This window comes from Lissotriton vulgaris, chromosome 11 (genome assembly GCF_964263255.1).
Source record: "Lissotriton vulgaris chromosome 11, aLisVul1.2, whole genome shotgun sequence".
NCBI classification, from domain to species: Eukaryota; Metazoa; Chordata; class Amphibia; order Caudata; family Salamandridae; genus Lissotriton; species Lissotriton vulgaris.
The window spans coordinates 140,533,334-140,821,691 of NC_141699.1; the positions used below are offsets into that span (position 1 = coordinate 140,533,334).

Here is a 288,358-nt window from a genome sequence, read left to right on the forward strand (position 1 = left end):
GCTGAGGGGGTTCTCGCTGGCAAAATGATCCCTCGAGTATCCTCTGAGCTTCCTGTATTGATGGAACTGTAGAGGAGAGGTAAGATAGCCCATTGAGCGGGCCCTAGCACTGCTGTCTTTAAACTACTCAGCGATACAAAAGGGGATGATGGACGGAGCGTTTGAGCAAATCAAACACTCACCCCCAGTCAACTGATCTGGGTTTAATCCATCACCATTCTTTAGCTCACTCAGCCACCCCAGTTCAGACATGGCCATATGCAAATCAGTCTGACCCTGTGCCTCATGGGAACAGTCCAGCCTGAACTGCCAAGCCATGTCTTCCCTGGACCAGAAACAAGCATCCATGGACCGTTTTCGGATTCATAATCCTCATCAGCCAGGCTATCTTGAATCCAGTGGCCAAGTGAGCAAGGGACTCACGTCTGAGCATACCCTGCCAACTTAGGGCGAACAAAGCGATACAAAAGGGGATGATGGACGGAGCGTTTGTGCAAATCAAACACTCGCCCCCAGTCAACTGATCTTGGTTTAATCCATCACCATTCTTTAGCTCACTCAGCCACCCCAGTTCAGACATTGCCATATGCAAATCAGTCTGACCCTGTGCCTCATGGGAACAGTCCAGCCCGAACTGCCAAGCCATATCTTCCCTGGACCGGAAACAAGCATCCTGGGACCGGTTTCAGATTCATAATCCTCATCAGCCAGGCTATCTTGAATCCAGTGGCCAAGTGAGCAAGGGACTCACGTCTGAGAATGCCCAATGCCCTTTTAATTACTCAGCATCGGTTTTCTTGCAAAAGGGCCTCGATCAATCAAATGGCAGGTCAATTCGAGAAGTCTGGATGTCTGCTGAGAATTCAGCAGAATGCATCCAGGTGTGTCGTCTAATGATAAAGTTGGTCCTCATAGCATATGTTAAAGAATCTGGTGTCCAGTCCAGAAAATAGAACATACTTAAAAGTAGCCTGACCATCAGTTACCACCTGAGCGAAGGCATTGTGCATGTCCTCTTTCAAAGCTGGAAACACCTCATGTGCAAGGTCCCAAGGGGCTTGTTTGTAATGGTCCAAAAGAAAAACTATTTTTAGACAGTCTTGCCCATAGTGTCAATTCTTTTTGAATCTCTGTCCAGTGGAGAAATAGAAAAATAATTTGGAGTTCCCTTACTCTTAGTGGCATGTACTGCAACGTTTTGCGATGATGGATTTTCCTTCAAAACGTTTGGATCCACAGGTGCTTACGTGTCATTCCTCACAATGGTGCGGCCTGAGGCAGAAGATGAAAATGTTTTGACCAGCAGCCATGACAACTTTGACAGGCAACAACGGCTTACAGATTGACAGCTCGAGTTGCACATTTTCTGTGAAGAGGTTAACTTAGTCTCTTCTATGGGAAGCAGAAATTCTAGTCCTCTTGCCACACGGAGAACCACTACCACAAAAGCGACACTTTTTTTCCATAGCAGACCCTAGAGGTGAATCCACGGTGTACTCTGGAGAGGTATCCAAGTCACTAGCGTTCTGAAATTTAAGGTTAAGGCCAGCATCTGTGTAATGAGGCAGGAGCAAATCATTGCCTCATCTACATCAGGTGGGACGTGTTGGAAGTCTTGAACGGTACTGATCCCTGACAAAGACAAAAACCCTTGGTTTAACAATGCCCTAAATGAAGAAAGACGTTCACTCAGACTCACAGAGCGAAAATGGCGACAACACCCTTCCTCGCCCCATTTAATCCAACTAAGACCGTCCAGGAAAGCCTACAATAAAAGCATTATAAACTCAATAAGCATTAAAAATGCAATAGGTCTCGCCTTTCATTAAGTTAAAGCCATTTGCTTTGCTATACAATACCATTAGCAAAGCAAATGGCTTTAACTTAATCAAAGGCGAGACCTATTGCATTTTCTATGCTTGAATTTTAGAAACCAACACTCATGTCCTTTGAAAGAATAGAAGAACAAAACAGAAATAACTGAAGTCTATTTAGATATTTATTAATCAAACAGAATTAAGACATTTGACTAAAGTGATGTGCAGGAAACCATTTTGTTAAAAAATATTAGTTCTTAAATAAGAACACCCATCTTAGAATTGCTAAGGCACAAGTAGAATAAAAGGTGTCTATCTTTTATAGGGCCAGTTATTCCCATTGTTTCACTCATGAATTCACGTTCAAAGTAGAGTTTACTTTTAGATGACGTAATGGGAGACTGGAACATCAGGACAGGCCCTGACGTCTGCAGTCTCGCCTGCCAGGCAGTGCGTAATGTGTAGAAAAGTGCAGGGCCACAAAGTTTTGCTGAATGCTGGGGTTATCAAATGCCAAGGCCGCCTAGCCTTGCTTCATCACCACCCAACTCTTCCTTTCTCAATAGCTTACTCTTGGAGCTTCTTTTTCATTCCTTCTTTCTACCTAGATCACTATGTTGCTATTTTTCTGTTCCTTTTATGCCTCTCTCTTTTGTTACCATTCAAAATCTGGTAATGAAAGGTAAGTTGCAGAGTCACAAAAGTGTGCTGGTACCGGAAATCACTGTGCCAAATAAAGCACTGTTTTTAGTTAAATAAGAAATCCATTAACGATTAAACACTTAGTGTTTCATGATGCGCGTGAGCCCGCATTATAGCAACCTATCGATTTTTAAAGCAGCGGAATGCCTACTCTACCATAGAAGCATGTCTTTCTTCACATAAAAAAAGGATGAAATGCTTGCAGAAACAAAACGATGTCTGGAAAATATGTCCTCGCTCGGCATTGACTGCTGTTTCCAAGAAAGCTTATTTTATTAGGTCTTCTCTTTTTTATGCCGGATACGGAATCTCAGCGTTGTGCTGTTTCGTGCCACGATGCACTGGGTAACTTCTCTTTGCACCCTGAAGACAGCGTGATAATTGCAGAGTGCCGCTCTTCACTATTTTCCCAAGCCTGTGTAAATACAGACAGACATTTTAACTCGCCCGGTTGCATTGGAAACATAGGTAACAAAAGCAATTTGAGCTCAGCCGTGAAGAGCCCTCTAGCTTTGTTTGTCCTCACTTTATTCAGCATCATTAGCTGCATAATGTCTCCACAAGAAAAGGCGGGAGAAGAAAACAAGCAAAGAACCATACAGCCGGCTGGCCGCCAGACGCCAGTGTTACTGATATTATTATGGCCCGGAAAGCATGCAATGGGTGCCCGGTTTATGGAGGCATGGCCTATAAGCGCCAAGGAGCGAGGCTTCTCATAACTAGGCCGCTGATGACAATGGGTAAAAGGTGTAACATCAACGTCCAGCCTTTGCGTCACTGCTTAATTTGTGCCGGTGGTTGCACGGGCACTTACAGTGAGCAGCAATAACAAATAAGCACTGACAGGCGATGGGGCAAAGTAAACATTTTAAAATAAAGAAATGATTTGGCGATCAGCAGCTTCTCTTTCTCCTGAGGGGCGGGTGGAAGGAAGCCGCGGTGAAAGTGGGCGGCCGCCATGAACAACAACTGAGGCGTGCAGCTGGATAACAAAGTTTAATTTCAATAAAGAAATAATTTTGCGAGCCGCGAATTAGGAATGGCGCGCAGCCCCATTGTTCCAGCTGAAATGCGGCATGCTAGTGAGCATCAATACTAAAACAAAACAAGATCCACTTTTAATGACAAAAAAAAGTGGTTACCGACTTAAACAAGCGCATCCTAGGCGCCCGCGCTCAAAATAACAAAGAAAGAGTGCTTCCAGCCTTTTAAAGGAGAGCGTGTAACTCCACGAGTACACGATCCAGTCCTGGTGGGCGGGGCCCAAAGTGGACAGAGCGGTAACAAGGAGGGACTAATAGGCCTCCTTTCCAATCATGAGCCAGCGTGTAGCATGGAGGATGACGCTAGTGAATAAAATAGATGGGCGGGACTTCAAGTCCACCTCTGAAAGCTTCGAAATCCGTATTGATTCCAAGAAGCCCTCGCATGGCGAGAGCAGCGCATGTGCGCTGCTAACGCCAGGTGATACCTAAAAAAAGACTTCTTCAGGAAAGAACTGGATAATGAAAAAAACAGACAGAGGAAACTATTTTATCTGCTAAAAGATCAATCCAATAAATCTGCCAAATCTGCACCAACTACTATAAAATTATCTTAACCCCTTCGCTGCTGTCGGCCAACGGCCGTCGCGAGCACTACCTCCGTAGTGCTGCGCACGTCCATTGGCCCGACTCAGCCCTGCCCACTCCTTTAAACCGCCGTACTGCAGCGGAATTTGTGCCGCGGTTAAGCAGTGAAGATTTCTCCTCCTTCTTCATAGCCAAAGCCAATTCGATGGAAATGGAGCTCAAAAAAAGCAGCTGAATGCCCTGAAATCACTAAGAGCACCTAGGATGAGCATCAAAATCAATCCAGATCTGGAAAAACATAAAAATAATGCTTGATGGTCAGAATTCAAGCCTGTCAGTGAACTAGACATTGCGAAGATCATTTCGACCATTAAACCTAACCATCATTACAACAAAGTGTTGGTCTTCAATAAACAATCTGCTTATCCCTTCATGGACAAAGATCATCAACGCTTCGTTGGCAAAGGCGCAATACCGGACTGCCTAAAAACAGGGCAAGTTACTCCAATTTTTCAAAAAACAACAGAGAACCCCTCTCACCCTAACAATTTCAGACCAATAACAAACATTCCCATGCTAGCCAAAGTCCTGGAAAAAATATGTACAACAACAATTGAGCCATCATATCTCTGAATTCAATCTGTTAAATGACTTCCAATCAGGATTTACACCAAACCATAGTACGGAAACAGCAATTCTGCACATCGTGGATGACGCTCTACTTGCCCTCGACCACAACGAAACATGTCGCCTAATCCTGCTTGACCGATCGTCTGCTTTTGACACGATAAACTATTCTAAAATACTAGATCGCATGAAAAATAGAATGGGATTAGAGGGTAAGTCCTAAAATGGTTTGGCTCTTTCCTAGAGAACAGATCTCAAAAATTCATAGTCAACCAAACATTAACAGCTTCATCCAGAAATAAAATCGGAGTTCCTCAGGGCTCAACACTATCCATGAAGTTCACAGAGATAGTTCGGCACACCACAGAATATTCAATGAACAGTATCAGAGAAGTCAAAAAATATCAATAAGCCATTATGTGTTCTTTTCTTTCTTTATTTTCAGTCTTCATAAAGTAGCCAAAGTAGCCAACGCGTTTCGTCCAAAGGACTTCTTCAGGGCGAATTAATGGGATGTGGTATGGTGTACAGGATTTTGTCAATTGGAACAGTTTTCTCCAGCAATAAAAATTAGACCTGTCTCCAGATGCTGTGTTGGCAGCTATCCTTTTGTTTTTGTGGTTGTAGGTTTTAGAGAGAAGAATATGTTCCAGCGCAGAGGAATATCAAATGCGCATACGTACTGGTGATGAAAGTGTTCACCTTCGCCAGGTTGGAACCACTTTACGAGACGACACCGAGGAGACAACACGCAAGACCAACCTGGCGAAGGTGAACACTTTCATCACCAGTACGTATGCGCATTTGATATTCCTCTGCTCGAACTATCTCTGTGAATTGTATATAGTGCCTTGGCACTAATTTTGGAGGCCTAGGGGTATATGGCCTCAGGTTCTTGGCACCCCTAGTTATAACGTGACCAAGACTCATTAGACTGAGTGCAGTTAAGTGTTCCACCCTATACCCTGTTCTAGTGCTATAAACTATCCATGAAGTTATTCAATCTGTACGTAGAGCCACTCACTGAAACATTACAACGAGCAAACATTTCTGTCCACATGTATGCAGATGACACACAGCTATACATCAAAGTCACATCGATAGGAGAGATAGGTATCATGAACCAGGCACTAAAGAGAACCATTCATTGGCTAACCAGCAACCACCTGAAGCTTAACCCACATAAAACCGAATTCCTGCTGATCTCCCCCCAGCAAATTGCTGCGAACATCCTAGAGTGGACCAGTCTGATCACGGCATTAAACTGTACTCCGGGGGAGGAGCGACGTCACCAACTAAGATGGCCGCATAGTCTCCCGGCTCCGCCGACCTCCGTCTTTCGGTCTGATATCCTGTTGGTTATCCTGGTTTCCCGCACCGGATCCGTGTGTGTGATCTGACCTGCTTTCCAGTGGTGCAGTCCCGGAGTTTCTCCGCAGTTGTGGAGCGGAGATACGTCGATGGTTGTGTGAGGCCTAATCCAGCGGGGACGCCGGGGTCTCAAGTGCAGGCCCTGCCGGGTCCGAGTCGAACAACAACGGACTGCTGTATGTGGTAGGGTCCGCTCTCCGGAACAATCGGACTTTTGATTGGCATGCTACCGCCAACTGCCTGGTGTTTCGCTAGTAGGTGAGGAAATGAGTGACGCATGGCGATGTATCGCGGGGGTCCCTGACCGGGGGTTCGGCGATCGCTTCGTCGATCCCCTCGAGTCGGTGCCTCGCTGCGTATTATTGACTGCTAAACCTCAGTCCCTCACGGCTTACTCCTGCTCCGTCTAATTTTGCCCCGGAGAAGGCGCCACTCCGTGGGGACCGCCATGCTGGAGGAAGAAATGCAGCTAGTGGAGCAGGAACGAACTGGCCCGTCATTGCGAACGGTGCTGGAGGCACTTATGGCACTCAGGGGAACCATTGCAGTCCGGACTTGTAGTTTGTTGTCTGCGGCTGATGGCCTCGCAGTTCTGAGAGCGGACCCTGGCTCGACACCCACGCCTCGGCAATCAGCCTGCATTTTAACATCTTTCTCGGAGACCTGCTTTGACCCGGCGCTGAAAGCGGAGTTTGCTCCCACTATACTGGATCTGCCTGATTGTACTGTTTCCGATCGCCCCACGGAGCCGTTGACAACACCGATTGTGTATTCCCTGGAACATTTACAAGATATCCCCAGTCTGCAATTGTCTACTTTCTGTCCTTTGCTGTGTTGGACCTTGCTGACTCCCCTCCCCTGTCTGTCTCTCAGGATGGCGGATGGGCTACAACTTGGCTTCGGAGACGGGGAGGGGCACCATTGTCACCGTTCATCCATATTGAGAACTGCCGCACTTTTTTCAGCTTCGTGGAAATGGCTTTCTTTAACCAACGACTCTAGTGCACTTGATAGACGGGCCAGGGTTGATATTGTTATTTGGGTCTCTCATTGTCGCATAGGTTTGACGGGATTGTGTCGTTTCTGATCTAACGGTGTCCGGGGCGGGGTTGCTCTTGGCGGGGGAAGGAGACCGGGAGTCCGTAGTAACATGCTCTCCTCCGATTTCCCTCACAAGTAGAGTCTTTTGCCTTTTCTTTCTTTCTCTCTTCTATATTTCGGGTTCTATTATTGGGCGACAGGCACGCTGCGAGGGGGGTGGCCGTAGTCATCAGCAGGGGTGCAGGGTGGGGGGGTGTGGGGATGGTTGTTCGTTTTTGTTTTTGTTCTATGGCCTCTTTTCTTCCTTCTCTTTCTTGCCCTTTTTCGGGTTAGTGTAGTGGGTTCGGCTCTCTTGCATCCTGATCCCTATACCTGTACTTTGACTGTTCGGGGTTTTGGTGCTCTGGGGCGGTCAGTGCTGATGGAGTCGACGGACAAAATGCGCTAGTTTATCCTGATGACTCATGTCTTACTCCGTTGACTCAGTGGATAGCGATTTCTTTCGGACACGTGGTTTCTTGGCTCGCCCTCTTCTATGATCCGAGACACTGTGCGATACCCGACACTTCTACTTAATACTTAAAAATGAAAACCTCCTATCCTGTGTTTAAATCGAATTACTTTTGCAACCGGTACGATTTTTGCATTGAGATCCTATGATTATCGCCCAGCCCGGGGGTTGTAGACCCTTGTCTGTACTTGATTGCAAATGTTCAATAAAGGTTTTCGAAAAAAAAAAAAAAAAAAAAACTGTACTCCGAAGATTGTTGATTCCACCAAAACCTTGGGAATTATTCTTGACAAAAACTTGAACATGCTATCACATATTAACACAATGTCAAAAACCGCCCGGTTCCATTTAAGCTACCTCTGAAAACTGACACCATTCTTAAATAGGTCAGACCTCAAAACAGCAGTCCAGTCACTTGTCATATCAAGATCTAGTACGGTTGCACATCTCTGGCCAGTCTTCCCAAGATATCAACAGCCCCCCTGAAAGCTTGTCTTAATGCGGCCACAAGACTTATAACTGGATCCAAAAAAATAGACCACATCACCACTCATTTGAAAGCACTCAACTGGTTGCCTTACGAAGCAAGAGTACAATTTAAGTTGGCATGTATCACTCACAAAGCGATACATTACAAAACACCAGTATACCTAGCCCAGAATTTCACACTATCAGGAGGATGCCGTGTCTTCAGGAGCCAAGGAGATCTACTACTGAAACCGGCCTGTCTTCGTAAGAAAAGAACTTATGACCGAGCATTCTCTGGTGCAGCTCCTAGAATTTGGAACGCTCTCCCTCCTAACATAAGAAGAATCCCGTCCATCTCTGCATTAAAAAAATAAAGCAAAATCTTTTTATAAGAGTAAATACCTCCCATAATCTCAATAGACTCACCATCATTATGGATCCTTCATGATCATATACATGCTACCTCTCTTCGAACATTAACCTTTTAGTGGACTTGCGTATATATATATATATATATATATATATATATATATATATATATATATATATATATAAATATATATATAAAGCTTAATGTTTTGCTCTAAATCATTGTACAATAACTGATGACTTGGTATCATAACTGTTTTTCGAAATGCAAATCTAAAGCGCTCTGATACCCTACTCAGGGTCATGTTTGCGCTAAATAAAACACCAAATAAATAAACATAAAAAAATACTGTGACCCTAAAATGCCCCATCCTAACAAAGTAATGTTACAGAGACAGAGGAATTTGAGAGAACCCCTCTACATCCCCAATATTTGCTAGGGTAATTGTGTACCTGTATATTTGACATGAACTAGCTGAAGATGCTAGGAGTGGAGCTCCAGAGTGACACCTTCAGGCACGGAGAAAGAGAAAGTGGCATCAGCGCACAGAGGTAGCACAATTATGCGGCCTCTGTGTCATGTCCGAGGCAGGACAGAGTCGCAAAGGAGGTTGATGCACCACTTGTCAGTACTCAACTTTTGTATCCAGTATTGTGCCTGGGTAGATTCACAAGGTGATGATTCTGCAGTTAGAAGTATCTACCAGAAAAACAATCTTTAGCCTTACATAGGTTAAATCCTGACCTCTGCCACTTATTGTTCAATATAAATACGTGCAATAAGTTAGATAGTTTAAGTCTGGCTCTGGATATTCTGTGACTGTTTGTGCCCTCTCGCTGGACAGAACCATATCCAGCAATTTGCAAATAAATTGTCTTCTCCCTGTTGAAGTGCCTAAAATATAGTGGGGCTTGTAGATCAGTTTCAGCTCTCTCCTTTAATGGGTCTCTTGATCTTCAATGTGGAAGATCACTTGCTATTGTTAACCAAATGTAGGACTATATTGCGCCTTCTGAAGACATGCCATCCACGATGTTCTTGCGGAGCATCGTATAAAACATTCAAATGTGGATGATAGAAAATAGTATAAATCGTTTAATCTCTGTATTTGTTGAGAGATCTGGCCTAGCCTCTCTTTCCATTGCTGAACTTTTTGCCATAATATTTAAGTGGTGCAAAAAGAAAGACATCTATTGTTTCGCTTTTATGCAAATCCAGTTCTAAAAGCCCAGGTTGGAGCAGATGTGAGTAGTTGCTTTCATAACCTGAAGAAATTATTGTTACACTGCTGTCTCCTTGATGTAGGGCTTTGGTTGTGGGAGGAGCTAATAGCTCTCAGATACGTCACTGCACTATGTTGTGCTTCCTTCGCTCCAACTCCATGCGTTACATCTGGTACAGCATGCAGCCATGTGGCTTGTGAATGGTTTAAACAAGAAGGACTTCGTCACAGCAGTGAGAAGATCCCTTCGCTGACTCTTGGTGTGGTTAAGAGTTGCATTATGTTTAAATATATACACGAGGGGGGCGTGGCCAGGATGGCGGAGTGAGTGGTCGCGCTAACTGCGATCTCCTCCGAGCCCGGGCCCCTAAAACGGCACTATAATCACTGATCTCCCCCCTCGCTGCTATCTGAAGGCGGCGGATGGGGTGGGGTACCTAGGCGTCTCACCAAGAGAAGATTTTGCGGACTCTGGGGGCTTTCTTAGCGAGCCTCGGACGCTACGCCGGGGACGGCGAGGGCCTTTGACTCTGGCCGGAAGAGGAGGCGGACCTGTCCTGCGAAGCTGATCGGGCTGGGAGAGCCGCGCAGCGGCCGCAACATCTGCCAGGTGTGGTGAGGAGCTTTGGCTGGATCCGGTTGCCACTATTACGGGACCGGGCCGGTGGACCCTCGGGCTCGGTGGCGATCGAGGTTGCGGGCACGGCCCGAGATTGGAGGCGGTGCGGGGCCGGGTCGCGGCCACAGAGACGACACGGGCGGTGCCGGGAGGGGCTCCGGCCCGCTTGGATGCGTGGGTGTGTGGAGGCGCCCCCCCCGAAGTCGAACGCCTCTACCTGGCGGGGAGAGATCGACCGAGGCTGGTGAAGCACCTAGCGGCCACGGACGCCGCCAGACCGCACTGGGCCCTACTTTGCTTCCTGGTGGGCCGGCAACGAGTCCGTTCGGAGCGGCCCAGGCAGAGATCTGGCGCTGGCCCTCTGTTATTGGGGATACTGCTTCGGAGACAGACGTAGGAGCCCGGCCTGGAGGCTCGGAGGCCCCGAGGCGGCCGCCATCTTGACAAAGGCCCTGGATCCGAAGGGGAGCAGCCACCTGGGAGGCACCTCAATAGCCTGTGGAGCTCTGTGATACGTGAACAGGCGGAAGCGGTGAGCGGACCCCGGGGGTGTGTGTGGCTGAACGGCGCAGGGCTGTGGGGCCTGCTGAAGGGGGGCTCTACACTAAGCAACAGCTGTGACCTGCGAGCCCTGTGGTGCCAACGCTGAGTAGGGCCTGGGGACGGGAGTGGAGGTGACTCTGTCTGTTCCCCTTCGACGCGCCTGGAAGGGACTGCAGGCCTGTAGGGTCGAGCCTCCAGGTGGCCGACCGGGTCCATTGGGGACGTTGTGGCATAGCGGTTCGGCGGTGGACCTAGATGGACCTAGCTTAACCTTGGGTCGAGGTTGCCCACGAGTCGCAAGGCGCTGCCCATGGACAGTTCGAGTGGTGGTGGTGCGGCCTTGGAAGTGGTCGGCGGGTGCGGAGGCGGCTCGGGGTGTTGGTGGGGTTGCGCCTCACCCCTGTTGCCCGAGGTGGAGCGGGGAGCAGCGCACGGACCTAGACTCTCGAGGTCCATCTAGATTGGGAGTGGGCCGCCAGCAGGCAACGGCATAGGCGCACAGAGGACCCGGGACACCAAGGCAAGTCGGCCGGCTGGTGACTCAGAGGAGCGGCGGACACGGATATCTCCGGTGGTTACCAGGGGATCTGTCTCATTGCTCGAAATGGCCGGCAATAAAGGGAATAAGAAGGGCGACCGCACCCTGCCAGAGATGCTGAACAGAAGCACAGCTCGGCAAGATCGAGGACAACACTCCCCAGGACAGTCGGGCAGCTCCCAGGGGGCGAGCGGCGGGGAGCCACCAGTCACCAGGTCCTTTCTTGAATCGCTCTTCAGCTCCCTCCGAGAGGACTTCCAAGCGCTGAAACAAGAAGTGGCGGGAGAGGTGCGAGAGGTGCGTCTGGAGGTCGATGGTCTGGGAGAGAGGGTGGCTTCTGTAGGAGAGGCCGGACATGCCCGAGATGAAGAACTCACACAGCTTCAGCAGGAGGTGATCCGGCTTCGAGACCAGCAAATCGATCTTCAATCACACGTGGAGGACCTTGAGAACCGTTTCCGGAGGAACAACATTCGGGTCCGGGGTGTTCCTCTCGGAGAAGAGGGGGAGGACGCGGCAGGCTACCTGCAGGACCTGTTTCGACACATTTTGGATGAACCGACCGACTTTCTCCTCAGAATTGACAGGGCACATAGGGTTGGCCCGCGGCGCAGGCCCCCGGCGCCGCCTCCCGACATCTTGGCCTACCTGCCGGATTACCCCTTGAAGGAAAGGATCCTCCGGGTGGCCCGGACCGAGCATGAGACTCAGTACTCATGGGGCCATCCATTCCGTCTCATCTTCCGCTGGAACGGTACGCTACATCAGCTACGCTCCCTTCAGGACACTTGTGCGGTACTGGGCATCACTGCAACTGATGAGGACGCACCCACACCGCGCCGCAGACGTGCCACCAGAGATGGCTGGCAGTCAATCCCCGGACGCCGGCATTCGGCTTCTTCAGCAAGGCCTGACTCGCCTACTATTCGGGCAGAAATGGATAGCGCTGTGAGAGGAGTGGCTCGAGAAACGGCGACTGGTGAGGTTGCTCTGACCGCCTAAGAAGAACTCCGGGGGGAGATCGACATCGCTTTCCTGGAACTGCAGGTTTGGGGGTCCGGGCGACTCGGGGGGGGGGGGGAGCGGGAGCTGCGTGGTGGCTGGACGTCCACATTTGTGACTATCCATAGACTTGCCCTTTTCGGGCCGGACTTGGACAATGGTTCCTTTGACTCAGTTTGTGGGGAGGGGGGAGTGGGGTCTTGGGTGTGGGGGGGGTTTTGTTGGGGTTTGGGGGTGTTGGGGAAGGGGGCGGGGGTGGGGGCAGGAGAAGGGGTCGTCCAGTGCACTGTACAGGAATTTGTTGCTTTAGCTGTCTTTCTTTCCCTTGTGTGGGCTAGGAGGGGACGGGGGGTGCTTGCGGAAATGGAGAGTGGGATTGGACAGCGCATGGTACAGCCCACAGACGCATTTGGGTCCGCAGAATGTAGCAGGTTACTTAACAAGTTGGGCTATGGGCCCTTAGGCCATCTCTTACCCATCGTTTTGATATTTGAGCTGGGGGGGGTACGCACACCTTCCACGACTTTCGCACGGGTGACTTAGCCTTCACGTACACTACCCATTATGCCTCCTTACACTTTTAAAGTCATGACCCTGAATGTTCGGGGCCTGAACAATCCTGTCATGCGACGGGCAGTACTCTCCCTGTTGGAGAATGCTGGCGCGGACATCTGCCTCCTTCAAGAGACGCACTTGCTCCCACAGGACACGCATAGGCTGCGCTCCCATAAATTTCCAATCCAGTTCTTCTCCTCTTGCATCACCAAGACGGCAGGGGTGCCGATTTTAGTGGCCAGACACTTTAAGGGGGAGCATATCCACAAGTTCACTGAGCAGAAGAGCAGGTTGCTGGCGCATAGGTTCAGGGTGGAGGGACTCACATTCACGATTGGTTCCCTCTACAGCCCCAACGATAGACAGGAACGCTTCCTGCAGTCTGCGGTGGAGGATATCACTGCCTCACCAGACAGACATATTATTCTTGGAGGGGACTTTTCGACTCTGCTGTAGATAGATCGGCGCAGCGCTCCCCGCAGGTGGGGGAATTCTCGGCCGGCTGCAAGGCACGGCTTGCGGAGGTGGGTCTCCTGGACCTATGGCGTCATATGCACCCCACAGACAGGAACTACTCATATTATTCCCACGCGCACAAGACTTATGCGAGGCTGGATCACCTTTTAGTTACTTCACCGGTGCAGGCGTTGGTCTCGTCGGCGGACATGGGGGTGTTGTCCTTGTCGGACCATGCTCCGGTTGAAGCCTCGTTATGTCTACCCCCTGCCACTCAACCCTCTCGAACTTGGCGCCTTCGGGATACGCTGCTACATAGGAAGGCAGTGGTAGACCGTATTGAAAAAGCGCTCCAAGATTATCTGGCCCACAATGATAATACCGTCACCACCCGGGCCGCACAGTGGGCGGCGTTGAAAGCTGTTCTCAGAGGGGAATTTTTGTCGATATCCGCAACTGACAACAAGGAGCGGAGGGCTAAGAGGGATGAGCTTACTGATAGAGTTCGGGAGCTTGAGCTGATCCACCGCAGGACGGGGCGCCAAGGATTTGGCGGCAGCTCAAGGAGGCGAGGAAGCTTCTAGCAGCTCTGGATATGGATCGGGCAGAATATGCAGCCCTTCGGCTGCGCCACGCCTATTATGCAGGGGGAGACCGTTGCGGTAAGCTGCTGGCCAATAGACTCCGGGTTGCACGCCAGACTCAAATGGTGGGAGAAATCTTCGACCCCGCCGGGGGTGTGGAGACGGAAGATGCCCGCATCTCGGCCGTGTTCCGAGGGTTCTACGAGAACCTTTATTCCGGAGACCCTCCGGACGTCGCAGCCACGACCTCCTATCTGGATTCGGTCACTTTGCCGTCCTTAGAACCTCTGCAGGCGGACCACCTGAATAGGAATATTGGAGTAGAGGAAGTGGTTTCAGCCATTGCCAGACTCAAACATGGCAAAGCGCCGGGGCCGGACGGTTACACCGCACTTTTTTACAAGACGTTTTGTACGTCGTTAGCCCCTGTCCTCGCCCGTCTTTTCAATTCTTTTGCGGAACCTGGAGCCATTCCGCCTGATCTCCTGCGAGCGTCCATCACGGTCATCCCTAAGCCGGGGAAGGATCCGAAATACTGCGGGTCTTATAGACCGATATCCCTCCTGAACGTAGACTTGAAACTCTATACTGGGATTCTGGCCAGTCGCCTAGCGCCCCATTTACCCGGTCTCATTGACCCGGATCAGGCGGGCTTTGTCCCGGGGAGGCAGACGGTCGACAACACGAAGAGGGTGGTCCACTTACTGGAGAAGGCTTCCCGGATTCCCGGAGAGAGGATGATGCTGGCGGTGGATGCAGAGAAGGCGTTCGACCGAGTACATTGGCCTTTCCTGGAACAGGTCCTGGTGAAGGCGGGCACAGGGGAGAAGTTCCGCTCCATGGTCCTCAACTGCTACAAAGAACCAACGGCGGTGGTCCGTGTGAATGGATACACCTCCACGGTCTTTAACATCGAGAAAGGTACTAGGCAGGGTTGCCCACTTTCACCCCTGCTCTTTGCCTTATACATGGAACCGTTTGCTCAACGGGTCCGGGTTAACCAGGCTGTGGAAGGGATACGGATGGGTGGCTTTACGCATGCGATCAGCCTCTACGCTGACGATGTCATCTTTACGTTGGCTGCACCCCGGTCGGCTTTGCCGGCCTGTGTGGAGGAGATGGCCGCATTCGGCGCAGTCTCCGGCTTCAAGATGAATATGGGAAAGTCGGTAGCTCTGGATATCTCCCTAGACCCGGCCACCAGGGCGTACCTACAGGATCGATTCCCCTTGCTTTGGTCCTCGGAGGCGATACCTTACCTGGGGATTAAGATAGCTCCCACATTACCAGCTATGGTTTCGGCCAACTACTCGGCCTTAGGGGCGAAGATCAGAGAGGAACTGGGCCGCTGGAACCGTGGCACCCTCTCCTGGCTGGGTAGGATTGCTGCCGTTAAGATGACAATTTTACCGCAGGTCCTATATTTGTTTAGGGCCTTGCCGCTTCAGCCTCCGACGGGGTGGATCCCACAACTGCAGTCAGAGGTGGCGCGTTTCATTTGGCAAGGGAAAAAACCCAGGATGCGCAGGGCCCTCTCCCTTTTGTCTCCTGAGGCGGGAAGTCTGGGCATCCCTGACTTCCGCAAATACTTTCAGGCGACACAACTACGGTATTTGGTGGAATGGTGCAGATGGGAGTCGGATAAGCATTGGCTTTTCCAGGACCAGGCGGTGGCAGGTCGGCCTTTGCAGGAAATACCGTTCCTACACCGGTCCCATCGACCCAGGAATCTTTATGCATCATTACTAGGGTGCCTCTGCGAGTCTGGGATGCTACTTGCCTTAAGTACGACCTTACCTCATTTCCGTCGCCGCTCTCGCCGCTAGTAGACAACCCAGACTTTACCCCCGGAATGGAGAAGGGGGCTTTTGCGCACTGGCGGCAGGCAGGGTGTAGAGCTCTCTGTCATCTGTATGGCCCTGAGGGGGTCATCCCCTTCGCGCAGTTCCGCCAGGAATTCTCTCTTCCTGAGACCGAGAGGCACCGCTATATGCAGGCCCGACATTGCTGTTTCTCTCACTTGAGGTTGGAGAGCCCAGACAGACTCCTTTCACCGTGCGAGAGGTGGTTGCTGTCGCGAAAGTCGGACTCAAAACTAATCACGGATCTGTATAGGTTATTGCAGCTACCATCCACGCACTTCCATAACACAGGGAGGGAGAGATGGGAACGGGAACTCGGGAGAACACTGAGCCCCATGAAGTGGGACCATATTTCCTATAGGGCGCGTCATTCAGCATATCACATGGGCCTCACAGACACCTTCACCAAAGTTTCCACCTATTGGTACTACACGCCTGAACGGATCCACGAATTCGACCGAAGTAAAGCGGACACGTGCTGGCGAGGGTGTGGACATCGGGGTACGCTTACACATATTCTGTGGGATTGCCCTCTTTTAGCCGCTTATTGGAAGGAAGTGCTGGACGAAATAGACTCTCATTTCGGTATTGAGCTCCCGCGCTTCCCTGCATATACCCTGCTAGGACTCCCAAATGCCTTAATGTATCCTCCTTAGGTCCTGTAGAGGTAGGCAGATCGCCATCGCCCTGGGCTCTGCGGTCCAGAATATTCTGATACACTGGCGCACTGTCACACCGCCTACAATCACAGGGTGGCTCCACAGATTGTGGCATGTGTTGGGTGTGGAGAAAATGTCTCTCGTGGTGGCTGGGGACACAGCGCAATTCAACGAACTCTGGCAACCATTCCATTCTTTATTGCTTACAGAGTTCAGGGAGCTTACTTGTCCCAGGTATCTCCGCCTCCTGCGGCTTACGGGCCCGCCGACACCGGGCCAGTGACTTGGTACGAGACTCCCTTTTTCCTGTGAATTATGGCCTTGAAGTACATATTGGATGACGATAGTGCACTGGACGACGGGTGGGGAGGGCGGGGGGGAGTTGGGCTGGGAAGTTGGGAGTTGGGGCGGGGGGGGTGTTTGCACTGAAATGTTGTGTCACACTGGATTAATGCGCTCCTTCTATTGCCATGCTGGACTACCATATGTGACCTATGCCTGATAAGCTTTTTACAAAAGTTGGTCCTCTCCAGCCGCTGCAGGTTACTCCATGATGATGCGTATTTGTCCTGGTGTGTCATGATGAATAAAATACTTTAAACATAAATATATACACGATGTGTCACCTCATGGCCACTTAAAGAGAATTCAAGCATTTAACTAACCAAGAATCTTTAATATTAGATATCTACCTTCTGCCCACTTGCTGCTTGTTTTTTAGCCTGCAAGGGGATAGGGTGTCTCCTTATGGGGACCACAGTCCTTGATCTCATTTCCATTTGAACCCCACCTCTCCTGATTTGATTTTTCTGGCAGTCTAAAAAAGGCTCAGAAAACTCACTTATTTTAAGGTAACCATAACACCCACACCAAGAGAAATCTTCGAAGTGATGGTCATAATACAACTGATTTCAGTCACCAATGCTGAGAATGTGGAAACATTTGCATAATAATGTTTTTGTTGTGAATTAGTTCCTTGCCCTTGCTGTTTCGTGTATGCTTGTTAATGTGTACAACTCTCCTAGACCACTCGCTCAGGCATGGCCCAGGCCATGAACTACTTGTAACCTGCATCTAACTGACTTAGGTGTGACATTTCTCTTGATTGTGGTCTTTCAAGGACTTCGGTCACCATTATTGGGAGCTATCCAAGAATCATTGAGCTTTCACAATGCACAGTTATTCAGACATGTATTTGAATCTGTTTGATTAGTTCTTCTTCATGATCTGTTAAGCACCTTCGGGTGTAATAGCACTGTAGAAGTAAAGAGAAGCTTGAATGACCAGATATTTAGCTTGTTTTTGAGTTAATCAAGAATTTCTCTGTGCCATCTTTTTTCATTATTGGATGTGTTTTCACACATGTGTGCTCTTTGAAGAGCTCTGTTAACTCACAGCTTCAGAGAAATTATCCTCTAAGATTGGCGCCTGCATGTGACCATGGGCATCAGTTATGCTGCTCCCTTTTGCCATTCTGGCTCCTTAGCAGTGTGCTGGTGATCCTTATTTTCGAGTGTAGTTAAGTCAGCAGTAGTAACAGAATCCGTGTTCATTTATCTGGGCTCTTCTCCATTCACTTCGCCCCTCAGCAGGGAATGGGAGCATATTTAGAGGCTAAGGGTAGGAGATCTTATTGGCGAGGAGGGGGGTGTCAATTATGCATAATGCCAATTCCGTTAGTAGTGGCATTTTGGTGACACAAGCTCAGTGTATTAGACACAAACCGAGACCAAGTATCAGGAGTCTAACAATGTCCTCAAACTCTTAAAATACAAACGAAGACATGTCTGAGCAGCACCACCTTGAAATAACTCTGCTGGTTTACAGTGGCAGAGAGAATCCAATGATGTCCCAAATTGTGTAAATGAGAAGGCCTTCAATAGACTGGTCCAAAAATGTTAAAAATACCACTCTAGACGTAATATTTTGTCTTACCTCAAGAGAAGCATCCTGCTCAAACATATGTCTGGAGAACTGTTATTTATCCAGAAGAGGGTTTGTACTGAAGAACTTTTACATTTTGAGTTTGTCAGTCATCTTCTTAAGAGTAGTAAACATCTTCTATTTATGAGAGTGTTTGTACATTCCTTAATTATAACTTAGTATTCCTAGCGTAATCATCAGTGCTGGCATAGGAACTCCTTGTTTCTGTATCTTGATATCTCCGTAAATGTATGTTGTGCCTTGATGAAGCCAGTTAAAGCAGACTGTCAGAGTCTGCCTTCCTTCTCAGTTTGAGTCATGTCAAGTGAAGGGAGTGGGAATAATGTAGCCTCTTTACCTTTTTTTCAGGTTACTGCCAATCTGGCTGCAGCTTACAAAAAAGAGAGAAAAGGTATCAAACACAGAACGAGGAGTCTCCCCTCTTTGACGTTAAAATCAGAAGATGATGTGTTTGGAAATAACAGTAAACCCCCAGCGAAAGAACAGAAGAACCAGCTTGTGCCATTTCAAAATGAGCTACCCTGTCCTCCCTGTCAGTCTGTGTCAGGAGTGGAAAGAACAAGCTCAAGAACAGAGCTGGAGATGGCTTCTCTTCCAACATGACCCCCATCATCATCTCTCGCACTGACGCCTCCTCTCAGAAGTAGAGTTTGTTGACCATGTGGGTGGAAGATCTAACACCCTGCATGTAGCCAGTGAAAAATGGTTTGGATCACCAAAGTCATAGTAGCGTTCAAGGACCCAGATGAACTAGGAATTTCTAATTCGAGCTCCTTACAACCTCCCCTACGCTGTCTGCGTGGAGCCTACCTGGATGTGTGGGTATCTTTAGTGGATAGAATGCTACACATCCTATTGTCGGTTCCCAAACTTATGTGGCATTAAATGACACTATTCTCTTAGCTGTCTGGGCATGTCAATGCCATCTACACACATTTTATCTGACCATTCATTACCCACAGTTTCTAAAACTATGGACTTAATAATTGGAGCGGGTTAAAGGGCAAAGTAAATTTTCGCAGGACCCTGTGTTTTGGTTGGAGCAGAGTTTAGCAAAACCCACCATTGATTTGCTATATACCTCCAGTGTTTTAAAAGTACAGTTTTTAAACTTGCTGTCCTCCACCATGCTGGGAAACTACCAGTATTTAAGAAAGGACTTGCGAATGGTGCAAGATACCGTGCGGTGTTGATGGCATCTGACGATCTCTCCCTTTTTAGCGATGGCCATGGAGCAAGTCTATCTGGCTTTCTTTAACTGAAATGTGTTATATAAGTAAAATGAACGGATATACCTCTGATTAGTAGTCACTGTTGACAGAATATTAATGTAAAAGTTTAGACTTCCAAAGCTCTGGGTTGTGAATAATACCTCAGTCTACAGGTTTAAAATCAAGAGCTTTTTCCACTGGTTTAATATTTAACCCACTGGGAACTGACATGGTTGTGTTCTAATCTGTTGTATTCTAGTGGTACACTCTAAAACATTTGAGAAATTGGCTATCAAAAAGTGTAATACTTAATGAATTGGTTCCACATAAAATTTTCTAGAGCACCTGTTTTCCAAAAAGTTTTTAATTTTCATATTTTTTAACAGTGTTAAAACTAGACTTATGTTGTTGTTTGATACACTTTTTTCCCAAAAGTTCTTTATTTAAATTTACGTTTTCTGTTATGATTGCATTTCATAGCCATCTTTGGAACAAAGGATAAAGGAGAAACATTACATCAACATTTATACATCAGCTCATTGAAGGATGCAAAGTATTTCCACCAGGGGAAACTATGCGTGCTGGGAGCTGAGACACCCTACAATATCAACCGGGAGGAACATTAGTAGCTGCTTGGTTTCTGAAAACAACATGAAATTCATATGCGGGGTTAACCCTCAATGATGTATCATTTTCACCCGCAGGCTCTAATCCTGATTTCCATCCATTTGGTACCATCTGCAACAATTGCCTGAAAATCCAAGTCTTGCCCCTTCCCCGGTGAAGCCGGGGTGTTACATTTGTTCCATGCCGCGCTGATGTCTGACCAGTGTCACTCCCATATCCTTGTTATTTTGTACACTTAGAATACAGCTTTGTAGTGGACACACATGTCCACATTAACCTATCCAAATAATCATTGCTGTACAAGGAAACACAAATCAATGGGAAAGCTAGCGAAAAATTGTGCTACATTAGATGTACATCAGATATTTTACTCCCTGGATTGATGAAAGGATACAGAGGACTTGATTGACACTTCACACTGTGATGGCGTAGCGTCTGTTGGCTTGGGTAGAGTAAACCACATACCTGTTCCTCACCGGCCTCATACATTCTTATTGGGTTTTCAAACATAAGACAAACATGACAGGCAGAACAAAACGACCAATCTCGACCTTGTGGCCTCATATCATCATCAGGATCCTCAGGTCAATCCCTGGAGCCCAAAGTAATCCCACCAAATTCCCCATATCTTGCAATGTTTGTGTGGGCTGCCTCATGCTGCATATACTGGTTATTTTAGCACAGCAGTCTACAGCCCACTGCCAAGCTTGCAAATCCAGGGCAGCAGCCAAGGTCCAGTTTCGGGCTGTATCTCGCTTAGCGATCAGTATCCGCAGACCCAGAGGATACCCATCAGATCGCCTCTCCTCCAGGTCCTCCAGTAATCCCAGGAGAGCAATACGGGGCGAACAGCCCACTGGTCTTCCCAACCCCCGACAGAACTGCCATAATTCAGGACCAGTACCCGTGTATAACAGGGCACGACAAGAATGCTTGATAAAAATCTGCATTGTGAGCTCCACAGTAATGGTAGGTGGACATTGAAAGCTGACTTTGGAGGACGACCTCCAAAGCTGTCTCAGTGTCAAGTATGCAGCATGTATAACATTCACTTGGATCAAGTGGAGCCAACAGGATATAGCCAGTTCTCTCTGAGCCATGTGTGCCTGCCTCCATTCCCCGTTAGCCAGAAGGCCCACCTGCGACTCCCAAAGGGTACAAAGAGTAATGAGCAAATCGAGAATTAATGACCAATGACTGATACGTTTGAGAGATCCCCTCCTTGCCCCAGGGGACTCATAGGAACCTTGGCTACCATGGGACTGAATTTAGGAACTTCCCCAAGGGAGGACTGGTGGGACCGTAGGTCATGGCAGAGCTGCAAGAATTTGAAAAATTGAGAGTGGTGCAGCTGGAAGTTGGTTTGTAAGTCTGAGAAGGACCGAATTTGTGATCCCTGCCACACATCACCTAAACATGAAATACCAATCAAGTCCTACTTCCGAAACCCCATCAAGCTGGCCACCTGGCGGAGCTCTGTACCCCTCCGAAGGGGAGTCTGGGGGTAAACTCTGCCCTCCATCCAGCCCATCTCGCGGCCAACTGCCACACCCCGAATGCTACTATAGTCAGGGAAGGGAGAGAGTGGGGAATCGGCGACCCGTACATGCAGTCTACAAGAATAATTAATCAACAACTGGATGCTTGGCCATAAAAGTCTAGCATATGTTGGGCTCTGGGGCCTACTAACGCAGAGTCGCTCAGAAAGATCAGTATATCGTCTGCATATAAAGCAATATGATCCCCCTCGTTTCATTCCCCATACTAGAATCCCTGCAATCGAACATCATAGCAAAACCAAGCCGCCAGAGGCCCAATCGCAAGAATGAAAAGAAGAGAAGTTAAGGGACACCCTGCCTGATTCTCTGCCAAATTGTGAACACCTGCAAAAGGATCCAGTTCACCTGAATCCTGGTTGTGCGGCCAGCATAAAGTGTTTGCACATAGGTGATAAATCAGGGGCCATAGCCCAAAGCAGCAAGGGTATCCCAGAGGAAGTCCCAACCGAGGGAGTCAAACATCTTTTTTTCAAAGTCTATAAGGAGAAAGGCATTCGACCCTGGCAGCAGTTGATAGTATGCCACTTCTGCCTGTACCCTGTGGATATAATGGTGTGTGCCGTGACATAGCATGAACCTGCACTGATCGGGTTGGACCAGCGTGTGAATGACTCTGAGGAGACTGTCGGCTAGCACCTTGGCGTATATATATTAGGATCTGAATTAATAAGCGGGATCGGGCTATAAAATGCTCTGCTCCCTTGAGACCACCCTGTCTTGTGTAGGACAACTATAATCGCCTAATTTAACTCTGCCCGAAAGTGGCCTTTAGCTATGGCCTTATTGTAGAGCGCAAGCAAATGGGGCAACAGTGATTTCTGGAATTTCCTGTAATACTCCACGGGAAGCTATTTGGTCCCGTGTCTTGCCGGGGTTCATGTCCAAAAGGCCTGTGTCGATCTCCGCAAGGGTAAATGGTTTGTCGAGATATGCTGCGTCTGCCACCGCGAGAGTGCGCAACGGCAAGTCCGCGATCAGAGGGGATTAATATTTGCGTGGTGGTCTCAAGCGATGAGCACATAAAATGCGATAATAGTCTGTGTACGCCGAAGCTATGTCCAGGGCCTCAATAACCAGTCCCCATTCAGGTACTCTGACACTAGGAACTACTCTATCCGCCAGGCTGCTAGTTACCAGCCAGCACAGAAGTTTACCTGACTTACCAACCCAGCCGTAGGACCGACTCTAGTAGGCCACCCAGCACAGCCTTGCTTCGTCAAGGCAGAGCTGTCGCAGCAAGAGCCTGTCCAGTACCAATTGATGTGGTTTAACAGCGTCTGCAGTGGAGCGCTCCTCCCACAACACTATATGGGCTTCTAGCCCCTTGACCTACAACAGTCTCTGCTGATACCAAGTACGAAGTGTGTATGAGCAACCCCTTGCATAAAGCTATTCCACAGGTGCCCCTAGTGTAGCTGGCATGATATACTCTTTCGTATCCGAATGCAGCCTGCATCGAGAACAAGGAAATGTGCATGACTGTTTGGGCCACCCAAACAGTCATTGCGCACTTTAGGAGTGGGCTACCACTCTTCCCCTCCCCAAGCCTGCTCAGAGAGCAGAGCAGCCCGCCCACCAGCCGCAAAGCAGCAGGACACTAAACATCAAATGACAATAACTAAATTATTGTCATTTTATGTTTCTCACTGCTTAAAGGCAGTGGGGCGACCCGCCATAGCGGAGGAGCCGCCCCTGCTGAAACATGGACAAACACATTGCAAAACGAGCTAAACCACCCGCCCCAGAAGCATCTGTTGGCCCCAAAATATTCATCATTAACAGCAGAAAAACAACTTTTGGAGCAAATCGAACCACGTCCCCCACCGGAAGTACTCCTTGAAAAGGATGTGGTGCTACTGGCACATTGATATGGTTGAGACCAATAGCGGCCGTGGAAGCAGCCTCAGGCCTTTGCCGCACAACCATCTCCTGTTGAAAATGAGGTCAAGGTCATCACGTCTGGCAGGGGGGAAGCGCCACCAGCAACAGTGGCCCCACCTCCATTGTCCTGTGAAGGACTAGGAACATCTGTGGTGGAAGAGGGGGGAGACCCGCCGGCCCTCATTCGCCACTTGCGGGAGCCCCGTTGCCTGCCTTGGCGGCACCCGGCTCTTTAATGGCCCTCTCAAGAGTTTGCCCCCCCACCAGAAGGGGCGAGTTGCTGCGCAGGAGACAGTTCTTCATTGCCCAGTACCTACCGGCTTCAGGAGTGTCGAAAAAGAAGGATGTGGAAGTGTGGATCACACAGACGGGCTGGAAAAAGGAGCATATAGCGCAAGTTTGTTGCCCAGGCCCAGTTCTAGCGGGTGGGCCGCGCCCACCCAAACATGAACCGTGGCCCTAACGTCAGGGGGCAACAGCAAATGGCCATGGCAATTAAAACGTTCATCTGAGCGTTATTTTTCTAGGAGTTGCGTGATTGGGCCTGGGCTTTTTCTCACAGGCACCCCCAATGACGCATCTCCTTTTAGGAAGGTGGGTTGTGTCCCCACCCACTTGTGCAGGTACAGGGGCATGGCGAAGGGGAGAAATCCTCTTTGGCACCGGGTAATGTGTGCGCCCTGTCCTACTGCGTGGATTTTCAGCGCTGGAGAAAAGTGTGGTGTTGCGCTCTAGTATTCGAGTGCTAACACCAGAGCATGCTGGGTAATCGCAGGCGGCCATTTTGAGAGGCCGAATGCGAGTGCCCGAGGAAGGTTGTGTCCCGGCGCTCGGGAACAATAAAGTTAAATAATCTGCAGACAACGTGTGTGTATTTATTCCCTACACCTCAACCACTACAAATGGCCACGAGGCTCGGAGGGCGCTGCCACGAGTAACAGCAGGCGGCGTCCACCTCAGAACCCACCAGGCATCGGCACCAATCAACCGAGCGTGGCAAAGGCGGCAACCGGACCCCTGGGGGGAAGGACGCACTGGAGAAATTATCATCAGCGCCTGCCAGCGCTGAGCCTCCCCAACCGTGCAGGCACCCATATTACAAGAGGGACAAGCAGACAAGGTCCAAGGCCTTTGCAACACAAGAGTGGCCCACGAGGACCGGCACCAGGCAGAGGCTATTGGCGCTAGCGTCATCCAGCCATCAGGAGTGACCCACCTACTGTGGGCAGACACACTGAAGGACCATGTGAACAGAGGAATAGTGGAGTGACCAATACGCCCAGCAGAACTGTGAGTGCCCAAAGAGGAGAGTGGAAGCAGCGCGCTGCCCATGAACAAAGCTCAGCCCTATAAAGACGTGCAGTGACCCTGTCTAAACTAGTGCCTCACCCCACGTGGGCGCACAACACTGGAGCCCCAAGGCGCAAACCGCGAAGGGGACACCACGCGGCCACTGGAGGCGGGGGAGAGGCAGGCCCCGGGGAGCCCGCCAGGCGCAGCAGCACAGCCAGGCCTACAGCCACGCAACGCTGCCAACATGAGTGCACAGTCATCCTCCTCACCAGTCTAGTTCCCTTCTTGCCAAAAAGGGGTGAGCCTGTGATGCCATGGGAAGACTGGGGGCGCTATTTCCTGAACTACTTATTCGCGCTGGAAGAGGAAGGGGAAGGAGCCTTCTCCACCTCAAGGAGAAAGAAAATCCTCCTACACAACCTAGGCCCAGAAGGCATTAGAGTATACGAGAACCGAGTGAGGACGACCAGGCCTCATGAAGACACGGACGTGTTCCAACATGCACTAGAAAACCTCGATGCACACTACCGCCCAGTAGTATGCACTGCGATTGACCGGTGCAATTTCTACCAAAGGAAACAGAAAAGCGGAGAATCGATAGATGAGTATGCAGCAGCATTACAGAAGCTGGCAGTGACATGCAAGTTCGGCGCCCTGCAGGATGAACTCATCAGAGACCAGATCATAATGCACATGGTAAACACAGCAATCCAAGAAAAGTTGTGGGTCAACGGAGATGCCCCCCTCAAGGAAGTTGTGGCACTCCTCAAGAAGGCTGAACTATCTAATAGGTGCGCCGAAGCAGCAAGAAGAGAGAGCGTCGACAAGATCCCTGTGTACAAGATCTCGGATAAGAACAAACAAGAAGTGACATAACAACAATCACTGCAAGGGGCGAGGTACCAGAAGAGATACCCCTCTAGGTTCTCTAAACCCCAAAGACCGCAAGGAGACAGCAGAACACCTGTTACAGGTGTGGCAGCCAGACACACACAGGTAATGACAAAGGTTGCCCAGCGTTCAGAGCCAAGTGCTCATACTGCGGAATAATGGGACACTACGAAACAAAAGTGTGTCGACGAAAGGCCAGAAAAGCGGAAGTTAAATAAGTCACTCAGGGATCGGACAGGGAAGATGAAGTCCCAGACGAAGAAAGAGAAGATGAAGTCTTGTGCGTAGACGATCTAGTATTTGGAATAGACTGCGCCATATCCAGGAAGCCGGCGTTACAAATGTCGATTGGAGGAGTACAAGTGACCATGGTAGCGGATTCAGGGTCCCCGTTCACCATTATCCAATGCAAGGTGTGGGAGCGAGACTTTGAACCCAGTATGGGTGCCCACCTGGCTCCCACAGACATACATCCGGTCACGTTCACAGGGGAACCTATACCCATGGTAGGCTATCGCCCACTGAGGTTCGAATTCAAAGGGAGGACAGTAGAAGGGAAATTGTAGGTCACAGAGAAAGGGCCTTCAGTTCTGGGGTGGATGGACCAAGGGGCCCTTGGCTTTCAACTGAACCCGGGAGTAGCGACCCAAGTGCCAATGATGGACACAGCCCAATCATACGAGGAAAACGAGTGGAAGGCGGAATACCCCAAAGTTTTCAAGGGTACCATAGGCCGATTGACAAAATTCACCCACAAAATCTGCCTCAAGGAAGGAACTAAACCTGTGAACCACAAGGTCCGCAATATCCCCTTCAGGAGCAGAGAGGCCGTGCAGGAAGAGCTACATCGCTTGGAGAAGAACGGAGTTATTAAGGCCATTGAAAGTGTAGAGTGGCTGGCACCACTGATAGTAGCACAGAAACCCAATGGCAAGGTGCGCCTCTGTGTTGACTTGAGGGAACTCAACAAGAACATAGTGGTGGACAAGCTCCCTCTACCTAGAATAAATGAGATGCTGGCAAGGACAAAGGGAGTCAAGTGGTTCTCCGCGGTAGACCTAACCTCGGCATACCACCAAATAGCTCTGCACCCCTCATGCAATCATTTGACATCTTTCATCACGCCATTCCGGTGTTACAAATGCCTAAGGATGCCATTCGGATTAGCGTCAGCCGCCGCGGTATTTCAGAAGCTTATGCACCAGCTGTTCCAAAAGATTGAAGGCGTGCAGTACTTCCAGGACGACATCCTGGTCATGGGAAAATCTAAACAAGATCACAACGCAAAACTGAAGGCAGTCCTGACCGTACTAGCACAAAATGGACTCACTGCCGAGTGGGAGAAATGCAAATTCAGTGAGATAGGTGACGCACCTGGGCCACGAGATTAGCGAAAAAGGGATAGAGCCTAAAACAGCAAATGTAGCCGCCATCAAAGAGGCGCCCATTCTTAAACATAAGGAAGACGTCCGGTCCTTCCTAGGAATGGCGGAGTTTTACAGCAAATTTTTTCCCCACTTCGCGTCCAAAACACACCACCTGCAACATTTCTTGAAGGAAATGAACACATTCAAATGGTCGGAAGAGGAGCAAACTGAATTTGACCTTTTAAAGCGTGACATTTGCTCTGCAGTGCCTCTCAACGGGGTCGATCAGGCAGCCCTGTCCATCCTGACCCCTGTCGCCAGCGACAAGGGGCTAGGAGCTGTGCGAACGCAAAAGACTCAAGAGGGAGAAGTCACCACAATCAGTTTTGCATCACGAGCTTTAGCACCCAACTATGAGAAATTCAGCGTGATAGAGAAAGAAATGTCGGCTACAGTCTGGGCCATGGAGCGGTTCAGACAGTTCTTGTGGGGCTCGAAATTCCTACTCCACACGGATCACAAACCATTGGTGAGGGTCCTGACCTCCTGCGGGCATGCACATGAGACTCCCCGCATCACGAAGATGACTTTGAGACTGCTGGACTACGTATATGAAGGGGAGTACCTCCCTGGCACCAGAAACAAAGTAGCGGACTTTCTGAGCAGGGCAGCGGCAATGGAGCCAGCAGCGGACCAAGAACCCACAGAGTGGGAGGAATACATGGTTGCTCTTACGAAAGACCATGAGGCAGTGATAAGGCCGCACGAGTGGGAGGAAGCCTAAGCGAATGACGACACGCTGACGATGGTGAAGAAATACGTGATACAAGGGTGGCCGGAGAAGAAGCACTTAGACAGCAATCTGAGGACGTTTTTGGGAAGTCCGTGAAGAATTGTCCATAGGAGACAACCCGGTGTTCCTACTCAGGGGAGACAAAGTGATCCCTCCGCAGCCTTTAATAAAGCACCTCCTCAGCATTCTGCATGAGGGACACCTGGGGATAGTAAAAACGAAAGCCAGGACAAAGCAGGCGTATTGGTGGCCTGCCATAGACTGTCAAGTGGAAAAACATGTCAGGATGTGCGAACAATGCAACAAAGTTGACAAGGCGCAAGTCCTGCTGCGTCCACCCCTAGGGAGATTCGATTGCCCCTCCAGTCCATGGGAAATGCTATCCATTGACATTCTGGGGCCCATACTAGACACGAATGGAGTGCCAAAATATGCGATTGTACTTGTGGACAGATACTCCAAATGGCCAGAAGTGGCCGACACTGAAGCGGTGTTATCCATCCTCACCTCCACGTTCTTAAGGGAAGGTATCCCAAAGATTGTGACATGCGACTATGGGCCGCAATTCACATCAGCGAAATGGAAGGCATTCATGGACCGGAATGGGATAGAAGTAAAGCACACCCCTGTGTACCACTCAGCAGGAAATGGACTAGCAGAGAGGTTCAATTGCGTCATAATGGGGTCAGTACAGGCAGCAATAAGTGCGGGTAAGGACTGGGAGAAGGAACTCAAACGTTTGGTTTGGCCATATCTCATCACCCCGGTGAATACCGGCTACAGTCCATTCAAGATATTACGGGGACGAGACCCCTTTACAAGTGACAACCTAGCGTGGAAACAACTCATCATTCAAAGCAAGTGGTCCCCGGCAGTGGTGCGTAGCAACATGGAAAAAGCACAGCCAGTATACAAAGAATACTACAACAAACGACACAATGTCAAGGATGTTACCCTGGAGAGGGGCGAGTGGGTATGAGTCAAACAAGCTACTCTGCAGAAGAAAGGAGACAGTAAGTTCAGTCCACCATTACAAGTGGTAGAGCCATATGCCAGGTCAGCCCTTCTGAGTGATGCAAAAATATGTTCACAGGACAGGATGGCCAGATGCAACCGAATCATGAAGTGGGAAAACCAAGCTGGGAGGAATCCAACAGACCAGGAAGAAGGAAATCGGCCAGAGAGAAACCGGACACCCGAAGGAGCAGCCCAAGGCCCCACTACGCCCAAAAAGGGAGAGGAAGAAATAGACACCCTGGGTGGGAATGAAACCATGGAGGAACTTGGTTGGCCAACGCCACAGAGCCCAGGTACCAGTGAAAATGAAAGGTCACAGCAGATGGACGCAACAGGGAGCAGGACTATCCCTGTGAGTGGTCTGCGTGCGGACGGTGTCCCGACACACTGACGCACAAGAATTGGGAGACTGATTAAGTTGTCGAAGAGATTTGAGGACTATGACATGAAGGTCAAGTAAGACTATGGTTATTGTGTTACCCCGTTTTGTTCCCGCTTGATATTCACGCTTCCCTTTGTTAAGGGGGGGAGATATGTGGTGTTGCGCTCTAGTGTTCGAGCGCTAACACCAGAACATGCTGGGTAATCGCGGGCGGCCAATTTGAGAGGCCGAACGCGAGTGCCCGAAGAAGGTTGTGTCCCGACGCTCTCGAACAATAAATTTAAATAATCTGCCGACAATGTGTGTGTATTTATTCCCTACACCTCAACCACTACAAAAAGAAGTTTGTTGATCCAGATTCACCTTTCCTAACCCCTTCAGCTGTTTATGAGATCAGGCTGTGCCACAGAGTTTGAACGGAGCAGTTAAGAGAATGTGTGGCTATTGTTCCGTATTTTTTAAAATCTGCAAAGGCCCAGCTAGATGTATGCTTCGAGGATGTGTGTATATTAGTTATTTTTTTTAAATCTATGAGGGCCCAGCATGACACATACTTTGTGTATGCTGTGTACATTTTATATCATTGTATCGTTATCATGACGGATGCAAGACACAACTACTAAAATGTCCAGATAACTCTGGTGATTAATGATCCTGCTGGAGAGCAATATTTTGTCTGTTACTAATTTTTAAATGCAGATAAACTGTATTTATGTGTATAGCTCAGTGGGTTACTTGCAGTACAGAGGTTACAATCCTAAAATAGGACAGTGACCTATGAACTGACATCAAAGAGCTGCATACAAACCTGAATGGTATAATTAGAACTTATCCAGTATTGGGGTATCTTTCATAGATTCACATGCCTGAATCATTCCCCGTCGTCGAGGCGGGAGTCCTACGGTAAATAAAAAAGCAGTGCCAAAAGCACTTTGCAGTAGCAGGCCCTAGAGAAAGGCCTGAGGCCTATATTATAGTAGCCTATCTACCTCATTATGTTAAAAGACCCAAAGTCTTTGCTCCAACCAATCAGCTCACAGCACCCTCTAGAACCTTCCCTGCAGAGCCAGCTCTCCTCAGATTTTCACCGCACGTCGTGTGGAAGGGAGTCTCCCTGAGTCTTGACTCAGTTTTTCTATCAAGAGCTTCAAGATGTCTGACAAGAAGGCCTTGTTCAGACCCTGCAGAACATGCGAGAAGAAGAGGGTCCATGTGGATGACTTACACAAGGACTGCATTTATTGCCTGTATCCCAAGCATGAGGCAAAAACCTGTAAGATCTGCACTACCTTCCCTGCCAAGACCTTAAGGGATAGGGAGGCCAGAGTCCTTTTGTGGCTTAAATCCTCTTCCAAGGATGATGATGACAGAGCCTCTACCTCTAGCAAGAGGGCAAGGTCTCAAGAGGATAAGATAAGTGAGGGGAGAAAGCATGTTAAGACCTCCCACTCTACTTCAGGCTCTTCTCAGAGATCCAAACATTCTGTCTCTGGAGCCTCAGCCACCAACGATCCGGCAAAGAAAACTGTGAGTAAGACTTCTACTGTCTCCTCTCCAGTGACCACTGTCTCTACTGCAACCTCTTCTTCTATGGATATGATATCCACTACATCTATTACTACTCCGATTGTGTCTACTAAAATTAGTATTGTGACAAAAAGAACTCTCGTGGACGACTCGTCGACGAAGACGCCGTCATCATCAAAAAATTCGTCGTCTAAGAAGAGCCCGTTGACGAAGTCGTCGACGCCGCCGTCGACGACTGCCTCGTCGACGAAGAATGCATCGACGTCTATCCCGTCGACGACGAGCCCGTCCTTGGTTACCCCGTCGACGACCGTCCCGTCGACGGTGGCTCCATCGACGACTGTCCCGTCGACGTCGAGCCCGTCGACGACAGTCCCGTCGACGGCAAGTCTATCGTCGACGATGCCCTCGTCGTCGATCTCGTCGACGATAAATCCGTCGACGACGGCATCTTTTCAGCAAGTAGATGCACCTTGGTCTCCGGGGTCATCAAGGTCGATGGGATCAGCTTTACTAAGACCTACCACTGGGAATCAGGCCTTTTGTACGCCAATAGCGACAAAGAATTTTCAACTAGTGTCTTATAAGAGACAACAGGGTGCATATATATCTCCACTTATGCCTTCTCATCTTCTAGAAACTTTTGCCGATGATGAAGAAGATGACTTTGAAGATGATGATGATGAGGGTGCTTTTGGTGTGGCACGTCACCCATCCGAACTTGTCATCAAGTGCCAAGATGATGATGAAGAGGATTCATACGCTGAGCACTACTACCAAGAGGATATCATAGTGCCTCATTCATTGGAACATCAGAGAAGGCCTAGAGTCCCGGAAGTCACTCAGTTGCCGCCTAATTTGATACAGGATTTACAGGCTATGCTGGCGGACTACAAGCAGCGTTTTCCTCCGCAAGTACCTCAATCTGATACGGTAGCTCCTCCTCGGCAACAGCCACCGGTCTCTCCAATTGTGGAAACTCCGCAACCGGTCTTGCCTCCACAAACTCCGGATACATCATCAGAAGAGGAGGTAGAGGATGGAGAGTTGCCTAACATACCTTCATCGGACCCATGGGATGAGTATGTTATACCCATGCCGTCCCCTCCAACTCCACAACCTTCAGATTCACCGCCTGAAGATGTAGGTGGTTTTCACAACTTGATGCAGAGGGCATCAACCAGGTTTAAGCTCCCGGTTACAGTGGAGCAAACTGAGTGTTTTCTCCATGACTTTAAAGAGGAAACAAGGAAGATATCTAGAGCCATTCCCATGATTGAGTTTATTTGGAAGGAAGGCATAAAGATAATGAAAAACCCTGCATCTGTGCCTGCTGTGTTACCCAGAATAGAAAAGAAATATCGTGCTCCGCTCTCTAGTCCGGCGTGCCTTATTGGTCATCCACGCCCGGATTCGGTAATCTCTCAGGCGGCGCAGCAAAGGTCAAAGAACCCAGCTACCCCTATTTCTACTCCACCAGATAAAGAGGGGCGACGATTAGACCTTATTGGGAAGAAGTTTTCCACTATGGCTGCAGCATCCATCAGGATAGCAAATTCAATGGCGATTATTGGACGCTACGATCGCCATATGTGGTCGGAGATGGCTAGATTCATAGAGCTATTGCCAGAGGACTCAAGACAAGAAGCCAGGAAAGTTTTAATGGAAGGAGAGCGGGCAGCGGAAGAATCCATCGACTGCGCTCTAGATATGGCGAATACGAATTTCAGGCAGTTGGCTGGGGCAGCTGTCCTGAGACGTCAGGGGTGGTTAAAAGCCACTACGTTTCGTCCGGAGGTTCAGTTGAAAATACTGGACATGGCTTATGACGGAGAGTCCCTCTTTGGAAAACATGTCGATGAGGCTCTCCAGACGATTAAAACTGACACAGATACTGCAAAGTCTCTAGGATCCTTACAATATAAAAGAGGTTCATTCAGAGGAGCTAGAGGACGAGGTTATTCTTCCAGAGGAAGTTATTACCAGCAAGGCAGACAGTATCAACCACAATACCGTCAAAACTACCAGTCCTCTTACAGACAATCTGGATCGGCTGGTTTCTCTCGTCAAGGAGGAAGAAGGCGCGCAAACAACCAAGGACGAGACAGTCACAAGAAACAGTGAGAGCAATTGGGCGCCACCTCCAACCCCTTACCTTCCCGTGGGCGCGAAAATATCTGCTTTCCAACAGCAATGGCAGAATATAACATCGGATCGGTGGGTGTTAGACTTGATCCATCATGGTCACACCCTAGAGTTCATCACCAAACCTCCACCAACTCCGCCCAGGGGTCCCCCTCCCCCTCGTCTTCACTTATTGTTCAAGGAGGTGCAAGCTATGCTACTCAAGAACGCAGTAGAGAAGGTTCCATTCCATCAGAGAGGGACAGGTTTCTATTCCCGTTTTTTCCTCATAAAAAAGAAAACAGGGGAATGGCGACCGATCCTAGACCTGCGCAATCTGAACAAATATCTCAAGAAGCAGGGATTTCGAATGGTCACCCTCTCGGACATTCTCAGTTGCCTCAACAAGGGAGATTACATGGCTTCCTTGGACATGGAAGACGCATACTTCCACATCCCAATCCACCCAAACCATCGGAAGTACCTCCGTTTCACTGTGGCCGGCGCCCATTATCAATTCAAAGTTCTCCCATTTGGCCTCAAGTCGGCCCCAAGGATTTTCACGAAGTGCCTGGCCCCTGTGGCAGCAGCTCTTCGGGCAGCAAAAGTGCAGGTCTTCCCGTATTTGGACGACTGGCTAGTCAAAGGTCCATCAGAAGACAAAGTGAGAGCCGACATTACGGCATGCCGCAATCTCTTCGCATCGCTAGGCCTCACAATCAACAAAACCAAATCTCAGATGCATCCAAAACAAAGCCTGTTGTTCCTAGGAGCTTGCTTGGACACGGTGGAATGCAAGGCATCCTTATCTCGAGAGAGACAACGAGGACACCATCACAATCACCAACAGGATGGTGCACGCACTCCAATGGTGGTCTCAGATCAGCAATCTGGAACAGGGGCTTTCATTCTTGCAGAATCCTCCGGATTTTATTCTGACAACGGATGCGTCCATGGAGGGTTGGGGTGGTCACCTCCAGGAACTGCAAGTGCAGGGAAGATGGTCTCAGCAACACAAGAAATGCCACATCAACAGCCTAGAGTTGAAAGCCATTTGTCTGTCTCTTCAAGCGTTCCTCCCTAGGATAGTGGGATCCTCGGTTCTAGTCAGAATGGACAACACCACAAGCATGTTTTATATCAACAAGCAGGGGGGAACGAGATCGGCAACGCTATCCAAACATGCCCAAGAGTTGTGGAAATGGTTAACAGTTCACAACATAACCCTCAAAGTGGAGCATGCCAGAGGCCTCTACAACACTTTGGCAGACAAACTGAGCAGAACATTGTCAGATTGCCACGAGTGGGAACTGGACAACGGCCAGTTGAACTATGTGTTTCAGAGATGGGGCAAACCCAGGTTGTACCTATTTGCGACCCAACAGAACAAGAAATGCCGGTACTACGCCAGCAGATATCCTCAACAGGGGTCAAGGGGGAATGCCCTTTCGATGCGATGGTCAGGGACTTATGCATACGCTTTTCCTCCGATCCCTCTGATTCCACGAGTGGTGCTCAAAATGAAAGTGGAGAGTTGTCGCCTTCTCCTCATTGCTCCCAAGTGGCCTCGCCAGTATTGGTTTCAGGAACTCATGCTACTTTCTCAGGAGCCACTGATCAAGCTGCGGGTAATTCCGAAGCTACTGTCACGCAACGAGGGTCAGGTACTTCACCCAGATCCTCAATCACTGAAATTGCACGCATGGCTCCTAACTTCTTAGAATTCGAGCATCTTCAAATTCCTCAGGAATGCCGGGACATTTTGGAGAAGGCAAGAGCCCAGAGTACATTAAAGACTTATCGTCTCAAGTGGAAGCGTTTTTGCGCATGGTGCATCTCTAATGCTTTACACCCTATAGAGGCACCGGCAGAAAAGATATTGCCCTATTTGTTACATTTAGCGCAATCTGGCCTTTCTTTTTCATCAATAAAGGTCCACTTAGCGGCCTTATCCAGGTACAGAAAGATGACCAACTCTCAGTCACTCTGCTCTTCATCGCTAATCAAGCAATTTATGAGGGGTCTGTTCCGGGCTTATCCCCCAGTCAAGCCCTCACCACCGGAATGGGAGCTCAACACGGTTCTATCACAACTGATGAAGCATCCGTTCGAGCCTATCCATAGAGCCGACCTAAAGTTCTTGACATGGAAGATTGCTTTGTTATTGGCGCTAACTTCCGCAAGAAGAGTAGGAGAAATTCAAGCTTTCACTATAAAGGAGCCCTTTTTACATTTCTCCCAGGACTATGTCACTTTACGAACGAATCCAACGTTCATACCGAAAGTGCCTTCCCAGTTTCATTTAAATGAACCTGTCAAGCTGAAAGTTTTCTTTCCAAACCCATCAACCCCGGCTGAAAATACATTGCATTCTTTAGAAATCAAACAATGCTTAAAATTCTATCTTCAGAGAACCAAGACTTTGAGAAACTCAGATCAACTGTTTGTAGCTTATGGCCAGAATACATTGGGGAAAGCGGTCACTAAAGCCACAATTTCAAGATGGATCGCATCCGCGATTCAATTCTGCCACGTCAAGGCTAATCGACCATTGACAAGGTCTGTTCGATCTCACTCCACAAGAGCTTTAGCAGCGTCTGCAGCTTTGTTTGCAGGAGTGACGCTTGAGAACATTTGCCGTGCTGCGACATGGAAGAATGTCCACACGTTTACAAGACACTACTGCCTACAATCAGCAAATCAGGATGATGCGGCAGTGGGCCAAGCTGTTTTACGTCACCTGTTTCCATAAGGAGTATGTTCAGGTACTGATGTTCACTTATTTCATATAAAGTACATGCAATTTAATAGATTGTGTTTAAATATGCAGACACATGCTAACATGTTGTGTATTTTTGTATGATGCTTAAGATTTCTTTCCAGAAAGAAAATGCATAATTTCAATGTTGAACTTGAACATGATTTATTAATAGTTCAATCTCTAAGCGTCTGTTGGTTGTTGACGATACATTCATGGGGGTGCACTGCAATAAGTCTCCCACCATCCGCAACCGACTTTGCCTGGCTTACTGCTTGCTATTCTGATTCAGGCATGTGAATCTATGAAAGATACCCCAATACTGGATAAGAAAACAAGTTACTTACCTGTAACTTCAGTTATCCAGTATTGGTATCTTTCATAGATTCACATGCACCCACCCTCCTCCCCGGAGAGTCAGTTCTCTAAGTTTGGGATACTTGTTCCCACTTGTGCTACGAAAATCTGAGGAGAGCTGGCTCTGCAGGGAAGGTTCTAGAGGGTGCTGTGAGCTGATTGGTTGGAGCAAAGACTTTGGGTCTTTTAACATAATGAGGTAGATAGGCTACTATTATATAGGCCTCAGGCCTTTTTCTAGGGCCTACTACTGCAAAGTGCTTTTGGCACTGCTTTTTTATTTACCGTGGGACTCCCGCCTCGACGACGGGGAATGATTCAGGCATGTGAATCTATGAAAGATACCAATACTGGATAACTGAAGTTACAGGTAAGTAACTTGTTTTCTTATTTTTTTTGGTGTTGCAATATAGTTAGAATTTACCCTGTCTTTCATTACTCTAATGTTGCTATAAAGAGTTTGTTTTGGCAGAAATACATTTTAATCAGTAAAGCCAACTCCGCAACCACTGGGGTATGCTTTAAGTCCTGTGTTTGTGCTTCTCCAGACCAAACCCTCTTAAAACATACTGCCCACCTGTATGGATGACGTGATACGTACACCTTGCAATCCTCATTGGCTCATGTGACATTCCCTATAGACTGATTTACATGCTTGTATGATTCATTGTCTCTGCATGATGTAAGTACTGTGACACCCTACACTATGAGTGGCGCATTACAACAAATGATATCTAATATGAGGGGCTACAGAGAGATAAAGGACACTGTTGGAGGGTGACAATTAGGGAATCCGAGGAGGTGGTCATGGGGAGGCTACAGAAAGATGAAGTGCACTGTTGGAGGGTGGTAGTGAGGAAGTCTGAGGAGGAGGTGATGAGGGGGAGAGACTATGGAGCTATGAGGGGTACTGGTGGAGGGTGGCAGTGAGGGAATCCAAGGAGTATGTCATGGGGGTGCTACGGAGAGATGAAGTGCACTGTTGGAGGGTGGTAGTGAGGAAGTCTGAGGAGGAGGTGATGAGCGGGAGAGGCAATGGAGCGATTAGGGGCACTGGTGGAGGGTGGCAATTAGGGAATCCGAGGAGGTCAATAGGGGGAGAGGCTATGGAGCTATGAGGGGCACTGGTGGAGGATGGCAGTGAGGGAATCCAAGGAATATGTAATGGGGGGCTACGGAGAGAGATGAAGTGAAGTGTTGGAGGGTGGTAGTGAGGGAGTCTGAGGAGGAGGTGATGAGGAGGGAGAGGCTATGGAGCGATGAGGGGCACTGGTGGAGGGTGGCAATTAGGGAATCCGAGGAGGAGGTCAAAAAGGGGAGAGGCTATGGAGCGATGAGGGGCACTGGTGGAGGGTGGCAATTAGGGAATCTGAGGAGGCGGTCACGGGGGCAGAGGCTATGGAGCGGTGAGGGGCACTGGTGGAGGGTGGCAATTAGTGAATCCAAGGAGGAGGTCATGGGGGAGGGTGGGAGGTACGGAGAGATGAGGGGCACTGGTGGAGGGTAGTAGTGAGGGAGACTGAGGAGGAGGCCATGAGGGGGAGGGGGGAAACATCCTTAACCACGATGTTTGTATAACGACTTACCTTAACCACAAAGAGTTAACCACGAAGAGGGCTGATCCACGAAGGTCGGAACAACAAAGGACGGAACAACGAAGGGCTGATCCACGAAGGTCGGAACAAAGACTGCTGCTGATGCAATTGGTTTAGAATATACTTACCTGTTTTAGCCAGTAGATGGCAGTGTTGGCTTGTTGTTCAACGTGGTCAAGCCTTTCTCATTTAGATGCGAAAATGTTTAGTCATACAAACGTTTAGATGTGTATTCTAACATTCTAATACACCTGTAGGCTGACTATGCGTAGAATGATTTAATGCCATTGTCAATCAAGTTTTATTGATAGTGAGAGCCCTATGTGACTCCATCTCTATTAGGTGCCGGTATCTCATTGCTATTTCTACTTCAGATAATGAGATTAGTGGCACCTATCATAGAATTGATGTACACCTCATCGGATATTTTGTAATCTAAGCGCAAGGGTCCTGTGTCATACTAGATTTGTCCGGTACTTAACTTATTTAAAATAACAATTGAAAAGAACATTTGCCCTTCAATAATAGTAATTACCAAGCATTCCTTGTAGGACTGTATATATCGATCAAATATTATCAATATGCAGCTAATTAATATGCTGGAACTGCAAGTTCCTATTTGCAATTTTACTAAGAAAGACACAGAATTAACTTGTTTATTTTAAAGAAAGTAGTCTCAGAAATTAGTAATTGGCCATTTAAAGGATTTTCGTTGTTCATGAAGTCGTTAAAAAATAAGTAGTGGTTCAGAATAGGTCGTTGTTAAACTTCCGTTGTTCAGGAAGTCGTGGTTCAGGCAGTAGTTGTTTAGTCATACAATAGGGGGAGGGGCTATGGAGAGATTGTGAGGGGCACTGTTGGGCCCCATGGAGCCCTTCCCGGGTACTTTGCCATGCCGTTGGCCTCCTGGAGATGGGTGCCCCGGACACCCGGGGGAGGACTGCCCGGGACCCATGGAGCCCGTCCCGGGCACTTCGCCATGCCGCTGGCCTCCTGGAGGTGGGAGCCCCGGACGCCTGGGGGAGGACTGCCCGGGACCCATGGAGCCCGTCCTGGGTACTTTGCCATGCTGTTGGCCTCCTGGAGGTGGGAGCCCTGGACGCCCGGGGGAGGACTGCCCAGTACCCATGGACCCCTTCCGGGGTACTTTGCCATGCAGTTGGCCTCCTGGAGATGGGTGCCCCGGACGCCCGGGGGAGGACTGCCCGGAACCCATGGAGCCCGTCCCGGGCCGCTGGCCTCCTGGAGGTGGGAGCCCCGGACGCCCGGGGGAGGACTGCCTGGGACCAATGGAGCCCGTCCTGGGTACTTTGTCATGCCGTTGGCCTCCTGGAGATGGGTGCCCCGGACGCCCGGGGGAGGACTGCCCAGGTTCCCGGGTACTTTGCCATGCCGCTGGAGGGTGGCAGTGAGGGCATGCGAGGAGGAGGTCATGAGGGGGAGGGGCTTTGGGGCGATGAGGGTCACTGTTGGAGGGTGGAAGTATGAGGGTCACTGTTGGAGGGTGGAAGTGAGGGAATCCGAGGAGGTCATTGGGGGAGGGGCTACGGAGGAATGAGGGGCACTTTTGGAGGGTGGCAATGAGGGAATCCGCAGAGGAGGTCAATAGGGGTAGAGGCTATGGGGCGATGAGGGGCACTGGTGGAGGGTGGCAATGAGGGAATCCAATGAGGAGGAGGGCCTTTGGAGAGAGGAGGGTGCAGTTGGAGGGTGGTACTGGTGGTTTTGAGGGCAAAGTCATGAGGGGGAGGGGCTTTAGAGAGATGAAGGGCACTGTTGGAGAGTAGCAGTGAGGAAATCTGGGGAGGAGGTTATTGGGGGAGGGTGGGAGATACGGAGAGATGAGGGGCACTGGTGGAGGGTGGTAGTGAGGGAGTCTGAGGAGGAGGTTGTGAGGGGGAGGGGCTACAGCGAGATGGAGTGCACTGTTGGAGGATGGTAGTAAAGGTATCTACAGAGAAAGAGGTTAGTGGTGGGGCGCCAATAAATAACTCTCCACATGCTCTGTATACACACAGAAGCAATCCTTGTATCTTGGTGACTGGTTGCAAGTACATATGTAATCTATGGCTTGTAGGCTACCTCCAGAAGCGACAAATTGGGCCAGTAGTGGCCCACTCGAATGCAGCCTTGGCCCACCCAAATAAAAATTCCAGGAGCCGGGCCTGTTGTTGTCCCGCAGCTTTTGCTTGACAGCTTCAAAGTATTTGCATTGGCTTTGGACTAGGCGAGTAAAGTCGGGAAAGCCTAGGATTCTGATGGATTTAAAGTTTGTGGGGCCAATTCGTGGACGAAACGACGGAGAGTTTTTGCAATTGTGGAGGGGCCCCCCCTTGTAGAGGGGTTGCCGCCAGCGATCTATGGGCCTGTTCCACAACAAAACACAAGGACAGGTACCACTCAGGGACCCACAATTTGACCCACTACTCCAAGAAGCTCTCAGGAGCCGGCTCCTTTAGGGGAGCCCACTCAGCGTAGATTGTTCTGCCGGCCCAGGTCTCTGCATCCTCGACCTGAATCTCCAGGCTACGAGATGCTGTAGTCATGTGAGCCACCTCTGCCTTTTCTGTAGACATGGAATTCTCTAGATCTGAAATGTGCCCTTCCATTCCAGCTATGTGCACGCCATGTTGCAAAAGTTCTGCCGCAGGAGCGCAACATCCACTCCAACGTCCCCAATCCTGGTCTCCAGTGCTGACTGTGAGATTTGGATAGCAAGAAGGATATATGAAGCATTAGGTTGGCCTGCCGGCAATACGGGTGGAGAGTCAGCAGTGTCCTGTTGAGGCGGGGCCTGAGAGGCTGTATATTTGTACATTTTTGTTTTTGCCTGAGCTCGGTGTAGGTCCCCCACACCCTTTGGTAGAGATCAGTGTGTAGTATAGCTGAATCAGAAAGGGTGGGGAGAAGAGGGGCGGGAGTAACCCTCACGAAGACGATATCCAAGCACAAAGAGAAGTATCCTTTGTGTTAAGTTCTTGGCACTAGGCCCACATGCTGTTGGAAGGACGACACAGAGACTGGACTATGGTACTGGAAACTAGCCACGAGCACGTATACTCGGGCTCCTTTATACGCAGGGTCTCCTGACTGGTGTCGCCTGTGTTTATTTCTTTATTTAATGTGATTTTATATAGCGCAAAAGCGCAAACTTTACCCTAAGGTGTCAGAGCGCTTTACATAAGAACCAGTTGCAAAACATAAGGACTTGGGATTACATGCGTTACATAAAAGATACAAACAGAAAAAATTGCAAATGTACAGTTGGATGGGGTGTTGGCCAGCCCTCGAGGGAGTGGCTGGCAGAAACACTAGACTGTGTCCAGCAGGATACTACACCGTGGGCCAGCAGAACGTACACAGCCAGGTAGGGTAGTAGAAGGAGGGGGGAATATGGTAAGGTGAGGTGAGGCAGGGGAAAGGGATCACCGATGCTCTTGCAAGAAGGCCTGTCCACCGCGCTGCCACCCCGAGAAGTCGGGCCCCACCACACTGCCCAGTGTCAGGCGTGGGCCGGCACGCCTGGAGATGACCCCCTCAGGCCCAAACCTGGAGATGACCCTCTCAGGCCAAACACGGGAGGAGGAAATTTAATTTACGCGAAGCCCCCACTTATCAGGGAGGCAGTAGGCCGGCTCATTTGGAAGGCCCGGCCGCCTTCTCCCAGGGAGAGAAGATCCTAGGAGGGCCGAATCGAAAATGTGTGGCCCCGCCAGCTCCCATCTGTCAAATTCGCCCTCTGTGGAGCTGGTGCCGCTCCGAGAAGGCCCCGAGGCCTGAGCAGCGACACGCAAGGCGCGCTGCGCGATGCCCACTCTGACGTCGTCGTCGACACACAAGCCCGCCCAGCCGCCGGAAACCACCAGGGGGGTACCGCGTCCCTAGAGCCCCACACTCTTGTCTTTCGGCGGTGAATGCTGCGCAGGCAACGCCCTCGGCAGGCTTAGGCCCAAACTTCTCACCGTAGAACCCACGGAGAAGACGAAATCACCCCCTCAGAGCGATGATAACGGGCGCCAGTAGCAGGATGGATGCGGAGGCTCGACCGAGGCGCCGAGCGCTGACAGAGATACGTCCACCATCTTGGAAGGCCGGTCCCCCGACCTCATTAATTGAGAGATAAATTGTTATTCACAAGGTCATTGAATCATTTTTCTGATTCCATACATAGGTGATAGATACAAGGATGTTTTAACATTTTTTGTCCCACTTTTTTTGTGTGTAACCGCGATAAAAGGTGGTTTTTAGTTCTCTGCTACAGACACGTTTAGGTGTCTGTAGGCAGACCTGTTGTTTCTAATATACATAGACCAGGCTTTGGGTCAGCCCCTTGATCACGCATGTGTGCACTCCTGATTCAATGACTTTCCTCCCTCCCTACCCATGTATTTCTCCCACCCAGGACCGGATGAGTTGTATACTTCCACTGCTTACTTGAGAGTATATTTTTTCCATTTTCCTTTCAGTGCTCAATTTGAGTGCATGTGTTTCCTTGCTCTCATTCTCTGTATGTCTTTTCTTCCCCAGTGGTCCCCATCCCTCTCCTCTTCCAGAACACCATATTGAGCGCACACTTTTTTTGTTTTGTTAGGGGGGCTTCACAGTTGCAACTTGATGCAGCCTGCTACATCCATTTTTCAAGGCCATTGGTGTCCACCATATTGGAACAGCACATTGAAAATGTCTGCCTGTATCACAAAGTGACGTAGGTCCTGTATTTTCCATGCCACTAAAGTCAAGCTAGCCTGGCTAATGAGGGATGAAACCCCGAACCTGGTCCCAGGAGGCTTGTTTCCGGTCCAGGGAGGACCTGGCCTGGCAGTTTGGGCTGGACTGTTCCCATGGGGAGCAGGATAAAGACTGATTTGCATATGGCTGAGTTCAAATTGGAATGGCATGGGGAGCAAAAAACTATGAACTTTGGACGAGATCTCTGTACTGGAATGAGTGCTCAACATTGTTGAACATTCTGTCCATCAATGTTCTTTTACCATGTATCACAAAGTAAGCACGTGTCAATACACACTTTCACACATGTGCATGTCACACAGCTCACGTGTGATCTGGTGGCCAACAAAACCCATTTCATGATGACCAGACATGTGTGCCCATGTGTCTTGACGCCTCTACACACGTGTAGTTGGCAAAAAGCATTAGCAAAGCCAATAGCTTGACCGAGATGGGACCTATTGACTCTGCCAATGTGTGTTCATTTTCATTTGGACAGAGGTGATTTCCTGTAAGCTTCAGCACTGCCATGCTCCGCTTCGCTTACATTTAAAAAAAATTACATTTCACCATTTTACTTTCTTCTTTAATGTATCCATACATACATAACATTTCATGCATCCTCCATACATCTCTGAAGTTCCAGTTACCCATCCATTGACCCATAGCATTAGCAATGGTGGCACGCTTGGTGTTTCCAATTGGAGGAAAGGATCGGTCATTAGTGATGTTTGCAAAGCAATTAAAATCACCACCCCAAATTTTACAATGGCTCGCTAGCTGAATGTTTGAGTGAAATGTACTGCAACCAATCCACTGGTGTCAAATTCGGGCATATGAATTCAACATTCATTTAGGAGCCGTATCATTAGCCCCTCAACCTGTGCATACTGTCCTGCTAGGTCTGTTACTACTTTTGTTTCTTGGAAAGGGATGTTCGCTTTCACCCATATCAGTGCCCCTCGTCCATAAGCAGTATTTTCTGTAGCATACACCTTTCCCTCCAATTTGTTCTTTAAGTTTTTAGTTTCTACCTGTGATGTGTTTCTCCAGCAGTAAAATTACTTGGGCCACCCTTCTCTTTAAGGTACTTATTTGATAGGGGATGCCGTACCAGCCAAGGGCATAGCTTTAGAGGGGTGAGGGGTGTTACAACCCCCTAATAAATGTATTTTCTAGTAAATAGTTGGGTACGGGTGATTTTAGTCGGGTATGGTGAGGTGTCTGTTGGACTTCAACAGGATATTTTACATAGCCACAGACAAACGCACACTGTCTCTCCCTCTCTGTTTTTGAAAGTTATTTTTTTTTTGTTATTTCACAAGATATTGTGTTTTCGCTCACTTAGTAGCCCTACCAATCTGCACTCCTCTCCCCTTCCCCTGCCCCTTAAGCCCACCCCATGCTATTCTTGTCGTATAATGTATTAACTGGATATGCCAGCGTGATTGTTGGAAATTTGAAGCTCAACCTCCTCCTGCACCCACGTCTTACTGACCACGGTACGCCCCTGCATTGTGCAAACATTCCAGGTAATGTTCTGCCAGTTCTCTCGAAATGAGCAGAACAATGTATGAAATAGGGTTACACAGGGTTTTAAATGGGATGAAGAAACTGGAGGGCTCTCAAAGGGGCATGGCGATGTAATTAAGAGAGTGGCTTAAAAACAAGCAAGCGAAAATTCGGTGCTTAGCATAGTGTGCCACCTGACTGGCATTTTGCTGCTTCTGTAATTGCATCCAGATATATAGTACAACATGTAACATTACACCTTCAACAATACAGGACTATTGGCTTTTGGCTTTGTCAGTGGTTGTTAGTTGCATAAAATAAATACGCAACAACCATGGCTTCGTTGTATATAATATTGAAAACGATTCCGGTTTGAAATCTTGAGACTTAAAGAACTATACGAGTGTCTTTCAAGTTGCATCACAAATGTTGAGACTGAAAGAAATATAACGAGTGTCTGAGGTTGCATCAGAGGGAGTGAAAGGGGTGGTACGGCTGCAGAGTTAAGATTTTTTTTTCACCCTGAGGGTGAGCGAAAACATGGAGAGCACGATAAGGACCTATCTCAGCACCTGCGCTTTAGAACTGCCGTTGCTGAGCACTGGCAGGACCCGGCCCACTTATAGCCCTGGGTTCCATTAAAAGAAACATAGGTCTCTAAACGTCAAAAGAGGAAACCGACTGTACAGAGCCTTCGAAGGTTAATCGGAAGTAAGTGTGCAGATGCGCAGCATCGTTGTGCGGAACTGCGAACGTTAAGCATGTAAACTCATGCTTTTGCTTAGCACCATCGTTTATTTTGATAAAAATTATATAATCGAATCCAAGTTACCATTGTCTCATATTTATCTAAAAATGACAGAAAATGCATTTGGCAATCAATACTATAAACCATTGTCCCTACATACATGGCTATATAAAATAAGTTTATAGTGTGTGACAACTTCTGACAGGATTTTATATTGAAAAAAAATGTGATATGCATAAACATCGACGTGGAGCGTGCTCGATCGGTGCTGCTTGTAAAACTCATACAGTTTTACAATCCATGCGTATAGGTATTCTTGGAGACGGGTACACTTCATATGGCGTAAGGTCATAGTTCTGAGGTCGGCGTTCACCGTCAGAAACGTGTCTCCACCGGCACATAGCAGGTGCCGCCGGTGTGACGTCAACCTTTAGAGAACTCCCAAGCGCAGGTGCCTTTGTGGGTTTAAAACAAAGCACTCGCGCCCTCACGCCACCGGAAGCCCAGCCCCACGCCTTCAAAACATACACACTGTACTTTGCACGCAGCTGCCTGGCGCCTGACTTTGTCCCAAAGCTTCCAAAGACACACCTTTCGTGATAGGGCTTTCTGCCAGTGCAGGTGTTATATATCCGGTGATAGTCTGCGTCATGACAAGTGGGGGGTCATTTTGGTTGCCGCAGCCTTGTAAATTCGACATATTTTGCTTTTCTGGATGCCCAATGCTTGCCTGCTGGAGCTGTGCACGAGGAGAATGCATGGGATGACGGGAGTATCTCCCGTATTGTCCCCGGGGGGCGGACCTAGGCTCTCTGACTCATCCCGACTCCCTGCACTGCCCTGGAAGATGAGATGTCCTTGGATCTGGAAGATCTGATCTGAACTGGAGAACTCTTCAAAGGTAGGACCGGCTCCTTCTTTTATACATCTACTAAACTCTGCACAGCCAGAACCCTTACACTGTCCCCCCATGGTGAGCAAAGTAGATCGATATGTGGGTTAAATGACCTAGTCCTATGCTACGAATGTGTAGGACACCTGCAAGTGGGGCAGGCTCAGCCTTTCATCCCACAGAGACTGATCAAATGAGAATCATTGAGCAGTAGTAGCTCTTTTTAAAACCATAGAACTATGACGGCGGATGCTCTCAATTTTAAAAATATATTTATATTAGGATCCCTGCATGTTTTCTTATCAAAATTATCTCAGGTTGTACATAAAATGAATATTATTTCTTTTTGTTTTATGAAACGGCGTTTCAAAAAAGCTGAGAGAAAGATAAAATTGCTTCTCTATGCATACATCCCTGATGTATAGTGTATTTGCCACTGCGCCGCTTGTATGCAATTTATACATGGATAACTTGCCCCAATAGACTAACCCACTTTCTACTAATATATATACATTCGTATACACTATCAAATTTGTATTGCAGATTGTTTCTTAATTTTCCCTTAAATATTTTGTTCTGATTAATGTATTCACGGATGCATCGCATAAAATGTGTTTTCTGCAAGTCCTGTGGGTTGCTTGTAAAGGCTACAACCACATGCAGTTTTCCAGAGTAACTTTATATTCAGATATATTATTTATCAGGTGTCACAAAATACTGCTGGGATACTAACACTGTGGTAGAGAACTGAGGGAACCGACTACTCAGAGAAAGGCAGCGTTCATGCAGGGATTCAGTGGATGCAAAGGTATGTACAGATGCATGGGCTACAAGGGTATGCACTGTCTTCATATGTACACAGAGTGAATGTTAAGTCTGTGTATGGGGACGCAGCAGGCAGGGCCCAGCTCTCAGGGACACGGGTATAATACAACAAGGACACCGGGTAACCATGTGTGCGGGATGGGATGGATTGTGCCTCGCAGTGCGTGTGATGTGGGAATGCCCCTCTAGTACAGGTCAGGTGGCTCCCCACATTTCCACACTTTGTATTGTATGCAGTTCTCTCTGGGTCATTGTCTCTAACACTTCCTGGGGGTTTGGTAGCACAGATAGTCCATTTAGTGTTAGACCGGCAATCAGTCATGTTTGCAGGTGCTACCTCTGGCTTGGGCAGGACACCTTCTCTGGCCTCGTGGCACTTACATGTTGGCCCACTAGGCTGGCTCAAGAAATCTTCTTGTTCGTCCCCTCCTGGTGAGGTCAGTGTCACTAGTGGTGCCAGAAGTGTGCGCGTTGGTCTTTCTCACTCACATCCTTCCTTGTGTCTTCGCCTCGCTGGACAGGGCTTTTTGGTGGACTTAGCTTTTGCTTTATGTTTTCTCGCTCTGTTGGTTTCCCGTTACTCCACTCTGTGATATTTTTGAACCATGAGATGTCTGGGGTACCACCTCTGTGCCCCTTTTGGTTGGTACCATGTCGTGTTTTCCTGCTACCAAACCTCAGAACCCATTTTCACAGGGGCTGCAGAATTTCCATACAACATCATCTGTCCTTAACCACGATCAGTCACGTTCCCACATCATCACATGGATGGGTCTTTGTCGCTTGCAAGCTTTGTTGTTTTTCTTTCTGCATTGCTGACTGGCCTTGATGACTAAGCTTGTTGAGTGCCATAGAAAGGTTGATGGAAGGGTGTCCATCAGAGATGCCGAACAAAAGGGTGACCAGGTCACACTGATTGACGCAATAAGGGATGTTTGGATACACTGGCAGGACGCAGTGAAGGGCACACTCCGGGTCCTCCCCTTGCTTGACGCTTATCCACAAGGCCTTGTTAAGCATACACATAAAACGCTCAACAGCCTTGTTAGCCTAAAGGCCACCTGAGCATGTTCTTGAGATGATGAACGTTTAGTTGGTGTATATCGTTTGGTCTCACATACTCAAAGGCTGTGGTAGTTACTAGCTCAACCACAGGGAACTGGGTGGGAGCATCCAGAGAGAGCAATGACAGCCTTCGATCCAGAAAACTGCCAATGTCAGCACTTATCTTGGTCCAGGTTGGTATGCTGAAGTTCTCAGTGATGACCGGTTGTGCAGTGTTGCTAATTAGTTGAGAAGCTTGGCATTCCCTAATGGTTTTCTCAATGACACAGTCCATTCTGGGAACTCACAGGTTCTCCTGCAGTTCGACCTGATGATGTTAATCTCCATGGCCGTTAATTGTGCCGCCTGGATGACTAGCTTTTTTATGCTCCTCTGCATTATCCACTGGCTTGGGGTGGTGTCCTTGTTGCCTTTCACTGGTGTCTTGCTAAATAATTACCTCCATTTTCAGCTCCTAGTTTGTAGCTAACTGAAAAGTGGTATTGTAGCTGTACCACCAATTTCTAAGTCTTCGATGGCGAGTATTGTGAGGTTCCTTGAAACAGATTGATCAGTGGCTTGTCATGCATGACCATCTTGCAGCACCTACCATAAAGATATAGGTAAAAAATGGGTACACCTCTTAAAAGCCAAGGCCTCCTTCTCAATTTGGGCGTAGCAGGTTTCAACGTCTCTTAAGAACCAGCTTGCAAAAGCTACCCAGGTTCATTTGTTCCATTTTTGCTCTTGTACTACCCTTTGGGCTTACATCAGTTGTGAGTTCTCTTTTGTTGTAGGGGTTGAAGTACACCATTGTGATTTATTGTAGTAGAGCTTCCTTCACTTTCCTGAAATCTTCCTCATAGACACTCCTCCCCCCCCCTCACATTTTCACAGAGCTTGGGATTTTGTGAGACCTCTGAGGTCACTAGATTTGGGATACATTGGTTGCAATAGTTTGCCATTCCTAGGAAGCTCCCTACTTCAAACACAATGGTCTGAACAAAACAAAGTTGGTTTGTTCTAAATGTTCTCATACTTTTTGTGGTCAGTTCTTGCACCTTCTTTTGGGAAGACATAGCTGAAGAACTAGATCCTGTGTTAGAAGAATTTACATTTTTCTAAATGTAGCATGAAGCCATGGTCAGAGAGTCTTTTTACGATTCCCCTTAGATGACATTCGTGTTCCTTGATTGTTTCTGAGCAGATTATGTCTTCCCTTATATTAAGCATGTCTCTAGCCCTTGTAGCATTTCTCTTGCCTCATTCTGAAAAACTTCAGCATGAAAACAAATTCTGTAATTAATTCTTCTGACCTCCTAAGCTCCAGGTGAGTTGAAAAAGCAGTGATTTGTCAGCTCACCTGGTCCAGGAGTAGCTAGAGATAACCAGCGTTGAGGTCTGCTTTGGAGAACCACTGACCTCCACTGAGGACTGCAGTTATCTCATCCATGGGGGGCATAATGTGCCTTTCTCTTTGAATAGCTAGGTGGGGGAGACACATGTCGATATACTCTACCAGGCTGCTTGGGTTGTGATGTGAGCGATACAGGAGACGCCCATGAGGTTGGTCCTGTCACTTTCTCAATGATGTGTGTAGAAACAAGGACCCCCTTATATGGATAAAGTTCCTGGGTCAGGGTAAACAATGTATGTAAAGTAACACACCCAGGCAAGCAATATGACTACTGGCATAGGTTAGATGGCAAACAAAACAAGATTAGTGATGAAACACTGAATTAGCATAGAAAGTACATTTTAATAAATTTCATAAAAAGTGTCACGAATTAAATCATTGACATATTGGTAAAACATGAAAAAAATAGATCCATTAGCAGATATGCATTATTTGTGTAAAAAGTAATATAGTGGAGGGATGGTTTCCTGTCTACGCGTTTCGACACAGTGAAGGTGTCTTCCTCAGGATATTACCATCATGATACTGTAAATAAATAAACAATATTTAAAATTTTGTCTTTATGCTAAACAGTTAATAGCGCTAAATACAGTTTGCCAAATTCTAGAAGCCAGTAATTTGTTCAAATTACATGATATACCGCATAACATTGGGTCATTTTGTTTAACATACAAATGAATATCAGAGGGACATGCTTACATTTGCATTAATGGAAAAACAGAACAGTTGACATTTCATATTACATTTGTATTTTTCAATGATGTCCATCACATCTATCTGCTCCATGTCTTTTTCGATGTGTGGCCGTAACTGGAATGGCCATAGGGTGACAAGCAGTAATCGCCAGAGGGTGACAGGTAGTAATGTTTTGTTGATATACAGCTTGACTGTATAGGCCTAGAGACAGCAGAGACCTCTAAATAAATGTTAACATTTTTTGAGGATGTTCCCAACCTTGCAGTCAAATATTTGCCATTCAAAGACTAACCCTCAGTATTCAGCTAGGTAGCCGCTAAGCAGTTTTGGTTCTTTTTTGATGAAGATGCGAAAACTTTTCTCAATTGTTTTTATTCTCATTCGTACACCAGCCTTTTAAACATTTCTCCAAAGGGCAATGGGTCTTGAGCCAATAGGCGTAGGTTCTTGTCTCGGAGAGCTCAGCTTGGGGTGACTTATCAAGGCTTGGAACTGACTTTCGTCCATGACATTCACTGATGCCTTTGTATCTATTGGTGCAGTCATCTGTGTTTCAATCACCTCAACTTAGCACACAGGTTTAAGACTTCTCTGCTTTGCCTCTTCTCCATCATGGGATATTAGGAACACCTCCTCCTCATCGTCGTTGGGCTCAGTCCCGAACCTGGTGTCCGGGCTTGCTCTCACCTTCTGGTCAGCATTGGTCATTATATTGTGGCTCCTAGTAGAGTGCTTGTATGCCTGGAAGGTCTTTGTTCTCTTCCTTCCTCGACGCACACATGCAAAGTGATTAATTCTGCCACATCTGGAGCAAGTTTTTCCTTGTGCTGGGCGTCATGAGGCTGGGTATGACCCCAACTCACATTTTCCACGTGTTTGTGGGTGCCCGTATAGTGGTGTAGATGTATGTATTACAGTCCGGCAATGGATTTAGGAGTCATGATTACGTGCAGAGACCATGTGCAAATATACCAGGCTGCAAGTGAATCTGCAGTTCAAGAACAGAAACAGGACCTACAATTGTATGCAGGGCACAGAAAATCTAGTCAGAGAACCAAGGATGAAAGTATATGTAAAGTCCTAATAGATCTGTAGAATCTGAATTTGTTTATAAACTGGGCACGGTCACAGAGTGTGGGAGTGTACACAGTCCATGCGTTCAAGTTCAAGTTCGGGCATTTATATAGCGCGCTACTCACCCAGAGGGTCTCAAGGCGCTAGGGGAAGGGGTTCATTATTTGTCGAAAAGCCAGGTTTTAAGTTCTTTTCTGAAGGCGATATGGTTTTGAGTAAGGCGGAGGTGGGTGGGGAGTGAGTTCCAGGTCTTGGCAGCCAGGAAGGAGAAGGATCTGCCCCCCATGGTGGATTTTCGAATGCGCGGGACTGTGGCGAGGGCTTGATTAGACGATCTTAGTTGGCGGGTGGGTTTGTGGAAGGACAGTCGAGTGTTGAGGCATTCGGGTCCTAGATTGTAGAGGGCCTTGTGTGCGTGGGTGAGAAGGCGGAAAGTGATTCTTTTGTTGACGGGAAGCCAGTGGAGGTCTTTTAGGTGTTCGGTGATGTGATCTTGGCGAGGGATGTCCAATATGAGTCTCACTGATGCGTTTTGGATGCGTTGGAGTTTTTTCTGTAATTTTCATGCGTCACTGTTCCACCCAAGAAAGATTAACTGCAAGCGTATGCATATTGCAGTAAAATGTACAGAGGGTAGGAGGTTATGACAGGTTGTAGCACAAACACAGATGATGCCAGTTTTTGCATAGTCCAGGCACAGTTTCAGTGGATACAGATTTATGTCTAGTCAGTGCAGAGAGAGAGAGGTGATGGAAGAAAGAGGCACGAGGTGGAATCAAGACTAAGCATCTGTGATATTTGGCAGCACCAGTGGTGGAGGTCAAGAAAAGCTCTGGGCCCCTGCACTTATTCATATATATTATTTTACAACTTAAGCATTAGTGTTGTCATGAAGGCCCATGATATATATTGCACAGCAACTAAGTGGTCCCTCACTACTCCTAATTCTCCAAATGTAGCTTTGACGAGCTGTCATGGATTACGCCAGGAGATGTTGTGGGTCTGGAGCTTGGGAAACAATTAGATCATAGCTTAATTGGAAAGGGAAGGGTAGTACAAAGAAAAACAGAGGACCCCAGAACCTTTGGGCCTGAGATGTGACCCCTAATAATATTCAAGCACTTGTGGAGTAAGGTGTGATATTACGTTTATTATAAGAGCCTAAAGGACATGTTCGACTCTAGAGGAATTACAAAGGCATTGACAGACTTTGGATGCAATAAGTTTACTCTATTGCCCTGCTCGAGTCAGTGGCGCCTGGGTACCAGACTTGGTGGTAAAATGTAATTGTAATTATATTGTAATTATATGCTGCTTACTACCCCTTACGAGGTGTTGGAGCACTTTCCTGCAAGTAGCACGCTACTCCGAAACCCAAAAAGGATTAGTAGTGAATCATGAAATTAACTTGAGCTGTAAACTGACAAAGATAAAGATATATATTAGATGTATGTATGTTTGGATAGATACATATATGGATAGATGAACGAATAGGAAGGAGGGGGACACAGATGGAGAGGCAGACTATTAAAAGACAGAAAGAGAAGTAAAACGACAGGCATACAAACCGACGGAAGAAAGCTACATACATAGTTAGATCGATGGATGGAGAGGTGACGGATCGATTGTAAAACGGGAAGGTTATTAGACAGTGGAAGAGATTACTAGATGTTCCTCTACACCAAGATTACGCAGACATTACTTTCACATCCCTCCTATACCTGGCAGCAACTGCACTCTTGCATCTGTTAAACAATGCCAACCCTCAATTGATAAAGCAGCCACTGTCTGGTGAACCCTTCCAGAAAGGTTTTATGGGACTGTAACCACCTGTGCTTCCAGAGCAAAACAAACAAGTTATAATCCTTGCAAAGGTGGCGCCTTCTAAATATATTGGCAGGACCGCTTGGACGGTGCCCCACAGTAGTAACCAGGGTATCTACCAAGGTATAGTTGCTTCGTGCACAATATGTCTTTCCTGTGTTCAAGTTTAATGAAGTCAAGAGGGTGTCTGATTTACCAAGCACCTCTGGACTCCAGTGTTTGTAACAGGGTGTTCTCAGATAACGTTATGGGGGCTAGCCGACACTAATACTACTTCCAACGCAATTCGAGATTTCAGAAGGTTTTGAGAAAAAGAATGGCGCCTCACAGAAAGCACCCAATGGTAGATTTTAGGATTGTGTATCTCCGAATGACTATTCTCAGTGGGTATTCTTGCTGATGTGATGTACACACAGAACATGGGACACCGGCTGGGTATGGTTGCATACACTGGAGCTGAGGTTTATAACCACGATAAAGCCAGGTACCCAAGTCATAGAATGAAATTCCATTGGTTTAGAATTCGGTCTGGGCATTTTTGGTGAAAGAGGGAAACAATAGCATTCCTGATGGCCTGAAAACCTGGAGAAAGCAAGCACTTCACATATTGAAAGGGATTCTAATGATCATTTTAAGGCTGCACTCCCTGTTTATGACTGGGGCATGGGTTCAGGCACTCAAAGTTAGCTTGTAAGGTGTTCAGAGAGGACAGGTCAAGGGGGCAGGCCAGGTCCAATGGAAGGTGCAGTTTCTAGTTGTTTCTGGGACAACTTCAATTCTAATGTGTTGAGTATGTGCCTGGCTCTCACAAAGTGCTTTATTTGTCCTTCTGGTTGCTGGTGGTGGCACCAACACTCATTTCGGGACCACAAATTATCGTCCATCGATAGACTTTGACCCAGTGCAACAGAGAGTGAGAGGTAGATAAAGGAGGAAGAAAGAGCAAGACAAAGACAGGAAATTGGTGACAAACAGATAAAGTAGGAATGAAAAAGAGCATGAAAAAGTGAGACAAAGCAACAGGAAATTTAGGGGGTGGAAGAAAGAACCTTGAGTTGGATTAATAACCAGGTAACCTTGGTGTTTGTCATCCCTGTCATTCGGCAGCCCATCCAAATGACAGAGTTGACAAACACATGAGAAAGGTTTTGGGCCTTTCAATTGACTGCTTTATAAATTAAGCCCTGGCTTTGAGATCTGTTTCAGGTCTTCTAGGTTGTAGATACTTTTGACTCCTGGGCTGCTTTGCTGTCTTGAATTGGTCTTCCACGCAGGTGTCAGCCAGCTGGACCCTGCGGGCAGTCTATTTGTTCATCCTCCAAGCAGAGGCGTGAGCTTCCACCTGCAACTTCAGAGGAGAGTCTTTTCTTAGGCTCCGCCCAAACTTCGGTGGAAGTCATAACCGGGCTTTCTGCCTTTGGTACACCATTTTCCAAGTGAGTGTTCCACAGCTTTCTTATGAAGTCCACAATTAGTGTAAATGAGTGGTTCCAGTGGTACAATAACTAGGGGAAAATGATGTTACTGGTGAGAAGTTAGGGCACAATCACAAAGTGCCATCTTAGAGTATTCACTTTCTGACCAACGAGTGTAGGACACTTTGTAGAGCGTGGTGGAACAGCAAATTCTTATGAGAATGTACATTAGAGGCTACAGGCCAGACATCCTAATTAGGTTCAGGGCATTGCAGTTAGTCAGAAATTGGTCTTGTTCCAAACAGGCAACCACATTGATTTCACCCTGGTACTGTTTCAGTACAACTAGTCCTGGTGGAATGTATGTGTGTTCCCTATAACCTCCAACTGGTATGACGTTTCCAGATCGAGGCCCCAGGAGCTGCTACATGAAGGGTGTCACGTCCACAGGGACGAAGGCAATTTGAAGGGCAACCACTATTTTGTGCTGGACTTATCATATTCTCATCAAGTCCACCATTCATTCAGCATATGGATTCCAACACATGTTCAACTCAAGCAAAACCTTACAGCACAGTCAGAGGCAGTGGGAAGAACCCCGTTGCTCGGGTAAACAGACACTTCTCCCATGGTTATGTAAAAGTTCTTTGCCCCCACAGCTGCCACTATCCTCCAGTCTCCCCATACCCTATCCGCATGCGCGCTAGCGGGTTTTCCCGCTGCGCGCTGAAATTTGAAAAAAAACAGCGTTACGTGACAAAGCCAGCTCGTCATGCGCGCAGCGCAGGTAACGCCCATGACGAGCTGGCTTTGTCACCAGCATCGAAGGGGCTATAGAGGGTGCAATAGCACATAAGGATACACAGACAGGCAGCTAACTACATTGTACTATGATGCCATGATTTTCTTGATATGCACGTACATTCTGAGGCTTTCTAACATGCTTACTCTTTTTTTCTCTCTTTTCAGAATAAAGTTCCAAAAGTTTATCCAGAAGATCAATGCAAACATGAAAGACGCATTTGCTAATATTTTCAAGTTGCTCAAGGCCATGAGACCGTGGGCAGCCACATATGTTACACTCATGTTTACAGCTGCAGACCTCACTATAACAGCTTTTCTACACTCAAACAGATGCAAAAGTAAGACCATTTTCCTGGACCAAGCTCATCTTAACTTTCTGAGCTCCACGCTAGATGTGTGGGGGTCATCCCTCCTGAGAGGTCTCTTACTATATGGTGCCCTAATTGGAGTAACAAATTATGGACTCTACAGAAAGAAATGGTGGACGACATTTCTAGCCGCCATCTATGTTATTGGCTTGGTCACTAGCATATATGTCTTGATTAGACTACTTCTGCAGTCAGGAGACCAAGAGGCAGAGGGTGAGCCTTGGCTTTGGAGTCTACTCGCGTGGATTTGTGTGTCTTCGGTCACCATTCTCTCTCTTTGGTGGCTCTTTTTGCTATCAAATTCACAAGAGAAATCAAAAGAAGAGTGCAGCAGAGAAGACATGAAAGCAGAAGAAAAACCTGGAAGGCGTGCTAGCAGAATCCTACAAGAGGGTCAACCATCGGTTGCAACAATTGCACGGCTGTTATCTCATTGCAAGCCAGACGCTGCCTTAATTGGAGTGGCTTTCATCTTTCTGTTGGGCTCCACTCTAGGTGAGTGCTACAAACATCAGTTGTTGGTCTCTTCTTTTCCACATTATGAGTCTGATTTAGAGTTTGACTGGCATGATTTCCATCCTCGAATATATTATAGCCTGCCGTAGTGGGCAATACCAACTATTAAGGGCCCGCTCCAGCATTAAAAGCCCGAGCCAAAGGCTCACTTCTAACTCTTACAACCCTTTTCTAAATTCAGAATTTCTACACTTGAACTTATGGATTAACACTCTTGCCCTTGAAAAAGGCGAACAGTTCTGATCTGTGGTAGTCCTATTTGTGCTACACAATTCCTCCTTTAAATTAGGACAGCCCACTTCCTAGCAAGCTCGTAACCAGTGTCCGTAGCACTTGCTAACTGATGGGGGATCCTGTAGACTGTACTTAAAATGTAAAGGAAGAAGTGCTCACAAGCCAGGTCTCTTAACCGTTGTTGTGCCAAATACCCAGGCTATGTAGTCTTCATTCCACCTCATGTCTCTTTAAAGCATCGCCCGATACTTCCTGCTTCTTTATCTCTTGCAGCTTCTGACGGTCTTCTTTTGTCAAGGTTTATACATCTTTCTTTTCCTCCTTGTGTATTTTTCACTCTCTAGTTCTGGGTCACAATCTGATCAGGAAGAATAAATGCAGGTCCCCGAGATGAGTGCTAGTTGGCCCCACCTGCAACCACTGGCTCAAATTAAACAGTGCCTGAAAATGTGAGGGTGATGCCAGAATGTTCGTGGTCGTAGTCCTATGTTGAGGAAAAGATATACTGGAACATTAACGGAAAATTCAATCTTCTCCTTTTGTTAATGTTGTATTCCAAATTCTCCGTGCTCTCAAAAGCCCTATGACATTTTTAGGCAAATAACGTGTCAAAGCTCTAAGTCTGTTTCAAATCAGGTCAGGTAATGTTAGTTCAGTGTGTGAAATTAAAACTTCGAAAATTCAGTATTTTCTATTATGAAATGGTAAAGGTTTTAAAAATCAATTACTCTTTTGATGATTTTCCCCTCCTGTGTTTGCTGCATAGTACTTCAGCAAAACACGAATTTGCAGGAGGAAGGGGGCGTTTGAACACATTTTTTTTGCTGACAAAAAAAATGGGAAATTAGTCAACGTGCTGATTTTTTACAGCAAAATGTTTTGCTGATAAAATCTGCAGAATTAACTTGTTTTTTTAATGTTTTTTTATCTTGCAAAGCCTATGTAGACTATTTCTCATAATTTAAAAAAACATTACAAATGTATTGCATTTTATGACGTTTTTAAAGACTCTAAAAATGTTAATGAAAGTGAAGTCTGGACAATCTGCACACATCAAATAGTCGGGTAATTTGCTAGGTGACATTAGCACTTGGTGATGGATCCAATGCTGAACTCGACTCTGGTCCAGGGAGGTCGGGTCCCACTTCTATGCAGTTCAATTCAATTTGACAAATGTTACTTGTGTTCTTGTTGGCATTAGAGAAATTGCATTGTTTTTATTTATGTATGTTTTATTTATTCATTCTTTTTATCCAAAGGCAGATACCTAGATTGAAGCAGTTTTGTTTGGTTTAATTTCTTAACATAAGTTATCTTCTTCACAGCAGGCTCATTCTGTTTGGGAAAATATTGATTAGGCCAGTAACTCCATCACCATCAAAGTCTTTATTTGGATTAAATAATAATCTATAAAAAAGCATACAAACCAACCAAGCATTACATCCACAAGGTGCAATAAATAAAAAAATAAAGTACAATTTATCAATAACTGGCAAAAAGCCCCATCTTTACAATAAAATCATTACCTCCTCGTCCCTCCCTCGCTTTCAATACTTACGAATTGAGGCATCCCTGCCTCACCAGACACCCATACCACATGATTTATCACACAGGGTCTATATGTAGCCCCCACCCCCCTCAAACCTCCTGTTTTTATCTTTTCTCACCTATTGAGACGCACGTACCACGCGCTGGCCGTTTGCAGTGCTGTGGTCTTCTTCTGGAGTTCTTCGTTTGGATTCTTTGTGGGAGGTCCTTTCCCTCGTTGTTCTCTGCCTGCGGGGCCTGGCCTGGGCAGTGTGATGCCTTCCCTCGCCGTATCTGGGGTAGCGGTGCACTCTTGGTGGCGGAGCGGGCGGGGTCCGGCTGACGGAGTCACTGGTCCTGTGTGGCTGGGGCTGTCTTACCGGGTTGGAGGCCGGAAGGCGAAGCGGCAGCGGTGGGGACAGCAGGGTTCCTCGGCTTATTTATTTATTAATGCGATTTTCTATAGCGCGAACTTTACCCAAAGGTGTCAGAGCGCTTTACATAAGCACCAGTTGAGAAACATAAGGACTTAGGATTACATGCGTTACAAAAAGGATACAGGGAAAAAAATTGCAAATGTACAAGATGTAAAGTCACACAAGGAGGCGATACACGTTGATATACTCTAAGATGGTATAAAGGTCTACTGCATATACTAGTGATTACTCTATATACATAGGGAAGGGATAGACATGGATATACTCTAGGAGTCACATAGAAATGGAAGAGAGCACAGCGGTCTACTGCATATACTAGTGATTAGAGTTATCTCTATATACATAGGGAGGGGATACACATGGATATACTCTAAGAGTCACATAGAAATGGAAGAGAGCACAACGGTCTACTGCATATACTAGTGATTAGAGTTATCTCTATATACATAGGGAAGGGATATGACTGGATATACTCAAGGGTCACATAGGAACGGTAGATGGTACAAAGATCTACTGCAAATACTAGTGATAAGAGTTATCCCTATAAACAAAAATAAGCACACATAGTAGAGATCCTCAGGCAGAGTTCCCTTAAGTGGGGTTGTAGGGGGGACGAAGTCACAACACCAAGGTGGGGTGGGAGGGAATCAAGGGTAGGGAGAGAAGGCAATGCATAAAAGGGAGGAAACATTTGAGGAACATCAAGGGGGAAACGAGGGAAAAGGGTAAAAGACGAAGGAATGGGCAAGAAGACAAGCCGGGGACAAGAGAAAAACGGCCGAGAGCAGCAGCAAAATGGCGGGCAGGAAAAGTGAGGAGGTCCATGAGAGTCTGTGGTCCACCAATACAGTGCCTCAAGTGTTTCCCGTACCAGGGTGAGTAGTTAAGGTCATCCAACACTCCGATGCATCTTATAAGAGTGCCCCTGGCCAAAATGAAAGAGCCCTGTTCGGCCTGATGCCTGCTTGTAGACAGAGACGGTTGGTATGAAACATTGTCCTGCAAGGCTTCGATATTCCCTACCACAGCCATGGTGCAGGCATGTGGTATTCCTCAGCACGCTGTGTGGTAGGCTGGCGCGCGCACACCACCATGAGCAGGTCCGTGGAAATCCAGATCAGTCTTGCGTGACCCCGGGGCAGTCTGGTGATGTCCAGCCTCAGCGCTCCAAGTGGAGGAATCCAGCAATTCAAGATCAGGGGCAGCTTTTGGTGTGTGAGGGCAGTGAGAGTTGGGTTCAGAAGCTCAATAGGGGGAGCCGATCGCCAGTTGCAGGTCGCCGCCAGCCGCCATTTTATGGTCAGGCATGCGCGGGAAGGAATATCGTTATTAGGACAGCCTCCTCGGCTGGCTGTTTCTGTCCTTGATTACAGTAAGGGCCTCTTGTGAGGCCGTTTTTTATCCTTTATTGTGGGTTTGCTGCTTGGGTTGTGTTTTTTGAACCACTTTGCCTCATTTCTGTACCTCCCGGTTGTTCAGCTCTCTGTTTGTTGGGGACTCGATCTACGTTAGCTCAGCACCTGGGATTCGCAACTGGACTCTGCTCAGTCAACCTCCCCCTCTGCCCCCCACGCCTCCCGACTCATGGACTCTAGACACGGGGAGGGGGGGGGGCAACTTCCGAAATGACATCACCCGGTGCCTGCTCACATTTCCACCATGTGGTTACGACGCGCGGCCGCTGTCGGACAGCTGTATAAATGAGGTTTTCTCTGCTGTGCTTCTAGTGTTTGTTTCGTTATGGCGATGCGTCCTGCCGGTCGCAGTCTTCTGAGGTGCTACATGGACATGTTTGAGGCTGCTGTGGCTCGCGCTCTGGGTGCCAGGGTTCCTGGTAAGCGCTGGTCTTCTCATTCTGTGGTGGGTCGGGTGGACTCGGCCTCTGAGGGCTTTTCTTCGGGAACTGCCAGGCCTTCTACCGCTTCTGGACAGTTTGTTCTTCGGGAAGTGGTTCCTGCAATCCTCCGACCCTTTAGGGAATGCTTGGGGTTTACATCTTACTCTGCTCCTGAGGGATCGATGACTTGTTTCCGCTGTGTGTTAGGCCCCGCGTGCTCGCTGTGCCCTTTCATGGACGCATGCTCAGGGGGGGTTCCGGCAATGACTGTACTCCCTAGTGGAGGGGTGTCTCTCTTCTTAACTCTGTCATGGCTGGCTTTATTTGTCTTCTGCGGCGCAGTCATTGGTGTCTGTCTTTGGGTGGCTCGCCTTGGCTATTCATGGGGTGACGGACTGCTCAGGCTTGCTTGTCCACATGGTTCAGCAGGCCATTCTCCTGGCTGCCGTCTCTTCGGTTGTGCCTGGTTCCCTGTGGATGCGTGACTGGAGCGCGGATTCTTCGGAGGAGTCTTCTCTCCTTGAGTTCCCCTTTGTTGGCTTGATGTTTTTTGATGTGCATTTCTGGATTCTGTCTCTTTTCTCAGCTTCTTCTTCCGGTCTTCCCGGTGATCCTCTGATCCTTTTCAGGACTGTTGGCGTACATTCCTGACCATAACGTCGTCTGCCAGGGTCTGTCGGTTGCCTTCATGCTGATGTCCTGGCGGCTGCGACGAGGCGGCCCCTTGGCCTATGGGCGTGAGGCTGTTGTCTTTCCTAGATGGTTGGTGGCTGGATGTGTGGGTTCGCTGAGCATTGGTTATTGTCGGGATTGGTTGTCCTTTCGACTTTTTCGCTGTTTAACCCTGTTGGGTCTCCATCCGTGCACCTGTCCCTTGGTCCCCGGCGCCTTGGTCGGCTCTTCTGGAGGGGCTTCAGGTTCCTCTGGCGCAGGAGGCGTTCGTACCGGTCCCCCTGGCTCAACGGGGTCAGGGTTGTTATTCCATTTTGTTTCTGGTCCAGAAGGTGTCAGGGGAGTTCCGGCCGGTTCTGGACCTCAAGAGCGTGAATTGTTGGGTTCGGACCGTTTACTTCAAGATGGTGACCTTGCAGTCCATCGCTCAAGGGATATTTCTCCATCCTTACCTGGACGATTGGTTGGTCCATGCTCCCTCGTTCCGGTTGCCTCTCAGTCACACAGAGGTGGCCCTGGCGTTTTGAGGGGGCACAGCTTTGTTATCAATGTGGGGAAATCCTTCCTTGTTCCGTCCCAGGATCGTCTCTTCAATGGGGCTCGGTTTCAGACGGATTTGGGGGTGGTCACTCTACACGAGGCTCTTGTGGACAAGATTCATTCACACATCCGGTCTCTTCTGTACAGTCCGGTTCAGGTGGCGGGTCGTTGGCTCCAGGTGCAGCCACGGTCTTTCTGATTCCTTGGGCCTGGTTTCATTTGCCCGCTCTGATGGCTCATGTTCTGATGCATTGGTATCCCCATTGCCTTCCCCTCTCTTCTCCGATTCCGATGTCACCTCTGATCAGGTCCGCTCTGGGTTGGTGGTTGGTTCGGGATCATCTGCTGAAGGGGATCTCTCTCTCCTCCTGCTCCCGTAGTAGTCACCACGGATGCCAGCCTCTCAGAGTGCGGGGCCTGGCTGGGGGTTCATCGGACCAGGGGCTTCTGGTCCCCCTCTCAGGGCAGAAGGTCTTCGAATTGTCTGGCTCTGTTGGCCTTCTCTCGGTTTCTGCGGTGTTCAGTTGTTCTAGTTTGGACGGACAACGTTACTGCCATGGCTTACGTGTGCAGACGGGGGGGGGGGGGGGGGGGTACCAGGTCCTCGTCTCTGGCTTTGGTGGCGTTGCAGTTGTTCGGTTGGGTGGAGTCTCATCTTGTGGCTCTCTCGGCTATTCTCATTCGGGGGGTGTCCAATTCCCTAGCAGATGCTCTCAGCAGAGCCATCCCGTCCTCTGTGGTTTTCTGCCTCTGTCAGGAGTTGTTTGTGGATCTGACGGGGCGTTGGGGTGTTCCGGTGGTGGACCTCTTTGCTTGTCTGGGCGATGCCAAGGTGGCCCGGTTTGTATCCAGCAGTGGGGAGAGTTCGGCCTGGGCGGTGGATGCTCTCCCTTGCCCCTGACCTCGGGGGCTTCTGTATGCCTTTCCTCCCTTCCCCCTTCTTCTCCGCTTCCTTATTCGGGTCCGTTCCTTGGGGGCTCAGATGATTCTGGTGGCTCCGACTTGGCCTCGTGCCTCCTGGTTTCCTCTCCTGGTGGAGATGAGGTCAGAGGTGGAATGGTCTGATGCGTGAAGGTGTTCCGGCTGGCTTGTCCTCTACTCTGCAGGCAGCTAGGCGCCCGTTCGCCAGCAGGTCTTGCCTGAGACACTGGCGTTCTTTCAGTCTGTGGTGTCGTGGCAGGGGTTTGGACCCTGCTTCCTCTTCTTTGTTTGATGTGATGCTGTTTCTCCAGGAGGGTGCTGCTTTGGGCTTGGAGGTTTCTTCCCTTCGTTTACAGTGGGCAGTGATTACGGAGTTTCGGTGCTCTTGGGACAATCTCTCCGATCCTGATGGGTTGGTTGGTCGCCTTGTTAAGGGTTTGGGTAATGTTCTTCCTACCCCTCTGCGGCATTTTCCCATCTGGGATCTGTCTCTTGTCTTGGACGCTTTGTAGTCCCCTCCCTTTGAGCCCTTGCTTTCTGTGGATCTGCGCCATTTGTCCTTCAAGTCCTGCTTTTTGGTGGCCATTTCCTCTTCTTGCCGCCTGGGTGAGCTGGGCGCTCTCTCTTCCAAACATCCTTTTTTGTCAGATTTCTGTGGACAGGATTGTTTTGAGACCTATCCTTTCCTTTTGTCCTAAGGTGGATTCTCAATGCCACAGGGATCAGGAGTTGGTTCTTCCTTCCTTTTTTGATTCTCTGGTGTTGGTGTCTGAGGTGCGGCTGCACTCTTTGGATGTTCGGCGGGCTCTCCTGCTCGATTTGGAACGGGTCGCTCCTTTCCGTTTGTCTGATTAGCTTTTTGTTAATTTTGGGCTTGTGTGTCGGGGTTTGCGTCCTTCTACTCCTTCCTTGAGTCGTTGGGTTTGGTCTCTGATTTCTTTGGCGTACATGGCGGCGGGGCACCTTTCTCCTTTGGGGGTTCAGGGTTGTTCCACTCAGTCCTTGTGAGGAAAATTTAATTTTTATGGCCAAGTATGTCCCCTATCGTGTACCCCAACGTTCTATGTACATGCATGACATCCATGCATTTTCCCTCCATGGCCGAAAATGAAGACGCATTTGCATTTGCGTCCAACGTTAACATGTCATCTACCAAGTCCTCCATGAAAGCAACATTAATTTGGTTCTTAGACCCATGTTGCCAACGTCTTTACATGATACACGTTTTAAGATGCAAACGTTTTTCTGGCTCAGCCGAGCCAGGCCCTGAATTGAGGCTCTGAGTCTCTTCTGTCTCTGAAAGCTGCAGTTTAGGTATGCATCCCTGACCTCTACCTTACTTCCTGCCCAGCGAAGCGGTGCCCGGCTCGGCTTGGCCTGCCTGCCAAGATGGTATTTTGCCTACAGTTATCTGCTCAGCCTCTGCAAAAACACATTCCAGTCTAGTGAAATAGGTAAACATATTCCAGCCTGCAGAGCAAAGGGCCCGGCCTTCCTGTCTCCTTACAAGCAATTTACTGCACCCGTTGCCATAGTAGGCCCATGGCCCCGCGCATTGCACGAAGACACGTATGCACCCCCTAGCATTCAGTGATGTATGGCCCCTGCCTGAGAGACCTTTTACTTCAGACAACACATCCTCCAAACACAAGATATCAGATATGCTATAGGTGCAGGTCGTTCTGACATCCCAGACACCAGTCTCCTCTACTAGTGCTAAAGTCAAGCCCCCCAGCTCTCCCCAGTTACACGTCAATATCACGTCATGCTCAGTTGCGCACGCATACAGGGTAAAGGTTTCTGCCGACCCAGCAGATTTTCTCTATGCATCCACCCACCTATGACACTTCTGTGACGTTTCTAGCACACACCTCCGTGTACGCCTATTACACGCCTCCTTTTACGCCCATATGTTCTTATCTTCTTCTTTTCACTTGTTACGCCTACTGTATTCAATGCAACTGTACAGTTTTACTATATATAATGTGTGATGTTAATAAAATGTTGAATATCCCTTCCTGAACCTGAGTGGTGATGGAACCCGATGTCCAGTGTCTCGAGATACTTAATTAAAGCCCGTATGACTCAGATACCACGGACTCTGCCTCTCATTTTTATTGAGCTATCCTTATTGTCATTTAATGTATAGAAAAATAGTCCCGGTAATTTTATTTACCACACTTGGCAGCCTCCTGTGCGGATGTCCAAGGGGCTTCCATTTCGGAGATTTGTCGGGCTGCCGCATGGGCTTCGCCGTTGTCCTTTGCCTCTCGTTCCTGGATTGGCCGGGAGCTTGACCATGCTGAGGGTTTTGGGTACAAGGTTCTTTCCGCTATGGTTTCTGTGTAGTGGTTTTCCTTGTTGTCTGTGTTTTTTGATTAGCCTGTTTTTGCATACCATCTTTGGTTGTCCTGTTGGGTTTTGTGCATCTCAATGCGTAAGGAATGGAAGCGAGGGAGGAACGAGGAGGTAATGTCTCAATTACTTACCAGTAATTGCATTACTCTGAGTCCTACTCCCTCGCTTCCATTAATTACATCCCTCCCTCCCTCCCTGGTAGTCCAGGCCAACCTTTTGGTATGGTTTCGGTCTCTGTGGTATTACAGTAGGTTTGAGAGGGGTGGGGGCTACTTATAGTCCCCGCGTGATAAATCACGTGGTATTGGTGTCTGGTGAGGCAGGGATGCCTCAATGCGTAAGTAATGGAAGCGAGGGAGTAGGACTCAGAGTAATGCAATTACCGGTAAGTAATTGAGACATTATTAACCATTAATTAGCTTTACTTAAAAATACATAACCATATAAAACTTCCATCTTAACACCTTTCTAAAAACAAATAAAATTATCCAAGATACAATACCAATTGTTGGATCCCAACCAGCCCGAGCACTGCAGGAACGTAGCAAACACCAATCCCCTTCTCCTGACCACTGACCACTCACAGAATGACCACTATGAGTAAGGCAATGACCCTGAAAAGAGGGTGGTTGAATGAGACACCAAGTCTACCACCCTTGTGAATAACAAGGACACTGCTCCCTTCTTCCTTCACGCTTCTGCACCTGTAAGAAAGACAACCCTTCATATAAACATTGTCCACAGGGCAGGTTCCTGTCCTTTTAGACCATGCCCCTGTATACACATAAACAACCCCTCTCACCGGTTTGATGCGCAGGCTTGCTTCGTGAAGACACTCTTGAACACTTCTCAAGCATGAGCGCCAAGACGCCAAGAATCGGCAGTGATCACAAAAAGAATGGGAGAACTTTAGCTGTGTCCTTCGTAACAGGGGAAAAAGGATTTTTAACTAATTCTGTAAAAAACCCCTGAGTAATTACAAAAGCAAAAGGGAACCCGGGACGTTTCCTATCCAGGAGCGGGGTCCCAAAACAATCCCAGCGCCGATAGAACAATCTTCGCGGAGTGACCCAAAACGTCACTTCCGCGAATAACGACGTGAACAGGCGTCTAAGTGAGCGCGCTGTACACAACACCGTTACAGACTCTACGGCGGTAAAAGCCTTCACACGCCGCGTACACCGTAAACTAGGAAAACGGGGACAGGTTTCCCTACAACAACAGGGACCGCAAACAAAGGGACACTGGGGAAAAACACACCCTGGGACCTACGCTACTGAGCACAATAAGGGGGCCAAGGGACGGGGAAAGGAATAAACAAACAGGGGCCAGGCAACAGGAATTCTTCTCACGAGCCCGTGAGAAGACAAAAGGAAAAGGTTTCGATCAGCAGATCAGCTTTCTCGTCAGCAGCCAGCAACCGGAATCCAAAATAGGCGATTTCAAGCAACGAGTGAAAGGTAGGACTATCCTTATATCCTACAGGTCATTGATCATGTGATACCGGGGCATGGTCACTAACAAGGGACTAGCTGCTCGAAACCCTAACAGTACCCCCCCCCCAATGATCCTCCCCACCGGGCGGGGTTTCGAAGGGTGTTGTCTATGAAATAACCGCACCAACCGAGGTGCGTGCACTCCCCCAGCTGGTTCCCAGGTCCTGTCCTCCTGTGTATAACCTTTCCAATCCACCAAATAAAAGAGGCGACCCCTAACCCGCTTAGAGTCCATGATAGCCTGAACCTCGAATTCTTCCTGACCATCCACCTCCACAGGCGGAGGAGGAGGCAAAACTTGAGCCGATGGTATATAGGGCTTCAGTAACGACGTATGGAATACAGGATGGACTCCATACTCGGGAGGCAATTCAAGCTTCATCGCCACGGGGTTGATGACCTGGATGATAGGGAACGGACCCACGAACCGTGGTTGCAACTTGCGTGACCCACCCAACCTCAGGTTGCGAGATGCCAACCACACCAAATCCCCAACCTTATAGGCGGGAGCAGGGACACGATGCTTATCTGCCTGTGCCTTCATTGTTACCTTGGCCTCCCTCAACCTGTCCTTTGCCATTCCCCAAATCTCATTCAGTCGCTCACACACAACATCTATAGCTGGCATGCGGCCCGTGGGTTGAATAGCGACGGCTCTGGGATGATATCCTAGGGAACAAAAGAAGGGAGTCATACCCAATGCGGAGTGCAGACTGTTATTATACGCAAATTCCGCAATGGGTAAAGCCGTCACCCAGTCACAAGAAAGAGCAGTAACCAGACATCGCAAGTACTGTTCCATCGTCTGGTTAGTCCGCTCCGTCTGGCCGTCCGATTGAGGATGGTAAGCCGAGGACAAACGGATCTCTGTCTTGAGTACAGAACATAACTCCGTCCAGAAATGGGAGACGAACTGTGCTCCCCTGTCAGAAATGATAACCTCGGGCAGCCCATGCAACCGTACCACCGAAGACATAAAAACCACCGCCATCTCTTTGGCCGTAGGGAGTTTAGACAGGGGAATAAAATGCGCCATTTTTGTGAACAAGTCCACTACCACCAGAATGGTGGTAAAACCAGAAACAGGGGGTAGTTCCGTCACGAAATCCATGCTTAAGGTATGCCAGGGGGAAGGAGGAACTTCCAAGGGCTGCAAGAGGCCAGAGGGCATATTGTGTGATGGTTTACTGGTGGCACAAACAGGACAAGCACTCACATAGTCCCGCACGTCACCCATCATGGCCTCCCACCAAAACCACCTCTTACACATATCACTGGTCTTTCTCATACCTGGATGTGCCACCAAGGCCGAGGAATGACACCATTCCAGTACCTCGTTCCTCAAGCTGGGGGGCACAAACAACCTCTCCTCGTTATACAAAACCCCATCCTTCTCCTGTACCAACGGGATAGAAGAGTAAGGGGCCAGGTCTATATGTCGCATGTGTTCCTTGACTATGGATGCGAAATCCTCCGCACACAGAGCCCCTATGACCCTTTCTTCAGCAATCATAGCTCTACCTGAACCCAACGATCCCTCCTCCTTGGGATCCACATTGATCCTGGAAAGCGCATCAGATTTAACCTGTTGGGCTGCGGGTCTATATGTTATTACGAAATCGTATTCATTAAAGAATAGAACCCACCTCATCTGGCGAGGAGTCAACGCCCTGGCTGATCGGAAGAACTCCAGATTTTTGTGGTCGGTGTAAATGGTGATTACATGCCTCGCGCCCCATAAATAATGGCGCCACTCCTCAAAGGCCAGCTTCACAGCAAGCAATTCACGCTCCGCCACCGTATAATTGCGTTCCGCTGGCAACAGTGTCTTAGAAAAGAACGCTATAGGGTGCAAATGGCCTGAGGCTTCATCACGTTGAGACAGCACCCCGCCCACGGCACACAGAGATGCGTCGGTCTCTACGAAGAACGGCAGGGCAGGATCAGGGTGCACCAATACAGGCGCAGAAGTGAAACATGTCAACAGTGTTTGAAAGGCATCCTGAGTCACACTGGTCCACTCGAAAGGAACTCCCTTCCGTAACAGACGGGTCATGGGTGCCACTATGTCCGAGAAATGCGTGATAAAACGCCGATAAAAGTTAGCGAACCCCAGCAACACCTGTATCTGCTTTGTCGTAGTCGGAACCGGCCAGGTAGCAATGGCCTGGATCTTCTTCGGGTCCATCCGAATACCTCTAGCCGAGATCACGAACCCCAAAAATTCGACCTCTGTGGTACTGAATTGGCACTTCTCCAGCTTGGCATATAGATGATGCTCCTGCAATGTTTGAAGCACCTGTTTTACGTGTTCAACATGCTCGGCCCCTTTTTCCGAATAGACCAGTATATCATCCAGATATACAATGACAGTTTGGTCCAAAAATCTACTGAGGACCTCATTGATAAAAAACTGGAACGCTGCCGGCGCATTGCACAATCCAAACGGCATCACCATATATTCGAAGAGGCCGTACTTTGTCCTAAAGGCCGTCTTCCACTCATCTCCGGGTCTGACCCTAATAAGATGGTATGCGCCCCGCAAGTCCAATTTGGTGAATACCGTTGCCTTGCGGAGCTGGTCCAACAACACGGAGATGAGCGGAAGAGGGTACCTGTTCTTTACAGTGGCGGTGTTTAACATTCTATAGTCCACACAGGCCCTCAAGGTCCCTTCTTTCTTAGGTATGAAAAAGATGGCCGATGACACCGGAGAGGAAGAGGGACGGATGAAGCCAAGCTGTAACATCTCGTCTATGTACTCTTTCAGGTGTCTCTCTTCGGGTTCCGAAAGAGCGTATACCCGACTACAGGGTAGGGGAACACCCGGCACCAGATCTATTTTACAATCGTATGTACGATGTGGGGGAAGCGCTTGAGCGCAGTCTTTATCGAAGACGTCCTGAAAGGCTGCATATGGGGGCGGGACAGTGCTCACCTCCGCTACCGCGCAAGTTAAAGGATTAACCTGCTCCCCTGCCATCGCATAACAATTACCCAAACAATACACGGAGTCCAGTGTCACCAGCCTCTGAACCCAATCGATCCGTGGGTTGTGCTTTTGTAGCCACGGAACCCCCAACACCAACCCAAAGGAAGGTGCATCGATCAAATCGAAAACCACCGCTTCCGAATGCCCGTTTTCACACAACAACTGTAAGGGTATGGTCTGTCGAGCAATGTTTCCAGAAGACAGTTGCGACCCATCAATTGCCCTCACTGGCTCAGGTTGTTCTTTCAGATGACAAGGAACCATCAATTTCTCGGCCATTGAAATGTCCATGAAATTCCCGGTAGCCCCGGAGTCCAGCAATATTGACACCGGAACATGGTTCTGGGCTGTAAGCAGCAATAGGGCATTGACTACAAAGTGTCTGGGAACTAGATCCAGGGCCCCCACTACCTCATACTGTTCCTGTCGTTCTTCACCCGTACCCCGATCCACCATTATACAGGCTACTTTTTTCCCAAACCCTGTCCCTGACGGCTTCACCGGGCAGTCCTTTGCAAAATGACCCCCTTGTCCACAATACAAGCACAGGTTCTTTTCTCTCCTTCTCTTCTTTTCCTCCGGAGTCAGAGGACCCCGGACCCCTCCTATTTCCATAGGTTCGGGGGCTGTCTTGTTCTCTCCTACAGTCTTTACTTCAGCCCTCACATAACCTCCCCAAGATGACTGAAACCGGTTCCTCTCTCCCCGCCTTTCCGTTACTCTGTGGTTCAACTTAACCACTAGGTCAATGAACGCAGCACAATCCTCCGGCGGATCCACTACCTGTGACACTATGTCTTTTAGTTCCTCGCAAAGGCCTTGATAAAACAGTGACTTCCGTTTCTCAATGGGCCAGTGTGTCTCAGATATCAGCCGATTAAAGGTAGCTATATACACCAATAGATCCTGTTTGCCCTGCCGCAGTTTCAGGAGCTCTGCATCGCTTGCCTGCATAAATGCGTGTTTCGCGAACAGACCCCGCATCAATTCCTTAAACGCAGTGTAATTATATAACACACGGTCGTCGCTTTCAACCAAGGGTATAGCCCATTGGGCCGCATTGCCAGCCAGATATGAAAGTGCGAATGCAACCTTAGCAGAGTCATCGGGAAACGCACTTGGTCTACACATAAAGTGTAGTTGGCACTGATTTACAAACATCCCGAATTTATCGCTATCCCCGTTAAACCTTTCCGGGGGAGCCAAAGGCACTGCCACAGGAGTTGTCACAGTAACAGCTATAGGAGTACTCCCGCCCGCCGTACTTTGTCCTGCTCCGCCCCCATACTGGAAGGTAGCAGGTTGAATAACAGGGTTCGTCACTCTGGGGGGGAGTGTCTGTTCTCTAGCCCTCACCGCTACTAACTCTTGTTTCAGACCTACATTTTCCTGTTGTAACTCCTGAACTTGTGCCTGTAGTGTTTGAACTGCCCCCATTATATCCTGCAACGTAAGGGCCCCTGCACCCCCAGTCTCATCCATACTAGTCCAGGCAGTGCTATTATCGTGGGCTTGAAATTCTGTAGGATCCCAACCAGCCCGAGCACTGCAGGAACGTAGCAAACACCAATCCCCTTCTCCTGACCACTGACCACTCACAGAATGACCACTATGAGTAAGGCAATGACCCTGAAAAGAGGGTGGTTGAATGAGACACCAAGTCTACCACCCTTGTGAATAACAAGGACACTGCTCCCTTCTTCCTTCACGCTTCTGCACCTGTAAGAAAGACAACCCTTCATATAAACATTGTCCACAGGGCAGGTTCCTGTCCTTTTAGACCATGCCCCTGTATACACATAAACAACCCCTCTCACCGGTTTGATGCGCAGGCTTGCTTCGTGAAGACACTCTTGAACACTTCTCAAGCATGAGCGCCAAGACGCCAAGAATCGGCAGTGATCACAAAAAGAATGGGAGAACTTTAGCTGTGTCCTTCGTAACAGGGGAAAAAGGATTTTTAACTAATTCCGTAAAAAACCCCTGAGTAATTACAAAAGCAAAAGGGAACCCGGGACGTTTCCTATCCAGGAGCGGGGTCCCAAAACAATCCCAGCGCCGATAGAACAATCTTCGCGGAGTGACCCAAAACGTCACTTCCGCGAATAACGACGTGAACAGGCGTCTAAGTGAGCGCGCTGTACACAACACCGTTACAGACTCTACGGCGGTAAAAGCCTTCACACGCCGCGTACACCGTAAACTAGGAAAACGGGGACAGGTTTCCCTACAACAACAGGGACCGCAAACAAAGGGACACTGGGGAAAAACACACCCCGGGACCTACGCTACTGAGCACAATAAGGGGGCCAAGGGACGGGGAAAGGAATAAACAAACAGGGGCCAGGCAACAGGAATTCTTCTCACGAGCCCGTGAGAAGACAAAAGGAAAAGGTTTCGATCAGCAGATCAGCTTTCTCATCAGCAGCCAGCAACCGGAATCCAAAATAGGCGATTTCAAGCAACGAGTGAAAGGTAGGACTATCCTTATATCCTACAGGTCATTGATCATGTGATACCGGGGCATGGTCACTAACAAGGGACTAGCTGCTCGAAACCCTAACACCAATAACCCCAGGCACTCCACCAAGTCAACATTATAATAACTAATGTTCAGCCTAACTTTGTCTCCAATTACTAATTAAAACAGCCAGAGCATCGCAGCCCTCAAAGAGGCGAGCTTTTTTTTCTCAGTCTCAATGCTCCTGACAAAAAAACATGCCACTCTAAAAATAAACTACAGGAGACTGCAACATCTGCAAGTAAATCAGGGTGGCTTTGACTTCAAAAAACCCTTTCCCTCGGAGTAATGGTAAAATATAATGCTGCCTCCGAGTGCTATAATGATCACAAAAAAAGATTAAATGGGTTGTGTTTTGCATTGAAAAATTGTTACACAAACATGGCCCTTGACTTTTCACATGTTGGTGGCCCTGGGTTCTGCTCCGAGTTAGTGCAAAAGATTTAATCTAAAACGTGGCAATAAAAAACGATGATGTGAGGACACGATACTTAGATAGGTTTCCATACTTGGGGTTGTTTTCAAAAGGATATATGCCTTCTCAGTACATTTTTGCAGTACCCTTTCTTCTGCACGTTTTATTCTTGCCATGAAATGATTTTTAATCCTGGGCAAATCTTTTTTTCTGTGTTTGTTCAGGTGCCCGAAAAGGGCTGCTCAACCCAACTTTTCCAAGGAGACTTTGATGTAATGCAACCACAGGATGGTAAGGCCTTGGTCCAAGGCAAGACAATCTTTTATAATTCTCTGGTTCAGCTTCAAGTCAGGAACTGCCCAGATTTAAAACCACCTCACTATAGGGGAAAGCGCTAGCTTATCCGATAAAAAATCCAGACCCACTTGTTCATGCATAATAATAGGAGATACTGATTGCGGGAGAGACAGCAAACTCCTAATAAAATTATTTTCCACTAACTGTATCTGACCACAGTCCTTATAGCCCCATAGACCACTTCCATTTCTTGTAATTGACTGGCATTTCGATTGGTACATTTCCCCCAAGGTCTCATTCGGTCTCACCCCCAACTTTCTTGCAAAATCAAATAAGGAGGGCACAGATCTAGTCATCAAATTTCGCTTGATTTTTATTTGGGGAGACCATGTTCCTCTCTTGTAAAAAATGACCACTAAATATGTTAAAATTACCACTCTGGTTAGCTCTCGTTCGCCCACAAAGATTTTCTTGTGAGGCTTGTTCAATTGTCCAATCACCATAGTATAGGATTTGGAATAATTGATATCCATGTCAAGTGATGTGATTAACTATGTAAAAGAGTTTGAGTCTCTGGATGCCCATCGTAGTTCTAGCTAATAAAAGAGTATCGTCTGCATATATGAGTGCTGGAATTTGCAATGGCCCCCACCCGAGCTATGTCCTTGATAGCGCCATAGAGAGCCGTTCTCAAGTTGTTAATATTATACAGGGTGAACAGTAGTGGGGCCAAAATGCAGCCCTGCCTACCCCTTTATTTATGTTTTATAGATGCTGTTAATGACCCATCAAGATCATATCTAACTGTAGCACTTGGATCCAGATGGAGCTCATGTAAAAAAACACCAAGCTCCTCTCCAGGCCTATATCGATTAGCATCTTCCATAATTTTGCCCTATTAACTCAATCAAAGACCGATGATTGGTCAATGAAGGCTAAGTACATCCGACCTCTTTTGGCCACTGTATACTTTCCAATCATCAAATGCCAATTTAACCACTTGGCTGCTAAGGTACAATTACTCTGGTGCTGTAATTTCCATTGAAATCAATGGAAAGTCCATGACGAGTTACCCTTGTCATTAGCGGCGAAGAGGTTAAGCACTGATCAATTGTCCCTTTCCCCTGTCTACATCCATACTGAAAGGAGAGATTACATTTTTTGTTCTAACCAATCAGCTTGTCTTGCCAGAATCACAGCCCCAAGATCTTTACGAACGAAAATTCCCCGAGATATAGGGGCCCACTCTCCAGGATGTTTTGAAATCCTTTGTGTCAAAGTTTCAACCCGGGCTGCCTTGTCATCATTAAATAAATCGTCCAGGACCCCTTCAAGGCCAGGACCCTTGTTCTTAAACATAGAGGAGATGATGACAAAGATCACCATTTCCTGGTACTTGACGACAGTCCGCCTTCATAGGGGGAATCTGCAGCGGAATGAAAAGTGCTGGAGATGTAACAACACCTATGGAACAGTTCTACATATCCTGTGGGAGTGTCCTAAACTGATTCAATTTTGGGAGAAGATCCTGACAGATTGACCACTACTTTGACACTCAACTCCCCCATTTCCCTGCCTACGTGCTGTTGGGCCTCCCTAACCCGTTGACATATCCCCCTAAAGCTAGGAGAGGTAGATACATCGCTCTGGCGCTGGGGGCAGCTCATCAAATGATCCTGGCTCTCTGGGGGACTGATACAATCTCAGCTAGACTGGGGTGGCTCCACCGTATTTGGCATCTCTTGGGATGGAGAGACTTACAGTTATACTGAAATTACAAGAGGACACATTCATGGAAGTTTGGCAGCCGTTCATCTCCCTCCTTTCACAGGAATTCACAGAACCCACTTGCCCTAAGTATCTAAAACTGCTGCGCTTGACTGACCCACAACCCTGATTCAACAGAGGAGACCCTCGAGAATACAATAGTTAAAGGTGTACAGAGACATAGGAGCTTATGGGCAACTAGGGTGGGAGCGATAGGGTGGGAAACAATCAATCAATCAAGACATTTGTAAAGCGCCCTACTCACCCATGAGGGTCTCAAGGTGCTGGGGAGTGTGGGGGGAGGGGGGAAGGATGCTGCTACTGCTCGAACAGCCAGGAATTAAGTATTACCTCCTGACGGTTAGTAGGTCTTCGGTCTGCCGTAGGAGGATGGGGAGGGTGTTCCAGGACTTGGCGGCGAGGTAGGAGAATGATCTGCTGCCAGTGGTTGTTTTCCTGATGCTGGACCGGTGTTGTGGAGGGCTTTGTGTGCGTGGGTGAGGAGCTTGAAGGTGATCCTCTTGTTGACAGGAAGCCAGTGCAGGTCTCTCAGGTGGGTGTGATGTGGCTGTGGCGAGGGATGTCGAGGATCAGGCGGGCAGAGGCGTTTTGTGTGCGTTGCAGTAGTTTCAGCAGTTTGGCCGGGGCTCCCGCGTAGAGGGCATTTCCGTAGTCCAGTCTGCTGCTGACGAGGGCCTGGGTGACCTTTCCTCTAGTGTCGTTGGAGATCTGCTTGTAGATCTTTAGGAGCATGCGGAGGGTGTTGAAACAGGAGGATGAGATGGCGTTGACTTGCTTGGTCATGGAGAGTGTAGAGTCGAGGATGAATCCCAGGTTGCGTGCGTGGTCGGTGGGTGTTGGAGCTGCTCCCAGGGCGGTCAGCCAGCCGCAGTCGTCTCAGGCCGAAGGCGTGGAGCCGAGGGTGAGGACCTCCGTCTTATCCGAGTTCAGCTTCAGGCGGCTGCTCTTCATCCATTCGGCGACGGCTTTCATACCTTTGTGGAGGTTGGTTTTGGCGGTGATAGGGTCCTTGGTGAGTGAGAGGATCAGTTGTGTGTCATTGGCGTAGGAGATGATGTTGAGGTTGTGCAGTCTGGCGACGTGGGCGAGTGGGGCCATGTATATGTTGAACAGAGTCGGGCTGAGGGAGGATCCTTGGGGTACGCCGCAGATGATCTTGTTGGCTTCGGATCGGAAGGGAGGGAGGCAGACGCTCAGTGCTTTGCCTCGGATTCCAGCATTGTGGAGGCGGGTGCGGTGGCAGACAATGTTGAAGGCAGCTGACCGGTTCAGGAGGATGAGGGCCGCGGTCTCGCCGTTGTCCTGCAGGGCCCTGATGTCTTCCGTGGCAGCGATGAGGGCCGTTTCGGTGCTGTAGTTGCTGCGGAACCCGGACTGGGCCGGGTCCAGGATGTTGTTCTCCTCGAGGTCGTGGGTCAGCTGTTTGTTGACATTTTTCTTGATCACCTTCGCCGGGAATGGGAGCAGGGATTTGGGCCGGAAGATCTTGAGGTCCTTGGGGTCTGTTTTGGGCTTCTTGAGCAGGGCGTTGATCTCGGCATGCTTCGAGCTCAACAGGAAGGTTGCGGTCTCGAAGGAGATGTTGATGGCCTTGCGGAGGTGGGTGCGATGGTGGCGCTGGCTTTGTTGATGATGTGGTGCGGGCACGGGTCTGACGGGGAGCCCGAGTGGATGGTCCTCATGATTTTGATGGTGTTGTCGTTGATGTTGGTCCAGGTGAGAAGGGGGTCAGCCTCGGCGGTGGCCTTGGGGTCTGAGGTGTCGCGGGCTGTAGTGGAGGCCTGGTTGTCGAAGCTGTCGTGGATGTCTGCGATTTTGAGGTGGAAGAAGGAGGCCTGGGAGTCGCACAGGTCTTGCGAAGGTGGGATGTCGTTGGTGCTGGCGCTGGGGTTGGAGAGTTCCTCCACAATGTTGAAGAGCTCTTTGCTGTTGTGTACATTGTTGTCGAAGCGGTCCTTGAAGGAGGTCTTTTTGGCAAATCTGATGAGGTGATGATGTTGGCGTATGGCGTTCTTATGGGCTGCTTGGTTCTCTGGTGTTTGTTTCTGGCGCCATTTCTTCTCCAGCTTTCGGTAGTTTTGCTTGGAGGTCTGGAGGTCCGTGGTGAACCAGCCGGCAGTCTTGTTGGTGCGGCTGTTGGAGGGATTCTTGATCGGGGCAAGGGTGTTGGCGCAGTCTTCGATCCAGCGTCTGAGGTTGCTGGTGGTGGCGTCGGGGTCGGTGGGGTCTGTTGGTGGGCTACGGGCGAGATTGGTGTGTAGCTGGTCTTCAGTGATTCTGCTCCAGCAGCGGCGGGGGATCTGTTGGGTGCGGTGGTGCGTGGTGGGCTTCTCGAAGGTGAAGTGGATCCAGTGATGATCGGTCCAGTGGAGTTCGGTGGTGTGGCTGAAAGAGACGTGGGGGCTTGCGGAGAAGATGGGATCAAGCATGTGTCCTGCGGAGTGGGTGGGAGTCGTGACGAGCTGTTTGAGTCCGAGGTTGTCGAGCAGGGTGGTGGAGTTGGTATTGCTGTTTTTCTCGAGGTGGAAGTTCAAGCCCCCGAGGAAGATGTAGTCTGTGGACGCAAGAGCGTGCCTGCTGACGAAGTCAGCGATGGAGTCACTGAACTGTGGCCGGGGTCCGGGGGGCCTGCAGATCAGAGTTCCTCTGAGGGTGGTGTTGGGATCAGTGTGGATCTGGAAGTGCAGGTGTTCGGTGGTGTTGAGGGTGTCGTTGGAGTTGCTTGAGACCTTGAGGGTGGACTTGTGGATGATGGCGATTCCACCTCCTACTCCGTTGGTGGGGTCTCTGCAGGTGTTCTTGTAGCCATCTGGGATGGCTATGGCGATGTCGGTTGCCGAGGAGTTGTTCATCCAGGTCTCAGTCAGGAAAGCGATATCCGGGGAGGATGTGTTGAGCAGGTCCCAGAGTTCAATGGCATGTTTGCGTGCGGAGCGGGTAGATTGGCGGGTCTGTTGCTGGTGAAGCTGCAGTTCTGGCTGGAGAAGGGTCCTTGGGTGCGCTTCGGGGTGGCCTGGAAGCAGGAGTGTGTTCGGCCGGTGTTGAGTGCATGGAGGGTGCTGGTATCGTAGCGGAGTAGGGCGTCGTGGTGTTCGTGGGGGCCAGGGGTTCTGGCGCTAGGCGCGGTCAAGGCTTCGGTGCACCAGCGGCTCGGCCGCCATAAGAAGGGGAGGGAGGAGCAGCTGGGAGGAGGGGCAGCGGGTCAATGGGAGCGGTGGGGCGGGGACGCAACAGCGGGAACGCGGGACCGGCGAGGAACAGAAGGCAAAAACGGGCACAACAATCAGGGGGAATGAAAGGAGGAGGAAAATAGGCACAAAAATAAACAGTACAGAGCAGGCAGCAACAGTAAAAACAGTCAAAAAGCAAACCTAAGGCCTGCCACTGACCACCAGGGATGAGGCACAGGTGGTAGCCTGCGGGTGGAGGTGGGCCTTGAACTTGCAGCAGCAGCTGGGCTCAAGACACAGGCGCAGTCAGGTGGAGCTGCGTGGCATGGAGAGCGACCTGCCTGGAAGCAGGATCAAGTGTGTTGGGGATAAGTTTCCTTTGTATTTCAAAAGAGTATATAAGTTGCTCACAGAACTGACGTTGGCTTAATGTTGAGGCTACTTCAGAGATTACATTGCCTTATTAACTGCTTTGTTCTTTAATAAATAAAAACAAATATAAACAAAACAAATAAACACTAAATGGGGATCTTTACATTTTCCCGCAACAAACTGCAAAAAGGATCGTAAATACCCAAGGTGTTCCATGAGGGTTATCCAATCAAACAAATTATAAACATTTAGCAGTAAAATGCTGTGAGACCCCACAAAATGTAATTTGACAAGTACATTTTCCATTCCAGTTGAAATCTGCTTAGGTGTGCACCCATCCCCCAGAAAAATCAATGTGAGCAGACCCCCTTTTGCTCTCCCTGCCAGCGAAGGCGTGGCTGGCAGAAAGGAGTGCCCATCTAAATAAAAATGTTGTTCAGTTTCCCAGGATTCTTGAAAACCCTCTCTATCAAATTCTCTATTTTTTTTCTAACCAAGTGACGTTATCTCTTTTGCAACTTACCTCCACAATATTCCAGCAACAAATGTTAAGATAAGGAGGAGGCTTAACCCGAACCATACCAGGGGGTGAGGCTAAACTATGTTTGGGTTGGCTCATTTCTACTCCGAGTCAGTTGTTACCCTCCATGTCTCCCAGCATCCATTCCTCATCTCCAAAGGTGGCACTTGACCTATATGTTGTGAAATTGGTCTGCCTAAGTTTTTAGGGGTTGTATTCCTACACCCAGTTAACTTGTGATACGAAAGTCGAGGATAGAAAATACCCAATGGAACCACTTGGATCTTCAAGCCAGACTCTCCCTTCATAGAATTACCAAAAGGCAATATCCGGCTGTCTAAAATTTAACACAATGCAATCGCCTTCAAAAAGTGTCTGGCCAAAATGTAAATGTAAATGTACAGGAATTTATATAGCGCAAATCACCACCGGTTTCTAAGCGCTTGCTTAGGGAACCCATCCTGGTATTCCCCTGTGAGATAACCCCGGCAGGGTATCCGCAAGGTGAAAGCCAGGCATCCCGCCACGAGGGGCCGTTGTGGAGATTAAGCAAGCTATTGCCCAGAGTTGCAGAGTGTGAACCCATGAATCGAGTAGGCACCGGAGCGAGAATTATCAGGTCCGGGGAGATTGAGTCCAAGAGCCGCCGAGGCAGGAATTGAACCCTGGTCCCGGGCCAGACCTCTGCATCAGGGTCTGCCGCTCTAACCATTGAGCCACGCTTCTCCACCGCATCCTCGGCTCCACCCCAGAGTTATTACCTCCTCTGTGAACAGGATGCAACAAATTCAAAGGAGCCGGTAATGGAGGCTGAGTACATGTCAGGGGGATACTCTGGTTCTGAATGTGTCTCTCCCCTGACACAACCAAAATTACATTGGAAGAAGGAACTTCCTCCCCCTTAGGTTGCATTGTGTTTTCTTTCGAGACTCCAAACATAACTATATCGCGACCAAGCGAGTTCTGATGGGGGTCAGCTGGGCGTCAATTACCCCTTCCATCCGCTTCAAAGTTTCCTCCAACTCGCGGTCTCCCATAGCAAGGGGAACTGACTCCTTACAGTCGCCAGATGGAGCCTGCTGCGCTGCCGCAGCATAACAACACCTACTCCATTTTTTTACATTTAGGGGCTGGTTTGACAAGTGATATTATCCTCTCCAGTCTCTGAGATATCCAAGAAAACCTTCCATTAACTTCAGGCGAGGGGATATCATGTGAGTGTTGTATCGCACTTGGAACTAGTAATGCCCAGAAGTAGAGGATTCTTCTGCCTGATCACCATCACCCACACAGTCTAGCTTTGCGCTGTTAGCCACATCCCCCAGGTTGCCAGCATGGTCCAAAGACAACTTATGTTCAATCAAGTTAATTTCATTTGCAACTACCCCAATGACTCGGTCTAACATAGCATCAATACTGGTTTGCTTGCACAGGGCGATAGAGCCTCCATTTGGTCCCGTTGCCTTGCGCTTCCCCATGTAGCAGATGAAAGTTTTAACCAGTAAAGCGGTGGGTGGTTCCCAAACTTTGTCGACCCGTGGCTCCCATGACCCATTGGCCACTGCAGGTGGCTCCCCACTGTTATTTTTTGGGAGAGTGTGGTGGATGTGGGAGAGTGTGGTGGATGTAAGCCTGGCCTCTGGTGTACCTGTATTTTCCTCCCTTAAAATAATCGTGAGGAAGCCCTTGAAGGTATTATAATCATATATGCAGGGTGTTTCGTATTACTAGGCGGTGCCCCTAAAAAAATATTCCTAGTTACACTTCTTTGCCCATGCCTTTATGAGAGTACTCTCTCAAAACTTTTTTTATCCCACTTAGTGTTAGATAGCACTCCTATACACGTAGTCTCCATTCTCAAAGTGTTTCTGTACTTGAAGAATATTTGCATGCACTTCCATCTCTACCCATGTCATACTTGCCAACACACCTGTCTCAGCAGGGAGACTCAAAATCTTTTAAACCACAGACAACTTTCTTTTTGCTGCCTCCTCCATACAATTGCCTCCAAATCAATGCAAGTAAAATAAAGTCCTCTGTTTAATGTCCGTCTTTCTTGCTTTCAAATTGTTGGCATTATGCCGTATATGGTGTTTTTTTTAATATTTCTTTTTATTTATATACAAAAACAAAATGACAGACGTATCAGGGACATCACATTCGGTTACAGTAGTAAGCAAACAATGTCAGATATCAGGATTTCTGTAGGAACATGTGGGAGGTTGCTGAGACACCGATGCCATGATTGCTTGACAATTGTTAACTACATACAATTTGGAATGCATTTGATGCGTAATGGCTCTCCGGCCCGCCACCCAATAAAACAAGATAAGATAACTGTATTGCCCCTGGATACGAAAACATAATCAGGATAAACGATAAGAGATTATACACACCCTAAAAGTAAAATAAACTACACTAACGTAAACCCCATCCCCCCACCCTGCACCCCTGCATGTAGCTTTCGCTCGTCCCCAACTTGCAGTGTGCCTGTCGCCCCAAAACTAAACTAAGATATCTAAAACATAGAAAATGGAGGAGGACATTGGAACAGCCCCCCTCCCCCCCCCCCCATCCCCTCCACACAGTTCAGCTTCCCCTATGCTAACGGATCTAATTGTCAATATCAAAATATAAAAATTAAGGGGGATCGTTATTCGCCTGCCTCACCTCCCGCATACTAATCATATAAGGATAAAGTCCTGCACCACCACCACCGAGTCATTAATGTCATACGATGATCGTATATTGCTCAACCTTGGCCTGTCCGATCAGGAGCACAAAGACTCCCCAGCCCAACCAATGCAACTTCAGGATAGTCAGAATACAGTACTTGTTTGTTAAGTTCCGCCCGGAGGCTAGTTGGAAACAGCAAAGGATATTGGACCCCTTTTACTCTGCAGTCCCATTTCCCCGACAAGAATTCCTGACGTTGCTGTTGAATGAATGGCGCAGAGCTCGGGAGAGAAGAAAGAGCCACATTTGTACACCTCAAGCCAGATAACTCGCTGTCCATATTCTCCCGCACCTCTTGTTTAACGGAATTCCCGACATCAGTTAACAAAGCTAAATTGAATTCCAGGACTTTTGTTCCATCTTTCGATTCAACAGGGTCCGCACATTTCAGCCCAATCCCAGGCGCAATACCCTCCAATTTAGAATCCAGAGCTAGCATTCTCAGGCTCATGGAGAAGTGAAATCCAACAACAGCCGCCATTACATCTCCCAGCGTCGGTCCCGTCTCGTCTCTCACAACAGTGACAGTTCTCGTCTCTACCGGAGACCCTTCGGGCAGGATATTTAGTTCCGGAGTGTTCATTTGGGCCTCTAAAGTCCCTTTGGTGGAACGGGTCTGGATGTCACTCGAGTGGCTTACGGGCGCCATGTCGTGCGCTGCGTCTGTTTATAGTAATCCGCATCCAGAGGCAAGATCTTCGGATCAACGTTATTTAACGGTCAACGATCGAACTCGCTGAGGTCCAGGATACCTCAGGCTGTCTCTGAGATACACTTGCTCCGGTCAGGCGAAGGTACAGTCAGTCGCCATACCATCCACTCCCGGGATCGTTAGGATTGCACTTCAGGACAGTCGGAGTGATATTGCCTTACTCCGCTGTTGCTGCTGTTCGGATTAGAGGTCCACCATTGAAATTGGCAAATCTCGGCTTACTCCCGGGCCGACCGTTTCTTCTCGATCTCTCATGGCCGATGTTGTTCAACTCGCCTCCGGCCTCTCCATCACTTAAGGCCCCTGTTCCGAATCTGATACTGGCCGCAATCTTCACGTCAACATATCTCCGTCCACAAAGCTAGTAGATCACTTGGGATCACACGGTCGGGCATCGTTTCATCTCATCTATGCGGGGGCATGGCATAGGCGCAGGATAAGTAGCAAGATCTTGTGGGAGGAGAAGGAGGTCGACGGAGCCGGGAGCCTAGGCGACCATCTTGGTCGCCAGCTTGGCTCCTCCCCCGTATATGGTGTTTTACTTTCCTGTGCTCAAGGAGAGAGCGACCTGTCTGGAAATATGTGTGTACTGAAAGAAATGTGTACTGGAAGTACCTATTATTCAAGTACAAATGGCTATTCTTAATAATACTTAGTGTGTTTAATAGACAGGACAACTGTACTTTCCTGATAACTTGCTTTGTTGTAAAATGCATTTGAAAAAAAAAACTATTAACGAGTCTAACAAAATAAATCAGGCATCTTCCGCTACTTTGGGAGTGTTGGAATGTGGGCATCCAGTGAAATATGGAGGTCATCTCCCTCAGCATGCCATTAATTAAGCACTACGTTTACAGCTTTAGGCATTTCACTTACAAATCATTGACATCATGCATTTAAGTCTAATAAGTTTAACTGAAGCCAACAGACTCTTCAATATTAAATGCATTAAAACTGCTTGGTGCACGGCTCCCCTGGCTAGGTTTGACGGGCTCCCCAGGGAGCCATGGCGCACAGTTTGGGTATCAGTGCAGTAAAGGGAAAGATCTCACCATGTGGGGTAGGTCCAATAGCTCCATGTTAGCAAAGTAAAGACTGGTGCTGGCTGCAACTGACCCTGCCCCAGAGTCAAGGGGCTGCTGGTCACTGAAGTCCTGGCAGGCAACACTCTCCCCGCACTGAAGGACCCCCAAATGCGCTCTATAGCGTCAGTAAAGTAAAGACAAGCACGGGCTACAGCAGACCCCACCTCCGAGTCAAGGGGCTGCTGGTCACGGAAGTCCTGGCAGACATTGCTCTCCCCGCGCTGGGGGACGTCCATATGCGTTTTATAGCACCAGCAAAGTAAAGACTGGTGCAGACGGCAGCGGACCCCGCCTCAGAGTCAAGGTGCTGCTGGTCACTGAAGTCCTGGCAGGCAACACTCTCCCCATTAACTCATTTCGCAATAGATTCAAAATTGAAACTTCGAATACCTAAATCAATAGTTTGCAAAGTGATGGGTTTTCACTTCTGCAAATTTAGTGATTGGGGACTTTCATTAAATTTCCAAATTTTAATTTAAAATATGGGAGAAAAGGCTAGAAAATAGGATAAACCTGCTAATTTACTCTTCTCCAATTTGGTTTCAAGCATACAGATTAGTGCCCTTACACAGCGATTTCTGTATTGTCTGTTGCTTACCGTAAATGTATCTATAAATAAATAAATGTGCTTTTTGCAGGAGAAATTTTGTGCAGACACAAGAAAATATTGCCGAAGGCATAATTGAAAGAACAAGTCCAATATTTGTAATTGCAAAATGATGACATTTTCAGAGTTCCTTTTTGTTCACCCCTTACCAGCATGCACCGAAAACTGCACAACTGAATAGTACTTAAAAAAACTACTACAAATTGCATATAGAAGTGCACTGTTTAAAACCATTATGTTACTACTGATTGGTTGACACCTAGTATGTATCATTACTTTAACATTATTTAAAATGTGGACAATCATATAATCAAAGGCTGCACTTACAAATGAGGCAGAGTCCTCCAGTGATTTCATATCAGTGGTGAATAACTGATTTTTGCTTTGCATACTAGTATTTGTAAATTCCGGATAGGAAAAAGGATAAGAACGTGAAAGAATAAATGAACTGGATCAGTGATGCATACCTTACAAGATATAAGGTACAAATGATGGACGGAGGGGGGCGGAGCTAGCTGGCAAGCGAAATGGCTGCCTAGTGCCACTGCTCCGCCGTGCATCGCCCTAAAATCCTTCAATATCCTTCTACTGCAGCATTAACGGGCAGAATCCCGACCTCAGCCAACCCCCTCACCAGCGGGGACTCAGCGGGAGCTCCGGCGGCGCCAGGGTTCGTGTGGTGCGGCCGGGCGGGACGAAGCCCGCGTCACTGAAGATCTGGGCCGCAAGCAGCGGGGCCCAGTGATCACACCAGCCGGCTGGCGTCACCCGACGTGCGGCCGCGGACTGCGCTGGTTGCCGGTCCGGTGCCCCGCCCCCACCTCGCATTGCCGGAGGGAGGAAACCGGAAGGCCGCTGCCCTCCGCGGAGCCCCGTCGGCTGGATCCGACACGGCGGGACCCTGGGGGCAGCCTTCGGTCCGCGAGTGACGGCGGGAAGACGGTGAGGTGCGCGACCCCCCCCCCCCATTTCCCCCCTGGACATAACGGAGGACTCGGGGAGTGCCGCTGGGGCCCCTCAGTGACTTGATCTAGAGGCGCCCCCCCCCCCCCCCCCCCACCCGGAGGAGTGCGTCGGACAACCCGACGAGGGGCATAGTCGAGGTGGACATTTGCGGGGAGGAAGTCGCCCCCCCCCCCCCTGGACTGCGCAGAATCAATTCCTGGCGCCTTAGGTGCTGTCTTGTGTGGCGCCGGACCCCGCCTGCAGGCGGTTGGAGCGACGAGCCCGAGTTGTGGAGAGACCCCCCTGCAGTGACGTGGGCGCGGGACTCCTGGCCCCCGGTCCTCTGTTACACTGAATTGAGGTTTGGACTTCGAGGAGAGTGTGGGGGCCACGGCGAACGACGAAAGCTGAAGTGGACTCTTGTGGCCTCCTTGGCGCGCCGGCTCACCCCGCCCGGCTGGGTGGCGGCTTGGGCCTCTGGGGACGCAGACCAGCGCCGGGACCCTGCCTTTTCTTGTGCTCCTCACTACCTACCGGTCTCCGCACTCTGTGGTGCACAGAAGCTGAGCGCTGAGAGACAATGGGCAAAGGAGACAGGACACAGAGCAAGCTGCCCTTCTCCCAAAAACGACTGCTCCAACAAAGCCCGGCCACGGAGGATGGCCCTACGACCCATACGGAGGCGGCTCGAAGCGACGACTTGGACCTAAAGACTATGTTAATGTCCATGGAGCAAGGAATACAGTCCAGCATATCGGCCCTAGGGTCCAAGATTGACGCCATGTCGTACAGGATGGACCGGATGGCGGAACGCTTAGACAAGCATGCGGAAAGACACGACATGGCGGAACGACGTATGACTGAGGTCGAGGAGGCTCAAACGGACCTGAACACGGCGCAGAAGAAAATGGAGAGAATGATGCAGGTCCTGAGTGATAAGACAGAAGATTTGGAGGCGCACTCGCGACGCTGCAATCTACGCATCACGGGCCTTCCGGAGAGCACCTCCACTGGTCCCATGGAACGCTTTGTAGAAGATCTCCTCACGAAACTGCTGGGAGACGGAGTGTTCTCGGCCATGTTCACGGTGGAGAGGGCCCATCGGTCGTTGGCCCCCAAGCCGCAGCCTGGCGCGCCACCACGCCCAATCATAGCGGAACTCCTCAACTACAGGGACAGAGACACTGCGCTCCGCCTGGCGAGGGCCAAACAACACCTACAATATGAGGGGTCTGCCATCTCGCTATATCCGGACTTTACAGCAAAAGTCCAAGAGGAACGGAAACAGTTTACCCCCCATAAGAAGCGGCTTCGAGAGTTGGGCTTAGACTATGCCTTACTGTATCCAGCCAAACTCCGCGTCAACAAGGGCGGGCACTCACACATCTTCACTGACCCCAAGGCACTGCAACAGGCGATGAAGAGGTGGGCGAAGGAACAGAAATCGAACTCCGGAAAACCGCAGGAGGACGAAGACGCCGACAGCCGACTGGATGAGCAAGACTGAACACTGTCCCTGTTAGCTTCTACTATATGCCTCTAAGGTTGGGGACTCTGGGACAGAGGCGTACTGTTTCTCTCTTCGGGAGGAGTGCTGGGGAGATCGAGGACCTATGAGACCGGTGCTGATTGCGCAGATAAGTGGTATTGCTGGGGGGGGGGGAGGCAGGAGGGGGGGGAGAGCCTTGATGGGGATGTATGCTTTTATTGTCCTGGGAACGCGCTGCAGCCCAGTGCGAGTGCCCTGTCATTGGCCTCTTAAAGACAAGTAACCTGGTCCTGGGGCACATGGACAGGGTCTATTGGGACGAGGCTAGTGCTGGACAATCCTCGGGGTTCTGACTGCTGCGCGACTTTGAGGTGCTATGCACGGCGGAAGCGGGTGGAAGGGCACATGAGCGATCTGAGAGGGGAATAGAGACTATGTCACTCGGCTCCCTGCTGCCCTGCGCGCTTTGCACTCTGTTTTGGTTGATGACCCTGGTTGGGGTGGGTCTGTTGGGGGGCGGGGAGGGAGAGATGCTGTCGGACCAGGTTGGGGTGGGTCTGCTGTGGGTGGTGGGTCGAGGCGTTTTGGGGTGGGGGTTTTTTGGAGGTTCGCTGCTTTGGCGGTTACAGTGTTTGGGAGGGCTGGGGAGGAGAGAGATGGGGGGCACGAAAGGGGGGAATCTGTCCTTGAAATGTTCACTGCACCACTCAGGTGATTTGGGGAATGATGGTGATAATGTTGTGCTGTGCTGTTGTATTGTCCTATGTCAGCCCCAATGGCAGATAGACGGATGACGGCTTCGGCCTCCTCTGCCGATACCCTCAAGGTGTTAACGTGGAATGTTGGGGGTCTTAACGACCACAGGAAATTACGGAAGGTACTCCACTACCTGCAAAGACACCAAGTAGATATTGCCCTGATCCAGGAGACACATTTGCCTCTCACAAGCAAGTTGCTACAGCATAGGGGCCTATTGGGCAACTCTACTGTAGCGGGCTACACCACACATTCCAGAGGGGTGCTAACGTGGGTGAATCCTCGCTCCAAACTGGCTCTGCACCCGATTATGGCAGACCCCGAGGGTCGTTATCTCATATCGAGGTGCGAGGGGAAGGGACACACATTAATTATAGTGAATGTTTATGGCCCGAATTACGACTCCCCGGACTTTCATACCCGGCTAGCTCAAGGTTGTAGGCAATACACCTCTACCTCCATGCTCTGGGGAGGAGACTTTAACTTGGTGCTAAACCCCGGACGGGATAGATCTTCGGGCCCTATGCGAAAGCCTGCTGCGGCGGCTATGGCTCTTACAGCCGATCTGTTGACCCTAGATATGGTAGATGTGTGGAGGTCTCGCAATGCGGGTAGGTGTGGGTATACACACTACTCTTCCTTTCACGATATCCACACTAGAATCGATTACTGGCTGGCCTCTCATTCCATCACTAGTCAAATTGTAGAGTGCTCTGTGCTCGCGCGTACCCTGTCCGACCACTCACCTATACTATTGACATTAGAGGCGCCGCGGCGTGGGATCCCCCCGTTTCTTTGGCGCTTTCCGCCTTACGCCCTACTCGACGACGCGTTCCAGGGAGAGGTGGCGGAAGAGATAGACCTCTTCTTCGAGAAAAACTTGGGCTCAGTGGAAGACTTCCAGACTGTCTGGGAGGCATTCAAGGTTTTCATTCGCGGGGTGGTCATGGCTAAGCACTCCAGTGTTCTGAAGGCTATTCGGCAGCGGCTTCATGCCCTGGAGTCCCAACTGGCCGTCTTGGAGGCGCGACTTCTTGCAGACCCTGATCCAGCGGTGACCGCTGAAATACGGACTCTGGTCTCAGAATTCAATGAGGAAGCAGATAGGGAGGTCTGTTTCATGGGGAAATATGCCTCGGCGAGGACCTACGGGGAAGCCGAACGCCCCAGCTCCCTACTGGCCAGAATATTGCGCGAGGAAAAGAGTGCCCCCGGACTGACAGAATTGGATACCCCGGGAGGGTCCACGGCCACGACGGACGCAGACATCATCTCTGTCTTCCGTGACTACCACTCTGACTTATACGCTACCAAGTCCGCTGACCTGGAACCAGACATAGACGATTACCTAGAACATATACAATTACCGTTTCTGGCGCAGTCGGACAGAGAGTTCCTCATGGCGCCCATTCAGGCAGACGAGGTCTCTGAAGCCTTGGCTTCCATGCGGTCCCATAGTGCTCCCGGAGTCGATGGCCTGACAGTGGGTTTTTACAAAGCTTTCCAGGAAAAACTCATCCCACATTTGCTGTCTTTATTTGACGAAATAGGCGAAGACGGCAGCATGCCGGGAACGATGAGGGAAGCCCAGTTGGTTACCATCTTGAAGCCGGGTAGACCCCCTCACCTTTGCAGTTCGTACAGACCGATATCCCTCCTAAATGTTGACGCGAAACTTTATGCTAAAGTCCTGGCCACCCGACTATCCCTCATCGCTCCGGAGATAGTAGCCCCGGAACAGGCCGGCTTCGTCCCGGGGCGGAACCTGTCCTATAACATCCGAACGGTACTGGGCACGATGCAGCACGTCCGTCAGGATGCAAAGGCGGTGGCCATCTTCCTGGACATGGAGAAGGCGTTCGACTCCGTCGAGTGGCCATTCATGATCCGGGTCCTCCGCCGCATGGGTCTGGGAGAGCAGTTTTTACAGATGATTGGTGCTCTGTACTGGAAGCCGACAGCCAGGGTGCGACTTGGGGATCGAGTCTCGGAACCCTTTCCCATAAGCAGGGGAACAAGACCGGGATGCCCTCTGTCCCCCCTGTTATATGCTCTGGTGGCGGAACCGCTGGCGTGCGCTTTGCGAGAGTACCATTGGCATCGGGGGGTTAGCTTCCCGTCCTACAAAATTGTCATCTCTACTTACGCAGACGACACGCTACTGTACGTTCGTAACCCGGAGTCGAACCTCGCCCCGGTCCTGAGAGAGGTGGTCCGTTTTGGTGCCATCTCAGGCTTGCGAGTGAACTGGGAGAAATCTGCGGTGTTTCCCCTGACCCCAGTAACTGACCGCTTCGAAATTGACTACCCGCTCACCTGGACTACGGACCCGGTGAGATACCTGGGCGTGATGATCCACACCGACCCGGAAGTGCTCTTCAAGGAAAACTATGGAGTAGCCTTCAGCAAATGTGGGCTCCCGCTCTCTTTAATGGGTTGGGTGGCCATCATGAAAATGGTGCTCCTACCGAGATTCTTGTTCTTGTTTTCCACCCTGCCCATAGTGCTTTCGCGAACCTTCTTTCGGAATATGACGAAACTGATGACTAGACTGGCCTGGGGAGGTAAGCAGCCACGCGTGCGCTGGAATACGCTCACGCTGCCGTACGAGCTGGGGGGACTCGGCGCGCCCGACTTGGAACGGTACTATAGAGTGGCCCAGGCCACGCATTTACACACATGGATCCACGGGGACGAGAACATCCCGCACGTTCGGATGGAGCGGCTGTTTGCGGATCCTCTTCCGCTCCCAGCCACGATCTGCACCCCAACGGACCGCCGAGTGGGCGTCCTGGATTCCATAACTGCCACAAACCATGCCTGGAATGAGTTATTAAAGGCCAGGGACGAAGTTCTGTTATATTCCCCCGCGATGGCGGTGGAGTGGCTACAATGGCTGACTCCCATCGGAGACAGAAATGTTATTCGTGCACTTCATGACCTCGGGATTAAGACGGCAGGCGCGTTGTTTGCGGACGGCCGGGCCAAAACATGGGACCAGGTGGCCCTGGAGGTGGAGCATCCGACCCTGCTACAGCGGTTCCAATTTCATAGACTTCGAGGAGCCTTGAGGGAAGTCCTGGGGCCAGATATGCCAGAGCCGCCGGACATTCCGGAACTCGCTTACGTCATTGCTCACCCCTCCCCACGCCATTTGACGACACACCTGTACAAGTGCATTGCTTCACACAGGGCGCAGGAACCCTCCAGAGCCCGGTCAGCCTGGCAGAGGGACCTGGAAATAGTAATCGACGATGCAATGTGGACGTACTGCTGTAGTAATACCAAAAAGGTGTCTCTGAATGGAAGACACAGGTTAATCCACTTCAAATTTCTGCAGAGAGTGTACTACACTCCCGACCGACTACACCGATATGGCCTCCGTCAATCTCCAGAATGTGAGCGCTGTCACGCTCCGGTGGCGGACTTCCTGCATATGGCATGGACCTGCCGCAAGATTCAAGAGTTCTGGATTGCCGTTTTCACGGAACTTAGTGAAATACTAGAGCACGACCTGCGGGCTGATCCGGCTTTGGCGCTACTGGGTTACTCGAAGCCTCTGCCAGTGGCGTGTAGGCGATTGGCGGATATGGGATTGTTACTGGCGAAACGCACGGTAGCACAGTGTTGGATGAGAGGCCCGACCCCGACAACAAAGCGATGGGCTAGGGACATGGTGTACTGCTGCACGCAAGCGGAGCACTACAGTGAACTCCTCCCCCCCACCAGCAGGCCGAAAAACTTTTGGGGTTTGTATAACACCTTCAGATATGCTAGGGAGGAGGCAGCGGACACACCGGGTCCCGAGGAGGGGGATGCACAATGACAGCCTTCGCTACTTCCCTAGAGGGCAGAGGTCGACTAGAGGGCTGGTGAGATGGCCGGGTGGAGTATTGATACCCGGCCGTCACAAGGCAGGTGATAAGTGGGAGATTCCAAGTTCTGGAGTAGGGATGGGAGTGAGTCCTCTCCCGGCACATGCAGGGGAAACGCATTTGGGGGGTGGGGGGGGGGGGACACATTGCCAAGGCCTAGAAGTAGAACAGCTGCCATTGAGCGGGTGGGTGGATAGATAGGACAGAGGGGGTGGGGGTGGGGGGGGGGGATTGGTGGTTCTTTCGGAGAGTTCGGAGGGTTTTTTTAAAATACAAAATACACCTACATTTCAGTCGGTGCAGCTCCCGCCCTACGGGCCCTACCCCCCCCCCTTTTTTAATCACTGGGGGGGACGTCTGCAGGTGGGTGAGGATGGCCCGGATGATGGTTCATGTTCAGCTTACTGGTTGCACTGTGTTTCCACGCTGCCGTACCCCTGGGTTGACGGCGTCAAGCTGTGTACGTTGTCTTACCAACTGCTCGACTGTTTTCAACTTTGTCGCTTCGCCGGCCCAGACGGGTTGTAGGCGGGAAGCTGTGTATGATTTGCACAATTCTAATAAAGGGGTTTAAAAAAAAAAAAAAAAAAAATGATGGACGGAATACTGAGCAATGCAACCATTCAACCCCAGTCACAAAGATCTGGGTTTAATCCATCGTTCTTTTGCTCACCACGCCACCCCGCAAATCGGTCTTGACCCTGTGCCTCATGGGACCAGTCCAGCCCGAACTGCCGAGCCAGGTCATCCCTGGACCGGAAACAAGCATCCTGGGACCGGTTTTGGGGCTTATGAGGTATGACATGTTAATTGTGGTGCGGGCCTCCATAAGGTTTTTCTCGCTCTGTTCCTGCGGCCATCACCAGTAGCTCTATCTTTATTGTCTCGCATGCGCTTGGATACCTACAAGTAAACTAGGCATGGGAGGAGCATTCTGAGATACTTGATGTTTGGAGACAAATGAATAGTGATGGGTTGACTTTAGTTGGTGCCAGAAAGCAACATTTAAAAAAAGAATCCATAAACCATACAGGAGGAGGGAGTTATTAAGATGTGCCCTAGTGGCTAAATCTGCTGACTTTGGAAGATGGAACCGAATTTCGCATCCTGACCTAGGCACACGACTCAACATTGGGTGATCCTGAGCAAACAGCTTCATATCACTGTGCCTAAAAATTGTGAAATTGTATGTGTGAACTGAATTTGTCTAATCCGTACTTGATGTATGCAGTCTTGTAGATTGCCGCCCATGTCCCCAAATAATGTATAGCGCTCCATTGCTTCCTATGTAATGTAAATGTGAATGTAAAAGGCACTTATATAGCGCAAAAAACTGTCACCTACGGGTATCCTGGCGCTTTTTAGAAATGGTGATGGTCAGCACGTTACCAGCCTGTAATAGGCAGTGGGAGAACTAGTTTTCCATCCTGGGAAATAACCAGGTTTTCAGATTCTTTCTGAAACAGGTCCATGATTTGGCCTGTCTGATGGTCTGGGCAGATCATTCCATAGTCGTGCAGCAGCCACCCCAAAGGCTCTGCCCCCCATTCTGGTTTTCCTGAGACCTTGAGACCTTGATCAGGTTTGTGTTCGAGGAGCGAAGCTGTCTTTTTGGGTTATGCCATATAAACCTCTCCTGCAGTGGAATCGGGCCCTCCTCATGAGCCGCTTTATACACAATGCAGAGAGCTTTAAAGCAGATTTTCTCCTTGATAGGCAACCAGTGTAAGTCCCTTAAGGCTAGACTTGTAGAGGACCTTTATGGCCGATTTAGCGCCAACTTGGCTGCCATAGACTGGGCTCTCTGCAAGCTCTGTAAGATGTATTGTGGGGCACCCAAGTACAGGGCGTTGCAGTAGTCCAGTGAACTGAGTATTACGCTCCTCACTACCAGTGAGCGGGTTTCTATAGGCAGAAAAGGAAGAATCTGTCGCAGCATCCGCATCAGAGAGAAGCAGACGCTGACCGTTTTATTAGCCTGAGATTCCATTTGGAGACCCCTGTCCACTAATACCCCCAAGTTATGCACCGTTTTCGCGGGGACAAGAGGATCCTCTTCAGGGGTAAGCCTAAACTTTGGTATCGATCTTAGCTGTAAGCTAGAGGGATTAGGGCAGAATATCACCTCTGTCTTCCCCCCATTGAATTATAGGGAGTTTCGTTTGAGCCAGCTTACTGTCTGGCACATGCACTCCTGGAACTTATCCATGGACACCGCCTGTTTCCCTTCTAGGGAAAACACCAATTGGGTGTCGTCCGCATAGTTGATCAATTCAATTCCAAAGGACTTGACCAGGGTAAGCAGGGGGCGCAGGTAGATGGTGAACAAAATGGGACTTATCGCAGACCCCTGCAGCACCCCGTAACGTACTAGGGACTTACTAGACTTAAACGGCGGCATTGACACCTCCTGTTGTCTCCCTGATAGGTAGGATTGCAGCCATTGCAGGGCTCATCCTTTGACCCCTAGGCCATTCAGTCTTTCTACCAGAATGGTGTGCTTCACCATATCAAATGCGGCTGACATATCTAATAACACCAGCACTGACCGGTCTCCATTGTCAGCCCACATCCTTAAGTTGTCCATAACGGGGACCAGGGCAGTTTCCGTACTATGGCCCGGACGGAAGCCAAATTGATCCCTGTCTAATAGATGGTTGTCCTCTAAGTAGCCTGACAGAATCCTACTAACTATTTTCTCCAAGATCTTAACTGGGTACGGTAGCAGAGAAATAGGTCTAAAATTAGCTGGGACACCAGGGTCCAGGGATGGTTTTTTGAGTAGAGGAGTGACTACTGCCTGTTTTCAGGCCTCCGGTATCACACCTGCTGCCAGGGACTGGGTACAGATTGTCCGCAGCAAAGAGAGAGATTCCCGTCCAAACAACGTCCAGACTCTAGGTGGGAGGGGATCCCGGGGGGAGCCCGAAGTGATGCTTTGGGCTACATTGATTAAATGCTCTTCAGATGGAGCCGGGAAAAATTTCAGAGTGGAAGCGACTCCAGGCCCTTCCTCTGCTGCCTCCAATGGGTCACTCCTATTATTAGTATTACCAGACTCGAGATTGCCCACAATTTTTGCGATTTTTTTTTTTTTGTTCCTCAAAATGTGCGGCAATCATATCACAGAGTTCCTGTGTGTTAACCACCTTGTTACTGGTACAGGCTGGCTGGGACAGGTCCCTAACAATTTTAAAGAGGGCTTTTGTGCTGTTTGGCGCAAGCAGAATAGAGTTGGCGTAGAAGTCTGCCTTAACTTTACTATTGACGCCTTATATTTGGTCTGAGCTATTTTCAGCTCTATTCTGTCCTTCTCCAGATATGCCCTTCTCCATCTTCTCTCTGCCTTCTCACAGGTCAGTCGTAAAGCTCTCAGTTCCTCACTGTACCAGGGGGTAGAGACTTTTTTCCTGTTTTTAATCTTCTTGATAGGGATTATCTCGTCCAGAGAGTTAACTATATAGTCACAATATGCCTGATAATTTTCATCAATAGATCTGTCCGGAGCGAAGAGATCGTGATTCTGAGAAGTCAGGCAAATCTTATTTTTGACTAGTTTAGTCCACTCCCTACCCTTTCTACAGGATGTTCCAAGAGTGTTGTTGTCCTCCCCCCGGGTTAATAATATATGAAAGTTGATTAAGGAGTGGTCCGACCAACTTTGAGGTAGTATCCCCACTAATTTAGTCTCATCCTGGTTGGCGAATAAGAGATTAAGGATATGTCCCCCTAGATGCGTGGGTTTATGAACCAGTTGGAATAGATTGAGGTTTTCACACATTTGCTTTAGGTCTCTCAGATGGTTGTCGAGGGTCCCATTTTCCCACAAATTGAAATCCCCCAAAAGTATCATCCTAGAGTGGGTTAGGGTCAGCTCGGTAATGATATCTAGTAGTGTTTGATATTGCGTATTCGACCCTGGGGGCCTATAGCAGACCATTCCTGTTATGAGCCTCCCTTTATTATCTTGGAGTGAGAAACCCAGCAGTTCTATCCCGGTGACTGCCTCAATCTCAAGGGGTGCAAAGTCCCCTTTACACTGAATACATGCCAATAGATACATACATATTTCTAATTGAAAAAAAGTGTTTGCACAAAAAGTGTCACCTTTTAGTGCAATTGACAGACCTGAGGCTGTAGAACCAGGACTTACAGGCATTTATGCTCATAGAGGCAATATACTACAGCAGAAAATCCGTTAATCAAATAGTTTCGCAAGTTGTAGGGCTAGGGTGGGAACATGGATACTTCAGGGATTGGTGTAGGGGACATAAGTGGACGTAACCATTGGGAATGAGAAAAGCAAAACAAAAATAAGAAACTTGTTATTGTTCACTTCTACTTTGCACATTTATCTTTAGTACCTAAACAGGCTAAAGTAAGTGTGCAAATTGGTCATGCAAAAATCCTCGAACACTCCCATGTTTTTTAGAGTGGAAGGCAAGTGATTTCTTCACATGGAAATATGTAGAGGAAAACATGTAATACTGTACTTGTGCAAATCCACATTTCAGAATACTTATCCAAACTAATGTTAACTCTGTGGACAATACGAATGAGTGTTCTTAAGGGCACCTAAGTACAGCTAGAAATCTATGACTTGTGTAGACTTCCAGGTGTGCACCTGGGTTTTTTTGTAAATCCCCTTGAAGGTAGAAATATTTTATTTTGTTTTAAATTGTTTTTGAATCAGGCTCACAGTTTCTAATATGCTAAAAGCTCTACTGTATACTATTGTAAATATGTTGTGTATATTCACCTTTATTTATATTTACTTCCCAGCGGACATATTTTCCCCATATTATGCAGGATTGGTAATGGACGGGATAGTTGTGCAGAAGAGCTTGGATCAGGTCTCCGGTTCAGTGGGGTTTTTGTCATTATTTTCAGTAGTAAGGTAAGCAGACTGTGTTCTCTCTCTCTCCTTTGTCTACTTATATGTGACTTGCTTAGTACTAGAGGAAGCAATTTGTTGATGTCTGATGTTCTCTGCATGTCATGCAAAATTCATCAGAGGTATTGTGTATTGCCAAGTAATGTGTTGTCTTCCTCCTACCGTCAGTGCTTTTTCGGCTGGTGTTCGTGTCTACTTCTTCAGCTCAGCTTACACTAGACTGAACCTGAGAATTCGCCATCTCCTTTTTCATGCACTACTTTCCCAAGAGATTGGGTTCTTCGATGAATATCAAACAGGTCTGTTGGCACCATAGTTTGCCCAAATTTTGTCTGGGAGCCTGTAACCCGGGACTTCATTGGTTTCCTGGCAGTGTCTGTGGTGTGTGTCCTGTTATTTATTACTTATTTACAGGGCCTTAGATACTATTGCACTCTAATGACTAGAAAGAATATCTGTCTGTCGATGCTGTTCTCCAATTTTAGGGTTAGGGGTGAAACGAAGGTTGTGTTAGTGATCGGGGTGGAGGACCTCATGAGAGGTAGCCATTGGGAATGTGGTAAGCAACCAAAAAGTTCAGAAATTTGTTAGTATTCATAAACATTACCATTGATTGTTCACATACACCTCAAACACTTACATTTAGTATTTAAATAGGATGGAGTAAGCGTGCAAAAACCTTCAAATACTCCCATATTTTTATGGTGCAAAGCAATAGCTTTCTTCACATGAAAAATTTAAAGGAAAAAAAAGATGTTACTTGTACAAATTCACATTTCAGAATATTTACCCCTACTTAATTTTCACTCTGTGGACAATGTGAGTGAGTGTGCATAAGGGAAAATATGTTACTTGTACAAATCTACTTTTCGGAATACTTACCCCTACCTAATGTTCACTCTGCGGACAATAAGAATGAGTGTTTTTAAGGGAAGGGAAGAGAAGTACAGCTAGAACTCTATGACTTTGGTAGACTTCTAGGTTTAATCCTAGGGTTTTTGTAAATCCCCTTGAAGGCATAAATCTTCATTTATTTTCCGATTCTTTGTTCATCAGGCTGAACCAGAAGGAGGCAAGTAGCGCTGTATAAAACATAAAGTCAATTAAATAGATCTCTGAGGATGGCCATGAACACTCTGTCATTTCCCCTGGCTTCTCAGTGGTACGGAATGCAATAAGGGACATGCCAGGGAGATTGAGCCTAGTTAGCTGAAAATCTGCAACAGTATTTCAAAATATCAAGTCCCTCAAAACACAAAATAACTATCCAAATTAGTATGAACTTTTCAGGGTGCCAAAGGGCAATTTTCCAAAGTCAAGAGTCCCAATTAACAAGCTGTGAGGGATCCTGTAGACATCAACTGGGTTACTAAATCAAGGAAACTAATAGACAAAGTGGAAACTGTGCATAGGTAGAGTTGAACTAAGCCTTCAAAGTATTCCAATGACCACTCTTCTGAAGAGGAAGTGGAAGTGCTCTTCAAGCAATTATGACAAGGCCCTGAACAAGCCATTCAAAGAATGAAGAACCTACCCCGAGAGTATGATCCAGTTCTTACACACTTGTGACAGTTAAAACCTCACTCACAGTCTTTTGATCCAAAAACCCAAACACAGTCTCATGACAAAAAAACACAAATGCAGTCTCAGGACCCTAAACACAGTTTGATGCCCACAGACCAAAATCAAGTAGGATTAGCACTAACCAGCAGAAGCAGCAAGTAGACATCAGCAGATGTCTACAGGCCGCTTCATTAGATGAGGCAACAGACAACAGAAAAAGACACTTTTATACCGTAATGATTGAACCTTACACTTACTTCTGTGCTGAGGCTGATCCAGTTATAGTATGTGTGTCCTTTCTCGTTGTACCCTTCCACAATCTGTGTTATTCCTGGCACATTTTATACAATCTATTAGAATTGGTGGTGCTATAACTGGTGGCCAGCCTCCTCTGCTTTTTTAGCACTCACCCAGCAATGAGAATAGACATGACCAAGAGGCATTAGTTTTAGTTACTAGTACATAGTATTGGTATTGGTACTGTACATGTGTAGCTAAATCACATGTGATGCATGGCATGGCATTCCATACATTGATCTCTAAAATAAATTAAAAAAAAGTTTTTCATCAAAACTTCACAAATGTGTTATTTTTGCGCAAGATGCAAAAGGGTCATGGGCAACAGTGCTACAAGCATGTTAATCATAAATAGGAGAGAAGAGCAGTGAAAAGGAGTGGGAGACCTTGTTGAATAACGTAGGAGTCCACAAGGTAGGGGTTGAACCCCAGTAAAAAAAAAAACAAGTGAGGTTTTCTTCTAGACTCCACCCAGCTCAGAGAAACAATTAACATTATGGTTTAAGATATTGTGATAAAAATCTTTTGGATTTTATGTGGTGTTTTGTGAATTAAAGACTATAGGACCTCGTTTAGAGGAGGGTAAGAATAGGGTTTCCAAAAAACAATGACCGTCTTCCCGACCTACTTGGTGTTCCATCGCTTAGTTGAGATGGAGGTGGATGGTGAATGAGCCCGATGGCAGAACATCCACAAGCTCTAGCATTTGGGTATTTATGCTGCTGAAAATGATGGTGCGCTGGTCACCAAGTAGTGGTTACCCAGCCATGTATAATCTACAGTGGTGTCATCCCTGAGAAAAGCAGCCATTAAGTTAATGGCACTCTCTCCCAGAACAAGCTTTCAAGTATCCATGAAGTGCTGAGAGGAAACTCCTGGAGAGCAGGGCCACTTGACATATGGATACCCACACATGGCGGCAACGATGGTGTTGTGCTGCATGGGAACATCTGCAACAGAGTTTTCTAACTTCCCCAGGGTGATGGTCATCTCCACTGGGGCAGCAAGTTTGTAGAGCAGTGGATCTTTATCTGCCAGTGGCATGGAGATGTGATCTCACCATACAGGCAGATCGACATTTTTTCAAGTTACACTTAAAATAAGGACCGCAGACCTGACCAGTATTTGAATATTCAGCTGGTGATCTGTTTACAGAAGTCTCTTTGCGTGAGTAGCTTCCGGAAAGGCTGATCTTCATAAATCAACCAAGTTCTGGAGGTTCTGTATGAGTCCGGGATGTGTGAAGTGCAGTCCCTTTATGTGGGTAGCATCCGGTCACTGTCGATCTCCGCAGAAGCAAATAGGCTATGGAGCTTTTTGTGTGGGGCTGGGATGTGCGAAGAGAAGTCATTGTGTTTGGCCTGCTTTCAGTCAACGTTGGTCTCCACAGAATCTAATGCAGTATGGAGCTTCTATGTGAGGGTGGGAAGTGTGAAGTGGAGTCACTTTTGTGTCAATAGCTTCCGTTCACTGCTGATCCCATAGAATCGACAACCGTATCGAGATTCTGTGTGTGGCAGTCCCTTGTGTGGTTCGCTTCCGTGGTCACTGCTGATCTCCATAGAATTGAGTAGGCTATAAATAAGGCTCCCTTTTATTCGTTTTTACTGATTTTTACAGCTAAACAGAGAAAACAATGTGCTTCCTTTCTCTTTTTATTTTTAAATGTAGAAATGTACAGAAAATGTGGCTTCCCGTGTGTGACTCGCCATACTGTCTTTCATGAATTTCAGGCCAACAGCTGAGCAGATAGGCACCATAAGGAGTTCAATAACAGAACGAGATTTCCTTAAATACAGAGATGTGCTAACATATGTTTGTAGTATAAAACCAATATTTACCTGTGGGTGTAATGTTTTGTTATATTTGGCAGCTTAATTTGCTAAAATATGTCGGGCAGCAAAGTATGAGTGCATGTTTAAATAAATATGGGAATATACTATTTTACAACTTCATTTATTTTCGAAATACATATGGATGAATACCAATAAAATGGCAAAACAATAAATATGAATAAATACAGATGGAAATGTTAAAAAACATAAATACTCTAAAACCACCAGGAGCCCTAGGTATAAAGCTTCTGTGAGCGGTTGGAATGTGTGCAAAGTGCAGTCCCTGGTGAGGTTAGCTTCCGGGCATTGTTGGTCTCCATAGATCAAACATGGGATGCAGCTTCCATGCGAGGCAAGGATGTGTGAAGTGCAGTCCCTTTGTGTCGATAGCTTCTGATCAGTGCTGATCTTCATAGAATTGACCAGGGAGTGGAGATTCTGGGTGAGTTTGGGCTGAGTAGAAGGCAGTACCTTTCTGTAGGTAATTTCCCATCAGGTCAGATCTTCGTAGAAGCAACCAGGGTATGAAGTTGTGAGGCCAGGATTGCAATGGACAGTCTCTTTCTTGAGGTAGCCTCCACCTAGTGTTATCCGCTAATCTCCATCTTTGATGATCTAGGAGACATCATCTCACGCTTGACCGCGGATACGGGAAAGTTGAGCGACGTGCTTGCAACAAATGTGAATCTCTTCTTGCGGAGTGCGGTGAAGGTCCTGGGGATTATCGTCATCATGTTCAGCATCTCCTGGCAGCTGTCTCTCGTCACTATCCTGGGCTTCCCCATCATGCTGCTGGTCTCCAAAGCATACGGAAGTTATTACAAGGTATGGAGAACACTCAATCTTACCTTCATGATCATGCATCGTTACATTGTGCTTATTAATACATGCAAGAGGATGTACTAGAGCTAGATGAACCTACTACAGGGGTTTGCATGTCTTTAGGGCAGGAGGTGACATATACCACAAGAGAAGGCAAATTTGCTTTACACTTATGTCTAGAGCCAAGTTGTTCCACAGCATCAATATCCAAACTAGGTCCAGATCCATGCCATATTTTCAGGATATCGACATAAGATACATTTACAACTTTTACAATAATGGAACACAATTGCCTCCAAAGTTATCCTGAAAATCTGGCTGGGATTAGCATCACCTGCACCGAGTTGGGACACCTAAGGATGACTATGGTGTATGAGCGTTTCTTAAACTCTTCATGGATGTGACACCATGTAATCAAATTAAACAGTATAGCTACATCACTACCTCATCTTTCAATATTACTATGTTGGTTATGATTTATAGTTGGTTGAGGCATGTTGCGGCATGGCAAGAGTCCCATTGCCTGTGCATGCATGCACGCGATTGGGCAACACTCACTTAAAGGGAAGCGAGGTTAGGAAGAATTCAAATAAGGCATTGAATGCAGAGAAGGAGAACTGCCAGTCACGACAAAGACAGAACTAGAAACGGGGACAGGAAACGTAGCAAAACCAAAATATTCAGAGGAGAAAAAAAGCTACTCCCAGAGAGAAAAAAATTAAGATTTAAGAGAGTCTTTTGATGGAAAAGAAACATAAAGGATTGGAAAGGGGACTAAAGGAACAAGAATAAGAGGACAGAGAGCTTGAAACATGGGGATGTAAACATGAAAGCGAAAACTGCTTAAAACAGACTACAAAAACGGGAAAGAAAAATGAAAACGTTGAGCAAAAGATAGTGTTGTAACGTGGTATTTTCCCTTTCCTATGTTCCCCCTCCCTTCCCCACCTATTGGTACAACCTCAGATAGAATGTTGGAGTGAAGCTCACCTTAGAATGTTGGTGAGCCCACTCTGTTAGTTGGCACTGAAGGATCTTGATGCTAATAAACTTCTTCTTGCCACAACTCTTGTGTGAGCAGCATCTTTACAAATTGGCGACGATCACCGTGCTGGGGACGGTTGGATCCTTTCCCCAGTTTTTTTTGCCAACTACAAACGGCGGACAGCGGTTGCGGGCATCAATGCCTAAGTGATCTTCTAAGCAAGTTCGTGCCGCCCCTCATTCCTGGAACCTACTCTGGCGAGCCTCATCCTCTTGAAGTGTACATCAGTGTGGATGCCGCCTCCTGCAATTTATTTACTTTCCCGTGGCTTGTGAAGTTATCGGAGCAGTGGCTGACAGGAAATTAGTCTGTTTGCCCCGAGGCTCTATGTGTTACGCCTCCTGCGCGGCTCTTGGCTGACTCTTCGGCTGTTGTGGAAGTTATCGGAGCAGCGGCTGTCAGTAAATTAGTCTGTTTGCCCTGAGGCTCCGTGTGTTCCGCCTCCTGCGCGGCTCTTTGCTGACTTTTCGGCTGTTGTGGCGCTTCCGGAGCAGTGGGTTGCGAGAAGGAGCGCTGCTGGTCTGACCTCTTCGTGGAAGCGGCGTCATCGAGGTAGGAGTGCCTTATTCATCCTCCGCCCCCTCGCAACGGCAGTCCTTTGCCGAGGAACACCCATTTCCTTGTGCCGGCCATTAACTCTTGACTGACAGAAAATTTTGTGCTCCAAGGCGTTCCTGTAATTCTTGTGTCAGTTTCCTGACGGGCGTTATTACTGCAGTTTCCTGACTGTCAGTTTTCACTTCAGCCGGTAACGCTCATTTTCGATCCTGCCCTTTACCGCATCTTGTGAGTTTTTTCTGCATTATCCTTATTTCTGTGAGAAACAGTTTTTCTTCACTGATTGGCACAGTTGGGACTATTGATTTTGAATTCGCTGCCAACAGTTTTTCTTCACTGATTGGCACAGTTGTGACTATTGATTTTGTTCTCCATTCATTTAACGCTATACCATTGACATTTCTTCAGATTACTGAGTAGTTTTATTTTCCCCTTTATTGATAGTGTTGGCTAATTCCTTTTGCTAACTGGCACTGCTATCACTCCTTTTACATTTACTTACCATTTCTAAAGCTATTCTAATCTATTGCTTCGCCCTGCTTGCTGAAATTTTTCCTGCATGGTTATATTTCTATGGTTTCTAACGAACTCTTTCTTACTCAAACCTACCTAAATCTTCCCCTTTACTGTTTTTTTTTACTTCATCTGTTATTCTTTCTATTTTATCTGTTTCTAATTGTCTTTCTTCTCTTGCCTTTGTCTTCATATTCTGCTTCCTTTCTTTTTTACGCTATATTCTATACCCTCTGAGTATTTCTTCCTTTCACCATGTCTGCATTTTCTATGTCTCAGCCACCACCATTTCTTGATGATGCAGGTGACCCCCTTATTCCCTGGAAGAAATGGTTGCAATTATTCGAATCCTGTTTGATTGCAATTGGCGGTGACAGGTTTTCAGCTGTGCGCAAACAGCACATTCTACTTCACAATCTTGGCAAACAAGGGAGAAGTGTGTTTGAAGATTTTCCGGAGGTGGTTGGAGGGGATGTAGATCCTAATGCGGTGGTGAGGGACCTGTTCAACTTGATGCATATGAGATTACTGTAAAGAAGTTGGAAGAACAATTTGGAGAAAGAATTAATATAGTTCTTGAGCGCCATAAGTTTTTTTTACGCACTCAAGGAAAGAATGAAAAAGTAAAGAATTATATTGCTGTATTAAGAGGGTTAGCATCTACCTGTGAATTTGGTTTGCTTACTGAATCTCTTATCAGGGATCAATTAGTCAGGTGTACATGTGAAAAGAAAATTCAAGAGAGACTATTAGCTGAAGCTCCTGACTTGCTGAAGGCTATTGATATTGCTATTAGTATGGAGCACACAAACTACTGTATGAATGAAATTAAGGAAGCAACAGATGTCAAGCAGATTTCTGATAATGGGGTGCACAAAGTAATTAACAAAGACACCAGATCTAAACCACTTCCACTAGACTCAGACAGGCAGGGTGCTCAAATTAACAAACTAAGATGTTTTAGATGTGGCAACCCAAACCACTTAGCCAACAATGTCAAGTGTCCTGCAAGGAGTGTAATTTGCAGCAATTGTAAAAAAAGGGGTCATTTTTCAAAAGTTTGCCATGAAAAGAAAAACACTACTCACATGGTAGTCCAAGATCCGATACCTCAATTGAGAGAAGACATCATTTTCCAAGTTCTGAATGTAGGAGAAAATGACAGTAATTATTATCCTAGTTGTAAACATTTTCTGGACAATGTTTCTTATGAGGTATTTGCGGATTCATGTTCCCCCTACACTCTTATAAATGAGGCCTCTTTTCATGCCAATTCTGGTCACAAAGATTACAATCTTCTACCTCCTGATGTTAAACCAGGCGGATACAATCTGGATTTAATACCCCTAGTAGGCATGTTATTAATGCACATCAACTTCAAGAACAGGTCTACTCTGGGAAAAGTGTATATCACCAAATCAGGGTCTAATCTGTTAGGGTGGAAACATCAAAAGGATCTTGGTATCAAATTAGACCCCAATGCACCTGAACCTGTGTTACTCATTGATAGACCTTGTGTGGGAAAAGAAGTTTGTGAAAAATTTCCAGAAGTATTCACAGGTAAGTTGGGGCAGCTTAAAGGGTTCCTCCATAAAATTAAACTAAAATCCAATTTTAAAGCGGTCGTACACAAGGCTAGATCGGTCCCCTTACTGTTAAGAGAACCTCTACAAAAAGAATTGAACAGACTGGAAGAGAATAAGATCATAGAACGCATTGAAAGCTCAGAGTGGTTGGCCCCCATTGTGGTAGCTGCTAAAGGGGGGAGGGGGGAGAGGCATTCGTCTCTGTGTTGACCTCAGGGATTTGATGGCGAACATTTGGGTGGATACACATCCCCTCCCAAACATCAATGAAATGCTGACAGTCATTCATGGAGCCAAATATTTCACGGTGTTAGACCTATCCTCGGCTTACCACCAGGTGGTCCTCCATCCAGATTCAAAGCACCTTACTTCCTTTATAACTCCTTTTCTTGCGTACCAATTCTCAAGACTACCGTTCGGGCTTGCCTCTGCAGCCGCTGTGTTTCAGCGTGTAATGCAACACATCCTCCAGGGTCTTGAGAAGTAATTTGTTTCCAAGACGATATACTTTTGTATGGAGCTTCGGAGGAAGAACATAACACTATTCTGGAAAAGGTGTTGACTAAACTCAGCAAGGCTGGTTTCACGACCCAAAAAGAAAAGTGCAAAGTAGGTGTGGAGTCCGTGGTGTATCTAGGACACATGATATCAAGTGAAGGCATCGGACCCAAAGAAAGCTTAGTGGATGCTGTCAAATTGGCGCCAGCTCCCGCTAATAAAGATGAACTGAAATCCTTTTTGGGATTGGTGGAATACATGTCGAAATTTGTCAAGAACTTCGCTGATCAAGTCCAACCCCTCAGGGAACTACTCAAGTTAGGAACTAGATTTGAATGGAACTCAGAACATCAACAGGCATTCCAGCAGGTCAAAGATGCCATCTGTGATGCCCCGATTCTGCACACTTTTGATCCCAATGCTAAGACGACTCTTTCTATCGATGCCAGTAACAAGGGTCTAGGCGCTTCTTTAACCCAAATAACGAATGGTGAGGAAAAGGTAATAGCTTTTGCTTCCAGGACCCTGAAAGCTGCGGAGATCAATTATTCCACGATCGAGAAAGAAGCCCTAGCCTGTTATTGGGCTATACGTCACTTCAAGTATTTCCTGTGGGGGATTCCTTTCCATTTGATAACGGATCACAAACCTCTACTTCCCTTGTTTTCCTCCAAACTTCTAGAAAACACCACCCCACGCATTGCTAAATGGATTCTAGGGCTCCAGGGATTCAATTACTCCATGGTGCATATCCCTGGTTGAAAAACTTCTGTGGCAGATTGCTTGTCGAGATTGCCAGTGGTGGATGTTGATCACAGCATGGATTCTGTGGAGGAAACCATTCTCTCGATTGAGATTCCTGCTATCAATAAAGAAGAGTGGGAGGAATCGCTGTTGGAAGATAACACACTCATCAAGCTAAAAGAGGTTATATCCAGAGGCTGGCCTAAAACCAAAGGTGAGGTTCCTGAGGACATCCAGAATTTTAGGATCGTGAAGGATGAATTATCAGTGGTGGAGGACCTGGTTCTCAGAGGCAACAAGATAGTTCCCCCTGTGGGAATGAGAGATCTCATCATCCAAATTGGCCATGGAGGTCACCCTGGATGGAACCTGACTAAGAGCAAGATCCGACAAAGTTATTGGTTCCCTAATATGGATTCCATGATTGAAAGCCAAGTAAAGAACTGTTTGGCATGTGGAGCTAGTGATAAATCCAAAGTTGTCCGCAAGGCACCCCTCATTCCTATCTCAGTACCCTCCAAACCTTGGGACAAACTTGGGATGGATTTAATAGGGCCATTAAATCACTTACAGTATTCCCAAAGATTTATGTTTGTTCTCATCGATTACCACTCGCATTGGATAACAACGAAAATGGTTTCCACCATCACCACTACCTCTTTAATAGAATTCCTTAAAGAGATTTTTTCCAAAGAAGGCATTCCCAGCGAATTGATTACAGACAATGGGGTACAATTCATTTCTGATGAGATGAAAGAGTTCCTGACTGAATTGTCCATTGTTCACATCAAATCTCCACTGTACTCTCCGAAATCTATTGGGTTAGTTGAAAGAGCAAACAGAATGCTTAAGGAGTCTACTCAACTTGCAAGATCGACTCAAGAACCAGTTGAAGAGTGCATAAGGAAAATGTTGTGGTCATATCACATTACCCCTAATTCAGTGTCTGGAGTTTCCCCATTCATTTCACTCAAGGGGAGTAACCCTGGTTCTAAACTTACGCCCAATTGGTTGAATGGAGGATCCCCAGTTTGGATAGACAGGGACCATGTGTCAGAAGGTAGAAGAACATCAAGCGAAATACAAAGATAGTTATGATGTGAAATGGGGCACTTCTGACAGAGATTGGAGGGTAGGGGAATGGGTGGTAGTCAAAAAACCCACACTGCTCAAGTCCAAAGCTTCATCCTTCTCGAGACCTCTTAGGATTAGGAAGGTTCATAATAACTCTGTTGTGTTGGAAGATGGCAACTTATGGAGCATGGATAACTTGGCTCGCTGCACTAAGGTTCAGGTCTCAAGGCCACCGGACAATGGTGACTCTGGGGACATGCACAGAACCCAAAGTGAAGCGAGATGCACACGCCAACGCAGATGTCCTATGTGGCAAGCCGATTACAGTATGTAATATATGTATTGTAACCTCTACTCTGCTGTTTCCCACAGGTTCTGGTACCTTTGCATTCATTGTATGCTCTTCTCTTGTGCTCCCCAATATAGGGAGGTGTGTTGTAACGTGGTATTTTCTCTTTCCTATGTTCCCCCTCCCTTCCCCACCTATTGGTACAACCTCAGATAGAATGTTGGAGTGAAGCTCACCTTTGAATGTTGGTGAACCCACGCTGGTAGTTGGCACTGAAGGATCTTGATGCTAATAAACTTCTTCTTGCCACAACTCTTGTGTGAGCAGCATCTTTAGAGATAGCAACGGAACATTGCAAATAAAGAAATGCGCAAAAAAATGTGGTAGCTGAGGAGAGAGTCACAGATGGACACAAGCATAGTAATGGGAATATGACATTAAGAGAATGAAGAGGGAAAATGAAAAAGAAAGGTATGTGTATGTTAAAGAACAAATGAATACCAGACATATACAGAGATGTACTAGGATAGTGGAAAAATAGACACAATAGTATGGGCCCTTTTTATGTATCGCTTGGGCGGATGAAAGGCTGAGTCCGCTCTGCCTGGTAGGACAGCTGTGATGACCTCTGGTCTTTGTTGGTGAAGTTTAGGTGAAGTTCTGCCTATTTCAGGAAAATTTGATTCGAACAGTACATAAAAATACTGTGACGATACTACAGTTAATCAGTGCTCTGTCATTATGCTATAAAAAGACTGCTACGAGCAATATTGTTTAAGAATGTTATTTCCGTATTATATGCCACATGAAAAGAATTGTTAAAACCATCAGTATCTGGGTCTTTTCAAACCAAGAGGCAAGGCCTATTTCATTGTTAATCTTTTTTTAGGTCGAAGATACCAGACAGCAAAGATGTTTGGTTTGCTTATGATTTTTTTGTGGCAAAGCGGGATGCTTCCCTCGGAATGCATTTCGCTCATTGCTTATTATTGTTGTGTTATGTAAAAACAACTTATAAAGCATGTAAATTGCCCATAGGTGTCTCAGAGCTAATTGCTACAGAAGGTATGCCCTGGATGAAAAACCCTCTTAATTGAACAGCCATGTTTTTATTTGTTTCCTGAATGACAATAAAATTGGACTGACTTTAATCTGCGAGGGAAGAGCGTTCCACAGCTTAGTCGTGGCAACTACAAAACTTCTGTTGCCCAATTAGATCTGTAGGTTATTGGGATGACAAGAAGGTTAGCACCTGCTGAACGCAGGGATCTGATGGGAGTGTATAACTGGAAAGAATTCTTCAGAAATTCCGGGCCTATGTTGTGAATAGCTATATAGGCAATGCAGATTGCTTTGAATTTTGTTCTGCTTCTTATTGGCAGCCAGTGAAGCTGTCTAACCACCTTAGAGATAGATTTAAATTTCGGAGTGCCCAACAGTATCCTAGCAACCGCATTCTGCACTAACTGCAGCTTACTCAGAACCATTTCCTGTGCATTAATCAAAAGGCTGTTACAGTAATCAACTTTGGACATAACCAATGAAGATATTAGCTTTCTCCTGGCATCGATCGGGATAAACTGAAGCAGTTTCTTCACCATTTTTAGGACATAAAAAGATGAGGCGACCACTGCATTAGCATGATATTTAAAAGACAGCTTATCGTCAAGAATGACACCCAGGTTCTTGGCTTTAGTGACTGAAATTAGGGCGATCCCAATTTCTCTGGCCCCTAGCCGAAGACCACAACAGAGATACATGTCCAAAAACCATTACCTCTGTCTTGGATGAATTTAATTTAAGGCAGTGTCTTGCCTTCCAGGCACTGATGGCCAACATGCCATCATGGAAGCTAGCCGATACGGTGTCCCCGTTCTTATGAACGGCAAGCACTAATTGGGTGACATCTGCTTATGACGTGAGAGATAATCCAAAGGATTATTGGCTTTGTGGTTTGTAACTCCCAGTTGTTTGCTTTCTATTTGCTGGCTTATTTTGCTTTAGGCTTGCCAGCTTGAGTTTGTCCCTCCCAAGCTCATGCCTGAGTAGCCTTTTGAGTACTCGTTTTCTGTAAACAGGCCTTTCAATCTTGTTCATATCTTGTCACATTTGCTGTGCATTCAAAGACAGAGGTCAATTTCTGGATCTGTTTTCCGAGGGAGCTTTGTGTTTACTTGTCTTTCTCTGACTTCAAAGTGAGAGAATTTATGTGACAATCCTGCTGAGTTGCCAAGCGAGGGGAGAGGGTATAGAATATTTTTTTCTAGCACACAACCAGAATAAACTGTGCTGTTATTTCAGAATAGATCAGAACTACAAAGGTACAAATTAAGCAAATTATTATGTCGTTCTGGAGTGTGGTGGAAACAAATATTTGACTACGATTAAAACACATCAGTACTGATGATATTTCCACACATTATCATTTGTGTGCATTAAAACTGTATGTCTCTGCAAATGTAATGGTCATTTCAATTGATTTTGGCAGTGCACTACTGCACCATTCATAGTCCACTTTATGCCACTCCACTTTACAGCACTCCAGTCTACAGCACTCACTCCACTCTCTGCTCCTCCACTCTATGCCGCACCCCTCCATTCTAAGACACTCACTCCATGACACAACATGCCACTCTACTAAACACCACCGTACTCTCCGCCGCTTCACTCCACACCACTTACCCCACCCCATTCCAATCTGCCCCACTCAATTCTTCTCCACTCAAGACTCCGCCACTCCACGCAGTCTAACTCACTCAACTCAATCTAACCCACTCCACTTTACTCTACTTAACTCCAGTCCAAACCGATCTACCCCAATCAACCCTACTCCAGTCTACCCCACCCACAATCTACCCCACTCCACCCTTCTCCAGTCTAACCCACCAAAACCTACCCCGCCCAACTCCAATCTACACCCATCTATCACACTCCGCTCCAGTCTAACCTCAAACTTCCCCACTCCACTTTAACTCCAGTTTAGCCCACTCCAATACACTTCACTACAATCCAGTCTACCCCATCTCACTACAATCTACCCCAATCAACCCCACTTCACCCTAATGTACCTCACTCCAATCGACCACACTTCACTTCTCTCCAATCTATCCAACTCAGTCTAACCCAATCAACCCCACCCCAATTCCATCCACCCCACTCCACTATACCCCGAGCTACCACACTCCACTCTAATCTACCCAACTCTGCTCCAATGTACCCCACTCCACTCTACCCCACTACAATCTACCCCTTCTCAATTTACCCCACAACAATCCGCTCTACCCTCCTCCAACCTACCCCATCCCACTCCACCCCATCCCACTCTACCCTATCCCACTCTACCCCACTCCACTCTACCCCACTCCAAACTGTCCCACTCAAATCTATCCAGCTCAAATCTACCCCTCTCTAGTCCAGTCTACCTCGTTCTAGTCCAATTTACCCTGTTCCACTCCAATATACTCAACGCTAATCCACCCAATCTACCCCATTCCATCCTACCCCACTCCACTCTATACCACTGCACTCCACTCCAAGCTACTCCACCGCACCCCACACCACTCTTCCCCAATCTGCCCCACTACACTCTATCCCAATCTACCACAGTCCCCTCAACCTCAATCTACCCCACTCCATTCCAGTGTACCTTACTCCAATCCACTCAACCCTAATCTATCCCATTACACTTCACTTCAAGCTACCCCACTCCACTCCACCCCACTGTTCCCCAATATGCCCCTCTCCACTTTATGCCAGTCTACCACAGTCCACTGCACCCAGTGTACCCCACTATACTCCAATCTACTTCGCTCCACTCCAATCTACCCCACTCCACTCTACCCCACCCACTTCACTTCAATCTACCATGCTCTAATCTACCCCAATCGACCCCACTCTAATCTACCCCAATTCAATCCACACCACTCCACTCTTCCCCAATCTGCCCCACTTCACTCCAGTCTACCCCAATATATCTCACTCCACTCTACCCTAGACCACCCCACTCTACCTTAGACCACCCCACTCCAATCTTGCCCACTCCACTCTTCCCCACTCCACGCAGTACACCCCACTCCACTCCAGTCTACCGTAACCCACCCCATCTACCTCGTCAATTTACTCCACTCCAATCCAGCACGCCAATCTACCCCACTCTACTACACTACAATCTACCCCACTCCAGTCTACCTCACTCTACCCCCAATCTTCTCTACCTCAATCTACCCCATTGTACCTCACTCATTACCCCAGTCTACTCCACTGTATCCCAATCTACCCACTCCATTCTACTAAAATCCAGCCCCTTCCACTCTACCCCAATGTACATCACTCCAATCTACCGTACCGCACCCCGCCAACACATCCCCACCCCCGCCACACACATCCCCACCCCCGCCACACACATCCCCACCCCCGCCACTAACTTATAGCCATGCTGAACAGCAGTCACACTGTTGTACAACATGGCTAAAACACATTGCCCCAGTCAATAGCTGTCACATAAGTAAGGCCTATTGGCTTTGCCTATGCTTGTTCAGGTATTGTTCCTGTTACCCTATTCATGGAGTGTTAGGACGGCTGCTTATTTATTTTTTCGCCGCCAAATGCTTTTGTGGAGCAAACACGGCCCGAACTTTAGAGCTGTGGGATATCAAATATATTCCCTCTCCTCTTTTTTTCGAAAACCACTTTTTACCTTATTTCCACAGAAGACACATTTTACTTTGATGCCATCTAGAGGCACAAGCGGTAATCGCAGCGCAGTGCAATTGAAATATTCAGTATTTACAATTCGACATCTGGAACCCTCAACAACCGGCTGTTTTCCTGACGAGAATCCCTGTCATATTATATCTTCTGCCTTTCCTCATACGCGCCCACGTGTGATTTAGTTTTCATGGATCATTTGTGCAGGGGTAAGAAGAGCCGCATCCAACATTGCTCTCCTCTCTGTCTACAAGTTTCCCATTCAGTGTTGAAAAAAACACCACCCATTGCCCTGCTCCATATCTCGTCACTCAATAATACATTTCAGGGAATAAAATGCCCGCATCCTGTTCGCACAGGTCCCTAGGTAACTCACAGCGACATTTTCCATAAAGCAGTGCATGGTGCCAACCCCCTCCTTCCTCATTAAAACTTCCGCAGTCCAACTTTGATAAAAGTAGTAGCTGCAATTCTACCACCTTTGACCTCCATCTAGGCCTTTTGAACACCGCTTAGCACATGAACTGTGTTCTCAGCTTTCATTCATGTGTACTTGTTTTCAGCTGTGCACTGTTGTAATTAGCGCCTGTGGCAATGCATCTAGCTCAGGTGGCAACTGTACAATTGGTTGTAATCTGGTAGAGTGGAGTTTAACACAGAGTGCTGAATACCCCTTTGTATGGTCTGGCTTGACTCTGCAGCTCTCATCAGACTACTATGCGCTCCGCCAACTTGTTGGGAGCCAGGAGTGTACGCAGTGGCGGCACCACCACTGAGGCGGAGGAGCATCGCATCACTACCCAAAAGGAAAAATCAAATGATAGTAACTTAACGTTATAATCATTTGATGTATCCTAATGCAGTCAGTGACGTGGCGTGGCTTGCCAGAGCAGGGGGAGGAGTGGTGTGCACTCCCTCTAAGTGCTCATGAGGGCCGGCCAAACAATCATGTGCACTGTGCATGTTCTCCACCATGCTGCATTACACAGCCTGGTGAGGAACATGCACAGGCTCCCAGTTCCCGTCTGAGCGCCGAAAGACGGCGCTCAGACCAATCACAACGCTACATTGAACTCTGCCAATGGCCTACAAATCTTGGAACCATTCTCCCCCCCCCAAGCACACAAGAAACCTCAGAATCATTATCGCCAACAGTTGGACATGTCTTCACAAGTCAACACATTCACCACGTCCTTCGTTCGCACCTTGAGTATGCTGAAAAAGATATTCAAGTTGCTACCCAACAACACTAGGAAAACTGCCACCCTAGCCCTCATCACCAGTAGACTGGCCTAAAGAAACACCCCTTGTGCATGAATAACCAACCAACTCATAAAAAGACTTCAGACCATTCAAAAGCAGCAGCCAGACTGGTCCTCAACCTTCCACGTTGGTCTCACGTCACATGACACCTGAAGGAACTCTACTGGCTCCCAAAACATAAGCACACAATTCAAGCTCATCACAAACACATACAAGGTATTACACAATATAGGCCCAGCCTAACTGAACACCCGTGTGCAGTTCTGCCAACCCACCAAGTACCTCCGCTCAGCTGGACTCTCACTAGCACACATCCCACACTTACGTAAAAGCAGATCAGGAGATTGTTCATTCTTGTTCCCCACTCCTAAAGTGTGGAACAACCTCCGCCTCCAAATTAGAGCCTCTTGCTCTATTCTTGAATTCCTCAAGAAGTTGAAGACCTGGATATTCGAGTGAGGCTCCCTGAGGCCAGCAGCCACATCCACCTGCCAAAGCGCCAGGATACCCTCACAGGTGATAATGTGCTATACAAATACACACAATACAACATTATAACACAACACTACCTAAAACTACATTAGAAAAGAGTTGCTTGAAAACTGGGAATTTGAGCACCGTAACTGTGTGGGAGGGATTTTATCTGCACCATTTTTATTCAAGATGGGAGTAAATATTGCTTTCATAAGCTTTTTGAAGGATGCGTTTTTACTGAGAGAAGCTTTGGTTATCTTGGTGATGAGTGGACTAGGACAAGAGACAAAGACGACCATCACAAACTGCCCCGTAAATAATGTGATATTTATCGCTCCTTACTCTGTTTGGTTTAAATGTATCGAATACCACCCAAGCACTAGTTTTGCAGGAATAACACCCATTTTGTTGCTTACTGCACCAAAATCTGCATGTTCTGATCAATAACCTGTATTTTTCCTCTAATAAATGTTGGCAGGTTTGCTCTGCCAATATTGATCTCAAAGCTCATTATTGCGATATGTGCAGTAACTGCAGTTACCGAAAATATCGCAATTAACCAGGCCGCTTGTAATGAGGGCCCCAGGGTCTGGTAAAAGTTGGGTGATAGTGGAGATCTGCACATTTCTGCAGGAAGTGCACAGTCTAGAGGAAAATCCAGAGCTAGAATTTAAACTTTCAGGAAAAAGAAGTACAGAGAAAATCCCACCAGTGGACTGTCCTTTTAATTTAGCATCAACACTACACTCTCAAACAAGCCTACGTTCTTTTTTACCACAGTGGGGTTGCAGATGTCTTTATGGATAGAGGAACTTTGAAGAACAATAATATCTTTGTCAGAATGTATAACCTTTAACAATTATAATAAACCTGGTAACGTTGTTGTTGTTATTATATTTATTATTTTTATTATAATTATTTTTATTGTTGTACTTATTTGGAGTAGTGTTGCTTTATTTTGAGGAATAATAACATTAACATTATTAATAATGTTATTACCCCTCATCAGGGAGAGTAAGCGCTATTATTATTATATTTAAGTTTATAAAGCGCTCAGCTACCCGTAGGTTTCCCGGCGCTAAAACCAACAAAAGGAGAGGAGAAGTCAGAAGGGAGGAAGCTACATGTTGAATAGCCAATGTTTTACCTGTTTGCGAAATCTGAGATAGTTGGGTTCTTTTCGTAACTGAAGGGGAAGAGAATTCCAAAGTGAAGGGGCTAGCCAGGCAAAAGAACGGCCTCCCATTCTGGCTTTTCTGATTCTAGGCACTGAGAAAAGGTGTTGGTTAGATGAACGCAGAGTGCGGGGGGGAGGGGGGCAATGGTGGTGAACCAAGGATGTGAGATATGGTGGGGCCAGACCAGTATTTATTTTGTGCATGATGCAGAGAGCCTTGAATTTCGTGCGGTTTTCAATACGGAGCCAGTGTAGTGTGCAGAGGGAGTTAGAGGTAGGGGAAGTCTTAGGTAATTTGCAGAGCAGTCGTGCTGCCATATTCTGGACTGTTTGCAGTTTACGGATCACCTCTTTGCTGGCGCCCAGGAGAAGAATGTTACTGTAGTCTAGTCTAGAAGTGATTAGAGCCTGGACTACAGTTTTCTGGGTATCCACAGGCAGCATCCAGATGATTTTGCGCAACCATTTGATGATTGTGATGCAGGTGGAAGAAGTTTTGACCACATGGCTTTTCATGGATAACTGGTCGTCGAAAATCACGCCTAAGTTGCGTGCTGATTTAGAAGGAGTGGGTGGAGTGCCCGTTTGAGCGGGCCAGTGTTGGGGTCCCCATAGAGTGGTATTGTGGCCAAACAGAAGAAGTTCTGTTTTTCCCCCATTCAGTTGGAGTTTGTTGTCCAGCATCCAGGCTGCGATACTGCTCAGTCCTGAACAGAGGGCGGATGAGGAGGCATGAGAGTCTGAGGATAGAGAATAGATGATCTGGGTATCATCTGCGTAGGAGTAAATGGTGAGCCCAGCTTGCTCCGCAATAGACGCCAGAGGTCTGACGTATAAGTTGAAGAGCAAGGGGCTCAGGATGGAACCCTGTGGGACTCCATACGCAGATGTAAAAGTTTGGGAAGCGGATGAGGAAGAGAAGACTTGGAAGGTGCGGTTGGATAGGAAGCTAACAAGCCAGTTGAGAACTGAGCCGGTGATGCCAGATGATCGGAGGGCATTGACAAGAATGCAATTATGAACTAACCCGTATATTCACATTCTTATTAGTAAATAGTATTTCTTTTTATTCATGTTATTATTATTTCTGCTATTGCCGGTGTTATCTTGAATGTTTTATTAAACAACAACAAAATAATAGTTTGATAATACTAATACACACAATATTAATATTTGTTATTAATTGCAATCACACTACTAATAGTAATTATAATAACAATATTAAAGAATTGAGGCTGAAGATATTGGTCCTGATAATACAAAACTGGGGCTCATTTTGGTGTGAGAAATAGTAGGTTTAAAATATAGAGCCAGCGATCAGACATACAACAAAAGAAGCAAGGGAGATATTTTCATATTATAGTAAAGGGAATAGATTCCCACTTGCCCCTTGACCCGAGTGCCGTAAAACGACTACCAAAAGGAACTTGCTCAATGGAGTCAACGGGCCTGATTTAGAGTTTGGCAGACTGTCCCCTCTATTTGGAGTCAGGCAGTCCATCGTGTTTCCGACAACCGTGTCCCTGCTAGCTCTGCCAGCGGCAACCCTACACCCACAGCCCAATGGAGTTGAGGTTATTGGTGTATCAGACCATCCGCACTTGTTTTGAGTTTGGGACGCCAAGGGAAACCCAGGCGTTCACAAACATATATATATATTTTTTTAAATGACCCCCACTCTCTGGGAGAATTCTCCCAGGATGTCAGAATCATTAGTTAGTTTGTTATTCGGGCAGAAACTCCCACTTTTGTAGTTTGTTTTTGAAAAACAAAGCAGTTTGCTGAGCCACCACATGAAACATGGAGGCCACTTGGCAAACTTTCAGTGCGTTCTGGAGAGCCGCTGTGGCGGCAGCTCTTCGAAAGGCACAGCGATCTTGGCAGGGCCGGTGAAGATATCTTATTATGGTTGGAAGTAGGCCAGCCATTGTGATGGAGGTAAGTACCTCTGCCACCCTGACAGACAACAAACAGGCTGGGCGTCATACTCTAAATGAAACCTAAAGCCCAATAGGATCATCTCTTTCATCTCATTTCTCAGCAGAGTGTATATTCTCTTTATAGAAACGTGTTTTTCTTATTATATTATCATTATTAGTTTTATAATGAATATTATTACGTCTCTTTTAGAAACTTGCCGAAGGCGTTCAGGACGCTCATGCAAAAGCCAACAATATTGCAGTGGAGGTACTTTCAGCAATGAAGACAGTGCGGAGCTTTGCCAACGAGGAGACAGAGGTGAAACTCTACCAGGAAAAACTGCAGCAGGTGCACCTTTTGTGCAAAAAGGAAGCCAGAGCAGCAACTTTCTTCACATGGTCTGCCAGTGTAAGTAACTCGTGTTCTTACTTTTACAAATTATGGGAAACATAAACTGTAGTAAAACACCAATGCTATTTGTGATTCCAAAATCTTTGTTCAGGCCAAGGTGGTATGGTCAGTTACCACAGTATCCCAAAATAACTGCGCTATTTTTGTTCTGCGTTTAATATAAATGTTATTTAATTGACTGCTTGTTTTGGGCTTTGGGCTAGAGCTGCATTTTATTGGAGGCATACTTTTTATTTTTAAATGGATATAAGTTTTCATAACAATTGTGAAAATAACTTTTTTTCTTTTGAGGTCTGCTGGGTGTTGCCATTTATGATTTACATTTATTTGGTCTACGTAGGTTTCATTGGTATTTTGAGGAGCAGGAAATGATGCCAAGGGATATAATCTAGGGCATGTCAGGTCCCTTAAAAATCACTTTATGTTGCAAAATGCATATGGTAGAAAGTCTTAAAATGCACTGCAAATGAATTTGACAATTAAACACAGACACACATGCTGCTCATATGGAGGCTTTCATGTGTCAAAACTCAAGACTCACAAGACTGCTGAACAGAGAAATACAACATCGAAAGAGACACATGACATTTGTTGTAGACAAGAGCATTATCCTCCCAATCCGGCTTCAGAAAAAACCACAGTACGGAAACCGCCCTCCTCGCCGCAACAGACGACATCCGCACCTTACTGGACAAAGGAGAAACAGTAGCCCTCATCCTCCTCGACCTATCAGCGGCGTTCGACACAGTCTCCCACCGCACCCTAATACGCAGACTCTACGATGCAGGAATCCAGGAAAAGGCCCTCGACTGGATCTGCTCCTTCCTCTCCGGCAGTACGCAGCGGGTCAGACTCCCCCCTTTCCTCTCAGACCCCACACCTACCACCTGCGGAGTCCCCCAGGGCTCCTCCCTCAGCCCGACGCTCTTCAACGTCTACATGGCTCCACTTGCCCCCATCATCAGAACCTACGGACTCAACATTGTGTCATACGCAGACGACACCCAGCTCATCCTCTCCCTATCCAACGAGCCCAACACTGCCAGACGCAACTTTCGAGAAGGCATGGAAGCCGTCGCCAAATGGATGAAAAACAGCTGCCTACAACTAAACACCAACAAAACAGAAGTACTCATCATGGGCCCAAACCCCGACGCCTGGAGCGACACCTGGTGGCCCAACCCCCTCGGAAACCCGCCAACCCCCACAGACCACGCATGCAACCTGGGAATCATCCTGGACTCAGAGCTCAAAATGGACCGCCAGATCAACTCTGTCTCATCTTCCTGCTTCCACACCCTCCGCCTTCTTCGTAAGACCTTCAAATGGATCCCCTTCGAACACCGAAAGACAGTCACTCACGCCCTGGTCACCAGCCGACTCGACTACGGCAACGCACTCTACGCCGGAATAAACAAAAACCTAATCCGCAAGCTACAGGACATCCAGAACGCCGCCGCAAGACTGGTCCTCAACCTGCCAAAACACTGCCACATCTCCCAGCACCTGCGCACACTCCACTGGCTCCCCGTCGAGGCGAGAATCACCTTTAAGATGCTCACCCACGCACACAAGGCCCTCCACGGCACCGGACCAGCATACCTGAACAGCCGACTCAAATTCCACGCACCCCAAAGGACCCTACTATCAGCCCAGCTTTCCTACGCCATGGTCCCTCGCACCAGAAAGACCAGATCGGGAGGCCGTTCCTTCTCCTTCCTCGCGGCCAAAGCATGGAACGCCCTTCCGCTCCATCTCAGACAGACAACATCGCTCCCCATCTTCGCAAGAAACCTCAAAACCTGGCTCTTCGACAGACCCCCTCCTTGATGGAATGGAACCTGCACCCCACCCCCCCTCACCCCCCTCACCCCCACCCCTAGCGGCTTGAGACCCTCACGGGTGAGTAGTCGCGCTTTAACAAACTCCTGATTGATTGATTGAAGAGCATTGAGGTAAGCACAAATAGATACCCGGTCAATATCGACCATAGATGCTCCCCTAGATTGAGTCTAAGAAGCAAACACTGCTGATGGTACAAACCTAAATCACAGTCAGAAGAGTGACTTGGGCTTTGTCTTTGCCATAAGCCCAGGTAATAGTAAGATGCACTCACCTGCTAGAGGTTTCAGTTAGGGGCTTCTTACCCTGATGACAAGGAACAAAGGATGCATATGGAGTGTCACAGAAAATGTAGCTGTGCGGCCATCCCCAATTCTAGGGAATGTAGCCCTACTTATTATCTGCTGAAGAAACCAGGCGGAGGAAGGGAATGGCAACACCTTAATTCATGTCAACGCTTGGAAGAAACTGTAGATACAGAACCATGCTCAAGATCCCACTGGTCTTCTGACCTGTGTGCAGATATGAGAGTAACAGAAGTTCACCCTAGTAGATAAAACATTCAAGGATGATTCCTTTACAAATGTGGCTATCTGCAAGATCTGGAGCATTAGAGGACGACTCCAGAAGTGACCCGTGACATGGATGTAGACTTTAGCTGCCGATCTACTGAAAAACTCCTCAGGTTTTTGGAATGCAGTGATAGAATATGCCATCCGGTCTTACAGAAAGCAATCTATGAGCCTAACATGAAGCCCTCCTCGAGAGGTTTAGAACCGTATGGGCATTGAAAAAAGAGGCAGGAGATCTCTCACATAACAGTAGTAGTAGAAAGAACCCCCGTAATGCGCATAAGGGCTTAGAGTGGATGACCACCTTGAGTGTTGGGCAGCTAGGGCAACCTTTGAAGACAGCCTCTATCTTGGCAGACCAAGCTGTTCTGCTTTCTGCCATTTTCTCAACCTCACATAAGAGTAGGAGTGAATTACCCCAGCAGGGGCCACTGACGTCTGCTGGAGACTAGGAAACCAGCAATTCCTCAAACAGCAGGAGCCGGCCTTTCCTCTTGATCAATGTCAGGACCCTTCCAATGCACACAGTAGCGCTCTAGGCATACACATTGACATTGCATCCAATACGAACACCCTACTATTGCTCCCTCAGGTGCAATATGATGGACTCATCACGTTGTTCCGGGATGCCCAGGCAGTGAGCCGCCTCATAATTCATGAGGGATAATGTATATTCTGACAACTCAGCTGTCTCTCCTAATGACAGGAGGTTGCTGAAGAAGGTAATGACTTCTTACTAGCTGTAGTACCTGGCTGCCTCCAAAGAATCCAAGAAAACCTGTGCATTTTAGGTACTTAATATCACCCTCATCTTTTCATGCCAGCTAGCTAAAGGCTCCTGGGATCCAGATCTAAAGCTATAGGGAGGTCCTCTCCTCCTACCACCACGTCAGGTCCCTGGGATGGACCGAGTCACTGGAATTATGTAGCCATTATCCGGGGAGGCAACAGAGTACGTACCTTTTCTAAAAAGATGAGGCCATGTCCCCGTTGAACCAAAGCTACTGACACTACTGAAGCTACTGCTGAACCAACACTGACCACCCCCGAAAGTAGGAAGCATAGTTGGTTCTGAACAGTCAGTGCTTGATGAAGAGGATGAAAAACCATTCCTGAGGCTGTGTTGAGCAAACCATAGTGACTTGAGAAGAATGAAGAGCACGGAACATCTCCATGCCCAGAGCAGTCCAATGTGAAGGGACCACAGTGGTTAAATATAGACAGGGGTGGAGAAATACTCTTTCTGTGTTAACAATTTAAACCAAGGGTACTTATCCATGCTGATAAGAGAGAAGGGGAATAACCTGAACTGAGAGTTTCCTGACAGAAGTGTGAAGCTCAGAAAGCTTTGGCGGAGTGTGGATGTTACTATCCTGCCTGTCTCTAGGCACCAAAAAGTCAGGGATACTGCAAGGACCATTCTCTAAATGCTCTCATTCCTGAAGAGAATGAATTTGAAAAACCTATTCATGTCCTTCAGGTCAATAGTAGAGCAGAATTGTATGAAAGGTTTGTGACTAAAAGCAAGCTGAATTACACTCCCACCCCAGATCCTTCCAGGGACAGTAGAATAGCACAATTTTCCTCTAAATCCTGAATGCCCTGTCTGAGAGATTACTGTTTTGACATGTTGCAGGCCCATTGAACTTACTTTAATGAACGGCTGGAGCCTACCCTCCACTAGTAAAATAGGGGTTTGACCTGCCTATATTCCTATAGCCAGTAGGACTATGTGATGAATAGTTATGTACCCCTTTGAAAGTATAATAGGTCTACAACTACATCATCTGCCCGTGGGAGGAAAGGCAGACCTGGCTAGAAAAAATATGCCACAGGGATAGTCAGTGGGATGAAGGTTGATGCCAAGATTGTGCAGCGGGTCTGAAGAGCCTATAACAGATAGACAAATTATTTACTTCAAGTGTTTGTTTCACAATATCCTCTATCATCAACAGTAAAGCTTTTGTCTGAGGAAGGCCACCTTCAAAAGCGTAATCAACTGAGAAAAATCTGCTGCTCAGGAAAAAACATTGAATTGACGCCCTGCTGCCACTCCAGAGACGAGCAAAAGAGGCGGTGCTAGGTCTGGCCACGGCTATGCTGGAAACAAAAGAGCGTTGCAGTCATAGTAGCCCTGCAAAGCCTGGAAATCTTTCATAAGGTATGGAACGATATAGGAACAATAGGTTTCTGACTCAGTGGCAAAGTACCATGCATCTTTGTCAGAGAAGTCTTGATCTGATCAACAGAACCTGTCACAACTTCATTCTTTGAAACCACTGACATGTGATGCTGGGAAGTCCACTCCCATCATGCTCTACATCAGATCCCTCAGTAGTCTACACGGAGGACCAGAGACCTTCAAATAAATGAGTTCTTTTAACCTCACCTTACAGATTCCACAATGAGAGAAAGTCCAACTGCTGAGGTACCAATCAAGCATCCACCAGACCCAGATTGTCTGCAGAGACAGAGATTAGGGCTTCACCCTAGAACCACAAGTTATCTCTTAAATGAGCAGCTACCTACTGTAGGGTTCTCCTTTAATTTTGCTGCGTTTGGACTAAGTATTAGATCATCTTTGAAACCCCCCATCCGTCCTCCCCATTAGTCTTTTGGATCCAAATGTTAGTTTGCCTAAGCCTGGGGTGTTTTGGATCAGCAGAAAAAAACACATGTCAATAAGTATGGAAAAGAATGTATCTCAGACCTAGCTACATAAGATGGTGCACTGTGCACACGAGGGGGTGAGGAGGGGTAGGCAGACCGAGGGATCAGGGAGGCAGTAGGGCACCAGGACCTAGCAGCTACACTCCTCATTCAGAGGGCTACTTATGGATGAGGAGTTGCTTATTGAGGAGTGTTTTCAAGTAGGTTGGGGACAGGAGTAGTTGCATGATCAGCAGGCACTGTGATAGAGGCACATGGCCGTTAGCAGTGGCAAAGCAGGCGAAGGAGCAGCATGAGACGGGTGTATGTGCAGAGGCAGGCCGCCTATGTTTAGGAATGTAATGGAAATCTAACCTACTGTGATGTGGTGCACTCTTATCTCTGAGTCTAATTCCACACCTGTATTGACTAAAGAGAGGCTACCAAGAGCAGGTAAGTTATCCCTCAGAGACTGGACAACGTCCCAAAAACATTGAGCTAGAAGTGGTTAGTACACTCGTCACCACCTTTACCCTCCCGGGTGGTTAGAATGTTTTACACTTCTAATCTCCCCCAGGCCAAATGCTCTTTACTGATCTGCTTCATTCATGAGATAAAAATGGCCTGTTCCTGACTTCTGTTTAAATTTATTTATTGTCTCCTCCTCCTCATTCCAGGTGAGGATCTACAATTTATTCCTGACGTGATCATGCGGCACAACTACATGTAGAAGGTTTCAGTCTGTGCAATAAAGCAAGACCACTTATTTGCCCTAATGGGCTCAGTCCAAAATATCTGGCTTGGTCACCTCCCCTCCAGGTAAAGGCGATCACAGACCCCACATGTAAACTCATCTACAAAACTCACCTGAATGCATGGGAGTATTATCATATTCTTGTCCCAAACTACACAAGGATGGTTTATTCAGCAACACAAAGCGCATGCCTTTCAACGGGAGACATGAAAAGCAGCAGTGGATTCCAGAGTCTTTATTTTTATCCTCTCCTGAGTTTATTGCCTCATTTAAACTGTCTGTGGTAGACATTCCATCCAACGGTCCAGCGGAGGGCACGCTTCTGTCAAACCCACCGAGGAAGGTCCACCTTCTTTAAACATTCCTGCTTTGGGTATTTTTTTACCAGGCGGTTTCCGCAGATGAAGCCCCCATGTGGCACTGGACTCTGTGATGTCAATTCCCTAATTCCCATGCTTCAAGAAATGTGGGTTCTGGGAATTTCCCTCCACAGTGGAGGTATTTCTCCAGTATCCACATTACAACTTGCCCTGGAGTGCTGGGAGTTTCCTCAAGAGTATTTGCATTGCTTTCGTTGGATGATCATCAAGACTGCGCAGTCTTTCACTGGAGACATACAAAGGTGTGTTACAGAGGCCCTGCAGCCCCTGCGGTGTGTAGGGGGCTCCAGGGTTTCTTGTTATGATGGTCTAGGCAGTATAAACTGGGCAGCTGGTTTGACACTGTGTTTGGCAGTGTCTCCACTGGTGAATGGTGAACCTGGTGGCAAAACCATTTAAGGCCCTGTCCTCAGGTCCATCAGAATACCCTGCTATCATGATGGGAGAGAGGAACCCATGGAAGGGCTGGTGGGACTTTCATTTTATGGCTCAAGTTCTGTGAGCTCCTGCTTCTGATTCACATTTAGGTATCTTGGTTTCTCTTTCTGCTATTCTTTCATTGTCTGTGATCCATCTCTTCAATAGTTTCTAGGTTCTGTAGGTTTTTGTTTCTGAATATTTCTCTTTTTTCCCATTGTCTTCCTGTCCTTTTTGACCCGTTTGACCCTCCTACTTATTGTTTGGCAAAAAATGGTGTTAAAAAAATGACATTAAACTGAAAAAAATCGATCAATGTTCATAAGTATATTAGTATGATCCTGCTTGGGGTGACTGCAGATAGTGTATCCATATAAACAAGACTCTTCTATTATTTCAGCTCACCCAGCTGGTTCTGCAGTTCAGCATCTTGTACTATGGATCACATCTTGTGATAACTGGTCAAATCAGCAGTGGGAATCTGGTTTCTTTCATCATTTACATCTTTCTGTTGGGGGACTGCATGCAGGTAGGTCCATGTTCCCCATAGCAATATTGTCTAGTGGTGGCCAGTCTCAATTTCATTTTGTTGGGGAAAGCTGGGGGTGGATAATATACGGGTTTGTGAAACTGTGGAACTTCACAGAGGTTGCAAAGTGTTTTACAAAGCGAGTGAAAAAACTAAAAGTAGGTTTCAATGGAGAAAAACAGCAGAAGAGGAGAATTCTCTTTTAGAAAAAATGAAGATTCTGCAGCAAAAAAGTTATTTTGTTGGGACTTTTCAACCCCAAAGGAAGTTGTGAACTCTGCACATCTTCACTGGCAGCGTTTTAATTCTACAAACAACTAGCAATAAACAGAGCACAACTTTAACCAATGTTATCAGAGCAACATAAGATCCACAATGTTGGAACTTTATTCATTTTTTTTAATTTTTTTTCCAGTTTTTAACAAGTGTAGTCAGTCAGTCAGTGAAAATATGTTTATTCGGTCTATCAAGATCATGAAAGTACACAAGTGCATATATCAAACAATAAAAAAAACACATTTCATCTAAACCCATAGTTTAAACTAAATTGTCATAGCAATAATCATTTTTGCATCATTAGGAGCCTGAGAAAGACCTAAAGTACATGGGGTGGGGGAAGGGGTAAATCAACGTTAAAAACGGTGATACCTAAAGCAATGCCTTACAGTCCTTATATAAAATACCATCGTATTTATGTCCAGCTAATGACACATCAGGTATTCACATAGTACATAATTTGGCAGATAAATATGCATTTTAGGCGGCTTAAAAATATAAAATAACAGTGAAACATGCTAAAGTGCATTATGTCTAAAATCGACTTCCCCAAAGAGAGTGTAAAACAGATAAAATGTTCACACCCCTCTTCAAACGTCTTTCTCAGCCTCAATGATGAGGCGAGAAAGCGAGCAACATCATAATGTGCGTGTACATCTGGATATAGTTGTAAATGCATGAGGGTGGGCTTGACTTGAAAAAAATACAAGAGTTTCAACAAGGACAATAAAATCATTCTTCAACGGGTGTTATAAAATCCACAACAAAATGCAAAAGATCCTGGGGAGAGAAGTTGTCACAAGTGCACATTCTCATCTTCCTGGTAAGGAGGAATCTGTGATTACATTAAAAGTACTAAGCAGATATGTTCAATGGTGGGACCTGTTACAATCAATGCATGTCCTCGGAACAGGGGTTTCTCCAACTCAATACCCACCCAAACTTCGTTTTTCTCCATAGCAGAAAATTATCCAGAGTACAGGCAATGCCAGCTTTCAGAATAGTAGGAGGCAGCTCAAACAGGTCAGGCCTACCTAGTTTGAGAAAAGTGTCCCAGATATATGCCAGCCATTTGACTGACCTCCACCCATCAAGCTCCAGGCAGTCCTTAACTATCCCTCTACTTAGGTGATTTTCTGATCGCACCCAGATAGTGAGCAACCTAATCAAGGGATGAAGGGAAATGAAAAACGACTAATAGGGAAACCCTAACTCTTCATGATCCATAAAAGCAGAGGTAGAAGCAGGAACTGCTAACAAACATCTACAGAGCCCATTTTCCTCCACTTAAAGCTCCCTTGAATTTACTTATCCCCATGCCTCACTACCACAGGGGTCTGCGGAAATTGATTTGGCCTGATATATGTTAATCAAAGCGCCCTGTGGTTTACTACTGATTCTAGTGGAAAAAGAGATTGCACCTATAGAGTTTGACAGAGCTAATCTCTTGGATTTAATCAGAGGTGTCCACAAAGACGGAGCTTCAAAAACAATCCCTTAATAGGGATAAGTCTGGACCCTAAACAACATATTGCCCCGAATAAAACTGTGTTGTCTGCATATAACAATGAAGGAAACTGGCAGCAACCTATTTGAGGGCAGTCCACCTGCTTATCGAGGAGCCTAGCCTCCGGATCATTCACATACAGAGTAAACAAAAAAGGGGCCATTATATACCCGTCTTACACCACTCCTCAAGCGAAAGGAGCTGGAACAAGATCCACCTATTTTGTAACAGACAACCGCTCTCATATACATGTGTAGTTCACCAAGGAAGTAGATAATGGCTGGATCCAAGCCCAAATTTAGCAAGATCTGCCACTGTTTGGATCTGTTCACCTTATCAAAAGCAGACGATAGATCCATGTATCCAATAAACAGCGACCATGGTTTTGCCACTTGTTGATCAGCGTATGGAAATGTATACACTGGTCACACGTGCCCAGGCCCGGTCGAAGCCATACTGCAGATCTGAAAGGACAGACTCTTCCTCTTCCCACGACATGACCCTGTCTAGGATAACCCTGCCCAGTACATAGACGACCGAGTCTATCAAAGAAATGGGCCTGTGGCAACACGGAAGATATCTGGAACCCTTTCTATATACAGGGATGATAATGGACAGGGACCACAAACGCGGTAGACAAGTACGTTCAACCAGATTAAATAGTCAAGTTGATATCGGGACCCACAGACTGGATGGCATCGTAAACAAATCACCAGAGATCCCATCTTGGGCAGGAGGCTTATGGCCTGGCATGCGTTCAATTGCTAGCGCAACCTCCTCCGCCTCAAATGCAGGGTTACACTGTTGTATTATTGGTGCTAGGGGCTCATGTGAGATAACACAATCCTCAGAACCATAAATGCCCTCAAAGTGCTCAATCCCCTTCTCGGGGGGATGTGGGAGGAAGTGGCATGGGCCCCATTCCCACTGAATAGGGGCGGTTAACTATGTCTCAAAATTGGCTGCTGTCAGGCTTAATTTAAGCCTCCATCAGGTCAGACCAAGCGTCCTCTCTGAGTTCCCCCTTCCTCCTCTCAAGCGCCTTTTTATAAACAATAAGTCTAGAGGATATTAGGGACAGATTTTTGGGTTGAGCATTGAGTGCCACCAGTACGAGTTTGTGGGCATCAGGGCAATCTTTGTTGAACCACCTGGGTTTATGAAACACCATTTTAGGAGGAAGGGACAATCTGGCTTAGACATCCACCTCAATCTCGTGGGAAGCACTCAGAAAAGCATCATCATCAAACAAGTCTCCCTAGTACAAATCAAATTCCTTGCCCTTAGCGACCATAAGGCTCTTCAGGAAGTCCTCGGGTATGATTTTAACAAGTTTAAACACACAGAAAGAGCAATCTCACATATCAGCAGCTCTACGGATTACCATGTACATCCTTGAAGTTACACATGGCAACATTTAAAATTTTGCAATCACCAAAGTTTCATTTTGACACACCTGCCTGCCAAACATGTTCATGAAGGTAAATCGGTTTGTAAATGCCTTGTGTTAAAAAGTTACTAAAGTGTCCTACCATACTAAAAAGATAAGAAAAAGGAACACAGTTCAGCACGGACACTGGGGGTCAGAGTGGTACATACTGGATCCGTACAGGTCACCCTGAAAACACTCCTGATGCAAAACCTGTGGAACTTGACTGATCAACAGATTCGTTGACTAAGGTTCTAGAAATTAAAGAAACGTAGTCCTCTCAGGAGCACACTTCATTTGTTTTCAGTTTTGTTAATATTTTGCCAAAAAAAGCAGCAGTGTAGGAGCCAGAGGTGATTTCATAATTGCAGTTAGGTATAAGTTACCAACTTTTAATATGAATATGGTTTCCTTGTGTCAGGGCTACTGGAAATTTGCGGAAGGAGAGGACAATTATGAGGCAGGGTTTATTAGATTTATGCATCAAGAAAGGGCTAATTATGACACATTTCCTGATAATATTACTTCATAGTTTTGTCATTTTGGGGCTCGCGCCCTGCGTTGCACTGCGTAGCAGAGCTTCGCAGCGGGAGCGCATTTTGTAATCGAAAAACAGGGTTTTCAAGCTGCCCCAGGAATCACACACGCTCGTGCGTGTGCTTTTCCTTCTGTGGGCAGCTATTGGCCTTTGTGTGCGTCTTTTAATGAAAGACTGCATGCAATAGGCCACAGGCGGGCGCATTGCCTCGCCCAAGGCCTATTAGTGTCTATTACGTGCTTGGTGCGCGTAATAGACACCAATAGGCTGTCACGTGTGTCGCAGTGGCGCGCGCGCACCACTCGCACTGAAACATCTGCCATACGAGTCCTATAGGAGCTGCTGCTGTATAAAGACGTGCCCGCTTCCCAGCAGACTCAAGGCAGACTTTCAAAATGTAGGGCTATGGGATGAGCATGGGAAATGAAGTGTCTGCCTGACAAGGGGCCCTTGCGCCCAGCAGCTGCAGCATGCCAAGCATAGCCCGAGGCCACAGCTGCACTCTTCTTATGATGCGCATGGTTGGAAGAGACGCATTTATACCACGCTAGCAAATGTGTAAAATTGTGCAAATGATTCAACTTTGTTCAAGTGCTTAGAGAGAGCGAGCGCTGCTAACAGCAAACCCTCGCCTCCCTCCTGGACCTCGGCAGCAGCCTCGGAAACTGCTAGAGGTGCTGCTAGATCACAAGCTCTGTCCTCGCACCACCGCCCTCCCCCCCCTGCCATGGGATCCGCAGGCAGCGCTCCGGTGGGTGTCATGTACAAACTCTGTCCTCGCAGCGCCCGCACCCCTCTCCCCTTCTGCAATGGGATCCGTAGGCAGCGTGCCGCTGGGTGTCTCGTTTGGTATTCTGTGAACTCCCTATACCCCCTGCGCTGCTCTTCGCTTGGAAAATGAATGGCGCCCCTGCCTGGACAGGCAGAAGCAAGGGATCTCACAGCTGCGATTCTCGCCGATCCTAGTCGCAGTGTTAAAGGAGCACTGACGACCGATAATGACGTCAGAAAGTAATCATTAAAAACATTATTACAAATGCTACAGGTCTCGTTTTTCTTGTCTTTTACCAGAGGTAGCAACCCCACTTTGCTTCCTAGGCGACCACCTTGCTCTCCCATATGGATGGTCCACCCGTGCTCCTGCGTAGCTTCACCCTCCAAATAAAAAATAAAACATCCCTGACCTGGGCGTGACTTTTACGTGGATAGTATATTTTGTTATATTGGGTCTGTACTGTGCTGCCTTTGCCTAAAGCAATTTTCTCATTAATTTATCTTTAACCACCTCTTTTAACATGCTCTTATTTGCTGGTATGTTGCTAAATTCTCCTCTTTAGTTCAAAGGGATTAAGATTAAATAAAGCCCTCCCTCCCTGCCCCCGTATAGAGGGAGAAATGTAGATATTGCCATTTTAAATATATTTTCCTCATTGTTAAATCCTAATCTGCACTCCGAACATATTAGACTTGCAAAGCCTTTAACAGCATTTGCCATTACTGCTCGTGAAACGGTTCCTACGTTTTCAATGTCAGCATATTGAACCAGTGCAAAAGGTGTGAAGCCTAATCTATCCTCAGTGGTGTTGGAGCAGGATTCCAGTGGGTTGGGAGGAGGTCGATAAACTGCCTAGCTGCCTTACTCCTTGTGCAATAATGCTTCTACCATAGCTCACAGGTTACACGCACCATGCATTGGACACAGAATCATTGAATACAGACAATCAGTACAGGGGCCTAATTTGACTTTTTTTAAAGTTACAATCCTGATATTAAAATAAAAAGATAAAAAAGGGGGAACCTGTCAGTGGTTAGGGTCAGCAGTCAGCACGGTGTAGCAGCTCCAATACCCGGCTTACCTTTTGCGACCCCAGGCACTGCTCTTGCCCCTCTGTCTCTTGGGATATGAAGACAGCAACAGAAGGGAAGATCTATTTTAACAGTTTACTTCTGGTAGTTTCCACTCCTGGAAGTCTATACTCCTGGCGCTCTTTCTCATAGCCAATTACTATTAAGGAACTAAAGATGTAAAATGTATCAACTCTGTGATGTCATACTGCAACCCCAGTCGTTCTGTACATCAATGAAAGAGGGCACAGGTAGGATGAAACAGAGCAGGGGAAACGCCCCTTTAGTGCCCCGCATCATACCTGCCTCAGGTCTGGGTGAGGCGCAAGAGGTTAGTTTGAGGCATTGAGGAGGTGGTTGGTCCCTGATAACCAGGTTAGCTCTTCCTGCAGTGACTCTCACCCTCCTTCGCTCCCACCAGCGCCTTTTGGGCAACACTGATTCGTAATACCAATTTTCATTGCTCGGTGCCCCCTGGCACCCTTGTACCTTCCACCCTACCCCACCCCAGGATTGTGTTTATATGGACTCAGCCAGTTAGCACAGACTTGCTCCGCCTCAAAGGTGTGGACGGTTCTGAGAGACCATCCTGTTGCATGGAAGGCCTCTACCGCAGACACCACTGAGCTCTTTTTGATAGCGGCTTACTTGTGGCATAACGACTAGGGCTGCCGACTTTGGAGCTGGGTAACCAGGTTCGAGTTCCGGCGTTGTGCCCAGAATCACAGGATGTTGAGACATCACTTAATCTCCCCGTGCCTACCACAAATGAATGTCCCCTATCATTATGTAATTTAACTGCGCTCCAATACCTTTAGGTAGAGTTCATGCTATATGAACAAGCATTTGCAATGCAATAGGTCTCGCATTATTAAAGTTTGAGCTATCGGTGTTGCATTATTTAGCAATGCCAATAGCTCAAACTTTATTAATGCGAGACCTATTGCATTGCAAATGCTTGTTGGTAAGGGTTTCACCTCCTTAGTACCAGTTCAACATCCAAATACATTAATATGTAACTGAAAGTTGCCCAATCAACCTTTCTATTGGCCCTTCCACTGGGAGTCAACACGTGTTGCTGTGATTTTAGTAACTTTTGATTTGTTTGAGCTAGGAACCTATTTTTTTTTACTCTACAGATTATGCAGCATATCATAGATTATGTGCAAACCCATAATTATACGGGAAACGCTGCAGAACCACAGAATTCCAGTGGCCCTTCCTTGTGTCAATGCACCATAGCACTAACCTGGCACCCAGCCTGAATCCTTATTCTAAAGAACTACAAAAGCCTCAGCTGCTGAACGGGATACTTTAAAGCTAAGCATGAGCCAATATCCCCCTAGGGGTGACAGTGTTGTGCTCTACAAATGCTGATTGATTGAAACATGCAGCAACCAATAATGAGGGGTGATGGTACACTTCCAGTAACATCAGATTGAATATTCTGCACCAAGTACACTCAGAGGCCTGTCTATCTAAGCTCTGCCTGAAGATCTATTTTAGATATCTAAATGAAAGGTTTCCTACTGCTAGGACAATTAATTTGACAAGGATTTCTTATTGACTTATTGGGGACCCGCTCCTGGAAATTGGTACTCACCCGACTTTGCCCTGAGGGGAATGGCTTGCTGTTCTTTTGGGTGCGCCGTCAGGGGAACGGCTTCGACCCTTCACCCACTTGCCAGGTGACATCGCCGTGAGGGGAAAGGCCGGCTGGAGGAACTTTACTCCCCACATTCCTTTGCCTGGCGCGGCCCGGTGACGCCAGGAAAGCGACGCCTCTCCCATGATTTAATCGCTCCAGCCCCACGCAGCACGGGATGCACTCCTGGAAATTGGTACTTACCCAACTTTGCCATGAGGGGAACAGCTTGCTGTTCTTTTGGGTGCGCCGTGAGGGGAACGGCTTCCACCCTTCACCCACTTGCTAGGTGACATCGCCGTGAGGGGAACGGCCGGCTGGAGGAACTTCACTTCCCACAATCCTTTGCCTGGCGTGGCCCGGTGATGCCAGCACAGCAACGCCTCTACCATGATTTAAGCGCTCCCACCCCACGCAACGCGGGACGCGCACGGGCAAAGCCTGGGACAAGGGCGGGACCGTCTTAGGACGTCAGTGGCCGGAGGAGGCTGGGCTGGGCCACCTCTCTAACCTTCGAAATTAACTTGGACTGGGCATTTAAAAGCACTGAAGTTGTATTGCTCGGGAAAGGTTGTCAAATTGTATTATTGTTGATTTGGGTTTGTCTCACCTTGGGCGATAAGTTAAATTATAATACTGCAGATTGAGCATCGTCCATCTCTCATAAATAATTACAACATGGCCAGAGGACGAGCCACAAAAACATTGATGGAAAAACCTTGTACTACGATAGATTCATATCTAGTAAAAGCAGTCAGTGTCTTATCTGAGGAAATTGATCGCACTGACAGGCGTCTATCTAGGGGTCTAATTTTGCTTGTGGAGACCAGGTTAGCCAAGAGTGTATTTTGGCCAGTGAAGATAGAGTATTTCTATGTTAGATGTCACTCTAGAAGATGAAATTGGTACAGCTGTTAGTGTGACTAACAATAATGACAACCACTCTTGCATTTCTAATACACCCACTCTATCTATGCTGGACAACTCTCCCCCCCCCCCCCCCCCCCTCCCCAATAAAAACAAAGGGATATAAAAAGAAAATAATAGGTCAGGGAAATGCAAAGGCTAAGAAAGATAAAATAATTATTACACGGGGGGTTCAACAGACACAAGCAGTAGACAAGGTTTAGATCTCGCCCATGTTACATTAACTTTAGAAGCCATTTCTGACAAGCTAATCGAGCTGCTTAGACCATTTCATGATAGGTTAGATAACTTAGCTAAGGAAGTCCACAAGTGGAACCCTTGATAACATTAATGCAAGGACACAACAAGGTAGATCAAGGGTAGATGCAAATAGTGAGGTAAAAAGTGGGGTTATTACATTGGACACTATTAGTAATAGTACTTCAATTGCACCCAAAACAAATAATCCCCATCCGGAGTGACCACCTACGGGTAATTCAGGCCCCAGGGGAAAACTAAAGGAACCCTCTATGCTAACTAGAGGAATGTCAACTACTGATCCCAACCCTGGCATGAACCAAAGGGAGAAATTAACCCCAGGGGCCAGTAAACAAACAGCAAAATATGCCACTAAACTAGGTTACCTAGACCCAATGTTCTCCACTACAAACAAGACACCCACATCTATCAATTTACCACCTGAATGTGGTGCTTAGGTAGCAGTCCTTGTTAACATGCCTAAATTACGGAAAGATCAGACGGAAAACCATTAAATGCTCAAGAATAAAACTATACATTGGCTAACTAACAATTGTGGCTTTCCAATGGCCGGGGCAAACCAGGTATTGCTAACTCAAATGGTGGGATGGATCGGTCCTCTCAAGAAAAGTTTTGAGGGAGATTGCATAATTATTAATTTCAGGACCCCAGGATGGGCACGGAATACCCTTGCGAGCGCCCCTTCTCCATCACACTGGGAATATAATACGACCCTCCTGCCTTTAGGATATTTTTATAGACACCTGTTGACGACCAATAATTATGACAGCCCTAACTACAACCCTAACTTCAATAAAATGCTACCACCACCCTGTATTACTGTCCCAATATATAATAGATTTCAAGAATCAAGTTTCTTAGAGGATAATGATTGATTTATGATAGTTTATGGTGTAGTGTAGCTTCTATATTCCCAATAGGCTCCGCGCATTGGAATAACATAAACAGCAGTTTAGATGTAGGACTGAGGTCGACTAGGTCTCTACTGAATATGTTAGACTTAATTAGGTATGCCAGCTAGCTCAGAGGTCACTAGAAACGTTCTCGAATGAACAGGGAGGAGTTAACTTCCCTGATTAGACAAGAAGGAATTAGCTTCTGACAACCGCATAAACATGAAAACTTTGCTCCCTCCAGAATAAGGAGTATATCGCCAGAGTCGTGTGAAAACAATAGATAACTATTTCACTCAGTCAATCGTGCATACAGAGAAATAGAGAGACGGGCGTTTTCAATAAAAGGTGTTCTTTATTGAGCAGTCTTCTTTCTCATGCAAGAGAAGTGAATTGCCACAATTGCAATACTTGTCATAAAGTAAAGTGCGTACAGTAAAAGGAGTATTATGCAATAATACTGTAAAAGCATTGATATGGTTTCTGAGCCATATGATACTTAAAACGGATAAAATATATACAATTACATACAATGATAAAAGTTGACTAAACCTACTCAACTGGTGCTTCTAAATACGCCTACCCCAGTGTACCTAACCTAAGCCTAGTACGTGGGAAGGAGTAAGGGAGTCAAGTTTTGCCAAGAATCTGAATCAAGAATTCTCTAAGGGTCTAATCAGCTCCGTACCTTGGTTTTAGAATGAAGGAGGTCTTGTATCTCGTTCTCCCAGTAACCCGCAAGGGTGACTGGAAACACTGGAGCTGGATTTTCTCAGCAGGAGAAAAGGCAGCGTCTTTCTCAGTGCGTCAAATGGGAGGGTCGGCTTCCTTCGGCACTCGCATCAGCTGGGCTTTGGGTAAGTAGATATCCGCTCTGCTACAAACCACTGTGTGTTGTTTAAGGCAAATGCTGGTATATTTATACCTGGAAGGTGCCGTGTTTGACGTAAGGTTAGATATAAGACGTCAATAAGAACCGTCACTAGGAACTGGCAGTTCTTTCAGACTCGCAGGAGTTCTAGGACAAATCAAAACAAAAGTATGGGGAATTCCCAGGTTGCTGGAGGTTTGGTTTGTTTAAAGAACTTGTTGTACTTTCTAGGAGTCTAAGGAAGTAGCCTTGCCGTATTTGGAATGCATTGGCTATTACTAAATATGGATATGATTCTTATACCTTTATAAGGATATGATTTGTTATAACAACATAAGGGCATAAATCGGGGATATTTAATTAGGGTCCTAGATACGTTCACAACAATGGAACATCTCAGAAACATAATCTAAATGGGACCTTGTATAAGGATGTTGATGAATTAGCTTCAGACTACCCTTTTTATCAATTACCGGTTAAGTCACCTTTTCCTTTAACACCTTCGCTGCTAAGGCAATTCCCCTCCTGTGCTGGAAATTGCTATTTTTCATTGTTTTATGACGAGCTGGGCTCGTCATCAGCACACGACCACTGTGCACCATGACGAGCCCAGCTCGTCATCAGCATCGAAAGGGTTAATGCTGCAAGAATGTAGGAAACCCCTTTCAGAATTGGCCATAACTACTATAAGAGAAATAAAAGATACACCCCCAGGGGAGTTAACAGAAACCCCCATAATTGTAACTGGGGAAACAACTGATATATCCCCTATGGAGACCCCAGGTACCCCTATATGTAAGCTTATAAACGGTTACACAAATGAAGGCTACGCTCTTATAACATGGAATATTGCAGGCCTTAGAAAGAAACAAGATATGCCGTTCTGGAGGGATTTTATTACCTCAAATTATGATATAATTTATTTGCAGGAAACTTGGTGCAGTGAACCGATCTTTGTAGAGGGCTATACCTCGCATTAGCTACCCGCTGCCGATTCTGTGGCAGGTAGAGCAAAGGGGGGCCTTTTGATTCTTGTCTCTAATAAATTAAATGCATGTAAAATTAAAAGTTGTATAGCAGTTGATATGTATAGCCAAGTGATGAGGCTTCACTTTTATAAGGGTAAAGATTTGGTTTTAGTCAACTACTACAACAACATGTCTGTTGTTTATCCATTGGAAAAAGAAATTGAAAGGGTGATGGCATCGACCAGTAAGGTAGCTATGATCCTTTGGGTTGGTGACTTTAACATTCAAGCATGTCCGTTGGCTCAAACTAAGATATATGGGTTCAGGAAGGGCCATAACGTTGATGATAATGATGACCATATGCACTTCCCCCATTACGAATACGGTACAGCCTTAAACACACTAATAGCAAAACTTGATCTTGAATTATTAAGCTGTACTATGACTAGGGGAAATATTAAATGCCCAACCTTTACTGGTAGGAATGTCGCCACCAATATTGATCATATATTGGTCTCATGTACCAGTGATTACTCAAACTTATGGATTACAGAGCAGGCCGTAAGTGACCACAATAGTATTTCCTTATCACTGTTATGCTGGGGGAATAAATCTCCTAACAATAATGATTGTATTTCCAACATTGCCCCCATAAGACCAAACGGTATGAGGATAAAATGGGCTGGTGTTGACCCGCCAAAGATACAAAGGGATGTTGTAACAAAATGTAGAAGGGAAATAGATTATAGTCTTGACAACGAGGCTAATTCAAATGTTTTGCTTTCCAGTTTTTTAAAGATAAATAATACAATAGAAGGTCTATTAACCAAGAGCCATAGAGCAAAAAAACAGGAGCATGTTGGATGGTTTGACCATATCTGTACTCAAGCTCTATATAGATTGAAACAGGCCCTTGGTATCAAGCCTCGAAATACAGTCCATATTCAAGAATTACGTTTTAACTATAAGTTAGCTATCAAGGCTAGAAAAAGAAAACTTCAAGCTGACGCATGGGATCAACTTAGCCTAGCAGCAGTTACTAATAATAGTAAATTGTTTTGGGAGACAATAAACTGTCCTTTTTTAAAGGATGATTGTGTACCAGAATTAACTTCGCATGTACATTGTAATGCCTGGATCGAACATTTTACAAATATTTTTAATCCAGATAGGGATGTTTTAGGTTCGCTGCCAATCAATGATTCTATGTGGCCTATATTACCTTTGTTAATAAATGTCGAAGAGGTGCACGAAGGGTTAGTCAACAGTAAGGGGGGCAGGGATGTGGAATTCCTGTAGCCCGACGCCCAGGACATATTGTTTGGGGTCAAGGGCAACAAGTTTTCATGTGCATTTTGTCCTTGGGACAAGTAGGCCCAACCCTCTACAGCACAAACCCTTTGGCTGCCAGTTTACAGTACCACATTATGAATCAGGGAAGGACAGTTTCTGCAGTTTAGGTAATATTTGTATACATGTGTTAATGCTGTTTGAACTTGTATTTATGGTTCATTAATGCAAAGACTTTAGGGTGAGCGCTCTAAATAAATGTCGTAAGCTCCGACTGCACTACTGACAGTGGTTCTAGTATACAAATTTATTCACATGTTTTCAAAGTTTAGCAAAATGAGGCTATGTTTAATGCTCCCAGAATGATTTCTCATTAGATGCAAATATTTGCATAGGCTTGAAAGCAATATTAATGATTATTTGCTTTCAAAATATAATGTTCACAAAAAATGTAAATAGGAAAAATACATTTAGCTAAACTACTGTAAAATTTTAGGTACCATTTCTTTGCAGCATCATTTATTAAAAAGTGTTGATGTATGCTGGCATTTATTCATAATGTAAAATCAGGGTAACCCGTTTCAATGAGATTATGAGAATCAAAAATAAACAAGCACTGGCAAAGCCAATAAGTCTGAAGTTGGTGGTCAGCCTTTTCGTTTTGTCAATGTGCGTCTTGTTTAGGCATGCTTTTTGTAAAACCTTATTGGTGTGGGAGCTGCTGGGTCTTCACCATTATAACAAACATTGGCAAAAGCAAAACTTGTTTTTGGTCTCAAAAAGCACACATTGCCAATGTAGTAGCACTGAACAAAACTACTTTGTGAGCCAATATGCTCCTTGTGAAAGAGTAGAATACTGTCACTCACAGTGAAGCCAGCCAAAAGACAGAGAGAGAGAGACAGAATTTTACTAAACACTAAAGGTCATGGTTAACGCCAGACCTAATAAGGGGCCCAATTATTAGTGAACGTCTCAAAAGTGCACCCATGGTATATGTCCTTGTATTAAGTGCAGATGTACATCTTTCGTGAATTCACAAGAATTTACAGAAGTAGGCCAAGAAATAGTACTCCTAGAAAATATTTGTGAACTGCATTTTAGCATGAGCAAATATGCATGTGTAGATTTGCTCATGCAAAAATCTGTTGAATGTTTGCAAGTTCACTTTCCCTCCAACCACTTTTTTCACAGACCTAGAACATGATGTCTGTCATTGTCAGGAGTAAATTTTCAACATTTATCAGTATGAGAAAAGATTAGAGAAGAGTTGGGAAAACCCTTAAAACATAAAAGGTAATAGGTTTGCATAGACTCAAAAGGGCATTCTAACTCTGAAAAGATTGCTTAGCACTACCTTCAGACCCAGTAAGGAGATCTGCAGAAATGTGACAAAATAAGGGAATTGTCAGTATTCTAACCCTACTATAGTATGAGCCCTGGCATAATCAAAAAGGCTATATCAGAGCTCTTATAGAATGAGATTGCTGCCATAATTTGTCGTTGCATTATATGGCAAAAAAAGGGACAAGTAGATTTATGAAGCAACTTGCCCCATGGACAAGTAGATATTTTATTAAATTCCACACCCTTGGGGGGGGGGGCAAATCCCCAGGCCCGACAGGGTGCCGCTCGACTTGTACAAAAGTGAAATGAATTTATGGGCCCCGATTTTAGCTAGGATTTTTAATGGTGCTGTAGTGGGCCAATTCCCCATTGTCTTGGGGCCAGTCACTAATTATACCATTATTCAAAAAAGGCTCAAAATGAGAAGCATGTAATTATCGTCCAATATCATTGTTGGATTCGTCTGTCAAGGTTATGAGCAGGATTCTGATAAAAAGGCTTGAAACTTGAGCTTCAGACAATAATATCCTTTCACAAGCACAATATGGGTTCAGAAAGGGATTAGGTACCTTGTAACAGTTTGTCAATCTTGATTTTCTCAGTAGTAAATACACATTAGCTAAAGGGGGTAACATGTTTTTATGTTTTGCCGACTTGAGTAGCGCGTTTGATCTTGTGGACCACTCAATTTTGTGGTCTACATTACTTGACTCTGGTGCCCCAAAGGAGATTGTATATTTTTTAGCAAGAGTTTATGAGAGGTTATCAAGTAGAGTACGCTATGGGCCCACGGGGGAATGCACCCCCTTTTTCAACGTAAAAAGAGGCATCCGACAGGGTTGCGTCCTAGCTCCATTATTGTTTTCACTATTTATTAATCAAGTTGACGCAACATTAAGACAGATACCTGCGGACGCTCCATCGATAGATGTCAATGCTGTACCTATTTTATTATATGCAGATGAAGCCGTTTTATCATCACGTACTCCGATTGGTCTCCAGCGGCTTATTAATAATTTTACATTGTTTATTAACGAGAGAAATTTTTTAATTAATAAGTCCAAAACATTTGATATGACATGTGGGAAAAATGTTAAATCAACTAGGACTTTTTATATAGAGAATACTAAAATGTAATCGGTCAAATCATTCTGTTACCTGGGTATAACATTTGCTGGTAATTGGAAATGGACATGTGAACATGAAAATGTGCGTTATAAGATGGGTAGGAATACTAACAGTATTTTTAGATTTTCTGCAAAATTGGGGGATCGCCGAGTAAAAGATATGGTGGCCATCTATAATGCCAGGTGTGAGTCTTCCGCACTTTATGGGGCAGGAGTCTGGGGACACTGCCATGATAAGTCACTTCAGCAAGATGAAAACACCTTCCTCAAACGTTTGCTAAGCGTGCCAACATCGACTTCCACGGAATTTGTACACCAAGAAGTGGGAATCAAATATATTTCGGACCTAGCTGCCCTACGCCCCCTGTTATTCTGGCGATCTATTTGATCTAAAGAAGAAACGCTATTTACCCAATCAATCATTAAAGATTGTTTTAAAGTTGAACCACTGTTTTCGTATTCCCTGGTTAAGCTTTATCCATCATTGGTATAGTCTTTTGTTTAATTGTACCGTTCAGGTAGAGCCCGAGTACACAGCCTCAATTGCTAAGAACGAGTTAAAAACATCCTTTCTAGCATATAAAAGGGAGGTCCGTGGAAGAACAATTGGGGAACAGCCCACTCTTGTATTTTATCAGCAACTAAACCTTAGAAATGGTTTTCAGGCGTATCTGACCGAAGTGACTAGAATCTCCCACCGTTTTGTACTGACACGCCTATGGTTAGGAATTGTTTACCATCTTGTGGCTTTTCCGACTATGAAAAGAAGTTCTACTTCTGTATGCCCATGTGATAATATATCCGACCAAAGTTGTTGTCACTTTTTAATGTTTTGCAAATTTTATTCTTTTTTAAGGAAGTTTTTTTGAAACCTATCTTTTTAAAATATAATGTAAGATCAACTAAAAATGCTATGAAGTTATTGTTTTCTTTGGAAGGTCCAGACATATGCTTTTATGTTGCATCTTATATTTTAAAATGTATAGCTGCTAGGAAATCTATTAACTTTTGAGTATGCACATTTATATGTTATGATTTAAACAACTAGAAAGCACGTAAGCGCTTTATGGAATTTTTGGAGACAGGTTTTGAACATGTGATTCATATACAGCATTTTATGCAATTAACTTGGGTTGTCATGTACTGGTTGTAATATTTAATTCAGTATTAGTGGCACATTGCACCTTTTGCAAAATTTGCACAAAATGTAAATTGATAGTATATGGTATTTACTGTGAAATTTGCACAAAATATAAAATTGATTGCACTTGGCACTTTTTGCGATTTTGCACGAAATATAAAATTGCATATGTTGTTTTTAAGTTACCCATGCTGCTAAACAAACATTTGAGAATTTAAAGTAGGCTGTTGATATTAGTTTTTGTATTTTAACCCCTTGTATGCTGGTGACGAACCCCAGCTGTCACGCTCCGCGGTGCTCGTGTGCTGATGACGGCTGGGGTTCGTCACGGCTCCGCCCTGTTCGTTTGTTTACCGCACAGCGGCGGAAACGGGCCAGCAGCGAAGGGGTTAACAAGATGCTTATATGGTTGTTATTGACAAACCGAATAAAGCTTTTGAAACCGAAACTGAACTGACTTATTGATTGAACTTTTATTTCTGGTTAGATAATTCATTAAAGTAGTCATTTTGAAATAGCCACCCAAGAAGAAAGTGATCACAATCTACAGAAATTCCATCCATTGAGCAAACCTAAAGAGTCACGGCAAGAAAATGCTAACATTGTTTTATATAAGGACAGGACTACTTTGGCCACTGCATTTGGGTTTTCAAATGACAGAGTTGGCCCCAAATGGAAAGACACTGTGCATGATATATTATCCTGCAGGGAGTGTCCTGCCAAGTTACTGGAAGAAATGTACATTTTTCTAAAGCTGCTGGTCAACTCCTATAACTTTCAAAATAGAAGCCAAAACAAAAAAATCCAAAATCTAGTTGCTGGCTTGATAATGATATCAAACGAAATGAAGAACCTATATGACTGTTGTAAGAAAGGCTTGGAGGTGAGGGTCATACGCGCCACCCAAGATCGTTGCAAAAATCGGGTTAAAAACATCTAAAATGTGATTAAATACAAAAAATGCATAAAAAAACCTCAAGAATTGGGAAGAGGGGCAAAAGTCAATTACTACCAGTAATTACAACACAGTTTGGAGGCTACATGAATCCAGCTGGTTAGGAGAGTATAATAGCAACCAGAACTAGGACAATGTGATAGGTGATGAGGGCTGGCTCAAATGTTTTTCATGATCATTATAAAAACGGTGACAGCAAAGGGAGAGATAAAACACTCTATCGTCATAATCTGGATATTATCGTTGAAAAATTGGGTAGGAGTTGAGGAAGTCATTCACCACAGGCCCTGGAAGGTGCAACAGCAATCACTTAAAATCTGAGCCTCGGTGGTGGGCAACTCTTCTGAATCCCCTTTTCAAATTCATCCTCAAAGACAGGCCTCATCCAAGACTGCTGGAAGAGGGCGAGGAGTGTGTCAGTACGTAAGAAGTGGCCTAGGTGCAACCCTGCGAACCACCACTTTCTATCGGTGCTTCAGCGCCACGGAACAATTTGTACATGAATCATCTTAGGAGATCTCATGATGTGTCATCCAGCAATTGCATAATCTTGACTTATCAAACCGGTTTTAGGGAGAGGCACACTGTCATGCGCAATAACATTAAACAAGCCCTGATGGCACGATAGGTGCCTGAGCAGCTCTACCTTTGCATTGGGCTTTTCTGGACTGCTCTAAAGCGTTCAGTGGTGTGCCAGGAGCATGTTTGTTTTTCAAAATGCTAGCGGGTGGGGCCCCACATAAATTGGCATATAACTTGTCTCAACAGCACTTGTCTCAACAGCACATTAATGCCTGGGCAACAGTCAATATGCTTGAGACTAGATCAGAAAATGATAGCATCTACTGCCAGTCTAGAGCGAAGTTGTAGTTTTACAAGTAATTTCCGTTCATATTTTAAGCTTCCTCCTGCAAATCCCCCTTGGCTAGGGCTCACCAAAAGTCAAGCATTGTTTACCCGTAATAAGGTTCTTCATGATATCTAAGCTTTTCGAGATCTTTATCTAATAGAGTTTGTGAATGAAAGAGAAACATAGGGATTACAGTCATTTTAAATAGGTTATAAAGCCTGGTCTGGTGGCTCAGTAGACTAATGCGTCCACTGCAGGGGCCCGCCTGTGTTCGACCTCATGGTCATAAGTTCAAATCCTGGCGGGTCCAATCAGCCTTTTATCCATCTGAGGTCGATAAAATGAATACCATTGAGTGGGGTAACAAACAAAATCTGTTCTTCAGTGCCAAGATACCTTTAGGTGAACGTGTGCTTTACAAATACATGTTATGTTATGTAGGTTGATGTTTCCTAGCAAAGAAAAGTAACCTTTGTCCCATTATTTAATATACTTTTTATCCTGAGACTAAAAAGTTTTCAAACATTGTTACTTTTCGTCTAGTAACTTGGGAGTCCAAGCTTGCATCGCGCGGCGCCTCCGTGCTCCCCTCTCCTGCTATTGGTAGGGCTTCCCAAAGGCCGCACACATTATACGGAGAGAATGCTGCACATATGGACCGAACACGCCCTGACGGACGCTGGGGCGCTATATTTTAGCAGACATTTGAGGCACTCATGAATGATTTTGATCTCCCTAGGGGACAGTTCCTGCTGCATAGGCAGCTCCTAGATGACTGCCTCAAACAATGGCACACAATTGATGTAGAACTCCCTACACACCCGGTCCTCCACGCAATCCTACAGATGGGCCCAGGGCAACACCTAGTCACCTGGATATACAAAGCCATATGATCCCTTAAGCAGCCCACTCTTGCGCACCTCAGGGAAAAATGGGAAACCGACTTTCGCAGGACTTTACATGACAGGGAATGGATCAAAGCACTAGCATACACCAAGAAGGTATCCCGCAACTACCGCTTCAAAAACATACAATTGCAAATCCTGCATCGGGCATACCTCACTCCCGAAAAACTCCAGAAGTATTTCCCTGATAGTTCAGTCGCCTGCCCCAGATGCCGGGAGACCCCACTGCCTCATTTTTACACATGCTATGGGACTGTCGGTCCCTCCACAGCTACTGGCGTACCATCCATACTACCCTTAGAACGGTCACGGTACTTTGAGACCTCTACACATGGGAAGCTAGCGCCCTTGGTATCTGTAAGCATCACAAGCACATGAAAGTAGATATGGTCTTTGCCTCCTTAGTGCTCCTCCTGGCCAAACGATGCATTAATATGCACTGGACGGCACCAGAAGGCCCTCCTGTGGCGGCCTGGGTAGGTGCAGTCAAGAAATGGGGCGGAGCGGAACAGGGAATTCGCAAGCATCCAATCTCCATGCCCTAGGCCAAGATACTCCACTCTTTTACACAAGAAACGCTAACAGTGGTGGAAACACGGAGGGACGGTTCCCCCAGGGCCCTTATAGCCCCTGTGGATGCTCGAAGGGTATGCAACGGGCCCAGACACCCAAAGGGCCAGACATAATGGCCGCCAACGACCCATCACCACACCCTCATACAGACAGCTCTTAGTGATGTCCCTCCCCCTCCCCTACCCGCACCGTCGCAACTCCAACATGTCTTGCAATAGTGTAGCTTTCAGGCGCTCATATACACGCGATCGCAACATAAGACACAGTGCATCCCAGTTCTATACCCCAAGTTTGTTCACGGTTAGAATATGGCTGACATTCCACAACCCCTACGAGAACATGAGTGGGGGGACAATGCACCTCATATCCCCAGTGCGGCGCTGCGGTCGTCCTGCGTGAACGTTAACTGTATATGGACACAGACCCCTGAGGGTCATCGCCAATCAATAGACTGAGTGAGAGGGCTCTACAACCTTCAAATGATATGCTCTTATGTCAAATTATGAGATACCCGTGCGAGATCACTTGGAAGCCAATACCATCGGCAGTGAAAGATGTGATGTATGTAATAATCTCAAAAGCCAATAAAAATGTTTTACAAAAAAAAAAAACTTGGGAGTCCAAGCTACATTAACTATTTCCCATATTCCATGTTCTTCGTTTTGCAGTTGAGGAGCAATATTTTGTTTTCTTTTTCCTAACTTTATAGCAATCACGTGCTCAAATTCACGTAATTTGTTATCGGAATATTCAAAGTTTGTCTCGATTTTTTTATATTATAGGAATACGTTGGCCTATAATGGTATTTTCAATAGTGTGCTTTGATTTATTAACCTCACTGCATTTTTATTGCACCTAATTTTTTTTAAGCCAATAATTCTGTATACAAGGCTATGGGTGATAAATAGTAGACAGCCCTGATTAATTCCTTTTATTAACTGAAAACCTTCAGACTGTTGGAATTAGCAACAACTCTTGCCCAAAGGCACTAGTAATTAGACTGGTCAATCCTGTTCGAAATATACATTTCAGTAGTGTTGCCCATAGGAAGCCCCAGGAGAGCAAATGTCTTTTTGTGTGACTGCCCTCACCTACGCTAAAGATATTCTGTCTCGTTTCTCAATATGTGAGTAAATGTGTTTTCTGAGCGATGCAATGCCCTTGAAAAAATTACTTTTCCTTCTTACCAAAGTTTGGTCAGCCTGACTAGTCAGTAAGATAGACTTTTTGATTTGATTTTAAAATCAAAGGAGATAAGTCTATAAGAACATTGAATTCTTGCTTTTTTCCAAGAATCAGGGCTTTGAATCTTTTTAGAGCAATGTCTAGGTAATTTCTTCAGCACATCATTGACCCATACTAGAAATATTTTGTAAAATTCAGATAGCAGCCCATCTATGCCAACAGATGTATTATTTTTAAGATCCTAAATTACATCTTTTTTCTTTTTATAACCTATTTTATTGCGTCAACAGCCATACATAGTATAATACAGTATTACATCTATGTTGTCAACATCTATTTTATCCAACCAAAACATGAGATGAATGAAATGAAATAGAATCTTAGCATTCAAAAGTTCAACATATTGTGCCATGTCCATATTGCCGCCTTTCGTCTAGGCAACCCCCAGCCATCATGTCCAAGTTACAATCATGTCACACGATAATATAATTACCCACCGCCCTACTGTCCCAGTATTCCTGTATCTGTTATTATGAACGGGAAGGGCTCTAGATAAAGACCTTGATAATCTCTTTCAAATTTTGGGATGCTTCTGTGGGCATCCTCTCACTTTAAAAATGGTAGCTTTAAACCCATGCAGATCTCCAAACCTCCACCAAAGGGGGAGGGGGTCTTCCACGCCTTAGCTATATGCCATTTCACCAAAGTGAGACCCAGAAGTAGTAAATGGCGCTTATAGCTATTGCCCCTGATCCCTTCCGTAATGTGTAGTAGGGCCAGTCTCGGCGACATGGGAATGCCCCACCCCAGCACCTCAGAAAGGCATGTCATAAACCCCTTCCAGAATCTAAGGAGTGCAGTACACTGCCAAATTTTGTGTATAAGGGTGCAATCTGTATTGCCACAGCACAATTATAAAGGGTTTGCCACTAATCCCTCCCATCAAAGCCTGTCTCTGGTAAAATACACCTGATAAAGATATTTGAATTGTATAAGCCGCAGGCGGGATGCGATGGCGTCTACACTTGGGGACGCCAGCGCCTCAGCCCAGTCATAATTGTTGAGCGGGTCCAGGTCTACCCGCCAGGCCTCTCGAAGTGTACCTAATGTAGTCTGTCTATTGGTTACGAGAGATTGGTATATCTTGGTAATTTTGTGGTCCCCAAGGTCTCCCATAAAGACTTTTGCCTCTATAGGGTTAAATTCCGGCAGAGTCTCCAATTGTACAATGTAAGGGGATAGTGCGTGGCGAAATTGAAGATATTTATAGAACTGCTTGCGGGGCATGCTAAACTCCTGATGGAGCTCTTGGAATTATTTTAATGACCAAACAAGAGACCCCTAGCAGAAATATGCCGATGTTGACCCAGCCCCTAAAAATGGCCAGTATGGACAGCTGGGGCAAAAGACTGAGAATTTGTTGGACTTCTCGGACCCAGTAATTATGGCTGGTGATTTTAACATCAGACTAGATCCCAAATTGAACAAGTTTTCTAATAGCAGAGCCATTGTACCATCTAAGTCTCGGGCATATCTTTATTCTATGATGACTCAAGCAGGACTTTGGGATGTTTGGAGGGAAGATCTGGCCATCAGTTAGGAGTCTTCTATTATAACAGAAAGTATGGCCATAATTCTAGAATCAATTACATCCTGACTAGCCATAGTTTAAGGGGGAAAATTAAAGAAATTGGTTATTTGACGCCACACTTATCTGACCATTCTGGGGTATGGCTGGACTTGGATTTGGAAAGTAGGCAGAACGTGAGAGCGTAGATCTTTCACCGCTCTTTGCTTCTAGATATTGAGGAGATGAAGTATCTGTCCCATGGGACGGAGTGCTTTTTGGGCTATAATATAGGGTTAGCTTCGACCTCCATAGTCTGGGATTCATTGAAGGCTTTTTTAAAGGGTACTATCACCAGTAGGGTGTGTTTCAGAAATAAGCAGTACAGAGAGGAGGTTGCTCAAAAGGAAGCAGAAATTATCCACACCCAATGGGCACCAATCAAGAAGTGGAGCATGGGCAGTACACACGCAGCAACCCCTGACTTGTACCCAGGATATCAAGCACTGAAACTGGGACATAAGTAAGGGAGATGTTGGCGACTCTAGGGGCGGGGAGACTTATGACATGCACAGTAGTAGCAACGCCATCTGCACTCCATATAACAATTTTGTGAGATGCGATTCCCCCACCCCATGCCCCCATCCAGTTGTTCTTCCCCCTATGAATGATTACCCATTTCTATAGCGCATGGTTACCCTGAGGCATCCCAGCGCTTACGTGGTCCAATCGGCACCAATGAATTTTAGCAGAATAGGAAGGTTTTCAGCATCTTTCTGAACCTGAGTTGGTTCTCCTCCATGCGGATAGCATCTGGAAGATTATTCCACAGCTTTGCGGCCTGTAGAGAGAAACGTCTGCCCCCGGTGCGCGCTCTCCTAGTCTTGGGGATTGCCAGTAGATTCTTATTACTAGATCTCAGGGTTCTACATGTTTGATAAGGAGTAAACAAGGGTGCTAGAATGTCTGCTCCGGAGTTATGCAGGGCTTTATGGGCAATAGTCATTGCTTTAAATTCAATTCTTTGTTGCACAGGCAACCAGTGTAGTTGCCTCAATGCTGGTTTGGCAGAGGTTCTGCGTGGGATATTCAGTAACAATCGGGCAGCACAGTTTTGGATGGTCTGAAGGATCTTAATTGTCCCTTTGAGCTCACTTGTTATCACAAGCAATGTTGTGTACATTCTAGTCAAATATTTGTAGAAGAAATATTATGTTGTTATAGCAAGTGCTATACCCTGGTTTTTTTTTCGGTATCATTTTTCGGTATCAAATATGGAATTTGCAGTAAAGAGGTTTGGCTTTGGTGACAAGTAGCGACCGTAAGAGATGCAAATATGTAATTTCAGTTGTCTGTAACTGCTGTAATACATGAAATTAATAAAACTAATAAAGAAATAAAAATAAAATAAAAAAAGAAGCAGAGATGATGATTGCAGAGGTGGGTTTGAACATTGCTGTACAACCTGAGGAACAGCAGAAGAACATTGGTAAAGAACTAAAAGAGCAGCTAGATACCATCCTCCGGACCAGGGTTTTCAAAAGATGGGAGGCGAGTAAGCTTGCCCACTTCGAGTACGGTGAGGGGGCGGGCAGGCTACTGGCTTGGAAGGTAAAATCAGATAGGACGCGCAACCTGATCAAAGCAATTGAGGATATGGAAGGTGACACTGTCTTGTCCACAGATGAGGAGAAAGGGGGTGCCTTTTATGATTTTTTCAGAATTTATACCTTGAAGATAAGGTAGTTGATACATCTGAGGTTATGGAATGGCTGTGCGTGAACACGCTTAAGTCCTTGGATTCAAACCAACAGGAATTCCTAGATCAAGATATCTCACAGGATGAGGTTAAGAGGGCCATTCTAGCCTGTAAAAAGGGAAAAGCAGCAGGCCTGGACGGTCTGCTGATAGAACTCTACAAATCTCTGGAGGAGGTCTTGGTTACAAGTCTGACCCAGCTTTTTAATGAGATTCTATGTGATGGAGTGAAACTGCCAGGTTCGTAAGGAGAGGCAACTATCGCCCTGATATTGAAACCGGGGAAGAATCCAGCAAGGCGTGAATCATATAAACCGATCTCATTTCTAAATGTAGATTATAAAATCTTTGCCACGGTCCTGGCGGATAGGCTGCGATCAGTAGCAGGAAATTTGCTGCACTTTGACTAAAAAGGTTTTGTCACAGGTAGACATCTACATGATCTTACATATGACTTTATAAGTGCTATATATTTGGCGACAACATACTTGCTCCCCCCTTGCAGCCATGACCTTAGTCGCTTCCAAGGCCTTCGAAAGGGTCAACTGGGTGTATCTGTTGGCAGTTTTGGATTCTGCATTATTCGAAGTAGCCTCAGTCCTCTCCTGTTTGTGTCCATGAGGAAGAACAGGACATCGTCTGTGTATAATGCAATGCGGTCTGAGATCTCCCTAGACCACTCGGAACCTCCGACTTGAGCGTCAATCCTGACCAAAGCCGCCAGATGCTCCATTTCTGTCGCGAACAATTAAGGAGCAAGGGGGCATCCTTGACGGGTACTACATCCAATGGAGAAGGCATGGGAGACTGAACCCGCTACCCGTATTGTGGCTGTGAGATCTGTGTATAAAAGTTGTATAAAGGAAAAGAATCGGGGGCAAATATTCAGATGTCGTAGGAGAGCAAAAAGATATGATCACCTAAGCGAGTCAAGTGCTAGCAAAAGCGCTGCAGGGCCGTCCAAGCGGTCCACTGCCGCTATGGCGTTATGGACGTGACGTATACGTGGCATGACCGGGCATGAAGCCTGCCTGGTCGGAGTGAATCAGATCGGTTATATAAGGCAAGATGCAGTTTGCGAGGGCTTTAGCAAACAATTTGACCTCCATGTTCAAATGGGAGATTGGGTGGTATGACATGTGATGCTCAGGGGGGGCCTTCCTAGCTAGAGAAATACTACTACTTCGGCGTGCCTCCAGTGTTATGGGAGACGCACCGTTTCAATGGCAGCATTGATCACTGCAAGGGTAATGGTCTCCGAGCTGGGATTGATATATTTTAAAAAACTCACAAGATAAGCCGTTAGGACCTGGTGCTTTACCTGAGCCAAGTCTGTCAAGGCAGCCCTTAGTTCATCAAGTGTGAGTGAAGCATCCAATTCTGTTCTAGCTGTGTCTGATAATGCTCTTGGGGGGTGGGGGGAATCATCTACTAATCGCTGTATAGTAGCTTCATACAAGATCTCACCTCAATTACATCTTTGATTTATTTCTTAGAGATACTTTGCCCCTGTAGCTGCCTTGTGGGTCAGTTAGGTAATGTTTTTCTACAGACTGTAGATATTCTGTACTTAGTTCTATTTCTACAACCCATGCAAGTATTCTTTTTTGTAGTATTTAGTAAAACATTGATATTTTCAGAACCCCAGTCAATATTTTATGTTTCATCCATTGTAGTTTTTTAAATTACATTAATCCACTTTCTGTCCTTTGACAGCCGTGCTAAAGAGTGTCCTAGCATAGACCTGCATTGAGTCTTTATCTAGAGATAAACCTAGACTCCTCTTTATGCATGATATGTTAAATGATTTTTCATATAAAGTCTGGTAATCAAGTAAACCAATGCCTACTCCGCCAAGGGCATGATCTTAATGTTGCAGCAGCTAAGAATACCATGTTTGACATTTTATTATTATTTTAGTAACAAAATACCATGATATCTGCACAGTTAAATACTGCTTTGAACATATGCCATCTTCCATAGAAATAGTTCTTTCGTCCATTGATGGCCCTGGATACTGAAATACAAGTGCTGCATCATAATGTTGTTTAGATATATTAATGATTGGCTGAGACAAAAAAGAATGGCAAATTTGTTGAAAACTTCCGAAGAAGACACAAACGGCCCTATTTATACTTTGATGGGAAGACAACTATATTGTGGCGGCAACGGAGTTCCATCCCGCTAACATAGTGGTCCGCCTGCCCAATCTATATGCCGGACGACCTTCACGGTTGAGACTACCCCGTCTCCGCTGCGGCCAACTGCCTCCAGGGGCCCTTGGGAGTAAGGGGCGTTGGGGAAATGGCTACATGTCTGCCCACTCAATTTAGATGGGGAGGACATGCAGCCCTGTTTTACTGTCTTTCATCGCCAGGAATAACCTGGTGATGAGGGACAGGAAATTGTACTAGTGCTCCCTGCCGTGGGAGAAGACTTCTATGGCGAGGGGAGCATTACGTTTTTCTTTACAAAAAGAAAAACCTGCTTCAGGATTTTCTTTTTGTAAAGAAAAATAGAATACTCTGTGCTACAGGACTGCATCCTGCTGACAGCCCTGTAGAACAGGGTAAAATGCATTGACAGGAACTCGTTCCTAGCAATGCTTTTTTAAATGGCCGCCTGCCTGGTAGTCATTTATAAATTAGGTGGACTGCCCCTCCTTTATGGGGACGGAGTAATTTACTTCATCCCTATGAGGATTGCACTCCGGGAAAACACCTGGCTCGCCCGGATTTCCTCTCAAATGCTACCATTCATTTTGGAACATTCTTTGCCCTCATCTGCCTATGCTATATTCCGGACCACTCAACAAGGGAACTTTACCCCCAGAACCTGGCACTGTAACCATTGAGAGGCAAAAGTCTTTATGGGAGACATTGGGGACCACAAAATTACCAAGATATTCCAATCTCTCTTAGCCCTACTACATTAGGAACACCTCAATCTTGACAAAATCAGGGGCATACTGTATGGGAACCCTAATTCCGGAACCCTCCCCAAGGTCACCAGAATGGTCCTTGTAAACTGGTCTCCTGCACAATCAGCTTGTACTGGAAACTGCCTTTACAGCCCACCGGCCCTCCCCCTGTCCCCACGGGCAGGGACTACACTTACAACACACAACACAAGTCAAGGGTTTATATAAGTGGAACGGAATTGGGATCACCACACTGAGAGACACATGTCAAGTAGGCATCCTTCACATATTTCAGGATCACTTGTCACAGACTCAATTTCAGAAATATCTCCAATTGAGACACCTTTTCGGTACACAAAGCGAACATTATTGGCCATCCTGACTTTAAGCTGCAGAGGCCAAGCTCCTGTTGGTACGCCTCTGGATGGGTGGTATCTCCCAGATCTACCTTACGTTAGTCAATAATGCCCGGACAGATTTGCAGCCCTCCACCAGAGGTAAGAGACTTGAGTGGGCCAGCGGGAGGTCTGTCTGGCCCCTGAGAACTAAATATATCCTCCTGCCTCCAACTAATACAACAGAACTATCTCCCCGCTATGTATTGTGCCCCTTGCTGCCTGTGGCATGCGGTCAAAGCCCTCGCTTGACCTGCTTTCGCTGCATTTTTCCAGATCTAGACTTCTACCACATTGTTTGCGCTTGCCAGGGCATTGCTGAATACTGGCAACATATTTGATGGGCCATGAAGAGAGTTCTCGGTTTTTAAAATAGATTTGTTGGTTAAAGCGGCTTTCCTGAGTATTTTATGTATTTTATTTATTTTGTGTTTTATAGAGCGTGAACGTGACCCGTTAGGGTATCACAGCGCTTTGCAGAGAAAACACGCTGAATTCAAAGATTAAGAGCAAACGATCATGAGTACACTTACGGGAGAAAATACAAGCAGGAGCAAGGGAGGAACTCACAGTATCAACACCTGCCTAATAAAGTTACAGGGAGGTACGAATTATGCTGTAAGCAAAACATTGTCTATGATAACAGGATCTCATAGGTTACATCTGCAAAGTCTAGTAAGGCTTAAAACTGCTAGGGTTATATAAATAGCAGTAAAGTGTTGCTAAGCCACTAATTCTGTAAATACTCTGTGAGAGCTTATGGCAGGAATGTGCCCTTTAGAAATGTCTTGGCTTCCTTCTTGAATCTTTGCAGGGGTGTTATTCTTCTGATGATTGGCGGCAACGAGTTCCAGATCCTAGGTGCCGCCCCAGAGAAAGGTCTGTTGTAAGTTTTCTTCTTCCGGAAGAAGGGAGGTTTCAGCATAAGATCCCTGGCGCTCCGGGATTGCCTGCCGCCTCCGGATACCTCGAGTTTAGATACGAAGGTGACTTAGAGTGAAGTACTTTGTGTGTGATACAGGCCAGTTTTAGTTGGATTCTGGCTTCGTAAGGAAGCCAATTTAGGGCCTTCAGGTGCGGTGAGATGTGGTCGAATTTTTTTGAGCTTGTTAAGAGCTTGAGGCAGGCTTTTAGGGGAGACGTTGAGATCTTGGGCAGACCTGAGAGGGTTACACATCGGTATTCGATCCTAGAGATAACTAATGCCTGTCCTGCCATTTTGAGGTCAAACGTGTTGAGGAAAGGTTTTAGTTTTCTATAGTAGCTCAGGTGAAACCTGGCGTTTTTGGCCAGTGTGTTGATTTTTTTTTTTTTAAACAATTTTTATTGTAGTCATACCTGTACAGGCTCTTACACATAAGCAGCTTCAGAAAAATGAGCAGGTATACAGTGTGATTCGTTGACCAGTACACAGCCGTCATGCCCACAACCCGGGGGTCGGGCAGCAATGATGTCTCTGCTCTTCCATGTCTGACGTTCAATATCGAGGAGTGGTTAGTGTCCGGATTATGTGCATGACTACTTTTTCAGTCCTACCCAACTACGCGCAAGCCCCAACTCCCACCCCCTGCGCAAAACCTAGAACTCCCCCCCTTGTCCCACCCCACCCACCACCACCCGTCTACGGCTCCTGTAGCGGTCATTCCTGGTGATCTGGTGTCAGTCTCCCTGCATATCTGCTGGTCCTAGAGCCTCAGCTCGCTTCTTCTGCCCTACCTGCCTCGGGGGCCTCCCCCTCCTCATCAGCCTCGCTGTCCCTGAGTGCCTGTACCAGTACTTCCCATGAGGTCGCAGTGTCAGCCGCTGTCTGGCTAGGGGTCCTGCACGCAAGCTGGTACCTGTGTGTGCTGTCAGCCGTCGCCCATTTTAGAAATTCCTGCCGCCACCTCCGTGGAGTTGGCCCCACCCTCGCCTTCCAGTTCCTAGTGATCTCCCTCTTAGCTACCATTAATCCCATGTCAATAAACTTGCTCGTGAGTTTGTTTTTGGGGGTGTGGGGAAACCAGTGTAAGAGACATTCCGCTGGTCCGTATTCTAAGGTCCTTTCAGTCACCTCGTTCAAAACCTCCCCAATGTCCTGCCAGTAACCCCGTAAAGCCGGACACGCCCATAGCATGTGCACTAATTCGGCCCCCTCTTCCGGGCACCGGGGACAGGTCGCTGTTACCTCGCCAAAATACCGCCTGATCCTTCCCGGGGTCATGTACGCCCTGTGCAATACATAATAGTGGATTAGTTGAAATCTAGCGTTTCTCGTGCTATTGCGAGCCCTACGGATAAGCTGTGCCCACGTTGTGTCAGGTATATCCTTACCCAGGTCCACCTCCCACTTGGCTTTCAGGGATAGAAGAGGAGGGATATTCTCTCTAATCATCCGGTTGTAAAGGCACGTTACCGCCTTGACCGTGCCCGCCGCCATCATAGCGTATTGGCGCGCCGCCGCCGTCTCAGGTTCCTCAAGTCCCGTAGCCCAGTGGGCCTGCACTGCTCTGGATACTGCCGCATGAAGCAAAAATCCCCCTCTCGGGATATCGAAGCGCTCCATTAACTCCTGGAACGGGAGCAGCACTCCATTTTCATAGAGGTCCCCTACCACCTGTACTCCCGCTTCTTCCCACTCTTGTAGATGCGACCAGTCGCCGCCATGCGGCAAGGCTGTTAGCATGCCCAGGGGAATCTCTGGCGCATACGGGCGCCGGATTCCCACCCTCCTCTGTGCCCGGTTCCAGCATTGGCGGTACGTGCGTTGTTCCAGCGACAAATCCCGACCGTCCAGCCGCTGTTGAAGGGTAATATACGCCAGGACGTGTCTGGGCGTCCCCCGCAAGCGTTCGTCCTCCGGGCCTCGAAACACTCTCGCTACCTCTTGCGTGAAAACCTGCAGTTGGGCCACTAGATAATAAAGTTCAAAGTCCGGCACCGCCAGACCCCCCTCATCTTTCGGGTGAGAAAGCGTGGCCAGCGCCACTCTGCACTGTCCCGCTCCCCATATGAACGACGTAATCAGCGATTTAAGCAGCCTGAAGAAGGAGCCAGGCAGCCAGATTGGGAGCGTCCGGAAGTAATACAGTAATCTCGGCAGGGCAACCATCTTCAGCAGGGAGATCCGGCCTGCCACCGAGAGCGGCAACGTGGCCCAGAAGGCCATGCAGCCCTTCAGTCCTCGTACACATCGCCCCAGGTTGCCCTCAAGCAAGTCATCCGTCTTATGGTAGATATGGACCCCCAGGTACTTAATACAGGTAGGTTCCCAGGTCGCTTCCGACTGGTGTTGTGGCTGGGCGGCGCCCTCCAGGAGTGGGAACAAACTCGTCTTGGGCCAGTTAACCCTCAAGCCCGATATCTCTCCGAAGCTCTCTAGCAGTGCTTCCGCTCCTTGCAAGTCCTCAACACCATCGTGGAGGAAGAGCAGTAAATCATCGGCATATAGCGAGATGAAATGCTGCCCGTCCCGGGCCCGCACTCCATGGAAGTGCCGCCCTGTCCGGGCCTCAGCCGCCAATGGTTCTATAGCCAATGCAAATAGAAGCGGCGACAGGGAGCAGCCCTGTCGAGTGCCTCGTTCTACTGGGTAGCGGAGGGACACCGTCGATCCCACCCTCACTCTTGCTATCGCCTCCGCATAGAGGACCTTCGTCCAATGAATATAGCCAGCACCCAGCCCAAATCGCTCCATTACCGCATAGAGGTAGTCCCATTCTAGACTGTCGAAAGCCTTTTCAATGTCGACCGAGAGGACCAGTTCCGTCCCAGCCCCGCCGTCCAGCCCGTCCATGAGGCGGACAAGCCTTCTGATGTTCATTGTGGTGTTGCGCGTCGGTATAAAACCGTTCTGGTCTTCGTGCACAAGCCCCTTCATGTGAGGAAGGAGCCTCGCCGCTAGAATGGAGCTCAGGATCTTATAATCTGCGGTGAGCATAGAGAGTGGTCGATAGGACACGGGATCACTACTCTCCCTACCGGGCTTCAGTAGCGGAACCACTAATGCCTCCCGCATTGATTGCGGTAGTCGGCCCGCCGCCTTGGCCTCTTTATAAACGGTTAGGAGTCGCGGCGCCAGAACATCCAAATATTTACCATAGAACTCTATGGGGAGCCCGTCTATTCCCGGCGATTTGTTCCGTGCCATGCGCCGTACTGCCGACCTGATCTCCCCCAGTTCAATGTCCGATCCCAGGTCCTTCGCCTGCTCTGCCTCCAGCCGTTGGAGGGGTAGACCAGTCAAGAAGGGTTCCGCCAGCCCCGTCCGGTCTCCCGGGGTACTCCTGTTCAGACCCTCGTAGTATTTCTGGAAGCCGTCGACTATGCCCAGCTGAGTGTGTTGCACCACGCCCGATGCATCCCTCAGTTGGAGTATGGGAGCGCACCGTCTAGTGGGGTTCGAAAGCCACGCCAGGAGGGTGCCCGCCTTGTCACCGTCCACATGGGAACGCAGCACATATCGCTTGTAGTCAAAGGCTCGGAGCCTCTCTACTTCAATGGCTACCGCCTCCCTAGCCGAGCCTAGTGTCTCCTGGAGTTCCGGGTGTCCGGGCCTCTCCCTCTCCGCTTCCCTCAGCTTGGCATCCGCCTTAGCCAAATCGCCCAGCAACACCTTCTGTACGCCTACATAATCCTTGATACAGATACCCCTCACCACTACCTTAAAGGCGTCCCATTCCGTCGCCCTAGAGGTCGCCGTCCCTTCATTCTCCGCGAAGTATAAGGCCACCCCCTCCGCCAGGGCCGCCTCGAATAGGGGGTCTTCTAGGGTCTCAGGCCTTAATTTCCAGATTGGGACCCTGGGTTTTTCCGCTACCCACGCTAGCCGGATTAGGAGTGGATTGTGGTCTGAGATCGTTCTCGACAGGTACTCCGATCCAGTGACGTACGGCAGCACCCCCCGGGAGCAGAGTATCGCGTCTAATCGGACATGCAAGTCATGCAGTCCGGAGAAAAACGAGTAATCCCGGTCTGTCGGGTGTTGTCCTCTCCATACATCCGTAAGTTCCCAGCTCTCCTGCCATTATTCCTGCCCCTAGACAGCCTATGTACTGGGGAATCTTGTAAGGGGGGGTGGGACCTATCCAATGAGGGGTCTGCAATGGAATTAAAGTCGCCCCCCAGCAGGACCGGGCCCGCCAGGGAGTGAGCCAGCGTCCCTGATAGTGTCGCGAGGAAAGCCAACTGGTCCGTGTTCGGGGCATATATACTAGCTAACACAACATCTTTACCTTCTAGCTTCCCCTCCACCACCACATACCTCCCTTCCTGGTCCACCCATTGGCGCGTGAGCTGGAAAGGTGTGCCTGCTCTAATCCATATGAGTACTCCCCTCGCATAGGCCGAGTAGCTGGTGTGAAAAACCTGTCCCCGCCATCTCCTCTGTAGTGCGGCCCCCTCCTGTCGTGTAAATGCGTCTCCTGTAACATTGCAATGTGTACCCCCCTCCGCACTAAATAGGCATGTACTTTGTGTCTGCGCTGCATAGAGTGTAGGCCCCGCACATTCCAGGTAATACAGTTCAGTCTATTCACATCAGCCATTGTCCCAGTGATCCGGTCGAAACACTCCCTCCAGTTCCTGCCCTTCGACGGTGGTGGTGCCCCCCCTGAACAAAACATAGCTACTTAACAGTCCTACCCATGGTAAACCCAGGGTCAATAACTTCAAAAAGAGTAAACAATCCCCAACTGTGGAGCCCCCCCCCCCTCCCCCAGAACAGGCCCCAATATCGAGATATCAGTCCCCATCCAAACTCCCATACCTGATTGACCCAGGTCTCTACTACACAGCCGTAGCTGTGGGTGCCTTAAGGGCCTACGGAGTGCGGCCTCGGCCAGAGGGGGGTTGCGCTGCCCAGCTCCTCGCTCCCTCCCCAAGTACCCATGGTCTCCCTGTACTGAGCACCCCGGTGCGCCCCGACCCCCACTACGTGCTGAGGCACGGGTCCCCCTCCTAGCCATCTAAACATTACCCATTGTCCTCCGCCAGCAGTTCAAATATTCAGGATCTCATCCGACGTTTGCGGTGTCACCAGCGGCCCTTCTGTCTGATGAATCCCGGAGAGGTCCGACTTCGAGCCTGAGGCAGAGACATGAGTGTCCGAGTCCGTGGCCCCCCTAGATCCAGGGGCCTCCGCTCGCCCCAGCTTCCCCGCTTCCAACAGCGCTGCCTGCCGCTCTGCCTCAGTTTGGGAGGCCGTCGGTCCCAGCTTCCCCCGTCCTCGTTTCCACAGCCTCTTCGATTTCCGCAGCCGCGCCGGCGAGCGCTCCCGCTCCTTCTCCCGCTCCTCTCGTATTTTGGCGCCGTCAGTCCCAGCCTTGTATGTCTCCCACCAGTCCCAGGCTTCCGCTGACGTGTTAAAGAAGATCGCCTTGTCGTCAACCACCACTCGTAGTCTGGCCGGGAAAAGCAAGGAGTAGGCAATTCCTTCAGTCCGCATCTCCCTTTTAATTGTAAGGAAGGAGGCTCGCTGCTTCTGCGTTTCGAAGGTGAAATCTGGGAAAAGTGTGACCCTACTATTCGCAATCTGGAAAGGGCCATCCTCTCGAGCTTTCCGTAGGAGCAGATCTCTGTCCTTGTGGTGGAGCACCTTGGCTATGATCGGCCTGGGCGGGAGTCCGGGCTTGGGAGGTCCTGAGGGGACCCTATGTGCAAGCTCTAGAGTGAAGAATGGCGAAAGCCCCTCCGGCGCCACCACTGTTTTTAGCCATTCCTCCATGTAGGCAACCATGTCCCTCGTCTCCTCCGTCTCCGGTACGCCGACGACCCGCACATTGCTGCGCCGGCTTCTGTTTTCTGCGTCCTCCGCTCGCCTTTCCAGGGTGCGTATGCGGTCTAGGGCCTCCGTCAGCTTGATCTCCATCACCTTGTGAGCTGGCGCCAGGTCTTTGATCGCCGTTTCAGCCTCCGTGACCCTGTCCTTTAGTTTGTCATGGTCCGCCCGGAGCAAGCCCAGCCCCGACGCCACCTGCGCTATGTCGTTGTGGAGCGCGTCTCGAGTGGCCGTTATGGCTTCCAATATCCTATCCTGCAGTCGCTGCAGGTCCGTCTGCTCAGCGGGGCCCCCCTCCGCCACATTAGACGTCGCCGCCTCCTCCGCCTTGGCTCTCGGCTTCCCCATTGTAGCCGGCCTCGCCTCCCACGTCCTTCTCGAGTGCTTGCTTCCCTCGGCCTCAGCCACGTGGCCGGCTCCTGTGCGCTACGGGATCTCACTGCGCAGTTACCGCACTCCAGAAGCAGCGCCCGCCGTGCAGCTCGCCTCCTGGGGACTGTGGTAGACTGTCCTCCCTCTCCTGGGCTAGCGGTTCAGGTTTGTCGCGCTACCGGGAGTTTGGCGCTGTCGGAGGTCCTCCGCTGGTCTGCGGGCGTCTCCGCTATGTCCCCATACACAACTCAAGCCTTCGCGACGGGGGGCGAAAAATAGGAGGGGGGGGGGGGCCGGGATGTGTTGCACTGCGTCCCGTCCCCCGTGGTCCACCTCTCAGGGCTGCCCCCGCTCACCCGCCGTCAAGTCCGGTGCCCAGGGCTGGGTCGCAGTCCGTCTCTCCGCTCTCCCGGCAATGGAGGCTGCCTGGTAGCTCCGCCTGCAGTGGCGCACCCGGTGGCCCTCCCTTCTAGCGGTCGCGGCCGCCGCGCACCGCAGCCGAGGGTCAAGGAGCTTCTCCCGCTGTGGGGGGTATCGCCGTCGGAGACGTCCGAGATGGCGACCGCGCCCCTTCCGTGTGCTCCGGGTGTGTGGACCGCTGTGCAGCCCTCGGTCAATCAAGGCTCCGTCGCGGCCGCCATCTTGCGCGCCGCCGTCTCTCCCTCCGCTCCGGCGGCCGCTGCGATCGGCGGCCGATCTCGACGCTGCAGTACCGCCAGCAGCTCAGACCCTGCCCAGCCAGTCACCATCAGGTCCGCTATCGGCGCCGGGGCACACACGGGTTCACCGGCCCCGTTTTCAGGAGTATCGTGGGGAAGAGGCACGGAGCTCCGGGCTCACGCCGCCATCTCCCTCGGCGCTCAAGCCACGCCCCCTTGGCCAGTGTGTTGATGTGGGCTTGTATGTTCAGGTTCTTGTCCAGTGTGATTCCTAGTGACTTGGCTGAGTCCACTATGATCGGGGTGCAGTTCAGCGCGGAGATCGATTTGGTCCATTCAATATGTCAGTGGAGCCTTTGGGAGGAGAACTTAGTAAGAATTCATTTTTTTGCGCATTTAGTTTGAGTTGGTTGCAAGCTAGCCAATGCACAGAGCCTCATTCATTATTTTGATCTCTTCTGGGGATGAAACTTTGATGTAGATCTGTGTGTCATCTGCATACATATGGATTGGAAAGAGATATTGGTGCTACGCAGAATTTCTTTAAAGGTTCCAGGTACAGGTTAAAAAGAGTTAGGGAGAGTGTTGAGCCTTGCGGGACTCTGATCAAAATCGGGGAAGGAGAGGATAGATTTCGATTAACTAAGAATCTTTGAGAACAGTTGCATAAGATGGATTGAAACCAATCAAGAACGGTTCCCCATAAACCCATCCTGCTTTCGAACCGATCAAGTAACTTCTCATGGGTAACTGTGTCTAATGCAGATGAAAGATCCAGAAGAATTAAGAGACACGTTTTGTCATGGTCTAAGGCTTGAAGGGCGTCATCCACTATATGGAGAATAGTCGTTTTGGTACTGTGATCTGGCCTGAAACCAGATTGGCAATTGTGTAGCAGATTGCATTTGGTGATGTTTGCTAAGTTGATGTTGCACACATTCCTCAAGCACTTTCACTAGTATAGGAATATTAGATATGGGTCTGAAATTGTCCGGATCAGCCGGGTTCAATATGGGCTTTTTTGAAATAGGGATGACTTGACCATTTTTTTGAGAATCAGGCATGGAACCTTCCATTAGGGAAGCGTTGATTATTGTGAAGCATGATGCAGGACCCGGATTGGACATGGAGCTATCGCATTCTGGTGGGCATGGCCACAGTTGTTACGAAAAGAAACATCGCCCGCAGATTAAATCTTCTGGCAAATACCGCCACCCCCTTTCGGGGGTGAATTGGTGTAAAGGTATGAACTGGTGTGAACAGCAGGAGAAGCCAATCTACCCAGCCAGGAGGTGCCCCAATAAAACACACCTGTGGTAAATTACTGAACCTTTTTCGATTAGGTTCATAGGGTATCACAATGTGTACCAAGTTAACATCATACAATCCGGTTCTATATCACCTTGATCCGATGATCTCATTTTAACATGTACCAGTATGGCTGTTCATTTTAATAAACTCAAACAAGAGTATATAAATTGGTGTTCAGCATCACGAAAACTGCCTCGCCAGCACAGGTGTGTTTGGAATTTGGGCTGCTGAATCAAAAATACCAACGTAAGGAGCCTTTATAAAACTATGCTGGAGATTACGCGCATCAGAAAGAGTGTCAATTAACCATATGCACTGGTAGGAAATAGAGGAGCAATTACAACAAAATAAAAAAGATTCTTGGGGGCTATATATAAAACAGGATATTGAGGATCTTGGATTAGAAGAGGCCTGGTTTGCAAGTATTGGGAAACAGGCTTTTTATAAAGTGATAAAAGCTACTAACAAGCATCTTTCATATTTAATAGACAAGACATGCCTTGCAGTCAGACGTCATGCCTGGACAGTGATCAATTCCTATAAAAAACTATGGCACCAAGATTACCTTAAAGCACATTTTTTTTACTGAAAATGAAACTCCAGTTTATGCAGTACCGGTTTGGAAAATGGGAAACAAAAGATCTAATGCCATAATTGAAGAATCGGACATGGAACAAAGAATGTAGTTTATGCAAATATAAGGAGGAAACTCTTGCACACATATTCTGCGTTTGCCCGAGTCACCTGACAAAAAGAAAGATAAAGCTGAAAAGAATCGTCAGAGAACTAGAAATTCGAACTTGCAGGCTAGCAGTAACCCATTGGCTGGGTGGCTGTTCTATACCGCTTATATGCCAGGGAGTAAAAATTTTAAAAGTAACGAAGAAAGCATTAGAGCAATTAATTTAGGGCACTAGCACATTGATAAAGAATGTTAACTGGGAAGTATATTGAATCTGCACCTTAACAAAGGGAAGAACAATAATTTCGCTGAGCTGAAGAACTGAAGGTCAAATTTAGAGAAATCAGAGTAAAAAGAGCGATTAATACAAATGAACAAGGACAATGTATTTTAAAATCCGGAATAATGAGAAATATGACACTTGAATTAAAAAGTACCTCAGCACAATAGCACTTTAAACAGTAGCTCCTGCACCCTGACCAAGACCATGTCATAAGGAAACGACTTATTACATTCATAAATCTGAAATTAATCCATTATGATTCGCATTTCCTGAGCATAGAAAGAGAAAAAGAAATAAACAAACAGAATACATTCATGTATGTCTTTGAATCCACAGCAAGAACGGTGCCCAGATCTGCATGCCCCTTAATCTTTTTTTAGCTCCTTTGTTGCTATAGATTGCCATTTCCAGACTGCAGGTCGCTAATAGTCTAGCCCTCCATTGTTGGAAATACCGGTGGGTTAGGATCTAGCCAGGCGGAGGCGATACTAAGTCGGAATATTGCCATAGCCGCAAATATCAATCCCTGTGTGTTTATCTGCTGTTCACCATTCGCTACCCCCAGCATGATTTCCTCTGTTGAAACTTCTACTCTTGTTTGGCATACTTCAGAAAGAAATTCTGACTTATCTTTAATCAGGCCGGAGAGCATGTTACAAGTGGCAAACATATGAACAATATCAGCCCCATAGAGTGCACAGCGAGGACACGTAGTTCCCTTCCCTGTTCCCCATTTGGCAATTTTCTTAGGTGTGTAATACAGGAAAAAAAATGTTTTATAAAATTGTGCTTGTAGCTCTATCGACATTAACGAGTTTAGGGCTAAATCATAGGCTATGCGGGGGGTTGTAATAGGGACTCCCAGCAAGGCCTGCCAAGCAGTGCATTGTTTATCCATATCATCTGGGGAGGCTAGATTCAATATTTCATAAATTTTCCCAATCCTGGGGTTAAATTTTTTACATAAATTATCAATCAGTTGATTATTCTGAAAATTCTCCCGCCCGCCAGTTTTCTTTATTAAGAAATCTCTGACCTGCAGAAACTTAAAGAAGGCCCTATGGCTAATATTATATTCCTCATGTAGGTCTTCAAACATCTTGAGACAGCCAGCCACCCCTACCGATTGATTGGCAAATTTCAGATAGAACTATGATGGAATCCCGTCCAGTCCTGCCGCTTTCCCACTATATAGCGCATTTAAAGAGAGCAGGATTTCATCCCAGGTAGGTAACTCATCCAGCATTTCTTGATCTTTCTTCTCTAGAATAGGCCCTGGATTTACATCCAAATATAGATCTGGGTCCTCAAGCCCCACTATGGGTTCTGTATAGAGTTCTTGATAGAATCTCTGAAATGCAGCCCTTACTTCGTTTGGTTCAGCTTTTAAGCCTAATCTGGGATCCTGAATTTCTTTAATAGTGCTTGCTGATGCCACTTCTCTAGTACGCACCGCCAGCTGATGCCCAACCAGTTCGCTCAGCTCGTACACTTTCTCCTTATTAATTGATGCTTTGATGATGCCCTTTTCTACTATTATCTCTGTGATAAGATTTCTCGCGATGGCTACCTGAGCCAATGCATTATCCAGGACTTGGCCCTGTTGGGCTGCAGTGATCAGATCCTCCTCGGCTTTACCCAGGTTATGTTATAGTACAGCTAGGCGGAGTTTCCCTTCCTTATTAGACCTAAGCGAGAATTGCAGTGTCTCGCCTCTTATGCCTGCTTTTAGAGCATCCCAAACGATTGCTATGGGAGCACTTCCAAGATTATCTGCTATAAAACCCGGGATCCACCCTCTCATGTGTTGACAATAATTTACATTCTTTAACAGAGCCCGTTCAAACGTCCAGGTAGTAATTGGACGTTTATTCAAAGTATAAGATAGGTTCAAAATTATAGGATTATGGTCCGACAATAAGCGCAGAAGTTTATATACCGTACATGCAGCTTTCAATGAATTTGACATAAACATGTAATCTAATCTTGCATGTCGCGAGTGTGGGTATGAATAGAACGTGAAGCCAGGATCTCCACTATGATTATGTTGCCACCCATCTATTAGGCCATGTACCATACACAAGTCTTTAAGTGCTCGAAAAACTCTAGGTTTCCTACCATGATATTTAAATTCCGGCCCCATTGTCCAGTCACCGGGGAGATGTAAATTAAGATCCCCGCAAACTATGAGAGGTAGGGGCCAATGAGTTAACTCATTAGAAACATATGTAAGCGTCTCGGGCTCATCACAGACACTCCCATAAATGGTACAGATTGTCATTTTATTCAGTCCGTTATTATACTTGCATTCGGCGATTCCCCATCTACCAAATTTATCAGAAAGTACTCTATCAAATTGGAGCCCCACACCTTTTGCTAAAATTGCCACCCCCTTAGTTCGGACTCCCTGTGTCGAGGCGGTGATAAGGTTATACCCCAATGATTTCAATAAGAAATGCTGAGAACCTTCAATATGAGTCTCTTGTAGACAGACAATATTAGCTTCCATTAATTGCAGCCCCGCTGCTACTTTCTGCCTTTTTCTAGTATCATTGAGGCCACATATATTTAGTGAGGCAATTTTCAACTTAGCCATAATATCATGAATATTATTATTCTTTGCCTTGCATCATATCCATGTCCTATTTTCCTGGTCATTACAGAATTATCTGGCACCACAGTAACAAAGTCTTTTCTATTCTTCATATGCTTGGAATTTCTTGGTCTTATACTTCCCCCCACTGCTCCCTCATCCCACCCCCCCCCCCTTACCATCCTATAAGGCATCCTAGGTCCCGGGTCCTAGTTGTGGGTGTCCGTATGTTCAGATCGCCAAAGCGGACCCCGTGGCCTGGGCAGGTTTATGGAATATAGTGTTTCCCAGAGTCTTTATACTTGTTCAGATAACATTACAAAATGTGCTTTATAAGCTTATATTCTTCTCCACCCCACTTTACCCTTCTAGTGATTCCCCATACTTCCAAACCGTAACTCTTTCTAAGGCTGTTTAGGACAGCTATGTTCAGTGACCGTCTCTTTCTATAGTTCCTTTAAGTGTTTTTTTTTGTTTTTTTTAATTATTTCCCTGAGTTTCGTGTCCCAGTTTCTGAAATTTCTCTTAAGTAGTCCTCGGCCTGTACTTCGCTAGTAAAGCTTCTTGTTGAGTCCTTGAATATAATTTTCAGCCGTGCCGGGTTTTGTAAAAAAACTGTTGCTCCAATTTTTTCAAAAGGCGCGAAAAGTTGGCGCATTTTCCACCTTCGCTCTACGGTGGTGTGGGCAAAATCTGGCCTTACAAAAAACTTAAACCCTTTGTATTCCCTTTGGCTTGTAGGTCTGGCAAGATTATAGATTGCTTCACGAAGAAAGAAGTTCCCAAAATGAACCAGCATGGCCCTGGGATATTGGCGTGGCTTATGAGCGTGTTTTGGTAGCGTCAAAGGAAAGCGATGGGCGCGCTGTGTCTCTCTATCTATATCCCAAGCCTCCAATTCCGGGAACGCTGTTTTGAGTATATTAATCATTGTCCCTCTAGCGTCATTTCCTTCAAAATTTTCTGGGATAACAAGAAACCTTAGATTATTCCGTCTGGATCTGTTCTCGTGATCTTCGACTTTTGCAATGAGGTCTTTTATTATTCCATCCTGCTCCTTTTCTGTATTTTGAAGTTTGGCGACGTCAGTTTCCAAATTTTCCGTGCGAGTTTCTACTGCGGCCATTCTCTCTGAGATCTCAGTACATATGTTGCCGACTTTTTTAACCACACCTTGCAATTTTTCAATGGCAGCCCGGTTCCTTTGGCTGTCTTTTTTGACATCCATATGGAAATTCTTTATTGAGCTCAACACCTCACTCAATGAGGGCTCTGTTGTTATTCCAGGGCCGCCTCTGTTTCCCGTTGTTTTTTGACTTCCCTCTTCTGTCTCATCCAAGCTGTGGTTTTGATGTGGTGTATCTCCCAATGATTTTGAAATCTGGCTTCTTTGTGCGGGGTTCGTTCTGGCTTTGACGTGATCCGTATTAGTGCCTGGATCTGTGGTCTCTTCGTTAGGAGGATTACATTCTCTTTTGCGTCTCGTCCTCTTTTTTCCACGTTTTTTCTGGAATTTGTTTCACTGGGTTTTCTCGATTCGAGAGAGCCGGAGACCTCCGAGGATAAGGTCCCCATTTGTAGACCGGGGCTTGCTCTGCTTGTGTCACTTAATTTGCTTGACTCACTTGAGATGGACATCCCTGTTTCATAGATGTCCGAATAAGAATCTTCCTCGGAGAATGATTTATTTCCTAGATGTAGATCTCTCCCCCGTGGAAGCATTTGGGTGCTAAGAGAAGAAGAGGGATGTTCGATGCTTAGAACGCCCATAGGGTACATCTTGCTTCGGTCCGATTGCTCCCTTTGATTAGGTTTCACTGGTTTGACCCCTATGGGAGCCCTAGTCTCTTCCATGTCCACACCAGGATCTGCGAATTGGTCTCCTAGATCTGGATCTAGAGTGTTATTTTCCTCCACATCTAGGTTCTCTAGGGGCACACCTTGGACATCCACGCTCAGATCGCTTGGCAGGTCGCTTGGATGTTTGATCTGTGATTTTTCATTTTTTAAAGCATTGATTGGACCGTCATTGGGTAGGGGGCTAAAGATATTAGAGATTCTGGGCTGAGAAGTAGCCTGGGAACCTGTGATTTTTGCGGCGGCCTTTAGATTTTTTATTGTTTGAAGCCTCTGTGCTTTCTTGGCCAGTAACTCCAATTTTGCGTTATCCTCTATGTCTCTCCCCTTCTCATTCTTATTCTCACGCTCTTTCTCTTTCTCTTTGGCTTTCCGTTTTGCTTTTTCTTTCTCCTTCTCTAGTTTTTTTTCCGCATTTTTTATTTTTATTTCTTCCACTCTCATGAGGTTCTTGCCTTTCCAAATCTTTTTCCTTTTCCTTTGCTTTGGATCCTCTTGTTTCAGGGCCTCTCTGTCTATCATTAGTTATTTGTGAAGCATATACCGTTTCCATTTCAGCGTTTTGTGGGGGTCGATTGTTTTCCTGAATCTGTGAGTTTCTCAAGTACTCTAGATCCTCTAGGGTTCGTGTCTGGACCTCACTTGTGCTCTGCAAAGCCGTTGCTTCCTCTTCCCCCTTATCTCCGGTAAGTGCTGTAGTATGCTTCACAGGTATTTGTGCCTCCGCTACCTCCGCTGCCGTTCAGACATCTCCGGCAGCAGCATCTCTTTTCTCCCTTCTCTCCATATCCTGTGTTGTTTTCAGAAATGAAGCCTCTTTCTTTGTCTGGTACTGTGCTCGTAATTGCCACCAGTTTTGAGGTTGTTTTGGTAGTTTTCTACTTTCTCTGCCCCTTTTGGTACACCAATGAATCAGCTTTCTGGGCACTTTTGGCGCCGCTTTAACGGTTTTCCAAGCTCCTCCTTTAAATGTGCTATATTGCTTGCACAGGGCACCTGCAATATGCCAGTCTGTATTGAAAACATGTATTTTCACTATTATTGTAACACTGTCTTTATTTGCTGTTTCAAATTGTTTTTTAGTTTTTCCGAAATAATCTCGAGGCTTTTCCTGCCACACCGGCCCTTTGGATTGCTTTTTAAATAGCATTCGCCCCCCTTTTTTTTTTCACCCCCTTTTATTCTGCTTCTTTTCTGTTCGCCCTCTCTCCTTGCGTGCATAGGCGTAGGCTCTCACGTTTTTGCACAGCACCGAGATACACAGGGTAGGCGCTGCGCGTGAGATTTACGACGCCTGTCCACGTGTTAGCAGATGACGCCAAACAGTAATGACAGAGTTCGAGTCCGGCAAGTCGGCTGAGTCAGGTGCCAAGAAACAGGTGAGACGAAGAGTGAATGAGGCCGATGCATGAGCAGTCTGAGCGGGCAAAGAGCAGGACGGACCGGCGGACAGGCAGGTCAGACAGAGAAGGTCGAAGAAAACCAGGGAAAATTTAAAGTTCGGCAGAAAAACAGAAGCCTCTGTTACCCTTTATTCTCCATTTCTCCCCTCTCTTACGCGATCAAAAAACGCCAGCTCCACTCCAGCTTACGGGCTGTGCACTTTATCCATAATTCAAACACAGTCCGGCCTTGGGGGTGATTAGGCAAAGCACAAGTTGAGCACAAGTTGAGTTTTTAGGGTTTTAGAAAACCCACCAATCGTCTAATCGTCTAAGAGTCAGAGTTAGAGAGAGAACATAGAAAATATATATGTGTATATGCACGGGAGGTTTTCGCACGGGTAACTCACGGTTTTCTCAGCCAAGACCATCCGCCTTTCTTTCCCTTTATTTTGGGACACAGGCACAGAGTCGCAGTCACCGCTACGAGCACCAAAAAAGAGGAGATGGCATCTCAGTCCCAAACACTGCACAAGTTCCAGATTCTCGGCTCCGAACTCCAGTATCAGGTGTCAGGATACAAGTATCTAGGCAGTCGCAAAGATTGTAGCAAAGATTGTAGCCTGTCACAGGTTTCTTTTAAAAGATTTATCAGAAATATAAGTTTATAATCAAATTTTAGGAAATGTAATTAATGAATGATTGTGTAACGGTTTTTATTGACCAAAAACATAAATAAATAAACAAAATAAAATTTGTTATAAAAGAACCTGAGGCAGAGGACCCCCAAAGGCAAATTTGTATATAGGGAAAGTAAATTCTTTTTTTTTTTTAAATTAGCATTCTGATAAACATTAAGCATATCACATATACAATAACAGATGGTATTATAACTGTTATATGTGACATACTTAGACTAAACTAAAAAAAAAAACATCAGCACCCCATGGCGATACAGTGCAATATTAGCGAGAGATATGAGAAGAAAACAATGATAGCATATGTTTCAACATTACAGTAAGCATATACATTATCATATCATATATACAAGGATTATGTTATACCGCATTAATCGGCCTCTGGCTCAGAGGGAGATGTGTGTGTAGTAGATCGAATGTTCTGTACTAAGGGTTCCCATATGTCTTTAGGACGGGACATGGCGGTAGTTCTTCCGCGTACTATCTCAAATTTTCAGTAAGTCAAGTCTTGGAGCCATTTGGCTGGAGTGGGGCTTAATTTGCTCTCCCAAGTCATTGCTACTCGTCGTTTGGCCAGTAAAAGTGCGACACGCACAAGGCTACCAGTTAGGCCCTTTAAGGATGGCAGGAGGCCCAGTAGGCATACATGGGGTGAGCAGTGCACCTCAGCGTGCTTCATTTCATGCAGCTGTTGTGTGATAGTGGTCCAGAATACTGCCACTTTCTCGCATTTGCAGGCCAGGCGCCAGAAGTCTGCGATATATCATCCACAGCGTTTGCATGTGTCGTTGTCTCTACGACCATATTTTAATAGTTTTTGCGGTGTGTGGTAGACCTGGTGTAGGAACTTAAAATTAATTATACGCAGGTGGCCTTTAGAAGTTAGTGCACCCGTAAGTTTGCAACAATATTCCCATTCTTCCTGCGTGATCTGCAAGGGTAGGTTCATATTCCATTTTTCCATGCTCTTGTTATGTGGTGAAACACTCTCCTCTCTAGCGGCCCTGTACAGTTTGGTGATGAGTTTATGCCTCGTGGGGCTGATTAGCAATGTATGCAGTGATTGTAGTGTAGGGGGCTCTGACGGAAACGTGGGATAGTGTGCCTGCATTGTGTTATGCAGTCTGTAAAAAGTGAAGAAGAACAGTGGCGTCTTGTCTATACTACTATTATAAAGAGGGAACACAAACCTTTGAGCCAGGTAAACTCGAAAAGTACACCACCAATCAAAACACCCAAGACATCTTTGAAAACCTCAGGGCAAGCAGAAGGACATAGGCTATTAAAAATAAAAAATATACGTTGTTTAAAAAATTTCGAAATAAAAATAAAGTAGTCCCTTGCAAGTCGTGCCGGCCGCGACGTCTGCGTGATGACATCATTTGCGTTTGCGCTCCCTGGCAACACTTCGGGAAAAGGCGCAGAAGATCGCGACCTGCTTGGAGGACTGCCGCGGCCCTGCTTGCTGCTGGGCGAAGTGGCGGCCTGCACGGGCGGGGCACATGGAGAGTGGCGGCCTGTGCGGGCGGGGCGCCTGGAGAGTGGCGGCCTGTGCGGGCGGGGCGCCTGGAGAGTGGCGGCCTGTGCGGGCGGGGCGCCTGGAACGGGACCGGCGGCTGAGGTAAGGATCAGGCGGGAGGGGGGTCCGGGGCGGGAGGGGGACGGGCCGGGGCGGGAGGGGGCCGGGGGCAGAATTGCACGCAAGCCTCAAATGCTGCCCCCAGCCCCTTTCTGCCCCAGGCAACGCTGGGGCGGGCTGCTAGTTTTGTATATAATTTAAATCCTCTACTGTGAGGAAAGTACCGTTGGGGAAGATATCTTGCATCTTGTCGATCCCAGCCAGCGTAATTGTGTGCATAGCGCCCGAATCCTGAGTGGCCGAAGCTACCAGGTGATAAGCAAGAGGTAACAGAGGGGAGTACAGTGGTAGCTTCGCTGCTAATCGGCCTAGGGCCTGCCAAGCTGCTATCATAAGATCTATGGGATTAATTTCAGCCTTTGGGGTTCCTCTACGAATTTCACTCTGGCCTGTTTTCCGCCCATATCAGACGTGTCAGCGCTGATCGGAGCATTTTTTTAAAATGCATTGGCAACGTGATTGGAATGTTACTGAATAAATACAGTAATTTGGGCAGAATGACCATTTTTATTAGAGCCATGCGGTCAGCAAGTGACAGAGGCAGACTTATCCATCTATCCACTTGTTGCTCTAACTGCGTGACCACCGTTCCATAATTTTCACGAAAAACGATTTCAGGGTCACGATGCACCCATATTCCGAGGTATTTCACAGAGTCCAAAGTCCATATCAGTAAGAATTTCAACTCGTGGGGAGACGTGGAGTCTGTCAGTGGCATCACCACTGAGGTAGACCAATTTATGGTAAGGCCAGAGAATCGCCCAAAACAAATCTATTCCCTCAGTATGGATTCCATAAAGACATGGGGTTCTCTTATGAACAGAAGCATATCGTCCGCGTATAGTGATATGCTCACAGGTCGATGGACAAACCGCAATGCAGCTGCCCCATGGAGTTGCTGAATGATACAGGTTAGTGGCTCGAGCACCACAGTAAATAAGAGCTGTGATAGGGGACAGCTCTGTCTGGTACCTCTCCCGATGCATATTGGGTCTGAGGTGTTTCCCTCGACCCGAACACGAGCAGAGGGATATGTGTATAGAAGTCGAATCCAGGAAATAAAATTGATGGGGAATCCCATCCTTTTAAGAATGTGAAATAAATAGCCCCACTCTATCGAGTCGAAGGCTTTAGCCGCGTCAAGCATCACAGCCGCTGCTCCAAGGATAGGCTCGAGTATATGAGATATGGCAAAGAGCGTTCGCAAGTTGTGCGAAGTAGATCTTTCTGGGATGAAGGCGGACTGGTCCGGGAGGACCAAATTCAGCATCAGAGGTTTGAGACGAGTTGCAAGAATTTTCGCCAATAGGTTTGCATCCGTATTTTTTTAAACCTTTTTATTGGATTTTCACATTGTACATGCCATACAGTAATCGGCTTGATCATTTCGGTAGTACAAAGTAACAATATCACCCATATGACAAGAGTAGCGGAATAAGCGGGCACATGGTGGATGCGTTAGTGGAGGGGGGGACACCCCTCCCACCATCTCTGCCGAAGGTGCCAGGAGGCGTCAGGGAGGCAGTTAATAGAAGGATCGCGCCGTTCTCCAACCCGTATACCTGTTTCTGATCTAACTCCCCTGTGAAGGGTATCATTCATGGATAATCCAAGTGTCAAATTAAGCTTGGACATGTGTAACTCGGGAATAAGAGGGTCAGGGGGGGAGGGAAGGAGCCTGGGGTCGCTGAAGGCGCTGGTCAGTGTAAAGGGGTCCCATACCGTTACGCTGGTGTCGTACACTTTACCTACTCTCTGCTTGCGCTATGATTCCCGGGGGTTGACCCAAATGGAGCTGTCGCTGTATGAGTGGGGGGGGGGGGGTGGAGAGCGGGACGCTTGTGTGGACTGGGATGCAGGTAAGTCCGATGCCACCTGGGGGTGTTTGGCGTGCTCTGTGTCATTTGTGTGGGCTTGCCTAAAGTCCTGTAGGAGTGTCGCCCATTCGAATGAGATAGGGGGCCGTCGTATGTCACGATGGGCAAATGTGGCTTCAGGGGTGTGACAGCGGGGGCAGTCAAAGTGGGATGTCGGGTAGAAGCATTTGAGCCGCGCCGGTGTAAGATAAGCTTGGTGTAATATGTTGAACTGGATATTTGTGAACCTTTGATTTCGGGACACTTTGGTTTGCATCCATATTTATAAGTGAAAGTGGCCTGTAGGAGTCACAGCGAGTGGGTGGCTTATCCTTCTTAAGTAAAGTGATTATTAATACCTCCCGCAACGTGGGGGGCAGTCTACCCGCCTCAAACGCCTCAGTGTACATTTCAAGAAGGTCACAGCGAGTGGGTGGCTTATCCTTCTTAAGTAAAGTGATTATTAATGCCTCACGCAATGTGGGGGGCAATCTACCCGCCTCAGACGCCTCCGCGTACATTTCAAGAAGGTGGGGGGGCGAATCAATTCCTCCGCGAATTGTTTGTAGAATTCGCAGGTGAGGCCATCCAGGCCGGGGGGGCTTTTTTTATTTGGAAGAGTGGTAATTGCTTCGCGGATATCTTCTGCGGTGATAGGTTGGTTCAGGTAGTCCCGCTGGCCATCTGATAGCCACGCTAAGGCGATATCTGATAGGTAGGCCTCCAATTCCTGATCATCAGTAGGGCCATGTGATGTGTAGAGCTTGGTATACATTTGTTGAACTTGCGTGGTTATGTCTTGTATAGTGTAGTGGTCCCTGCCCGTATTATCTGTAATCTTGGTAATAGTGTGCCTGTCTTCGCAAGTCCTTATTTTTACCACTAGATGATTTCCAAGCCCGCCCCCTTCCCCATACGCACAGGCCACATGTCTTTTGGATATATAGCGAAGCTCATCTTCCACCATCTCATTGTATGTCACTGGAGTCTCTTTGAGTTGTGCAAGGATCCGTGTGTTAGGTGAGAGTTCGTAGTCCCTCTCTAACTTTGTCAGGGTAGTGTCCACACATCTGTCAGATTGAGTTCGAGTAGCCCATTATTCATTGTTCTGGCTGCATGCGGAGCTTGTCCCCCCATGCCACTAGATTTGTCTTTAAAAGGATCGAGGTGGGTGTTCAGGTCACCACCGCAAATAATAGTAGCCTCGGGCCATGTTCGTAGTATTTAGATTATGCCTGCGAAGAACTCTGGGTCATCCACGGTGCCATGGGTAATGGCGTAACGGCCTGCATCATTCGTACAGTTTTGAATCTCAGTAAAAGGGATGCTTTTCCTAATAAGGGTGAGTACAGCCCTAGTGTATGTAGAGTAGGAGGAGGACAACCTGTGCCCGATGCGTCTATCAGTTTGTCGAGTTAGATGTTTCTTGAAGTGATGTAATTTGTACCTCCTGTCTGCCCAAATATGTAAGTATCTTTTGAATCATTTTAGGAGAGTTTAACCCCCCCACATTCCAGGTTAAACAGGTGAGCCCTACATGATCTACGTGCGCATATGTGCGAATAATAAAATCTCTGTGACACGTTTACATTTGAGAACATCAATACAGTATATGTTACGGTATCTGTGGTGCATTTAACCATGGTAACAATCCCCCCCCTCATCCCCCTCCAAACCGCCCCCACCCACTTTAGCATCCCCAACTTGCCAAAGCCATCCCAATCCACCCAACCCATTACCAAAGAAGCAAACATAGCGATATAAACAATGGTGGGAAATGGGGGAGTGCTGGGGTACAGGTAACCTCCCGTTCGTAGTGAGAGGTGGCCAAAGAACAAAGGAAAAACATTAGGAGTCGAGCCAAGACCCACCCATCATTTCTCGGTTCAGGCGTACAACAGCTATCAGAACCGGACTGCAGACTTCGTCCCATTGAAAGCAGCTATGTCTGGTTCCTATCTCCCCGGCATGCCAGCTTAGAGTGATGACCGCCCGAGTGTCAGGGCCGGCGGCAGATAAAGCGTCCGACAATGCCAGGTAATATAGGCAGCAATTTTACTTGATGTTACAGTCACTTTCTGCGTCGCTCAGTGTTACACAAGCCAAGGCGGGTCCCTCGCTGGTGCTCCAGCCGCATGTGTGATCAGAGTAGGAGCGCAGGCCGCTTCTCACCAGCTCAAGCATGACAACAGGTTGTGATGCACTGAAACAGGCTTCCGGCCTGGGAGGAGGCCTCACCTCTGTCCCGCTGTAGGAGGTGGCAACCCACCCGATCAATCCCGCTCAGCCTCTTCATATGCAGATTATGCCCCCAATGTAGCATTCCTCTCAGCAGGGGCAGGACTCGTATTAGCAGCATTGGTTCCTGAATTAGCAGCCTCCTGAGAGGCCCATGGCGGGCAATTGCAGCAGATTCAAATCGGCACCCGTCCCGACCGAGGAGTCCCCCTTCCTTCCTCCACAGTCACGCTCTGCACTAGGGGCCTACCGTAGCGAAAATGGAGCACTCCAGGCTGTGCCAGGTCGGACGCCGCAGCACCACAGTGTCCAGGGCAGAGGCACCGTGCCTCCCAGCGACACCATCAGCAGTGCGCCGAGGTAGGGAGCGTGCATTAGGCGAGTCTCATGGTCTGATCCGCAGTGGTGCGCAGGGTCACAGTGTCGCTTGCCGTTCGAGCCCCGGCCTTCAGCAGTTCCCCATGGCCGCCATCTTGATGCCTTCGGGCTCGTATCTTGTAGCTTTGGATATTCCACTCATTTAGAGCCTCTGGCCTCGAGTGCGGCAGAGGTAATGGTGCCTCGCTGCAAGCAACGTCAGTCCCGTGCTTTTTCAGGTAGAGATGCGGGCGGGTATGGCAGGATTGTTGATGGATAGTGTCTTCGGCCGGCGGAGCGCCATGTGCCCTCTAGCCCCCCCAGGGGATTGTGGAGTGCTAGGCCGGGGACTAGCACGTGCTGAACAATTGGCAAATAATGAGACACGCACACTGAATGAATGGTTAGACGGAAAGACCCCGAGCGGTCTTCCGCCTTCTTTATTTATACCCCAGTGCGAGCCCGCCCTGGGGTATGCAGGGATGCGTGTTGTAAGTCGCAACAATGTATGGGAGAGCCTGTGTGGCTCTCTACCTCCCTCCTTCAATTTATTCTTTACTTCTTCTATTACTCAGGTTGATGCTTCTATGGAGATGTCCACGCAAAGTCTCTTAGTCTCTGACTGGGCCTGGGGTTGGATCGCAGGCTGTACCGCTGACTCCGGGCAAACGGAGACACAGCAACCCCAGCCGGGGTTGTCTCTCTTGGCTCACCATTCAGGGCTGTACTTTGCTGGCTGGATTCGGCCGCGGAGTTCTGGGTTGTCACCCTGGGTGGGCTTTCTCCGTGATTCCTTGCCATCGGTGATCCCGGGACGGATGCCCCAGGCCCCACACCTCCGTCTTCTCCTGTCTCTTGATCTTCCATTGATTCCTGGCCTGTTGCTGGTTCGCTCGTCCTTTTGAAACACGATACGTTGCGGGTTACTGTCTGTCCACCCCGCCGAGCGGTGACCATGGTCCCCTGGATCTTGTCAATAACCCACACCTCGGGCTCATAGGGTGTTCGAAATTTCCATCCCGGGTGTCGATCGCGGACCACCACGGTGTCACCTACTTGTAGTGTCGGCTCTTTGGCGTGGCGGGCTTGGCTTGCTTTTTGATTGGTGGCTCTCCTCCGAGCCTGGGTGTCTTCTTCGTTCCTGTCTCCCGGCACCCACGTGCTGTCTGTGGGGATGCTATCACGCGGTGCTCTCTTGAATAGTGCATGTGCTGGCGCGCACTTTGTGGTGCTGTGTGGCGTTTGTCGGTATGCCCCTAAGAATTGATCTAGGGCTTCTTCGGGGTCGTCTCCATTGCCCACTGCAATCCTTAGGGCTCGATTGAGTGTCCTCATGAGTCTTTCGACCTCCCCGTTTGCTTGGGGCCACAACCGGGTTATCTTCCGGTGCTTGATCTTGAGGTTCTCAAGGTAGCTCTGGAAGTCTCTGCCCTGGAAGGGTGGCCCGTTGTCTGATTTAATTTCGTCCGGAAGTCCCATTGTGGCAAAGATGCGATTCAGGGCTCTCTTGACGCTCGGGAAAGCCGTGGAAGATATTACTTCCACTATGGGAAACTTGGAGAACGAGTCAACGAGTACCAGGGTGTGTCTTCCGTCTAGGAAGCTCCCAAAGTTGATGCTAAGGCGTGCCCACGGCGCCTGGGGAGCATCTTCGGTGATCACCGGGGCTGGTGCTGGGTCACTGCCGGTGATGGTGCATGCGTGGCAGGAGCGAACCATCTCGTCTACCAGGCTGTCCATCGTGGGGAACCAGACTTTGCTTCTCAGTCGGGCTTTTGTCTTTGCCATTCCCTGATGGCCTACGTGCGCCTGCGCTAGCATTTTCTGTTGCAGACTTTCCGGTATCACGATCAGATGGCCTCGGAGGATGACCCCTTCATCACCTTCGCTTAACTCGCTCCTTACTTGCCACAGCTGTTGGACACATGTGTCTGACTTCTGGCCGAAGGCTTTGTGCTCCGTCTAGGTAGTGGGCCCAGCGGTTTCTGGCCAGAGCCTGGCGCACTCTGGACAGTGTTTCGTCCTTTGCAGTTGCCTCCCCGATTTCCCTCAGCGTCATCGTTTCTGGGCAGGCTGCTTGCGAGATCATGTGGACGAGCTCTTCCGCCTCCACTCCATCTTCAGGTGGCGGGTTTTGGCAGGCTTCAGGATGTTGGGACAGGTAGCCAGCTGGGTTATGAGCCCCTGGTCGGAATACAATCCGGAAGTTATATCCTTGTAGTTGAACAGCCCATCGTTCTATCCGCGGGGGTGCTAGCCTGGATGACCCCGCAAACAGGGGCAGTAGCGGCTTGTGATCTGTCACTACAGTGAATTCTTGTCCGCACAGGTATAGGTGGAAATGCTGACACGCCCATTTTATGGCCAGCACTTCTCTTTCGATTTGGGCGTATCTGGTTTCGATGTCCGACAGCGCTTTGCTGGCATACGCCACTGGCTTTTATCCTTCCGGCCCGTGCTCTTGCATGAGTACTGCCCCTAAACCTACTGGGCTGGCGTTGACTATCAACTCTGTCTTGCGGCGTGGCTGGAAGTAGGCCATTACTTGGGTGTCTAGCAGGTTGGCTTTGATGTCCTGAAAGGTTTTGTTTGCTGACTCCGTCCATTCCCACGTGTGGTCTAATCACGTAAGGGCTCTTAGTGGTTCTGCGAGGTCTGCCAAGTTGGGAATGAACCTACACCAGTAGGTGGCCATGCCCAGGAAGCTGCGCACCTCGGTGGGGTTCCGTGGAGTGCTGGCTGCTTTGATCGCCTCCGCCTTCTTGGGGTCTACTTTCAGCCTTTCTCTCGTAAAAGTGTATCCGAAGAAATCAATGGACTCTTGGTAGAAAGAGCATTTTGATCTGTGTAATGTTAACCCACAGTCTACTAGTCTTTGAAGAGGGGCCCTTAGGTGTGCATGGTGTTCCTCTAGCGTTGCCGAATACACCAGGATGTCATCACTGAGGTTGATGACTCCATTCAGCCCGGACAGCACCTCCCGTATGGCGTCTTGAAAAACTTCTGCGGCGGAGGACACGCAGAAACTCAGCCTTTTGTAGTGACGTAGACCTACATGGGTTGAGAAGGTTGTTATGTATCGACTTGCAGGCTCCAGTTCAAGTTGATGGTAACCCAAATTGAGGTCCAACTTTGAGAACCATTTGGCCCCGTTGAGGTCAGCCACTATGTCGTCCATGGTAGGGGTGATGTGTCTTTCTCTCTTGACCGCGACGTTGGGTAGCCTCATATCTACGCATAATCTGATTGCCCCTGGCTGTTTGGGCTTGGGCGCCACTACCAGCAGGGACACCCACGGCGTCGGGCCTGTCACCTTCTCTATCACTCCCAGGTCTTCCAGTTTCTGGAGCTCTTCTTCCACTTGTGGCCTCAGGTTAAATGGTACTCGTCTGTGTCGGAGGGCTACAGGTTTTACGGAGGTGTCAATGTGGAGCTTGAATCTCTTCCCCTTCAGTTTTCCTAGGCCTTGGAACAATGCTGGGAATTCTCTCAGGAGGATGTCCGCATGGGCCTGGTGTACTTGTTTCGCAAAGAATATGAGCCCAAGGTCTTCCGCTGTGTGGCAGCTCAGCAGGGTGCCTTTCTTTCCTTCAGTGATGTGGAATCGTGTTTCCGTTGAGTATTCGCCGTTGATGACGGTTGTCTGTATGACTCCTCTCAGCGGTATCGGCTCGGTGCCACCGTATGTATAGATCCTGGCGCTAGAGTGTGCCAGCGGAGGCTTGGGAGACATTTTGTCGTACTGGTCTGAGTCCATGAAATTCACGGAGGCACCTGTGTCTATGAGGGCCTCGATCTTGGTGCCTTCAATGGAGACGGAGCACATGGGCGGCGGTCTCCTCTTGGTTGACGCTCTGCTGACGTAGGATATCACGTACACTTCGTCGTCATCTTCGTATTGAGGCAGTCTCCCCTGCGCTTGACCATCTGGGGGGGGTTTCTCCTGGTCGAGTGAGAGTTGTCGAACCTGTTGGGTCATCGACCTGGGCCTCTGGTTCAGTGGTCTGTATTTTCCACCTCTGCACACTTCAGCAAAGTGGTTTAGCCGACCACATTTTAAGCAGGTCTTTCCTTTCGCTCCGCACGTTGCTGTCGGTGGGTGGTCTTCCCCACAGTAGTCACACCGGCTCCCTCTGGCGGCGGTCCGTGGGCGTGTTGCCTGAGGTCGTCTCTGGATGGCATCTATCCTTTCTTCCTTGATTGGCGTTGTTCTGCTCAGGACTGGTGCGACCACCGGTGTACGTAGAGCGACTTCCATTTCTTCCGCCCTCGTATCCGAGAGTTCATGTGACCTTGCCAGGATTAATATTTCATCTAGGGAAATGCCAGGCTGTCGTAGAATGAGTTTCCTCAGTAGTTTTGATCGACATCCTACTATTATTTGGTCTCGGATTTCTTCCCTCGGGTTGGTAAATGGGCACGTCTTGGCTAGTCGGCGTAGGCGGGCATAAAACATGTCCATTGATTCAGCTTCGGTCTGCCACGCTCTTTTAAATTTGAATTTTTCGAAGTCGTTGTTGAGCTGGGGATCAAAGTGTGCGTCTAGTGCCGCCACCGCGGCGTCGTAGTCATGTTCGGGTCCGGTGTTGGGAAGCGTTTCGAACAACTCATAGATTTCGGGACCTCCATAAAGGATCAGGAGTGACCTTTTGACAGTCCCATCTGTCTCCCGCGTGCCCTTGAAGTATAGGTTTAGCCTTCCGACCCACGACTTCCAACGCGGCGCCGCCGTTACAGGATCCGCCGCTTCGCTGAACGGGGGAATTGGTGCTGCACCTGCGTGCAGGTGGCCATGTGGCATCGGTGCAATGGCTCCGGCTTGGTTCTGGAGCAATAATTACTGCCGGCGGGGCGACCAGTGCGGGTTGATTCTGCGCGGCTCCGTCTTGGCTTGCACCTGGCGCCGTAACAGACATGATGCCCGCCGTCTCTGCGGGCCTTCTAGCGCTTATTCGGGTGATATACCGCGTTGAGGTTTTGTGCTCCGGTATTTGGATTGGCCAGTGCTTGTTGCCTGTGTTAAGGTGGCTTGTGGGTGGAGAGAGAACCGTGGTCGGTTGATGACCTCCCTGTTATTTGCACTTGCCAGTGCCTGATGTCTTGCTGACAGAGCTTTGTATTGGAATGGGCGTGAAACACCCAGAGGCTTCCTTGCCCTTACTTGTGCTTGTTGCGGCCGCTGTTCGATGGAGGCAGTGTAGAGCTGATGCCTCGCGACGCCGTCTGGGGCCGGTGTGAGCCTGGGGGTTGGCTGACCCCTGCGCGTATGGTTGAAGGCCTACGCGCTTGTGAAGAGTCTCTGTGACCTTCCGCGGCCGCGCAGGGCTGCGCTGCCTCGTGTCTCGCGTAGCTCCGCCCCTCACTCTCCTTCAATGCGGCTGGCGCTGGCAGGCCGCCGTGCTTCCAGCAGCAGTTCGATCCGGCGGGGGCGCTTGGGGATAGGCGAGCTAAGCGATAGCGCGTGTGAAGGGTAAATGGCAGACTCACCCGCACCGTGCAGAGGCTGGACAGCAGCGTGTATGACACCCGGCGAGCCCCGCCAGCCAAAGGCGCTCCCTACGGGGAGACGCGTGGGTGGGCCTCAGAGCCGGTGTCGAGCGCTGGAGGATAAGCGGGTGGGCTCTGCAGCGGGCAGCTAACACAGTAGCGCCACAGGCAGGGGTGTGCTTCACACGCGTGCAAATGAAAACCGCCCTCGTCACCAGTGTGGAGTGCTAGGCCGGGGGCTAGCACGTGCTGAACAATTGGCAAATAATGAGACACGCACACTGAATGAATGGTTAGCCGGAAAGACCCGCGCGGTCTTCCGCCTTCTTTATTTATACCCCGGTGCGAGCCCGCCCCGGGGTATGCAGGGATGCGTGTTGTAAGTCGCAACAATGTATGGGAGAGCCCGTGTGGGTCTCTACAGGGATGTAAATACTTAATCAATGCAGAGTTCCTTCATCAGGAGAAACAGGTGGCTGCCAGGTTTAAAGAAAGAAGTTACTTTTAGAATATATCCACAAAGCATTCATCAAAGCAAAGATTCAAATTTGAAATAAAAACTCATCACTGCAAAAGGGTTGAAGCCGGGCCCCATAACCACTAAAAAGAAGAAACCCAAAATAGGGTATATGAAAGTTTACATCCGATAATCAAAAATAATTCAGTACCATCACAAATACCCCTGACCCAGATATTAGAAGGAACACTGGACGTGGACATTTGGTATTGTAACGAAGATCTATCTAGATCACCTAAAGAACAGCTTTTTGAAGCAGGAGAGAAAATAGAAACCTGGCTACAAATTGGTTATGCTTTCTGAAAAAGTGGTAAATGCATTGCCCACAAATATTCTGTAAACACCACTGTGTACCACAAACCAGTTGAAACCAAATAATACGAAATACAGGTGAAAATAAACTATAAAACTGATCAGACCTTATACATCTTTCAATATCCCCTGCAAGATGAAGAACTTAAGCAGCACAACATTCACAGCAACAAAGAGGGTCTTCACTCATCTCAGGGCAATAAAAAAAACTAAGTGCCTAAGAGTATGACGAACATGCTTACTGCACAACTCACTACGAATTAATTTAGGGGTAGAGTTGGACCTGCAGAGATACATTTGGTAAAGGTATTGCAAATTTTTGAAAATCTATGTAAGTGTTCACCTCATTTGCATGACCCATTTCCCTGACAGCACATAAGAAACCCACTCGCTGGAAAACACCATTCCTCTTTCCCTAGGTGGCCCATACAGTTGCAGAAACAAGGTGGAATCCACTTGTTAGTGGCATTTCCACGCACAAAATCTATGTTCATTCTGCCTTTGTTTCTCAGGTTTGGATTGGGATTGGCATGTACAGTGTTTCACTGCTGATGCATCACTCAGCATATTAATACAGTATAGCACTGAAAAACTAAAACATGAAGTGGAAAATCCTATCTTTGCTGGTCCATTGAGTGTGGGGTTCTAAAAGCTGTATGATCTATGGGAGTGGATACATCGGCAATTAGGAGGAATCCTCAGGCCTCAGGTGGGAGCTGCAGAAGGCATGGAGGTTGTAGTGGGGTTTGGACTGTGGAGGCCCTGAAAATATTTTCTCTTATCATTTGCATGATAAAGGTGATTGTTTTATTCCAGGATATCAACTCTGTACACTCAGCGCTGATGCAAGGAGTTGGGGCAGCTGAGAAAGTATTTCAGTTCCTGGAGCGCAAGCCAGTCATGGTGTACGAAGGCATGCTGGCGCCACAGCACCTGGAGGGCAAAGTTGAGTTCAAACATGTTACATTCACCTATCCTACTCGGCCTAGTGTGCAAGTACTGAAGGTAAGTGCCCACTGGGTGTCGTAGTGCTGTACACTCTTGAAAAGTCAAAATAAAGATCATATTGTCCAGTGTCTAAATGTAGATTGTAAAAAACATTATTGGGCTAAACAATGATGTATTTACAGCAGAATCATAAATACCACTGTGCTTGTAGGATGGCTGGGAGTGCAGTTGGGTACTTTCCTTCTTGATTTGTTTCATTCATAACAGGAGTATACCTGTGTCCTCATCTTCTCCCAACCTCCCCTGTTAATCACATAGATCAATTTACATTTTACTCCTACTAATCTCCACACATGCATTCCAACATTTTGGATCTACACTCTTGTATAATTCATGAAATCCATGCACTGATCTTCTGGTTTGTCCTTTTTTGTATATGCTGTAAAAGTGGGCTTAATCACCCGATAATGCAAATGTAGCATACTTTCAAAAGCCCATATAGAGAACATACAAAACCATCTTGTGCACCATCTATTGGAACCATCCATTGACCACACACACACACAACAATCTCTTCTAGAGTTCTCGCTTGCTTAATATCCCTATTCAACCAGTTTGACTCCTACCGACAGTGCTTCAAACATAATGTGTTCTGCTTTTCCATCAAAAAGTGTAACTCTAACTCCTCATTACTTTCTATCTACTTCCCTCTTTCCCAGCTAATAGTCTTCTCAAAAAACCTAGAACTTCTTGTGTTCGAAAGTCTTATTCCCTATCTCCATATACGTCCAGTTCAACACCTTTCAGTCTGCTTTCTATGTGCTTCACTCCCACGGAAACTGCCTTCATTCAAAAGCCAGATTTTATCACCTCAGCTCACCCCACTCTCCTCATTGTATTAGATCTTTTAGCAACCCTTACTATCCTCAGCATCACATGCATATGCTTCTATTGGCTCTTACAATATCTCTCTGATGATCCTCATAGCATTCTGGTGTTCCTCAAATTCACCATTAATTCTTCACCCGCATGTGTCTCCACTGCTCAGTCCTGGGTCCTCTTCTTTCTTTTTCCACATACACTGGCTCCCTATGCAGTGTTTGATGGTTAAATTACATTCCGAACTTTTTCTCGTTCCCATCCATCGCGCCTTTCCTCAAATCTCACAACTGCTATCCAACATTTGATGGCCCTTTAGCCCCTTATGTTGAACAGCACTAAAACAAAAATCCTATACTTTCCTGTCTCTAACCCGCCTACCTCCCTATCTGATCCCACACCTACGGTGTCCCTCTCAGGCAGAAACCTTGGGGTCCTGTTCACTCCCATCCTTGTGTTTTGGAATAATTTCATTTACACAGTGGGGCACCTACTGTTGACTGTTCACAAGATCTGTCACAATCCTGTAGCACTCTCATCATAAGACTATTCTATTACTCATTCACCCACAGGTAAAGTTCACTTATTTACTTGAATCCTTTTCAAGCACTCCAAATGCTCACCTCCCCATAACAACCCCAGGTTTATAAAACTATGCTGGAGATTACGCGCATCAGAAAGAGTGTCAATTAACCATATGCACTGGTAGGAAATAGAGGAGCAATTACAACAAAATAAAAAAGATTCTTGGGGGCTATATATAAAACAGGATATTGAGGATCTTGGATTAGAAGAGGCCTGGTTTGCAAGTATTGGGAAACAGGCTTTTTATAAAGTGATAAAAGCTACTAACAAGCATCTTTCATATTTAATAGACAAGACATGCCTTGCAGTCAGACGTCATGCCTGGACAGTGATCAATTCCTATAAAAAACTATGGCACCAAGATTACCTTAAAGCACATTTTTTTTACTGAAAATGAAACTCCAGTTTATGCAGTACCGGTTTGGAAAATGGGAAACAAAAGATCTAATGCCATAATTGAAGAATCGGACATGGAACAAAGAATGTAGTTTATGCAAATATAAGGAGGAAACTCTTGCACACATATTCTGCGTTTGCCCGAGTCACCTGACAAAAAGAAAGATAAAGCTGAAAAGAATCGTCAGAGAACTAGAAATTCGAACTTGCAGGCTAGCAGTAACCCATTGGCTGGGTGGCTGTTCTATACCGCTTATATGCCAGGGAGTAAAAATTTTAAAAGTAACGAAGAAAGCATTAGAGCAATTAATTTAGGGCACTAGCACATTGATAAAGAATGTTAACTGGGAAGTATATTGAATCTGCACCTTAACAAAGGGAAGAACAATAATTTCGCTGAGCTGAAGAACTGAAGGTCAAATTTAGAGAAATCAGAGTAAAAAGAGCGATTAATACAAATGAACAAGGACAATGTATTTTAAAATCCGGAATAATGAGAAATATGACACTTGAATTAAAAAGTACCTCAGCACAATAGCACTTTAAACAGTAGCTCCTGCACCCTGACCAAGACCATGTCATAAGGAAACGACTTATTACATTCATAAATCTGAAATTAATCCATTATGATTCGCATTTCCTGAGCATAGAAAGAGAAAAAGAAATAAACAAACAGAATACATTCATGTATGTCTTTGAATCCACAGCAAGAACGGTGCCCAGATCTGCATGCCCCTTAATCTTTTTTTAGCTCCTTTGTTGCTATAGATTGCCATTTCCAGACTGCAGGTCGCTAATAGTCTAGCCCTCCATTGTTGGAAATACCGGTGGGTTAGGATCTAGCCAGGCGGAGGCGATACTAAGTCGGAATATTGCCATAGCCGCAAATATCAATCCCTGTGTGTTTATCTGCTGTTCACCATTCGCTACCCCCAGCATGATTTCCTCTGTTGAAACTTCTACTCTTGTTTGGCATACTTCAGAAAGAAATTCTGACTTATCTTTAATCAGGCCGGAGAGCATGTTACAAGTGGCAAACATATGAACAATATCAGCCCCATAGAGTGCACAGCGAGGACACGTAGTTCCCTTCCCTGTTCCCCATTTGGCAATTTTCTTAGGTGTGTAATACAGGAAAAAAAATGTTTTATAAAATTGTGCTTGTAGCTCTATCGACATTAACGAGTTTAGGGCTAAATCATAGGCTATGCGGGGGGTTGTAATAGGGACTCCCAGCAAGGCCTGCCAAGCAGTGCATTGTTTATCCATATCATCTGGGGAGGCTAGATTCAATATTTCATAAATTTTCCCAATCCTGGGGTTAAATTTTTTACATAAATTATCAATCAGTTGATTATTCTGAAAATTCTCCCGCCCGCCAGTTTTCTTTATTAAGAAATCTCTGACCTGCAGAAACTTAAAGAAGGCCCTATGGCTAATATTATATTCCTCATGTAGGTCTTCAAACATCTTGAGACAGCCAGCCACCCCTACCGATTGATTGGCAAATTTCAGATAGAACTATGATGGAATCCCGTCCAGTCCTGCCGCTTTCCCACTATATAGCGCATTTAAAGAGAGCAGGATTTCATCCCAGGTAGGTAACTCATCCAGCATTTCTTGATCTTTCTTCTCTAGAATAGGCCCTGGATTTACATCCAAATATAGATCTGGGTCCTCAAGCCCCACTATGGGTTCTGTATAGAGTTCTTGATAGAATCTCTGAAATGCAGCCCTTACTTCGTTTGGTTCAGCTTTTAAGCCTAATCTGGGATCCTGAATTTCTTTAATAGTGCTTGCTGATGCCACTTCTCTAGTACGCACCGCCAGCTGATGCCCAACCAGTTCGCTCAGCTCGTACACTTTCTCCTTATTAATTGATGCTTTGATGATGCCCTTTTCTACTATTATCTCTGTGATAAGATTTCTCGCGATGGCTACCTGAGCCAATGCATTATCCAGGACTTGGCCCTGTTGGGCTGCAGTGATCAGATCCTCCTCGGCTTTACCCAGGTTATGTTATAGTACAGCTAGGCGGAGTTTCCCTTCCTTATTAGACCTAAGCGAGAATTGCAGTGTCTCGCCTCTTATGCCTGCTTTTAGAGCATCCCAAACGATTGCTATGGGAGCACTTCCAAGATTATCTGCTATAAAACCCGGGATCCACCCTCTCATGTGTTGACAATAATTTACATTCTTTAACAGAGCCCGTTCAAACGTCCAGGTAGTAATTGGACGTTTATTCAAAGTATAAGATAGGTTCAAAATTATAGGATTATGGTCCGACAATAAGCGCAGAAGTTTATATACCGTACATGCAGCTTTCAATGAATTTGACATAAACATGTAATCTAATCTTGCATGTCGCGAGTGTGGGTATGAATAGAACGTGAAGCCAGGATCTCCACTATGATTATGTTGCCACCCATCTATTAGGCCATGTACCATACACAAGTCTTTAAGTGCTCGAAAAACTCTAGGTTTCCTACCATGATATTTAAATTCCGGCCCCATTGTCCAGTCACCGGGGAGATGTAAATTAAGATCCCCGCAAACTATGAGAGGTAGGGGCCAATGAGTTAACTCATTAGAAACATATGTAAGCGTCTCGGGCTCATCACAGACACTCCCATAAATGGTACAGATTGTCATTTTATTCAGTCCGTTATTATACTTGCATTCGGCGATTCCCCATCTACCAAATTTATCAGAAAGTACTCTATCAAATTGGAGCCCCACACCTTTTGCTAAAATTGCCACCCCCTTAGTTCGGACTCCCTGTGTCGAGGCGGTGATAAGGTTATACCCCAATGATTTCAATAAGAAATGCTGAGAACCTTCAATATGAGTCTCTTGTAGACAGACAATATTAGCTTCCATTAATTGCAGCCCCGCTGCTACTTTCTGCCTTTTTCTAGTATCATTGAGGCCACATATATTTAGTGAGGCAATTTTCAACTTAGCCATAATATCATGAATATTATTATTCTTTGCCTTGCATCATATCCATGTCCTATTTTCCTGGTCATTACAGAATTATCTGGCACCACAGTAACAAAGTCTTTTCTATTCTTCATATGCTTGGAATTTCTTGGTCTTATACTTCCCCCCACTGCTCCCTCATCCCACCCCCCCCCCCTTACCATCCTATAAGGCATCCTAGGTCCCGGGTCCTAGTTGTGGGTGTCCGTATGTTCAGATCGCCAAAGCGGACCCCGTGGCCTGGGCAGGTTTATGGAATATAGTGTTTCCCAGAGTCTTTATACTTGTTCAGATAACATTACAAAATGTGCTTTATAAGCTTATATTCTTCTCCACCCCACTTTACCCTTCTAGTGATTCCCCATACTTCCAAACCGTAACTCTTTCTAAGGCTGTTTAGGACAGCTATGTTCAGTGACCGTCTCTTTCTATAGTTCCTTTAAGTGTTTTTTTTTGTTTTTTTTAATTATTTCCCTGAGTTTCGTGTCCCAGTTTCTGAAATTTCTCTTAAGTAGTCCTCGGCCTGTACTTCGCTAGTAAAGCTTCTTGTTGAGTCCTTGAATATAATTTTCAGCCGTGCCGGGTTTTGTAAAAAAACTGTTGCTCCAATTTTTTCAAAAGGCGCGAAAAGTTGGCGCATTTTCCACCTTCGCTCTACGGTGGTGTGGGCAAAATCTGGCCTTACAAAAAACTTAAACCCTTTGTATTCCCTTTGGCTTGTAGGTCTGGCAAGATTATAGATTGCTTCACGAAGAAAGAAGTTCCCAAAATGAACCAGCATGGCCCTGGGATATTGGCGTGGCTTATGAGCGTGTTTTGGTAGCGTCAAAGGAAAGCGATGGGCGCGCTGTGTCTCTCTATCTATATCCCAAGCCTCCAATTCCGGGAACGCTGTTTTGAGTATATTAATCATTGTCCCTCTAGCGTCATTTCCTTCAAAATTTTCTGGGATAACAAGAAACCTTAGATTATTCCGTCTGGATCTGTTCTCGTGATCTTCGACTTTTGCAATGAGGTCTTTTATTATTCCATCCTGCTCCTTTTCTGTATTTTGAAGTTTGGCGACGTCAGTTTCCAAATTTTCCGTGCGAGTTTCTACTGCGGCCATTCTCTCTGAGATCTCAGTACATATGTTGCCGACTTTTTTAACCACACCTTGCAATTTTTCAATGGCAGCCCGGTTCCTTTGGCTGTCTTTTTTGACATCCATATGGAAATTCTTTATTGAGCTCAACACCTCACTCAATGAGGGCTCTGTTGTTATTCCAGGGCCGCCTCTGTTTCCCGTTGTTTTTTGACTTCCCTCTTCTGTCTCATCCAAGCTGTGGTTTTGATGTGGTGTATCTCCCAATGATTTTGAAATCTGGCTTCTTTGTGCGGGGTTCGTTCTGGCTTTGACGTGATCCGTATTAGTGCCTGGATCTGTGGTCTCTTCGTTAGGAGGATTACATTCTCTTTTGCGTCTCGTCCTCTTTTTTCCACGTTTTTTCTGGAATTTGTTTCACTGGGTTTTCTCGATTCGAGAGAGCCGGAGACCTCCGAGGATAAGGTCCCCATTTGTAGACCGGGGCTTGCTCTGCTTGTGTCACTTAATTTGCTTGACTCACTTGAGATGGACATCCCTGTTTCATAGATGTCCGAATAAGAATCTTCCTCGGAGAATGATTTATTTCCTAGATGTAGATCTCTCCCCCGTGGAAGCATTTGGGTGCTAAGAGAAGAAGAGGGATGTTCGATGCTTAGAACGCCCATAGGGTACATCTTGCTTCGGTCCGATTGCTCCCTTTGATTAGGTTTCACTGGTTTGACCCCTATGGGAGCCCTAGTCTCTTCCATGTCCACACCAGGATCTGCGAATTGGTCTCCTAGATCTGGATCTAGAGTGTTATTTTCCTCCACATCTAGGTTCTCTAGGGGCACACCTTGGACATCCACGCTCAGATCGCTTGGCAGGTCGCTTGGATGTTTGATCTGTGATTTTTCATTTTTTAAAGCATTGATTGGACCGTCATTGGGTAGGGGGCTAAAGATATTAGAGATTCTGGGCTGAGAAGTAGCCTGGGAACCTGTGATTTTTGCGGCGGCCTTTAGATTTTTTATTGTTTGAAGCCTCTGTGCTTTCTTGGCCAGTAACTCCAATTTTGCGTTATCCTCTATGTCTCTCCCCTTCTCATTCTTATTCTCACGCTCTTTCTCTTTCTCTTTGGCTTTCCGTTTTGCTTTTTCTTTCTCCTTCTCTAGTTTTTTTTCCGCATTTTTTATTTTTATTTCTTCCACTCTCATGAGGTTCTTGCCTTTCCAAATCTTTTTCCTTTTCCTTTGCTTTGGATCCTCTTGTTTCAGGGCCTCTCTGTCTATCATTAGTTATTTGTGAAGCATATACCGTTTCCATTTCAGCGTTTTGTGGGGGTCGATTGTTTTCCTGAATCTGTGAGTTTCTCAAGTACTCTAGATCCTCTAGGGTTCGTGTCTGGACCTCACTTGTGCTCTGCAAAGCCGTTGCTTCCTCTTCCCCCTTATCTCCGGTAAGTGCTGTAGTATGCTTCACAGGTATTTGTGCCTCCGCTACCTCCGCTGCCGTTCAGACATCTCCGGCAGCAGCATCTCTTTTCTCCCTTCTCTCCATATCCTGTGTTGTTTTCAGAAATGAAGCCTCTTTCTTTGTCTGGTACTGTGCTCGTAATTGCCACCAGTTTTGAGGTTGTTTTGGTAGTTTTCTACTTTCTCTGCCCCTTTTGGTACACCAATGAATCAGCTTTCTGGGCACTTTTGGCGCCGCTTTAACGGTTTTCCAAGCTCCTCCTTTAAATGTGCTATATTGCTTGCACAGGGCACCTGCAATATGCCAGTCTGTATTGAAAACATGTATTTTCACTATTATTGTAACACTGTCTTTATTTGCTGTTTCAAATTGTTTTTTAGTTTTTCCGAAATAATCTCGAGGCTTTTCCTGCCACACCGGCCCTTTGGATTGCTTTTTAAATAGCATTCGCCCCCCTTTTTTTTTTCACCCCCTTTTATTCTGCTTCTTTTCTGTTCGCCCTCTCTCCTTGCGTGCATAGGCGTAGGCTCTCACGTTTTTGCACAGCACCGAGATACACAGGGTAGGCGCTGCGCGTGAGATTTACGACGCCTGTCCACGTGTTAGCAGATGACGCCAAACAGTAATGACAGAGTTCGAGTCCGGCAAGTCGGCTGAGTCAGGTGCCAAGAAACAGGTGAGACGAAGAGTGAATGAGGCCGATGCATGAGCAGTCTGAGCGGGCAAAGAGCAGGACGGACCGGCGGACAGGCAGGTCAGACAGAGAAGGTCGAAGAAAACCAGGGAAAATTTAAAGTTCGGCAGAAAAACAGAAGCCTCTGTTACCCTTTATTCTCCATTTCTCCCCTCTCTTACGCGATCAAAAAACGCCAGCTCCACTCCAGCTTACGGGCTGTGCACTTTATCCATAATTCAAACACAGTCCGGCCTTGGGGGTGATTAGGCAAAGCACAAGTTGAGCACAAGTTGAGTTTTTAGGGTTTTAGAAAACCCACCAATCGTCTAATCGTCTAAGAGTCAGAGTTAGAGAGAGAACATAGAAAATATATATGTGTATATGCACGGGAGGTTTTCGCACGGGTAACTCACGGTTTTCTCAGCCAAGACCATCCGCCTTTCTTTCCCTTTATTTTGGGACACAGGCACAGAGTCGCAGTCACCGCTACGAGCACCAAAAAAGAGGAGATGGCATCTCAGTCCCAAACACTGCACAAGTTCCAGATTCTCGGCTCCGAACTCCAGTATCAGGTGTCAGGATACAAGTATCTAGGCAGTCGCAAAGATTGTAGCAAAGATTGTAGCCTGTCACAGGTTTCTTTTAAAAGATTTATCAGAAATATAAGTTTATAATCAAATTTTAGGAAATGTAATTAATGAATGATTGTGTAACGGTTTTTATTGACCAAAAACATAAATAAATAAACAAAATAAAATTTGTTATAAAAGAACCTGAGGCAGAGGACCCCCAAAGGCAAATTTGTATATAGGGAAAGTAAATTCTTTTTTTTTTTTAAATTAGCATTCTGATAAACATTAAGCATATCACATATACAATAACAGATGGTATTATAACTGTTATATGTGACATACTTAGACTAAACTAAAAAAAAAAACATCAGCACCCCATGGCGATACAGTGCAATATTAGCGAGAGATATGAGAAGAAAACAATGATAGCATATGTTTCAACATTACAGTAAGCATATACATTATCATATCATATATACAAGGATTATGTTATACCGCATTAATCGGCCTCTGGCTCAGAGGGAGATGTGTGTGTAGTAGATCGAATGTTCTGTACTAAGGGTTCCCATATGTCTTTAGGACGGGACATGGCGGTAGTTCTTCCGCGTACTATCTCAAATTTTCAGTAAGTCAAGTCTTGGAGCCATTTGGCTGGAGTGGGGCTTAATTTGCTCTCCCAAGTCATTGCTACTCGTCGTTTGGCCAGTAAAAGTGCGACACGCACAAGGCTACCAGTTAGGCCCTTTAAGGATGGCAGGAGGCCCAGTAGGCATACATGGGGTGAGCAGTGCACCTCAGCGTGCTTCATTTCATGCAGCTGTTGTGTGATAGTGGTCCAGAATACTGCCACTTTCTCGCATTTGCAGGCCAGGCGCCAGAAGTCTGCGATATATCATCCACAGCGTTTGCATGTGTCGTTGTCTCTACGACCATATTTTAATAGTTTTTGCGGTGTGTGGTAGACCTGGTGTAGGAACTTAAAATTAATTATACGCAGGTGGCCTTTAGAAGTTAGTGCACCCGTAAGTTTGCAACAATATTCCCATTCTTCCTGCGTGATCTGCAAGGGTAGGTTCATATTCCATTTTTCCATGCTCTTGTTATGTGGTGAAACACTCTCCTCTCTAGCGGCCCTGTACAGTTTGGTGATGAGTTTATGCCTCGTGGGGCTGATTAGCAATGTATGCAGTGATTGTAGTGTAGGGGGCTCTGACGGAAACGTGGGATAGTGTGCCTGCATTGTGTTATGCAGTCTGTAAAAAGTGAAGAAGAACAGTGGCGTCTTGTCTATACTACTATTATAAAGAGGGAACACAAACCTTTGAGCCAGGTAAACTCGAAAAGTACACCACCAATCAAAACACCCAAGACATCTTTGAAAACCTCAGGGCAAGCAGAAGGACATAGGCTATTAAAAATAAAAAATATACGTTGTTTAAAAAATTTCGAAATAAAAATAAAGTAGTCCCTTGCAAGTCGTGCCGGCCGCGACGTCTGCGTGATGACATCATTTGCGTTTGCGCTCCCTGGCAACACTTCGGGAAAAGGCGCAGAAGATCGCGACCTGCTTGGAGGACTGCCGCGGCCCTGCTTGCTGCTGGGCGAAGTGGCGGCCTGCACGGGCGGGGCACATGGAGAGTGGCGGCCTGTGCGGGCGGGGCGCCTGGAGAGTGGCGGCCTGTGCGGGCGGGGCGCCTGGAGAGTGGCGGCCTGTGCGGGCGGGGCGCCTGGAACGGGACCGGCGGCTGAGGTAAGGATCAGGCGGGAGGGGGGTCCGGGGCGGGAGGGGGACGGGCCGGGGCGGGAGGGGGCCGGGGGCAGAATTGCACGCAAGCCTCAAATGCTGCCCCCAGCCCCTTTCTGCCCCAGGCAACGCTGGGGCGGGCTGCTAGTTTTGTATATAATTTAAATCCTCTACTGTGAGGAAAGTACCGTTGGGGAAGATATCTTGCATCTTGTCGATCCCAGCCAGCGTAATTGTGTGCATAGCGCCCGAATCCTGAGTGGCCGAAGCTACCAGGTGATAAGCAAGAGGTAACAGAGGGGAGTACAGTGGTAGCTTCGCTGCTAATCGGCCTAGGGCCTGCCAAGCTGCTATCATAAGATCTATGGGATTAATTTCAGCCTTTGGGGTTCCTCTACGAATTTCACTCTGGCCTGTTTTCCGCCCATATCAGACGTGTCAGCGCTGATCGGAGCATTTTTTTAAAATGCATTGGCAACGTGATTGGAATGTTACTGAATAAATACAGTAATTTGGGCAGAATGACCATTTTTATTAGAGCCATGCGGTCAGCAAGTGACAGAGGCAGACTTATCCATCTATCCACTTGTTGCTCTAACTGCGTGACCACCGTTCCATAATTTTCACGAAAAACGATTTCAGGGTCACGATGCACCCATATTCCGAGGTATTTCACAGAGTCCAAAGTCCATATCAGTAAGAATTTCAACTCGTGGGGAGACGTGGAGTCTGTCAGTGGCATCACCACTGAGGTAGACCAATTTATGGTAAGGCCAGAGAATCGCCCAAAACAAATCTATTCCCTCAGTATGGATTCCATAAAGACATGGGGTTCTCTTATGAACAGAAGCATATCGTCCGCGTATAGTGATATGCTCACAGGTCGATGGACAAACCGCAATGCAGCTGCCCCATGGAGTTGCTGAATGATACAGGTTAGTGGCTCGAGCACCACAGTAAATAAGAGCTGTGATAGGGGACAGCTCTGTCTGGTACCTCTCCCGATGCATATTGGGTCTGAGGTGTTTCCCTCGACCCGAACACGAGCAGAGGGATATGTGTATAGAAGTCGAATCCAGGAAATAAAATTGATGGGGAATCCCATCCTTTTAAGAATGTGAAATAAATAGCCCCACTCTATCGAGTCGAAGGCTTTAGCCGCGTCAAGCATCACAGCCGCTGCTCCAAGGATAGGCTCGAGTATATGAGATATGGCAAAGAGCGTTCGCAAGTTGTGCGAAGTAGATCTTTCTGGGATGAAGGCGGACTGGTCCGGGAGGACCAAATTCAGCATCAGAGGTTTGAGACGAGTTGCAAGAATTTTCGCCAATAGGTTTGCATCCGTATTTTTTTAAACCTTTTTATTGGATTTTCACATTGTACATGCCATACAGTAATCGGCTTGATCATTTCGGTAGTACAAAGTAACAATATCACCCATATGACAAGAGTAGCGGAATAAGCGGGCACATGGTGGATGCGTTAGTGGAGGGGGGGACACCCCTCCCACCATCTCTGCCGAAGGTGCCAGGAGGCGTCAGGGAGGCAGTTAATAGAAGGATCGCGCCGTTCTCCAACCCGTATACCTGTTTCTGATCTAACTCCCCTGTGAAGGGTATCATTCATGGATAATCCAAGTGTCAAATTAAGCTTGGACATGTGTAACTCGGGAATAAGAGGGTCAGGGGGGGAGGGAAGGAGCCTGGGGTCGCTGAAGGCGCTGGTCAGTGTAAAGGGGTCCCATACCGTTACGCTGGTGTCGTACACTTTACCTACTCTCTGCTTGCGCTATGATTCCCGGGGGTTGACCCAAATGGAGCTGTCGCTGTATGAGTGGGGGGGGGGGGGTGGAGAGCGGGACGCTTGTGTGGACTGGGATGCAGGTAAGTCCGATGCCACCTGGGGGTGTTTGGCGTGCTCTGTGTCATTTGTGTGGGCTTGCCTAAAGTCCTGTAGGAGTGTCGCCCATTCGAATGAGATAGGGGGCCGTCGTATGTCACGATGGGCAAATGTGGCTTCAGGGGTGTGACAGCGGGGGCAGTCAAAGTGGGATGTCGGGTAGAAGCATTTGAGCCGCGCCGGTGTAAGATAAGCTTGGTGTAATATGTTGAACTGGATATTTGTGAACCTTTGATTTCGGGACACTTTGGTTTGCATCCATATTTATAAGTGAAAGTGGCCTGTAGGAGTCACAGCGAGTGGGTGGCTTATCCTTCTTAAGTAAAGTGATTATTAATACCTCCCGCAACGTGGGGGGCAGTCTACCCGCCTCAAACGCCTCAGTGTACATTTCAAGAAGGTCACAGCGAGTGGGTGGCTTATCCTTCTTAAGTAAAGTGATTATTAATGCCTCACGCAATGTGGGGGGCAATCTACCCGCCTCAGACGCCTCCGCGTACATTTCAAGAAGGTGGGGGGGCGAATCAATTCCTCCGCGAATTGTTTGTAGAATTCGCAGGTGAGGCCATCCAGGCCGGGGGGGCTTTTTTTATTTGGAAGAGTGGTAATTGCTTCGCGGATATCTTCTGCGGTGATAGGTTGGTTCAGGTAGTCCCGCTGGCCATCTGATAGCCACGCTAAGGCGATATCTGATAGGTAGGCCTCCAATTCCTGATCATCAGTAGGGCCATGTGATGTGTAGAGCTTGGTATACATTTGTTGAACTTGCGTGGTTATGTCTTGTATAGTGTAGTGGTCCCTGCCCGTATTATCTGTAATCTTGGTAATAGTGTGCCTGTCTTCGCAAGTCCTTATTTTTACCACTAGATGATTTCCAAGCCCGCCCCCTTCCCCATACGCACAGGCCACATGTCTTTTGGATATATAGCGAAGCTCATCTTCCACCATCTCATTGTATGTCACTGGAGTCTCTTTGAGTTGTGCAAGGATCCGTGTGTTAGGTGAGAGTTCGTAGTCCCTCTCTAACTTTGTCAGGGTAGTGTCCACACATCTGTCAGATTGAGTTCGAGTAGCCCATTATTCATTGTTCTGGCTGCATGCGGAGCTTGTCCCCCCATGCCACTAGATTTGTCTTTAAAAGGATCGAGGTGGGTGTTCAGGTCACCACCGCAAATAATAGTAGCCTCGGGCCATGTTCGTAGTATTTAGATTATGCCTGCGAAGAACTCTGGGTCATCCACGGTGCCATGGGTAATGGCGTAACGGCCTGCATCATTCGTACAGTTTTGAATCTCAGTAAAAGGGATGCTTTTCCTAATAAGGGTGAGTACAGCCCTAGTGTATGTAGAGTAGGAGGAGGACAACCTGTGCCCGATGCGTCTATCAGTTTGTCGAGTTAGATGTTTCTTGAAGTGATGTAATTTGTACCTCCTGTCTGCCCAAATATGTAAGTATCTTTTGAATCATTTTAGGAGAGTTTAACCCCCCCACATTCCAGGTTAAACAGGTGAGCCCTACATGATCTACGTGCGCATATGTGCGAATAATAAAATCTCTGTGACACGTTTACATTTGAGAACATCAATACAGTATATGTTACGGTATCTGTGGTGCATTTAACCATGGTAACAATCCCCCCCCTCATCCCCCTCCAAACCGCCCCCACCCACTTTAGCATCCCCAACTTGCCAAAGCCATCCCAATCCACCCAACCCATTACCAAAGAAGCAAACATAGCGATATAAACAATGGTGGGAAATGGGGGAGTGCTGGGGTACAGGTAACCTCCCGTTCGTAGTGAGAGGTGGCCAAAGAACAAAGGAAAAACATTAGGAGTCGAGCCAAGACCCACCCATCATTTCTCGGTTCAGGCGTACAACAGCTATCAGAACCGGACTGCAGACTTCGTCCCATTGAAAGCAGCTATGTCTGGTTCCTATCTCCCCGGCATGCCAGCTTAGAGTGATGACCGCCCGAGTGTCAGGGCCGGCGGCAGATAAAGCGTCCGACAATGCCAGGTAATATAGGCAGCAATTTTACTTGATGTTACAGTCACTTTCTGCGTCGCTCAGTGTTACACAAGCCAAGGCGGGTCCCTCGCTGGTGCTCCAGCCGCATGTGTGATCAGAGTAGGAGCGCAGGCCGCTTCTCACCAGCTCAAGCATGACAACAGGTTGTGATGCACTGAAACAGGCTTCCGGCCTGGGAGGAGGCCTCACCTCTGTCCCGCTGTAGGAGGTGGCAACCCACCCGATCAATCCCGCTCAGCCTCTTCATATGCAGATTATGCCCCCAATGTAGCATTCCTCTCAGCAGGGGCAGGACTCGTATTAGCAGCATTGGTTCCTGAATTAGCAGCCTCCTGAGAGGCCCATGGCGGGCAATTGCAGCAGATTCAAATCGGCACCCGTCCCGACCGAGGAGTCCCCCTTCCTTCCTCCACAGTCACGCTCTGCACTAGGGGCCTACCGTAGCGAAAATGGAGCACTCCAGGCTGTGCCAGGTCGGACGCCGCAGCACCACAGTGTCCAGGGCAGAGGCACCGTGCCTCCCAGCGACACCATCAGCAGTGCGCCGAGGTAGGGAGCGTGCATTAGGCGAGTCTCATGGTCTGATCCGCAGTGGTGCGCAGGGTCACAGTGTCGCTTGCCGTTCGAGCCCCGGCCTTCAGCAGTTCCCCATGGCCGCCATCTTGATGCCTTCGGGCTCGTATCTTGTAGCTTTGGATATTCCACTCATTTAGAGCCTCTGGCCTCGAGTGCGGCAGAGGTAATGGTGCCTCGCTGCAAGCAACGTCAGTCCCGTGCTTTTTCAGGTAGAGATGCGGGCGGGTATGGCAGGATTGTTGATGGATAGTGTCTTCGGCCGGCGGAGCGCCATGTGCCCTCTAGCCCCCCCAGGGGATTGTGGAGTGCTAGGCCGGGGACTAGCACGTGCTGAACAATTGGCAAATAATGAGACACGCACACTGAATGAATGGTTAGACGGAAAGACCCCGAGCGGTCTTCCGCCTTCTTTATTTATACCCCAGTGCGAGCCCGCCCTGGGGTATGCAGGGATGCGTGTTGTAAGTCGCAACAATGTATGGGAGAGCCTGTGTGGCTCTCTACCTCCCTCCTTCAATTTATTCTTTACTTCTTCTATTACTCAGGTTGATGCTTCTATGGAGATGTCCACGCAAAGTCTCTTAGTCTCTGACTGGGCCTGGGGTTGGATCGCAGGCTGTACCGCTGACTCCGGGCAAACGGAGACACAGCAACCCCAGCCGGGGTTGTCTCTCTTGGCTCACCATTCAGGGCTGTACTTTGCTGGCTGGATTCGGCCGCGGAGTTCTGGGTTGTCACCCTGGGTGGGCTTTCTCCGTGATTCCTTGCCATCGGTGATCCCGGGACGGATGCCCCAGGCCCCACACCTCCGTCTTCTCCTGTCTCTTGATCTTCCATTGATTCCTGGCCTGTTGCTGGTTCGCTCGTCCTTTTGAAACACGATACGTTGCGGGTTACTGTCTGTCCACCCCGCCGAGCGGTGACCATGGTCCCCTGGATCTTGTCAATAACCCACACCTCGGGCTCATAGGGTGTTCGAAATTTCCATCCCGGGTGTCGATCGCGGACCACCACGGTGTCACCTACTTGTAGTGTCGGCTCTTTGGCGTGGCGGGCTTGGCTTGCTTTTTGATTGGTGGCTCTCCTCCGAGCCTGGGTGTCTTCTTCGTTCCTGTCTCCCGGCACCCACGTGCTGTCTGTGGGGATGCTATCACGCGGTGCTCTCTTGAATAGTGCATGTGCTGGCGCGCACTTTGTGGTGCTGTGTGGCGTTTGTCGGTATGCCCCTAAGAATTGATCTAGGGCTTCTTCGGGGTCGTCTCCATTGCCCACTGCAATCCTTAGGGCTCGATTGAGTGTCCTCATGAGTCTTTCGACCTCCCCGTTTGCTTGGGGCCACAACCGGGTTATCTTCCGGTGCTTGATCTTGAGGTTCTCAAGGTAGCTCTGGAAGTCTCTGCCCTGGAAGGGTGGCCCGTTGTCTGATTTAATTTCGTCCGGAAGTCCCATTGTGGCAAAGATGCGATTCAGGGCTCTCTTGACGCTCGGGAAAGCCGTGGAAGATATTACTTCCACTATGGGAAACTTGGAGAACGAGTCAACGAGTACCAGGGTGTGTCTTCCGTCTAGGAAGCTCCCAAAGTTGATGCTAAGGCGTGCCCACGGCGCCTGGGGAGCATCTTCGGTGATCACCGGGGCTGGTGCTGGGTCACTGCCGGTGATGGTGCATGCGTGGCAGGAGCGAACCATCTCGTCTACCAGGCTGTCCATCGTGGGGAACCAGACTTTGCTTCTCAGTCGGGCTTTTGTCTTTGCCATTCCCTGATGGCCTACGTGCGCCTGCGCTAGCATTTTCTGTTGCAGACTTTCCGGTATCACGATCAGATGGCCTCGGAGGATGACCCCTTCATCACCTTCGCTTAACTCGCTCCTTACTTGCCACAGCTGTTGGACACATGTGTCTGACTTCTGGCCGAAGGCTTTGTGCTCCGTCTAGGTAGTGGGCCCAGCGGTTTCTGGCCAGAGCCTGGCGCACTCTGGACAGTGTTTCGTCCTTTGCAGTTGCCTCCCCGATTTCCCTCAGCGTCATCGTTTCTGGGCAGGCTGCTTGCGAGATCATGTGGACGAGCTCTTCCGCCTCCACTCCATCTTCAGGTGGCGGGTTTTGGCAGGCTTCAGGATGTTGGGACAGGTAGCCAGCTGGGTTATGAGCCCCTGGTCGGAATACAATCCGGAAGTTATATCCTTGTAGTTGAACAGCCCATCGTTCTATCCGCGGGGGTGCTAGCCTGGATGACCCCGCAAACAGGGGCAGTAGCGGCTTGTGATCTGTCACTACAGTGAATTCTTGTCCGCACAGGTATAGGTGGAAATGCTGACACGCCCATTTTATGGCCAGCACTTCTCTTTCGATTTGGGCGTATCTGGTTTCGATGTCCGACAGCGCTTTGCTGGCATACGCCACTGGCTTTTATCCTTCCGGCCCGTGCTCTTGCATGAGTACTGCCCCTAAACCTACTGGGCTGGCGTTGACTATCAACTCTGTCTTGCGGCGTGGCTGGAAGTAGGCCATTACTTGGGTGTCTAGCAGGTTGGCTTTGATGTCCTGAAAGGTTTTGTTTGCTGACTCCGTCCATTCCCACGTGTGGTCTAATCACGTAAGGGCTCTTAGTGGTTCTGCGAGGTCTGCCAAGTTGGGAATGAACCTACACCAGTAGGTGGCCATGCCCAGGAAGCTGCGCACCTCGGTGGGGTTCCGTGGAGTGCTGGCTGCTTTGATCGCCTCCGCCTTCTTGGGGTCTACTTTCAGCCTTTCTCTCGTAAAAGTGTATCCGAAGAAATCAATGGACTCTTGGTAGAAAGAGCATTTTGATCTGTGTAATGTTAACCCACAGTCTACTAGTCTTTGAAGAGGGGCCCTTAGGTGTGCATGGTGTTCCTCTAGCGTTGCCGAATACACCAGGATGTCATCACTGAGGTTGATGACTCCATTCAGCCCGGACAGCACCTCCCGTATGGCGTCTTGAAAAACTTCTGCGGCGGAGGACACGCAGAAACTCAGCCTTTTGTAGTGACGTAGACCTACATGGGTTGAGAAGGTTGTTATGTATCGACTTGCAGGCTCCAGTTCAAGTTGATGGTAACCCAAATTGAGGTCCAACTTCGAGAACCATTTGGCCCCGTTGAGGTCAGCCACTATGTCGTCCATGGTAGGGGTGATGTGTCTTTCTCTCTTGACCGCGACGTTGGGTAGCCTCATATCTACGCATAATCTGATTGCCCCTGGCTGTTTGGGCTTGGGCGCCACTACCAGCAGGGACACCCACGGCGTCGGGCCTGTCACCTTCTCTATCACTCCCAGGTCTTCCAGTTTCTGGAGCTCTTCTTCCACTTGTGGCCTCAGGTTAAATGGTACTCGTCTGTGTCGGAGGGCTACAGGTTTTACGGAGGTGTCAATGTGGAGCTTGAATCTCTTCCCCTTCAGTTTTCCTAGGCCTTGGAACAATGCTGGGAATTCTCTCAGGAGGATGTCCGCATGGGCCTGGTGTACTTGTTTCGCAAAGAATATGAGCCCAAGGTCTTCCGCTGTGTGGCAGCTCAGCAGGGTGCCTTTCTTTCCTTCAGTGATGTGGAATCGTGTTTCCGTTGAGTATTCGCCGTTGATGACGGTTGTCTGTATGACTCCTCTCAGCGGTATCGGCTCGGTGCCACCGTATGTATAGATCCTGGCGCTAGAGTGTGCCAGCGGAGGCTTGGGAGACATTTTGTCGTACTGGTCTGAGTCCATGAAATTCACGGAGGCACCTGTGTCTATGAGGGCCTCGATCTTGGTGCCTTCAATGGAGACGGAGCACATGGGCGGCGGTCTCCTCTTGGTTGACGCTCTGCTGACGTAGGATATCACGTACACTTCGTCGTCATCTTCGTATTGAGGCAGTCTCCCCTGCGCTTGACCATCTGGGGGGGGTTTCTCCTGGTCGAGTGAGAGTTGTCGAACCTGTTGGGTCATCGACCTGGGCCTCTGGTTCAGTGGTCTGTATTTTCCACCTCTGCACACTTCAGCAAAGTGGTTTAGCCGACCACATTTTAAGCAGGTCTTTCCTTTCGCTCCGCACGTTGCTGTCGGTGGGTGGTCTTCCCCACAGTAGTCACACCGGCTCCCTCTGGCGGCGGTCCGTGGGCGTGTTGCCTGAGGTCGTCTCTGGATGGCATCTATCCTTTCTTCCTTGATTGGCGTTGTTCTGCTCAGGACTGGTGCGACCACCGGTGTACGTAGAGCGACTTCCATTTCTTCCGCCCTCGTATCCGAGAGTTCATGTGACCTTGCCAGGATTAATATTTCATCTAGGGAAATGCCAGGCTGTCGTAGAATGAGTTTCCTCAGTAGTTTTGATCGACATCCTACTATTATTTGGTCTCGGATTTCTTCCCTCGGGTTGGTAAATGGGCACGTCTTGGCTAGTCGGCGTAGGCGGGCATAAAACATGTCCATTGATTCAGCTTCGGTCTGCCACGCTCTTTTAAATTTGAATTTTTCGAAGTCGTTGTTGAGCTGGGGATCAAAGTGTGCGTCTAGTGCCGCCACCGCGGCGTCGTAGTCATGTTCGGGTCCGGTGTTGGGAAGCGTTTCGAACAACTCATAGATTTCGGGACCTCCATAAAGGATCAGGAGTGACCTTTTGACAGTCCCATCTGTCTCCCGCGTGCCCTTGAAGTATAGGTTTAGCCTTCCGACCCACGACTTCCAACGCGGCGCCGCCGTTACAGGATCCGCCGCTTCGCTGAACGGGGGAATTGGTGCTGCACCTGCGTGCAGGTGGCCATGTGGCATCGGTGCAATGGCTCCGGCTTGGTTCTGGAGCAATAATTACTGCCGGCGGGGCGACCAGTGCGGGTTGATTCTGCGCGGCTCCGTCTTGGCTTGCACCTGGCGCCGTAACAGACATGATGCCCGCCGTCTCTGCGGGCCTTCTAGCGCTTATTCGGGTGATATACCGCGTTGAGGTTTTGTGCTCCGGTATTTGGATTGGCCAGTGCTTGTTGCCTGTGTTAAGGTGGCTTGTGGGTGGAGAGAGAACCGTGGTCGGTTGATGACCTCCCTGTTATTTGCACTTGCCAGTGCCTGATGTCTTGCTGACAGAGCTTTGTATTGGAATGGGCGTGAAACACCCAGAGGCTTCCTTGCCCTTACTTGTGCTTGTTGCGGCCGCTGTTCGATGGAGGCAGTGTAGAGCTGATGCCTCGCGACGCCGTCTGGGGCCGGTGTGAGCCTGGGGGTTGGCTGACCCCTGCGCGTATGGTTGAAGGCCTACGCGCTTGTGAAGAGTCTCTGTGACCTTCCGCGGCCGCGCAGGGCTGCGCTGCCTCGTGTCTCGCGTAGCTCCGCCCCTCACTCTCCTTCAATGCGGCTGGCGCTGGCAGGCCGCCGTGCTTCCAGCAGCAGTTCGATCCGGCGGGGGCGCTTGGGGATAGGCGAGCTAAGCGATAGCGCGTGTGAAGGGTAAATGGCAGACTCACCCGCACCGTGCAGAGGCTGGACAGCAGCGTGTATGACACCCGGCGAGCCCCGCCAGCCAAAGGCGCTCCCTACGGGGAGACGCGTGGGTGGGCCTCAGAGCCGGTGTCGAGCGCTGGAGGATAAGCGGGTGGGCTCTGCAGCGGGCAGCTAACACAGTAGCGCCACAGGCAGGGGTGTGCTTCACACGCGTGCAAATGAAAACCGCCCTCGTCACCAGTGTGGAGTGCTAGGCCGGGGGCTAGCACGTGCTGAACAATTGGCAAATAATGAGACACGCACACTGAATGAATGGTTAGCCGGAAAGACCCGCGCGGTCTTCCGCCTTCTTTATTTATACCCCGGTGCGAGCCCGCCCCGGGGTATGCAGGGATGCGTGTTGTAAGTCGCAACAATGTATGGGAGAGCCCGTGTGGGTCTCTACAGGGATGTAAATACTTAATCAATGCAGAGTTCCTTCATCAGGAGAAACAGGTGGCTGCCAGGTTTAAAGAAAGAAGTTACTTTTAGAATATATCCACAAAGCATTCATCAAAGCAAAGATTCAAATTTGAAATAAAAACTCATCACTGCAAAAGGGTTGAAGCCGGGCCCCATAACCACTAAAAAGAAGAAACCCAAAATAGGGTATATGAAAGTTTACATCCGATAATCAAAAATAATTCAGTACCATCACAAATACCCCTGACCCAGATATTAGAAGGAACACTGGACGTGGACATTTGGTATTGTAACGAAGATCTATCTAGATCACCTAAAGAACAGCTTTTTGAAGCAGGAGAGAAAATAGAAACCTGGCTACAAATTGGTTATGCTTTCTGAAAAAGTGGTAAATGCATTGCCCACAAATATTCTGTAAACACCACTGTGTACCACAAACCAGTTGAAACCAAATAATACGAAATACAGGTGAAAATAAACTATAAAACTGATCAGACCTTATACATCTTTCAATATCCCCTGCAAGATGAAGAACTTAAGCAGCACAACATTCACAGCAACAAAGAGGGTCTTCACTCATCTCAGGGCAATAAAAAAAACTAAGTGCCTAAGAGTATGACGAACATGCTTACTGCACAACTCACTACGAATTAATTTAGGGGTAGAGTTGGACCTGCAGAGATACATTTGGTAAAGGTATTGCAAATTTTTGAAAATCTATGTAAGTGTTCACCTCATTTGCATGACCCATTTCCCTGACAGCACATAAGAAACCCACTCGCTGGAAAACACCATTCCTCTTTCCCTAGGTGGCCCATACAGTTGCAGAAACAAGGTGGAATCCACTTGTTAGTGGCATTTCCACGCACAAAATCTATGTTCATTCTGCCTTTGTTTCTCAGGTTTGGATTGGGATTGGCATGTACAGTGTTTCACTGCTGATGCATCACTCAGCATATTAATACAGTATAGCACTGAAAAACTAAAACATGAAGTGGAAAATCCTATCTTTGCTGGTCCATTGAGTGTGGGGTTCTAAAAGCTGTATGATCTATGGGAGTGGATACATCGGCAATTAGGAGGAATCCTCAGGCCTCAGGTGGGAGCTGCAGAAGGCATGGAGGTTGTAGTGGGGTTTGGACTGTGGAGGCCCTGAAAATATTTTCTCTTATCATTTGCATGATAAAGGTGATTGTTTTATTCCAGGATATCAACTCTGTACACTCAGCGCTGATGCAAGGAGTTGGGGCAGCTGAGAAAGTATTTCAGTTCCTGGAGCGCAAGCCAGTCATGGTGTACGAAGGCATGCTGGCGCCACAGCACCTGGAGGGCAAAGTTGAGTTCAAACATGTTACATTCACCTATCCTACTCGGCCTAGTGTGCAAGTACTGAAGGTAAGTGCCCACTGGGTGTCGTAGTGCTGTACACTCTTGAAAAGTCAAAATAAAGATCATATTGTCCAGTGTCTAAATGTAGATTGTAAAAAACATTATTGGGCTAAACAATGATGTATTTACAGCAGAATCATAAATACCACTGTGCTTGTAGGATGGCTGGGAGTGCAGTTGGGTACTTTCCTTCTTGATTTGTTTCATTCATAACAGGAGTATACCTGTGTCCTCATCTTCTCCCAACCTCCCCTGTTAATCACATAGATCAATTTACATTTTACTCCTACTAATCTCCACACATGCATTCCAACATTTTGGATCTACACTCTTGTATAATTCATGAAATCCATGCACTGATCTTCTGGTTTGTCCTTTTTTGTATATGCTGTAAAAGTGGGCTTAATCACCCGATAATGCAAATGTAGCATACTTTCAAAAGCCCATATAGAGAACATACAAAACCATCTTGTGCACCATCTATTGGAACCATCCATTGACCACACACACACACAACAATCTCTTCTAGAGTTCTCGCTTGCTTAATATCCCTATTCAACCAGTTTGACTCCTACCGACAGTGCTTCAAACATAATGTGTTCTGCTTTTCCATCAAAAAGTGTAACTCTAACTCCTCATTACTTTCTATCTACTTCCCTCTTTCCCAGCTAATAGTCTTCTCAAAAAACCTAGAACTTCTTGTGTTCGAAAGTCTTATTCCCTATCTCCATATACGTCCAGTTCAACACCTTTCAGTCTGCTTTCTATGTGCTTCACTCCCACGGAAACTGCCTTCATTCAAAAGCCAGATTTTATCACCTCAGCTCACCCCACTCTCCTCATTGTATTAGATCTTTTAGCAACCCTTACTATCCTCAGCATCACATGCATATGCTTCTATTGGCTCTTACAATATCTCTCTGATGATCCTCATAGCATTCTGGTGTTCCTCAAATTCACCATTAATTCTTCACCCGCATGTGTCTCCACTGCTCAGTCCTGGGTCCTCTTCTTTCTTTTTCCACATACACTGGCTCCCTATGCAGTGTTTGATGGTTAAATTACATTCCGAACTTTTTCTCGTTCCCATCCATCGCGCCTTTCCTCAAATCTCACAACTGCTATCCAACATTTGATGGCCCTTTAGCCCCTTATGTTGAACAGCACTAAAACAAAAATCCTATACTTTCCTGTCTCTAACCCGCCTACCTCCCTATCTGATCCCACACCTACGGTGTCCCTCTCAGGCAGAAACCTTGGGGTCCTGTTCACTCCCATCCTTGTGTTTTGGAATAATTTCATTTACACAGTGGGGCACCTACTGTTGACTGTTCACAAGATCTGTCACAATCCTGTAGCACTCTCATCATAAGACTATTCTATTACTCATTCACCCACAGGTAAAGTTCACTTATTTACTTGAATCCTTTTCAAGCACTCCAAATGCTCACCTCCCCATAACAACCCCAGGCAGGTGAAATATGTTAGTCTTTAGGGTTATCCCTTGAAACATTCCCAATTATTTCATCCATTTTCTCATAGTACCCTTCCACCATTACACCAGCCCCCTAACAACCATATGACAGTAGGTGATCACTAGAGGACCTTACTTTTAATTCCCTCTCTCTTGTCTTTCTATAACCTGTCTCCACCCACTATGACATGTGGTACAAATTCTATATGAAATTAAAAGTAGATATTCCATATCTGTAAAGTTATCCGCACCCTCTGAACCATTCTAAACTCCATACACATGTCCATCCCATGAGAGGTTCTTATGTGCCTCTGATTTCTGTGCGCTATAAAAGCTTGAGCATAATAACGATAATTGCATATCGACAATCCAGGGAGTGAAACACATCAGAAACCGAAGACCATGCCCATCATAAAAAGGGAGACTTTTGTCACACAAACCAGTCTTCACAAACTTGTCTGTACAAATTCTTTCTTTTTGTTTCAGTTGTTGGTGATAGCCAACCTGTTTCACACATTTCGCTTTGTCAGAGCTATCAGTCATTTGGAAACAACAGATAATCAAACTACTAATTCATTAAATAAAAAAATCATCTACATAATCATTAAAACCTATGATCTCTCTTCTAAATTCTAATCTGTCATATGCATGGACTCACATTTATAACAGTCCTTATCCGTTCATCACTTACTTGAGTCTTTATGTAACTAATGTTTAAATAATTTCTTCTGTAGTTATCATCCTTCTAAACTCTGGTCATAATAAGTTTAGATCAAGTGTTAGAAGAAATACACATTACATCATCAAATTGCCTGAAGATCAAGATACTCTTAGAAACCTTAACAATGATATTTTTAATTATATTTAAAACCATGATACACGCCTAACCCCAATCTGTCTCATGCGTAGTAGCTCACTCCACAAAAATAGAATTGCCTCTAATGAGCATAACACATATCTATGTCAAGCCAAATTTCAAGCAATAAAAAGGTCCAGAAACATATCCATTTCAGAATCCAACTTTTATTTATTTTTCAAAACACAACTTTTTTCAATCATCCCAGCCAACTTGTTTAATCCCTTAGGTAAGAGAAGATATTGTCTTTGTATATTTGATTATCTTATTGTTATTTGTATGATAGGGGCATCAAGTTCTGTATCTTCTAACAGGATAGCACTGTAAGTAACACCATACATTTGCCTTCTAGAATGTTTCCTTCACTCTCCATCCTGGTAAGGTGACTGCACTGGTGGGACCGTCAGGCAGTGGAAAGAGCTCTTGTGTCAATATTTTGGAAAACTTCTACCCTTTACATGAAGGACAGATTCTGCTGGATGGACGTCCTATCAGCGAGTATGATCACAAGTACCTGAGAAAAAAGGTAGGTAATGAGGGATCTGTGACAGAGGTGGCTACACATGGCAATTTCTGCAGATCATGACGTGCTTGAACCACTGGGATGTGGTCCCCTTCTGTGCCTGGGGCCCACTAAACGGACCTCAGCCACCACATGTTCTGTGTCAAATGGAATTTCTTTTCACATCCTGTACAGACCACACAACTGTAGATCTGAGCTGACATAACTTCACAATGTTAGGTTGATACTAGGGAATATATATATATATATATATATATATATATATATATATATATATATATATATATATATCTGACATGTTGTAAATATTTGTAGTAGTACACTTTCCCCTGCCTAGTTACATACATAATCCTATTATAGAATTGTAAACATGGTATTGTTACACACACTCCATGTACTCCTTTATTGTCATATTGTTACATCTGTGTTCTCTCATATGACGTCTTTATTTAACTCTATCTCAAATCAATATTTTGGTGTCACCAATTAAAATGCAACTTACAATATAGCTTATCAATTGTTGTACTTAAAGCACAAATCAAAATATTGATTTGTGATATGTTTTATTTTTTAACCTATTGAAGTTTTTTATTTTTCCTCAAAATTCAATTTCGGCAATGAAAATATTTCATGAGGCAGTGCCAGAGTTCAAAACCTGAATTGGGCAAAGTGCAGGAAGAGGGAATGAATCTGTTAGGAATCCATTAGCTTCTGCTAAGAACCTTTTGTTAAGGTTTCTATCACAGTAGCAGCACTTCCAACAGTAATGTCTGTAGCCCTAGATGTTAGTTTCACGGCAAGCACGGAACGTCTTTGTCTTCTTTAAAGAATCTTTCTTTTTTTGTGTGGGAGGTGCAACGTAGGGATTAAGCTACAGAAAAGTCTTCGCCTTCCACTTCGAAAATTCTACTGTGTTAGATTAGTCTTTTGATGGGTGTCCTGGGAGTTTGTGTTTCGAAGAGATGATGGGCACTGAAACACAATGAAGGAACATGTACTGGGTAGAGTAAATAGTGAGTAAAATGGTGAAGACAGTCACGGCTTGTAATGTGCATGAATAGTAGGGTTGGCAGGCACCTGCGCAATCTCATAAACCTCTAGCCACAGATTCCTTACCATAAAATATTCACCAGACGGAATCCAGAAAACCTTGAGCAGTTTCTCTGTATGCTGGTTGGTGGCGTTGATGGCTGTGACGTGCGCGGTGCCTACATAAGCACCACACCAGCATGCTGACATCAGTTATTTTCCTTCCACTCCATCAAGCGCAGATTGGGAAGAGCTACCTCAGTCATTTTTTACTCCTTTTCACCAATTATTGTCCAACCATTTTGAGCCTGACACATGCAGACGTCTGTGACAGACCCCTGTGTGGTTTCATTATGATTCCTGAACCCAGGCCACAATTCCAAGCCCTGCTGACCCATGAACCCCAAGGCGGTCTTGGATTGTACCCTGAAGCTCCTAGTCACTCGACACCAGGCGAGTCCACACAGCTGTAGGTTCCAGGAGCAGGAAAGGTCCTGGGCCTATTATCGGAAATTGCTCCCATCGGTCATTATTATGGTCAAAATTTTTGTCGGGCAAGTTCCACATGAAGATGAAGGCCAAAAAGTTGAGGTGTTCATCTAATACAGTAAGCCAGTCCAAATCATGGGAAAAGACGCGGGACCAACGCCACAAGTTCAGGCTCCGTTCCCACACTTCACCTGTGGACCCTGAGTCTAGGTCCGCTCTGTGCTTCCCAAACTTTCCCAGTACCACTCAAGGGTATTTTATGAGGCCATGCACCTTATATTCGGAGGAACCGGCTCCTCTTTAGGCAATGGGCCCCATGGGTTTGGAAGGTGTGCCAACTGGAATTACGATGGCGGGCTCACCTCTGGTGCTTGTTGGGCCCTTTGGATCCATTCCTGGATCTGGATCGACTCCGGTTGCAAATCCATGACCTTCACCGGAGTCTGTCCCCATCATCATTCCCTACTCCGGTACAGAGCCGGAACAGCGTAGTCCAACATCAACTCTGGTGCAAACAGGATGAAGACCCTCCAAGCCAGGTACAGTGCCTTCCTTGGTTGACCGGCCCAGTGGAGAATACAATTAGGGTGGATCATGTTTAAGATTGTGTGTATTGCTGGATGCGTCGCTGGTACCCTTTCGGACAGGTCCCATAGTTGACGCCAGTTGGAAACTATTTGTCTATGTAGGAGGAATTGTCCCCGCATAAGTCCTCTACTAGGCGGTCAAATGTGAGGAGCTGACCGTCCTCGAACAAGGACTCCATCTCGAGGATCGAGTGGTCCATCCATACCTGCCTGGATTGGGCCGTATAGTGACTGTTTCCTTGAGGTAGGCCCGCTAGTGGCAGCAAAGGTTTGGATAGCGGTGTTTTGCGGGATAGGCGCTGGATTTATTGCATGCAGTACCTAGCTACTGGTACCTGCAGTGGGTGCGATAAGACTGGTCGAGAACTGGGCAGGAGTAGGCAACTTAGCGCCAGGATCTTCATAGATCCTGTCTCCGCACTAGTCTCCCAAGCCGCGTCAAGCTGGCCAGTGTGATGGCCACTGTAGTTGTGCTGCCAGGAAATACGCCTCCAATATTGGGGATCCTAGTCTCCCCTGATTTATCGGTAGCTGCATCTTGCTTAGGGCCACTCTATGACGACCTGTACTCCATATGAGGGAGATAAGCAGGGAGTCTACCTCTCGAAAGAAGGAGCGTGGGGGGATAATCAGTAGGTTTGCAAAGTGGTAGAGAAGGCGGGGTACTATGACCATCTTCGCTAGGGCTATTCTTCTGACTGGAACCAGGGGTAGAGTCTTCCAAAAACATACTTAGGCTCGTTTCGCTGCTGATGACTTACAGAGGTTGCCCTCGTAGAGATCACTGGGAGAGTGGTAGAGTCTAATTTCTAGGTACTGGGGGACTTGTTCACTCCAGGTGAGCCTGGTGTTTCCAACGTTGATCTCCTGCGAAGAAAGGCCGGGGCTTAGGGGGTATATAGTGGATTTCGCCCAGTTGACTTTCGGACTGAAGTCTGTGAGCACTGCCCAGATAGGTGTGAGGTTCATTGTGATGTTGCGCACATATAACAGCAGGTCATCGGCGTACAAAGACAGGCTGTGGGTGATGTCTGCTATGGGGATGCCCCATTCTTTATCTTTACCTATCTTGATGACTGGCTGTTGGAGGCATGCTCGTTCCTGGCGGTCATCACCCACCTCCAGACTTCGGTGGGGTTCACTATCAACATGCAGAAATCACATGATTTGTTCCCTTTCATCTGAGCCATTCAGACACGGTGCAGTTCTGCTCCTATCCTCTAGAGCAGTGCGTTCAAGATATTCAGGCTATGATTCTAATGCTTCTATCCTGGATTTTGTTTTGATGGACTCTGAAGCTGCTGGGTCTCCTAGCCTGCTGCAGGTAAACATGCCTGTTGGCTCTGCTGTGGGATCTGAAGTCCCAGTGGGCGCAGCATTAGGGGAATCTCTTAAACCTGGTCCAGATATCTGAGGGAACTTCAGAAGACCTGCAGTGATACTAAAAAACGACAATCTCTCCCTTCCTCATTCAGATCTCACAGTGGTAACATATGTGTCACTCCTGGGTTGGGATGGCCTCTGAGACAGGTGGAAATCAGAGGACTCTGGTCTCCAGTGGAGTCTCAGCTCCACATCAACTTGTTGGAGGTGAGAGAGATTCGCCGGTAGAGGTGTTCACTGACAGCACCACTGTTGTGTGGTACTGTAACAAACAGTGGGCGAGGTCATGGACCCTGTGCCAGGAGGCCCTGCGCCTCTGGACGTGGCTTGAATGTTAGGACATTTTCCTGGTTGTACAACACTTGGTGGGATCTCTGAACATTAGGGTGAACAAACTCAAACATTGATGCCTCGCAGATCATGAATGGCGTCTACATTTAGAGGTGGTGTAAGGTCTCTTCCGTGACTGGGGATGAACTTGCTTATATCTATTTTCCACCACAAAGAAGCACAATGCCAGTATTTCTGCACCTTGAAGTTTCCAAAGGGCTTGGAGATGTGTTTTATCTCGAGTGGGGCTCAGCACTTCTGTATGCCTTCCCGCCAATGCTACTTCTGCCAGAGCTCTGACGAAAATCAGGATGGACCGGCCTCAAGTTATCCTTGTGGCTCCTGATTGAGAATGAATAGTTTGCTATCCAATACTCCTGAGCATGAGCATCGACCCTCTGATCAGGCTGCCCCTTCAAGAGGATCTGCTGTCGAAGCAACAGGGCAGGGTTCAGCACTGAAACTGCGCATGGAGATTGAGCGATGACAGTTGAGAGTCTTCGATCTCCATCCTGAAGTCTGCGAGGTCATCTTGGCAACCAGGCATCCCTCCACAAAGACCAAATATGCCCACTATTTGTTTTTATTAGGAGTTGAACAATACAGGTGACAGTGCGCTTTACAAGAATAGCAAAGTAAGGTATGATACAAAAATGGTAGGCAGTATAAAAAAAATAGTATAAGTCATGAGGACAATATTTACTTAAGCAAATTGTAAGAGGGGAAATTGGAACACATAGACAATCATAACTTCCTGATCAAGAGGGGTGGAGTTTACATGGTAGAATTTCATAGCGTTCTAGATTTTGGTGGTAAGTAGTTTGATTTGATCAGCAAAGAAGGAGACAAAGGTTTCGCAGTTGGGTAGTGTTTTGTTGTATGAGGATGGGGGATCGCTTTTGTGGTTCGTCTGGTTTTTAACAATTTCAAACAATTCCTGATGTTCCTGTTGTAGGCGCTCTGCATTTATCATAGAGGTTTGAGGTTGGACATAGAGGGGGAATGTATCCATGCTCTTTTTGCAAGCGTGAGGTATCAGCGTTCCTCGTTAAGGTTGCAATTATGGGACAGGAGAATGGTTGGTTGCGCTGACAAACACATTGACCCGCTGTCTGCGCCCTTGTCCGAAGTGTTTCTGTTTGATTTTTCTCTACTCCAGCAAGGCCTTGCTCTGGGTAGAGTTAAAGGGTATCTTTCGCCCATCTCGGATTTTTTGTGGTTGCTGGTCAGATCAACCCTCAATGTTGTGACATGTTTTCGGAAGGGCCTCCAACATATGTTTCCACCCAAACCTTTTGTTATGCACCAATGGGACCTTAACTTGGCTTTAACTTTTTAATGTGTTTTTGATACCATGCATAATTGCCCCTGGTGATCAAGAGAGCCTTGGTGGTCATCACAGGAGGACCAGCGAACTGCAAATGCTTTCTGTTCACCTTGTATTCACCAGCTTATTCTGAAACAAACTGGTTTTCTGCACCGTGCCTTCTTTCTGCCTAAGGTAGTGACACCCTTCCATGTCGGCGAAAGCATCATGCTACCGACCTTCTTTGTTCGGCCACAGCCCTCCAAGCTGGAGTAGAAGCTCCACAGCTTTGACCCATGAAGAGCATTGTCGCTCTACATCAATCGCACCAGACAACACCGGGTGAACGATCAGCTTTTTGTTGGGTTTGCTCTAGCAAAGAAGGGCAAAGCAGTGGAGAAATGGACCATTTCCATTTGGATTGTACTCTACTACGCATTAAAATCTACTCCATGTTGGACAAAAAGCAATACCTTAAGGGCATGCAGGCCCATCCCACTAGAGCCAAAGCTGCGACTACTGTGTTAGCTTGTGGAGTCCCCATCCTCGGAAACTGTCAAGCTGTGATGTGGGCATCTTTGCTCACGTTCACCAAGCATTACAGCTTTGATAGTCAGGTCTGTTGTGACAGGCACTTTGCCTGTTCGGTCCTCCAGGACATTTTGGTCTAAACCAGTTTGCAGACCCACCTTCAGGGAGATATTGCTTTTGTATCTATTATAAAGCAAGGAATCTGCAGCTAGAAATCTCTATCAGATGAACGAGTTACTTACCTTCAGTTATGCATTATCTGAGTCTCTGTCTAGCCGCAGATTCCTTACTGACCTTCCTCACCTCCCCGCTTCTGCAAACTAGTCTTTCTAACTTAAAAGGTACCAGCAGGCCCTTAGCTCTGCACACTGGTCAGTCAGTCTTATAACATGGCTCCATGCTTCTAGAGCGGAAATAGTCCTGAAATGAAACTGACGTCAGTACCATGTGGTTGCACCTATATAGGCATTGCCCATATCACATCCGGGACGGTAGACGCCAATTCAGAGCCGATCGAAGCCACCTATGGGCGCAGAGAGGTACTGTTAATGATTTTCCGGATCCGGTCTAGCGCCTGGGGAATATTGCCAAGGAATATGTGGCAAGAGTTTCTACCAGATAAGATATTACCGAATATAAGTGACTTGTTCCTCTCTTCCAAACATCCACTCACACATGCCCACACATACACCCATCCGCATGCAAACACAGTCACACCTATCCATTTACAAGCACACACATGTACACACACCATTCAAAAGCGTACACACACATTCACAAATGCACATAAATTAATACATACACACACATGCTTTCAACATTCAACAAGCCTCTTCCAGGCTTCTGCGGTGATATCGGGTGGCGGGAGGGAGAAGAAGAAAGGGGTTAAAAACTATTGTGGTTATTGCTCAACAAATGTTGTTTCAAGATCTAATATTTGAGACCACTACCTATATGGGAGACATTGAAATGTAGATTGGTAAGTGTCAACCTGGATGCTTTTAACCAAAGAGTTCCTAGTAACTTCATAGACACCTGCTACCATGATAATGACCATCCCAGCCACCACCAAAGTAAACATGCCCTATCATCACAGCACATCCTTCTATCCATATTAAAAATATGTACGTTGATTTCTGCACCTGGTGCAGTATTCTTGTGCTGTGTTCCCACTCTCATACTGTGATTTCTCTGCTAGGTGTCCTTGGTTTCTCAGGAGCCAGTTCTTTTTGCTCGGTCCATAAGGAACAATATCATGTATGGCTTGGAATCGGCTCCTGAATGCTCCATTGTTCAAGCAGCAGAGAAGGCCAATGCACACTCCTTCATATCAGAGTTGCCAGATGGCTATTGCACAGGTAAATCGATCCTGAATATAAGTATTTTAACAATAGGAATTCAGTTTTGAATAAGTTGTTTGGGGTTGACTACACTGAGATTTTTTAAGTTCTACAGATTCCTAAAAGATGCACTGTACACATCAGGGGGAAGAAGCGGTCTAGTTTTTAGCCTGTTGGTTCTGAAACCAGTAGGCCTTAATTTTCTTCTCTGTGGTCGCTGTAGGTCACAAATACGACTCTGGATGCACAGATCTTATCAAACTGGATACCTTAATTTCCATGCTCTTACAACATGCAAGTGCTGAATCTTGAGGGTCTGGCTGCAGGCTATTGTATGCAGTACAGAGATAGGCTGTTTCATGTTTTGTCTGGAGTAGTGCTTTAGCGTTTGACAGGCATCCTGTCCCCTTGACACAAATGAGAAGATTGGGCTTATGGTCATTTATTGGCCCCAGATCTCGTCTTCTCTTTTCAAAGAGTGTAACAGGGCTTTACTTCCAGATGTAGTCGAGGATCTTCGTTCTTCCAGAAATTAAGACATTTCGTTTTTGATCTTTCTCCTAAAGATCAGTTCAGGGCTGAGGCACCAGCAGTGCTACATGTGTCTCTGTAGTTGCGTACAGTTTGACAATGCATTAGAGGATCTGGTGGTCACCCCAATCTGGGGTGCCTTTTTAATGTTGCCATGGATCTCTCTGATGCCATTGGCCCGTGGCCACAATGGGCATATTTTCTGAAATTCAATAAAGTTACAAATATTCAAGTTTTTAAGGATTTCATTTTGTTGGATGTCTTTATGGGAAAATGTCCTCTGCTTCTGAGGAAGGTTTATTGAATATGTTTCTGAAGCAAACTATTTGTACAACACGTACTGTTATAGGCTTGCAACTCCCATACACTGTAAATAAAATAAGTGCTTTCATATTACTAGGGAATCCTGATTTGCTGCTAATCTTAGGAAGGTTTCATAACAAATTTAGTACAAACAAATTCTGTACTAGCTGATTTTATAACCCACAATGTCTTACTGCATGAGTTTCTTCATTTACTTAGAAGCGGGTGAGAAAGGTGCCCAGCTGTCGGGCGGCCAGAAGCAGCGGGTGGCTATTGCCAGAGCCTTAATCCGAAACCCACAGATCCTGATACTGGATGAAGCCACTAGTGCCCTGGATGCAGAGAGTGAACATGCAGTGAGTATATCTGGTGGATGTATATGCCAAAAAGGCAAGACTCTATGGAGAAAATAGGAAAGCTTGTCAGGATAGGTCACTGGATGCATGGATCTGTGTGTGTGATCTGAAGACAACAGTGTGGAGTTTTGAAAATGAGAAAATTAGATTGAGAGGATGTAGCCTTATGGCTAGAATGGTCGACCTCAAAGCTGGGGAACCGGGTTCAAGGCTTGGCAACGATGCTCAACATCTGTGATTCTGGGCAAATCACTTCATCTCTCCGTGCCCAACAAAAATGAATGTGACCATCTATAACGAAATTGGTGCTCATGTAAAGCGCTCTGATACCTGATATCTTCCGGTCTAGTTTGCGCTATATAAATCTCTAAAAACAAAAAAAAGAACAAAAAAAAAGGACAGTTTAGTTGCTTTGTAGACTTAGCTTGTTCAATGGTTGAATAATACCAAAGGCACAGTCTTGTTACAAAATTGATTGGGGCTTGTAGCAAACATGCATTCTTAATTTTAACTGCCTCTTTTAGGATTACCTTCCCCCAAATAAGAGGTGAATCATCATACAATTGATAACAGCTCAGATTCCCTTAGTTTGTCTTGTGCTCACCATCCCATGTTGCTAATTACAGTGTCATGTAGACCCTGGCAGTGGTGTTACAATATGCTAAAGAGGTATCTGTGCACATTAGAGCATTAGCACCGATTCAGAGATTGGGAATGATGTGCAAATCATGTGAAATACTGTTTGCCTGTGCTAGTTCCTAGTTTAGCATCAATATGAAAAATCAGGCGCATAATTTGAAAAACACCAATGGTAATTGGACAAGAGATTCTTACGGCTAATGTGTGTGCCAGCTATAAATGTCTTTCCTCTTGTTACTGTCAGCTGTAAGGCAGTGGATTCTTATAATTTAATTCTGATTACGCTTTAAATATAGTATTTAAAGAGCTTATTTTTCTTTCATAAAATGAAAAATATCGAAAAGGACCATTGCGGTTATATCAATCCTCCAAGGCCCTTTTGGATTTTTACATTGGAAATATTGACCTGCCTCTATATAGGGTACCAATATGAAATATAACCACAGTAAAAGTAAAACGGAGATGAGCAAAGCCAACCAGCAATAAAAGTAAAACTGGAATGATCAAAAGACAAACCGCAGTAAAAGTAAAACGGAGATGAGCAAAGCCAGACAGCTGTAAAAGCAGCAAAGGTAAAACGGAGATGAGCAAAAGACAAACAGCAGTAAAGGTAAAACAGAGATGCAAAAGACAAACCGCAGTAAAAGTAAAACGGAGATGAGCAAAGCCAGAGAGCTGTAAAAGCAGCAAAGGTAAAACGGAGATGAGCAAAAGACAAACAGCGGTAAAGGTAAAACAGAGATGCAAAAGACAAACCGCAGTAAAGGTAAAACAGAGATGCAAAAGACAAACCGCAGTAAAAGTAAAACGGAGATGAGCAAAGCCAGAGAGCTGTAAAAGCAGCAAAGGTAAAACGGAGATGAGCAAAAGACAAACAGCGGTAAAGGTAAAACAGAGATAAGCCAAAGACAAACAGCAGTAAAAGTAAAAACGGAGATGAGCAAAGCCAGACAGCTGTGAAAACGCAGTAAAGGTAAAATGGAGATGAGCAAAAGGCAAATAAAATCCCTGGTGTGGCAAGCGAGATCTCAGTAGCATGGGGAGCTGACATGAGAGATCTTACTTATAGAAAGTTTATCAAAATTAGCATTTCTGTTTCTGACATTGTACTAAGAAAAAAAAGAGCAACATTATCATTTGTGTAGCAATAGTTTCATTTGTGTTTAGTTTAAAATAATAAGGTTGAAAAGTATGCATGTGTACATAATAAAACCAAATAATATTCTAATTGAATTATAAAATGAACAATAAGGCACAAACTGTGTTGCTAACCAGATAATAGTGAGCCTTAAGTTAGATATTTTTGTTTTTAATGAAACACAATATTAAGTGGACATTGTGAAATTAAGAAGAAAACATGGGTATACACAATGAAACAATACTTAGTGACGCTGTATTGCGTATCTACTAAGTAACAAAATGAACAGCAAAGCAGACATTTATAATTTTAAGTGAAATAATACAAATTAGAGAAGGTTGTTTTGAAGCGAGCCAATTTTAGGTGAGTTGTTTTGTGGCTAGTCATTTAGAGGAGAGTTGTTATGAGGTGGCCCACTTGCAGGCGAATAGTTTTGAAGGTGAACTTGACGTAGTTATTCACTCAAATACTCTTATTTTTTCAATCAGATTTATATATTCGACACATAGATACTGCGCTAATGGTCAAAGCAAAAAAAGAAAGGAGCCATGTGTTGGATAAAGATAGGGGAGAAATTGTTCATTCGCAGCTATCACCGTCTCTTTTCACCTTTTGGCAGATCCAGAAAGCAGTCAGTGGCAACCTGCAGAAGCACACAGTGCTAATTGTGGCACACCGGCTTACCACTGTGGAGAAGGCCCACCATATCATCGTGCTGGACAAGGGCTGTGTGGTGCAGCAGGGGACACACAAACAACTCATGGAAGAAGGTGGACTATACGCTAAGCTGGTCCAGCGGCAGGTGCTTGTGCGTGACCCCGTTGACGAGGACAGTATAGGACCAGTCGGTCAAGCCAGTGCCCTGTAGGGCTCCACTCCGAGGAAGGCAACAGCAAGAACTTCGCAGTCAGATACTCACTCGTGAATGTGATGGGACTCTGATGATGCAGCAGCTCGGGACATAACCCAACTGGGTAAAATGGCAAATTGATATGCAATAACTCTTTTTATAATAGGACACCACAGAGTATAATGAAGAAATGTGACTAAGACATCAACATATGTCATTGCTCTACTAATAGTCCTCTTTCCTAGCATGAGTCTTTATACATGAAATAGTTTAAAAAGTTAGTGTTTGGATCACATAGTGTTTTTCTTTCTGGTTGTTATTTATATCTATTTGTTACTTTTTTCCTTGTATGTCTTTTTTGTACAATCTGCTCTATTTATACACTGCTTCTAGCCACTTACACATGCAAAAAGAACAAACAAGCCAGCAATAAAAAATAAGAACATAAATGAATAGAACCTGGGAAAGTTAAAAGTCTAAAGGGTCAACCAACTTTTGGTGGCCCATCTGCTGAACTGCTAGGGTCTCAGTTGTGCCACTGACATCACACTGTCTGCTAATGGACTGCTAAATCTGGAGTATCCAAATTTTGCAGCAAGTATTTTGCCCCCAAGTGCCCTGCCATGCAGGTGAGAGCCACCATGGTAAAACATTGTCTTGGGAGGCAGGTTCATCTTGCTATGGTACCTTGATGGAATTGCTGTCCCTAGTCCCACTCCCTCAAAAAGACACCATTTACAAAATGCAAAATCGCTGGATTCCGAGTGAGAAAAAAGAAGAATCAGATCATGGTAACAATGACAGTGGAGCTACCATGACACAGTCCAAGTATTTGTGTAACTGTACCATGTTACAAAAAGCTCAAATTATTAAAAGGTACTGATATTGTAAAAAATTGTACGGTACGTCTTGAAAACTTGACAACTGATGTAAACTCTTGAAAAAACGAAGATTTTTTTTTTTTTTAAAAGTGGCAGTAGCACACATGGGATATTGACTGAAATCGCACTGGGTAGACTGCCCTAAATTGTGAGCCTTTATGGTGCCAGCGCAGCTAGTGTCATGTCTACCACATACGTGTTCCCGATGGCGGGTTGAGATGATGGCGGCTCCACCATTGATACCCCTACCTTCTGCTGAGCCTCAAAATAGTATGTATGTAATATGTATTTTTTGTCAGCTGTCCCATTACCACCTTCTTCTAAATAAAGTCTTACAAATTAAAATACTGCTTCGAATAAGCATGTTTACAGGGGCTATTTTAATCATGCAAGATTCCTATGTCTTGAGCTAGGATGTTCCAGAATGTGACATCATACTAAACTATTGCCAGGCATGTACCCCAATATAGGCCTAAATAGCTACATAACCTTTTACCTACATTCGTCCTACCTTACTCTGCATAACGGTTCTGGCACTGACCTTTTCCCTAGTTATGTGCTGAATAAATGTCGATCAGTTTTCTCCTAAACTGGCTTTATTTATTATGCATGATGATTCCTAGTATCCTATATTAATCCCCTGCCCAGGACGTACACAGCAGGATTACCATCTTCTGTATAATAACTCTGTACAAAAGTCACCAATATTGTCATCCTTGGATGACAGGTCCACTATACATAATGGCAAGCCATTAAATATCTATGTAGAACCCCTGAGGGTACCTTTTGGGTATAAAAGAACCACATCTTCGCTGGGTTAGCAGAGGAGAAGCTTCACGCTGACACTAGACGCTGAAGTGTCCCGGCCTGCAGAAGTCCAGCAAAGCAGTGGTCTGACATCCCTTCCGGGGCGTCCAACTTGAGACCAAGACTAGGGGTTGGCTCTTTCCTAGGGGATTCTTGGCTTTACATCCACAAACATGCTAGGTACACTTAGGTAGGGTTTGCATCATAGGAGTGCGCTTGCTCACTGCCATGTATTGATATCCCTGCATATATTTACTGTTTTAGCACCATGGTAGAATTCTACCATTTATTTACTCTGTCGGTGCATGTAATCTTATATATATGTTTCTGTCTAATGATTGTCGCAACAAACATGTTTTATACTAGAATGACGCTGGTTCAATAAATCCTTATTGAAAACGTCGCCATCGTTTATTCTGCTTACCTCTCTGAGACCAATTGAGCATGAGTGACTGAGCAAAAAGTAGTACACTGTTTCCGCAACCCCTAAAGGATCAAGGGTTGTCATGTTTGGTAGTTGCCAGAAACTATTCGCTCCTTGGTAAAGTTAGGGAGCTTATGCTGGCACTGTGAGCTAGCTGGTCTAAAGGTTAACATATCCTTTGGGGTGTCTGAAATCAGTCTGGACTCCAATCTCTTAGTTTGTTGTCTAAACTCGTAGATCCTATGTCTTTTTAGGAATTACACAACAATGCATCCAACACTGGTTTGTTCCTTTTTTAACAGTCAAATCTGAGTAGTTCAGTTGTGCTTTCTCAGAGACCCCTACTCACATTTACCCAGAGACGTCTGCAGTGGGAAGGGAAAATCCGCCACAGCTGAGTAGGTATATCCTATGTATTAGCTGTAGGTTTGTTCAAGCTTGAACGATTAAAATTCCCTACATTGTGCATAAACCTTTTCTCTACTTTCAGACTGGAGATGCTGGTATGCGTGGTACTAGTGGTGAGGAGGCTGAGCAGGAAGCTGCTCTTAACATTACATAAAATTGCAGACATGCACTTACTATGAAATTATTCGATTATGGAGTCACATCTTTGCGTGAGACTGTAACTTTCGTTATTGAGGCACACGAGGCATTCGAAACAAAGCTATTGTATTCTTAGGTTAAATCCCCACTTGCAGATGCACGCACACATACGGTTCATACTTACACTTCAGATAAACCACCAGAAGAATATTCTTCTTATGAGGATATAGAAGTCCCGTTAACTTACAGAGAACATATAAATAGGTTTAAAAGCACCCTCCTTATACCACAAATAAAGTGAGACTTGGTCCCCTCAGCATAGACGGAGCAACTAGGCCGGTGCTAGCTGCTTATACACTGCATCCAGGGATTCATACATTGACAGCAGCACACTTACGTCCACTTCACAAAAAAATTATAAAACTCCACAGAAATCTTACACAGTTTGTTATGCAAGCACCTACAATTCAACCTTCAAGGGTCACTCAAGTTGGTCAATCACAAGGGACTGCATCAAAAATCATCCCACAAACGCTGAACGCGATTATGGGAAGAATGCCCACTAGATGTGAGCAAATGCCATTTTAGATAGCAAAATTGCTCAACTTGAGGCAGTATTTTCACGTACGGGCCCGCAAGACAAAACACAGAATACTGACAATTTGCTTGCCAATAGGAATAGCTCCCCCGATTGAGGATTGTATCACTTGGGGTACAGTTTTCACAGCCGTTTACACCATAATTCATAGTACCCCATCAATAGCGGTCATTCCAGAAGTATTGAAACAAATACAGAATGAGTATGGAGCAGCACCTGCTCTGAGCTTAGGGATGAAATTGATAGGCAGTTTTGCCTAGGTATCCACAATTATGTTAGCTAACATAAAAGGGGGGGTAGCAGCGGTGACTATACGCCAATGCCTGATAGAATGCACTCCTGCCCAACAGGAGCGAGAACTACCAAAGATTATTGAAGATACCTATGCTTCGCTGAGTAGAGATAACTTGGGAGCTACACCTGTGAAACCACAATTAGCAAATAATCCTTAAAAGGACAACTCAAGGCAAGCACCGATTCTTCTAAATTGGAAATGAGACAACAAACAATCAAAAGATAATAAGCAGAATGCATCACAATAACTGGTTGGGTCTCCTCAACAGGAGCCCTCTGATAGAAAATGTAATCTAAGGATCCGTGACATTACTAAGAAACCTAACAGGTATCAGGATACTGATTATTGTTCCTCTCGTTCCTTTAAGGGTTCATCAAAAAAGAACTGTCAGAATGCAGATCAGAAGAGCAGGTCAAGCCAAGAGACACACATCGCATTTCAGACTACATTATCAAACAAGAGAAAAAGCCCAAAAGTAAACCTCAATTTAAAAAGAAGATAGCCGGCCTTAAAATACGAAATGCCCAGGCTACTGAGGACTCTACTACTGAACTGAAATGGGCTATGACGATGCTAGACAGCACAGCAAAGTAACTATAACTCGCCAGAACCTGATAGAATTTCTGGTGACAGCAGCGTTGAATGAGCATATCACGGTGGAAACACCTGATACTAGTGTAGGTGTCCCACATCAGTTACACAAAATAACCTCGAAATGGAGGGAGACATCCCTAGAAAAGTGAAGGGTCTCTTTTGGGAGAACCTGACTTTTGGATACAATATCCTTGTGTCTGAACGAGATTGGCCGCCTGACTTCGTCATGGATTGCCCAAAGGGGGAAGAGGTCATTTTATCGGCTTTGTCCGACCTCATTCCAGAGTCACTCAAACATACATACTTGCAGGAGTGGGCATTAGTGCTAGCTCCCGCACTATACCACAATCATGTAAGGTGGGATGCTGAGTCACATCACCATGAAATCCCAGTTAAAACTACTCCTACACCACAGAGGCAGTACCCAATGAAACATGATGCAAAAAAGCAAGTCAGGGAAATCTTAGATCAACTTGAATACCAAAGTGTTATTGAAAATCGCAAGTCTTCCATGAATAAACCTTTGTTTCCTGTAATGAACCCCGATAATTCATACCATCTAGTTTTAGACTATAGGCATTTGAACACATGCACAAAAACCTTGCAGCACAAAATGCACACAGCGCCGCATTAATGAATAACATTATGCGGAAGAAATACAAAACAACATTAGATTTCTCAAATGTATTCTTCTGCCAAAATATAGCACAGGAAAGCAGACATTTGACAGCATTTTCAGCCCTTGGCTGTCAGTGCCACTTCTATAGACTACAAGGGTATAAGAATAGCCCTGGGTTGTTCTAAGCAAGAGTAACAGAATTACTTCAATAATGTGATGAAGAAGCAATGTCCTATGTAGTGTAGCAGGGTTTCCGTTCTCCCACAGAACTGTGCATAGAGATCTAGAACCTCAGTGAGTTAGGATGATCCAAAACTCATCTCAGTATCAGAAATCCCCTTACCTAGCTAGCTACAGTGTCTCATGGATCATTATGAAATTATCCATGTCTTAGACAAACCAGAACATGATCTTTAGAATACCTCCGGAATCGTGGAACACATGAACACTCTTTCGTTATATAATCATTTCAAACCAAAACTGAGAGTCAAAGAACACACGTGCAAGTTTGAAATAGTTATTATTCAATGCAAGGTTCTCAAACGCAGTATCTTGTATAATACCAAAATGCATATTATAAAAATCAGAGTTAGCAGCATAGTCGCGAATCCATAGTAAGCAAAAGGTGATAGCATGTTACAATGCAAAATCTATAGAAATCTATATCACCTATATTTCGCGCACCCTATTTAGCATATTATTTTATATCTAAGAAGGTCTCATTCGGGTTTTAGCAGGGCGGACCCATACCTCTAAATGTCAGTAGGAGTAGATCACATCAACAGCTACCAGCTCTCTTCATGCGCAGCACCAAGTGTCTACGTTCATTGCCTGTAACTCTATCTTAAACCCGCGTAGAGCCCAAAACGTTGGCATCAACATTGTTTGTGTTATGTCTAATGTGGTGCGAGGATCAGGCCTCCCAGCAACCTTGTGTTAGGTTATTCTTAGAGTGTGCAGCTCTCAGTGTGCAGACAGTTGTACCAAGTGTACCAAGCAAAACTGATAGCATAGTAATAACATATTATTCTCAAATAAATCACATCACCGCTTCTAGGGTGAAAGCGACAACAACAAGTAGGTGTCGTGTGCAAAACTGAAGCCAAAGGAAAAATGGCTGTTTAGACATGTAATACACTCATGCTAACTTAACGCAATATATGTAACGAAGTATCCATATGACACCCCCCCAATGATCCGAGCACCGTCAAACATAAGGGAAAGGCAATACTAAATCAGATACATAAAATGAAAGCAAAGTTCAATAATCTTGAGCTAAAATAAGCTAAAAAATATGTATGAATGAATATGTATGAATGCCTACAGTGGCCTCAAATATAAAAAGAAAAACAAAACTTTCGAATCAAAAGTTATCCACCAGGTCTCCAAAATATGAAATGTAGGACCAGGTCGCATTAATTCAAATGTCTGTAAGAAAAAAAAAAACAAGGCACTTATCCGATATCCAAAGTCATGTGCCACCTTAACATTGTTCTCAGCGACATCACATGATTGAACTCTCCATCATCTGAACACAGGTCATCCCTCCAATTCAGCAAGGGGAAAGTCATATTCCATAACAAAGCAATCTTCCCAGGCATCTCACGATTGGACAGTATATGCAAAGTAAGTTGCAACAGCCTCCAGTATGAAATCACTGCCATCATCCGAAAATAGTTCAGCAATCCAATTCAGCAATGGGAAAGAACATACGTGCTCCTCCAGCATCGGATCCTCCTGTAATGTCAGAGGACAACTCGGTGGGTTCACCAGAACGCTGTGTGTCAGAAAGGCATGCGCCGCTGCAGAGATCTCCCATTGACCCAGCACTCCATTTATCGCTGCCAAGGCCATAACTCTTTCGCCAGAACAAATCAGCTCGTGAGCCACTACGGGACGCATTAGCTGATCAAAATCGACGTCCGGAGCAGTCCTCAAGCATAGACACAAATCAATGGCCCAATCAAACTCGCAGCTCAGGCAGTGAAACACAGGTTGGACACACGTGAAGTCAGTGAACCGAAATGACAATCTATAAGCCGTGCTTAATGCTGCAAGCGGCAATGTTCCATAGTAATTGAGCATCCGATTACGGCACAGTGTCAGGAGGCGTTGAACGGCTTCTTGCGCAGGATGGGCATCCATGTTTTATAAAGAAAAACAATAACAAAAAGCCCGCAGCCACAGCCAGTAAAACAGGTAGTCCACCAAACAAACTTGAAAAAATAGAATGGAAAAACGTGGGAATGATACCAAAGATTTTCTCAAATGTAGTCACGAGGCCACTGCTAACCAATTTAAAAAAATGTGCGAGCCCAGTCGTGGAAGATGCATTAAAGATCTGGTGCACCAGCTCACAGAAATGAAACGGCAAGTCAGTATTTAAAAGCGCCTGCACCTCTGTGCGTGTGTTAGCTATGTGAAGGACATAATTTTCCCGGGCCGAACTCAGGGTCACTTGTTTTTGAGACAAAAGGGCCCTTATTCTGCTTAAACCATTGAACTTCGCCTTCAAGGTTGGTATCCGTGGCCAGATGGAGACATCTGAAGACCCATGCGTGGGTGGGTATAGAACGTTTTTGCAACACACCACACGCTCTGATACAGTTACCACATAAGCCACACCAATTAATAACCCACAACATACTTCGTTGTTCAAAAGCAAATAAATACCATTAGTCAATAATGTAAATGTGGGAACCACAGCTGGAACTGGCGTGCCTTTTAAAACACATGCTAAATTTGGCCGGTCCTGATTACAAGAACCGTGTAACTGAATGTGTCTGCATATTAATGAATGGTCAGGTGACTGTGTGCATTCCTCACCATTAAGATTTACTTCTTTTCCATCCTTCAGACATCTGTATGTGTATGGTAACGACCATGCCTCATGGAGGAATGCATTGCCTAGTGGTTCATATCGTCCTATAGCAATATACCGCATACAATTAGTAAATTTGTATAAGGGAAATGGTAATGTAATTAATCCATGAATAAGCCACGTGGCAGTAGTGGTCTCAGCAACAGAGAAAGGTAAGGATTCTAGCTTTTCAATATGTAACATAGAAAATGATGCATCACGCATTGAAAGCATGCGTTGCTTTTCAGTCAGATTAAAAGGGGCGAAAAGGGACGAAATGTTCAATGAGTTCCAGGGAACTCGACCAGACTTAAGTGTCTGTAGGGTCCATGCAAACTGCATTACAGAGCGTAATTGATTTTGACCATGGTATAACGTGGACACTTCATCATGCACAATATCAACAACAGAAGAAACAATATTATCCAACGTGTAAATCCTGGAAGAAAGCATGTTAATACTGTTATCGACCACCGCAAGCACTTTTTCCAAATTTGCTTGATCAATAGCTCTCAGGCGTTTAGCTGCCTCAATCTGTGAAAATTTCCAAATTTCATTGTAAACAGCATAAAGCCAGCGCTTAGACCTACCCTTAGCCGGGCCTTTTATAAAATCATTGAGCTCTATATTCTCATTCAACTGGGACAGATGTAGTTTAACTGCAGCCAAAGTGGAATGTTGTAACCAGTTCTGACACAATTTGCCTACCGAATAAGTAGTAACAGTGTGACCTGTTTCAAAACGGGGATCCGGCCTGATGTGTGTAAAACCTTCAGACAAACCCAAAAAACGACGTTGGCAAGAATCAGAGCTTCTTTGCCACAAAAGCCATCCCTCCGGATCAAAACTGGTAATATTAAAGGAGGAATTGTGCAAGAGTGCTTGTATCTCACTGATGGACAATGTAGTGAAATTATTCCAACCTGAATATTCTTCCAAATCAGGGATAGTTGGTGCATTCAATTTTTTAGATGTAGCCAATCCAAAGCATGTTGTTTGGGAAATGGTAGAATTTAAAAACAACATGTGATTCGGGATGAGACATGCACGATGCAAAGCCTCAGTGCCTTGTACCTGCCAATCTTTGGTACCCCAAACCGATTTAAGGTCAATAACCTCCTTCCATAACTCATAGCCATCTATAGCTAACCTGTCCAGAAAGGATTTCGAATACAATAATTTTGTATCGGTAAGTCTAACTTTGGACATGAATTTCTGTGTCACTTTAAAATAAAACGACTCAGGATGAGATTGATTAAAGTCTGTAAAATAAGAGTATTTACCCAGAAATGTACTAGAGCTCCCTTGTACAGGAGCAGGGCAATGTTCCCACTGTGTGTAATTCACAGGAAACCTCCTGGAACTTGTTTTATGTAAGAAATTATTCCCATAATGTTGAAAACAAAACAAATCACCATAATTGACAGAATCTAAGTACCTATCCTCAGCATCAAAGGCCGCCTAATATTTTAAATCAGAGAACAATGCTTCCACGGCCTGAAGATCCCAATCATCAGAACGAATATTTTGTTTAATCACATCTCCCATGTTTACTCTAAGCACATTAGGAACATTAATAACTTCTGTGGGGCCATGTATCTGAAACCTAACCGCATCCCACACAATCCCATCAAGGACAGGCCAAGCAGTAATCTCTACTGTATTTAAGTCTCTTTTTAGTCTGCGTGCTGAATGTGAGGAGGAAAGAGGGGCCAATGTTCCATTAAGGTACCGAATTCCTGTTCTTTCTTTCACATAATGGCCATCGATCAGGCGGAAAAAATAAAACACAAAACCAATTGACATAAAAAGATAAAATGAAAATAGTATCAGCCAAACGTATGTCCAAGGTGGAATTAAAAAATGTTTTTTAAATAACGTGGTATATTTTGCAATAGTCGATGGTTTCTTTGAAAGTTCCGAATCAGAGTCAAAAGAGAATCTGGACTGGTTAGCCAAACGAGCTTGTAAATCAGACATAGATAAATCAGCAGGATCTGCATAGGTCAGCTCATCAATGTTAGCAACAGGAATAGTATTTAATAAAGGACTGGATATAGCAGGCATCTCGAGGGACACCTCCTGTTCTGCACCAGATGTAATAGCCAGCACAGAGTGCCTCACCATGGAAGGACAGGATACAGCCGGTGTCATGCTATGAAGAATCGGCCACCCTGTGTGCCTTGACATTGTCAATAGAAATAAATCTGTTTTCTTTACGACCTGAAAGTGGTGGTAATATGACTGTTCTCGTGCCCTTCACTCCAAGAACTCGAACCGGTGCTCGATATGAGGGACCAAACTCTTTCTTGTTATCGATCTTCTCACAAACCAGTTCTCCAACCTGGGGTAGCCAGCCAACTACCGGGATCTGCAACGCAACATCCGACGTGGAGGGCAAGTGTTCCTTAGCAAGACTGTCTCTGGTCTTTTGTAGATCCTGTAAAACATTGCAATGTTCATCTACGTCAAAGGCCGCGGCCTGGGCCTGGCAGTCTAAACCATCGAGGTCAGGGACGTACATCTTGATACCAAAGAGCATTTCGTATGGGGTCCGCCCACCCAGAGACCTTCTAGGGAGATTATTAAGCGCACGCTGCACGTCATTGAGGTGGGCCAGCCAGTTTCTACCAGTGCCTATAACTCGGGCTGTCAAAGATTGCTTTAAGTCGCGGTTCATTCGTTCTACTACACTATTGCCCTCGGGCCTGTAGGGACTTGAAAACTTGACTTGGACTCCCAACGAAACCATAGCATCCTTGTACGCCTTAGAGGCGAAAGCCGGACCCTGGTCCGAATGGAAAGTACCACAGGCAAAAATTCCCACAAAGACACGCAAATCCTTAATGACAGTCCGCGAATCAGCGCTTCGATGTGGCCATACCCATACAAAGCGTGTGCATGAGTCAACTGCTACTAAGATGTATTTAAACGCAGTATCAGAAGAAAAAGGACCGCAGTGATCCAAATAAACGCAACAAAGCGGTTTATTAGAGATGTACAACCGTGTCTGAGGCGGACGCGCAGCAGTAGAAGGCTTAATCTGCTGGCAAATGTCACACATAAGGACATAATCGCGCGTCTGTTTGTACAGTCCCCGCCACCAGAACCTTTGTTGTAGCTGAGTTACAGTGGCTGAGACGCCCGCATGCGCAGACGCCACACCTTCATGGGCCGCTGTAATCAGAGAAGCCCTGCGATCCGAGTTGGGAACTAGACGTTCGCCAACTTCAGGAATTTTCACATAAGGAACCTAATCGGGACTTAAGTGGTATGTGTACTTCGAAGGGAACCCCGCAGGATATTTACCTCCCTTCTCCGTGGCAGCAACAGCCGCCAAGATGTCATCATCTATATTGCTTTTGGACCTTGTGACTGCTGCAACTAAGTATTTTGATACCGCAGACTTCGCTGCCTCATCAGCAAGCGAATTTCCAACAGCGTGGACCCCCACGCGCTGATGGCCGAGAGTATGAATCACAAACACGAGCGGCAGTTTCTCTTTAAGTTCCGCCACTCGGACCCAGATCATTTTATGTTTTATTGTGCTACCTTTGGAATCACGAAAATCATTCTGAATCCAAAAGAACAAGTTCTCATTGTAAGACTGGACACAGTAGTAAGAATCACTTACTATTAAAGTCGTCACACTAGGATCAGCGTACTCCAATGCTAGCATTAGAGCACGAAGCTCTGCTAACTGTGCGGTGCAGTCCCCTAGTGTTTGCGTGTGCACGACACTGGACTTGAACTCATCGTTCACCATGGCACCGACCACAATGGCGCAAGCGGAAACGTAGGCATGTTTAGAGCCATGCGCAACCTGCGCCGAACCATCAGTGTAAATGATACAATGGAAATCCTCCAACGGCCGCATCGCTAAAGGAGCCGGATGAACAAATTCATACTGTAAATACTCCTGCGACCGTAAAGCGGCGTCAAAAATAAACGTGACATCCTGGGATGTCAAGGATGTAGCCCACTGAATCCACCGAGGGTGCAAAGCTTTAGAATTTGGTACACTGGCTTTCGTGACTGCCTCCAAGGCAGGACACGGGGTAACAACCAACATGCGCTTTCCCTGCGACAGGGCGCGTTCCTTAAGAATTGCCATCTGCACAGCCGTTAAAACTTTCTCCACAGTGGAAAAACGCAGTTCAGCCGAAGTGTACAAGTGTGACTTGTAAGCAATAGGTACTGTATCTCCTTCATTAAAAGTCAGGTACGTGAAACCCACCGCCCCAGGGATAATTCTTATCACCAGGTTGGTCTGGTTATCACGAGTCTGTAAGTAGTCAGAAGCTAGCAAATCAGCCTGCAAAGACTGCAGAATGTGTGAATGCTCAGGCAGCCAGCATGATTTGGAAAAAGATGGTTGTATCAAGGCATACAAAGGCTTGATACGCTGGGCATATTCCGGAATGTATGTCCTCCCGAAATTTAAAAAACCCAGCAAAGACTGTAATTTCTTCAGCGTTGTCGGAGAGCGCAACTACGCACACTTCTCCAGGAAGTGAGGAGCCAACCCCTTTCCTTCGTGGTTAAGTTCATAACCCAGAAACAACACTGTGTACTCCGCAATGTGTGATTTTGCAAAGTTAAACTTGTAACCCATGTCTGCAAAGTTACAAATTATGCTGTTTACTCGACACAGATGCTCCCAAAGTTCGTCGTCTGTGAGATAAATGTCATCCACATAAGAACAAGCAACTGGATCGAAGCTCTCTAAAAGAGAGATAATGCGGGCGGAAAACACTCCAGGACTATTCTTATAGCCCATTGGGAGTCGTTTAAACATTTTTTGTACACCGCCGCACGTAAAACTGGTCCATTGGGAACTTAGACCATCTAATCTGTGTGCATAAAAACCATTGGAAATGTCAAGCGTGGTTTTGAACCGTTTACGCTCAAGACTATTCACTAGGGCAGAGCCGTGAGTATTCTGTACTGCACAGTTACGGCAATGCGAGTTCAAATGCCGGTAATCCAAAACCAGACGATATGAGCCGTCCGGCTTGTTCACAGTAAAAAGGGGATTATTCATAGGTGACACACACGTTTCAATTACACCTTGATATTCCAATTGTTCAAGGATAGCCGCGACAGAAGCTTTAGCTTCACGCCGTATGGGATACTGAGGTTGTGGCTGCGGCTGTGACCGTAAAGGAATCTCATGGCTAGGAGATAATTTATCCCAGCCACACTGATTGCGGTACACAGCCGGCGCAAGCGCCAGAGCCCACTCTTCTGCAAAATGCAGCGCTTCCACTCTCGATACAGTGTGCGCGAAACTGGGGAGGATTACCTCCTCCCCTCGCGGAGCTGCGAGAACAAAAGGTGGGGGCCAGTCAGCCTCCGAAAGTAAAATGTCATACGTAGACGAAAGATTTTACCAAAATACCCCTTTTACAGTTCGCTGCATGTCACCTTCTATTAACAGGACAATTTCAAAAAGTCGTTCAGGGGGAGCAACATGTGTATCAGCCGTTTCAATCACAACATAAGTGTCAATCTGAAAGAAACACGTTAGTGTTAGATTCCTTACCTTAGAATATCCCCAGGCGTCAGTCTGGATCCGGAAACTTTTGCGTAGCAGTACCCCTGCGCGTCGGTAAGCGTCGTCTGCAGGCGTCCCCTGCGGCTCCGCGTCCGTCGTTGGCGTCGTGCGCCGTGATGACGTCGCTGGAGTATATAGACGCCGCCTCCGCGCGCTGACTTCAGTTCTTCTTTTTTCCGCGCCAGTGGACGCAGATCTGAAGAGCAGTACTCCGGTCTTTGACCAAGTTTTTCGAATTGTTTATCACTTGTGCCTGTTAGGATGCCTGGGTTCAAGCACTGTGATGACTGTGAGCGCACGATGTCGGTCACAGACCATCACCGCCTCTGTCTCCGGTGTCTGGGCCCCGACCACGACGTGGACTCCTGCGTCGACTGCCGGGCCCTCACCAACAAGGCTAGACGGGAGCGGTCCCGCAAGCTACTGGAGCTCCGGGTGTCGGCCCCACGTCGGGACCGGGAGCAGTCCCGGTCCGGCCGGAGGTCGAGAGAGCGTTCGAGGGAACGGTCGCGGAGCCGCGCCGAGCGTTCCGGAAGTCGACACCACTCGTCAGGCTCATCAGGTAAGAAGCACAAGAAGTCGGGGCGTCGTCATCGTACCCCCGACTCCCCCCGACGCTCGCGCGATGCGGCCGGGGGTTCGGGTGACCCCAACCCCGCGGCTCCGCGAGAGTCGCCGGCGCGGCCTGCCCCATACCCTCAGGTCCCTGGGCACGGTGCGACGCCTGAGGAGATAGAGGCGTTCCTCGTGGCCATGAGGGCCCTGTCTCCTCCGGCGGGTTCCACGGCGCCTGCGGGCCCAGTGAACCCGTCCGGGGGCCCTAGCGGTTCAGCTGACCCTACCTCGACGCCGTCGGATGCTCCGACTCCGGCGCCGATCCCGGCGCCGCTAGGGCCTTCGGGGTCGACGCCGGATGGACGTCCGTCCAACCCGGCGCCGATTCCATCGGGGTTGCCCCCGGCGCCGCCTCCGCGCGACGCCGGTTCCTCGGTGCCGGCTTCGGGCGGCACTGGGGCTCCGGCTCCGGCGCCGGCTCCGGGCGGCGCCGTCCCCTTACCTTCACCGACGCCGGACGCGGAGCCGGACGGGCGTCGCTCGACGCCGGTCCCGGCGCCGATGGGGCCCATGAACCCCGAGGAGCCGGTCTACATCGTTGACTCCGAATACGGAGAAGATGAAGAGTACGGTGAAGGTTGGGAGGGGTCCGAGGACCCTCTGTCACGCGAGTGCCAGTATGACCCGGACTGGACAGGTGACTTGGGGGATGCCAGTGGTCTGGACGACTCTCCTAACCCTGGTTTGATCTCTCCTCCTTCCGTGGCATCGGTGGAGGGAGCTGCATATTCTGTGGTGCTGATGAGGGCTGCCAAGGCCTTACACCTTGAGCTCCCCGTCGCGGCCGTGAGGCCTAACATCCTCACCGAGGTCTTCAAACCGCAGTCATGCCCACAGGAGCCACTGCTGCCGTTTAATGAAGCCTTGTCAGACGTTCTGTTGGGCACGTGGTCCAGGCCTGCTTCAGGTGCGCCTGTTGATCGGAACGTGGCCAGGCGCCACCGTCCTTGTCCGGACGACCCCAAGTTCCTGTCTACCCACCCCACTCCTGAGAGTCTGGTGATCCAGGCCTCGACCTCCCAGTCCGCATTCCCGTCGGCCCCGCCCGACCGGGAATCCAAGAGGTATGACCAATTTGGCAAAAAGGTCTTCTCGTCCATTAGTTTGGGCCTGCGGTCTTGCAACACCGCTTGCCTCTTGGGCCGCTACACCCACTCTGTGTGGGATACGGTCGCGGAGCTGCTGCCAGAATGCCCCATGGAGGTGCGGGCTAAACTCGGTCAGGCTGTGGCTGAGGGCCGAGATGCAGCGAAATATTCAATACGGTGTGGTCTTGATACGACCGACTCGCTGGGCAGAGCTATGTCTTCGACGGTGGCGATTCGTCGCCACGCCTGGCTGAGATCCGCCAATTTTTTCGGCTGATGTCCAGAATACGCTGATGGACATGCCGTTTGATGGCTGTCACCTGTTCGGTGACAAGGCGGACCACGCGCTGGAACGCTTCAAGGACTCTAGGGTCACGGCCAAGTCCTTGGGTCTCTCGACCCAGCGTCAGCAACCGGGTTCGTTTCGTCCCTTTCGTGGCCAAGGAAGGGGCGCCCCCACACGTGCTGCCAGCCACGCGCCGCAACAATCCTTTCAACGCGGTGGCGGCCGTGGAAACCGCCGTGGTGGCGGTCGGGGACAACGGCGGGGTCAGACCACACCTTCCCCCGCAGCATCTACCCCAAAATCCTCCTAGTCCGTGCTTTCGGCCCCATGTGACGCCAGTGGGTGGCAGGGTTCGCCATCACCACGCTCACTGGCGCACGATCACTTCGGACAGGTGGGTGCTGCAAATCGTCCGAAGGGGCTACTCCCTCCCCTTCGAGACCTCTCCTCCAGCCATGCCACCGCAGAACCACCGTGTGTCGGGGGACCACTTGACACTTCTGCAGGAGGAAGTTACGGCCCTCTTGGCCAAGGGGGCCATCGAGCGCGTTCCTGGGCCAGAAGTAGGGCGTGGTTGCTATTCCCACTACTTGCTGGTGCCCAAGAAGGACAAGGGGGGCCTACGTCCTATCTTGGATCTAAGGAACGTCAACGGCTTCCTCCGGAAGGAGAAGTTCAAGATGTTGACGTTAGCTCAGGTCTTGGCTGCTCTAGACCCAGAAGACTGGATGGTAGCGTTGGACTTGCAGGTTGCCTATTTTCACATCCCCGTCCTGCCGGCCCACCGGCGTTACCTGCGGTTCACGGTAGGCCTGGAGCACTTTCAGTTTATCGTGCTTCCCTTCGGCCTTACCAGCGCCCCACGGGTGTTCACAAAGGTGATGGCGGTGGTCGCAGCCCATCTGCGCAGGTTGGGGGTTTCAGTCTTCCCCTACCTAGATGACTGGTTGTTGAAGGCGGGCTCGCCCCAAACAGTCGTCCACCACCTTCAGATGACGGCAGACCTCTTGCACGACCTGGGGTTCTCCATCAATGTGCCGAAATCACACCTGTGTCCCTCTCAAAAGCTCCTCTTCATCGGAGCGGTTCTGGACTCGGCGCAGTTTCGGGTTTATCCTCCGGAACGGCGGGTCCGGGATATACAGGCTTTGATTCCCATCTTTCAGCCGCTATCCCGGGTTTCGGTCAGGTTGACGCTGCGGCTGCTGGGACTGATGGCTTCCTGCATCCTTCTGGTGCATCACGCCCGGTGGCGGATGCGGGCTCTGCAGTGGGACCTGAAGTTTCAGTGGGCCCAGCATCAGGGCAACTTGTCCGACCACGTCTTGATCTCGGAGGGCACTGCGAGACAACTGCAGTGGTGGCTTACGGACCGCGATTGGGTCAGAGGCAGATCCCTCTCTCTTCCCCAACCGGAGCACGTTGTCGTGACGGACGCGTCCCTCCAGGGCTGGGGTGGCCACTTGGGAGAGGCAGAGATCAGAGGCATCTGGTCTCCGGCGGAGTCCCGGCTCCATATCAACCTGTTGGAGCTGCGGGCGATTCGTCTGGCACTGAAGGCATTCCTCCCCTTTGTCAACGGGAGTGTAGTGCAGGTGTTCACCGACAACACCACCGCCATGTGGTACTGCAACAAACAGGGCGGAGTGGGGTCGTGGACCCTTTGCCAGGAGGCTCTGCGCCTCTGGCAATGGCTGGAACGTCAGGGCGTGACTCTGACGGTTCAACACCTGGCAGGTTCCCTGAACGCCAGGGCGGACGAACTCAGCCGTCGGTGCTCGATGGATCACGAATGGCGTCTGAACTCGGACGTGGCGCAAGGCATCTTTCTGCAATGGGGAGAGCCTTGGTTAGATCTATTCGCCACAGAAGAGAACGCGCAATGTCATCAGTTCTGCGCGTTGGAGTTTCCAAGACGGCACTCGCACGGCGACGCCTTTCGGCGCGAGTGGAGTTGCGGTCTGTTATACGCCTTTCCGCCTATACCACTTCTGCCCAGAGTGCTGAAGAAGATCAGGCGCGACCGGGCCCAAGTTATCCTTGTGGCTCCGGACTGGGCTCGAAGGTATTGGTATCCCGAGCTACTCAGCATGTCAGTCGGTCCCCCGATCCGCCTGCCCCTTCAGGAGGACCTTCTGTCGCAGCAGCAGGGGACGGTCCTCCACCCGAACCTGTCCAGTCTCCACCTCCATGCTTGGAGATTGAGCGGCGGCAGTTGAGGCCATTTGACTTGCCTCCTGAAGTCTGTGATGTTATTCTGGCAGCCAGGCGTCCCTCCACTAAGTCGGTATACGCCTGTCGGTGGAACAGATTTGTGGCATGGTGCACAGCAAAGGCTGTGGATCCTCTTTCTGCCCCTCTTTCCGAGGTTCTTCTGTTTCTTCTTTCTCTTGCCCAGCAGGGCTCTGCTCTGGGCACTATCAAGGGCTACCTTTCTGCCCTTTCAGCGTTTTTGAGGCTTCCTGATCAGCCTTCTTTGTTCAAATCCCCGATTGTAACTCGATTCTTGAAAGGCATCACTCACATGTTTCCACCTGTTCCGTTTGTGATGCCTCAGTGGGATTTGAACCTGGTTCTAACTTTCCTGATGTGTGCTCCCTTTGAGCCCCTTCATTCTTGCCCTCTCCGTCTCCTGACTTTAAAGACGGCTTTCCTGGTTGCCATCACCTCTGCCAGGAGGGTGAGTGAGCTCCAGGCTCTTTCTGTCCAACCTCCTTTCCTGTCCATTCATCCTGACAAGGTGGTTCTGAGGACTAGACCTTCTTTCCTGCCCAAGGTTGTTTCGGCCTTTCACATCGGGCAGTCCATCACCCTCCCTTCCTTCTTACCGCCTCCGCATCCTTCAAAGGATGAAGAGCGGCTCCATCGTCTGGACCCAAAACGTGCGCTTTCATTTTACATGGATCGCACTCGCCAGTTCCGGGTGGATGACCAACTGTTTGTTGGCTACGTGGGTGCGAAGAAGGGACGGGCGGTTTGTAAACGAACCATCTCTCGATGGGTCGTCCTCTGCATCAAAGCGTGCTACTCTTTGGCTCGGAAGGAGCCTCCTGTTGGGCTGAGGGCCCATTCCACTCGGGCCACGGCGGCTACTACTGCCCTGGGCCGGGGAGTCCCCTTGCAGGACATTTGCCAAGCGGCTACGTGGGCCTCGCTGCACACCTTTGCGAGGCACTACTGCCTGGACAGTCAAGTCCGGAGGGATGGCTTCTTTGGCCGTTCTGTCCTCCAGGACTTTCTGGTGTAGTATTGTATTGGTTCGCAGACCCACCACCGGGGTTGGTATTGCTGGGGTATGTATTCTAAAGTAAGGAATCTAACACTAACGTGTTTCTTTCAGATGAACAAGTTACTTACCTTCGGTAACGATATATCTGTAAGAAACATTAGTTAGTGTTAGATTCCTTACCGAACCCACCCATCCTCCCCGTTCTGCGAACTGATACCTAGGGTTAAGGACATCCCTTTCAGGGCCCTAGTTTTACATGGCACCAGTGTTGGTTCTCTCATGGCTCTGCGTCTCCTGGCGCGGAAAAGCTGTGTGCAAAGAACTGACGTCAGTGCGCGGAGGCGGCGTCTATATACTCCAGCGACGTCATCACGGCGCACGACGCCAACGACGGACGCGGAGCCGCAGGGGACGCCTGCAGACGACGCCTACCGACGCGCAGGGGTACTGCTACGCAAAAGTTTCCGGATCCAGACTGACGCCTGGGGATATTCTAAGGTAAGGAATCTAACACTAACTAATGTTTCTTACAGATATATCGTTACCGAAGGTAAGTAACTTGTTCATCGCTGTCACCTTCAACAGTGGACGGAGGGCCTCTCTTACTATGGTAATCTCCGCCGCGCTGTCCAGCAAGGTCAGAGCCCACGTCAGATTCCGAAGCCGCGTTCTCACTATCTGGGGCATATCGATGCGCCGTTAAGGCTGCGACCTTCTTCCTGGCAAACTGCGGTCTCTTGGGCGTAGAGTCGTCCCGCTGATCTCCTTCACTTCGCGGGCGGGGCTGACCACGTCCTTGCTGGCCACCCCTGCCCCTGCCGCCCCCTCCACCACCGGTTGACGGAGCCGATGAGTCCTGAAAGGAACGAGGAGAGCGTTGGTCAGAAGCCTGAAATCTTTCAGGCGATTTAATCGTCGCGCGATCGCGCAAATCATAAACTCGATCCGACTGCGCAGTCAGCGAAGGCGCAGGACTAGAAACCTGTGTCTGCTGTTGTTGTTGTTGCTGCTTACCCTGATTCTGCTTTTTCGGCCAATTTTGTTTTTTGGACTTGGGTTGTCCACCCGTTTCCGAAGACTGCCCCTGGGGCTGTTTCTTCTCCTTTTCAGAAAAAGCCTTTACACCCTTAGAAGTGCGGCCAACCATTTTATAAGCCGCCACTATAATCCTTGCTAACTGACGGGGTTTATCGGCATCGGGAATTAACGCCAGAGCATTGGCCACCTGAAAGTTCACTGCATCTCCCTTGACATTCGCAAGGATGAGTTCGCAAACCACATCAAAGGAGCCAGTCAGACGCATACCCAATTCAACCGCCGACTCTGGTCCGTGATCATCTTGAACACGTTTAAGGACCGCAGACAGGTTGGACACAGTCGGGGTGCCATAGCACCTCGAATAAACCGCTGCAAAAGTCTTACCCCATGTTTCACAGTCAACAAGTTCAGGGGCTAAATCTTTCGGTAAACTGAGCGTAAGAATCCGGTGTTTTTCACCAGGAGTCGTATTAGGAAACACAGCCTCCAGCTGGTCGAATTTCTCGGCAAGCCAGAAAGGAAAATCATCCTTATCCTGGGGCTTCTTGCCCATAACGGAATTCACCATGACAGGACTGATTTTCAAACCAGCCTGTTCTGCTCGAAGCTGCGCACCTGCAGGGGCTGCGCCATGAACATTACGACCAATGTAATGAACAAGCGCCCTAATCACTCCAACCGCGACTTCATGAAGACGCCGCAGGTCAGCCACATTACAAGTGGCGCGATTAGGGTGAGGAGTAAATCCACCCAAAGCGGGCCAATTTGTGCCCGGTATGGACAAAGGACCTAACCTCGAATTGGTTAAAGAATGGGGTAGGGCGCCACCAAACCAAACTCCGTGCTGCCAAACATCTATAGGTACTTCCAGTGCCCTGTACGGAGCATAAGCCTCCGGTACAGCCGAGGCAGTGTATGAATGGAACACACCAGAATTAGCGTCCACTGCCGGAAATGTCACCCATGAATAAAACAATTCGTATGGGTACGCATGTTCCGCACTCACCACTAGAACCACAGCTAAGCCATCCACAGGGACATTATATGCCCGCAAGTGGTCACGAACCGCGATGCGGCTATGCTGTGGTATGTCCACGGCCATGTTAGCACAGGAAGAGAAAAAAGACAAAGAACACTTTGTAGCACAACTGGGTAGTAATTCAAAGAAACCGTTTTTAGAAGAATTCAAGCTTGAAAAGACCTATTTTAAAAAACAGGTAGGTTTTTCCAACACCACCGTTTACCGGAAACGGGAATGAAGGTGTCAAGGTTTGAATGATATACTACTCGAGTGTCATGATATAAGGCCAACAACGTACGGGCGCCATGTAGCAGGGTTTCCGTTCTCCCACAGAACTGTGCATAGAGATCTAGAACCTCAGTGAGTTAAGATGATCCAAAACTCATCTCAGTATCAGAAATCCCCTTACCTAGCTAGCTACAGTGTCTCATGGATCATTATGAAATGATCCATGTCTTAGACAAACCAGAACATGATCTTTAGAATACCTCAGGAATCGTGGAACACATGAACACTCTTTCGTTATATAATCATTTCAAACCAAAACTGAGAGTCAAAGAACACACGTGCAAGTTTGAAATATTTATTATTCAATGCAAGGTTCTCAAACGCAGTATCTTGTATAATACCAAAATGCATATTATAAAAATCAGAGTTAGCAGCATAGATGTAATCCATAGTAAGCAAAAGGTGATAGCATGTTACAATGCAAAATCTATAGAAATCTATATCACCTATATTTCGCGCACCCTATTTAGCATATTATTTTATATCTAAGAAGGTCTCATTTGGGTTTTAGCAGGGCGGACCCATACCTCTAAATGTCAGTAGGAGTAGATCACATCAACAGCTACCAGCTCTCTTCATGCGCAGCACCAAGTGTCTACGTTCATTCCCTGTAACTCTATCTTAAACCCGCGTAGAGCCCAAAACGTTGGCATCAACATTGTTTGTGTTATGTCTAATGTGGTGCGAGGATCAGGCCTCCCAGCAACCTTGTGTTAGGTTATTCTTAGAGTGTGCAGCTCTCAGTGTGCAGACAGTTGTACCAAGTGTACCAAGCAAAACTGATAGCATAGTAATAACATATTATTCTCAAATAAATCACATCACCGCTTCTAGGGTGAAAGCGACAACAACAAGTAGGTGTCGTGTGCAAAACTGAAGCCGAAGGAAAAATGGCTGTTTAGACATGTAATACACTCATGCTAACTTAACGCAATATATGTAACGAAGTATCCATATGACAGTAGATGATATTTATATGACAGACAATGAGTTATTGGATCACTTGCATCATTTTGGGGTTCGCCACTGTGGGCTACAAATTGACCTTTTAAAAAATAAAAAATTGCCCACCTTAATGTGCTATTTTTAGGATATGAACTAGCCTGGCAGCTAATTTAAGCCTAGCAGCTAATTTTTTTGAAAAATGTGCGCTGCTCCACCCTTCAAAAACTCGGAAAGGATTACAATTCATTTTTGGATTCCTAAATTTTGGCAGAACATACATTTTTTATTACGCAGAAAAAAGCTAATCCTTTCTACGACCTAATCAGACCGGATTTTTCAGTTCGACATTGAATACAGGAACACACAGAAATATTCTGTATGCTCAAATTCCAGGAGTGGGGAATAGAGTAATACCAAACATGGACAACAGATTAAGTTTAATTCTAGCTGCACATGAGGGCCTGGGTTCAGCACATGCAGGTATTGCTGCAACTGTTTAATTGCTAAAGCAGCTTTATTAGTGGACAGGTCTCAGTAAACAGACAAAGGGTTATGTCCTTGAGTGCAACATCTGTCAGCAGGTGAAGGGTTCCACTGTAGCACGTCCACCGCAAACACCATTACTGATATCATTCAAACCTCTTGCATGGGTCTATTTGGACCAATGCAGCACCTTACAATCTTCCAGGGTTTACAGGTACATCATGGTTGCAGTGGATTCATGCTCTAAATTCTATGTCAGGACCGGAGGCTTCGGATTATGCCATTCTTTCATCGCTTTATTCTCTACAGCAGCAAGAAAAAATAACACAACTACTTTTCCCATAAACATTTAGGGAAAAAAATAAAGTCAAAAATGAGTCCTATCACAGTGTCCATGCACCGGTGTCTCCCATCATGCTCCACTGTACTTGTCTCCTCCTCTTTCTTCGCTGCTCGCAGCAAGTTAAGTTGTTTTTTTCCTTCTCTCCTGGGTTTTGGGTTTCTGTGTGGTGCCTTTGGCCTTTGGGCCGGGTGTCGGGTTTCTGTTCTTTCTCCACAGATTCCCTTGATTGGTCGCGGGACGCCTAGTGCGCTCCTTACGCGATCCTTGCCCAGTAGTGTGCGGTGTGGTGGCGCAGCCACCAGGGGCCGGTGTCTCGTTTGCTGAAGGGTCGCTCCCAGAAGCTTCTAGAGTGTTCTGGCGCGCTCCTATCACCAGCGGACCCGTGCCTAGCCTCCCGGCTCTGACACCCTGCGGGGTCGCAATTAGGTTTCCCCTTTTTTCTGGACGCCCTTTGGGTTGTATTATTTGACGAACACCCTACGGGGTCGTAATAGTGCTGTGGGAACGCTTTGCCGGGAGGCGCCCCGAGACTCTGTGGGCTGCAGCGTTTCCAGGGCTTTGCCCGTTCATTGTATTCCTTTGGCCACCCATATCGCTGGGACTCCCCAGACTATAGAGTGCCCTGAGGAGGGTCATTGGTCTTGTCTACCGTTCCCGTTGCTAGAGCCTAATTTACCTCGCTATGCAGGGGAACGCGGACAACTATCCGGAGGAAGACCCCCTGAACTATGTCCCGTTGGACGATGACTTCTACCAGGCGGTCGACGACTCCATCTATCGCGCGGTGGACCAGGCCATGGTCCCCCTGGAGCAACGCCTTTCGGCGAGCCTGGACGAGGCCTATGCCAAGTTTGCCGCCTTGCTTCCGGCGCCGGTCCCGGCCTCTGGGCCGGATTCATCCCCTACCCCGCCTCCTCCCAAGAAGCCTTGCACTGAAGGGGTTGATTCGGCGGCTTTCGCCAGAGTGAAGAGTGCCTTCAAAGCCTTGGAGGACCCGCAGCCTCCCACTCCTCTTCCCTCTGAGGTTCCCCCGCTTTCTCCCCCTGCAATGTCTCCGGACCCGCAGCACGACTACGATGACTCCCCGGACTCGGAGGAGGAGGCCTGTTCTTCCCGGTCGTGGCTGCCTTCTCAGCCCTCATCCTCCGCAAGTCCGTCGGACATGCTGGACCCGGACGACATCGTCCACCCCCGTTGATGAGAGTGGGTCCCGTGTGACAAGGTGGCCCAGTACGTCGCTAATAGGCTGAGGAAGCCGGTGGACAAGGATGCTAGGAGCCGCCTGCGTGCGGAGTGTCCCCGGCCGTCGTTGGAGGGCAAGGTGGCCATGACCCCGGACATCGATCCGAAAATGGCGACCTTTCTTCAGAAATTTGTCAAGGACCCTCGGAAGGGTATCGACAGGTCCTGGCGCACTTGCCAGGACAAGCTTTTGGATGCTGTTGGGCCCCTTACCAAGATCTTGGATATGGCGGAGGAGGCCAAGGTGTCGGGAGACGCGATTTCCCCGGAGGTTCTATCTAACTGGGCCCAGAGGGCCATCATTTTCCTTGGCAACGCCAAATGCGCCCTCTCTACGGAGCGGAGGCGCTCCCTGCTTATTAAGGTGGATCCCAAGCTGGGCGACCTAGCCTCGTCGGAGGCAGGTGCAGTGGCCCAAGGGGGTTTGTTCGGTGACCCGTTCATCAAGGAATTGGGAAAATTTGTGGCCACCTTCACGTCTCTGGATCGTGCCCAGTCCAATATTAAGAAGGTCTTCGCGCCTCGTGTTTTCGACAAGGCCGGACGAGGCAGGGGCCGCTCGTTCGGCCGGGGCGCCAGCTCGGATAGAGGTCAAGGCTCCGGACGTGGCCAGTATCAGGACAAGGCCAGGTTCAACAATTTCTACCCCACAAGAGGGCAGAAGTTCGGAGGTTGTGGAGGTCAGCGTGGCCAACAGCAAGGCGGTGGTCGAGGTGAGTGTACTGCCTTCTGCGAGTTTGAGAGTGGGGGGGCGATTGGCGCAGTTTTTTCCTGCATGGGCCTCCCTTACCAGGGATGCTTGGGTGCTGCAGACGGTTCAGGGCTTCCAAATGGAGTTCCATGGCCGTCCGTGTCAGCTACAGCGTCCTCGCCCCATTACCTTTTCCCAGCGCAATGCGGCTTTGGTGAGCGAAGAGGTCGCGGCCCTCCTCCAAAAAGGGGCGATTTGTTGCGCTTGCGAGCACCCCTCAGGTTTTACAAGCAATCTTTTCTTGGTAGACAAGGTCGATGGGGGCAGTCGCCCCGTGATAAATTTGAAGGAGTTCAACGAGTGGTTGGTGTATCGGCATTTCAAAATGGAAGGGATACATCTCCTGCGCGATGTCTTGCGACAGTCCGACTGGATGGTCAGGCTAGACTTGAAAGACGCTTACTTAACGATCCCCATTTTTCCCCCTCATCGGCGTTTCCTCCAGTTCAGGTGGGACGGTCAGGTTTACGAGTTCACCACTCTTCCTTTCGGGCTCTCCTCAGCACCGTGGTGCTTCACAAAGGTGTTGCGGCCAGTGGTGGAGGCCTTGCGGGCTCAAGGGGTCAGAATGATAGTGTACCTAGACGACATGCTGCTCATGGACCAGTGTCCCGAGAGGCTGCGGTCACAGTTGTAGTCTGCGGTCAACCTTTTACAAGGCCTAGGGTTCGTGATCAACGAGAAAAAGTCTCTCTTGGTTCCCATGCAGTGCGCTACGTTCCTCGGCTTCACCATAGACTCGGTGGCTGCCACCTTGAGCCTGCCGGCCAGGAAGATGGCGCGGATCAGGCACGAGTTGCGTCAAACCCTAGCGAAGCAGATGATTTCCTTGCGCCATCTGGCAAGGCTAGTGGGCCTGTTGTCCTCTTCGATCCAGGCTATCTTCCCGGGACCCCTTCATTACCGCGCCATGCAGCGCTTGAAGGCGTACCACCTGCGGAGGGGACTGACGTACTCTCAGCTGATTCCCTTGTCGGAGGACGTGAGGGACGAAATGCAGTGGTGGCTTACGCACATGGAGGCCTGGAATGGCCGTGCGATTTTCGGTTCCGCCCCAGATATCGTGATAGAGTCAGGCGCCAGCCGTTCCGGCTGGGGGGCGAGGTGCGGAGACTTCTCCACGGGCGGCGCCTGGTCTGCTCTCGAACAGTCCTTGCATATCAACTGCTTGGAGTTGCTAGCGGGCTCCTTCGCAGTGCAATGTTGGACCAAGGACAGAGTGCAATCCTGCGTCCTTCTCAGGATGGACAACGTGTCGGCAGTCCGTTACATCAACCACCTGGGCAGTACCAGGTCCAAGATGTTGGCGGACCTGGCCAGGGACTTCTGGCACTTTTGTCTGGACCGCCAGGTGTCGGTTACGGCGGAATATTTGCCGGGTCGTCAGAACGAGGTGGCCGATTGGCACTCGAGGAATATCCTGGACGCCAGCGTTTGGAAGCTGGACCCTACCCTGTTTGCAGAGCTCTCGGACCGTTGGGGTCCATTTTCAGTGAACCTCTTCGCATCCCGCTTGGACCACCAGCTCCCGCGGTATTTCAGCTGGCGCCCCGACCCTCTGGCGGAAGCGACGGATGCGTTCCTCCAAGACTGGTCGGGAGTACAGGGTTATGCGTTTCCACCGTTCTCCATGATAACACGGGTGTCAGCGTTATTGCGCCGCCAGTCGGCACAGGGGGTGATGATCACTCCGTGGTGGAGGTCGCAAGTTTGGTTTCCGGTTCTTCTGGAACTTTCTTGGGATTTTCCGATCCTACTCCCCCAGTCTCCCCACATTCTACTGAATCCGGAGGGAGCGCCCCACAGGTTAGTGCTGGAGGGCTCGTTGCGCCTGATGGCGTGGAGGCTCTCCGGCGACGCTGGACGTTGCCTGGCCTTTCGAGAACAGCAGAGGACTTGCTCTCCAAGGCTTGGGCCGACAGCACGACCAAACGCTACAGATCGGCTTGGCTCCGGTGGAGCCGTTGTTGTGTGCGATGGGGTTTGGATCCCGTGGGGGCACCTGTAGTGCGTGTCTTTTTTTTTTTTTTTTAATTTTTGAAAACCTTTATTGTGCAGTGATAAAAGAACAAATACGGGCCCACAACCATCCGGCCGGCCACGATATCATTTAAAGCACATTTGCAAGCAATACGGCGAGACGGTAGCACAGTAATACGTTTTAGCTAGCAATTGAAATTACACTGCAATAAGCCGCGATACCGTGTCACAGGAGCAGTGAAGGTTAATTTTAAAGATTTTGTTGCAAGTATAAAAGCAGTCTTTTTCATTTTTTATAAAAGGATAAACCAAGAAAAGCAGAGTCCGTGCAATCACATCACGACATAAGCAGGCAAATTTGTCACGTCATCCAGCAGCAACGGAAGCCATAATCCCCCCCAGGTAGCTTGGCGGCACAAACATTTATGAAACAGGATTTAACAAACCAAGTGTCGGCTACGTGTCTACCGCCACCCACCCCCTACCATTCCCAGTCACGGACCCAAGATGGAGAAAGAGAAGAAGAATAGAAAATGAAAGGAAAAACAAGGCCCATAGAAACTGAAACCAATAAACGAAAATCCCAACCCCCAACTCCCCACCCTACACGCATGCGGAGGCTACGGCCTACCCCCCCCAGCAGTGTGCCTGTCACCCAGTAAACCCGAAATATAGAAGCAAGAAAGAAAAGAAGAAGAAGAAAGGGGAAACCTTGTAATAACGGAGGAGGGCCACATTCAATATCTCCCGGACTCCCAGCCATAAATGTACACTCCACCCCATGTGTGTTAACAAGAACAATGAGCATCAAGTACAAAATATAGTGGGGAGAGTCACGACGTTTCGCATCAGTACACTGTAAGGAGGCGCTTCAGTCCGAGTCCCCACCGGCCAATAACGCACAAGCTGCCAAGGGAAATCCTTTAGCCCTGGCCAGTCCGCACACGTCCCCCCGGGCAGGACTCCTGTAGGGCCATCGCCACTAGCAGAACAAAGGAACAAGATGGCCGCTCTCGGCAGAGGAGCGATGTCCCGAAACAAAATGGACGCATCCAATCTCGATCAGTTCCATGAGCCCAAAGAGGTGGCGTTGCCAGGTGCTCCCGGTGTTGCAAAGCACCATGAAGTAGTAGCGGGGTTTGCTGAGCATGGGCAGCCAGGCGAACTAGATGCTGCGATTGCGGCGCCATATTCATAGGTAGCGAGACCACATCAAAGGACATAAGGTCTAGCAGGGGAGGAAACAGTGTAGCGTCAGTGAAATGGGCAGACAACAAACCGCGTCCACCAACACTGCCGGAAGAGCAAACTTTAGAGCACTCGCGCGGCAACAATGTAGCCCAGTCAAGTCAGGAGAGGCAAATCGATACATTGAGGAATGCAAGCCGGCGATGCGCAATCCACCATGAGCGCGGCAGCTTCAAGTTTTCCACTCAGCAATCTAGAGCCCTCACACAGTACTGCCCGCAATTCGGCAAGTGCAGCAAGAACAGAGCCACAAGTTAAGGCAGCCGAAGAGTTTGTCGCCTCCCCGATCATAGGCGCGGCGCCAAGTGCAGAACATTGCTCAGGGCCACACAAAGCGATCCAGCCCTGATCCGAGGCACCGTCCACAAACACATCAGCAGAGCCAGCCATCTTTGCATCACCGCCAAGAGGTTCACAGGGGTACGTGGGCGTAAGCAGCACGAAACGACAGGGACCCAGGTTACCAACACAGTCTAGACCTGCAAGCAGTGGGCGATCCGTAGGAAAAGTTCCACCCCGATCAACACGGGGCAGGAGCAGGCTTGTGAGGGAGCTGCGGTAGTCAGATGCCCGCCATCATGGGAGAAGCGCGGCGCGCCTCACCTGTAAAGTCCGACAAAATCAGGCAGCGGAGAGAACTCTCAGTCGGCAGGCATGTAGATTCCGAGTTGAGGGCTAGTGCGGACATGAGCAGAGAGTAGCGCAGGGTAGAACGCCAAAACCGCCCCGTCTCAGTCACCCCTCGTGGCTCCAACAGCCGCCATCTATACACCACAGCCCGGGTCCCAGTTACGGGGCTAGGAATGGTCGTCCAGTCAACACGGTGATATCTCCGGCTCGAAGGTAGGCAGGGACATCGGGGAAACGCCAACAGATGCAGCGCACTTTCGCCGTTCACCCGCTATCGCGCAATGGCAGGATAGGAATCAGGATAACGTCGCGGGGAACAAAGGCTCTCGGAGCCGGGAGACTACACGTCCGTCTCCGTCGCCATCTTGGCTCCTCCCCCTGTAGTGCGTGTCTTGAATTTCCTGGCGGAACTGTCTGATCAGGGCCTGGCCTATCGATCGATCAATACTTTCCGGCAGGCGGTGTCTGCGGGGCACGACCTGGTTCAGGGGTCCCCGATTGGCGAACACCCCTTAGTCTGTAGGCTCTTACGGGGTATACAGCTTGCCTTGCCGCCGGAACCTCGGTATTCCACCCTGTGCGATGTGAACAGAGTGCTGAATTTGTTCCTTTCCTGGCAGCCGAACAGGTTTTTATCGCGTAAGGAGTTGACGGCTAAGTTGGCCATGTTGCTGTGCCTGGTGTCCTGCAGGCGTGTCTCGGACATGCGAGCGTTGGATATAACAGCCAGGGTTTTTTCTCCTGAAGGAGTTTCCTTTACCGTCAGCAGACGGAAAAAAACGCATACTAGGGTGATTTCGTACCCGACTTTTCAGGACTCCCCTAAGCTGTGCGTAGTGCAGTGCCTCCGTGCTTATGAGGATATGACTGAAGATACTCGCCCTCCGGGTGAGCGGCAGCTGCTTATTGCCCTGCGTAAACCGTATAAGGCAGTTACTTCACCGGCGATCGCCCGTTGGGTGCGTTGGATCATGCAGGAGGCGGGGATTGATACTAAACAGTTTGGGGCTCACTCTACGCGAGGTGCCATGGCGTCTAAAGCTTTTGCCCTTGGGGCTCGGTTGGAGGACCTGATGAGAGCGGCCGATTGGTCCTCGGACTCCACGTTCAAGAGGTTCTATTTCAAGCCAGTTATTGATGTGGCCAGATTGGTGGTCGATAAGCTTTGAACTGGCATAATCCGAAGCCTCCGGTCCTGACATAGAATGCGAATTTGCCTAGCCTTGGTGCTGGTAAGTTCCAATTCTATTAAGGACTCGGAGGCGAGGATTATCCCCCCCAGTGACTTCATGGAAGTAGACCCTCCCCGTATGCAATGTAAGTAAAGCGTTTATGTTCCTTTTCGAATGTGCGCTTATGGCTCTGCGGTGTACTGCTCTTCCTGTTTTTACAGCTGACGTTCTATTAGTATAGAATGGATCTGAGGGTGTGTTCTTTTGCAGGAGCAGATAATTCTAAACAGGATGCGTGAGTGGACGGATGTTCTGGCTTCGCGCGAAGAAAGAGGAGGAGACAAGTACAGTGGAGCATGATGGGAGACACCGGTGCATGGACACTGTGATAGGACTCATGTTTGACTTTATTTTTTTCCCCAAATGTTCATGGGAAAAGTAGTTGTGTTATTTTTTCTTGCTGCTGTAGAGAATAAAGCGATGAAAGAATGGCATAATCCTCGCCTCCGAGTCCTTAATAGAATTGGAACTTACCAGCACAAAGGCTAGGCAAATTCGCATTCCAGTGGGTTTGTCCCCAGTGCTCGGCTGAGGGCTGAACTGTTATGAAAGATTTTCAAGTCTTCATAGCGACCAGCGCAATTGGCACATTACATTCTGACCGTAGCCCTGCGTTTAGCTCACAGGCTTATAAAGAGCCATGGGAAGTTTGAGTGTAACATTCTGGTACTCCTCTCCGTATCATCCCGAGGGAAATTGCTTGTAGAAAGAAAAAAACAGGACTTAAAGCAATCTTAACAGCTAGGGTATTAGGCTTGGGTGGCAGTTGGGACAATCACCTATACGGGGCCCAGAGGGCACTTACCAACATGCCAAGAAGTTCCCTGGGGAGCCGTACTCCAAATGAAGTCTTGTTGGGGATTAGAATGTGGGTACCTGACCTCGACTGTGGCAGTACAGGGGCGGATGAAAAACTATTTGACATCAAAGTAAGATTGGAGACCTGGTCAGAGAAAAGATTGTGGTCCAAAAAGGATTTAGGACATCTTACCTGTACCCGTCCTGGCTGTTGAAGTAACAAGAAGATTTGTCTCAATTGATCTGATCAAACCACACTATGTGGAAGATACTCAATAGTAGGCAGCGTGGGCTCCTAGGAGGCATCAATCTCCTCTCGCTACCATACACGAAGTTCAGACAGAAAGACTAATGACTTTTGAAGATTTTACTCCATGAAGTGAAGGAGTTATGTACCACGGAATGGAGCTTGTATCTGTTGAAATTGAACAACTTCAATCTACAAATGACACACAAATCTCATTTCGGCCTAACAGCGACATCTCTGTGAATGTCTCAAACTGAGACATCTGCCAGTTCTACAAAACCTGCTGAGCTACCAAAGTTAGATCGAACCGTGTATGGCTACTTCATTGATTTTGATTCTTTCTCATTGAATCCCAGTGAACCAGCGTTACCGCCACCGTCTGTTTCCCACAAACAGTGAATTTGTGAGTTCCACCTTTGGCTGAAAAAGACGTTCCTTGTATTTCCGTGGATACAGCTATGGATTGCAATTGGTCTACTGTTCCTAGTCCTCTGGATAGGTGTAGTGACTGTCTTTTTCCTGCTCCTGAATGGACATTAACACCATGCGTGCGGCGCATTTTCCCGCTGTGCGCTGACTTTTTAAAAAACCTGCGGTTCATGACGAGCTCAGCTCGTCATGAGCGTACGAGAGGTGTAACTCATGACGAGCTGAGCTCGCCATGAGCGTCGAAGCGGTTAAATCCAAGAACGCTCCGCAGCTAAGCATGGGCGGAAAATCCGTTTCGCTCGCGGATTTTCGGGAAATTCGCAATCCGCGAGATTCGCGAATCTCCCGCAAAATCCGCAAATCCGCGAGCAGCGGATTTTGCTCGCACTGCTCGCACTGTTCGCGTGAGTTCGCGGCTTCCCAGTACAACTTCGCGCCCCGCGAATAAGTGCTAAATTGCAGAAATACGATCTTAGCAAAACTGAAACTACTTACCAGGTTCAAAAGTTCAGGCTCATCATTAGTAGCCATTTCCTGTAGTGCTTCCTGAGGGGCCCCTCCAGAGTTCAGTTGCCAGTTGCAACTATTATGTGACCCTGCTCTGAACCTCAGAATAGTTACACATATGCCACAAAGGTCCTGAATTACAGCTAAGGGAGACAAGCAGGAGCCAGGCTGGAAGTTAAAATCCATTAATCAGCCCCTAATTCATTATTGTCAGTTGGGGCAGGGCAGGTGTTGTAACTAATTTTGCAACAATGAAAGCACTTAGCAAGTGCAAAAGATCACTAATCAGGGCGCACTAAGGAAGCAGGTGCCAGCTAAAAAAATATTCTGTGACACATTAATCAGCCCCAAATTAATTCAGGTCACTTGAGGCAGGGAAGGTGTGCTTTGCTTTGCCGAAAATAATGTACACTGGACAACCAGAGGGTGTGGTGATGAAACAGAGGGTGGCATGGGTGGGCCAGAGGGTGGCATGAGTAGTCAGAGAGTGGCAGTGGTGACAGAGAGTGGCAGTGATGAAGAAGAGTGTCCCAAACAGGCTGGACACGTAGAAACAACAAGTTCGCAAAACTTGCGACCCGACAGGTAAGTTCGCAAATTGCGAAATTGTAAAAACCCTCGCGAACTGGCAGAAACACGGGCGAACACAAAAAAAAAAAAAATTCGCGGGAATTCGCGGATTTTGCGGATTGCGAGTTCGCAAATCCGCAAAATTCGCGAACGCGAGATTCGCAAAATTCGCCCATGCTTCCGCAGCACAAAATGTGAACATGGTCCTGAAACAGCATGCATCATCGCACCATGAACTAAGAGACCTGTCCTAAGTGAACAGTACAGCAGTTCCAGTTCCTGAAGGAATAGTTTGGGATAGAGTTTCATATGATGTATATGGTCCAAACTGAACTTTTAAAAATACCACACTTATGTGCCTGTAATATTTGATTGCCAACTTATCCTGTGACCTGAAGGGTTCCCCAGCTGCCGTGATTCATACGGTGTTCAAGCTGCTTTCAAATGGAAGCTATTTAATGCTGAATGATCAAGATTGTTGTGGGAGGGTTCCAGACACCGCATATCTAGTCATAGTAAGTTCCAGGGTTACTTGAAGTATTCACATTTTTTTTCCAAGAACCCACACAGGTAGAGAGCCTGGCCTTCATTGAATGTTTCTAATGTAAATGTTCTATACTTGTAAAGCGCACAGCTGCCCAGCAACGGGGCATCCCGGCGTTGTATAACGCTGTGGAACCCTTCCTGGCTCTCCCCCTGAGATCCCCCTCCTGGGCAACCCCAAGGTGAAGCCAGGCATCCCAGTGTTGTTGGGGCCATTGTGGAGATTAAGCAAGCTATTGCCCAGAGTTGCAGCGTGGGACCCATGATTAGAGTAGGCGCTGAGGCGAGAATTATCGAGTCCGCAGACGTTGAGCCCAAGACCCTGCTGCGTCGGGACTTGAACCCTGGTCCGGGCCTGATCCCTGCTTCAGAGTCTGCGGCTCTAACCAGTGAGCCACACTTCTCCATATCCAATATGAGGTTTGATTCTCTGAGCAGACTGAATGCATGCTTTTGCAGAAGGATGTGGCCTTAACCTCAGCCGGAGAAACTTTTGATCTCCAGGGTGTTAAGACTTCATCTGAGATACAGGCGCTAGTCCATACAAATTTCTCGCTCCATTTTGGGGAAATGGTACGTCGTATTTTTAACATGTCTGATACGAGTGGGATCATACACCTATTTAAGAGCATAGGTTCTGGACTATTGAGCACCTTTCAGACAATCTTTCGAGTTATTCCAGCATTTATACACTCCATATTGGGAAACGTTTTTAGAGGGCTTCTGCTGGTCCTACTACTTGTAGTGGGTATCCTGTTTTTTAATTTTCCTGCTTTGCAATGGATGGCACAATTCCACCAGAGATAGAAAAAGCACTCCTTGTGCGATGTTCCTGTGAACGCATGGTACTCCAATAGGGCGCGCTTTGGCTTCAGGAACTAAGCAAGCATTAATTCCAATTGTTAAGATCAGTCTGGATCAACAGCATCTTGCCTGTGCTCCGCTGCCTATTCTGCGGATACAAATGCGTGTTGGATATATGCCTAACAATTCCATCTGTTGCGCAACTGGACATTGATGTACTACTGGCCCACATTTTACAGGGTCCTCAGCATATTCCCATGTAAATGACAGCGTTCTTAGATCCTCCGCGGGATGCTTGGGGGTACCTTTTTTTGTTTAAACGAACCACATCTTTGCTGGATAACCAGAGGAGAAGCTTCACGCTGACACTAGACGCTGAGGTTCCGGCCTGCGGAAGCTCCAGCACGCAGTTGTCTGACATCCCTTCTGTGGTGTCCAACTTAAGACCAAGATGGGGTCCTCCTATCAGATAAGGGGGTTGCCTATTTCCTAGGGGATTCTTGGCTTTACACCCACATACATGCTCAGTACACTTAGGCAGGGTTTGCATCTTGGAAGATTACGGCCATGTATTGATATGCCTGCATACGTTTTACTGTTTTAGCACACTGGTAGAATTTTACCTTTTATTTACTCTGTCAGTGCTTGTAATCTTATATATCTGTTTCTTCTAATGACTGTCGCAGCAAACATGTTTTATCCCAGAAAGACGCTGGTTCAATAAATTCTTATTGAAAACGTCCCCATCGTTTATTCTGTATACTTCTCTGAAACCAAGTGAGCACGAGTGACTGAGCAAAAGTCGTACACTGTTTCCATGATCCCTGAATGATCAAGAGGTGTCATGTTCAATAGTTGCCAGAAACTATTCACTCCTTGGAAAAAATAAAGGGGCTTATTGTGGCACTGTGAGCCAGCTGGTCTAAAGGCTAACATATCAGTTGGGTGTCTCTGGAATCAGTCTGGACACCAATCCCGTAGTTTATGTGTTCTGAACAGCAGATCCTATGAGTTATTTGGAACTACACGACAGTATGTAATATGTATCTTTTTAGCAGTGGTCCCATTACCACCTTCTTCTAAATAAAGTCTTAAAAATGAAAATACTGCTTCGAATAAGCATGTTTACAGGGACTATGTTAATCATGCAAGAATCTTATGGCTGGAGCTAGGATGTTCCAGAATATGACATCAGGCTAGAGGTGTTTTTTAGGTCGAGCTTGCTTAACTTTTAGTAAGGGGGATTTCAAAGTGCTACCAGAGGCCTCAAGCTTGCGTTCACGCGCGCAGCCACCATCGGTCTTTTTTCCGGCCTTGCTTTTTTTTTTATTACTTCAAGGCAAGCGCGTGATATTGTCACTTGAAGCGTTTCAGTTTCTGATTTTTCAGGCACGTAAGCTTGAGGCAAGCTCGTGACAGACTTGAAACGTTAGCGGCCGCATGTTTCCACATGCATATAAATGTCTTTTTGTTATGACTAAGGTTTGTTTATTTGGATTTTCGCATGCTAACAATGTTTATCGGACATTGTTGGTAGGTGTGTGACTTTCTTTTCTCCAGGGGTGGCGAGATCCCTGTGTTTATTTATTATTGCTTTGCTTATACTTAACAAATGTTGAGCCATGCTGAGGCTCGAACACTGGTCCCCATGTCTCAAGTCAGCTACTGTAACCGCGAAACCACCGCCTCTCCATCTAGGGATAGCAGATTGGAAATGGAACAACTGACTACATACTGTATTTTTCTTCCCTGATGACTTACTTTTGTTACAATGGGGCACCCTCGTGGGTGCCGCCAATACAACAAAAGTAAATAAATAAAAGGAATAAAACATCTGGCCGCCATTTTTACCACTATTCGTTTATTTGGTTTCAATTGCTGTACCCGTGCTTTAGTTTGAGACATCTGAAACTAAAGCACAAGTGCCGGGATTACTTCAAAAGTAAAGAAAACATTTTGTTTTCTTTTTCCTTACTTTTTAGGTAATCCCGGTGTTCCACAATCAGCATTAGGATAGTGGGGTGCCGCTAGGGTGACCAACCGTCCGTAAATTTCACGGATAGTCCGTAATTTCGGCCGTCTGTCCGTTGTCCGTGAAGGATTCTTTAACGGACGCCATTTGTCCCTAATTTTAAAGGGGCACAGCTTCCACCCACCTCCCTTCTTGACTCCGATGCTGTACCAAAGTTCAGATGCCCATCAGCATTGGAGAGGCACAGCAGGATGGCATCCCTCACACCTTCAGCCCTTGATGAGCTGTTAAGAGGTGCGTGAAGGTGACTGAGAGGGAGGGGCGGCAGCTTCAGGAGCAGGGGCATCTATTCAGATGCAAACAGCACTGAATGCATCATGTCTCTGCAATTTAGAGGGGCTTCACACATTCCCTTTCTGCACAGGGCCCAAACATCCTAGAACCGGCCCTGATTACACCAAGGCAGCACATGGTTCTCCTCACAGAGCTTAATTACTGTCACTAAATTGTAAGCAAACCTAAGTTCTTCAAACATGTAGTCTATCAAGTAATAAAATTAAGAAATGGCACAATCGCACCCACACTGATTAACAAAGTATGGAGGACAATCAGTAAAATCAGTTCTCTTAGAGTATCTCCTGTAAGTACTGTACGTCACAGTGGCAGATGGCAAACATTTTTGACAGAGAGCCTGTCTTCTCGCTGTCTTGTCCAGGAAGTTGTGAGGAGCCTTGCCCCACCCTGGAAGAGACCAAGATGATACTAGAATACAGCATTCCTATCCCTGTGCTCACCCTGGTGGATCCTGTTCCCCCTCCTGTGATGGCTACTGCCCTCCTCCCCCAGTGATGGCTCCTGTCCCCCCATGTGGTGGCTCCTGTCCCCCCCCCCGCCTGTGATGGCTCCTGTCCCCCCTGTGGTGGATCATGTCTCTGCCCTGCGTAGGTTCTGTCCCAGTCCTGGAATGGCTCCTGCAGCGAGGGTGAAGTTCTTGATGGGCCTCTTCTCAAAAAGGCTCAGCTCAAAATTAATATGAAAAGGCAGGCGAGTGAGTAAGTGAAGGGATAGGTGGATGGCTGGATGAATTAGTGAAAGGGTGAATGGATGAATGAAAGATTGCATAGATGGATAATGAGAGAGGATGGATGGATTGATGAGTGAGTGAGTGGAAGGATGGATGAGAGAAAAGGTAAATAACTCGATGTATGGGTGGAAGGGTAGCTGGGTGGGTAAATGGGTGGATGGATGAGTGAAAGGATGGATGAGTGAAAAGGTGTATGATGAGTGAGTGGGTGGATGGATGAGTGAAATGATTGATGGATTGATGAATTGATAAGTGCAAGGGTGAATGAATGGACGTATGAGTGAAAGGGTGGATGTAAGGATGGATGAGTGAGTGCAAGGGAGGGTAGATGGACAAAAGGATGAATAGATGAGTGAAGTAGTAAAATGATAGATGGATGAGAGAAAGGATGGATGAGTGATAGGGTCAATGGATGGATTCATGAGTGGATGAGTAGATGGATGGGTGGGTGATTGGTTGGAAGGAAGGATGGCTAAGTGAAAGGGTCGATGGAGAGAGAAAGGGAGGAAGGATGGATGACTGAAAGGGTGAATGGGTGGAAGAATGAGTGACTGGGTGGATGGATGAGTAAGTGAAAGGATGGCTGGATGGGTGAAAGGGTAAATGGCTGGATGGATGTGTGAATGGATGGATGTGAAGAAGAGGGCATGGATAAGTGTACAGATGGATAGGGTGAAAGGGTGGATGGGTGGATAATGGATGGATGAGTGAAAGGATGGATGAGTGAAATGATAGATGGAAGGATACATGATGGATAGGTTTGCAAATGTTTGAATATGTTTGGATATGGCTGGGCTTACTTTTATTCTATTGCGCGACCTCCTCTGATGTGTCTGTAAAATTTACCTATTGTCCTGAAGTTTTGTCCTGAATTTTGACCTCCTGTCCTGAATTTGTGTCCTGAATTTTGACCCTTTGTTCTGAATTTTTGCACTCACCGTCCTGAATTTGCACCAATGCCAGTTGGTCACCCTAGGTGCCGCGTGCTGCTTGTTTTGTCTTTCTATTCTTCCGGGGCGGCGAGATCCCTGTTTATTTATTTGTAATTGCAAAATTGTAATTTGCAAATAATTAATAAATGTTGAGCCGACGTCGAGGCTCGAACACTGGCCCCCAGGTCTCAAGTCGGCAGTTCTAACCTTCAGAAATGCGCCCACAAACCCTCACAATGCTTGCACTAACTGAAATTGCAATGACAGCAGCATAAAGAAAACTTTACAATAACATGAAATTTTCTTTTGTGCCATTTTGAAATCGCTTCACTTTCGACTGAAAAAGGACCACCACGGCTCTTCAGACTTCCCTCTCATTTGTCATGTGCTTACATCTACAATCAGCTCAGAAGTTCACAATGGCTAGTATAATGAGCTCCCTTTCGATTACAACTGCCCACATCTGCATTAAATTGTTTTATCTACATGAAATCTCCCACAGTAGGACTCAAAGTTTTTCCAGTGAGACATGAGACCGGTCTGATAACTCTTTTCAGGTCTTATTTCCTCATACAATATGGCATGTAAATCGTTTTTGGAAACTGATTCCATGAGCGAAGAAGGTTCTATACATTGAAATTGGTAGTAAAAACATCGACTTAAATATTAATTTTTATTATGTTTTTACTATGTTGAGAAACTTCTTTAATTTTTTTTGGGAAGGGGCAACAGGGCGGAAGCAGGTGGGATTATTAGACAGCATTAGACCTACAGGACACTCACTAGAAAGTCTTTGTTTGACCCCTATTTCTTTATTTCTTGTTTAAACTTTATTATTTTCAAAAATAGATACAGAGAGAATAAACGGGTCAGATTTTGCATATGTCTATACATCATTATTTGGAATTCTTTCAGAGCTCAGCAGTTCACGTATGACAGTAGGTGCCACAAACAAAACATGGATTTCACATTGGAGCAGGACAATAGAGAAATGAAAACAAGCATTAGCATAGTCAATAGGTCTCGCTTTTGGGACCTTATAAGTATTTACTTATACAGCACAATATCCTTGGTGCAACAACATCAACTGTTGCATGGCTAAACTCTTGTAAGATCCCAAAGGCGAGACCTATTGGCGATGCCAATGCTTGTTTATTCATTTGAGGTATACAGCCTGCTGGGAGGGTTTCCGTGATACACCAATCATTTGAAAGAACAGTTGAGTCTCTGGTTTTGAGATCGAAGGAGTACATGTGTACACCAGGGGTTAACAAATCCCTCTGCGGCATGGGGTGGGGGGCAAATCTTCAAAGGGCTCCCAAACCCTTCACTGCACCCCCATTCAGCCTAAGGCCAATGTATAACTGTGAGATATGCATTACACCACTGCTGTACACCCAGAGAGGTCGATTACTCTCGCTTTCACCACTGAGAGTTCTACTAATCAAAATACATTTCTGTAATTGGATTTCATGCATACTTAATTTTCCTCCATAACTGATACTGCTTTGTATACAACATGTTTCAATTCTAAGTGTATTTACATGTTTTGCCGTATTTCCTTTTAATTAAATTTCAATTAAGCATTTTTAAATTTAAAAATATATACATTCCTGTTACTTTCTTTGAAACCCCCTGTATGGTCTTTGTACTTTATTACCTGAGTTTGCAACATGGTACAAGTAGCCCTGTTTTCTTAGCTTAATATGACCAGGTGTTTGCCACCACTCAGCACATTTAGATGTATATTTTAACCATTAAAAACCAATGTTACTGCAGTAGCATAGCTGACTGTGAGAAGGAGAGGCACATATTTTATTTCTAGACTGGCACTGATACCACGTCAAAGGGGCAGTCGCAAGCAGTGGCACGTAAGGCCACCCTCATGCTGCGCCACACTCTCAAACAGAGGATGGCCTGAGCCAGGGTGTGCCTGGCTGAGGAAGTAGGCATCTGTGCCTTCTACTGAAGTGATGATGAACTGACTGGCTCAATGAGGAGAAGTGTGGCTCAATGGTTAGAGCGGCAGACCCTGATGCAGAGGTCTAGCCCGGGACCAGGGCTCAATTCCCCGCCTCGGCGGGTCTTGGGCTTAAAATTCCACGGACCTGATCATTCTCGCCTTGGTGCCTATTCCAATCATGGAGTCCCACTCTGCAACTCTGGGCAATAGCTTGCTTAATCTCCACAACGGCCCCCGCAACGCTAAGGATGCCTGGCCTCCACCTTGGGGGTGCCCAGGAGTGGACGCCTCACAGGGAAAGCCAGGATGGGTACCACAGCGGTATTCGTACAAGCCCCTTGAGACCCTTGCGGGTGAGTAGTGCGCTATACAAGTATCAATTTACACATTTTTTTTTTACTGGAGTTTGGCACTGTGGTGGCTAGATTTAGAACCTCAGCCAAAAAGTAATAAGTGCCCCTAAGCTAACTTATGACAAGCAAATAACATATCAAGTCCTTTTTGTTATTTCATTCTCCAACTTACAGTTTGTTTTCCATTATGAATGACAGACTACAAATATCAGAATGTAAAGTAAAAAGGGGACTGAACAAGGTTCTCACATCAGACCTTGTACAGTTGAGGATCAGTGCCTCCCTGCATAAAAGTGTAAAGCTGCTTCTTTGAGCCAAATTGCAGTAAGGGTAGATGTCTTTTTCTGTTAAAAACATAGTCATAAATTAGAGAACTGTTGCACATTGCTGTAGGGGGCCAATTACCTTTGGAAGAGAAAATATTGGTACTTACTGTTCTACAAATTAAACACTGCCTATCTCACACAATGATTTTTTTTTTATTCTGGGAGTTGGGCTAGAGATGGCAATATGAAGGGCCCTTGGGAAAAATTAAGTTGCTGGTCGCTAAGGAAGATCCTTGTTTTTGTTGACTATGCAGCTTTCCCGGTACAAAATTCTTTAAAGTGGATCCTACTAAAAAGTCAGGGCTAGTTCAACCAGTGATGTAATTTCAGACAAAAAAATCTGAGTAGCCAAAGTGACGGCATATGCCCAGAGGAAGTGATACCACAGTTTCTTCCACCACTGTTTCTTCAGCAGTAATTGTTGACGATCAGCTGCTAAAGTTGCAAAACGCTAAAACCACACTTACTTTGTACAAATCACGTGGGTTGCAGAGCAGTCAAACAAGAAGCAACAATATCGATCATTGACTTTGCCTAAAATGGCCCCTCTGACCGTAACTGTCATAAAAATGATGTAACAGGCATTCACACGTTTATCAATACATTTAAACGGTTACATTTCATTTTATGAGCACATCACAGTGAAATTGACATAAAAAAATTGCCTGCTGCCTCACCGAGTGTGGAAGTTATTTACTATCTGCTTCATTTTAATTGCCCGCACTTACTTTTTTACTGGTGACTCGTCCTGGGGCTCATGGATCTGTTACCAGTGCCTAAGCTACACCCCCAAGCCTGCAGTTTTGCCACCACCCTTCGATACTTTCATGTCTTTAGCAACTCACCACTGTTTTTGCCCTAATGTCTGGAACCCACAGTACACTTAATACTTTTATGGTGCAGATGTTCAACTTTCAAGAGGTCATAACCTACATTTCCACTTAGGCTCTGATTACGAGTTGGTCTTTTTTTCCGACCCCTGCACAAACTCCATGGAATTGGGAGTTGGGTGTTAATTAACAAAATATCAATAGGGAAGGATCACTGGTCCTGCATAACCAGGGTATGCAGGTCGGTTCGTTGTGTCTCACAAAGTAAAAGACCCTCATGCACGTGTTTATGGTAGGAATTCGTAGCGGTATATGTTGTCTCCCCGCTTTATAACACGTGTGTGCATAATCCTTGGGTCAGTTATTATGCAACCTCCACCCGGAGGATTTACCCATGGTTAAAAACAGTAGTGATCGTGAATAGGTGACGTGAAGGGAAGGTAAAAATGCCCGTACAGCCAGTGGTAGGAATTTTATTAGCTCTGGAATCGGGTAGTAATAGTCAATAAGTAGGCGTGTTGCTCTGGAATATTAAGGAATTCAAGCACACTAATATGTGAATCTTAAAAAGTGGTCGACATGTTTCAGCCTTTACTGCCTGTTTAGGTCGGTAGGCTTTCTTCAGGACCAATGTGAGGTGAGCAAGTGAAGTGAAAATAATTTTAAGCACATAACCTGTTTTAGGTAGTCCACGGTAACATTGTACCTGTTGGAAGAAGGTTCAAACATATACAATAGGGTAGGGTAAAATGGGTGGGAGAGATAAAGGGTCAGGGACACATGAAGACATAACAGAAATAGACAAATAGTTAGTCGATTCTGGGTTTTAAACAGCTTTAAAATGGCAATACTTTAGCTCAGATACATGCTCCATCAAAGGTGTCAACTCAAACAGTCTCTTGCCGTGAGTGGGAATGTCATGCATGACAATCAGCCGGAGGTGTGGTGATTGTTGTACAAACACGGTTTGGTGAGTTGGATTTGAAGAGCCAATTGAGGCTGGTGGTTTGCGGTTGGTCTGTGGGGAACCAGAGATATTTGTAGTGATTGAGATTGTTTGCAAAGTTGCGTTAAGAACGAGTGAAGTGCAGTGCTCACGTAGGTGGGTCACTGTAGTTGTGCCCCGGGATGTTTGTAACGTGATACATGCTGGTGTTTTTCGTTCTGCCCTGAAAAGTAACTGCGAGTTGTGAAAAGCATGCTTGGTTCAATACGCGGTGAATTATGGGCGTGGTTCAAACTTGCGGCTCATTAGAACCTCAAGGGTGTGCCGCTGCGACGTTATGGAACATGTTTATTAAAAAATGCAAAGTGATTGGGAGCTGTGGACGGTTTTATCGGCTTAAGCTAGTGCCTTAAAGGCTAATGCGGGACGTACCTGGTCGGGTGCAATTGTGCACTTCTTCGGGTATGGGGGCTGAGGAGGAGTGCCTCTCTGGGGGGAGGAAGAGAAGTTTCACACTTTAAAGTTACAGTACCTCGTTTTCTGGCGGAGAGAGCGGAGCGTGTTGCTCCCGATAGTGCCTGTGGCGTTTCTCTTCCTTCGCAGCATGTGCTGTCGCTGCCACCTTCTACCCGGAATCAGAGGGTACTGTTTCCCGGGATAGATGTAGTGCAGCGCAGAGATGGAAGAAATACTTCCTCAAGTATTGTTGTTCTCATGGGGTGATTCTTGGTTGATCAAACAATTATTTATTAAATTGATGAAAGGAATTGGTGAACAGTTTGGGTTGAACAATTTATTATTAAATAAATGAAAGAAATAGGTGAACCATTTGGATGTTTTTAAACCTGAGATTTTGAGTGTTATGATCTGCGTTAATGTTGGGTGAGTATGTGTGCTTTAATGGTGGCTTTAATCTTCGGTTGATTAGACCAGTCATGCAGGATTCTCAGTTTTAGGCACCAGTGGTGGTAGGTAGATGGTGTTTTGTTTTTATTCTTGAGAGTTCGCTTGTCCATAGAGAGGGTTAGTTGGGGTTAATTGTGATACAGGATTATCTATTTAGGCTCAGCCACGGAATATTGTCATTAAGGCCTCTGGAATCAGTGCCCAATCTGTGTATCCAGCGTTGTTCCTTTTCGAAAAGGATTTTTTCGGCGTTCCTGTCTCTAATGTCAAAAGTGTCCAGGATGACCCACTGGAGGTCGATTACAGTGTGGCCTGCTTCTAAGTAATGGGTAGCCATTTTCGTTGTACTTTTCTTACAGTGAACATTGCTCCTGTGTTCGCAGAGTCTTTGTCTAGCCTTTCTGCAGGTCATGCCTATGTACCTCATATTGCACGGACATGTGATCATGTAGATCACGTGGCTAGTTTGGCAATTGGTATGTTTTCTCATCGTCCATTCCAAGCCAGGGAGTAGTTGAATTTCCTTTGTGGGTTTTGTCAGGTTACAGACCGAACAAGTTCCACATGGGTAGTGTCCTGTAATTGGAGGGTTATCCCATAGACCAGTTCTATCCCTTGGTCTTTTAGGTGGAGGTCTGGTATGGACCAACAGGTCTTTCAAATTGCGACTCCTTCTGTTAGCAAACCTAGGTTTTTGCCAGGTAAGGGAGGTGGATGTTAGAATTCTCCAATTCTTTTGGACGATTTTCTTGATTTGGTTACTCACGGGACTGTAAGTGGTAACACAGGTGATGGTATCATCTTTTGGTTTTTGTATTGTCTCCAGAAGGGATTCCCTAGGTTGGTTTTGAGCCCTTTTTTTTACATTTGTTGATCACGGAGGTTGGATAGTTTCGTACTTTCAGTTTCTCGCAAAGATCATTTGCTTGCCTCTTGTAATCTGTAGTTTTACTACAGTTCCTCCTCAGTCTGAGGAACTGGCTGTAAGGAAGATTTTCACGAAGAGGCCGCGGATGGAAACTGTTGAAGGAGAGTAAACTGTTTTTTGCCGTGGGTTTGAAAAAGGTACAGGTTTGTAGGGTGTTGTTCTCAGCGAACAAGTTGATGTCTAGGAAGTCCAAACTATGCTTATTCGCCATATATGTGAATTTGAGGCAGTTGTCCAGTGAGTTCATCCACTCGTGGAACTCTTGTAGGTTGATGTCATCACCTCTTGTGTCTTTTAAGTAGGTGTGTGTCTGTTGTACCAATGGTCTTAAGTATTGATCTGCAAATTGGGAAAGGGGTTCCCAATTTGCAGATCAATACTTAAGACCATTGGTACAACAGATCTTCTGATAAAGTTACAAGACTTTGAATACTCCCCAGAAACTATGCTACTAGTTGGGTTAGACGTCGAGAGTCTTTACACAAGTCTACCCCAACAAAAAACTCTGGATACTCTAGAGACCATACTGTATAATACAGATTGGCCCATAGAACACCCAGACATTTTGTCCTTGAGTGCTGTAGACTTGCCCTTCCAGAAAACTATTTTCAATACAAGGACACACTCTATCTACAGTGCCATGGCACTTCTATGGGGAGTACATTCGCCCCCAGTGTGTGAGGTTCCGTGAGAATCGTAATGGCGTTTTTGACTTGTTCGAATATGGACGAGTTTGGTATCTATGAACCGCAAATGACGAGTTTAGTGGGTGTACGCGTTTTCGCTACGCTGCCTTGAACCGTTCGTCTTATTCGTGGGTTTCTTCATCTGAACCCACGGGTTCCATTTTAGATACGGCATCCATTTTGTCTCTTGCCCTCAAGTAGCCAGCAAACGGACACTGTCCGCTTCGTGACCCTGGGATTCCCAAGCTCTTGCGGAAGACACGTGTTTCTTTGAGGGTGTCTTTATGACGAGGGGGATGACACAGCAAAGGCAGATGGCCCCGCTCGAGGCTCATCTTGCCGTGCCGGTCTATTGTTTCAGCCGTGCATGCATTAGGCACGAATCCTTTGATTCTGCAATTGTGCTTCCGATATTGCCCCCCCTACACTCTTTTCCAATCTGTTGTTTAACTTTGTCTTCCTTGTACCTGTTTTTGTCTCTTTTCTTAACTCGTTCACAGCCAGAATGGAATGTACTTAATGGTGGGATAACGTACTTTTACAGTTGGGAACCGGCGATGCTACTGTAATAATGTTCCGGGCTCCTGAATACATGAAAGCAACCCTTTTTGAAGTTTACTGTGGGAACTGAGTTGTAACCTTTTGTTCGCCATGTTGTGCTATGACTAAAATATGTATAAAAGGAGCGATCCACTGTTGCAATTCGAAGCAGTCTCTCAGAACCTACACGTAGTGTACTTCTTGCAATTTCTGTATCCCTGCAGTAAATAAACGCTGATCTTTGACGCCGAAGGAAGTGTCCCGTGTCTCTGTGATTTGTACGCCGGAACAGGTAACCCACGAAGGTTTCAGGTGTTGTTCCCTGGCACCGCTGGGCCTTAGAATAGCCCAGTCCTTCATGTGGCCGGGCTCTACGTCAGCACTTTTGAGAGCAACCACATCCTCAATGAAAGTAACCCCTACCTGAGTCATATCCTTTTTTGGAAAAGGTATATTGACGATATTCTCCTGATATGGAAAGGTGACGACATCAACCTACAAGAGTTCCACGAGTGGATGAACTCACTGGACAACTGCCTCAAATTCACATATACGGCGAATAAGCATAGTTTGGACTTCCTAGACATCAACTTGTTCGCTGAGAACAACACCCTACAAACTCGTACCTTTTTCAAACCCACGGCAAAAAACAGTTTACTCTCCTTCAACAGTTTCCGTCTGCGGCCTCTTCGTGAAAATCTTCCTTACAGCCAGTTCCTCAGACTGAGGAGGAACTGTAGTAAAACTACAGATTACAAGAGGCAAGCAAATGATCTTTGCGAGAAACTGGAAGTACGAAACTATCCAACCTCCGTGATCAACAAATGTAAAAAAAGGGCTCAAAACCAAAATAGGGAATCCCTTCTGGAGACAATACAAAAACCAAAAGATGATACCATCACCTGTGTTACCACTTACAGTCCCGTGAGTAACCAAATCAAGAAAATCGTCCAAAAGAATTGGAGAATTCTAACATCCAACTCCCTTACCTGGCAAAAACCTAGGTTTGCTAACAGAAGGAGTCGCAATTTGAAAGACCTGTTGGTCCATACCAGACCTCCACCTAAAAGACCAAGGGATTGAACTGGTCTATGGGATAACCCTCCAATTACAGGACACTACCCATGTGGAACTTGTTCGGTCTGTAACCTGACAAAACCCACAAAGGAAATTCAACTACTCCCTGACTTGAAATGGACGATGAGAAAACATACCAATTGCCAAACTAGCCACGTGATCTACATGATCACATGTCCGTGCAATATGCGGTACATAGGCATGACCTGCAGAAAGGCTAGACAAAGACTCTGCGAACACAGGAGCAATGTTCACTGTAAGAAAAGTACAACGAAAATGGCTACCCATTACTTAGAAGCAGGCCACACTGTAACCGACCTCCAGTGGGTCATCCTGCAAACTCTTGACATTAGAGACAGGAACGTCGAAAAAATCCTTTTCGAAAAGGAACAACGCTGGATACACAGATTGGGCACTGATTCCAGACGCCTTAATGACAATATTCTGTGGCTGAGCCTAAATAGATAATCCTGTATCACAATTAACCCCAACTAATCCTCTCTATGGACAAGCGAACTCTCAAGAACAAAAATAAAACACCATCTACCTACCACCACTGGTGCCTAAAACTGAGAATCCTGCATGACTGGTCTAATCAACCGAAGATTAAAGCTACCATTAAAGCCCACATACTCACCCAACATTAACGCAGATCATAACACTCAAAATCTCAGGTTTAAAAACATCCAAATGGTTCACCTATTTCTTTCATTTATTTAATAATTAATTGTTCAACCCAAACTGTTCATCAATTCCTTTCATCAATTTAATAACTAATTGTTTGATCAACCAAGAATCACCCTGTGAGAACAACAATACTTGAGGAAGTATTTCTTCCATCTCTGCGCTGCACTACATCTATCCCGGGAAACAGTACCCTCTGTTTCCAGGTAGAAGGTGGCAGCGACAGCACATGCTGCGAAGGAAGAGAAACGCCACAGGCACTATCGGGAGCAACACACTCCGCTCTCTCCGCCAGAAAACGAGGTACTGTAACTTTAAAGTGTGAAACTTCTCTTCCTCCCCCCAGAGAGGCACTCCTCCTCAGCCCCCATATCCGAAGAAGTGCACAATTGCACCCGACCAGGTACGTCCCGCATTGGCCTTTAAAGCACTAGCTTAAGCCGATAAAACCGTCCACAGCTCCCAATCACTTTGCATTTTTTAATAAACATGTTCCATAACGTCGCAGCGGCACACCCTTGAGGTTCTAATGAGCCGCGAGTTTGAACCACGCCCATAATTCACCGCGTATTGAACCAAGCATGCTTTTCACAACTCGCAGTTACTTTTCAGGGCAGAACGAAAAACACCAGCATGTATCACGTTACAAACATCACGGGGCACAACTACAGTGACCCACCTACGTGAGCACTGCACTTCACTCGTTCTTAGCGCAACTTTGCAAACAATCTCAATCACTACAAATATCTCTGGTTCCCCACAGACCAACCGCAAACCACCAGCCTCAATTGGCTCTTCAAATCCAACTCACCAAACCGTGTTTGTACAACAATCACCACACCTCCGGCTGATTGTCATGCATGACATTCCCACTCACGGCATGAGACTGTTTGAGTTGACACTTTTGATGGAGCATGTATCTGAGCTAAAGTATTGCCATTTTAAAGCTGTTTAAAACCCAGAATCGACTAACTATTGTCTATTTCTGTTATGTCTTCATGTGTCCCTTACCCTCTATCTCTCCCCCCCATTTTACCCTACCCTATTGTATACGTGTGAACCTTCTTCCAACAGGTACAATGTTACCGTGGACTACCTAAAACAGGTTATGTGCTTAAAATTATTTTCACTTCACTTGCTCACCTCACATTGGTCCTGAAGAAAGCCTACTGACCTACACAGGCAATAAAGGCTGAAACATGTCGACCACTTTTTAAGATTCACATATTAGTGTGCTTGAATTCCTTAATATTCCAGAGCAACACGCCTACTTATTGACTATTACTACCCGAATCCAGAGCTAATAAAATTCCTACCACTGGCTGTACGGGCATTTTTAACTTCCCTTCACGTCACCTATTCACGATCACTACTGTTTTTAACCATGGGTAAATCCTACGGGTGGAGGTTGCATAATAACTGACCCAAGGATTATGCACACACGTGTTATAAAGCAGGGAGACAACATATACCGCTACGAATTCCTACCATAAACACGTGCATGAGGGTCTTCTACTTTGTGAGACACAACAAACCGACCTGCATACCCTGGTTATGCAGGACCAGTGATCCTTCCCTATTGATATTTTGATAATTCGGGAGACTGAACGGATCAGTACTCTACCTCCCCCACCTTGATTTTTTGTGTTAATTAACAAACCCAGTAACTACTGGTTCCCTTAAATAACTCACCCTCCATTAAACTTCATCAAGTCAAAACTGCTGGAATTTAACAGGGGAAAAGTATGCAGTGTTTTCCCTGTCAAGTATATTTTGGTGCATTAAGCACCAAAAATTAGCATGTTATTCCCCAAAAACTCATGATAGCCACTATTTATCACATCTATAAATAGCGGTTGTCCTTGAGGTATCGTTATTAACCTCTTCCGTGCTCATGACGGGTGCTCATGACGCAGGTGTCCCTACCCTTAGTCAGGGCGGGATGTGTAGATCTCAAAATACTAGGATATATCTAAAGATCTCAAGGGAAAGTAAGTCAGTAGGAGCTACCATTAATCAACATATTCGGATCTCCTGTTCCAATCCAAATAACTGAAAAATGAAGCACCATAGGTCAAGGCAGAGGACCGCTTAAAAACTGCAGTGGAAAAGATCCCAGGGTGGAGATGAGCGTGTGACCTACCCTACGCTCTGCCCGCCCAGAGGTAAATAGCTCCTTGATTCCCACAGACTTTATAAGGGTTTTTGTGTTGACAGGTGCAACAAATTACTTGATAACAACATTAAAAGAAGGTGGAACACCATGGTTCGCCTTAATCTCCTTGAATAAACGTAATGTCTTTGTTTCCGGGTGGAGGGGGGGGGGGGGGGGGTTTGAGAGCTTTTACATTTTGTACCAACTTTCACAAAGGTCTTTGGAATTTTTTGCTACGCTTGCATTCCACATCTAAATCGTGTTGTTTGCTATGGCAAAAACCTTTTTTTATTATTCTCCAATACAATGCTATTGTATATAAACAAAAGTTCTGCTAAAGGTAAACTTGTGCAGAAAATTTTCCCAACTGGGATGGATTTCTTTAAAATAGCACTTATCTCATAACACACTGGCTTGAAACACTTTTAGTGCACAGGAAAGTGTTGGTCTTTCTTCTGCTACGTGAAAATGATTTCTTCTACCTTTAAGCTTAAAATAGTAAGATGTAGCTTACAACTTTCTTGTTCCATGTCAGTATTATTGTGTATTCGTCTTTCCTCGGTGTAGCTGTGATCTATGCAGTGTGCATTCTAAATTGGTCAGTTATCACATGGCAAGGTTGACTTGAAAGTAAATAAATAAAATACAATGGCATATGAAGAAGCGAGCAATGTTAACAAGGCGGAAGCGCACAGGAGGCTGCAGATTTGCCACACTCGCCCCTAGACTCTGGAATTCCCTCCCCCTGGAAATCCGAGCCTGTCCGGACCTCATGAAATTCAGAAGAGCACTTAAAACCTGGCTCTATAAGCAAGCCTACAACTAGTTTCCTACCGAGAAGCGAATTCTGCCTTTTCCTATAGTGCCAAGAAACCAACCGGTGTAAGTGCACTTTACAAATCATTCTTAACATTAACATTAACATAGGGTTCTATCCAGGGAAAACCAATTGACCACGCTAAGAAGGTGTGTTCATTTTGTGCTCTATTTAATGGGCTGCTGTGTTTAGTATCCGGCTGGTAGAAAAGTGTGGAAGACCTGACGTGTACGAAGGAAGATGGGTGATGAGTTAGAGATCTAGGAAGGCAAATGAACAGGATAACAAGGACTTCTTCTGATGCATAACAGAGAATTTAAAAAGAGACATACATAGTATTCAGACTCATGCTCCAAAAACTAATTGAATCCCTGGATAGCTTCTAAGGTAAATGACTGAGGGTTAATTGTGCTATATTTGTAAATCAATCAATCAATGGATTTATATATCGCGGCTAATCACCAGGAGGCTTATCCAGGCTCTGGGGCCTTGAGGAGCTCAGTCGAACGGCCAGGTTTGTAATGCCCTCTGTAATTCCAGAAGAGAGGGGGATGTCCATAGGGGCAGGTCCTTCCATGTCTTTTCCTTCAGTCAAACAGTGTGCTAGATTTACCCACAATTCATAGCAAATCTGAGCACTTGGATTTCAGTGTCTGATGATCCAGCATTGATCCAGGAAGTCCTGACCTGATGCACACCAAATATATGGGATAAAGAGTGACAATGCAATTGATTCCCATTGAGATACATTTGATGTACATTTTTGCCATGAAGATACCATGAACATGTTGCATAGATCCTGCCCTCTTCATTCATATCCAAATGTACTTCATGTCAAATGCATATACAATGGAAAGAGAAGTCAGATGTTTGTAGTGTTGACTGAATGTGCAGGAGAAAAGCGTTTTAGGTGTGCTGCTCGGTCTCAAGCAGCTGGAGTCCACCCCCACCCACCTCGCCGGACACACACTCAACGCCGTCTTCTCATCCAGCAAAGATATCGCCTTCAGCCACGCCACCGGACTCCACTGGACGGACCACAGCTGCGTCCACTTCACCTTCAAAAGAACGACGATCCACCACCACCAGCAACAGGTTGCTCGAAGAAGCTGGAACAAGATCACATACAAAATACACATTGGGTGGCGTTAATAACGGGGGGCTCCTCCCTCTCCATGACCAGACAAGTCAACGCCGTCTCCTCGTCGTGCTTCAACATCCTGCGCATGCTACGGAAGATCTTCCGGTGGATCCCCACCGAGACCAGGAAGACGGTCACCCAGGCCCTCGTCACCAGCCGACTGGACTACGGCAACGCCCTCTACGCCGGAACCACCGCCAAGCTCCAGAAGAGACTCCAGCGGATCCAGAACACCTCAGCCAGACTCATCCTCGACATCCACGACACAGCCACATCTCCGGACATCTGAAAAACCTGCATTGGCTCCCCGTCAACAAAAGAATCACCTTCCGTCTCCTCACCCACGCACACAAAGCCCTACACGATCAAGGCCCGAGCTACCTCAACAACCGCATCAACTTCTACGCTCCCAAACGCCATCTCCGATCAGCCAGTCACGCCCTCGCCGCCGTCCCCCGCATCCGAAGAACGACAACAGGAGGAAGGTCCTTCTCCTACCTGGCCGCCAAGACCTGGAACTCCCTCCCTCCCGACCTGCGCCTGACCCAAGACCACCTCTCCTTCAGGAAGAAGCTCAAGACCTGGCTGTTCGAGCAGTAGCAGCAGGCCCCCCCCCCCCCCCCCCCCCAAGCGCCTTGAGACCCTCCGGGTAAGTAGTGCGCTCTACAAATGTCATGATTGATTGATTGATTGTTGTTTTAAAAAGCACACTAAGTGGAACAGATGGAAAGTGTCAATGTCACAAGTGAGAAGCTGTAAAAACTATGTAAGAAAAGCTCCCTCATCATTAGCAAAATGTTTGTTTTATTCTCAGATTGTAAAACCCATATACAAAAACATTAATATATCTTTGGGAAACCAAATCCATTTTCAAAAGAAACAACTCTGAAATCCCCATTCATGTTAATAAAATTCAATATAAAAATGAATAATAATTTTCTTTCTAACTATAATGTCTCGCAATTTACTTTTCAAATTCGCTTTATATTCACTCATAAAATGTATCAACTCAAACAGCTTTGTTTGCGACATAAATATTGCTTCCAGACATAACAAGGTTTAATGTCTCTAGGAATGTGTGCTCAGACTTCAGGGACACTGCTGGCGTTGTAGAGATAAGAGACCCTCCCACCTTCGACAGCCGATATTAAACCCTGCATTAAAATGATTTTCCAAATAACTTGCTAACAAACAATGTCTCAGGTCCCACCAGTAATTCCATCAGCCTACATAATGTCTTGCTTTTTTCTTACTAGAGGTATAATTGGAATCCTCTTTCCATGCAGTTTTTATTAAGAAGTCCCATACTTTCCTCTCAAACAAAGGATACTTTCTTCACCCAATAATTTTTACTTATACGTCTTTTAAACTCCAAGTGCATAAATGTGTGCATGTAAGGGATTTGTACAGGGTAAACCTAACTAGGGAACAGCAGGGTGCTGTACAGAGGTAGGGGTAGGATTCAGACATACGTTAGCAGCATATATCAGAGAGAGATAGAGCATCTAGTGAAAAGACAGAGTGAGTCGTAGAGAGAGAGAGGGAGGCCATGGCTGTGCAGAATGGTTTTAGGGCTCAATCAATCAATCATATTAGTTGCTGGGGGCAATAAGGAGTGGATGGATAGGTGGTCACCAAATGCTTTTTCAGGAGGCGAGGAAGGAGGTGGGATTCAGCTTGGGCAACATTCTATACAGATGGTGCAGCGAAGAAAAAGGCCTTACATCTGTTTTTGTTCTTTTCAATTCCTTAATGTTGGCCTTATGGTTCTGGTACTACAATTTATTTGGGGGGCGATTTATATAGCGCAAACTCGTCCCGAAGGTACTGGAGCGCTTTACATGAGCAGCAGTTACGTTACACAGGCACCTTCATTTTTTTGGTATTCATGGGGAGATTAAGTGATTTGCCCAGAATCACATGATGTGGAGTCGACCCCGAGGCTCGAACCTTGGTTTTCCAGCTGCACAGTCGCCAATCTAGCCATAAGACCACATCCTCTCTCCAAATCATCTTTTGTTAGTCCTCTAGATATCTTCATTTTAGATGCTATGTAAGGTGGGCTGTGTTTAGTTTCTGTCTTGTAGTTAATGCAGCAGCTCTTGAGGATGATGCAGACTGGTGGAAGAAGCCGGTGTCGGATCTTGAGTGTTAAAATGTACTAGCCCAACTTCTGAAGGCCTTTGACAAGGTGGGCTACAAGATGCAGAGCACACTTCAGCGGGTTCCCTAAATGCAGGCCTGAAGAATGTTACCTCCTTCAGCATGGCCTGTACCTAGACCAGCATTGTGAAATCATCCTCAGAGAGGAATTGCTTCACTTTTTGATAAATTATGATATTTGATGATAATAATGATACCAATAATAACTATGGGTCTGGTTTAGAGAGCGGCGAATGGAGTATATTCCATCAGCATGACGGGGTACTTTACAACCACCATGCCGAGGATACTCCATCCACCGTATTTAAAAATGTTCAATAACCCAGCCTACATCTTTTACATTGAAAGTGTGCTCAGCATGACAGAGCCATCCGGTACATTTTTTATATCTTTTTTATTTTTTCAAATAAAATCCCAAATTGTGATTTTCTATTTATGAAAAAAAGATAACCCCCTCACCATGGGAGTTTTCTCACATGGTGCGGAGGTCATTAAAATGTTTTTAATTTCACTTACCACCACGTTTTGGATGGTGGTGTGTGAAAGTAAAAACATGCCTTTTGTTTGGCAACTCTAAATAGGGCGGGTCGACAAATAGCAAACCTCCAATGGGCATACTCTGCCGGGGGGTATGTCCAGAGTGGAGACAGAGTAGTCTCTGTCGCAGAAATACTGAAGACTTACTGTTAGTACGGCAGAAAGAATATTCTGTTAATATTGCATATGAGTACTCTTTCCACCTCACCCATAACCAGGCTCTATATTCTTAATATTAAAATTTAAAAAGGATGTAATAGCCCCAATTTTTATTGATCTGATTTTTCTTTTCTTCCATCGTGTATTTAAGTACACCATATTTTATCACCTCCAACATTTTTTTTAAATCATTGGCTAGGGCAAGAACTCTCCGGTTTTACCTGCTTTGTGTGCCAGCATCATTAAGGGCATTACCATGTTATGCTTCTTGCAGTGTTTCAGACGTTTTTGTAGGTCTGGCTCAGCAAACTAGCATCAAATGGTGCCATCTCCTGGTATTAGCCATTTTTTTTGCTTTAATTATTTTTTTGGAAACCTTTATTGTGCAAGGTCAGCAAACAAATACGGGCCCACAACCATCCGGCCGGCCTCGAAACAATTTTAAGCACTGTTGCAAGCCATACGGCGACTCAGTAGCACATCAATACCAATTGACAAACAATCAGAGTTACACTGGATCTAATCGTACTACCGAGAAGCAGGAGAAATGAAGGTTAATTTTTAAAATTTTTGAAAGACATTTTTCAATATATAATAACAAAGAAAGATCAGAGTCCAGTCAAGCCACCTACGACATAAGTGGGCAACGTGCATCAGGTGAAACCCAATAGGCAAAAGTAAAATTACAATCGGAGTAGCGGCATAACGGGATATACATCAGGATATTTAAGCACACATTATGGCACATGCCGGTCACTACCCACCGCGTATCGGACCAACCTACGGACCCAAAGACAGAAATAAGAAGAGAAAGGAAGGTGGAAAGAAGAAAAAATAAGGCCCATAGAAACAAAAACGGACAAATTAGACCCCCCCCACCCTACACGCATGCAGAGGCTACGGCCTACCCCCCCCCCCCCCTAGCAGTGTGCCTGTCGCCCAAAAAAGGAGTACCCGAAATATAGAAACAGAAAGAAAAGAAAGAAAAGAAAAAGAATTTCTATAAAACTGAAGGAGGGCCAAATCCACGCGCTCCCGGTCTCCCCAGCCATGCATTCGATCTCCACCCCACAAGCAAGAATCAAGAACAGCAAACATCAGTTACAGCATGAAGTGGGGAGAGACATCACATATCGTACATCTAAATATGTAATAGAAGCGTCCCAATCCGAGTCTTCGCCTGCCAATCAGTCACAGGTCATGAAAGGAAACTCCTCAGCCCTGGCCAGAGCGTAGAAATCCCCCGAATCGTGACCCCCGAGGAAAGCCCGCCCCAAACAGAACAAAGGGACAAAATGGCCGGGCTAGGCAAAGAAGAGGAGTAGGAAAACTAAATGGGCGTCGCCAGTCACTGATAGATCCGTAGTTCCAAAAAATGAATACCCCCAAGTTCGCACGATGACACTCCTTCCGCCGTGGGGAGAAAGAAGCTTGCGAGGCGGAGGCAACAAAGGGGGCCAGAAGCTGCAGAACCAGCGTTTGAGACAGTAGTGGCGACATCGTGAATAAAGTCTCAATCCTCAGCGGAGAGTGAAACAATGTAGCGCAGCTAAAGCTGGCGAACGACCATCCGCATACACTTACACAGCCAGTAATGATCCGTTCCTCTTCACACTTGCGTGGTAACATATTAGCCCCAAAAAACATGTGTGTGGAGGGTCAAGGGGAATATTTACCGACCTGTCTGCTCATACCCCCAATACAAGATACATAGCAAACAACAGGAGCAGACCAGGTCTAGAGATTGTGTGTGACTATACAGGTGACCATGAAACAGCTAGGTATATGTGTGTACAGATACTGTTGAATCGCAACGGCTAGCACAAGTCCCATCCGCCCACCCTTTTGGTGGATTTTCGTCATGTGGGAGTTGTTAAACATCCAGATCCTGACCATATAGTGCCAGGGAAGATTGCCAGGGAAGACTCTAGCCTTGTTGTTCCTCAAACAGTAATGTTAGTGAAGTGCAGTGCTCAAGTGATGGTGATAAATAAAATTAACTACAAAGACTCAAAGAACGTGCAGATAGAAGTCTATGTGTTAAGGGTTAAAAATACGCCGAGTAGTACAATGCTAACACTACTCACTGGCGCTTTGCAGGGCGGTCGACATGTTTCAGCCTACAGGGGAAATTACCCCGGCTTTCTTCAGGACCTATAGTATAAGATAGCTACTGCAACTGAAAATTGGTGGGTGAGAGAGGAATAACAGACAATGTACTGAAGAAAAGTTACATATCTACCATGGACCTTGTACTTCAATGCCCACTGGGGAAAGAGAGGACATATCTTCTTCCTAACAAAAGACAAAAAGACGTTTTCTTTTACAACAGTACCAGGTAACCACATACAACCACACAGTCACACAGAAACCGCACAGATGAACACACTTGCGCGAATGATTTGCATTCCGCAATATAAAAGAAGCATATTGACTTGTCACAAAGAGGCATTTCCTCATAGTGATACTCACCCAGCTTTGTGTGGGTGAAAGCCTCACCTCACCCGGCAACCGCTCGGGAGAATGAGGCCCCGCTCTGCAGTGTAGAAAAAGGACGCAATAAGTACACAACTTTACTATGTCCAGCCAGATTGCTCTACACCAATAACCCAACCAACGTGTGGTAGTAAACCAACGAATAGACCATAGTTAACCCACCCATCGTCCTGCAATGAACAGAATGTGATGTAACGCATCACCCAGAATACAGACTACTCACTGGTAAGGCTCATCACCTGGTAGTGAATAAGGGGCTGAATCCTGAATGTAAGCCACAGTCCCATGAAAAAAAGGTTTATAGTGATGTTCCCTGCATAGCATCCTTTTACATCCCATAGTGAACACCCTTAAGATACCAACACAGTAGTGAAGGGACACAGTCCTGCATCTAGACACGGTCTATACAATTTAAAAGCCATACAGGCTGATTCCAGTGACGACAGCTCGATTAGAATCAAGTGAAAACAGCATGGGAAACGGAGCGTCTCACCTGTCCGTCGGTACCTCCGGTTTGGAGCCAAGCGGAAGTGGAGGTGCTCATGATCCCGCCCTCCTCTTCTTTTATACGAGTAGGACGGTAAACGGTTTGTAAGCCACATGGGACATCCGATATCAAACCGGCGTTCCTCGGGACCCATTCGTGCCAATGCATAGAGATTGGGTAGAAGTATCGCTGCTTCCTAGTGGCCACGAACCACCGGAGCATCTGCGCGTGCGTATAGTGGAAGATGCTATTCCTGCGCGCGTGCGCAGTCTCGAGGGGCCCGCAAGATGGTAGTCACCGTTTCTACGCGCATGCGCATTCTGAGACGGGCATGTGCATATTAAGACGGGGCCGTGATATAAAGACATATTGTTTGTTTAAACACAGTACCCGCCTATAACTTATATGTTAGATCCTAAAGGGTGGGTGCAAAAGACGATCCTAACAGGAGAATCCTGTTACAAAACGGTACGCATGTCCTAAGCATATCGACCTAGAAGGTTTAGTGTCCACCATTACTCGGCAGACCTGGTCATGCTAAAGAGGCTGTTAGCTGGACAAGCGCCCATAAAAAGCAGTAAGCGGAATGTTTATGTGGAAAGATGGGTTTTAATTGAACCTTAACAAGATTTGTTCCCTGAAAATTTTATATCAGAATGAGTCACTGTGTGATGACACGTGACTAATCTCTATAGAGGAGCATTTTAGGTAGTTACAAGATATAACCATAACTGTGGGTCCATACAGGGTGGACCTTCAATAACTGGGAAATATTCATAGTTATTGCCATGAACATGAACTGGGTGGAATATTGTTGTCATCAAATGTTAGGGAGGACGATGTGGGTAAAACGAGGTCAAAAAAAGAAGGTAACATACACAATTAAGTTGGGTGAGCTAGATAGGATGCAAGTAGGTTTTACATCCAAAGACAGACCCGCAACCAAAGGTTGCTCTAGATACTCCAAAAACATAAGTGTGTGGAGGGTCAAGGGGAATATTTACCGACCTGTCTGCTCATACCCCCAATACAAGATACATAGCAAACAACAGGAGCAGACCAGGTCTAGAGATGGTGTGTGACTATATCACTATGAGGAAATGCCTCTTTGTGATGAAGTCAATATGCTTCTTTTATATTGCGGAATGCAAATCATTCGCGCAAGTGTGTTCATCTGTGCGGTTTCTGTGTGACTGTGTGGTTGTATGTGGTTACCTGGTACTGTTGTAAAAGAAAACGTCTTTTTGTCTTTTGTTAGGAAGAAGATATGTCCTCTCTTCCCCCAGTGGGCATTGAAGTACAAGGTCCATGGTAGATATGTAACTTTTCTTCAGTACATTGTCTGTTATTCCTCTCTCACCCACCAATTTTCAGTTGCAGTAGCTATCTTATACTATAGTTCCTGAAGAAAGCCGGGGTAATTTCCCCTGTAGGCTGAAACATGTCGACCGCCCTGCAAAGCGCCAGTGAGTAGTGTTAGCATTGTACTACTCGGCGTATTTTTAACCCTTAACACATAGACTTCTATCTGCACGTTCTTTGAGTCTTTGTAGTTAATTTTATTTATCACCATCACTTGAGCACTGCAATTCACTAACATTACTGTTTGAGGAACAACAAGGCTAGAGTCTTCCCTGGCAATCCTCCCTGGCACTATATGGTCAGGATCTGGATGTTTAACAACTCCCACATGACGAAAATCCACCAAAAGGGTGGGCGGATGCGACTTGTGCTAGCCGTTGCGATTCAACAGTATCTGTACACACATATACCTAGCTGTTTCACGGTCACCTGTATAGTCACACACCATCTCTAGACCTGGTCTGCTCCTGTTGTTTGCTATGTATCTTGTATTGGGGGTATGAGCAGACAGGTCGGTAAATATTCCCCTTGACCCTCCACACACTTATGTTTTTGGAGTATCTAGAGCAACCTTTGGTTGCGGGTCTGTCTTTGGATGTAAAACCTACTTGCATCCTATCTAGCTCACCCAACTTAATTGTGTATGTTACCTTCTTTTTTTGACCTCGTTTTACCCACATCGTCCTCCCTAACATTTGATGACAACAATATTCCACCCAGTTCATGTTCATGGCAATAACTATGAATATTTCCCAGTTATTGAAGGTCCACCCTGTATGGACCCACAGTTATGGTTATATCTTGTAACTACCTAAAATGCTCCTCTATAGAGATTAGTCACGTGTCATCACACAGTGACTCATTCTGATATAAAATTTTCAGGGAACAAATCTTGTTAAGGTTCAATTAAAACCCATCTTTCCACATAAACATTCCGCTTACTGCTTTTTATGGGCGCTTGTCCAGCTAACAGCCTCTTTAGCATGACCAGGTCTGCCGAGTAATGGTGGACACTAAACCTTCTAGGTCGATATGCTTAGGACATGCGTACCGTTTTGTAACAGGATTCTCCTGTTAGGATCGTCTTTTGCACCCACCCTTTAGGATCTAACATATAAGTTATAGGCGGGTACTGTGTTTAAACAAACAATATGTCTTTATATCACGGCCCCGTCTTAATATGCACATGCCCGTCTCAGAATGCGCATGCGCATAGAAACGGTGACTACCATCTTGCGGGCCCCTCGAGACTGCGCACGCGCGCAGGAATAGCATCTTCCACTATACGCACGCGCAGATGCTCCGGTGGTTCGTGGCCACTAGGAAGCAGCGATACTTCTACCCAATCTCTATGCATTGGCACGAATGGGTCCCGAGGAACGCCGGTTTGATATCGGATGTCCCATGTGGCTTACAAACCGTTTACCGTCCTACTCGTATAAAAGAAGAGGAGGGCGGGATCATGAGCACCTCCACTTCCGCTTGGCTCCAAACCGGAGGTACCGACGGACAGGTGAGACGCTCCGTTTCCCATGCTGTTTTCACTTGATTCTAATCGAGCTGTCGTCACTGGAATCAGCCTGTATGGCTTTTAAATTGTATAGACCGTGTCTAGATGCAGGACTGTGTCCCTTCACTACTGTGTTGGTATCTTAAGGGTGTTCACTATGGGATGTAAAAGGATGCTATGCAGGGAACATCACTATAAACCTTTTTTTCATGGGACTGTGGCTTACATTCAGGATTCAGCCCCTTATTCACTACCAGGTGATGAGCCTCCTTAGTGGGTGTCCAATATAGGCATTAAAATACACTTCCCAGTGAGTAGTCTGTATTCTGGGTGATGCGTTACATCACATTCTGTTCATTGCAGGACGATGGGTGGGTTAACTATGGTCTATTAGTTGGTTTACTACCACACGTTGGTTGGGTTATTGGTGTAGAGCAATCTGGCTGGACATAGTAAAGTTGTGTACTTATTGCGTCCTTTTTCTACACTGCAGAGCGGGGCCTCATTCTCCCGAGCGGTTGCCGGGTGAGGTGAGGCTTTCACCCACACAAAGCTGGGTGAGTATCACTATGAGGAAATGCCTCTTTGTGATGAAGTCAATATGCTTCTTTTATATTGCGGAATGCAAATCATTCGCGCAAGTGTGTTCATCTGTGCGGTTTCTGTGTGACTGTGTGGTTGTATGTGGTTACCTGGTACTGTTGTAAAAGAAAACGTCTTTTTGTCTTTTGTTAGAAAGAAGATATGTCCTCTCTTCCCCCAGTGGGCATTGAAGTACAAGGTCCATGGTAGATATGTAACTTTTCTTCAGTACATTGTCTGTTATTCCTCTCTCACCCACCAATTTTCAGTTGCAGTAGCTATCTTATACTATAGGTCCTGAAGAAAGCCGGGGTAATTTCCCCTGTAGGCTGAAACATGTCGACCGCCCTGCAAAGCGCCAGTGAGTAGTGTTAGCATTGTACTACTCGGCGTATTTTTAACCCTTAACACATAGACTTCTATCTGCACGTTCTTTGAGTCTTTGTAGTTAATTTTATTTATCACCATCACTTGAGCACTGCACTTCACTAACATTACTGTTTGAGGAACAACAAGGCTAGAGTCTTCCCTGGCAATCCTCCCTGGCACTATATGGTCAGGATCTGGATGTTTAACAACTCCCACATGACGAAAATCCACCAAAAGGGTGGGCAGATGGGACTTGTGCTAGCCGTTGCGATTCAACAGTATCTGTACACACATATACTTAGCTGTTTCACGGTCACCTGTATAGTCACACACCATCTCTAGACCTGGTCTGCTCCTGTTGTTTGCTATGTATCTTGTATTGGGGGTATGAGCAGACAGGTCGGTAAATATTCCCCTTGACCCTCCACACACTTATGTTTTTGGAGTATCTAGAGCAACCTTTGGTTGCGGGTCTGTCTTTGGATGTAAAACCTACTTGCATCCTATCTAGCTCACCCAACTTAATTGTGTATGTTACCTTCTTTTTTTGACCTCGTTTTACCCACATCGTCCTCCCTAACATTTGATGACAACAATATTCCACCCAGTTCATGTTCATGGCAATAACTATGAATATTTCCCAGTTATTGAAGGTCCACCCTGTATGGACCCACAGTTATGGTTATATCTTGTAACTACCTAAAATGCTCCTCTATAGAGATTAGTCACGTGTCATCACACAGTGACTCATTCTGATATAAAATTTTCAGGGAACAAATCTTGTTAAGGTTCAATTAAAACCCATCTTTCCACATAAACATTCCGCTTACTGCTTTTTATGGGCGCTTGTCCAGCTAACAGCCTCTTTAGCATGACCAGGTCTGCCGAGTAATGGTGGACACTAAACCTTCTAGGTCGATATGCTTAGGACATGCGTACCGTTTTGTAACAGGATTCTCCTGTTAGGATCGTCTTTTGCACCCACCCTTTAGGATCTAACATATAAGTTATAGGCGGGTACTGTGTTTAAACAAACAATATGTCTTTATATCACGGCCCCGTCTTAATATGCACATGCACGTCTCAGAATGCGCATGCGCGTAGAAACGGTGACTACCATCTTGCGGGCCCCTCGAGACTGCGCACGCGCGCAGGAATAGCATCTTCCACTATACGCACGCGCAGATGCTCCGGTGGTTCGTGGCCACTAGGAAGCAGCGATACTTCTACCCAATCTCTATGCATTGGCACGAATGGGTCCCGAGGAACGCCGGTTTGATATCGGATGTCCCATGTGGCTTACAAACCGTTTACCGTCCTACTCGTATAAAAGAAGAGGAGGGCGGGATCATGAGCACCTCCACTTCCGCTTGGCTCCAAACCGGAGGTACCGACGGACAGGTGAGACGCTCCGTTTCCCATGCTGTTTTCACTTGATTCTAATCGAGCTGTCGTCACTGGAATCAGCCTGTATGGCTTTTAAATTGTATAGACCGTGTCTAGATGCAGGACTGTGTCCCTTCACTACTGTGTTGGTATCTTAAGGGTGTTCACTATGGGATGTAAAAGGATGCTATGCAGGGAACATCACTAGAAACCTTTTTTTCATGGGACTGTGGCTTACATTCAGGATTCAGCCCCTTATTCACTACCAGGTGATGAGCCTCCTTACTGGGTGTCCAATATAGGCATTAAAATACACTTACCAGTGAGTAGTCTGTATTCTGGGTGATGCGTTACATCACATTCTGTTCATTGCAGGACGATGGGTGGGTTAACTATGGTCTATTAGTTGGTTTACTACCACACGTTGGTTGGGTTATTGGTGTAGAGCAATCTGGCTGGACATAGTAAAGTTGTGTACTTATTGCGTCCTTTTTCTACACTGCAGAGCGGGGCCTCATTCTCCCGAGCGGTTGCCGGGTGAGGTGAGGCTTTCACCCACACAAAGCTGGGTGAGTATCACTATGAGGAAATGCCTCTTTGTGATGAAGTCAATATGCTTCTTTTATATTGCGGAATGCAAATCATTCGCGCAAGTGTGTTCATCTGTGCGGTTTCTGTGTGACTGTGTGGTTGTATGTGGTTACCTGGTACTGTTGTAAAAGAAAACGTCTTTTTGTCTTTTGTTAGGAAGAAGATATGTCCTCTCTTCCCCCAGTGGGCATTGAAGTACAAGGTCCATGGTAGATATGTAACTTTTCTTCAGTACATTGTCTGTTATTCCTCTCTCACCCACCAATTTTCAGTTGCAGTAGCTATCTTATACTATAGGTCCTGAAGAAAGCCGGGGTAATTTCCCCTGTAGGCTGAAACATGTCGACCGCCCTGCAAAGCGCCAGTGAGTAGTGTTAGCATTGTACTACTCGGCGTATTTTTAACCCTTAACACATAGACTTCTATCTGCACGTTCTTTGAGTCTTTGTAGTTAATTTTATTTATCACCATCACTTGAGCACTGCACTTCACTAACATTACTGTTTGAGGAACAACAAGGCTAGAGTCTTCCCTGGCAATCCTCCCTGGCACTATATGGTCAGGATCTGGATGTTTAACAACTCCCACATGACGAAAATCCACCAAAAGGGTGGGCGGATGGGACTTGTGCTAGCCGTTGCGATTCAACAGTATCTGTACACACATATACCTAGCTGTTTCACGGTCACCTGTATAGTCACACACCATCTCTAGACCTGGTCTGCTCCTGTTGTTTGCTATGAAACATATTAGCCCCCTCAAGAGCCGGCAAAGGTAGATCAACACAACAGCGGGAGCTGGCCAGTCGTGCCCGCCCCAGTGTGAGCGCGACATCGTCAAGTTTCTTACCCAGCTCCCGGGAATCTGCTTGCCATGTAGCCCGTAAATCTGCAAGAGCGGCCAAAACGTCTCCACGGGTCGGCGCAGGCTGCAAACCCAACAGCTCCCCACCACGAGAGGACACGCACAGATCAGCAGATAGTATGAAACCAGGCAGGGTGTCGCAGTCGTGAGGCAAGATAGCACCCACCTCCCCAGTCAGGGAGCCAGCGGCCATTTCCACCTCAATAGGGGAATCACAGGAAGACGGGGCCGAAGTCGGCACTGGAAGGCTGCCGCCCGAGCTGCTGATATAGGCATGACAAACTACTGAAGAGCGACCCTCGGGGAAAGCCATACCTTCTTCGGCTCAAGGCGAAGGGCAGATTCAGATGTGATCCACAAACACTCTGCAAGCCTCAAAATGGGGTCGGCGCAGCCCTACTCCAGCGTTCCACAAAGGGGAGGTAGTCTCAGTAGGCACCCAGCACGCCAATGTGTGCAGTCCGTCCGCGGCGAGAAGCCGCGCTGCAGCGAAAGGATCTCGTCTGTTACCCCTTGCGGCAGGCGGGGCGCCTCAGAGTGTCAGCTCCGCTCCGGCTCGACTGGCCGATGCCGCGCCAGCAGCATCCAGCGGTGCAGAACAGCACGGGTCCCGGAGCCAAGGCTGTGATGGCCGTCAGACGAATCCGACAATATCTCCAGCTTTCGGGCAGGCAGAGACCTCGGAGGGACGCGAGCAGTGGCAGCACGCTTTCACCGTCGTCCCGTCACAGCACAAACACAGGATGGAGGTCAGGATGTAGGTGCGGGAATCGAAGGCTTGCGGAGCCGGGAGCCTACAGGACTGTTCCGATCGCCATCTTGGCTCCTCCCCGGTATTAGCCATTTTAGATGCCTCTTCGTTACTGAACAGAGCAGATATTCTTCAAAATGTACAATTAAATGTAACAGAACAGAAATAATGCCCCCTCCCCTTCTTCTTGTGCATCTGTTTCTGGCAATCTCTTCCTGCAAATCTCCTTCCTCAATCAACACTTTACTCACATTTTGCCCCTCTATACTAATATCTCAGAAAATTCCTCTTGGGGTTCTAAAGTGTACATTATTTGAAGGATTTCCAAGGTGTCAGGCTCCTCTGTCTCGTACAGTGTGTCAAACAGCAGCCCAATCCTGCTTCCCTGTGTGTGCTGTTAAGAAGCATACCTGCTCCAGGCTCATTTAAATGTCCCCGTTCCTCCACCCATACAAACCTTTTTAAAATACCTTACATAGTTTTCACATTTAAGACCCTCACCCATCTCAGCGGAAGCTGTTTTTTTCATAACAGAAGATTGAACCACGAAACGAACTTGATTTTCACTAGTTTCACCAGTGATGTTCGCAATGGGAAACAGCCATTACAAAGCAACTAAAACAACGCACTACCATTACAACAAAACTTTTACAACGCAGGATCCATTACAACGCAGGATCCATTACAACGCATGCCGTTACAACGCAGCTGCTATTACAACGCCTGCCATTACAACGTAAGTATGGGTAAGTATTTAATTAAATTTTAACCCCTACACCATCCAACACTTACACTACTATTACATTCCCATTAATTAAAAAAATATATATATACTTACCCATACTTACTTTGTAATGGCATGTGTTGTAATAGCCGCTGCGTTGTAATGGCATGCGTTGTAATGGCATGCGTTGTAAAAGATCCTGCGTTGTAAAAGTTTTGTTGTAATGGTATGCGTTGTGAATGTATGCGTTGTAACTTCATACATCCGTTCGCAATAGTTTCTAAAGCTCCACTGCCACTGGTCTGGTGAAATAGCTTGCTCATGTGCTCAGTTCACCATCCACAAATTCCACTCCAAGGGCAGGCCACGTGACCTCCTAGTGTGTTGTCCAGTCTAGTTGCTCTCATGGAACGTAGTAGAGATTAGGAAGTCGTATTCTTAATTATTTTTCGAATTAAGTTCACTTAGAAAGAGGCGTCATAGAAATATAATTCAGTACTCTGATTATTGTAAATTCTTAGATTTATTCAAATATTTATTTTCTAATCAAATGATTCCAGAAACATCCCATTAAAGGATAGGTTCGCATATGGCCTGGATATTACAGAAATCCGGGCCATATCGAGTTAACTCATTGAAAAACCTAAGGTTAATCAATTATTTGTATTTGCACACATCTGAAAGGTTTTGAATTACAGCCCAGAAGAAGTAGAAAACACCAAATACATCCTGGCTAACAAAGGAAGACCATTTCTTCATTGCTTTAAATTTTGGAATCACATGCTTTGAAAATAAGAAGATGAATACATAACTAAAATCAGAGAAGTGATTTGTTTTCTATGGTATTTGAATCAAAGAGAATATGTGCAGTAACAGCTTCCTGTAGGGAGAGTGGGCTAGCATTTTGAAACATTGGGCTATAATCGCCCTTTTTCTTGTCTTCTTTGTTTGCTTATATTATTATTACGTTCAGATCTTTCAGTTTGACTCCGGTGGTTTCTGTAATGTCTATGTGGTAAAACACATCCTCTTAATGACTAATGACTAATGTTCCCTCTCCAACGGCCCTAAACAACTACAACAAACTTAACCCTCTCCAGTAATGCAGGCAGTGCCTTCTGGACTTACCTCTTCTCCTGTCTGAGACTGGTACTCACAAGCTGCCATTATCCTCTCTCCTCCTACAGATGCAGCCACCTGCATAAGACCTTCTTGGAGAAGAGACAGGAGTGAAACGTGTACATCTTTGTCCTGTAAGACCTTTTATGGCTACTGCTGTTGAATCAGTCAGAGCCATGGAAGAGCTAAGGTCAATAGCTTTGGTGAATATATGATTATTCCACGAAAACAAGTACCACGCATGGCAATACCACGCGAATTTTACTTCGCAAGTGGCTTTACCACGCTGCTTTTTAGAACGTAGGATTTTACTTCGAGAAAAAAAACGTTATGAAACATCTAACGTCCCGTCATTGAAATCTACATAATGATAGTGATAGGCTAAATAAAATATGTCTAACTGCATAACCCAATACATCGATTTTTAAAACAACAAATTACCTTTGCTTTTTAAATTCAGTTTCTTTAATGTGCGCTTAAATATATATATTTTTTTAATATAGATTATATTCTTACCTGCACGCCTTTCACCAGCAGCCCTTACTTCTATCCACCACTGAAACAAGCGTCAAAACACGTCTACCAAAATTAAAGAAGGACTTCTATTATGACGTCTTTTGGGAGGCTCTTTCCTTTAACGTCAGAGGCACTGAATTCCTTTTTTTTAATGTTATTAACCCGCTCGTTTTTTTTTGGGGGGGGGGGGGGGGAGACCCCCCCCAGCCCCCCCATACCCACACACGTTGGTCGACTGGAATGATTTTTTTTGGGGGGGGGGGGGGAGACCCCCCCTCCAGCCCCCCAAGCCCACGCAGATCGTACACGCTGGACGACTGGAAGGAACACCACTTGCGTGGTAAAGACGGTCGTGGAAGGCATACGCGTGGAAAAGACGTTTACGTGGTAAGTGCCTCGTAGTAAACGTCACGCGTAGTATTGCCTTCGTTGTAAATGATGTTTCCCAGCTTTGGCAAATACACATTGTTTCAATGGTATATTTTTATGCATAGTAATTAGCAGTGATAAATGTAGGAGTAGTACGCACCAGGCGCATTTGTAGACTTGTAGAGGCATAACATACTGGACGTATTTATGGACTGCTTATTTACCCTAAGGAGGTTTCTAGGCACTATTAACGGAAGCTTATTGTCAACTCAACGGTGCTCATTGCATCGGCTTCAGAAGGATGAAAGGTTGAGTGGATCTCCAGGGATTGGAACCTTGTTCAATGAGGTCAAACACAGATTTCTGGAATGGGCTCATTAGTCCACTGAAATCCGTGGGCCTGGCTAAAATGATCTCCCTGGGATGAAAGTATTCCTGTCCGCATCCCTTCATTTCTATAAGTGCTCTGAAGAACATCAAAGGTATAATGATTGCTTTTCAAAAGAACAAAATAAAATAATAACAATGAAAATTCACAATTTGCTGTTAAAATATGCCAATATTTGAAGGAAATGTGTGTGATCTGGAAAGCACAACAGGGTGTTGAAGCCTATTAAAGCCCTTTCTTTATTCAAAAGGTCATTTATCAGAAGGCCATTTGTTAGGGTGATAGTTTCAGAAGTGTGATGTGATGCTTTCTACCCTAGGGTCCCTCTTGTGTTTCCCCATCATTGAAGAAGGTCCATCCATGGCAAGCAGGAACTCTCACAACCCTTTCCTTCACGACAGACTCCACAAACTGCAAGGCATGTGGTTGATTTTATTTCTGAGCACTGACAAGTGGCAGGAAGTCGATGTGTCAGTACTTTACTAGATCATTAAATCGATAATGTGGTAGACGGGTTTAGCAGTCTTTTATAAACATCGCCAAAGTCAATCTCTGCTACATTTAGGATTTGCATAGTGTAGTGCCGAATTTTATTTTTACTCTGGACTGTCTGCTGTTAAAAGGAGTCACAGTGCTCCTATTAAAGAGTAAGGGCACCTGAAGACAGGTAGGCAGTGGCCACACAGTCCCTGCAGGAGGGCGAGGGGCACACCTGCTCTAGAGAACTGCGCTACAAACAAGAAGGCCAGGCTAGAGTAAAACATGGGCATTGTATAAATGACATTTCCACCTTGTTCATTCACGTGTCAAATAACTTTTAGGCCAGCGCTGTTTACTGTGATGCACAGGAGACCACCAGCGTCCCAGCTTTGTACAAGCGGTCGTGTACTGCACATAACCACTGGGCCACAAGGGAGCATGAAGGACAGGTTTAAAGTCAGCAGTTCCTCCTGTTTTTATGATCTTGCACTGACATGCATCAACAAAACGTTTTGCGATTCCTTATTAGCGATTATTAAGGAATCACAATTAAGGAATCGCAAAACGGAATGCAACATAAAAATTGCGATATTATAAGGAATCGCAAAAAATCGCAGAAAAAATTGCGATTTCGCAATTTGCGATATCGCAAATTGCGAAATCGCTATTTGCGAATTCGCAAATTGCGAGGTCGCGCGTTGATGCATATTGATGATGTCAGAACCAGGAAATGTGCCCTCCAAGCCTCATTCTGATACAGGAAGTGTGCCCTGAGAGCCTCATTTTCAATCCAGGATCACAGAGAGAGGAAGGAGCTGGTACTGGGAGCAGGAGAGGAGTGTGTCAGATTATTAAAACAAAATGGAGCCTGCAGAAACTGTTGAGGACTCACAAAGTGGCAGGAAAAGAAAACTTAAGTTTTCTGAATCAGAAATTGAAGCCCTGATTGAGGGAGTTGTACAGAACAATGAGAAGCTGTTTGGGAAGGCTTCTCTCAAGGTGCCTGAGCAGGAAAAAAGGCGAATATGGCTCATGATCCAAAGCAGAGTAAACGCAATCGGGGTCACTCATCGTACCACCGACGAACTGAAAAAAAGGTGGTATGATTTGCGCAGTGGGGCCAAGGCGAGCATCGCAGACCGCTTGAAGGCTGCACTACTAACTGGAGGAGGGACACCACCACACACCAGCAACACTCCCATGGAGGATTTAATTGAGAGCACAATCCAGAAAGAAACAGTTGTTGGTGTGACGAATCTGGATACCTCCGGAGCTGCACACACGTACCAAGGTAAGAGGAATGCATGTGTACCTTGCCCCTATCACAGCAGTGTGAATGTTAGCTCTGCATAGCGCACACGCAAGCAGTGAAACCTCAACATCACTGTCAATGGTATAGCAAGTGCATCATGGGAGACGTAGTTTGGTCAATCAGTTACAGTCACAGACACACATATAATTAACAACAATTCCAAAAGTGTAGTAAGTGTGCCAAAGTATAAATGTTTATTCTTGTCACAACAGTCACATAACCTAATAAGCATACATTAATTCAGTTGTGCACTGTTTAAACTCACAGATGCAGAACATGGTGAGGCCGGGGACAAAGATAACCAGGACATCCAGCTGAGCAGCGCCTCTGAAGCAGAAAACACACCACCTTCAAAAAGCATCCAATCACGAGTCCCACAATCATGTAGGACACCTGTCCCAACTTTGGTCCCCTATCAGACGGATGATGAGGCTGAAGCACCACCTCATGCCACCAACCCACAAAGTACTTCTGCAACAAGTAGTTCATCCTTCCACCGTAGAGCCAATGCAAGGTTGACACGGAGACAACGCAGAGCACGAAGGCCACAGCAGGTGGAACACTTGAATGATGTTTGGGGTGGCTTGGAGGGACAGATGCTCCGGTCACATTGCCTGCAGGCAAAAAACACAAGATTAATCAAGAGCGAAATAGCCAAAATGTCTGGAAACCTAGCTCTGCTTGCCACTAGTCTCCAGGAAATGACAAGAGTAATGCTGGAGGGACAAAAAGCACACAATGCACAGCATCAACAACTCATGGAGCAACTGCAAATGCAAGTGGAGTCCAACAACACACTGGCCACAGCAACAGCAATGTTGTCACGCAGAATGTCAATGATGCAGACCACAATGGCCAATGATAACAGTGAAATTGCTACAGGCTCACAGCAAGTAACTAACGCTGTTGAGATGGTGACTGCACCTACAAGTGATGTAAACATCCCAGCACCAAATGAAGTCACTGAGGGTGCCTCAGGCATGATGAATACACCAATGCCAATTGTGAATGAGGCTAGACGGTCAAAACGCGTTGCCATCACATCCACTCACAGCCTAGGGCAAGAAGATGCTGCTGCCGAGAGGCGTCTCGGAGTTCGGGGCAAGAAACGCTGAGCTTACATGCACAAATCATGTTGAGATGGTGAATGAACCTTTCTCACAATGTGACCTCATGACTGACTGACAAGTATTTTTATTTTTTTAGTGATAGAAAATGTTGTTGGCAGCAAAACTGTGCCCAAAGTCACTTTTATAGTGTGCCTCTGTTTCCAGGTCACATAATGTTATCATAAAAAATTACTTTGCAAACCATACTGTCTTTGTGTCATCATTACTCACCTTAAAAGTAATTTTGTGTGATCTCAATTCTGCGTCTGCGTCCTTCTGCTGCATCAGATCCTTGTTGGGCACGTTGGTGAGGGAGTGGCTGGTTTTCATCCTCAGAGTCACTGTCAGAAAGGTCAATTTCAAGTCCTCCCTTCATCGCTATGTTGTGCAGCATGGCACATGCTGCCACAATTTTGCAGCATTGCTCCGGGTTGTACTTCATAGCTCCTCCTGTCTTGTGTAGGCGTCTGTATCTGCTCTTTAGTAGTCCAAATGTTCTCTCGATGACATTCCGTGTTGAGATGTGCGCAGCATTGTATCTTCTTTGGGCGGCTGTTGCAGGATTGAGATACGGTGTCATGAGGTAATTGCGCAAGGCGTATGCGCTGTCGCCTACATGTGAAAAAAGGAGATATGTCAACTAAATGTTTCAGATATGCATTTGTGACAAGTTTGTAATGCTGTGTAGCACATATTTACCTAACAAATGTCCCTCTCCAAACTCTCCCCTTGCAAGTCGGGTGTGCATGCCACTTTGTCGGAAGATAAAAGAATCATGTGCACTGCCAGGAAATTGAGCGACAATGTCTGTAATGATGGTTTTGGCATTACACACCACCTGAATGTTGAGGGAATGGTAGCATTTCCTATTTCGATACAAATATTCCTGTGTAGCTGGGGGACATATTGCTACATGGGTGCAATCTATGCAACCTATTACTTGTGGGAAGCCAGCAATTTGGTAGAATTCCTGCTTAGTCTTAGCTAGGTCATGGGCTGAGGTAGGAAAACTGATATGTGCATGTATCCGGGTGATCATGGCATCAAGGAACGCTTTCAGGATTCTTGATAAAGCACTTTGTGAGACCCCTCCGGCACTGCAATTACTCCCTGGAAACTACCTGATGCCAGTAGGTGTAGGCAACATAATATTTGTACGTGCGTTGGGATGGCTTGGGTCCTATGTGTCTGGCGTTGGAGAATGGGGTCCAATTCATTGATAAGATCAATTATCATTTGTCCATTCAGCCTATACTTATCGTATATTTTGTCGTCCTGCTGGCCAAGCAAAGTTACGCGCACTCTGAATATGCGTTCATTGATTTGCCTCCTTCTCTGTCGAGCACGTAGCAGCCGCATCCTCCTCGCCATCAGGTACAGACCAGCCATTTTGTGCTCTGGGGCCTTGTGTGGGTGTGTTTTATACTTTTTCAGTTGGTTAGCAGGTGTTTCAGCTTACATTTTCATTTTTACCACCTGGTAGTGTCCCTTCTTAATTTGCAAGTGCAAAATTGCGAATTTGGTGAAAATCGCAAATTGCGATTTTTTATGCATATCATTTGCGATTCCTTATTTGCGAATCGGTAGTTGCGATTCGCAACTAAGGAATCACAATTGTATTCTCTGTTTATTTTTTGCGATTTTTCTTTATTTGCGAATATTTAGCGATTTTCGCAAATCTTTTGTTGATGCATTTCTACAATGCCAATTGCGCTCGCAATTGCGAATCGCATCATTTGCGAATTCGCAAACGCTTGATGCATGTCACCGTAGGTGTTTGCAGCTTTACACAGATACTATTCTGAAATCTTGCAAGCCCACTTAAAAATACATAGAATTGAAAGAAAAGGCCACCATATGCAGACAGAGCCATTTTAGAGGAACTTTTTCAATGAATTTAATCAGGACCTATTCATCATTACAAGCAATTATTCTTCAATATACCATTCTCCGTATTTGAAGGGTAACATGCATACAGTATTGAACTTCCCTTTAACACATGAATACATTCTGGGTCTTGGTAGTTTTCGATTGCTAAATTGAACCACAATGAGCATCCAACCAAATAACATTGAATTCTAAAAGCAAATCCATTAAATGCCAACTTGGTGTCCTAGTACCAATATTCTGCACTCTGAAAGTACATGATAAAGCGTGTCTCTTGTTCCTGGCATCAGTGTGTAGTATCCTCCCCCTGGCGGTGGTTAATGTGCTATCTTGGCTCCACTACAGTTTACAGAAAGCCAACAGCAAACCACATTACTTATCCGTGAACTGGTAAGCATGCCTGGACTTGTACCCTCTTGCATATAACAGGAAGAATGAGACTATAAGTATTATAATGCTTGTCTTGCTGGTGTAAAAACTAGGCCAAGGTGACTTTTTTGGGTTTGCATAAGTGAAATTTTGCAAACTTCACATATTACCTATTACCTGAATTTTGCAAAATGTTTGTCATGTTGTGGTCATGCTATT

At 47.0% G+C, this 288,358-nt stretch overlaps 2 protein-coding genes across 4 annotated transcripts; both read left to right on the forward strand.

Annotated features, from left to right (window-relative positions):
- The first annotated feature begins 19,164 nt into the window (after positions 1-19,164).
- On the forward strand, positions 19,165-217,862 carry ABCB9 (ATP binding cassette subfamily B member 9). 3 transcript variants are annotated; one of them, XM_086942937.1, is made up of 13 exons: positions 19,165-19,280; positions 54,989-55,686; positions 94,792-94,906; positions 95,072-95,202; positions 99,218-99,423; positions 115,479-115,676; positions 122,694-122,822; positions 179,809-179,997; positions 201,924-202,112; positions 204,789-204,962; positions 211,813-211,972; positions 213,008-213,144; positions 215,541-217,862. In XM_086942937.1, the coding sequence occupies exons 1-13, from the start codon at positions 19,165-19,167 to the stop codon at positions 215,787-215,789; spliced, it is 2,691 nt and encodes an 896-aa protein (XP_086799063.1). In that variant the 3' UTR covers positions 215,790-217,862. The 3 variants fall into 3 exon arrangements, with proteins under 3 accessions (XP_086799063.1, XP_086799065.1, XP_086799064.1); XM_086942939.1 differs by lacking the exons at positions 19,165-19,280; positions 179,809-179,997 and adding an exon at positions 45,359-45,733; XM_086942938.1 differs by lacking the exons at positions 19,165-19,280; positions 179,809-179,997 and adding an exon at positions 46,427-46,532.
- On the forward strand, positions 31,629-33,134 carry LOC147679397 (uncharacterized). Its single transcript, XM_086944662.1, has one exon. The coding sequence runs from the start codon at positions 31,629-31,631 to the stop codon at positions 33,132-33,134; it is 1,506 nt and encodes a 501-aa protein (XP_086800788.1).
- Positions 217,863-288,358: the final 70,496 nt, after the last annotated feature.

Bases quoted from the DNA above. Each gene is read 5' to 3' on its own strand.
- ABCB9 (XM_086942937.1), top strand. From the start codon at position 19,165: ATGGTTTGGATCACCAAAGTCATAGTAGCGTTCAAGGACCCAGATGAA. The intron at 179,998-201,923 runs GTAAGTGCCCAC...GTTTTATTCCAG, and splicing joins CTAGTGTGCAAGTACTGAAG to GATATCAACTCTGTACACTC. The intron at 202,113-204,788 runs GTAAGTGCCCAC...TTTGCCTTCTAG, and splicing joins CTAGTGTGCAAGTACTGAAG to AATGTTTCCTTCACTCTCCA.
- LOC147679397 (XM_086944662.1), top strand. From the start codon at position 31,629: ATGCCTTCTCATCTTCTAGAAACTTTTGCCGATGATGAAGAAGATGAC.